The sequence below is a fragment of the Filicampus tigris genome, chromosome 4 (assembly GCF_054856515.1).
Source record: "Filicampus tigris isolate MCC_2025a chromosome 4, RoL_Ftig_1.0, whole genome shotgun sequence".
Lineage (NCBI taxonomy): Eukaryota > Metazoa > Chordata > Actinopteri > Syngnathiformes > Syngnathidae > Filicampus > Filicampus tigris.
The window spans coordinates 22,457,749-22,746,106 of record NC_141220.1 but is presented as its reverse complement, the minus strand read 5'-3'; the positions used below and the strand labels follow the sequence as shown (position 1 = coordinate 22,746,106).

General features: G+C 40.9%; 5 protein-coding genes and 1 long non-coding RNA gene across 18 annotated transcripts in view; 5 read left to right on the top strand and 1 right to left on the bottom strand.

The window, feature by feature from the left end:
• Window positions 1-35,308, bottom strand: part of LOC147148972 (uncharacterized) — a 102,160-nt gene extending 66,852 nt beyond the window's left edge. For 3 of the 7 annotated variants that reach the window (XR_015086478.1, XR_015086476.1, XR_015086477.1), the window contains exon 1: window positions 34,845-35,308. This is a non-coding gene — a long non-coding RNA (uncharacterized LOC147148972). Of the gene's footprint in view, window positions 1-7,206; window positions 7,515-27,103; window positions 27,290-30,525; window positions 30,646-34,844 lie in introns of those variants that run through there. The other 4 variants (XR_015086475.1, XR_015086479.1, XR_015086481.1 and 1 more) reach the window with 4 other exon arrangements.
• sema3ab (sema domain, immunoglobulin domain (Ig), short basic domain, secreted, (semaphorin) 3Ab) lies at window positions 11,274-40,741 on the top strand. Its single transcript, XM_086028304.1, has 17 exons — window positions 11,274-13,817; window positions 22,176-22,336; window positions 22,653-22,715; window positions 26,009-26,128; window positions 27,173-27,263; window positions 27,866-27,985; window positions 29,190-29,332; window positions 29,734-29,848; window positions 29,934-30,003; window positions 30,328-30,472; window positions 30,548-30,767; window positions 30,856-30,947; window positions 31,259-31,300; window positions 33,154-33,311; window positions 36,184-36,251; window positions 37,235-37,380; window positions 38,765-40,741. Exons 1-17 carry the CDS (start codon window positions 13,700-13,702, stop codon window positions 39,272-39,274), a joined length of 2,382 nt encoding a protein of 793 aa, XP_085884430.1. The 5' UTR covers window positions 11,274-13,699; the 3' UTR covers window positions 39,275-40,741.
• A 13,730-nt stretch (window positions 40,742-54,471) lies between these two features.
• Window positions 54,472-83,596, top strand: sema3e (sema domain, immunoglobulin domain (Ig), short basic domain, secreted, (semaphorin) 3E). The gene is made up of 17 exons (XM_086028302.1): window positions 54,472-55,563; window positions 70,637-70,797; window positions 70,943-71,002; window positions 71,250-71,369; window positions 73,184-73,277; window positions 73,435-73,551; window positions 73,850-73,992; window positions 74,101-74,215; window positions 74,668-74,737; window positions 74,806-74,950; window positions 76,356-76,581; window positions 77,280-77,371; window positions 78,307-78,348; window positions 78,565-78,731; window positions 79,180-79,247; window positions 79,365-79,498; window positions 80,921-83,596. The coding sequence occupies exons 1-17, from the start codon at window positions 55,425-55,427 to the stop codon at window positions 81,416-81,418; spliced, it is 2,391 nt and encodes a 796-aa protein (XP_085884428.1). The 5' UTR covers window positions 54,472-55,424; the 3' UTR covers window positions 81,419-83,596.
• Window positions 83,597-98,566: 14,970 nt separating this feature from the next.
• Window positions 98,567-153,250, top strand: pclob (piccolo presynaptic cytomatrix protein b). Of its 5 annotated transcripts, none has more exons than XM_086027102.1 (37): window positions 98,567-98,705; window positions 100,696-101,893; window positions 102,271-102,942; window positions 104,370-105,116; window positions 105,185-106,000; window positions 106,408-107,334; window positions 107,402-108,232; window positions 108,416-109,183; window positions 109,313-110,446; window positions 110,527-111,579; window positions 111,836-112,930; window positions 118,040-118,807; window positions 118,944-125,349; window positions 125,696-127,257; window positions 127,343-127,608; window positions 127,960-128,794; window positions 128,891-129,935; window positions 130,666-130,734; window positions 131,073-131,102; window positions 132,283-132,371; window positions 132,812-132,887; window positions 132,966-133,091; window positions 134,709-134,817; window positions 135,425-135,492; window positions 135,560-135,801; window positions 137,961-138,008; window positions 138,529-138,659; window positions 140,167-140,193; window positions 140,561-140,654; window positions 141,784-141,855; window positions 141,936-142,227; window positions 143,781-143,975; window positions 146,410-146,554; window positions 146,642-146,700; window positions 148,375-148,512; window positions 149,392-149,537; window positions 150,190-153,250. In XM_086027102.1, the coding sequence occupies exons 2-37, from the start codon at window positions 100,937-100,939 to the stop codon at window positions 150,331-150,333; spliced, it is 22,182 nt and encodes a 7,393-aa protein (XP_085883228.1). In that variant the 5' UTR covers window positions 98,567-98,705; window positions 100,696-100,936; the 3' UTR covers window positions 150,334-153,250. The 5 variants fall into 5 exon arrangements, with proteins under 5 accessions (XP_085883228.1, XP_085883227.1, XP_085883230.1 ...); XM_086027101.1 differs by having other exon boundaries at window positions 135,557-135,801; XM_086027104.1 differs by lacking the exon at window positions 131,073-131,102 and having other exon boundaries at window positions 135,557-135,801.
• Window positions 153,251-156,875: 3,625 nt separating this feature from the next.
• LOC147148968 (voltage-dependent calcium channel subunit alpha-2/delta-1) lies at window positions 156,876-230,345 on the top strand. 3 transcript variants are annotated; one of them, XM_086027747.1, is made up of 40 exons: window positions 156,876-157,210; window positions 164,961-165,042; window positions 165,278-165,394; window positions 179,834-179,893; window positions 180,386-180,421; window positions 181,928-182,057; window positions 188,620-188,751; window positions 190,772-190,841; window positions 194,042-194,092; window positions 194,222-194,321; window positions 199,855-200,013; window positions 200,815-200,919; window positions 201,437-201,515; window positions 201,595-201,644; window positions 201,737-201,826; window positions 201,937-202,011; window positions 202,102-202,182; window positions 202,917-202,991; window positions 204,685-204,744; window positions 206,111-206,167; window positions 206,275-206,346; window positions 206,433-206,494; window positions 207,728-207,804; window positions 211,593-211,653; window positions 211,767-211,858; window positions 213,000-213,081; window positions 214,900-214,962; window positions 215,459-215,562; window positions 216,048-216,143; window positions 217,040-217,107; window positions 217,201-217,239; window positions 217,314-217,385; window positions 218,836-218,988; window positions 219,072-219,124; window positions 220,651-220,706; window positions 220,852-220,981; window positions 222,561-222,673; window positions 225,066-225,148; window positions 225,419-225,506; window positions 227,405-230,345. In XM_086027747.1, exons 1-40 carry the CDS (start codon window positions 157,122-157,124, stop codon window positions 227,416-227,418), a joined length of 3,276 nt encoding a protein of 1,091 aa, XP_085883873.1. In that variant the 5' UTR covers window positions 156,876-157,121; the 3' UTR covers window positions 227,419-230,345. The 3 variants fall into 3 exon arrangements, with proteins under 3 accessions (XP_085883873.1, XP_085883872.1, XP_085883874.1); XM_086027746.1 differs by lacking the exon at window positions 225,419-225,506 and having other exon boundaries at window positions 156,877-157,210; XM_086027748.1 differs by lacking the exons at window positions 204,685-204,744; window positions 225,419-225,506 and having other exon boundaries at window positions 156,877-157,210; window positions 206,096-206,167.
• Window positions 230,346-242,970: 12,625 nt separating this feature from the next.
• hgfb (hepatocyte growth factor b) lies at window positions 242,971-271,390 on the top strand. Its single transcript, XM_086029278.1, has 18 exons — window positions 242,971-243,159; window positions 245,180-245,339; window positions 246,419-246,531; window positions 246,860-246,974; window positions 249,643-249,785; window positions 251,513-251,633; window positions 253,521-253,639; window positions 256,839-257,004; window positions 257,845-257,972; window positions 258,777-258,870; window positions 262,704-262,834; window positions 263,865-263,894; window positions 265,145-265,250; window positions 265,464-265,538; window positions 265,612-265,761; window positions 265,835-265,941; window positions 266,647-266,789; window positions 268,338-271,390. Exons 1-18 carry the CDS (start codon window positions 243,111-243,113, stop codon window positions 268,521-268,523), a joined length of 2,136 nt encoding a protein of 711 aa, XP_085885404.1. The 5' UTR covers window positions 242,971-243,110; the 3' UTR covers window positions 268,524-271,390.
• The last annotated feature ends 16,968 nt before the right edge of the window (window positions 271,391-288,358 follow it).

Sequence of the window (288,358 nt, the reverse complement as noted above, 5' to 3'; positions counted from 1 at the left end):
TCATATTCCACAAACACAATATTATTCAGAATGCTGTGTTTTAATTAGTGGACCTGCACAGAACATATTCTTAAAAAAATATATGTGTGGGTTGATTCGGCTATAAACAAAGTTATGGTGCCTGTGGATGTTGTCTCGTATTTTTACTGCTTCTGTTAAATTGCTGATGAGCACAATTGCAGTATCCCACGAGATTTGGTTGGCTTGACAAATATCCCAGCTTTTATATAAGTGTTGGTTTCTTAGTTGGTACATTGGAGAGTTTTTTAACCACTGTCCTCATATTGTTCTTGAACATGTGGTTGTCTTTAATTCCCCCATCTCAGATCATGCTTCATACTTGTTGCCCCATGCCTTCTGTCTGGATGCTATTAGTCCCTCTTCATCGTTTAGCCTCCATTGTAATTTTTCCTCATCTTGACAGCTCACCAAGAAAAATGTGTAGGTTCATTTGACGGAGCCATCATAAATGAACCACAGTGTCCCGACGGACTTGTTTGCAAATGTGTCACATTTACATGTGCAGGTAGCGTGGAAGAACAGAGGACCGTAGTTTCTCTGCATTATCCATCATGCTCAACCCCATTGACACAAGCACACGCGGACATGCCTGTGCATGGTGTCACACAGACCAAACATACATTCCAGGGTGGCACATGAATGCATGTGAATCTTTATCCATCCGAACGAGGCTGAAGGACAAAGCCTGCGAGTCATCATTTGGCATTTGCTTAAGTTGCCAAAGAGTCTGTCTCAGTCCTCACTCAAGACATCCTAATTACCCAAATGAGTCATTAATTTTTAGCAGGGTGTTATTAAGATAAAGTTAATGAAGGTAAGCCTTAATTAAGTCACGATGAATTGAAGTGTCTGGGGGAACCATTAGCACGTTATCTACTGCCGTTATCGCACACTTGTCTGATTTTACAGCAATATACGGGCAGCCTATTACCATGTATGCTGAAGTGTCGCTTACTTTGAGGGAAGTTCATTTCACCCATCTTCGAAGCACTTTTAAAGATAATGGCTGTTTTTCATTAGTTTTTAAAGTTAAAGTGCTATGCAGTCTTATGCAAAGAAACAATATGCACAATGCGGCTGAGGTTTCTGTGATGTTACCAGAAACTGAAAGGCCCTCGAACTCCGAAGGATCCATATAAACTCACATTAAGACAAGTTCTGCTAAGAACAGTATTAAACAGATCAAACCCTTATTCGTCATCTAATTGGAGGCCATCAAACTGTCTCCAGAAGAGTGAACAATTAACATTTCTCTGTCCAATGACATCACATGGAACAGCAATACAAAGTTTTACAGTGACATAATTCATCCGAAATCAATCGGATTTTGGGCTGCCACCATCAGATGATGTTGCTTCTAACTCCCAGACAACTGTTCGATCTGCCTTCAAAATGGCTGTGTAGTAATACCGAAATAAATACATTTAAACTCAACCCTCAAAACTCATGTATTAAATTAATTGACAACAACGAAAATGAAGGACATTTTTGCTATACTGTAATGATTCATTCATATTTTTTTTTCATTATTTCGTTCGTTTGCATTAATTATAATAACCTTGCATTACACTTGTTCATAATCTATCCTATGGAAAATTCCTTAGGAGGACAGATTATGAGCGTGAGTATGATGAGGCCCAACAACCAGTTTAGTTGGCTGCTAAGAAACCTTTTTAGGCACATGCAGAATTTGTAAAAATAGGATTTTTCGAGGAATTCCAAAATAGTAAACTTGACTGCTACTACGTTCTGAAATATCTTAAGATTGTACATGTGCTTATAATAACATGTTCTTAGCATCCAATTAAACTGCTGGTCGGGCCTCATCACATTCATTCATAATCTGTCTGTTGGCCATGGTTTCATAAACGCTCGAATGGGCTTCCTTACCCGAGGTGAGTTTCACTTTGTTTGGGGAAGATTCTTTCAAGTGCGCCATTATTTGTCACTCAACCAAACCCCTTATTAAGCTAACCACCTTCCAGAGGGAGAGCAGGAACGTGATGGGGTATTGATAATAGGATTGGCTGTGTGTGTGTGTGTGTGTGTGTGGTGGGGGGGGGGGTTGTGTGTGTGTGCATGCCTGTGTGTGCATTTGTGTGTTAGACACTGAATAATCACTTGTGCTTTACAGCTTCCAGAGGGAAAGTGAACCAGAATGGTTGAGGGAAAAAAAAAATCTTGTAACGCTCATAGAATTAAAATTTAATTGAGAAAACTATTTTTGTTGTTTGAGCTTGAGTTTTCAAAACTTTGCCAATGAGGCGAGGTACTGTTTTCATTTAGCGCTACTGCGCTAGCCCAACATAATAATACATTGTGCAGTTGCTGGCACACCGCATACCACAGAGAGACAGACAGAGCTTAAAATGATAATACAATGCTGCAGGTTTGCCTAATTACTGAATTTAGCAATGTAGTTAACATTGTGTTCTCAAATATTTGTTGATATATATTCACCTCGAATCAGTTCCTTATCAGACAACGTTACAGCAACAAGACAAAAACATTCATCTGTGTTGTGTAAACTACAAACAACATGCTTTGTGGAGCGGAAAAACTGTTGCAGATGGTTGGCTTGGAATAGATATGAAGAGTATAGATATGAACTTTGGTCACCTACTTCATTTTTTTATTGGATTGGATATCCATATGTCCATATTCTATGTCATAGACTCAATACCAGTTTTATATTTGTAAAGTTGTTGGACAAAGTACAAAGTAGTTTCTTAGTATGTGATTTTGTGCTACTTATTTTTTTGTTACTTCACTAGCTGTGTGTTGCTTTCACACCTACATTTCTCCTCAAGGGTCATTTTTTGTGTAATGCAAGTTTTTATTTAGATCATATACAAAAATGGAGAGATTTGAAAAAAGGGTTCAATAGCCATCACAAATAGACAGTATTATCATTTCTCATTAAGCAACAAACAACAAAAGGCCTAAATTGAATGTCCCTATACATGACGGTCAAAATAAAAAAATCATTGGCATTTAAATGTGAACAAAACGGTCCCAGGTTCGGCTGAAGTTCTCAACATCATCATTAATCCTAGACAGCATTATGTTCATTCATATTTGTAACTAGGGTTGCCAACTTTCTCACTCCTAAATAAGGGACAGGTGCACGGTGCCACAGTGGTGTGAGCATGTCTGAATTTTGGAGGTTTTTTTTCCTAATTTTCACGTTAATGCTGCAACCGATCACCATCCAAAGCTTTACTAAAAGCATTTTATATTACAGGATCGGTAGATTGTAGTTTTCTGTATTTGCAAGAGTTGATAGTCAATATACGGGACATTTAAGGTCCCGTATGGGACAAACCAAATCAGCCCAAAATACGGGACGTCCCGGCTAATACTGGACAGTTGGCAACCCTATTTGTAACATTGATTGTTTTATGTTGGGTCGGGGGCGGTCTTTACACAATCTGAGGATCGAGGATCACCTGAGCAGCCGTGACCGTCCCTATCTCTATCACCGCAAAGTTGGGCAGTTATGTTCCCAGTATGCCGATTCTTGGTGGTGTAGCTATTGTAAAATCCACCCAAACAGTAGGGGCAGAACTGTGGAGTGTAGGACCCAAGGGGGGTCATGCACCGGAATAGAAAGGCTGTGGATGTTGGTTTAGTTTTCTTTGCTTTTTGTTTGGCCTTCAGTGAAAAGCAGGCAGCATTATTACAATGTGTCCGCTCAGTGGAAACAAAGGCTCCCTTCATGTTTGTCCACCCGTAGGTCACTTAAGACTCTCTGGGTGCCATAATGAGGCACCCAAGCAAAACAAGCCAAATGCTTTGATGTAGAGATTAGGGAAGGGAATGGTAAGTGAGAATGGAGGAGTGAAGTTTGAGAATCAAGGCACAGAAAACTAATGTTACTGGGTTGGAGCATTTCATCTTGAGTGCACACGCTTTGTTCTGTCGCATTTGCAATGGTTCTCTAAATTATTAAAGAAGCGCAAAAATTTGGTTATCAGTGCGGTAATCAGATACTAATTTGTTTCGTTGACCTCCTCCCCCCGGATATAACAGCTTTTCTCCCAGCGCCAGGACTACTCACTTCAATAACATCTGATTCTCTTCCTGCAGGTCGTAAGGGTTCCACCATTGCAGCTAATACCCTCACTTGTCAGCAATGTGACGTGTATTAACTTACATTAATGCTGGTGGTGTCATTCCATACGAGTGAAATGCAAAATATTACCTGCATAGAGACCTGTTCACTTTAAAGTGACACTTGGATGAGCTTAACAGTGGCACAGGTTTGCGTGTAAAAATGACAGTACTAAAATGCTCCCCCCAAAAGACTGTAGTGATTAAAGGGCTTTTTTTGTGATTACATTTACGACAAATTGCACCGACAAATTATAATAATAATCACCTACAAAAACAATAGGGACCTTGCAACGGTTGCTGCTCAGGCCCCAAAAACGGTTGATGTGATCTGGTCCTTCAAATATGTCTCAACTAGAGGAAGTGTCTCTTATAGGGGTCAATGTGGGCTGAAAAATAACATCTTTCTAGTCTCATCTCAGTCAAAACAATCAGAAAAAAACATACCTCTCACCCCAGGTGAAGTCTGTCGTATTCATCACCCGCCCTTTACATCTACCCAACATGAAGCTCAGGACAATTGGTAGAGGCTATTTGCTGAGTTGGATTTAAAGGGTCTTTCAAAGCTTTTGAAATTAATTTGAGGTGTATTTTCATCCCTTCAAAGCATGAGCTGCATTCTACCAAACGAGCTGTTGGAAAAATGAATAACTTCTACCTCAATTTTCATAATGAGTTATTGCACAACACATGGTAAATTGACTTAATTCAGTGCCTCTGATGTTGTTCTTTGTAATAATGGGCTTGCATGACATTGAAGTCTCTGTTCGGAATTTCATTCGAAATTTCGTGGATGTTCACTTTTCGCTCAAGTCCCAGGTTCGTGGTTAAGATTTAGGCATTCACTTTTATCAAACAATGTACTACTGCACCAACGCACCACAGTATTGTTTAATTGTGTGAACTCAGTTAACTGATACAAGCAGAAAAAAAATGGTGTGGTGTATGGTTGACCTAGACCAAGGGGAGGACGTCCCGTCCGAGCTTTTCTTTGGCTTTGTTTTGTCCAGTTCACAGAGTTAAAGGTGGTAGTATACATGACAGTTCGAGGCTGCACAAAGATTAGTGGGTTTATGTGCGAGTCAAGGTTGTGGGTGAGGGTATAAATCTTGACGGAAGGTTGCAGCCACATAGATCGCCTTCTGTTTTGACCTCGCCTTAACACTAGGAGCCACATTAAAAAAGATGACCGCCAATCGATGGATCGTGCCCTCAGACTCCACGGCTCTCGACAAGGTCAATCTTCTTCATCGCAGTCGAAACACATGACGTTTAAGGGATCTGTAGATGCTGATTAGGTGCTCGTTTAGGGTCAGCTGAGAAATATCAATGCTATTAAAAGGATTAGAAGGACACCGAGAGAATACAAATAGAGGAAGTATGTCAAATGGAGTTGTTGACACAGAACAATCAGTTCTAATCAGTCATTCCTTTTCTGGATTTTATTAGTTTGATGTGAATCATGAGGGTTATTGTTTTCAAACTAGTCACACTGCATGATTGAAGGTTGGCTTTAACGCACTGACACAACGATCTTGGATTTGACCCTCAATGAAAGACTCAGCAGGAATGTAATCCCGAGACTTTGCAATTGCTTTTTGATGATGTGTAACTTTCAACCCGCCAATAAAATATGGCATACCGCGGCAATTGACGTGAAGGTGAAGCAGCTTGTTTGATAACAGAACATGATCGTTGCTGGCTATCATTAGCATGCCAATAGACGTGACCAAAATCATTTCTTAATCCTAGACTGAATTTGTCGTGACCATAGACGTGTATGAGTGAGAGTGGAGAAACGGTAGCTATTGAGCGTCTTCCACTGTGACCACAATTTTGGGATGGGGGGGGGGGGGCTTAATATAGTCAGTCACATTTGCGGAGAAGTTCGTGTTATGTCTACTTTTGGATGGAATACCATTACATCGTACTGGTATGGTTTTTAGGACTTTATGACTCATTTCCACCCACTCTTTCCAAACATTTTTTCTGCTTCACACCCAGAGTTAAATATGCCTGCTCGGGTGAAACTCCATGAGCATGAACGAGACATGGCAAGTGGAGTGTAGAGTCATAAAGCACTTTTCTACTGAAGTAGAGAATTTCTCTTAAAAGGTCAAACTAATTTGTCAATCACCATAGCCAAGTATTGTAATGCCATGAATTTTCTTTTCAAAGTATTACAGCAGCACTGCCGTCATTAGTCCGACATAACAGTCTAGTAGTTTAACGCAAACTTACAATGGGATATCCCATAGCTTGGCAAAACCAAAGACAGTATGGCATATGTTTTCTCTGTTCTGCTTCTCTGTTATTTGAGAACGAATTATAATTGCTGGAGTTTAGCTTGAGTTAGCTGACTGTCTTCTACCTCTTGACATCGTCTACCAACTGTACATGTGTGACACTTGTGCCACAGTCCAGGTAAGGCGACACACCAGACGGGCCAGCACAGTATATGTAATATGTGCGGCATATTTAAATTTAGTGGGTGTAGCTTGTACATCAATAGGTGAGAATTATACGGTAATGTGATGAAAAACTGAACATATTAGCTTTGCCACAACCGGAAAGGGTTTGCCAATTTTCTATGATCAACATATCTTCATATTATTGAAGAAGTTGGATCTAAAGAGGTTGGAACTTCTTCTGAAAGGAAAACTGCTGTCATTATAGCCCAAAGAATGGAAAGTAGAGCCAGTCTGCGGATACTGGCGCTACCGCAGACTGCAACCAAGTCAGAAAGAGCCTGTGTGTGTGTGTGTTTGTTGATCCCCACGGAGACGACAATCAGGTAGCACCGGCGATTGAAATATTGATGGCGCTGGTACTTGTCCTAGAATTATATGAAATGCTGAATATGTTTTAAGTGAACATACAAACATTTTTGTTCCTGCACCTTCACACGCAATCATGGAGCATGTGGTCGCCATGACAAGGGCGTGGTTAGCTCAGTGTTGGAGCTGATACAGTTCAACGTTGGCAGTAATTAATTCATGGCTCTGAGGTCTTTGCTGCATTTTCATCCATTTTTTATTACGAAACAGTAAATAACCACCAGCATGTGGTTTATGTAGTCATGAATTGTGCATGTGCCACTCTTGCGTGTCGTCTCAAATTGAAGAGCTGGCGTGGAAAAGAGTTTGCCGCTATTTGTTTTAACGACAGAAATATCAGATAACTTATGGTTTTGTTTTGTCCCAGTTAGCCGCAAAAGCCACGTAGCACTAAGGATGCACATGTCTCTCTTGTCGTATGTTGTCAAGATTGCCTTGGGCAAGATCACCAGTACTGGAAAGGGTAAGCAGTTTGCAAGGAGTAAACATGCTCTCCTTTTTCATCCATGCCTGCACACACTGTTGTCTCCCATCACAGCAGGTCTACGTAGGGAAATAATACATAGAATATAAGTACATCATTGCTGTCATTTGGTGGAGCTCAATATCCACAGAGAGGCACACTTTGTTCTTGTTTCTGATTGAGAATATGCACAAATAGACACAACGACAGAATCTTAGCCATTTCAAGCAGTGTTTTGTCATGCTGCCGTTCAGTATAAACTTCCCTGACATGCAATGGGAGTGTGAGGGTGACCCGCCAATTAGAAGTATCAGAGGCGGGCACTTGTCTAGGCCCTTTAAAACGGAAATCCAAACAAAGGTGGAATTTAAACCAATTTACCTTTTTAAACAGAACCCTGTTAGGCAGGATTAATGGAACATGTTTGAACTTTTACAACATTAGTATCGTGTGACAAATAGACTGAGACAACATGGCTGAATAACTGAATATCATGTTAAACTTCACTTCTCCATGCATATCCTTACACAATCTGATACTACACCCAAAAGTAGAAAATTGCTTTGTCCACTTTGCCCCAGGGCTTGTGTAAGGCATCCATCCATCCTCTGGACTGCTTAGCCTCATTAGAACGCTGACTTTGGGTGAGAGGCATACACTAAACTGGTCGCCAACCAATCGCAGCTCGTGTGAGGCAATGCTGAAAAAGTGGGACAAAAGTGCAAAGTGTAGTGGAAGTTCTGCAATGGTGTCTTTCTTTATCTTTATTTTTCTGACGTGGAAAATTAAGAGAAGGCATATTTAAGTGTGTCCCAAAAATCACACACTCGTGGTCAAAATAAGAATTTTAAAAGCTATGTTCGGCATTATCACACTCTCGTGTCTTAAGTATATAAATTCTCAAAACTGTGTGGCCTAACAATCACACATCTGTGTTATAAAAATAATCAATTTCAAAGCATATGTAGCATAATCCCACACTCATTTAGTCATCCATCCCTTTTCTGAACTGCTATTCAAAATAATCATTCCCAGAGCTATTTGTGGCATAACAATCCCTTGCTCATGCAATCAAATTATATTTTTCAAAGCTACTGTATGTGTGGCATAGCAATCATACGTTCGTGTATGTGACCTTGTGAGTCTTGAAACATAGTTACACAGTAAGTTACACAGTTACTAACACGAAAGGAGGAAATAGAGTAATGACTAAAGCTGAGGCAAGTAAATATCATATAAACCAGGCTTGAACTAAGCGGTCAAGACGTGTATTATGCACCACGTTAATTAATACACATTAAATAGCAAAACTAAGAATTAAATGCCAAGACAACCGTAAAAAGAAAGTAGAAGAAGAAGAACCACAGAGACAGTCCAAAGAATCTTTGCTTGGTTTATGTCACCTACTGCGGGTAGTTGGAGGTTAAGGGAAGCTGAATGCTACTGACTGAGAAGCAGCTAGCGAGCAACAGCTTCGGCTGGCTAATAGTGCACCTCAACATGTTGGGGAGTCGCTCCTAAGTCAGTAATCATTACCTGCATGGCGGCCAATAAGCTACATTTCTGACAAGTATCATACTCACAAAGGGATAACGAGAAAAGATGGAAAAGCCAGGCTAAATGCTAAGGTAACGAAAGATTGACAAGGCTAGAGCATATAACACTATAATTAAGTGCTTGGGTAATCGATTACACTTTTCAGAGATGTCTAGCTGAACCGTGTTGAAGCGGAGAGCATATAACTTTGAACAATAAAATAGCAGGAGAGTTCATTTGTGTCTGTATTCTGGAAAATAATAATTGAAATGAATCGGAACCGGAATTGAATTAAGTTTGAGCTTTGAGCTTGATAAATATGAATCATGTGTTTTACCTGCCACGACAGAGGAGCCCCACCACAAGGCTAATCTGCACTCCAGCTGTGGGGGTGGATGCGTGGGGTTAGCTCTATGGGATGTTTTTGTAAAGGGTAGGTGGGTGACAAATGTGGTTAATTTGCTTGTCTGTAATCTTGTGGTTCATTTTGCTGAGCCAAATCCACTCATTTAGAGGATTATGTTCCCATGCTTGTGTAGTGAGTAGGTGGAGGTCAGAGGGGCCATGCCATAGAAAAGGTGGAATGGAGAAAATGGCTTTTCAGTGGTGCATGCGGAGAGTGGTGGGATATGGAAGCAGTTGTGGTACTGGTGTACTGGGAGGTGGAGAGGAAAGATCTGAGGCTTGGGGAGCGCTTATGTAGTCAAGATGTGTGCTGAGGTGCGTTGTTTACAGTAAGTGAACTGAGATGGGTGGTTGGGGGGCGGGGGGGTAGCTTTTTAATTGTTATTGACAGGATCCAGTTTGAGACAAGCTAGCATGAAGACTAAGACAGTTTCAACCTTAAGGTGGATTGGGGCTTCTGAAAGAGGCCACCCTCCTCCTTGAAACACGATGCTTCATTTGAGCTGTGAATAACCCAAAAGATATCAAGGCCATGTCCCTCTTTTGACAAGAGTCGTGCTATTCAGTTTATTAAGTCTGCCAAATTCCCAAACACGCTAAACCAGAAAATTAAGATGTGCTAGTTTTTACACCATACGCATGTGTGACTGTCTAGGAGTCATTACTCCTTTCAATGAATCATCTTACCTCACGTTGACATTCTCCCTTCTGTTCTATTGTGCTTCATCTCTTTCCACATCCTTACTTCCAAAAACTAGTTTGCCTGGTGAAGTAAGAATACATGATTATGCGGTACAAGAAGTCATGCTCAATTACTCCTGAAATACTGTTTTAGTATCTGAGTGTTTTATATTTATGGCCTTGAAGAGTTTTTCAAGCAAATGTTTACGACAGCCTTTGCTGGTTATTGATAGGCTGCAGCGTTTTCCGACTTGTGTACAAATTCGGGTTACCTCACAGCTATAGGAACGGAACTCCATCGTAAATCAAGGACCTCCTGTATAGTTAACATGCAAAGTGCCTGCAGGAGGAACAATGGGTTAATTCTCAAGCAACCCATATTCAGTCCAAATTTGTCTACAACAATTGCTCCAACGTAATGGTCGATTGCGTTACAAGAACCTTGGCACAGTGCTGAAAATCCCACAGGGTTAAGCAGAGACTGTGGCGTGATGCTGGCTCCCAATGGACATTAGCATAACGGCCAGGCCTCATCCACTCACTAGTAGATTAGTTCTGCTCTCCTCCCACTGTCTAATGGCCCTTTATCTGCATAGATCCACCCCGGTAGAGGGTCCTGAACACCACTATGGTCGCTGGCGTCATTATCATGCACCACGAAGAGGCATGGGCTCACTAAGAGTCCGCTGTTAGCAGGGAGATTGACATCACATTTGGCACGCTTGGAGAGAAAGGACAGGGAACTCCCCCTTTGACTATGATGGAGTAGCTAGTCAATCTGTCTGCACGACTTAAGAGTGTTCATCTGCTCTGCTAGTCGCTTGCATTGTTTAAAATTCTGCTAAATGAGTTGGTGTGGTTGATCATAATAATTTTAAAACACTATAAAGTGTAAATAAATGTCTTGTGATGTCTTGACACACAAATTTGCGTGCTTAAAAATTGTTAAAGCGGAAGTTAACCCGAACGTATTTTTTTCCAGAATGTTCTATGCAAGCTCACTAGTTGAAACAAGGCATTCTGAATAATATTGCATTTGTGGAATATGAGAAATCCACCTGTTTTTAGCTATCTAAGGGGGAGGGTGCGAATGAAAATGACATCACAGTTGCTCAGGGCTCAGATAATAACCAATCATGGCTCAGCTGCAGAAAACAGGTGAGCTGTGATTGGTCGTTACCTGAGCCTTGAGCAACTGTGATGTCATTTTCATTCGACAGCAGTGACAAAATGGCTGCTTAACTCATACTGCACAGACGCAATATTTATCAGAACGCCTTGTTTCAACTAGTGGGCCTGCATAGAACATATTCTACGCCTATTTGTTTTAATAATTTGCTAGCTTGTGTATTTAATATTAGTATTACACGACGGAGATGTTAGCTTGTGCATTTAATATTAGCATTACGCGACGGAGACAACTTGGCCTCGGGGGAGGGGGGGGGGTTGTTGCCGCTGCCCTTCCCCCCTTTGGACCCGCCCGCGGTGGTTGGGGCCCGCCGGTATAGATGATGCTTGGCCAGCGTTAAAATCAACACCCTAGGTGTTGAATTAACACCATCAGATGTGCAGTGTAATGCACCGAAAAATCAGCTGATGTGAAAAAAGGTACTTAATTTGTTATGACTGAGTACGACATAGTTCTCAGACTTTGCGCCTTTTTCTCTGCAAGTTTCTTCAAGTTTCTTCAACCATGTACATGTATAGTATTTTGTGGAAAAAAAATGTCTGTCTTGAAATTCACTCAACAATCACAGTCAATCTCGCAGTACGTCAGATTGAAAATGTCGTAACATGATTCTTAGAACAAACTTCCTTTCCCATGTAATAGTTGAAAGGTTGGTGTCTGATAAGACCTGTTTGTCTTATTATGGAGTTACATCATTGACTTATCAGACACATCTCTGATCCATTGGTCTCAGGTGAGTTAGCCTTCACTTTAAAACTGTGAAATACATGTTGCATGTGACTGGTCTAGACATTTGACAGTCATGCACTTGGGTAACATTTAGGTGAATTATATGTGCTTAACTTAGCTTGCTGACCCAACAATCCTGGATATTTGGTACCGGTTTGACTGACCACACCCATTTTGTTTGGCAACAAGATTGTTGGCCTGTCAGTTTTAGGAAACAAAATTGCGAATGTACTGATTTAATCACTGACCTCAACTACTCTGGCCATCTTGTATCTTTTCACAATAGGCACAATTGTTTGCCTTTGAAATTGTTCATCACACTTTGAAGTAGATGGATATTGATGGAACCAGTACAGGGCCTGATGACAGGCACATGCAAGTGAATATATTGAAATTGAAACAAATATCAGACCCCTGTATTCTGAAAAGTTAATGAAATAGTCCTTATTTAGTCTGAAAACCAGAGAGGGAAGCATAACGGTTTTCCGGAGGGCAGAAAATTGGTATTAGGCATATCTTGTTGCAAGAGAGCAGATTAAGTGCACACTGCTGAGAAACAGAAACAATCCATTAAGACAGAGGTGGGCATCATCTATCTGCCACTAAGTTCCCATCTGTTTTATGTATGTATGTATTTATAAAATATCAAATAAAAACAACAGACACACGTACAGTGTGATGATTGGCGAAATAAAAACAACATAGGGCACATGTAATTGCGTCTGTGGGACCAAAAGCAAGAAAACACTGTTGTATTTTTTATTTATTTGGCTGCATGTCAGGAGTGCACCACCTGCGTCGGACGTGGTACCAATAAGCCCGTTCTCCATGCCGTTTGGCTGTCTCGGATCGACCTTGGACCAAATTTAATGGGGAAGTCAACAGGCTCAAGTAGCTCAAATAGTCAACTGCGTTGCATTGCATTGCATTACATAGTGACTTTTTTGCATCATTAAATAGGAAAACTAATCACAGGTTTTGGCCATTGGAATATTGTGGAGTTTACTGTCACTTAAAAACAATGGAGGGAGGTTAACCCATACCAACTGATCTAATATTTAATATTTGTATTTATATAATTAAATGTTAAAAATATAGCTAACCGTAACAGTAGGATGTTCTGCTTTCATGTTTAATTAACTACTTTCCTGTTTGTGTGTGTGCGTATGCCTTGCCCTAACCTTAATTTGCGCTTCCTCCTCTCTCTCTCTCTCTCTGTCTCTCTCTCTCCCTCCCGACTGCACTCTCACTCTGCCTTCCTGACAATGTGCACACTTCTGCCTAAGCTGTGCTCACTTGCACTGTGCAGCGTGGACAGGGCAGAGCTGTGCTAACTCAACGGGAAGAGAAGATTTCAGGAAGAAAAAGTGGACAAAGGGGAGGTCTCAACACAGACGACTAAGGATTAAGAGCAGAAAACAAACAGGACAGTGTTTTCCCGCAGTTGACGTGGATGATGATTTAAATGAGGGTGACAGATTTACCTTGCTGCTTCTCCACTCCCCATTAGTAAATTCACCTTGGGCTTGTTCCTGGGAACGGGCTCCCATGCAGTCACGATAACCCCCCAAACTCATCTTTTGGACTGGCTTTCAACTGTTTCTTTAGGTCCAGATCAAACCACAAATATTAGGGGACACTTTTTGGAGTGGATCTGTGGATCTGTAGTAGTAACCCGGAGGTGTGCAGAGGACAGACGCCGCTGGCATTGATCACCTTAGGACCATGGTCTCTCTTCTATGGGGCAGCTTTGTGCTGACCTGTGGCATGATTCTGTTTCGGAAAGGGGGCGACGGAGCACTGACTAAGGCCAATGTCTCACGACTAAAACTCTCATACAAAGGTGAGTTTTGTACACTTGTAACACCCTTCACACCATCTTAAAAATATTCTGACACTGTCCACATTGTCAATTTCTTTGTTTTTATCTGTAAAAAAAAAAAAAATACTTTGCTAAAATAATGGGAACACACAAAATGATGAGATGCATGGCTTTCATTTTTAGACTAGCTTCTAAATTAGTCACACGCGACTCAGCAATGCGTCGTTTAAATGATCGCTTGTTATTATTACTACTATTTACAGCATATATGCCATGTATTCCCGTCAATTGCATCTTCTGGATATTTGACCATCATGGGGTACACAATGATTTTTAGCATCTTAACTCATTTTTAATACTGTATGTGAGAAACCTCATGTATGACATGGAAAAATATTGCATTGTTCTGACTGCTCTTATAGTGTGTGCTGTAGTCAAGATGAACATAGTACGTTACACACAATGATTTCTGCCATTATACTATGGCTGACCTGTACGAGGCCAATTAAAGCCACAGGGATTCCAGACAGCCAGAAAAGAACAAATAAGAAGAAAGAGTGGTATAAGAAGAAGGAATAGAAGACGCAAGGCCAACTGTTATCTTATCTGGAAACAAGATTGTGGTGGCAATCTCTTCTTGGCATTTTTATTGTGGCGAATGACTTGTGAAGTATGTTTTAAAAACATTGAACACAACCAGTTGCTCCTTGATTTGTGTCCAGGCAACAGCAAGAGCTTCCTGATTTGCTATTGTTACGTTTCATGTGACAACCACTGAGTCTGTGGTTCAGCAATTCTATGTTCACTACACACAAGAATTTGTGATCTTAAATTGACCAGGTTTAAAATTTACAGTTCTCGAGTCTGACCATTTTCTAAGATAACAAACTTAACATACCCCACGCCACAGGATAATCACTCGGGGTAATCTTCCAGAGACATTAGATAAATTGTTTTTTGCCGATTCTGATCGCAAGGAAAGGAAAACACTCAAATTAGGCCAGATTGGCGGCATGAGTGTACCTGATTTTAGGATTTGCAATCAAAAGTATCAAAAAGTTTAACTCTTCTTGAACGTTTGACGAATGGATCAGGAAGGGGATGAAAAAAAAAGAAATCACTAACATACCCCACACCACAGGACAATGGGATAATCGGGCCTCTGATGACTTTAATCGCAAGGGGGAGTGAGGGAGATGCTCAAATTGGGCCAAATTACTGACAAACATACGCTTAACAGATACTTCTTTAGATACAAATGCATGATTTAAAAACATCCATATCCTGTGATGTAATTGACTGGGATAATCATTTAACCAAAATATGCTGTTGTGGTTGTAGTAGATTCATGTTCCTGTCATGTATGCATGGTCTAGTCAACTGTTCAAATCTGTCTGAGATTCACTCTCATTATCTTATCTTCGCCTAAATTATCTGACAAAGCGCTGCTTGCCGGTGTGTACGCGTCGTGAAAAGTGGTGCCAGATGCTGACTTCCTGCCAGCCAAGTGTCATTTATTTCTTCTCTTCCCACGTGTCATTCCCCCCTGTGTTCCGCAACGTGCGGCAATTATGCTTGGAATGAATGGCGCAGGTCTGTTTAAGCAGATGGCTTTACCCTGGAAAAGAAATAGTCCTCGCTCAGGACTGGGAGATCCATAATTACACACACACACACACACACATGCACGCACACGCACACACGTTCACATTGCCATCTGTAGACTGCTAATGATACCTGTGAGCATATCAATCAGTTAAAAAGTACATGCTGTCAGTTGGTAGAAGCACGCCCACAAGAAGTGATGTCTCCATTGCAGCGGAAGCCAACTTGCTTATTTAATTGTGTACTTCTGAATGAGGGCCTCATTTACATGAGGCCCTTTGGGGGGCACTATTTAGCAACTGCTAACCTGAAAAGCAGCATTATGAGCAGCTTTAACCTGCCTAATTAAGGTGCTAGAGAACATTTTAAATCATCCCCCTGTATGTTACAATAGGAGACATCACATTAACGCATTATGAATCATTCACATCATCAAATAAATTATGTATTACCCTGTGATAGGTGAAGTGGACTGATTCACTATTAGAAAACAAGAATAAAATCAGCCTGTTTTAGTCCTGCACTGTGTTTACATCAAGCAATAAGAGCAACACTGAAATGTTGTGGTGGCTGTATATGATTAATACACGCTAAAAACAGTTGGGTTGAAAATAACACAGTTTTGGGTCAAAAATGGAACGATCCACTACTTGGGTCAATTTGACACAACTTTATGGGTTTCTGGAAAAACAACCCCCAAAATGGGTAGTTTTGAACAAAACAATGCACGAAGGTCGGTCAAATTGACGCAATTAGTGAATCGGGCCAGTTTTGGCCCAATATTGTGTTATTTTTAACCCCACTGTTATATATGTAGAATACAAATACAGCGAATACAAATGAAATTAATGAATAGATTATATATATATATATATATATATATATATATATATATATATATATATATATATATATATATATATATATATATATATATATAACATGACAATAAAAGCAGAATGTATGGTCAGTGCCATTACACATACCAAAACAGTGACACCAGTATCCATAAATATATGCAGATAAATGGAAAATGATACATGACTAAATAGATATTTAGATATTTGAATTCATCTCTCTTTTAGAGTCTCTGAAGGCATTTTTACTCGACAGTGAGAGATGGTCCAATCCTGCATTATCAGCGGCACGTGGGGCGCTGAACTTAAAGAAATCCGACCCCTAGAGGTCAATACATGGTGTGGGTCTGAACCAGTGTGAACGCAAACAGCTATGTACGAATACAAAGACTTCGCTTGTACAAATGTAGCATTAAGCTGTATATCTCAAAGCGCCTGCTGCCTCCATAGTTCCTCACTAAACAGTTATACTATTTGATACATACTGATTTTTTTTCCCACCAACACACACACACACACACAGTGCAGACCCCACGAGATTCTGACTGATCTTCAGAAGTGAGCGCTGAAGGTCAGTAGGTCAGTGGCGTAGGAGGAAAGATAACAACGATACCCCACGGCTACCTAAACACGAGCTAAGGTCCAACTGTATCAACAATCACGCTGTGAGGTGATGCCAAGGCGCCTAAAGGGGGTGACAGCATTAAATAAATGTACTCGCGTAAGATGAATGACAACATTAATGGATATTAGGACAATTCACAGCCTATGAGTGAATTCATTATCCTGGAAGTAAATGACCATCCATATGCTTTATGAGCCAAAAGAGGTGTTAACTGCCAAGGAGTGATGAGATGTTACTTTAGTTTTATAGGATGTACTGCCAGAAGTACTAGTACGTGCAGTGCAAGGGTCTGGAACTAGGTAAACAATTTCCAATAAATTCCCATTGGGAATTTAAAATGGGGAATACTGGAAATAATCCAAATTGGAAATGAAAAAAAAAAAAATCACTGGAATTAACTGGCAACGCAAAGACTCCAGCGAGGTTTGAAATAACTTGTTTACTTTGAGGAGCGGTTTTCCTAAACAATGGCCATTTGAAGAGCAACTTTCTTATTTGGAGGAGCAATTTTTGCAAGTTAATCCCATGGACATGAAAAAGTGGTTTTATTAATACAATTATGACAAGATATTGACTGAACAATTGTTTTCCTTTTTTAGATATAATTTAGTTTTGATTTTAAATTCACATTGTGAATAGCAGCAAACTAAATACAGTATGTTCGGTGAGGCAATTTCAATTTCAAGTATAAATTTCAGTTCATACTGAGTGTTTCTGAATGGGTTGTAAAGGAAAGCCAAATTGATTTAAAAAAAAAGAAAAAAAGAGAGAGAGAGGTCTACCCTCATGTAATTTGAGAATTTATTGTGCGGATCTCAAAAGTCAAAATCAAAACTCAGGGCTGTATTGTCAAAAATAATCACATCTGTGATATATTATTCCATATACTATAATAATATACTTTCCAAATATGTCTGTTTATTTTACTCTAGATTTGCTAGCTTGTGCATTTAATATTAGCGTAACGCGACGGAGACGACTTTACATGCATTAAGATGGTAACGGAGAGAATCCGGTCACTTTTCCAAATAAAATGTTTTTCAGCCTTGGATAATAAATAAATAAATAAACCGGAAGTGCAGTACTGTACTTTTTTTCTTTCATCTATGCAGCCTGCTGCGGCCCAGTACCGTTTATTGTGGTATCCGCAGAAATTACAATAAAATACAACTTTGACTAAAACATTATATACAGTACACTTGGCATTACATAGGGTGCATAGGCATGAAACAGAATCACATGTCTATACCGACTTGTATATTCAAAAAGGACAGGATAAACTCAAGTGCACAATGAGTTTGGCACAACAACAGATAAAATAGCCAAAAGGAGAGGCTGAAGAAGTTAGGAGACAATCGACAGTCATGTTTCTAAATCACATGCGTTACAGGAATAGCCTGAGAGAGAGCTATGTGACGTATGACCTGAGTGGCGGGAGCAAAAAAACCTGGAAGAGAAAGGTTAGAGTGAGCAGGAGGGAAAAAGAGAGAATATAAAAATAAAAATAACCCCGTTTTCTAAGCGACCTGACGCCTCTTTGTTTCTGTCTACTACGCTGACTGCAGTCAGTCCGCCCTTACCACAATTTGGAGTTGATACTACTGACTCAAGCCTGATCACGGAAGGTAACATGGTTGAAAGCAGCACAGGACACTGGGATGGAGTTCCGCGGCCTGCTTTCTGCAGAATGATAATGATGACATCCGCAACATTCCCGTGTGCACCCGGATTAGCAACAGACCAACCGGCATGCAGCGAGTAAAAATAGGCAGCCGAGATGTTTTCTGCATTTCAGCGTCTGTACCGGAGAACATACTCGACTAATGAAGCTTTGTGGTGCATTTCCTCAGGCGTAAATGAACCATATGCGGACTGCTTGTGTTTTGTCAATGTGTAAATTCCCACAATCAGTCGCATGAGTGATGCATCAGTGTTCATAAGTATATGCTACATGTGGGCTTTTGTCAAGATGTGTTCCTTCTGTTTTTCTGGAAGCACTTAGATAACACTACCGCTGCCCCCCAGTCAAGAAAGAGAAAGAGAGAATGTAGGGTAAAAGAGTTTATTTTTATCAGTCTCACATGGGACTGTTGATTCTTTGCATCTATTCCATCTGCCCTCCCATTGCTGGTTTTTCATTCCTCACAAATTCTTTGCGACAGAAGAAGCAGTCAGACCAAGTGAGAGTGGGTAAGAAAGGGCAGCTGTTAAAACAACCAAGGTGCAGGATAGAGAAAGTGACAGTTGGTGAAAAGCAAAGGTGGTAGGTGGACAGATGAGAGAAAGCTTAACATTTGGCACTGAGGCAGCTGACACCTGTTGAAAGCGGCACATCGTCCAATTCACTTGCTTGTATGTTGTTACCCTGTTTGACAGTGGATCATTTGAATATGCGTTGAAATTCACATGCGCCAAATTTTGCTTTGAAATTGCTGGAGATAATGGATGTTTGTCATTAACCAGAGGGGACACAGTGGATCGAACATGTAGAGGCCCATACCATGCAGGAAAAACATCCTCTTTCTTTCCAATAACACAAATCCCAGTGAGCACCATGAACAGACGTTCCACACACAATAGTGTTTTTCCCTAGATGATTAGCTTTGAGTTACTTCTATACCCACAATGTCCATGTTGTTGTCTTGGACACCGCTCACACGGAAAGTTATCATGGATCAGCTGATTGATGTTTACTGTATGTTGCATAGGATGCAGGTAGCAATACTGTTTACATGCAAGCATCTGTATTATCCGGTAGTGTTTTAATAGAACACATGTAACAGATTGAAAAGAGACTGACATGTTTGCATTTTTCATCTCAGGACCCAAAGCTAAATTGGGGGTTGCATGACTTGAATCGACTTGAGTCAACTAGTTGCTGATGATGTCATCGACATTAAAAAACTTGAGGGGAGGTTTTGTGATAAATTACTGTATATTCTCTAATTACGGAGATCTCATACACCAAATTTAAGCAAAGCATACAATAGAAAACAAGAGCATGGACGCGGGCCTGTTTCAAGATATTTCCAGCCAGAGAAAAAAAATCCTCTAGTGCAGTGTGCTTGTCGCTGCGACAGCAAGTTGGTGTTTTGCACAACTTGGCCAAACGGGAAACATGTCCCACTTCTGGGCACACCACAGCAGCAGGGTTCTCATGGTGGGAATTTGTGGTGTTTGCAAATAATCACAAACTGCTTCATCTCCGACGAAGTAATTCTTTGCTTTCCTTCCGCTTTTTTAGTGCGGTCCCAAAATTTGTTCAAAGACCTATCTGAGCCTGCCTTTTTATTTTTTTGCCTTTATTGGTTCTCCCTGACTTACCAAAGCTATACATTCAGAAATAGGACTCTAAGGACAATTGATCAGAGACTAGTCGACAACTGTACAACTGTTCTCTTCACTGAACAGGAAGCGATGGATTTTTACACAGCATTACTGTATTGTATATGTAATAGATCCATCCGTCTATCCATCTTTAATACCACAGCCTTGGTGGAGGTAAAAATGGATCAGGTGGGTGTTACGGTCCTGTCAGTAAAATGACTTAGTGTGAGCACATTCACCTGTGATGGATCACCATGACCAGAGAATATAAATCTGGGATGCAACTTTGGACTAGGTTGAGCAACACATTTTGCAGACGCTGACTGGGGGGGGTGAGTAATAGCCCGATCGTCCCATAGTAAAATTTATCATCCCGGATGCATGACGAATGGATGTTATCATCAACCGATGAATGGATATCCATAATGGATAACTGACGGGATGGCTTGACTTTAAACAATTTACGTTAAACAATCAATTTGTATGGCTTCACAACTTTAGGAATGATTTCAAATCCTCAGGGATTTATAAAGTTGGCTATACATATCAGGGTCTCAGAGAATGATGGGAGTGGGGTGATCTGTATTTGAGGGTTTAGGGTTAATCCAACATATTGTCTTTACATTTGGGAGACTGTCTAAATCCTCCCCTACTGCTGAGGCACCGGAAATCAAAGCAATAACATCAGGGGCTAAACGAGCATACATGGCACGCAGGTTATTTCTATGTACTGAAAGCAAAGGCTCAATATTCAAATTTGGTAATTTTGGAGATGATGTGATTAGGTTTACAGTACACGCCTTGGTTGCAACTATTTGGGTACGTGAACAACAAATTTGACAACTGAACGATATAGTTGCGTAAAATAAATTGATGGAAAATAAAATCCTGCTGCAGAATTCGTTCTGCATCTTTGGTTTTAAGCTTGGATGTCATCATTCTATTAGCTTTTCACACACTTGAGTTGAGCTGGTCTTCAAATTTGCATTACACAAAGGACAGTATAATGTGATAATTGTATGCTTACAGGATATGCAGAGATGAGGGCTTTCATAGTCAGCGAGACAAGTTGAGCTTTCCGCTGTAAAAGCAAATGTCGCCTTGGCAAACCCTCCATTTACACAGCAAAACGTGATCTGCAAACCATACTTAATGTGTCCTAATAGCAGCTGTGGTTAGGCATAATACTGCAAATACTGCAGTTTGGGCTGTGAACTATATTTCTATGTTATATATTCCTCCTAGTTTTCCACTGTGAGCGCATCAAGTTTTGCTTGGCTGCTCTGGTGACGTGACCCTCACTATGGAGGCAACGTCATCATTGGTTCCCAGTGCTGGCATCACCTGGGCAGTTCAGTTAAGCTTGGCACCGCCTCCTTGGTGCTTGCTGGCTGTTTTCCCTGGCCCAGCTGTACAATTTCTAACATCAACTCTTTTGAAATATGACAGTGTCTATGAAAAATGAAGCAAACCACAGGTCTATGGCAAAACTGACAGAACTGGCATATTCAGTCCCACACTGTTATACTGTAACCTGGAATAACACTTTCAAAGGTATTCTGATGGTATACTCACTTGTACAGATGAAAATAGCGTTACATTTTTGTAGTCTGTAATGGTGGAGTGGCCCAGACACCTCTTGGGTTCGTGTTAGAGCTAACATTAATGCTCTGGGATGTGTCAGTTTGACAAATTTTTCATGACATATTAGAAAACAGATGTTGGTGTTTAACACATCAGTTCACGAGTACGGTTTCGAATGTGTGAATTCTTAATGAATTATAATAATGAATTGAGACAGGAGTTCAGAAAATTTAAGAGAGGGATATTCAAGTGCTTCTAAAAATATGTTTTAAACAAACAATTGCTCTATGGTCATTCTTCTCAAAATCAGCCAAAACTAACATGTTGTCAGAGTGACGTTCTCTTTGTGATGGGTTTAAAACACTCCACCTTCCCCCGCAGACATGCTGGAGTCCAACAACCTTGTAACGTTCGAAGGTCTGCTCAACAGTTCGTCTTACCACACCTTCCTGCTGGATGAAGAGAAAGGAAGACTGGTGGTGGGAGCCAAAGACTACATTTTCTCCTTCAACCTCCTCAACATCAGCAAAGATATCGTACAGGTAAAACAAACCCTTCAGGGTTATGTCTGGCCGACTTCATGCAATCAGAGCTTAATGTACGTCAGGCTTCTCCTGTTCAGGTTCGACTGGAAAGTGTCTCATGAATATTACAAGGCAGCACTGTTGCACGCCATCACACACTGTGCCCGGCACGTTAGCCGCGGTATGTTCACCTGGATGAATAATAGAGTAAAGTGAAACAAAGTGGAGAACAAAACGCACTGTGACCCTTTCAACCTGCATATACTGTATACACACATGCATGTATGGACACGCAAGGGATGATTCTTTTGGTCTTTTTGGTTTGTGGTTGCAGATACCTTGGCCGGCATCTCCCATCAGGAGAGATGAATGCAAGTGGGCTGGAAAAGATCTCTCGGTAATAAAGCTGACTTTTTCGATGATTATTTTTGGGACAATATACTATTATATTCGGGAACCTATTTATTGATTTTCCATTACGTAAAAACAAACAAACTTGAATTATGGTTAATTTTCTCCAACTGGCCATAACTGCACTCTTAGAGCACAATGCCTGCTTGTGCAATTAATAGTGCAGATGAAAAAAGTTTTACTACATTTTTTTTTAAATATATGGCGCATAATAATACCATTCATATTTTCAGAAATCATGAGAACAACACACTGGCATACTTGCCTCAGGTCAGATTGCAGTCTCAGCACCAACTTGGAGACCAGCATTTGACCTTAATCACCGCTAAAGCTTTCAGGAGCTGTTTTTAAAAGAGCAAAGCTTAGTGGATCTCTATTAGTCTAGTTAAATCTACTGCTATGATACCAAGCATGAATAATATGTAGAGTCATATTTTCAAGGGTCATCCGCATTATCTTTGTGCTGCAGAAACCTTAAATTTGCAGACAGCAAACGTATTTGTTACAGTCATACCGAATTACGAAAGTGCCAAAGTAGTACCGAAGACCATAACCCACAAATTGATTCACTGATACACTCGGATTATATTGGTTTCTTTTAGATGAGGGGAAAAAAATCCGTACTTTCTGGATTTCATACATGTCTTCAGAGTCATTTGGCTCAATTCCGTTGGAAACATAACTGTAATACTGTTTGTCTTGTCATGAGTCAGAGACCATCAAAAGCAAACACAATGTTCTAGTTGTCATCCCTGACATAAGTCTCTGTCTCTGAAAGGCATAGCTGAGGCTCCACATTAGCGGACTGAGGTGATATGATGCCTCCGGCCATGCTGCCGTTTGTGCCTGAGCTCACAGTTTGGATATTGGCCAGGGCAACACTTTTGTACGACGGATTTGAAGGGCCATGAACTCCTTTGTGTGGTATCTGTAAACATTATGGCATAGATGAATAGAGTGGCCCGCAGGGTGTTTTATCCCTCGTAGAGGAAGAACAGATTGAGAATTATAGGATGCTTTGATGTATTGAACCAGTTGGAAGAATGAAAATGCATACAAAGAGTGTGACTATAAATAAGAGTGCAAATATTCAGAAAATGTTGCAATGTCATACCATTAATTAAATCAGGCCAAATTTTGGCATTTTTCCCTTTTGCAATCAAAGCCAGCTAAAGGAACGATTCTCAGTTGTCTCTGAGAGATTATCCTGAGCGATGGGCCTTATGCATAAAGTCACATGACCAAACCGGAAAACAGGTTGGCGGACTTCCTGGGCATGCAGTGTTAACTATTGGCTGATCACATGATGCAGTAACTGTAACAAAAGGTGCTGTATAAATAAAATAAATTGGAATGGATAACAATGAGGTCTAAGTTTATCTGAGGTTAACGTTAGCTTGCACAAATATAATGTTATAGTCAGCGTAACATGGTTTCTATCTAATTCTATCAGCTAAATTAAGCTGCTTATTATGAGCTATCTGCAGATATACATTTTTGATAGTTTACACTTTCAGGCCACAGTACTTTGTGTCATATTTTATAATAATAAGCATAATAAGATCATGCGTCTGCATATTTTCCCTTTCAGACTATGTATATATATATAATTTGTGAGTGAGCAGCTTATTGTGAAAATATGTCTGAATAAATGATCAATAAACTGAAGCTAAACAACAGCGATGGACATGGCTCTTGAAGAAATCCTGTGTGAAAAAAGACACTGGAGGTACTTGGTTCTGGTTTTCCTGCCATAGGGCTAGTCTTATTTCGCCAAATGCGGAAGTTGGTAGTGTATAAACCCTATTTATATCCTGTTGTGTGGTGTGAGTTAGGACATGTTTTTCCGATCTGTTTGCAAAACATTCGTACATTCGTAGACAATCGTAGTTGTAAAACCTGATTAATATTGACGATGGAAAAGCCTAATGTGTTGTACGTAGTCAACACAGAGTTGGCCCGAGCCACTGGCTCTGGGATTGTGACAATAAAATGAACAATAGCAAATTAAGAAGCTCACGCTGTTGCCGGACACAAATAGGAGTAACATATTGTGTTGAGTTGCTTTATAACACAGTATTCAATATAATAGAAATGCTAAGTGTTTGCAACCGAAATGTTGATACCAGACAGACTAGGGGCGGCATGGCTCAAGTGTTCAAGTGGTTGTCTCACAACCCGAAGGTTGTGGGTTAGATCCACAGCCCTTGTGATCGTACCAGCGTGTCCTACTGAACCCCCAGTTGCTCCTGATGCTGAGTCATCAGTTGGTGAATGAGGATATAATGTTAAAGCGCTTTGAGTATTTCGAAGGTAGAAAAGCGCATTACAAGTGAAAGCCCGTTTACCATCTAACAGTTAGTGTCGCCTCTTCCATTTCTTATTCTTTGTATTTTTCAACAGTCTGTATGTCCTGTGGCTCACTCCCATAGGTCAGTCTTCATTTTATCATCGTGTGTGGGATACCTCACAAAAGAAAATACCTAAGATGTTAAAAATCAGTATGTAATCATATGTACTATACTTCAGATGACAATGTTTAAACTTGCAACACATTGCACGACTTTCGTGAATGTGCATCATAAATCCTTGGGTGTGACAGCTGCAAAACTCAGTGGCTGTATGCGTATGACCCATTAAAGCCAGATGAGCTTAGTTATGCATAATTTGCGACATTTTTCTTTTCACTGCCCTTTTTAATATGTGATGACACAGTTAGTTTCATTTGAGGTCAGGTCTGCCTGCAATGTGCTGCAAGAGTGCGCAAGGAAATAAATACGCCATATGGCAACGGCACAGTGGATACAAACACATTCAGATGTCAAATGCAAGCAACGTAATAAATAAAATGCCGGTCTGAGAAATGAAGGGTTTATGTAAGTAATGAGACCATGTGTTAGAGACAGATTGACCTGAGAGCGTGCGCATTTTTTCAGCACTGGGAAATAGTGGAAGATGTTAAAAACTGCCCAATTGTGGAATTTATGATAATTGAGATCAGGTGTGATGTCCGCGAAAGCGGGAAGCATGTTTGTGTTGATTTGTAAAGTTGGACTCAGAAGAAGAATGGCAATGTGGTCTAAGAGCTACATGCACAATTGACTACTCCGCGTAGTGCATTCTGTGTGGGATTACACTAGATTATAGTTGTGTGCGATCTCGAATCTCTTATTGGATTTTCCTCTTGTGGCCACGTGTTTGTTTATCCCAACTGCAACACATCCGCATGAGCCTTGAACCAGTCGGAAATGATGTCTTATTTTTGTCTTTATTCCTCAGAGAGAGTGCGCAAACTTTGTCAAGGTGTTGCAGCCATTCAACCAGACTCACCTCTACGTGTGTGGAACAGGAGCATTTCACCCGGTGTGCTCCTATCTTGAGGTGGGAAAGAAATTAGAGGTATGTCTTTGATATCGCATCAGTTTTAAAAATCACTTCTTCACTTCTACAAATCACACAAAGGTGCACGAGGAACAGTAGCTTTTGGTATCATATATGACTCATGTGGAACTCGTATTTGAGGTTAAGGGAAATGCTTTGTAAGTGTGTCAAGATTACAGTCATACTGAAAAGAAAACTATTTCATATTTTCCTTGAGTTTATTTAAAAACCATTCAGTCAAAGAAATGGCTGCTCACTATCATTGCAAAGCTGACTAACTACTTTTTCCTTATACTGTAGTCTCGCAAACAGTAGCAAATTTATGTACTCAATATGACGTCGACTGTGCTACTTTGCATTTGGATTGTGGGAATAGCATTAAACAATGTTACCACTGAATGAGAATTTATGTCATGTGACCAAGATAAACTGCAGAAACAAAAGGAGACATGTTACGGAACATAAACATGGATGCGCACGACAATGCAGAGATGTTCTAGTCAAAACATACAGTAAAATCAAGCAATTTCCAGAAGCCTGCCTAGTACCCATAGTTCAACCTAGGTAGAAATCAGAAAAAGGGTTTGTTTTAAGGATCCCCATTAACACCGTAAAATGGCCCAATTCTTGCATCTTTGAGCATGGGTTCTTGCCATGTTTTGGTGTGTCCACTCATAAAAGATATCCATCCATCCATTATCTACACTGCTTCTCCGCTTGAGGGTTGTGCCAAGCAAATTCCAAATTGCCAAGTCAAACTTCAGAGGATGAGTCGATTTTGGGGTTACCAAACAAACACTTTTAGTAGAATGAACACAAAAGCAACATTTGTTGAGGTTTTCAGTATAGAAAAGCACATACAAATGGGATTTCTTTAATCTAATAATTATAAAAACTTAGGAAAAATGCAATTCCAGCGAGGTCAGTGAACTCCGATCTAATGACACAGTGACACGTAACCATTCCCCCCCCCAACTCACCCACATTAATTGTAGCATGCAATGAATAACATTTTTAATCCGTAAAAACCACAGAGAGCAACTTTGTGTTTTCTTCACTCAGGACAGCGTTTTCCGACTTCTGCCTCACAGCGAAAACGGCAGAGGAAAAAGTCCCTACGATCCAAAGCTTCTCACCGCCTCCATGCTGATCGGTGAGTCCCCGACATGCCGGGAAAATCTTTTAAGTGCATTTGACACCCATAAAAAAAAAAAACATGACAGTCCTGAAAAGACCCTCTGCCCTTATCGTTCATTGATATTAAAAATGAATGTTTAGGGCAAGTCTGTCATTCACTCCAATTGGATATGCTTTGTGGTTGGTATTTAGACAGTGGGAACCCCTCATTGACACGACAGTAAACTATTTCAATCTGGATACCTCCTTTTGAGAGCTGGTTGTTTGTCGCAGACGACACTGAGCTATTGTGTTGCGATAAGTGGTCAGTATTTGGTGAACAAAAGAGCCAGACAGTCATCTGACACCAATTATTGCCTGTCACTTTTTGTGACATCACACCATTTAACCTGACAGATGGCTGCTTTCCAGCCTGTCACTTCTCATCACTACATTTTTGTCTATACTCTCCCACACCTTATTATGGACACCCCCAATTTTATGGACTTTGTCCTAATCCCACGTGTCCTTCCTTCACCTCTACTCTGTTTCTGGGGACATTTTGATGGAAACATGGAAAAAGTGCTTCCCAAAAACAGAGTCCATTGTGTATATTCACTTCTATCCTCATGCCCACAGATGGGGAATTGTATGCGGGCACGTCGGCTGACTTCATGGGACGGGACTTCGCCATCTTCCGCACCTTAGGAAAGCATCACCCAATCCGGACAGAGCAACATGATTCCCGCTGGCTTAATGGTGAGAAACAACTCTCTTTTGAAGTTGAATGCACATGAATTTGTACACATTTATGCTAGAACAGAACGTAGCCTTCCCCAAAATGTTCCCACACAGTTGTAAGTTAGTATGGTCTCAGATGTCATGAGGTGTTGCGTAGTTGTTTACCTGCAAATAAATTATTCTGCCTTCCTCAGACTTGTTTTTGTTGTTATATAGTTGTAGGTGTCACAAAAGCAAAATATTAGCGTCATGTTCACGTTTCCTTTCACAAAAAGATCAGAAACTGAAAGTTAAGAAACTTTTTTTTTTGTTAAACCACCCATGTTCTACTGTTGAGGATGAAGCGGAAAGTTTATAATACAGTGGTGAGGCCGGCCATGAGGTACGGATTGGAGACAGTGGCTCTGAACAAGCAACAGGAAGCAGAGCTGGAAGTGGTGTAAATCAAGATGTTGAGGTTTTATTTAGGAGTCACCAGGATGGATAGCATCAGAAATGAGCCCATCAGAGGGACAGCCAAGGATAGACATTTCGGGGGAAGTTAACCTACTCAGATGGTTTGGACATATCCAGAGGGGAGATAAGTATATTGTATATGGTAACCATATAATTTACGGTTGGAGGGTATGCTGCCGGGACAGAGAGCAAGAAGAAGACCTTAAAGTTAGACGGTGAAAACAATCTACAATTTTTTGGGGGGGTTAAGTTCGGTGCTTGTTGTCATAGAACACAATATTCTGGGTCTTGGTGGATCACTCGAAATACTCTAAAATGGCTGGCAATATGGAAAATTCTGATGTGAAAACTGCTGGCAATCAACAACTGTAATGTAGCCTATTTAGACCACAATTAATTGTCCATAATTATTTGTCTATACTTTGGCTGTCTGTTGTCTAAGCAGAGGCAGTTATGTTGCCTATACTTCAGCAATTGGTGTATTTGAACAGTTAAACTTGAATTCATGAGGTGCATCTGATCCGTGCGTGCACGCTGCACTAATACTGGCAGCGGCAAAAATATTTTTTTTATCCACATCTGGACGGGACATGATTGTGCACTGCCATTTTGCATATCTCAACTGTGCCATACAAGAGCAAAAAATAAAATAAAAATAATTGTATACTACGTGGCCGAAGACTAGCTCAACCCCTGATGATTAAATGAATAATGTTGTTTTGTACATGTATTTTGCTTAATGTGTATCTCTCTACATGTGGGGTAGATCCCAGGTTCGTTGGTGTCCATCTGATTCCAGAGAGCGACAACCCGGAGGATGATAAAATCTACCTGTTCTTCAGAGAAAATGCCATTGATGGAGAGCATGCCGGGAAAGCCACACATGCTCGAATTGGCCAGCTCTGCAAAGTATGAACAATAGTAGACCCTTCAACCCATTCTCACAAACCCACACAGATTCACTCACACAATCCATTATGTGGAGAGGCCTCCATACTTAGGGGAGAAAAAAAAAACTTGACTGGTGTCTGAGAGGCTTGCATAATGGCTCTTCTCATAGGTTGTTGTCTATGGTTATATTTAGCTTTAACAGGAGAGTGGGCTTTGTTGTGCAAAGGACAATCATCCCATATGACAAAAACCTGAGAGAAATGCTAAATGTCACCAGAAGCCGAGAATCAAAGATCTCAGTGGTACCACGTGACCCCTAATGTAATAAGTAGTACTGATTGGTTTACATGTACCCTGCAGAACTTGGAGATGCTTAATCACTGGTCTTGAGATGTAAAATACTGCTCTTAATTACTCAGAATGACCTCGGGGGCCACAGGAGTCTGGTGAATAAGTGGACCACCTTCTTAAAGGCTCGTCTCGTCTGCTCTGTGCCAGGAAGTAACGGCATTGACACACATTTTGATGAACTACGTAAGATGCCGTTAAATAAATTGCACAATCAAGTGCAGTAATTGTAAATATCTTTATGATATGTTGCTATCTTTTTGGCTTCCAGAGGATGTTTTTCTCATCAGCACCAAGGATCCCAAAAGCCCAATAGTCTATGCAGTGTTCACCACATCCAGGTACTGGGACTTACTTCTGTGTAATAATTTTTAGGGCCCGACCGACATGGAATTTTTTTTTAGGCTGATGGCGATGCCGATTTTTGGCAGAAAAAAAAAATACAGATTTACAATTAATCAGATGATTAATTTAAATAATATACACTGCATAAAATAACTTTTTTCCCCACCTAGTGCATTTCCGTTGGCATCAATTATACGTGGATTTTCGCTATTCGTGCGCTGGCCTGCTCCCTATTCCGCTGGCCGATTAATCGGTTGGGCCCTAATAATTCCATCTAAATACTGATTTCACAGCTGAACGTGTTCTTTTTATACCATTAGCAACATCTTCAAAGGCTCAGCCGTGTGCATGTACAGCATGACTGACATCCGCAGAGTATTCCTGGGTCCTTACGCTCATAGAGATGGACCAAACTATCAGTGGGTGCCCTTCCAGGGGAGAGTGCCTTACCCACGGCCCGGCACAGTGAGTGTATTAATCAGAATTAAATAATTACAATTTCAATGGATGGGACTCACTGATGGCTCACTTTCTCTGCAGTGTCCCAGCAAGACGTTCGGAGGATTCGGCACAACCAAGGACCTTCCTGATGAAGTCGTAGTCTTTGCCCGAAGCCACCCGGCCATGTTCAATCCTGTCTACCCAATCAACAACAGACCGATCATTGTTAGAACCGACGTGGACTATCAATTCATGCAGATAGTGGTGGATAAAGTAGAAGCAGAAGATGGCCAGTATGACGTCATGTTCATTGGCACAGGTATGACAACTCATTGAAAGAGTTCGGAATGAAGCACTTTGGAAAGCCGAATGTCCTTTACGTCATGAATACTGTCATTTTGTACCAGACATAGGAACAATTCTGAAAGTGGTAGCAATCCCAAGAGGGTCGTGGCATGACCTGGAGGAAGTGCTGCTGGAGGAAATGACTGTTTTCAGAGTAAGTTATTCTCTCATCACTTCTACAGGGTGACCAAAACAACAAGCCCTGAAAGAAGATTTGGATTTGCAATTGAAATTTGAAATTGATTTCTGAAGAAGAAAAGGCCAATGACTTAAATGGATTAATATGGTGTTCTAAACACAATAAAACTGTTATACCTCAAGTTGCATTTGATTCGGTAAAAAAATTAAGAAATTATGTCTACTGAAAGTTAGGGCCCGTTTTTTTGGGGGGCGGGGGGGGGGGGGTTACCCTGTATTATCATTAGCCGTGCAAGTCTTATAAATTTCCCATATTGTGTGTTACAGAAGCCAACAGCCATTACAGCGATGGAGCTTTCAACAAAGCAGGTATTTATAATCAACAGAAAAACAATTGTTCGACTGAAGTTTTAAAGATGAATGGTCTATTAATCAGAGAAACAACATGCAGTCCAGAAGGACAAAGTCAAAGATAGTAATTCATGTCATTTGATTTTTACAATTTCTTTCACTTCACCCCTTCGTGTGCCATCACCTTACCATTGTTGGGGGATTTGTGTGTCCCAATGATAATAGTAGCTAAGTTATTTGGGGGTTTATGCCTCCGCCAGGGCAAACAGGACCAAGGTGAGGGATCAGACAAAAGAACCCTTATGACGGGTACAACATAGGCCAGGCTTGGATGTGGGGCTTGCTGGTGAGCTCCTGGTGGCTGGGCCTGCGCCCATGGGCCCCGGCCGGGCACAGCCTGAAAAGGCAACATGGGTCCCCCTTCGCATGAGCTCACCAGCTATGGGAGGGGCAAAGGGGTCGGGAGGATAGTGAGCTAGGCGTCGTAACCTTGGCGGTCTGATCCCTGGCTACAGAAGCTCGCTCTTGGGATATGGAATGTCACCTCTCTGGAAGGGAAGGAGCCTGAGCTGGTGTGAGAGTCAGAGTATTTTAAACAGGTGTAGGCATACTTGTTGCCCCTGGCTTGGTTCCTGTACATTGGGGTCTACACAAGTGGATGAGAGGGGTATCCTTCCTCCGCTTTTGGATGGGGTCCTGACTGTTGTTTGTGCCTATGGATCAGGTCTACGCCCTCGACAGGGTCCTTGGGTCAGAGATGGGAAATTCAGGTCCAGAAAGCAAAAACCCTGCCACAGTTTGTCTTTAGCCACAAGTGCCTCTAATCCAGTGTTTTTCAAACTTTTTTGAGTCAAGGCACATTTATTTCATTGAAAAAAATCCCGCGGCACACCACCAGCTGAAATTGTGAAAAAAAAAAATCTTATTTTAACAATATAAGGGCAATATTGTTTATATAAACATTTTTTTAACATTGAAGAATGACGTTATATTATAATTTCTTGTATAGGAATTAAATAAACACAAACAAAAAGTATTTTAGAGTGTTTCATATTGATACTTACTCAGTGTGAAACATGAGCCTGTTTGGATAAACATGCGTCACTAATTCGCTTGTCTCTAAACAAAGACAATTAGCTACTTGCTGCTGACACCTGACAATATCTGTATGCCGCGGCACACACACAGTTTGAAAAACACTGCTCTAATCAACTGAGCTCGTTAACCTGGCGATTGAGTAGAAGCATCTGTGTCTAAAGCCAAACTGTGGTAGGGTTTTTACTTTCTGGGCTTGGATTTCCCATCTCTGCTCGAGGGTGCATGGGAGTTTGCCAACCAGTCTACGTGTGTTTTGTGGACTTGGAGAAGGCGTTCGACTGTGTGCCCCGGGGTATCTTGTGGGGTCTACTTCCGGAGTATGGACACACTGGAGAGACTATGTCTCCTAGCTGGCTTGGGAACGCCTCGGGATGGACGAAGTGGCTAGGGAGAAGGAAGTCTGGGCTTTCCTGCTTAAGATGCTGCCCAAGCGACCCGACCTCGGTTAAGCGGAAAATGATGATGATGATTTTTTCACATCATAATACATTCAGTAAACTAACCCTTTTCTATGAGTAGTCAAAACATTTGACTGGGCCGTTTATTTCATGCACCAGTTAGGTGTTGGTATCATCAGCAAATCCATCATTAGATTGCATCCCCAGGGGTAAACTGGTACTACATTAAGATCCAAACTGTTTGCTATTGTTAGAAATGGTCAGGAAAATCAAAGCAGGCCAGTTATTTCACAAAGTGTTTAGAACCCTGGCACAAACCAACCATGTTTTGTTGTTCTGAAAGAAGTAATCAAATACAATGATTTATCTACGCAGCAACAACTGTATCTGGGCTCAGATATTGGTGTGTCCCAAATGCCTTTGCATCGCTGTGAGGTTTATGGAAAGGCCTGCGCTGAATGCTGCCTGGCACGGGACCCCTACTGTGCATGGGATGGGACAGAGTGCTCCCGATACTTCCCCATGGCTAAGAGGTACTGGACATGTCTTTTATGATCATATACTAAATCATGGACCGGCAATGATTTAGTACATTTTCCAAATGGCACACCTGAGCAACCAGAATGGTTGTCGAGGGCCACAGCAACATTATAACTTCAACTTTTTTCAATATTGATTTAATTCGATTATATTCAACATTTCATTATTTTGTTTTGATAAGCTGCTACCCATGTCAATACAACCCAACTCATACTAGCCATTCGAAGTCGGGACTCCTAAATCATAATATAGACAGGTAGACAGGCAGACTGCGGCAACAGTCAGAGGTGGGTGCGTCACTAAATTTTGCTGGTCCGTCAGTCATCATTCACCAGCTGCTGAGCCACCCGTAGGTCATCGTCAGTGTGTCATTATCTAAAGCCGACCGAGTCCGTCATTGTCAGTCCATCACTCCGTCATCATTATTCTAAACCCGCTTCCGTCATCGTTAAACTACAGTTTGTCACCACTATTTTAGGATAGATGGATAGGATAATATTTAGGATTTTTTAGGATTCGACAATCTATCTTTATTTGATTCATTTCAAAATATGAACATTGCATAGTTGACATTTTATTTTGACATGAACACTGCAAGGGCCAGTAAGAGTCTGTATTTGGGCCAGATGTGGCCCACGGGGTTGTACCTTGCCCAGGTATGTTCTACATTGTCTGCCAAGATATATGTAGTGTTTAATTTTAATACGAACAGAGTTTCTATTCTTTTAGTTGATAACTACCACATGGAAGGTTTATTGTGCCAAGAAGCAATCACGTTTCAGCACTTACATTTTGATCAGGCTAAAGAATTTAATGACAAGGATTCAACTAGAGATGAAGTAATGGAAATTCCAAAAGCACTCTGTCAGTATTTTCACATTTCTTAAGTAGACACAACACGAAAAATCAAGCATTCCATATGTAGCGCCTCTCGAGCATGTGTCCAACTATAATGAGAGGTGGCTAACCTGAGTTCTTTACTTCTATAAAGAATATACCAATTTTTAACAAACAAAGTCCCTGTGATTATAGTGCGTGCATCTATTTAAGGTTTGTCAAAATGTACTGAATTGCAATTTAATTATTCAACCATTGATAATCTGTGCCATTTACTTCTCACTAAGTATAACACTAATGATGCCTCTAAAACGACTCTTACTCTTCGAGAACACTAATATCTTTGATAAGAATTATTGGACTTCAAAATTATCAATAGTACATATAACACAAATTTCCAAGTAGGCAAGAAACACACGTATATAAAACAAAGAACATTTCATTATAAAAATGGAAAAATGTAGAAAATAAATTGTTCTCTCAAGTGGCTTTGTTTCACAAATAAATCTATTTTAACTGATCTAATATTCAACCTAAAATGTTCACATACACAATATTAATGTAACGGCCCAATCAATTTTCCCTACAGCCGGCAACCACTAAAGTCACACACCCCAATGTTGCAGGCCAGATCGATGCTTGTGTACGTAAATGGCCCTTCACCCAAAGGCAAAAATAAACATAGGTACCTTTCAATTAAGCAGGTTCACTCATGTGGTCCAAACGGCAGGAATGAGGAAAGCAAGAGATGAGATTGCACACGCGATATCAGTCAAGTCCTCCTTGCACGTCCAATTCGATGTCAGTCAAGTCTCCCAGTCAACAACGCTGTGCGGCTCCGGCCAGGTCCTTGTTAATACGGCAACGTATTAATTCACACAGGCCTCACTTGTTGCGTTAGCTTGTCGCTAGCGGCGTAGCAAAATCCATGCGCACTGATTAGCCTAGTGGCTAATTCCACAAACGAAGTCTTCTGCTGAGAAGTCCACTCAAACTGACCAATTCTATCACTGCCAACGTTTTCCAATGAGCCGTGGTCGAACACCTTCGCCAACAGTAATATAAAGTCCACTTTCTGTACACTTCAATACTCATCGGCGTCGTCGTGTCTTTTCTCGGCCTTCTCCTTCTTCGCGATCTCCGTCCCAAACGCACTTTCTGTCCTCTGACCCTGGATATGATTCGCTCATTTACATAAAAGAAATAAAATAATTTACATAAAAGAAATAAAATCATTTACAATACAAACTATATATATATATATATATATATATATATATATATATATATATATATATATATATATATATATATATATATATATATATATATATATATTTTTTTTTTTTTTTCATTTGCTATTATTATACAAAATGCAACAGAAAATATTAAACAACAACTTATTTGCTATTTAATGACATTATCCAACATACAACCTTCCAATATTGAGAAACCTCATGACCTTATTGCTGGTAAACATATTTTAATGTTTAACACAATTCCTATTTATTCAACTATGAATTTATGAATATCTACATTCACTTGAAACAGTTAAGTATTTGTTTAACTTGACAGAGAACATTCACACAAAACGTGTACTGACTACGACAAGAGTGATGCATTCATTTAACTAAGATCAAACTTGGGTGGTGATCACAGAAATTAGTCAGGCAATTGTCAGTAAGACATAAAGAGTTTCATGCCCAGATTCAGTGTCAAGTTACAGTGCAAGTTTTGTTCAAATTGTTTGAATTCCTAAGATGCAGTCCTGTATTTACAAGAGCCAATGTTGATGATGGGGTCAGCATTAACTTGACAAGGGACAGTTTTGTGAAATACTCTTTCTTTTGTGAGATTTATTCCCACGCAAAGGGTCGTATTAATGTTGACCGTCAACAGTAACCTTATGTAAAAAAAAACAAAAAAAACAAAACAGTTTTCATGACAAACACAACACAGCAATGTGAAGCTCCTACCTGGAGATTCAAGCATAAAGGTCACCGCTGACTGCTGTTTGTGTTTCTGCAGGCGAACCAGGAGACAGGATATCAGGAATGGAGACCCTCTTACGCAATGTTCTGATCTGCAGCAGCACGGTACAACTATTACAATGATTAAGGTCTAATTCAATATGTTGGTTTTAGTTAAACCTATTAATAGCATCTTACTTTGAAACATCAAGCCGTTTATTAAAATAAACAACTGAGCCTGTATTTCCATAATGTGCTTTTGATTTGAAATTTGATACACTCAAATGAGGGTGACGAAAGTATGTGCCTGAATGTGAGTTATGTTGCCTTTTTAATGGCGAGTATTTGCGTTTGCACAAACTGGATGAAGACATACCAAAGAAATCCACTGCAGCTTATACAGTACCCTGGATTGTAGTGGGACATTTACATTTTCCCAAGTGGCAATAATTTTCGCCATGGGTTCTCCCAACAATGAAATTATATTCTGCCATAGTACAATATTGAAAATGAATATAGTCAAAGGGGTAGAAATGGAATGAAAATCCTACATGCATAACATGCTAAAAATACAATGTGTGGATTCGTCTGTACTGTTTAATGAAGGAATAAAAAAATTACAAAACAATCAGCAAACTATCTTTGAAGCTGTAGTAATAACTTACCTATTTTTGTTCTGTTTTCATTACCAACTGCAGATCCAGTGTGTATTGAGGTAGTCAGCATGCCTTTTGTTTTTGTGCATTTTTGACAATGAGTGTTATTGGATAGTCCATCTTAAAAAGTTTAATCAAGCCCAGTATTTAACACTATAATAGGCAATCCGTTGCTACAGTAGTAGGGAAAGACAGACTAGCCAGACATTTTCCTGTCAAGACACCGTACCATCAAATAATAAGGTAAAACGACCACATAATGTTACACTACAGAGATTAGTTGACACAGCTACATGTGTTTCCCATTGTGCAAAATTGGACTTTGAACTGTTTCCAACATTAGCCAGAACATTTTTATGCTTTTCAACTCCAGTCAGTCTAGTGACTTATGAGCTATGAAGTGAGGTATAAACATTCGTGACTTACAGTATACTTTCTGATTATTTGTCTTAGATGAACTCAGCGAGCAGAAAACCCTGGAGGACAAGAGTGTTTATGGTGTGGAGAACAGCAGCACCTTCCTCGAGTGCAGCCCCAAATCGCAGCGAGCGCTGACTTACTGGCAGTTTCAGAATTCTCCTGATGAGCGCAAACAGGAGGTTAGCAATTCCTCAAGACTTTTATGGTCTGATAATGTTTTTGGGGCTTATTTGAAAAAACAAAAAACAAAACCTGAATTCATGATGTGTCATGGTAGTGTAAATAGAAAGGCAAATACAAGGCATCTGAAATCTTCAGGTCGGAATCATTCCTCTTCTCAGTGTGGATAAAAATCCATCAATTCATTTTTAATTTCATATAGGATAGCCCCCTGAGATGCAGCATTTCATTTTCGAGGGTTATCTGTCAATGTGAGTGCAGCGCAAACGGGCAGATTGATCGGATATCCTCTTAAATGACAACTTGACCTCAGCGGAATACAAAAATCGGTGGTGCATACTAGGCATGGGCAGGTGCGTGATGTTTTTCATAGTATACCATGGTTGTACAGGGTTTCAATGTGTCATTAATAAGCATTAAAAGTCATTAAATGGATTTAGCAAAATTAAGGCCTTAAAAGCATTAATTACAATGACCAGAGGCATTCAAAATGAATGCAATTGATTTAAAAACATAGTTATTCACAATTTTAAACAGTTACTAATTTTGAATGGAAGTGAAGTGCGATGATTGACAGGCAAAACCTTTCAATTGGGAATTAGGGTTACAGCAGGTGCACGAAGTCAGAACGACGGATGTTGGGAATTCTATGTCCTGTGAATGAGCTCATGCTGTGTTGAAAGTGCGAAAAGGGTAACTTAAAAGTAAACCATATTTCCAGATTTATTTTCATACAAGCCGCTGTCTGGTATTGTGCTCAAAATCGGACCACACACTTCCTAACCAGATGCATAACAAAAATGACATTTTAAAATATGTGCTGGGTCGCTAAAAGTGAAAATCTGCATATAATTGACACCCATTGAAATACGTATATTGGGAAAATGAAACAAGCAAAAAAATGGAACAATTTAAAAAAAAAAAAGGAATGGAAAATAATCCGTGAACAGGTGACTCAGCGGGTGCCAAACCACTAGAATGCAGTCATCAACTATAGTATCATATCATATTGGAATTAAAGTGCATCTTTCTCACAAACCCTAGATACCAGTACACCACTTTCCCCCATATGTCTTATAATTATAGTACATATCACTAACTTATAATAAATTAAAAAAAAATTGTACTACACTTGACAAAATACGTGCAATTTGGTCTACACATACAGGTGGTTCCATGTATGGACAGTGCTAACACATATTAGATATCTTTCATTTGAAATGTACATATAAGAAGACAGTCAAAGTAATCACACATAACTTGGAATTTCACATTTGGTCCTGCCGTGTAAATCCAGCCATAGAAAATGCAAACTGTTAAATTTTCAGGGTCACATGATACAGCCATTGCTTATTTGAAAACGTTCTTTTTTTTTCACCACAGATCAAATCAGAAGAACGTTTTATCCACACAGAGCAAGGTCTGTTGATCCGCACGCTCAACAAGAAAGACACTGGAATCTATCTGTGCCAGGCAGTGGAGCACGGCTTCATGCAGACGCTTCTGAGGGTGACCTTGGAGGTGATCGACACCGAGCGCCTTGAGGATCTGCTGCACAGTGACGACGAGGCCATCGCCAATCCGTCGGTGCAGGACCTCCTACAGCCTCGGGAGACGGCCATTCACAAGCTGTGGTACCGAGACTTCCTGTCTTTGGTCAATCACCCGACTCTGAACAGCGTGGACGAGTTCTGCGAGCAGGTCTGGAAGCGGGAGCGCAAGCACAAGAAGCAGAAAGCTCAGCTGGTGGAGGACCAGCAGAAGGCGGCGCTGAACGTCCATAGCCACGTGCACAATCAAGGCCTGGCAGCCAAGTGGAAACACCTGCAAGAGAGGCAAAAGGGGCGCAACCGCAGGACCCACGAACTGGAGCGGGCCCCCCGCAGTGTCTGACCCATAAAACTTGCCTGAAAGCATACCTCCGATTCTCATTCTGTGTCCCTCATGACTGTTCCCATTAACTGAGCTGCAGACTCTTTCCGCAGTGACCGGCTTGAAAGCATATTTCTTCCGCCCCAAAGTGCCAGCTGCTGTGTTCCGTGCACGGGCGTACCGGTGCTGATGAGTATTGTGTCACAGCGGACGGTTAGGTCATGTTTTCTCAGCTGGCCTCAGCTGCTTGGGGACACTAAGTGTCAAATAGCACAAGGAGTGAACACAAAAACCCGCCTCAGACACTCAGTGGCTTTGTGGGCTTGGGAGTCCAACGCTAATTTACTGGCCGCGACATGGACATGACTGAACTGGTGCAGGCGATGTGGTTTTAATAAGGCGCTGATAGAAGTACAAGACGACAGCCCAAGCACTGCACGACACTGCGGGCAATGCAACGGCACCACAAATATGTAGCTACAAACATGTAAATACTGTATGGCATATAAAAAAGGGAGAGTAACACATTTTTTCCCATGTTGTTCCTCACGATAGAGATTTATTTAAAAAGCCATTTTGTACTCTTCTGTGTGTCTGTGCCATAGATAAGCTTCTCAGACAAAATGCTTCTGTCCTGTCCATCTCAGCGGATTCTTGCCGGTGGTCCTTAGGATTCTTCAAACTCTGTGCATGAAATGCGACAAGTTATTCCGACGTTGAATATAATCTTCTGTTACCTGTATATTTATTGCTTATACTCCTATGTGAATTGTAAAAAGGCTTCTTTATTACAACGTCTGGCTGTTTTATTGGACCAAGAGTATTATCACAAGTACTTTCGAACTGGATATATCAAGGAGAGATTTGTCGGTAACGGTCAATGATGTGCACTGAGCAATAACACAATATCCCTCGCCATGTATTCCTTCATTAAATAGCCTCCCAAGTCTTTATATGAAGCACACGCACAAGCTTGAATGTAGCTGTGAACATTTTGTAAATATAGACGCTATCCTCCATGTCTGAGGACACGGCGTGCTAGTGCATGTGACTACTATTGTAGCGTTCCCATTTCGCTATGGCAGTAATGTATTCATCCCATGGTGAGCACACAGTACACAACATTAATGATGTAAATACATTTTTTTTTGAGTGTGTAATGACCTGATTAAAGGGGGGTAAAGAAGATCTGTTCAAACGTCTACACACCAGCTAACATGATACCAAGCAACAATGTACAGTATATAAACAAATGTGCAGTACATCAGTACAGTATGTCGTCTTTGGAGTGTTTCTAAGCCTTATCTACCATTATGACTGTGGCAAATGTGAAACACCATTATGAGCTAAACTATAACATAACAAAATTTATCAGTATGATAAGTTTTGATCATAAAGAGATAATATATGATTCCAAGTGAGGATATCAAGCTCGGCTGCTGCTTTGGCATGGTGATGTATTCTACTGTTCAAAATAAATGTCTCTTCATAAAATAACGCCTTCCTTAAGTGTTTTTTTTTTTCATTTACAGGCTCCTCCTCCAGTGCTAGTAATTTACAGTCACTCTCCACCCATCCAATTACATAACTCATTTATGTGATGAATTAGAGATGGAGGACTACCAGTTCCCAAAGAATGAATAGCAAATTAGTAAAGGGCTGTCACTATCAAATACATTTGATTAATCCAATGATGAATCTGGTAATCGGATAAAATTGTATTTTGCATTGAAGTATTACAAAACAATTTCCCTCCGATTACTGTTCACCAATGAATGTTTATTTAGTATTGTTCAGTGAATAAAAAATAACTAAACAACAGTCATGCAATATCATACGAGAGAGATTAAGGTCTTTTTGAAAATGATTTAATCACTGGTTCTGTCATTGTTCTCCAAATTAAAAGCAGACGTTTATGTCTTCTTTTGATTAAACACATGATATTCAATCTGGTTTCATGGAGGACTACAGAAATCAGAGAACTGCTGAGAGACGCAAATTGGAGGATTTGGACAATTTAAAGTTAAACAATGGGTCTAAAAGATTAAATACTTTTTGATTAATTTGATCATCAATTAATCGATCCATTTTGACACCTCTAAATTTGTTTATTATGCGGCACCCCAGGAATAAGAGACATTAGTGGGTGTTTATATGAAAGACATCAACATAAGTGGTGATGCGTGACATCACCAGCTGTTAGCACAGACAGCTGTTTAACTCACACAGCGGCATAAACTACACTCGCAGAGCAGTTCAAAGTGTGCTAAAACAATCGGAAATAAATAATCTTGACTACCCACATCAAATGCCAAGCTTCAAAAACGAACAAGACACTTGCATTGTGCTGCACTACTTCCCTCCAGTGGTTGTCATGGAGCAGTACAAGACACCACATTTTTGTGCAAGAAAAAAAAAAACTATGCAGTCCTTCATACAAGAATTTATATAATATCAATTTTTCCGGCAAAATTACCTCGCAGTATTACATTTGACTCATTGAGGAGCTACAATCACCTTAATTCCTTGAATCCTGCCGCAGGCCATCATCCCCATAATAACCCAAGTCCGAGTGCACTTTAATACAGAATAAGACTGCCCTCAGGCGGCTAAAAATGACACACCTCTAAACTGCATTATGAAAAATAGACGACTCCGAAGCCATGGAAAGTAAGCGATACGCCCACCGGTACAAGTGCCAACACACACAAGCGGAAGAAGTGACTAACATACCTACATTAGGGAGAAGTTGCAATCCGTCTCATTTATTTTTTGGGCATGAAACATTTCCTGGAGCTTGACAATGTTTGTGTGGGAGTGCCGGGTAACAGCATTCTAAAGCGTTTAAAAGACTAAAGTGTCGGCCTCAGTATGAGTGATGCTCTAACGGAAAAGAAAAGTGAATATAGTATAATATAGAGATCAAGGGAAGAAAACTGCATGTGATTTTAGTGGCCCTTCAACAAGCAGAAACATACACAAGATGATCAGAGGTGAGCAGGAGCAGGAGGATTGTGCTCAGTGAGAGACATATTCAGGTGCACCCTGATTTTTTCCCGGCCCACCCATTAGCCACGTTCTGGCTCCGCCCTGATCCAGTTTACTCCCGCACATACATATACGTAATGGTCTGTTATCAACTAACTGTAGTCTCGAACCTTCACCAACAGGGGGTACTAATACACCAAAAGAGCTGTGAAACGCTTTAAGTATTGATTGATCGTTTTTATTGTTCAATTAAATGAGAAACTAAATGAATGAGAAGAAACACCATGACGAGCACACTTCAAAGCCGGCGAGTCAGAGACGTGTCTCGATGATGTCATATCCGTCTTCCTCTTTGAAGCTTTTCAAAGTGTAATGCTAAATCAAGGAAATACTCCGTTAATGTATATCAATTCGAGAAACCACTAATCGTGACATGGATATTTTATTGTTTAATACAACATATTAAATTTGGTAAAAATCGTTTCACAAACACATTAACCATGATTGTAGTAGGTGAGAACAGGGTCTGAGCCATGGGTGGGCCTGGGCCCACCCAGATTGACAGACTGCCCACCCAATGAGATTCGTGAAAAAAATATATACTTTTTACATTTTAGTTAAATTATGAAATTATTTTTGAATTTGTGTTTTTTATTTTGTTGAAATTAAGAATGGCATAATTGTGGTTGTCTAAGGAAGATCAGAACTTCATATTCAGTTGATCATTTCATTTGAATCTACAATGTGTCGGGATAGGAGGATTGTGCTTAATGAGAGAAATCAGGCCCACCCTGATTTTTCCAGGCCCACCCATTATCCACGTCTGGCTCCGCCCCTGGGTTAGAACCACAGATTTCACACTTTCCTCGACCCTTTGCTGATTTAAATGATCATATAATCAGCAGTGTCTTCAGATGCTTGATAACGATCTTGATCATTTAAATCAGGTGAGTTGCAGCAGGGTGACATGCAGGCGCTCGACGACCGGAATTGCCCACCCCTTGACTAGACTGTGAATGTCATCAAAATGGTTTCAGATACACTGCCATGTCATGTCCAGTAAACAAATCCACCATTTGAGCTGAACTGTATTTATTCTACAGTAGTCACATGGTGAATGATAGCAAGCTTTTGGGCTGCTGACACTGTAACAGCAACATCTTTCTCAATACACTTTGATGACACACAAACTACGCTAGGGAAAATATACCACACGTACATAGCCCTTAGAATTGCGATAAACAATCTTTGACACAATAATGATGTCAGTACCGGTGCGTGTGTCCCTAGTTTAAATTGACCCCAAATGTAAGATTTCAAAGTAACGTGAGTTAACTTTCATCAACGACAGAAACTCCTCTACTCAAGACATGTGCTCACTTCCTTCAGTTCTGATCCAGAAAGAAAAACAACACACTGGCTTAGATCAGGGTTTCCTCAAACTTGAGTTGGGGCCCAAAATGGGACTTTTATTGAGTAACTTTAGAGTATTTCAAATCTTCTGAGATGCTTTAATGTTTGTGCTTTCAATTTCAAAGGAGAGAATGTGAATCAAACACAAATGTATAGCTTTTTCCATTTAACCCAACAGCCGAGGGACCCAGGGGGCAGTCAAACGACTCCCTGACAGACGGAACATGTCTGACATGCACTCTTAAGAATGACCCGTGACACCTCCAGTGCATTAGCTGGGTGAGAAATAACAAGCGTGTGCAAGCCCATGCCTCTGCAGTAAAGTAGAACATACGCACTAAAGGTTGGGATGTATGCTTCAACTATCACTCACTCAGAGGTCAGAGCTTAATCGTTTTCAGTTTGAAGAGGATGATGTTGCAGTAAGGTCCCTCTATAAAATAAACTACCGTTTTCCGAACTATAAGCCGCACCTTTCTATAAGCCGCACCCGTCTATGTTGAAAAATTTGATATTTACTGCATTTACAGAACGATTTTGAACTGTAAATGTACATGTTTTTAACCATCTCTGGGGGTGGCCATTTTGTCTTCTGTCGACTGAAAATGACATCACAACTGCTCACAACGACCAATCGCGGCTGACCTGTTTTCTGAAGCTGAGCCGTGATGTGCAGAATCATACATACAGTTAGGAGCAGTTAAATTGCGGTTGTGATGCAATTACCAAGTTGTCAACATAATTACTTTGACTGGTAGTCGTCAAGTACAATCTAATTACTGCTTGTTTCCGCAAGTTGTCCTGTAAAGTGGCTTCATAACACTTTTGACACTTTACAAGTCTAAACACCGTTTGAGAGAATCTGTTGTATTCTGTCAGACACTTTATACAACAATACACAGAGACGGAGAATAACAAAGTAGACCTGTGACTCACCCTGGTTGCACCCAAAAAGGTTCAGCCGTTTGTATGGATTTGCTGCTCTATTATTCTATTTTTGAGCGCCTTTTGTTTGTTTACTAGCCGAGAGCAAACAGGGTGTGTGCTATGGCAAGCAATGTCACAAATACATGTGATGTATACAATAAACGTTGATAAACATCTTTGAAACAGATGTTGAAATACCACGAATAAGACATTTTCACCGCTAACAATTCTGACTAACCACTCGCACGTGAGTTGAACCTGGAAAATGTCATCTGAAAAGACAGGTCGATGACCGATTATATGTCAAAGGATGTTGCCAGAGGCCAGATGGTAAAAACAGAGAAACTGGTGTGATACGATTGGACAATCTAGGGGTGAGCCAGCTATGGACCACGGTCAATATTAAAAAAAAGAAAAGTGGTAGCCTACTGTGAATTTTTGCTCTTGCTGGGCTGTTTCTAGCTGTAAATTGACGACATTCTTCTGGTTGGCTCAAGCTGCTGGAGCATACTATATCATCTCTTGCAGTGATTCTTAACTTTTATTGAGCCAAGGCGCATATTTGACATTCAACGAATTTCTCAGCACACTACCTAACAAAAATGCCACAAATTGTGGATGCACAGGCTAATTGTACCCATTTAGTGGAGGTGCATTAATTTGTTCTGCCTGTTATTATGCATCACCGGCATAAATAGATGACAAAAATAGATGAACAAAATAAAAATGACTGGTAGGGAATGACTGGTGGAAGTGGAAGGCTTAGCTGACACTGGGTGAAAACTGGGCCATATGGACTTATATTAATGGAATTGTTTCTTCGTGTGGATACTTGTATGAGAGCCAGATTGAGCATGGCATAGCTCCACAATCAATAACATGTTGTTGTGTTTTGTAAAATATGAAATAATAAAATGTTGGACTATGAAACATTCACTTTTCACAATTTGAACTTCTGTGTTGACTGGATTTATGAGTGGGTCAAATTAAAAGAAAGAAAGCAAAGAGAGCTTGTCTACTGACACGGGCTGTTCAATTTATTGACTGTGAAAACCTCAAGTGTTTCCACCCCCAAAACTTGACATAACTTCATAATTACCAGTCAAAATTGTTTTCATTGTTTTTCTTATTTCGTATTTGTTTTGTTCAAGAATGTAACCCATAAGAGCTTCGTGGTTAGTTAGCACATGGGCATGGCCTCACAGTGCTGGGTTGGGGGTTTGAATCTCACCTCCTTCCTGTGGTATCAGCATGTTCCCAGCTGTGTGGCTTTTCTCTGGATACAACTCTTTCCTCCCAAATGTCAGAAACATGCACGTTAGCTTCATTGAATACAACATTTTCCATTGGTGTTAATGCTTGTTTATAAGTCTGCTTGGGTGGGATCCAGCTGTATGACATTTGGAGAGTGCACTTTTTTTTTTTTTTAACCACGTTTATGACACTGTCCTCAGGTATACACATTTAAAGACCCCGTAAAGTCAAGTCAAGTCAAGCCAAATATATTTATATAGCCCTTAATCACAGGAAAGTCTCAAAGGGCTTCACATGGCCATAGCTGACAGCATACAAATGACATCCCCTGATCTTAACCCCCAGGAGAGCAAGGAAACCCCCCCCGAAAAGACATTTGAGGAATAATGAGAAACCTTGAGAAGGGACCACAGACGGGGGTATCCTTCTTCCAGAATGAATTTAGAGATTTGTTTCAAATACAATATATATACGTTTGAAGATCATTACTAAAAACATGTGCAGACTGAGAACAATGTAATACTGAATTGTGGCGATGAAGTGTGAAACTGTTTTACACCATTTCAGTGTTCCAGATTTTTTTGTGGCATGGCTAAAATGACACCACGTGACGCACAGTGAATTCCAGCATGAGTCGTCCCCTATCTCCAACTTGAGCACCTTTGTTCATATCAGCAGTCGTGATATGCAGTTAGCTCACTAGCTATCATTCCAATTTGGCACCTTTGTTTGTATCAGCAGTTGGGCCGTGCAGATAGCTCGCTAGCCATCATTCCAATTTGGCACCTTTGTTCTTATCAGCAGTTGTGACATGTAGTTAGCTAACTAGCTATCATTCCAATTTGGCAGGGCTGTTCACAACACTCTTCTCTCCGTTGTCAGGTTTAGAAGAATTATTTTGACTATACAGTCCTTTGTACTTTAAGCCATAAATGCATACCTGTGTTACGAAATATGGAAAATTTCCCCATTCAAGACTTATGGAATCTATCAATTGTCATGGAGAACTGTAAACACCGTGTCATCCATAAATGGGGGATTTTCACACGGGTCACAGATAACACCGTTTCAAGCAATCCCAGTAATTTATTGAGCCTTAACACGTTAACACTGCCAGACAGAAGACATCTGGAAGAAGCATTTTGCCTGAATGCTCCCAATGACATTCTCCTTTTTCACCTCATATTCTTGTTGAAGGTTGACAGTGACTAATGCCGCAAACTGGTGTGAGTGATGTGTTGGGTGGAGGTTAAGGTCTTCTTAGTGTACACGGGTGGAGATAAGGAAGGCGTGAGACAGGGCTTAGGTGTTAAGGATAAAAAAAATATTTAAAGAAAAAAACCCAAAAGACATTCCAGAGACAGGACCCACTATGTGGTGATATACTCAGGAGGGATACACCCAAAGCATGACTCAACACTTGATTCATGGTTGTGGGCAACTTTTTTAAGCATTGATTCCCAACATAACACATTTGTCTTCAATTGGTGCCATTCCTACAACAAACAGACGTCGCTTTTTTGAAAAGTGAATGTTTGTGAAATTAATTAAAGACAAAAGGATCTCAAGACTGCCCATTCTCATAAAGGGACTTTCTTGGGGAAAAACGCATGTAGTGGTTGTTGATTTATCTAAGCCCTAACAGCCTTATGATGGGAATTCTTGGAAAAGTGCAGGAAAACCACTTCATTCAAATGCCCAAAAAGTGGGCCAATTTTGAATTCAGCCTACAAAATATTCAAACAGTTCAAATTAGTGATGTGCATGACAGTTCTTTTAAGTGAACTGAAACATTAGAATCAGTTCATCAAAAACAACCGTTCTAAAGATTCGTTCACCGAATCGTTACTGATGCCCACATTACTCACCAGGCCAGGCCCTGATTTTATTCAGCCATACACACTTAAAGTCACAAATACCACAGTAGAATATGAGGACAACGACCCGAAGTGGACAAAAATACCTGTACCTATATTATTTAGGTTAATGACTAAAAAATATTTTCATCCAAATACTACCCAAATTATCGATGGGATAAGACATGAAAAAATATTTTGAACTAAGAAAACAAAAACAGCCCAATAAACCATCGTGCTTGACAGTGGAGGTTCCATTATGTAGCATGTCGGCCAAGTGTGTGGAATGTGGTATGAAATGTCTCTCTCTTTTTTGTCCAGTGTGGCTGCAGGATTTTTGCACAAGCTTCATACAAGTTGAGGAGGCAAATGTCAGCAAATCTCCAATATTATTCACTGTTTGGTTGGAAGATATTTCACATTCCTCTCAAGGTTATTGTATTCTGACAATCCGCTAATGTCTGTGTCCTTTGATGTTGTATGAAATGTCTGTCATCGTGGAGTGGGCATCAATCACCCACGTAGCGAACGAGAGGAAAACAGGCCATAAGTACATGCTGCAGGCAGATGTTTAGTCTGCACTTGTCAGCGTATGATAAATACAAGAGGACAATTAAAGAGGAAAAAAGTGAGCAAAAATTTAAAAATAAAAAGGTTCAAACGTCTTAAGGGGTCGTTAAATGCTAATGATATAAAATCATTCGGCCACACCTTTTATCAGCCTAAAGATGTTTGTTAGATTTCGATATACCTCGATTTACGAATGACCTCACATACGCGCTTTTTGGCATACTAAGCCGTCGCATGGTCAATTGTTTTTGTTTTGAGTTAAAGGCAAACATTTATTACAAGCGCTAGATGGTGGTAATGTCTTAACAAGCAGCACTTTGGCAGTTAGTGAACAATTCCTAAAAAAATATGTTTGCTTTAGCTGTTTACTTAAAACAAAGAGAATTACATGTCGTCTATTTACCCAAACCATGTAAGTTTGCCATGAAAGTGATTCATTGTGCGGGGAAAGATGATATTAGTTTTGAGTGTTTTGAGTTACTAGGGGGGTGATAGCACCAATGTAGAGTGAATCTCTGAAGTCATACTATGTTCTGAAACCGTGGTCTTAACACGACTGTACCCTTCGTTTCAACTCCAAGATTTGTTTGACTTTAAAGCATTTTTTTTCTCCAGCAAGTTCTAATTGACCACTTGTAAGGTTGTGGCTTGTGCTGTCTGAATTCCTTACAAAGGCTTTCATACCTACAGTGTATGCTCTGTCTATTTAATTCAAGTATCTGTATACATTTTTCATTTCTAAATTCCACATTAGAAAATACAGTCAATACCTATGACAGTGCCGAAGGCACAGCAAACATGCATGCACACAAGCTCACCTATAGATTATGTGACCGTTGCCATGATGATGGATGAGGATTCACGGTAGGCCAGATGGTGACTTGCACGTACGTATCACCCAAGCGGCTTCAGCTGGATATCCCATTACTGATTCAAATAGGAAGGATGTCCGAAAACACAAGTGAATCAGCAGTATTTTTCTTTGTCTGGAAGTGGTCACAAACTTGCGGGATGTGTCATTTTAGCTGGTAAACTTATAATGTGTTTACCATTTTATTGCATCTACTCACTTGTGGAATTGAGGCACTTGCAAGAGACATGCTAGAAGAAAATGAAGTGTATCAGAGAGTATATTACACTGTAGGCCTACATCAGGGATTCCCAATGAGGGTGCCGTGGGAAATTATCAACATACTTCATCTGGAAATTTTGGGGGGAAATTATTTCGTGCAATTTTGTTCATCTACCTAAGCCAGCGACATAGCGACAGAGTGACAGGAAGGATTATTAAATGCTCTTCCATTTGATGGCAGATGGTAAAATCATCCATTTTACCCACCTATTGCCATTTCTACAATAGAATATGTCGCTGCTTCCTGTGAGTATATCATGTACGTTCAATTAAACAGACAACAGACTAAAGAAGGCAATTTGTGAGAAAAATGAGATGAGATCATCATTATTTCAGTATTCATAGTTTGCAATGTTTTTGTACGCCTTGAGATTTTTTCTCCTGTTAAATGGGTGCCTTGACTCAATAAAGGTTGTGCAGCACTGCTGTACATACCAAGTACTTCCCCCCACTTGTTTCCACACATTCTGTATGTTCAAAACACCCAGTCGGAATTCAAACAGTGCATGTGCACAGTGAATTGCTTCAAGCTGTCAAGTGTGACAATTTAAATTCTCACTCTATGATTTTAACATCTCCTGACAGTGAACTACAGTATGGGGTCTTTGTGAGAATTTAAGATACACATATGCAGTAAGCAGAGCTTGGCATTTCACTAAAAATTGAGCATCCGTTACTCGTCATCCGACTGCACCGTGGGTACCCTTCCGTCGTCCGTCATTCGTCTTTTTTCCGGGGTTTAAAAAAATAGTACCCGCCTATAGGCTGGTCCGCCTCTGATTTGAAACGGGCTTCCGTCTGCGATTCCGACTGCAAACTTCAGTGGTAAAATTTCACCCGTCATTCGTCAACCGTCAGTAAAACAGGCGTCCGTCACATAACGGAATGCCCAGCTCTGGTCGTGAGTATATTAAACCTTGAAATGCTGAAAAAGAGGTGCAACACAACGGACGTTTTTTGTTTTATTGTTTTAAATACAAAAACATAGCAGTGCAGGTTGTGTTTAAAAAGCATACCAAGGTGAAGTTGGCTAATTGATATCAGACAGGTATTGTTTCTCCACCAAGTAGTTCGTTATGAAGAATTACACTAGGGTTACCTTGACTAAGCGATAAGGAAATGTCGGTAACAAAGACATAATGTTAAAGTGTCTTCAGAAGCTGAAGACACTTTAACATTATGTCGTGCATTTGCACTGCGCAATTCTGAACAGTAACCGTAGCATCAAAGCTAGAGCTATTGTATGAAAATTCCAAGCTGCTCATTAATTGTAGACCACGAAAGTAGCTTCACTTTGGTGACAAAGGTGCTATAGATTTCCAAGGTGTTATTTTAAAGCTACTATTACCACTTGTTGCTTTAAAATCCTGGTTGTGTTTCTAGTCATGGACAAAGCTCACAGCCCATGTGATGGCCACCTGTGTAAACGCTTGGAGTATCTCGTAGCTCTGAAGTGCAGACACCAGAGACCTGATTCATACTTTAGCTTTTGGAAGTCCTGTAGGCATGCATATGTTACATTCTCAATTTAGCTTGAAGCTCTTCTTTCCTCCCTTTTGTGCACTCTCATTGTGCCGCATTGGCACAAAAACAGTAGGTGCATCCAAGGGGAGTGTGTGTACAGTATGTCTATGTAAGAGGCTTCTGTGTATTGACACAACATTAACCCTCGAATGAAAATATTTTTGCCGTGATTGGACAGCATGAAAGGAACACCCCAAGCATTTGGACACGGCCTATCCAAACAAACACCAGGCGTCAGCACTCAATCAAAGTACCTTTTCACACTCTCTAATGCCTCTTAAAACCCAAAAGGTGAAGGGGCTTTCGACAAGGTCACTATGGAATTAATGAATGTTCAAATTATTAAGCATTACACGCTTGTGCATATTGCTGGTCAACAGTCTCTTCAAGGGCTTGGTTGATTAATCACATTTATTGATTCATTTGAGTATAAAGGATAATTGTTTTCAGTATCTATGGAACAAAAGCACAGGATGTGCTGACAATTTATTGATTTTCCTGACCATTTTGGCGTCTGTTTCTTTTTTAAAAGTGCTAGTAGCGAGTTTCAATGAAGCTAGGAAGAAACATGAGAGAAAAGACAAAAGACATGAGCGGACTGTCTTTTATAAAGGAGCAGGGTGGAAGAACACTGCCAGCCCATATATACATTGCAAAATCAGTGCTGATGTAAATGTTTGACATGTTTGGGCTTTCGAGCCAGACATTGTTTTGCTGAGGTCCCTTGCCTCATTTGTACAGAGTAACTCTGAGAAGTTTTTTTTAATTAAAGATTGCGTTTACTAGGATTTTTTTTTCGGGTCGATGCAGATTTGGCAGAATACAATTCCAATAACCAATTTATCGGTTTGATTAATTTAAAAACTATATGATGATCTTTTTTGGTCCCTTAATGCTTACAACAATAAATATATGAATTTCAGGCAGAACATTTGACCTTTTACCATATTTTGTCCTTCTGATTTTTTTCAGATTTTTTGGGAAGTTGTTGGGAATTTTTGCTTTCTGCGGAAAGAAAATGCTCCAAAGCCTTTTCTGGCATCAAGAGAAATAAACCAAATCCCATACAGGACAAAAGACAAACGTCTTTCAAGTAATGTCAGAACGATATCTTTTTTCTAAGCAAATATGTGTGTTTGGGGGTTTGGGTGGGGGCAGATGGGAGGGCGTATTTAAAAAAAAAAAAAAAAGAAATCAGATTTTTGTCATAAGAAAAATATATTTGAATTTCAAGGCCACATTGTCCGGCCCTATTTTCCTCTATTGTTGCTGTGGAAGATACTGTATGTGCTCCACGGGAGACAATAAGCACTACAAGTCTGACACAGGATGGGAGGGAAGTGGAAACTGAGTAAAAGGGGATTACGAAACAAAATGTGGGGGAACTGACTGTTCCCATCTATGGTAGAATGTAGACTGATTAGATCTATTAGACTGGTAGAGAGGAGTAAATGGATACTGCGCACACTGGCCACGTACATGAGCCTTTTTAAAATGGCTATTAATCTGGGCCAAGGATTTAGGCAATGGGGAAAAGTAAATCCCACAGAGCACCTTTCATCAGGTTGTGAGGTTAATGCACACGACCAACACAAATGCCTCGGCTCCAGAAGGGCGATAGGGTGTCAGTCAGTCACATTCTCCTGACATTGAGCAGTTGTCTTGCCCAGACCAGCAGACGAGAGCCTATAATTGCAACAAGGCAGCGGCATAACCGAGTTTGTGTATATTGCAAGCCCACAAAGTCCTTCTGTTCTCTGGGGAACAGGTGCAATGTGGGAGTTGAAGCCACCAGATCCCCCACATTGGCGTGAGGGGCTGGGCTGCAGCTGCTACAGTTAATGCAGACAATTGTAATTTCATGATCCTGACTGTGTCTCAATTTATACCGCTGTTGTAATTTAACACCCCAATACACTGTATCTGCCTGTGTTTTAAGCAGTCAAACTACTAACGAACACATTTGGTTCAGCGTTGCCTGTCAGAGCCATGACCATAGAGTGGAAAATTCTTTAGACTCCAACATTATCCAAAAAGAGTTGAGGTAGTTATTCTCCTTTCCAAATCCCTTAGATGCTTGCACGTGAGTGATTAGCATGACTTCATGTTTGTGTCACCGCAAAGATATGAAAAAGAGATGTCAAGGGAAAACAGATGTCTTAGGCGGGATGTCGTGGCTCTCCTAACTGGATGCCTGAATTCCCCGCTCCCCCTCCCCCCACCCTACCGGTGAGGGAGACAGACTTATTTTCCTTGCCTATATTTTCTGGGACAAAGTTAATGTTCCAAGGGAGCAGCACTATTCATTTATATTGTCTAATGACAGCTTTGTTGCTAAGTATCAATCCAGAAGAGAGCATTAGTTGTTAAAGTGGGTTATCAGAGTTTATTTGTCGCCAAACACACTGCTAAAACAACACAGTCTGAGCGTTTATCTGGGGCAAAAAGTGGAGGTTTAAGACGAGTCAATCTCCACAATTAAGGCTAATAGGGCAGGTGTTCATGTTCAAAGTGGATATACTGAACTCCTGTCTTTATCTTTTGATGTCAATCCCAAATGTTTAGTCTACAGTATAAACAAAATAATTGTTCAAACACATTTGGATGGTTAATGAGCTAGAAATTCATTCATCGCCACACCTGTGTGAGTACAAAAAAAACACCCAAATCACTGGAAAGTCATCAATCAAACAGGAACGCTAACTCGACTTAAAAGTCAACACAATGACAGTCTTGTTAAAAAAAAAGAATGGCACACGGTGCCATGAAACCTTCCTCAAATATGCAAGAAATGCTTTGCAGATGTAAAATTTCAAAGAATGCCAAGTTTAAAGGGCAAGTCAATCCAAACATATTTTTCTCAAGAATATGTTCTATGCAGGCCCACTAGTTGAAACATGGCTTTCTGATTAATATTGCGTTTGTGGGATAGGAATTAAGCAGCAAAATCCACCCGTTTTTTAGCCATCTCGGACGGCGCCCATTTTGTCACTTCTGTCGACTGAAAATGACATCAGTCGCTCAGCGCTCAGGTAACGACCACTCATCTGTTTTCTGAAGCTGAGCCATGATTGGTCATTATCTGAGCCCTCAACTGTGATGTCATTTTCAGTCGACAGAAGTGACAAAATGGCCGCCCCCAGAGATGGCGAAACACAGGTGGATTAACACTTACTCTACAAACGCAATATTTATCACAATGCCTTGTTTCAACTAGTGGTCCTTCATAGAACATATTCTTGAAAAAATATGGTTGGGTTGACTCCCCCCTTTTAGCACAAGTCTTCTACAAGTACATTTTCATGAAACAAACGACTACTGTCACTACTTAAAAGACAAGGCAGCAAAAGTGATAAAGGGAAACAAAGTCTTTCTGTTGTGTTTTTAACCGATGTCTTGAAAAAAGACTAGACAACAGAGAAAAAAAAAATCACGCGCAAAACTCTTTCCACGATACCACCTTCTACATGAAATTCCATGGCAACAGTGCTACTGACTGTCTTTATGGCACCGCAAAGAGGACAACAACAAAGTGAGCAAAGCTGTTGGCTGAGGCCAGTGTTGATATCCTCAAGGCAGGAGTGTAAAAGGAGGTGGTGAAAGTATAAGGACACGGGAGAGGAGAACCCGGCGGTGTTCCTCAAAGCACAGCTCCTCATCGGGACAAACGGCCTCGCTGAAACCAGTTGCCCCCGAGCGACAAGGAGCTCTTCAAACAGTTGACAAGGTTGCAGCCAGCTTTTTTCAGCCTTTCAACAGCGGAGCAGTCATTATGCAATGGCACGTGGCCAAATCGGTAGTGGTGCTAGCAATCATCTTTACTGACTCACTTTAGAGATGAGGTTTGAGGATCCTCCCTTCCTGTTTGAGCGGAGCTTTACACATTTCACAGCTGCACTTGTACATAGCAAGCGCACGCCAGGCATGAGGCTCCCTGCTCCTCCCCTCTCCTGCTCGGGCGTTCCTGCAGGGCTCCCATCCAGAGATTGACTGACTCCAGAGGACTCAAGTGGAATAGACGCACTACAGCGCTTTCTGCCTGCTGGGAAAGACTAATGCAATGCTATTTTATTGATCAGATGTGAGGGAGTCTCTTGTTTATATGTTTTTTGCTCGCTCCCTTCCGAATGGGAAAGAGCGCATCCGACTCAACATCCAGACAAACAAACAGAAAGACCTACGTATGAAGAGCGGTTAGGCACTGCAGCATGAAGGCAACAACTGGACCTCTCTTCTCCCTGGTTACTAAGAGCAAGTGAGAAAATAACAGCCAGCGCTGTCCACCAAGCTTGTGGGTGGATGCGGCCAGCAGACTGCTATTACGGAAAGAGGAGACTGTGAGGAAGCAGCGCAAGCTGTGATGATGATCCAAAAATGGACCATTGCCTTCAAGGAGATTCATCTTTCATAGTTTTGGCCAAGATCCTTGATTAATCATTTTATCCTGGGGAAAACAGTCTTTCCACTGGTGCTTGGGTTTAGCGTCCCTTTCAGGCTTTCTTTGTAGATGAATGTGGAGCTTGTTCCTGAGAGGATGGAGGACTGCTTGAGGACCAGCTTTTTGGCACTGATGATATTGTATTTGGTTCCAAAGACAGTTTACACAGCCAACAGCGTTTATCCCAGAATACGGCTCTCACACAAAGGTAAGAAATGTGAAGTGTCTTGTCTAGTGCAATGGTTCCAGACCTTGTTTTGGGTTTGTGCACCCACAAACCTTTTTGTCAGACCACGAGTACCCACTCACTCATACGTGTTGATGACTCTCCAAAAGTGGATTCTTTTATTTCCTTCCCTTAGTTGGAACATTTAATTCTCAGGCATTTCCTTATTTTTAACTCAAATTAAACACAAAATAAAGAGTATGTTACCTGTAATTTAAATTTTAATTGGAAAAAAAAATGTGAATCAAATTAAAGAACAATACCTCCTTTGTTCTGTATTACTTTTAGAACATTTACCACAAAAAAAAAAAAAAATGGAGCTCCTCCGAATAAATCCACTTGAAACAGGCATTTAAAGTTTAAATATCAGTAACAAAACACTGACCAAGAGAAACACTTAGACCCGCAGCAGTTTTACTTTCCTTCTCCCTTCTCATCTTGTGTTGACACAAGGCTGTTGTGATTTTGGAACGGCTGTGCCGTAGGTTATTGATCTGGGAAATAAATGATTAAATGTTTCCATGTACCCCCTGCAATGTGAGGTGTATCCCTGATTGGGAAACATTGGTCTAATGTGTCGTGTGTGTCAGTGTCAGAGTTGCGCAAACAAATATCTCATTAAGCTCCTGTAAGAAACAAAGTAAGTAACTCCATGTGTTTAAAAAAGCTCCTCATCATGTCTCGGGGTCAAAATTAGTTTTAAGAATCCATCCATCCATTTTCTTCCACTTGTTCAGGGTGAGGTCACTGGGGCAAGAATAAAGAATGAAAAGGAAATAAAAGAACGTTATAAAGTGGAACCTCTCATATTGATGGTGCAGCATTCATAAATTCACCTATTCACAAGATTTTTTTGGGTGGGGGAACTTATCCTCCATTCTTCCTCATGTATCTGCGATTTTCTGTAACTTGACAAAAAAAATACCGTCTACAGTATGTATGATTTATCTTTTGTCTCTAAATGAGACCGGGAACCGTGACTTTTGGCTGTAAGTACACCCAAAAAACAAACCAGTCGTTCACTCAATCACATTTCTGCGGCCAAACATCACACTTACTCACTCTGCTCAAACCGACCGACTTGTTCATCCAATCACAAATCTAACAGCAGCAGTGTTAGATGTGTTATTGACAGTCAGCATGAGGAACTACTGCAGATAAGATGGCTGCTCTTATGTCTGCTCTGGCCCACGATAGTTTCACCAAACGAGGACTTAACACGCATCAAAATCAGTAGAATCCTTAAAAAAAAAAAACCTCGGCGCAACATCGCTAAATCCGTCAATAACCACCAGGTTGTGTTGCCACTGCATGGATACAGAAGTGTTGGGTCAATAAAAACAGAAACGCTAAGCACTGTAGCGCCAGCAGTCTAACAAAGCAGCTTACTTTACTACCAGCACAGGAGCCCATTGGTGCTTGACACCATTGCAGTCAAATATTCAATGGCATGTACATACTACCCGTATGTAAATCGTAAATCGTGTATGTGCGTGCTTAGTTTACTGTAAAGTGTTATTAACAGCTACATCGATGTTTAAAGATGCTAGTGTTTGATACACTATTAAAGTGTTTGTTCATAGTTTGTAGGAAATGTATGGATTCAATTATTATATGAAATATCATTTAATTTTAAGAGTGTCAGTTATTTGCAGAAAATTGCTATTCACCAAACAAATATTTCAAACCACCAGCGCCTAGCTGTCTCAGAGACCATCCAGCATCATAAAGTGCTTTAACACAGACTTTCCATTTCTTTGAGCTCGCAACATTTGACCATTTTGAATTAAATTGAAGTAATTCTACATAATTGTGCATATTACAGCAACATACAAAACTATTTTGACAGTCTCTAATGCAGCCAATTTAGTGCAGATCTGGCACAACTTCACATATGATAAGCACTGTACATAGAATTTTGCCTTCACCTTCTTGCCTTACGGGGTTCCAAGAACAAATAAAAAACTTCACTAGAGAAGTGCAGCATTGTAAAGGGTGGGGAATTCCTGCAATAATTCTTGGGCTACATCAAAGCCTACAAACCATATCTGGTAAAATTTCCGAGCAAGCCAATTGAAAAAGCTTTTACTGACCCTCTCACAAAGTTGAAGATTTTGACTTTCCCCACTGCACATCTCCAATTATTCAAGTTGTAAATAGTAAAATCCTTGGCTGCAGTGAGACACGAGCAAAACGGGCAGCATCCTTGTTCGGTAAAATGAAACCGCAGGTTGTCATCGTGATGTTTTCCTTGTAAGATTTATGCCAATGCCAACATGCAGATATTGTGTAGTGTGCCCATTTTCATCCCTCGATCACACGAAGAAGCAGCTCCTTGTTTGTTTTGCACAGCCATGGGGGCTGAAAATGGACAATGTGTCTGTCTTTAATTCCATAGAGGCACAGCTACGGAGGAGGTATTTAGCAATGGGAATGAAAAAAGGTGTGCCTGGATACTTTATGATATGCATTACAAACTGTCTGGTTCACTTGGTGACTGTGAGGATGACAAAGGTTTAATCTTTGCAGAGTAAACACTGTCATATTCTCACACATTTATTTGATCTCTATAGCAACAGAGTGGTAGTTCCACATAAGCCTGTTAGCCATGGTTGGATACACGTGTGGAATTTGACGGTCAATAACTTATAAACACACAGCGCTGTTGAACCTTTTACAAAAATTTTGGGGTCAGCAGTTACATCTGTGAAGCAGTACGATGTTCATTCATCTGTGCGGCATGATTTGTGACGGCTTTTTTCATAAAAGTAGAAGTCAGACATCTTAAATAGGTCTAAAAAGTGAGTACAAGACAAGCACAGCCGGTCATCTGTTATAACATAGTTCCTTTTCCTATGGCGGTCATTCAAACCAAATATGCAAGTTGGAACGTACCATATATGTTATCATGCAAAAAAGGTGGTTATGTCAAAATTACAATAAACATTTTATGAAAAACACATCTAGTTTATAAATTTAAACCAAACAAAATATAAGAACAGTAAGTACGGCAGTTGGCGAGCATGCTTTCTAGTGCTGTGTGGCAACTAGAGAAATTGAAAAATGAATCAATCGAAGATTTTTCATACTGTAACCACGGTATATTCGATACCAAATTTATATTATCAATTCTAAGAGACAGAAAATTACTTCACACATTCCATTACATTCTTGAGTTTTACTTTACAGCTTTGGTATTTTTCCACCTCAAGCACTTTTGTTACATAAATACATAAATAATTTCTAAGTGACAGGTCAGTGTCTGATGCTGACTTTTCTGATGCAGTTTTTCTTCTTCACAAAAATGTCTGCTTTCCCATGACAAACAAGGCCACTCCTGGCTGAAGGTGTCCTCAGAGTGGAAAATCTATGAACTGAGGCGTGGATGATGATTGCATACACAGATATCTTGTTGTCAAGCCTGATCACATTGGAAGAGTACCTCTCATATTCCTCAACCCAGCTCACTGGATTCACTTAGGTAGATGGCAGACTTCTATACAGCTGAATCTTATCCTGAACCTTCTCTGTGATGCTAAAAAGTATTCTCATTTTACGTCAAGTATTCATTAGCGAATAGCTCCTCAAGGGCAGAGCTTTAGCTTCTTCTGGAAACAAGAAGAAAAAAATACAGTCGGGGTAGGCTTACATGCCTAGTTAATTTTGGACTGAAAATTAAATGGGAAGGCGGGGCCAGGATGTCTTTCTATATTTTTATTTTACTGGTCTTGCTACCACAGCTTTAAAGTCTAAATCATCTTAAAGCAGAAGTCAACCCAAACATATATTTTTTTAAAGAATATGTTGGCCCACTAGTTGAAACAAGGCATTGTGATTAATATTGTGTTTTTGGAATATGAGAAATCCACCCGATTTTAGACATCTCTGGGGGCGGGCATTTTGTCACTTCTGTCGACTGAAAATGACATCACACAGATTCAGGGCTCAGATAACGACCAATCATAGCTCAGCTTATGGAAACGGGTGAGCCATTACGTTAACAAAGGACTTCGCTGAATGTAAAACTGTACATGTTGACATCCAAAGACATGACCATTTCTGGTACACTTGGATGAAGCGGAGTCTGGTTGTGATTTTGAGTTGTAAGAGATCTGAAGTTCAGTCTCCAGTCGTAGTGCTGACGTATAGCCTACTTAGTCTTCAAATTCAGGTCATCATAATGTGTAAGGACTGTGTGCGTGACATATGAAAGTGTGTTTGATCCACTGTGCCAAATATGTCCTTCAGTGAACGTCAAAAAGGAAATCAGACAAACACAAGCCTTTGCTAATAATACAAGGCTGTTGATCAATGTCAGCAATACCTTCATGTTTTTTAATAAACCAAATAATGAAGAGCTTGTGGTAAAAGCTGTACATAACTGTATGCTTGACACCCCACCAATCTCCAGCATCTGTTTTTGGTCATACGTGTTCTGGCTAGCAAAGTCATGTGGAACATGAGATCTAATTCAAGAGCCGGTATGATACATTTTAGTCATCGATGACCATTCATTTAACTAAAGGTACAGTATTGTGTCACAGGGGCAGAGCCAGAACTAATGGGTGGGCCTGGAAAAATCAGGGTGAGCCTGAATATTTCTCTCACTGAGCAAAATCCTCCTGTCCCGACACGTATATTCAAATAAAATGACAAACTGAATAATATGAAGGTCAGATCGTCCTGACAAAACCATAGTTATGCCATTCTTAATATTCAATAAAACAAAAAACACAATGAAATACAAATAAAAAAATAATTGAATACTAATTTACAAAAAAATTTAAAGTATATATATTTTTAATGAATGTCAACAAAACTACTGCATCATACAGACTGAGGTTTTTTTTTCTTTTTTTTATGGATCCATTGCTCAATGTTGCGGTCTGTAAGTGGATGCCTACTGTATATTTTCCCCAAGTTGAAAAGTCCCACTCATGCGTATAAGGCAGAACTGAATTCTTCACAAGCTGGTGGCTTGGATGCGGTTCAGGGAGAGCACTTATATGGATTCAAATGTTCTCCCTTAGCGTATAGAAAAATATTACCACAACATCTGCTATCTTAGCAATGTGGAAGTATTCAGGGCGACCTCTGCAAATGATGGACAGGACTAATGTGGAGAAAATATTTGTACCCGAGAGCTGAGGCAATTCACAAGGGAGGCCATCTACAAATTAAGTTTAGGTTGAGAAACCATCTCTAAAGCAGAGAAGTGTTCTTAATAATCCACCTATCTTCCACAAACAATGCATCTTTTCATCCCTTCCGAAGAGACTCCCTCAAGTTTGCCTCCAAAAGAATAAACAAACAACACAGTGCCTCTTGAGCCATTGTTGCAACTGAATGGAATATTAAAGAGGATGATTTCACCTTAACGACTGTCGTTCTGCATCCAAAAAGAATGAAACCATTTGAGGCCAGGTATAAACAGCCGGGCTTCTGCGTTAGCACTCAGGCTGTCCTATGTAGCCTATGTGTATGAGTGACTATCTTCAGACAAGAGGTGAAACGTCTTCTAACCGTCCATTTCGGATTAATTCTACGCCCTGAGAATATTTATACTGCAATATATTGTAGGATCACTGAAACCTTCTGTGTTTAAGCTGCTTGGATCAATCAAAATCATCAAGTTTATGCTGGCTTCTGCTCATGAATTCCTTAAAGCAGATCAGCATATCTGCCTTGGATGACTTTGGGAGAAAGCAAATAATTGCATGCCTTGATGTTCACATTCACAGTTACCTCCACCCTTTCTTTCTTCCTTAATGCGTCTTGATACAGATTCATTTGAGATAACCGCAAAACCGTAGGCATTCCAAGTTTCAATCATACGGTGTATTAAGCAAACATCCAAGATTCCACGCTGCATTTAGAGCAGACGCTGACCCTAATGTTTGACGATGCAGCATCCAACTTTCCTCCAAAGCCTCATCTTATTCCACTACTGGATTCCAGTTTTGTGTAATTAATTAATTTCCCCGCCAAAGAAACAAACTATTTTGCTCTAATTTGGAGCCTTCTGTATTGGATGAGCATTTGCAAGTATTCCTGGCTGCAGTACTACTTCTTTTTTCCCCCCTTCCTAAAACAGTCATAAATAGTGATGCTAATGAAACGTTTCACAGGGAGCATGTGTCAGGTTTATTGTCAGGCTGCGAGTTAGGTGGTCGGGCTTGGGTTGCGGTCAATGTCATGCAGCAATTTACACACTATGACCTAATTAGATATGCTGCTGAAGGTTTGGTGTTTTCCTTTAATCCAGCAGTGTCTTTGAATACATCGACAGCACAACCCACCCAAAGGGCCACGCGACAAACGGATGTCCAAGATACCATGGCAACAGCAACTTACAATGTCCTGCCGCAATATTTACCTCATACAGACATAACACTCAAAAATGTGACTGAGACAGGATTTATTTGCACGCCGGCTGACAGAAATGTGCCGGCTTGTCACAAATAGTTTGGGCAAGGTCTCATACCTCATCCACAGTTTATCTTTCAAGTTAAACGTTGCGTGCCATGTCATCAAGCAGAGTAAACAACTGTGCCTGGTGACAATATGCTGAGATTAGTGATTAGTCAAGTAGTGATTATAGTGTAATAAAGCCTCCCTGCCTCTTTAAACTGTAATTTCAGACCTTCCTTTGCCAACAAAATGGCAAGTCATATATTTTGTAGCTTTTAAAATGATGGGGCATCTACTTTGCTCCAAGAAGGGGAAAACCAGTGTCGTTCGTCAAAGAAATAGAGGATGGGATTTAAGTGAAGTGAGAAGTCAAATTAACTTGAATGGTACATGTTCACCTTGTGGAAAAATCTGAGTTTGACGTTGATTGGGTGAATCACACTTTCTAGGTTGACAGGAAAAATTGTATATTCAGCACACCTCCCTTGGTTTTCACCTCTCTACCTCATTTTCTCTATTGTATATCTCTGAACAGTTACCCTCCCAGTGTGTATACGTGTACATTAATCAGGTGTCAAGGAGGGAGGCAGCTGGTGAAGCTCCAATGTTCTGTCTGACCTTTTCCCCTTGAAAAAAAACAACAAAAGGACCATGGTGTGAAGGCAACGATTACTGGAGCCTTCACAGACTACATTTGCACTAAGCAAAAGAGTACATCATTCTACCTTGCACAACGGCTGGTACCCTCAACTGGTTTTGGACCCTTGACGTTTGAGTTTGACAACATAATTTTTGGATGTGAAGAGGGTATGGGCATTTCAGTTTTTAGGAAAATCTGTTCTTTTGTCTTCAAGACCAGCCTAATATAGACCCAGCAGAACCAATCTTGTATCTCCACTTGATAACAGTTTCTCACTCCATGACAATTTTGACATTACATAATGAAAGAGTGCCGCCAAACACCCAGTAGACTGCCAGAAAAATCCTTCATAACATACAGGCACTGTATTTCCACCGCAGAGAGCACTTCTCCCATTCACTTTGTTCTGAAGACTTACAAAATGGTGAAGACGAGTCAAACGCTGCATGCTAGTGAAACTTGGGTAACTCAATAATTTTCCTCGATATTTTACCTAAAACGCTCGCGTGGCTAATCAGCTATGCCTGCAGTCTGAACGCAGCCTTTATCACCCTCCATGTGGGACCCATCTTGAATGTGACATCATTCCACTACCACACGTACAAACACAAGGGGGATTCCTGAGCACAAGGTTTGTTTTCCGATAATGGCAACACACCACAGACCTGGTGACCCCTCCGCAACATCTGCAGGACACCACATTTATGCTTCGGCCTTAAGTACAGCCGACTCTTTGCTTCAATTTGTCTTGTTCCATCCTTTCTTCAAGTATTGTTTGTCTTCAAGCAGACATTTAGTCAGTGAGCAAACTCCATACAAACAGAAAGTTTGCTAATTTGAATTCTGCCATTAAAACACAAACTTCCAAATGGATGGAAAGATGAGTGAAAGTTTGACTTTTATGATCTGCTAGTTTATGCAACTCAAATCCCTCCGCCCGGCCTGCTTAGAGACCTGCAAATGAAAAAGTAGGTTGCTCACTGGCAAACGCATTGTAGTCTCAGTGTTTCCATGCACACTCCAGACGAATGCAAATGTTTATTTGGATTGCAGAGCTCCGAATCGTCTGCATCATCTTTCACCGCATATCAGATGAAAGTGTCCGCCTTAGGGGGGAAGGCTTTTTTTCCCTATGCATTTCCCATTTGATGTGGGATCCTGGCCAACTGTGGAAAACCCTCCGCCACCTCCTTTCACGTCTCTAGCTCGTGGCAAAGAAAGTCCTCGCTGGCTTTGGATGACAGGAAGGAAAGTTTGAGAAGGAAGAGCAGGGAAAGGAGATGAAGAAATCCCCCTCGTTGCCTTTTTATCAGTTCAAGACGTGGCTACAGCTGCACATAATGACAGGAGAGACCGACCAGTGTGATTGCAGCGCACACCTGTTGTGTTTTGAATTAAGGGTGCAGTTATGTTAATCATAGTAATGAGTTTAACACACCATACAAAATCTTATGTTTTTGCTAAGCATTTTCTTTTCTGCAAAGGGAGGAATTTACTGCATCCTTTCATTTTCTTGTTTTTCCCCTATTTATTTGTTCAGTCCTCAATTTCTTTCTTCCATTTCCATATTTCATTCATCCTTCCTGACCTACTTCCTCCCGGCATACTTCCCTTTCCCTTGCAGAGTTTCCAGTTTCTTACTTTCATTTTATTAGGTCCCAAGCACCATGCAGTGCCCAGAGCCAATCGCTGTCCACATCAATGGTCTTGCAACAAATGAAAAATTTGTCCCTCCCTCGGTTTCACCAATCGATATGGATCTATCATATATAGGGTATGCCTATCAAATCTTGAGAATTGATTGGAACCAGGACTAGCGTTCCGATTCTACCAGAATCTTTCATATTTTTAAATTCTGGTTCCCTGTTTTGTTACCAGTGAAAAGGCAATAGCAGGTGAGATTGGGGGATGGGATGGAGCAGGCGATGTCTGTGGGGAAGCGTTGGACATCAGCTGGGTGGCCATTGACTTGACGGTGGTGGAAAGGTTCTGTATAGAGTCCATAACTCCGTCAGGAGGTACTCGTGTCTACCGAGCAGTGCTCCCTGGGCGCTGATGGCTCAATGGATTGTGTCTGAGTCTGCTGGGTCCACGACTGGTCAGAACGTACCTTTGACATGAGGAACGGAATTGGGACCCAGAAGCAGGCATGACACAGAAGTGGAAAAGTAAACGTCTTTATATACCAAAAATACAAAGTAACAAAAGAGAGTAGGGCTTTATGCAGAACACAAAAATACAAAGTAACGACCAAGAGCAGGAAGCATGACGTTCTGAACACGTGCCATTGAGCAACTCAAGCCTATAGACACCGAGCCATACTCAACCCTTTGTGACACCCTAAGGTTCCATAGCAACTGACAACATCAAGGACCGAAAAACAGTCGCATCAACATGTCTCTTTTATTTGGTGATGTTTTGTGTTTCTTACTTTTCCTCCTCTTTTGATAACTTATTTGTATTTTCTTCTCTTTACTTCCCTCCATCCATTGACCAATCATTTCTCCCTCCTCTCCTTTGTTTGCTTCCTTCTTTTGTTTCGCTTGTCTTTCTCCATGTTTCTCTATTTCTGTTTCCTGTATTGCTTCATTTACTCATTCTTCCTTCCCTTGTTTCATGATTACTTCCCTACTTCCAGCCTGAGCGTATACGTCTATGGCAATTATTCCTTTTATCGAACAAGACAAGTGAAAAGTGGATGAGCAAGGACTTTTGGTGTGCGTGCCGTTTAAGGCATCACTTTAAATAGCCGTTGACGCCTGTCATCTAAATAAGTGCTAGCAGATTTTGACTGCGCACCTAAAAGGAGTTCCTTGTTTTGGGAGCCAGACTGACACTCAAGCATCAGAATGGAATGTACTCCTTCAGCCAAGTACCGTCTAACTGAGAATCGACCGCGAGAGGCGCGAGTCTGCATGTGTGCCGATTCGATAATTACAGGGAGCACGTATGACTACTTGCCGCAGCACCTCATTCGCTAGCACGGAGAAATTCCAGACACACTGCTACTCAAACAAACAGTTCTTGTTTTTGCAACATTTAGACCTTAATCGCAACTAAGAACTACTTGCACTCACCTGCTCCTTTGTGGACTCCTAGTCCTATTTTAAACAAATAGGGGTGAGATTTTGCTGTGATTAAAATATGAAAATGGGATAAACGTTCCCTGCATCAATGCCCATGATCAAGTTTCACTAAAATATACAGACGATAGAAAATCCAGCAATTAGCCTCTGTAACCTCAGCAGGAAACGACACCTCAGAACAAGGTTCTCCATTGTTGTGGTCCGCATAAGTGAGACATTTAGCACCTTAAAGCAGAGGGTTTTTTCTTGGTGATTAACGCTCACCATTCTAAAGTGATGTAGCTCAAATTTACAGGGAAAAATATTTGGTGTCAGCAGAGGACTTCAGTTGCTTTGAAACACATCACGTTAGCCCACCCACAAAGTTGTTTAATTGGACAACTAATCCAAAATATAGCCTTGTAGTATGGGTCAAACAATATCACTATGCATAATTGTTTTGCTGGCCATTTTGATACTGTATCGCTACACCAGCATTAAATATCCATATACTTGCAGTGGGAAAAAGACAATGTTGACTTATCGTACTATACTTTCATGATACAGTATCAATATACCAGTATCAAATATGTATAATAGGGATGCAATGACTAAATATCAATATGGTGATGTATCACATCGTTGTCTTTTACAATACACCAGCATCAAATATCAGTTTCACAGAGCAAGAAGACCTTTTTAGACTTTTTTTGCTTTTGCAGTTACATCGTCACTTTATTGTCGTATTAGACAGGAATCAATATGCGGACAAATTTACCTTCATGGCTGACAGGATTCCTTCTGTGCCAAAGTGTTGTATCTAACCTTACGTTTTTTTCTTTTTTCCAATTTTCGTTAAACATTATAGTTTTTTTTTCTTTTCATGTGCATTCCCTGCAGTAACATTGTAGTCACAGTCTCCACTCTGGTGGTTCAACACATGTAATACCATGGATTACACAGCATGCCCATTTTACTGATGACTAAAAAGGTGGATAGCTAACTGTTAACATTCAGTGCATACCTTATCCCTCCTAACCTTCATTGGCCAACACTTTTTTGTATAAACCTACTTACATGCACTCACACTAGAACGGAAGAAATTAAAATCCATTTATTGAGGGCTGGTGTAAGGTCTGGGCATGGCCAGTGCCTAAATTAAATCCCTTGTTGCCAATGTAAATGATTTAAAATTTAACACACATCAGGTCACCTGTTTTCCCACCACAAGGACACCTGGTTCAGGCCTTTTTCGGATAAAAGCGATATTTATTTTAAATCCACTGCTGTTGAAACTCACAGGAAGCGCATTGGATTCAGCGTCACCTATTTTCAATCGCTTCACCTTCAAAGCCTTAGATGCGTTTCTGCTGATTTACACACTGTGTGCATGCAGCACATGGAGAGCATGTTTAGCGGAACAGCATGCCAGGCTCAATCAGATCATCCGATGAACGTTTGCACGCATCCACTTTTCTGCATATTGAACATATGAGCAACTCTCCACTGAATGTATGCAGCTGGGAGTGTTCTCATCCACATGTATGCTTCTTCCCATATGTTTTGAGGTCCTAAACATGCCAAGATATTGCATGTTAACATACATTTAATGTATACTGTACAAAGTATATTACAACCAATGTTCCCTCTAATTTTCCATGTCAATGCGCATTCATACAAACTTTCTGAGCATTCCTTGGACCACGGTGAGCAACATCAGACTCAAATTGACTTGTCCAGAAAACAGTGTAACTAAATGGGAATTCCGTAATAATGATTTAATAAATTAAATTATTTTTCATTTACTTTTCATAAACAATATGTGAGTATAAATATGGTTGAAAAGGTAAACTATATTTAACAATTGCAATTGCAATCGCGCACATGTGCAGCATAGAGGGAACATTGCCTCCAAGTTCCAACATGCCTTTTCTACAACATAAATGAATCAAAAATCACTTTTCCATGACATTTTGCACGTGGTTGATGATCAGTAAATTATCATTTTACTATTACAACTATAAACTATTAAAATGTACCTATTTTTTAGTCCAACCACACGTTTGGTCAACCAAGCTCTAGACAAATTCCCGTTGAAATAAATTTCTCTCTTCAGAGAAACTCAAAACAACTTATTTCCCTCCTACCTAATAACACACCAGCATCCTGCGTAGCTATCATTATTGGTGTATGACTGGCGGATTGATGGATGATGTGACACACTTGAAAGCAAAAGGGTTAACACATGGGAGGAAGCGACGAGATTAAAAGATAGCCCTCTGCTATATCTCTGGACTATTCTTCGGCGGAGATGTTAAATTCGAAACACATGGTACATGTGCGCAGTTATGACGCAGACAATCCTAATCCTATCTATCATTCATATCTGAATTGGAGCATTTATCCATTCGATAGATAGCTCCTAGATATAGTACCAGATAGGAAAAAAAAACATAACTATAAAAGATATATAGATTGTACTGTATATGAGATTTTTAAAAATGAAAAAAAAAAACATTTTAAAATCTATGTCACGAAAGGGTGTGCAAATGAAACTTATTATGACTATACACCCATAAAACAACACCAACAAAAATAGAAGAGGGGATCCTCTATTTACCATGAAGAATACATCGTTACAGTACAAATTGGAATACTTTATGGTTAACGGTCCACGGTGTGCACTTATATAGCGCTTTATCTACACCATAGGTGTCCAAACTCGGTCCTCAAGGGCCGATGTCCTGCCTGTTTTCCATCTGTCCTTGCTGCAATGCACCTGATTAAAAAGAGAATGATCGTTATCAAGCTTCTTCAGAGCTTGCTGATGAGCTCATCATTTAAATCAGGTGTGTCAGAGCAAAGAATCAGAGCTGGAAAACCGGCAGGAAAACGCCCCTTGAGGACCGGAGCTGGATATGTCTGGTCTACATGTTCTCACTGTAGTCACTACAGTGGCCTACACCCGATTTTCATACAAATATTTACTATTATTATGGCTTTACGGCTGCATTAGTAAAGTGATAGACGGCGCGTTGCGACTTGTATGCAAACTCGGGTTACGTCGCCACAGTGGGAATTGGAGAACTCCATCGTAAACTAAAGGACTCTCTGGACGATGTATCATAGAAAGCTATTAACGTCACAATAAACTTAACACAGCTTTATTTATAGAGCACTTTGCAACAGAAGGAACAATATTAAATATTAAAGTGAAGCATTTACTCACCGAAACTGCCGAAGAGTGATATAATAAAAGAGCAAAATCCATCCGCCTTTATTTCCCTTGTGTTCATGGCTCGGGCTGGATAGCCGTTGAGGCTTTGATGCTAACATTCTAGCATACAGCTCATATTTCCAAGTTTGTTAGGACCCATATCCATCTGATTGTAAGAGGCTAATGAGATTAAACACTGATTGGCACCCGTGCGCTCTGCATAAAATCGGGCGTAATTTCATTTTCATGCCAGCGCAAGTCAAGTTGAGCGTGTTTGGGGCTGTGTTGCACCTGTCTGAGTGTGCCGACACGCGAAGCAGCCTCGTGTCCAACGCACCTACTAATTTGGTGACAGAAAGTAGTCTGCACTCGGGGTGAAAACGGGCGCGTCTTAATTTTTCGTGCTGGCGCAATGGTCGAGTTCATCGTGTTTGTGAATTTGGTAGACACGCTACACCTCACTGGGTATTATTCACTCATATCGCAATTCGGTGATGAAATTAACTCATTCACTGCCATTGACGAATTTACTTGTCTTTTCACAGTCCAGCCATTCAATCCTAGGAACTTATTTATATTTTTTTCAAATTTTTTCAAACGTTTGGGTAAAAGAGGGTCTGAAAATGTCTGCCAGTGAATGAGTTAAAATAAATAAACAAATAGATAAATAAATATATTCCCTAAACTTATTAGTGCCACTGACTGTTTTCATGTGAAAACATATTTTGAAAGGCTGGCATAGAAACAAATAAAAATTTGATATGATTAAAAATATCACTCATTTGCTACGCTTCAGCGTGACCAGTCATATGCCGCATCCTGAGTGAAGTGTTATCACAGTAACAATACGATGCTGTAATGTGTGTTGTCCTAAAACTTCTGTGATGAATAAAATATCTTGTTAGTTGTTGTCCACAAATTATTGGACATAATAACACAATGAAGAAGCGTTACTTCGCATCTCTGAACCCATTCTGTGGTCCCACTGCCACGGGTATGAATCTAGGCATACCAGTAATGGGTATAGCAGTAATCGGCCCAGCCGAAGCAAGCAACATGAGGCTAATGCTAACTCATGCCCATTCGACCTTGAGCGGTCTTTCGTGTTTGCTGGTCCCATTTTGTTATCGCCTCATATCATCAGAACATCTTGTTTTGGCCTGCATTGTTTCAGCCCAAAGATTTGGATCTGAAGTGTGGGCCAGAAGTTTGCCAGAAACAAACAAAAAATATTTAATTGAATTTTTTGGGGGGAGATTTACTGGTCGCACATGTGCAAGTAGATGAAAAATATACTCACACTGCCTTAAATTTTACATTTTAAACAAATGCCGGCAGTGGGATGACACAACCAATGAGAGCACTGGGAAGCAAACAGACTCTTTGAAACCATTTAATAACATTCCAAAGGGGAGAAAATGAAAATATTCAGCAACTTACAGTATGACATCGCACTATTTGTAAAAGGTCAACCACAGTTTTCTTTGATTAGAAGTCTTATATTTCAAATTGCACTGAGCACAACAAACGGGAAAGCTTGAAGCATTGATGTGGTGAATGAACATTGACAGAACAAGGCTAACAATTCTTAAATTCAATAAACCATGTCCAACCTGGGCATGTGAGTTGCACGATTTGAAATACAATACAAAGCACCGCCGCGGTGTTGTCATAATCATATTTGTTAATCCTGAATGTCTCGTGTTGATGTTATCACGACAGAACTTTGGCAGTTGAACAGGACGTGGGTGTTCCAGGTCAATGGAGTGCCTCTTCTGCCCCAGACCATGCTGCTGGACGAGGGCCACGAGAGGCTTTATGTCGGGGCCAAGAATGCTCTGTTCTCCCTCAGCCTGGACCAGGTTAACACGCACCACAGAGAGGTAGTCCTGGTCCAAGACTAATGAACACTTAACCCACTTAGATGTGCATGTGTAGACATATAAGGGGCTGTATTTTGTACAAAACCCAAGTCATATTTTGAACAATGTCAATAACTCTTATTTTGTTCCCTATACTATTTTCCAGATCCAGTGGGCCAGTACAGAACCCCAAATAAAAGAATGTTTGATGAAGGGGCGGGAAAAAGTACGTCAATAACTGCACATTACCGTACAGCATTAGTAAATCTTCGCACGTCGCGTAGCTTATGTTATGGACCAATTAAGGTTTCGGCTCTCTTACAGCTCATTGACCTTTGTTTCACCTGCCCTATTGACATTATTGATAATGCAGTAAACGTCTGGCTTTCTTCCATTACACATTTCCCCACCACACAGCCCCCTGATGCAATGTCGTCACCCCAGTGATTTATTTGTGCTAATTCTTCCAACAGATGGAGTGCGCAAACTACATCAAGGTTTTGCAGCAGTACAACCAGAGCCATCTCTTGGTCTGCGGGACAGCATCCTTTAACCCCATATGTGCCTTGGTACACGTGGGACACACAGGGAAGGTGAGTCATTGCAGTATCGAGCTCCTCAGTCTCCCACCTAGTTGCAGATGCCGATTTTCTTTGTGTGCTTAAGCCACAGCTCGTATGTTTGATGTCAAGTCTCCATTTTGCTCCAGTGGTCTGTTTTGTCCATGCCTTCGGTCTATTCTTCAGAGACAAAAATGTCATCTTTTATCTTGCTTAAAAATGTAACATGCAGATTTCCCTAAGAAGATTGAAACGTAGATCTCCTGACTGTGTCTCAGATGTACTAACCACTATAGTGACATGCTGCCCGCTGCATAAATTAAAGTCCATGTTAAGCGAAAATAAATATCTCAAGTAAATTTGACACACGACAGGCAAGAATGTTAGTAACAACCCTCGCCAAGTAAATAAAATGAGGCTTCAAAATCTTGAAAAATCATGCCTCCTTTCTCAAATGCTGTCAAAAATGGATGCTACTTTGTCAATCAACCTTTTAAGCCTACTCATGTTCAAGCCATGAAAATATTTTATAATAAAATTTTCCACGCCACGACATCAAGGCATTCTAAAGCAGTCACGCTAGTCCGAAGTATCTTTCCACACACTGGCTGTCATGTTGGACTTGTTTAAAAAACATTTCCCTCCTCACTCACTTGATCTTCCACCTCTCTCGCTATGACATGCATACACTCACAGCTGACAACGAGGCACTCAAAAGGGGCCAGACCAGTGGACTATTGGAAGGGAAGACTTGTTTAACTGCACATTGCAATTGTGCGATTTAAGTATGTATATAGTGGGGAAGGGGCGACTGGACCCTGTTTTAGCCACACCCAAAAATATCAAGAAAATTGAAATGGTGAAAGACAGTCAAACGCTATATCTCCACAATTGAGTACTATTTCGACATGTTCGATTGATTTATTGATTGTTTGAATTTATTTGGCGATAGCACATAAGACAACCCAGTAAAACTTCCCGTCACTCAGTCAGGTATTACTTAGGATAAAAACACAATAAAGCCCAAGGGCTCACTTTGGATAAAAACGCAATAAAGCCCAAGGTCTTATTTCCATTGTGATCTTCAACAAAAAGCAAGACATAAAACACTTAATAAAGCCAACGTCCTATCAATGCATACATGTGTAATATGTTTCGAAACAATTTTTTGAATTCACTTCACAGGGTTTTAAGTGATTAAAAATGACTTGCAACAATTCCAATTAATGAAACAATCGAATAACAAAGGCAGCACGGGTAGGCAATGCGATAAACAAGTCTCCCTCACACCCCTTTGGCTCTGGGGCAAATCTCGGCTGTCAAGTTTGCACGCTCATCTCCACGAGACCCTATTTTCCCCTCCACATTTCTGAAAAACACATATGATAGATGAATTAAAGTTTTGAACGTGAGTGAGGGTGCTTTTTTGTCTTGTGAGTGGTGACCTGGAGCTGGCCTTTGTTACAGTCAGCGGAGGGGCCGTATTCACAGCACAGCGGGCTTCCAGGACCTTCCACATAAATCAATGACATTTCTGAACCACCAGTGATGGTCGTAAAATGCGGGCTGTGCCTCAACGGCTTTTTGTGTGTGTGTATGTGTGTGTGTGTGTGTGTGTGCCACCTGGTTGTCAGAGCTCTGAGATCAGCCGTGCATGTGTTGAACTCAAATATACCTGTAAGAGCAACAGGCCTTTATTTTGGCTCATCCATCACTTTCACCTCCCTCTCATCTATCACTTTCTGTCCACAGTTCAGCGCTCCGACGTTCCTAATCACACAGCTGGTTTTGTTTGGATGCTTGTCGTTTTGAAGTCAAACAATTTGCGTGCTGTTTTGTGCCGACAGGACAGGGTATTTACTCTGCAAGAGGAGAGCATTACGAGCGGTAAAGGACGATGTCCGTTCAACCACAACAGTCCCTGCACCTCTATACTCTCAGGTAAAAAAAAAAAACCAGAGCTAAAATCTCATGTGTCACACCCCATACCAGAAAGATTCAACATTGCAGTTGCTTGTTTCTAATCCATTCAATGCTGCCATCTTGTGGTCTTGTTCTATCATATATTCAAGACAAGCTGTGTCGTTGTTTGTTTCAGGTGGAGAGTTGTATGTCGGCCTCTACACAGACTACTGGGAGAACGATGCTGCCTTGTGTCGACTCAACAACCGCACCTACACGCGCACCGAGAGGGACGACAGGCAGCAGCTCAACGGTCAGTTGAAATCCATCCATCCACCCATCCGTTCATCTTCTAGACCATTTATGGTGTTCAAGGAGCTTATCCCAGCTGACTTTGGGCAAAGGGCGTGATACACCATGATCTGGTTGTCAGTCATATATAGACATAAAGGGACAGAAAGCCATTCAGACTCACATTCGCACCTTCAGAGTGGGAACTGAGGCTGTCCAATAGGGGGTGCGGTGGTGCACAACTGCAATACGGAGACTACAACAGATCTTGATTTACTTTTTCTAAAGTAGAAACTTGTTTCACATTTGTCCGTCTACAGAACCAAGATTTGTCGGCTCAGCAGTTATTCCTGATAACAACGACAAAGATGATGACAAAGTTTACTTCTTCTTCACTGAACGTGAGGTGGATGCAGAGGGCATCAACAAGGCTGTCTACACTCGCATCGGGCGAGTCTGTGCGGTAAGGATCTGATATATTGTTGTGGCTTTTTTTTAAACTAAACCCATCTTGAAGCCAAAAGTGCTGAGCGTGCAGTCATCCATCATTTCGTGTCCTATCGCCTCTTAGAATGATCAAGGAGGACAGAGGATGCTGGTGAACAGATGGAGCTCCTTTCTGAAAACTCGACTCATTTGCTCTGTGGCCGGACCTGATGGCATTGATACTCACTTTGATCAACTTGGTGAGGGCACGTGGTGTATCTCATCGGGTTATAGTTTATACAGCACCTATGCAAGTTACAAAGTTGAGAAATATATACATAAGCAGAACTAATTACACATTCCTTGATTGATAAAATTGTTGCCAAATGCTTAATCTGGATAAAATCCAGATTGAAGTTTGTTTGATATTAAAGATCAAATCACATGATGGCATACAAACTGATTTAAACATCTGAACATGTTAAATGATATTTCATGTCCATTTCATACTGATGTCAAATTCACAATCTGGACCATTTCCAGATCCAGATCCAACTTTAGCCTCTCGCCTTACATATGCACGATCTCGGAGAATGACTGCCCCGTTTGAAAGATCAACTGTCTACAAAAGCAAATAAACAGAGAACCTGACGAAGTTATGCTGATGAAAATGTTCTCTCTTCCAAAATAAATTCTGCTTTTTCTTTTTCAGAGGACATCTATGTGTTGAAGAACAAAGATGGGAAAACCCCAGAAATCTTTGGCCTTTTTAGCACAACAAGGTGAGGAAGATGACGTTTCTGTTTCATGGCATGTAGGCAAACTGATCACTCAAAGTATTCTTTTGCAGTGCGGTGTTTCAAGGCTATGCGGTGTGTGTCTATCACATGGATGACATCCGAGCTGCGTTTAATGGCCCCTTTGCCTTTAGAGAGAGACCTGAGCATCACTGGACACCTTCTGAGGATAAAGTCCCCTACCCACGGCCTGGATCTGTAAGTCCTGTTTATTAATTGACATTTTCATTACTTGCATAAAAATAGTTATACAAATAACATCAGGTTTATTTTGAAGAAATATTGTTTTGCATCCACACACTGATCGGTTTGATGCAGTGAATTTGAAAGCCTAGGCTCACCTGTCAACAGTGACTAATAGATCTGAGTGTCATCTGGACAACTGTGGTAAGGACACTTGATAGATGTGTACAAGCTGACCTAATGGAAGCATGTATAGGTTGAACAACACGGGTCCCAACATTGACTCCTGAGGAACCTCAAAAGTCATAGCCATTTTGATTTAAGACCAGTTACCAATTTCAGCCAAGAACGTCCTGTCCTCAATATAGGACTTGAACCAATTTAGAACAGTACCAGTTTCCCATCCAGGGTTCTAATCCATGTGATAAAATCACACGGACGACCGTCAAAGGTTCAACGGAACTAAGACTGAGATTTCGCCTGCCTCTGTTTTCCAAGCAAATATCTTTTGCCACCTTGATCAAAACTGTCTCATTAAGACTAACACAACCATTATGAATTGGTCTACAGCTTCTATTAAAAAAAAAAAAAAAAAAAAAAAAAAGTGCCTGCCCACCCCACTGAATGTGAAATTAAACAACCAAGTAAATCTTTTTGTGATCTGCCTATTTTTAAATTTTACTGGATTACAATATGACTGATTTACATAATATGACCCACACACCATGTTTCTCCATCTATGAGTTGTAAGCTAGGCTATGCAAAGATGTAAACTCCACACAGGAAGGTCAGAGCAAAGTGGATCCACTACCCTAATTAACAGATGTAATATGGTGGCTTGGTGATGAAGTGCTACATCAGTGAGTGAAAATAAAATCAATATGGATACTGTCTTTGTGATACTTTGCAGTTTGCACTTGCTTTTATAGACTGGATAAGTAGCTACCCACTTGGCTGCCAGTCACCACGGTAACCAAAGCCACACACTCAAAACAGGCCAATTTCATAAAGGCGAAAGAAAGAGGGTGACCAGCGCACTACAATTCTCGATCCTCAGAATATTTTGGTGAAAGCAAGTCATAGAGGTGTTATTCAGGCAACTGAGAACTGTTTTAAATTGCGGGGAAAATACTTAATGTGTCCCAGAGGCCTGTTGACTTGATTCCAAAACGCGACAATTATGCATTCACGGCACACTGTGTTTGTCTTTGACTGATGTATTTAGAATGGAACATCACAGTGAGCATGTAAAACACCACCATGCTGAATGTCAGTAACCTCCTTCAGGTCATGCCGCGCCGTGCATAGTCATAGTCAAACCACAGCATACCATCTTTTTTATCGACACAGTAAAATCGTGCCAATGCAATTAATTGACTTCTCTGCTTCCACCGGTTTCAATCCTTCATCTCATTGACAGTGTGCCAGCAAAGTCAATGGTGGCGGCTTTTCAAGCTCAAAGGAGTTTCCAGATGAGGTTCTGCGCTTCGTGCGCGCTCACCCCATGATGTATCATCCAGTTCTTCCGCAACATCGCAGGCCGGTGTTTCTGCAAACAGAGCCGAGCAGGAGAAAGTTGACACAGGTTGCGGTCGACAGGGTTCAAGCCCAGGATGGACACTACCATGTTCTCTACATTGGGACAGGTAGTGGTTGTTCTTTATATTAACACACATTGTTGTACAGCTTTTTAGTTAATATTGTAAGGACATATTTTTATTTATTTATTTTTTGCTACAGCTCTTGTATTAGATACGGTATTTATCCATGTTTTCAAGTGAGTGCATATTTGCTTCATTCATATGATCAACATGAATCAGTGTGACCCTGCATCTTCATACTACGATATGCTAAGATACAGTACATTTTGTTATAGAATATTAAAATACAATGTTCTATTGTTTATATAGAACATTAAAAAAACAATGTTCTATAACAGAAACAATAGTATTTGGTAGAATAAGATACAATACAGTAGCTATTAAACAATATTATATAGGTATGATATGGTATGTTACAGTCCAAAACAAAATTATTTTATACAATTTAATATGATACGTAATAGACATACTACGTACTATGGCAGTACCAAACACAACGAGCTGTTATGACATGTTAAGAGAGGTCTACGATACAATATGATTTGGTATCATAAGCAATGTGCTAGAAAATACGATTTTGTATGATAATTTATGATACAGTAGTAAACAATAGGTTTTGGTATGATACAGTACCATCCTGTACGAAACGGTACTACGGTTCGGTTTATTATGATTTGATGACTCATAATATGGTAGACACAAACTGTTCCAAACAATCCACCATTGTTGCCTCTTCCCTTCAGATGACTCACTGGTACTCAAAGTTATCACAATCTACAACAAAGACGCTGACACAATGGAAGAGGTGCTGCTGGAGGAGCTGCAAGTGTTTGAGGTGTGAACGTAGCAACAGTGTAGTTTGTTGTAATGTGGACCAGATCCTGATTAAAAATGTTTTTTACCCTAGAGCTTCTATACATAAGCAAACTTTGCTCAAATCAAGTGATAAAAACATCTGCAATTGGGAAAACAAAGGGTTGAGGGCTCTAATATCAAATGGAAATTGTTCCCAAATTTACATTTGGATTAGATTTGGACTAAACATGATTTGATATTTTTAAAATTTACATAAAATAAACTGAAATGACATTACATCCATAAATAACTTGCCTTTTCTTTTCATTTTCAAAATATCAGGTCATTCATTCATTCATAATTAATTCAATCAAAATCAATACACCAACCATTCACACTTGCTTTTACACAGACGGTGACTGAACAAGAATCATTCCATCATAACAGCTTCTGCTCCTGCATATATGAGTAAAACTTGCTCAAATTGGATTATAGTTGGCAACAATAGAAGTAATAAACATTTTTTGTGTTATTTTCACTTGTGGCAATTATATATTGATGCCAAATGTATAATGTGGACCAAGCCACACTAAATAAAAAAAAAGGTAAAAAAAAAGATTTAAATTTAAAATTGTTTCCAAATTCACATCCAGATATAATCCAGGCTAAAATTGGCATGCCTTTTCTCTTAAAATCTTGTACAAGATAAATAATATTTGCTTTTCTTTTTTGTTTGTTTTCCCAGTTTTAGTCAATTACTTAAATTACAAGAAAAACATCATTCATACTGCCATTCACACATACAGTCACTAAACAAGAAAACTGCACTACCAATAATCAAAATAAAATTAACCCATTGATTTTAGTTAATGGCCATGTAAATATAAAAAAAATATACCGGTACATATTTTTACATCTTGCAGGTCCCAGTGCGACTAACATGTTAACACAGATACCTGTCTTTTATTCTCGCAGGTTCCAGCTCCAATAAAAGAGATTATTATATCGCCTAAACGGGTAAGGCTGAATATGTGGACTTTTTGCGATCATAAACCCAATATGTTCCCTGTTTATATTGGCTGTATTCAAATTCATCATTCCTGCAATTTTGCTTTTAACCACAAGATGATAACATTGCATCACTTTGCATGGCTGTGGTCCACCATCAATCCTGGGCTTAGCATTGTTGAGCATATTCAACATCTTGTCTGTGTCTTTTTTTGGGGTTGCCAGCAACAGTTATATGTGGGCTCAGACGCCGGCGTGGCCCAGGTCAAACTGCACCAGTGCGCCCTCTATGGCTCAGAATGCGCCGACTGTTGTCTGGCTCGAGACCCCTACTGCGCTTGGGATGGCTTCACCTGCTCCAGCTACTACCCATCTGGAGTCTACACCAAAAGGTAAGTGCCAGAGCAGAGGTGGAAAAGTACTCACATGCTTAAATGAAAATACAGATAATTGTGTAAAAAACAACAAGAACAAACAACTCCTTTACTGAAGTGTCAAGTACAGACTATGAAACGTACACAACTACAAAATAAAAACTGTAAATAATTTGTTTATTGTCAATAATAGACAACACCTGTTCTTAAGAATTTAGCAAAATTACAAGATAAAAAACTTCTCTCCACTTTGACAAAGTAAGGAGTTAACACAGATAGTACAGAAGTATTTTCAAATGCAGGTAGTAACAATAAAAAGTCGACAGAAAAAAAAAACCTCAAGTACAGCTACATGAAAAATGCACTTAACTACATTAACAAAGTTGATTAGCTTTTCCAGCAATGCTTCTATCGCGCTTACAAAAGTCCCCCTCCCTCCATTTTTTGCTCCCCTCCATCCCAACAGACGATTCAGGCGACAGGATATTCGCCATGGCAACGCCGTCCAGCTGTGTAACGGCCTGCAAATTGATGGTGAGTGGAAAAGAGCAGGCTCCAACTGCGTTGTATGTCAAAGAAATGCTGTATAAATATGAACGTGGTGCTTATAGACAGTCAACACCCCGAGTTTTATCCTGTTTGTCCATCCAGATGAGCAATGGCACAAATCCGAGGAGAAAACGGTGTTTGGTGTGGAGGGAAACAGCACATTGCTCAGCTGCATCCCTCGATCGCTTCATGCTAAGGTGCTCTGGTTCCGACAAAATGGAGACGACAAACAAGAGGTGAGTGTCGTACGCCACGTGGCTCAGGGAATTGTATTGTGCAGGTAAATGCTACTGTTGACGTAATTCCGAATCCAGGTGGATCTGAAATGGCATCACAAGTAAACAAACAATTTGTTGTCGTTTTACATTACATACACGGTCTCGTTTTTGATGAACACTATGGCTAACTATGCAGCTGTATTTTAATGTCGGTGATTCTGATGGTACTTGGTAAGATAAGTATTTTTATAGGCGGTACTTGGTATAAAAATGATGACAACCACTGCTACAGTATATTACACTATTATGTAATACCCGACACTGCACTAAACCACGTTGCAGCAGGACTGTCGTTATTTCATTCAATTTCATCTTATATTTGAAGATAGTGCTTTTGTATGATTTTCTACTACAAACGACAAAAAATAACACATCAGGATCTAATAGAATGCAAATGTAAAATCCTTAGTATTGTTGTCAGCACTCCAGAACTACTGAGCTGTGTTGAGTGTGTAATAGTATTTTCGAATTGAGGCGATTGGAATTAAAAAGCAAATAAAAGGCTGCATCTCAAGATAAACTATGTTGATTTAAATGTGTTTTTTAAATGTCCTGTTATATTTCAGTATGCTGGAACACAGCCTCCTTGAGAAAATGAGGTTTTCTGCATCACTGAGCTACAGGAAATTATTAGATTGTATTGTGCCATATGCCATAACAATTGAGTCTACTGTTACGTTGGGGATGAAAATCATTTCTTGGAAACATCACGTAGAAAGCGGTGGTTTGGGTACCTCTGCGGGTCTGTGAGCGGTAACCTGGAAAATAATTTGCAATGTATCATACTGTATCATTTATTTTATTGTATCAGTATTACAACGTGCAAACATTGTAAATTGGGACATTCTTAGGTAAAGTTACAAGTAAACTCAAATCAATTCACTTCAGAATAAGAAGCAGTTTGACAGAATTGTCGAGCCATTCTTCAGAAAAGAGACTTCAAGCTGTCAATCGCCACTCACAGTTGAAGTTCGTTGTCAAACTAAACGTAAAACGAGACTTAAACATGCTGTATTTGAACAACCACATAACTTTGCAATGATGTCCACTAGCTTAACGCTAATGCTAACACAAACAGTAATGGGAAATGTCATAAAATGCCTAACGAATAGCAACAATGTGGCAGTGTTACAACCCTTAAAGCAATGAATATTTGAACACAAGTAAACAGATAATACAACAATGCTCACAGCCACATAATGTTTATCCTCGAGAAGAATGACTACGATTACTGCTGAGGAGTTGTGACGCCTCCTCTGTCCTAGTATACTGTATATCCGTACATCTGTATTGTACTGTAGTATCTGTGTTTGTATATAGTGCATTTGACATCCCTGGATGCCATAAGTTTGAGACCCTCCCATTTATTCATCCCCCCAGGTTCACAAGGACGAGCGTGTGATCTGGACTTCTCACGGGCTCCTTCTTCTGAGCCTCACCAGCTCTGACGCCGGCGTGTACGTGTGCCAGACAGTGGAACACGGCTACGTGCACACGCTACTGCATGTCACTCTTCATGTCCTCAGTGGGGAAACATTGGCGTCCGCCATCAGGCCTAACGGCAGACCGGGAGACAAAAGCGGAACCCCCTGCCAGTCCCACGTCAACCCCATGGCGGGCCCCAGTTTCAGCCCCAGGACTCTGGTGCCTGCTTCCATACCGAGCCCACACTCCAGGCAGTGGTACAAGGAGTTTCTCCAGCTGATTGACTACAGGGATGCTCAACGAGTGGAGGAGTACTGTGAGAAGGTGTGGTGCCCAGACAAGAAACGTAAAAAGAACAAAAAGAAGTTTATCCCCTCAGGTGGCGAGAAGAAAGGTAAAGCCAGGATGGCTGAGGGTAGTCATCGAGCCCCCAGACACACTCTTGACACCTGAGACCAAACACACACACACTCTCATACACACTAGTATCCATTCTTTAGAGAATTTAGTCGGAATATGTACAAAACAAATGCACTGTAAATAATACAGATGATTGGTTGACAGGACACACACAGACCACCATGCTGCTGAAAAAAATCTTCAGTCTAAAATAAATAGTAGGAGAGACACATTGAGGAGGAGCGATGAGCACTTGACCAAATTCGCAGTTATTGTTTTAAAATATTTGAAATAGAATGTGTGAATGTCTTTCTCTGGATGTTCTGAACGCCTGTTTTGATGTCATGTTCACCAGAGCAGTTGCGTTATAACGTAATAGCGTGGATGTAGCCCAGCTTAGCTTAGAATTGCATGAATTGATACAATTTCTAGTTTGTTCTTAGTAAGGTTGCGGGTGAACGAGAGCCTGACATTTTGGGACATGAGGTGAAACATAAGCTGGGTTGGTCGCCGGTCAATCGCAGGGCTCAAAGACAAATTCACACTTCAAGTCACACCTAATGGGTAATTTAAAGTCTTCACTTAACCTTAACATGCATGTGTTTGGAATGCAGAAGGAAGCAAACGCCTCATAGAAAGATCCACCAATCAAACCCAGAACCTTTTGACTCTAATAAGGCAGACGTGATAACCACATGATTTCCCATGCTGCCAATTTTAATCAAACTGCTTCAAGCATTTTAATCACAACATTCAATTTGTGGCACGTGACACTTACAGGTCTCATGCTTTACTTTTCGTACTCTTCCTAATAAAGTCCAATGCTAGCTGTTATATTTTGATATTTAGTTGGATAACTCTGTTTTCAGACTGAAATGAAAAAAAAAAAATGCAGCGCTTGCCTTTTTTTTTTTTTGTGTGCTGTCAAGCGATGATCTGTAACCGACGGGCAGTCGATCAGTTGTGCGAATAACGAGGGCCGCCCTTCTCAAAGGCAAAGGGGCGCCAAGCACTTAGGTGACAAAGACATTGATCTGCGGAGACAAGACACACTGTAAATATAATTCCGTGGACTGACCCCATCAAGCTAGCTCCGCCGTCAATCCCAATGCATTCTGCCGTCTCTTTACAACTGTACTAGTGCTGTGAACGCACTGCATGTGTATCTCACTGTATCTTCCATGACAGAAAAAAAAAAAAAACAGTTCTGGAAAAGATTAAGGGACCAAACTAACACTGGACCTTTTTTGGCATTTTGTTCATTTGCCATTTTTTTGGGGGCAAATAAATGCTCCAAGTGACGATATTTGTATTTGGAATCAGTCAGTAGTTTAAAGAATACAACAAAAATGGTTGGTTTACTCCAACATATACTGTACAATGGCTAGGTTGTTGTGATATATTCATTCTGTATATAAAACTGAGACCAATATAAATGACTGGAAAACATTTTCCACCATTAATGTGACCTATAACCTGTACAACTCAATTGAAAACTGAGAATACGGTTTCACAAATGTGTGCCCGCTCTTGTAACTAGGGGTGTGGCTGTCTTCAGAGTTAACCAGTCACATTGAAACTCAACATAAAATGTGAGTCATAAAGATCTGTTGTTTAAATACACTTTTTCCTTACATTTTTTTTTGCTTTCTACCAGAAACCTGGAGGTTTTGTCTGAACACCACTGCTATTTTTACCAAAGAAATTCTCCCAAACACTTTGGAAAAGGTGTTATGGTTGAATGAGCTTCTATGGTGGAACTTTTTGGCCATAATTTCATGAGGTACTGGATTTTTGCCACACACTGCTCATCACCACAAGAACAACAACTAGCATAGAGCATGGTAGCATCATCATATTTTTGGACTCTTTTTATTCAGCTGCAACTTGAGCCCTAGTCAAGTGGAGGGAGTAATGAATAGTTCAAAATAACAGTCACTGTTAGCACAAAACCTTCAGTCTTCTGCTGGAAAGCAAAACAATAAATAAAACAAACCTGCAAAAACCTGCCATTTGAACACACGTGTGTAGACCTTTAGTATCTACTGTATATATCAAGAGCAAAATCAGAGAAACAGAATTTTGCAGTGGTCTCTTATTTTTTTCCAGAGTTGTATGTGTTATAAGCCCTTCTAATATTGTTATTATTAATATTACGCTGGTGTATGATGATAACTTATTTTGTTTCTGGCTTATGTAGTTTTTAGACATACATAAACTGGAAACATGCAATGCTGTTGTTATTTGTGTTTCAATGCTGTTGTTATTTGTGTTGGTGTTATGACTGTTTCAATAGTAATGTACAGCAAAATGAAACAAAACCACTATGATAAATACCAGAATTTTTTTTTTTTTGTATTCTAATCATGATCTAAATGAAAATAAAAGACAAATTAAGCACTTGAAGAAGTTGAATAAATGTCAAGTGTCGTATTCGTGAACTACAGAATGCAATTTCCGGAGAAATTGTGCGTGAATCCTGAAATACTAAATGAAAAATATGGAAGCATGATTAATGATATGGAATGATGTTAAAATATATTATATATAAAATATATATAGTACATGTGCCTTGTCAACAAAAATAGAGCTCGTACAACTGTGAATGATAATGACGTCAAATTATCATTTGGAACTGAATGGGGAGATTTTTTTTTTTTCTTGAAAACGGCTGAATTTTGGGAAAAATATAAGTACCCCGGAAGGCATGAATTTATGGAATATGTTGACATTGGAATGGTAAAAATCGGTTGTGAAATAGGCAAATCGAACTTACCAAAAAGGTTTTAGGAATAAGATATCATTTTAAAATGTTTATGTTAAATGGTATGCAATAACTTACATATGAATGCCTTCAGCATTCACACAGTTAGTGAGGGTAAATCCTCTTATGAGCAACCTCACTGTCCAAGCATAAGTCATAAGACAGTATATAGTATCACAGCTGCCTTCGTTGCGGTATCATGTGTCCCGTCTTCTCGGTATCTGCTTTCAGACAAACATGGGATCAATGTACACATATGCGCGATCATGGGATGTCACGACTGTTGTAAGCAGCTCGTGTAGTGAACTATGGTCATACAAGAGATGTAATATATAGCAACTGAACACAATTCCATTGAATTATTTCACTCATCTTTAAATGCTTCATTTTTGTAGAAAAAACACACTTGAGAAAAAAACACAATACCCAACAATCTGGTGCACCCCAGGCTCCGGGATACGCACACACCACTTCTTCGGATTCTCTTAGAGCGAACATATGCAAATTAATGCACAAATATATTTTATCATCTGACTGCAGTAGTTAAATTAAAACGTTGCAGCAGTCGTTCCCCACATTTTTAAACAACGCACCTCATTCAAGATCGTGGGTTCCGCGCCTCCCTCCCCTGTATACACCCTCAAAGAAATTGCTGATAGAATGCCACTTTATTTCGGAAATGCTTTTAATGCGTTTCTTTTTGTGAGAAAAATCTCATTGGAAACGAAAATAATATTAAAAAAGCTGCCGCTCCATAGTTTATGACTGTGTCTATGTCTTCCTTCGAGCAAAACATATGCAAAATAGTGCATGGATATATTTTATTAAGTGACTGCAGGTCAATGCAGTCATCTGAGCTTATTTTCCAGTTTAATGGTCCGGCGTGATAGCTGTGGAAAGACGTGTTAGTGACTGATTTTGTCATTGCACACCAAAAAAAAAACACACGTACGGTGGGGGGCTTTACACACTCATTCAAATTCAGCCGTGGTCCACCTGAGCCAGTGGGGTGCTAAAGGCATCTGAGGATGGAACTCATGCTGCTGATAGATTCCATATGGCTGCCATAGCAACAAGCTCAGAAGTAGCTCAACACGTTTCTTCATCAAAGCACTCTTTCACTCTCTCCCTGTCAAATCCAACAGGGTGAGCTCGGGGCCCTCTTACAAGTTAGAGGCATGCACACAGAATCAAAGCGTGCAAGGGCCATTTCGAAATTTTTCGACTTTGATTTATTAAGCACACTTAAAACCAATCCATCAAGCGATTATGCACTGCATAAATACAGTAGTATAGTTATTTTGAAATTCCTGAAGGTACATAATGACCCTGTACAGCCATTTTATTTATTTTTTGCTAAGTGGTGTGCTGTGAGATTTTTTTCTGATGTGAAATATGTGCTGTGATGTGAAATTTTTTCTTTTTTTAAATAAGAACTTTTTTTTTTCGTCAAAATAATTGACGTTGGATAATTTGAGTGGACTTTGGTCAAAGTTTGTAGACGGAAACGCCAACGGAAGCCCGTTTAAAACAAGAGGCGGACCGGTGATTACTATTTGATCCGGCCGGACAAAAAGGCAGTAAAAAGTGTCTCTGACAGGCAACTGAGTTTTGATACACAATAATTAAGAGGATGACCTTGGCCTGGGTCAAGAAAATGATCAGTATTTAAAGGTTACCACTACAATCATTGGGCAGAGGACATAGCTCTCCTTTTATTTTCATCCAGCAATTGTTTTATTTTTCCCACCCAAAGTGAAGATGAATCCAGTAGCAGATAGCTTTGATAAGCTCCACAGAAACACTATCAGCGCTCAGGCAGCAAGCTTGTCCTTAACCATCGGACACTCGCCTCTCTGGGAAAGAACATATTTGTCACTGGCAAACATGAACGCCGGTGCACAAGCACACAAAATGAGCGCAAAGAGAATGCGAAATGATAAAGACACGTAGCAGTGGGTCAGCATCATGTGTTATCTCAGCGGCGCAGCTGCTCACATCCAATACATTAAAGTGCAGTTTGAATACATCAATTTGTGTGTCTGTTTGCCTTGAGTCTCGTGAATGGCTTCCAAGAGCGGGCGCTAAATCGGAACTGGAGCCAATGATGCTGTACTGGCCTGCTTTGTATGATTGCCTCCATACAGTTTTAATTTATATTTTCATTGTTGTGTATTTTGGGTCAATATAGGAGAAATCATCAAGTTTCAGGGGGAAAGAATGACATATGTTATTGCTGTAACATGTCAAAACATGCCAAATTTGACCCAAATACAATTTAAGGGTTAAAGGCAGCATGAGTAAGTGTAAGATAATCAGCAGACAGCTGCAGGCAAACCTAGCAAGTGTGCCACCTTGACATAGTGAACAAAGCACTTTAAGAAGTGTGAAATGAAAAAGGAGAGGAAAGTCCTACCTGAGAAGTTGAGTTAAGACTCCTCTCCCCCCTTTTTGCAGCTGAGCGTGGGCCATTCTTTACACTTTCGATGATCTGGCGTGCAACCCAGCAACACTCCAAGTGGGTCAGTTAGCAGATGCAAGTGAGAAAGACACGCTCATGAAAATGCAGCGAAGAACTAGAAGAGAGTTGATTTCAATTGAATATATTATTGAATTCATGCGACTTCATGAAAATCTGGATCAGGTAGAACCTCGAAGGCTGAACTCACTCGGCTACCACTGTGTGAATGGAATGTTTAAATACCGCTAAAGACTTCTACATGCTCACATTTGGGGAAGTCACAATTAGTATGTAACAACTCTCTTGCCCTACCTCACCCCCTGACATCTGGATTTTGGCCTGTTGTACTGCCATGTCTTCTTTCTCCATCCCCTTCTCTTATTTAAAGCGGAAATCAACCACTTTTTTTTTTCTTTACAATAATACGGTCTATGCGCCTCCACTAGTCTAAACGTGGCATTGTGATTACTATCGCATTTGTGGAATATGAGTTCAACAGCAAAATCCACCCTTTTTTAGCAATCTCATTTTGCCACTTTCTGTCAACTGAAAATGACATCACAGTTGCCCAGTGCTTACGTAAACCAATCACGGCTCACCTGTTTTCTGAAGCTGAGACATGATTCGTTGTTACCTGAGTCATTTTCAGTCGACAGCAAGTGACAAAATGCCCCCCTCCCCCACAGATGCATAAAAACGGGTGGATTTTGTGACTTAACTCATATTCCATAAACACAATATCAGTGAGAATGCCGTGTTTAGATTAGTGGGGCTGCATGGAATATATTGTCAGGAAATATATGGGGTCGACTGCACTTTAATGATTAAATTTTTTGGGTGGGGGGGTTGTAAATAAGAACAAAATCAAACAAATGCACAGGGTTTAACAATGATGCCCGCTAGAGGGAAATTTTCCGCAAATATTTTGGTCTGATTGTGACATTTAGAGGTTAGTAAGATTGTATGTTTATATAATTCCAGAGGCATAGAAGGCTTGTGTGTGTGTGAGTGCTTGCGCGTGTGTGTGTGTGTTTGAATGCGACGCAGTAGTGCGATTAATCTGGGTGTAATCACTACATTTGTGACTCTGTTGGGAGGGGGTGTGGTAGTCCAGTCCTCACTAATCCCCTTTTTTTTTTCCTTCATCCCTGCATCATTGCATTACATCACTCGTAACTTTGACAGATGCCCCCGAAGAGTAAAACGACAACAGATGAAATCATGACGGCCATAAACGACATGTGGTCTTAAGTGGTCTGGTCTCAAAAACTCCAAAGCAAAAGATGCATTAAGTATGGATGTAACATTCCTAAAATATCACCAAGAATGTTTCATAGCACCATTAACTGCCATTGTAAATAAATCCATAAATGAGAGTCTCTTCCCTGAACCCTGGCAGTTTCTCTGTCATAACACCAGTCTTTAAATTAGGTAACCCTGCAATAACCAGCAACTACAGACCTATAAGCATACTTCTAGCAGTCTCAAAAGTCTTGGAAAAGAAGTAGTAGCGGAACAAATTGTTGATCACATTAACAACAGTCCATACACTCTGAACAGGCTGCAGTTTGGCTTTATAAAAATTCATTCTACCGAGACGGTGGTTTGCTTCTTTCTGGAAAACATCAAATCAATCGAATTGACTTCCGGTGGGAATTGACTTCCGGCGCCGCGCGAGTGGCAGCCCGCTACAGTAGCTCCGGCTCATCGGTGAGCCTTTTCGTGTGTTTTTGTTCTTTAATATTACTCTACCTCATACCTTTTTCGTATAATTGATAGTCGTAACTTGCGTAGCAATGGACACCCAAACTGCGGTATTCTTGCTGCTGCTGATTGCTATTTTTTGCGCGATCGTGTCCGGCGACTTGGCTCGGAGCCGAGCCCCCATTGTTTACAGCCGGAATCAGCTGTTAGCACTCCGTGCTAACCATGCGCCGGCTCCCGGGGCGAGACCCGATATCCCCCGTGAGCTGAGGAGGAAGAGACGGGGATCTCGTGCGGGGGTTAAACGCCGGGAAAGGAGGAGACGATACCATCCCGTCCTCCCGTCTGTTATCATGGGGAATGTTAGATCGCTCCCCAACAAGATGGACGAGCTAGCGGCGCTTACCCGGCACGAGAGGGACTTCCGGGAGGCTAGCCTGATGCTATTCACGGAGTCGTGGCTAACAACGCTAACGCCGAACGCGGTCGTAGAATTGGACGGCTTCCAAATCATACGCGCGGACAGGACGCTGGAGAGTGGAAAGAGGAAAGGAGGAGGGCTGGCTGTGTTTGTGAACGATAGATGGTGTAATCCTGGGCACATCACGATTAAGGAGCAGCTTTGCAGCAGGGATATTGAGCTGCTAGCTGTTGGCATGAGGCCATTCTACATCCCGCGAGAGTTTAGTCACGTGATCGCGGTGACCGTCTACGTCCCACCAGCTGCCAGCTGCGACACAGCCTGTGATGTCTTGACTGCAGCAGTGAGCAGGCTACAAACACAGCACCCAAATGCCCTGGTACTCATCTCTGGTGACTTCAATCATGCCTCCCCTTCCTCCTCTCTGCCTTCATTCACACAGTATGTCACCTGCCACACCAGAGACAATAAAACACTGGACCTTTTCTATGCCAACACCAAGGAGGCATACACATCACTGCCCCTCCCCCCGCTGGGCAAAGCTGATCACAACCTGGTGGCTCTCCAGTCTGTGTACAAACCTCTGGTCCGCAGGCAGCCAGCTGTGACCCGCACGGTTCAGAGATGGTCTGGAGAGGCCGAGGAGGCCTTAAAGGACTGCTTCAGCACAACTGTGTGGGAAGTATTCAGCGATGCTCATGGGGAAGACATTAGTAGTCTAACGGACACTGTTACAGACTATATAAATTTCTGCATGGAGAACACCATACCCACCAGGACAGTAAGGTGTTTCTCCAACAACAAACCCTGGATCACACCAGACATAAAAGCTCTCCTGAAGGAGAAGAGGAGGGCTTTTGCATCAGGCAACATAGAGGAGCGGAGGACTGTGCAGCGCCAGCTGAGGAGGAGGATCAGAGAGGGGAAAAGGTCCTACAGGAAGAGGATGGAGGAGCAGCTGCTGCAGAATAACGCCAGGGGAGTCTGGAGGGGCCTGAAGACCATCTCAGGCCACGGACAACCCAAGACCCGGACTGAGGGGGACCTGCAGTGGGCAAATGAGCTGAATCTCTTTTTCAATAGGTTCGATCAGATGCCTGCCTCCACTCAGTCTCTCCTGTTGCAGTCTCCACCTACTCCTCCTGCTGGGCGTGTCACCCCCTCCCCTCTTTTCTCCACAGTCTCCAGCTCCCAGCTACACCAGATAGCCACCACTCCTTCCTGTCCAGCCTTGGCCTTCACAACATCTCAGGTGAGGAACCAGCTGAAGAAGATGAAGGCGAGGAAGGCAGCGGGTCCAGATGGCATCAGCCCCCAGCTCCTCAAATCCTGCGCAGACCAGCTGTGTGGAATTGTCCAGCACATGTTCAACCTGAGCCTGAAGCTGGGCAGGGTCCCCCAGCTATGGAAAACATCCTGCCTGGTTCCGGTGCCAAAGACCCCCCACCCGAAGGAGCTCAACAGCTTCAGACCAGTGGCGCTGACGTCTCACCTGATGAAGACCCTGGAGAGACTGGTCCTTGTCCACCTGCGCCCCCTGGTGAGCTCCTCAATGGACCCACTCCAGTTCGCATACCAGCCTGGCATCAGTGTGGATGATGCCATCATCTACCTCCTCCACACTTCACTCTCCCACCTGGAGAAGGCGGGGAGCACTGTGAGGATCATGTTCTTTGATTTCTCCAGTGCTTTCAACACCATCCAGCCCACCCTACTGGGAGACAAGCTGGAGCGGGCGGGGGTGGCGCACCACCTCACCACATGGATCCAGGACTACCTCACAAACCGGCCACAGTATGTGAGAACACAGGACTGTGTGTCTGACGTGCTCCTCTGCAGCACGGGGGCCCCACAGGGAACTGTCTTGGCTCCCTTCCTGTTCACCCTCTACACCTCGGACTTCAACTACAACACCCCTACCTGTCACCTGCAGAAGTTCTCTGACGACTCTGCGATTGTTGGCCTCATCACAGGCGGAGATGATCGGGAGTACAGAGAACTTACTCAGGGTTTTGTGGATTGGTGCCAGCAGAACCGCCTCCTGATCAATGCGGGGAAATCCAAAGAAATGGTGGTGGATTTCGGTAGGCGCCAGCACTCTTCACCTGCACCAGTGAATATCCGGGGAACAGATGTTGAGAGAGTCTCAACTTACAAGTACCTGGGTGTTCACCTGAACAATAAACTGGACTGGTGCAACAACACAGACGCCCTCTATAGGAAGAGTCAGAGCAGACTCTTCCTACTCAGGAGACTGAGGTCTTTTGGGGTTCAGGGGACACTCCTCAGGAACTTTTATGACTCGGTGGTTGCATCGGTCATCTTCCAGGGAGTGGTCACCTGGGCAGGCGGCGTCTCGGCCCGGGACAAGAAGCGGCTGGACAAACTGGTCAAGGGGGCCGGCTCTGTCCTGGGCTGCTCCCTGGACTCTGTGGACTCGGTGGGGGACAGGAGGATGTTGGCCAAGCTGTCATCAATGCTGGGCAACCCGGACCACCCCCTCCAGGGCACCCTAACAGCACTCCATAGCACCTTCAGTGACAGACTGTTACACCCTCGCTGTGCAAAGGAGAGATTCCGCCATTCCTTCTTGCCTGCTGCTGTCAGACTCTTTAACAAGAACATTGTGTAGTCTCTACAAACTGGCGGTCATTAGTGCAATTGTGCAGTCCTGCACCTGAGCTCGTATCGTGCAATACCCAATATTCCCCACTACTGTAATACCGTGCAATACTCAACATTCCCCACTACTGTTAGTCTAGTTTTATTTTTATCCAATGCTGTTCCTTACATTTCACTACAGCACTGCAGCACTGTCACTTACTTAGAGTATTTTTCCTCTGTACTATGTACAGGCCAAAATGAGTGTTCCTCATATTTTTTATGTAGATGTAGGTTGGTGTGTATACACATGTGTATATACACATGTTACTGCGTATATCTACATAGGTTTGATTCTAAATGTTTGCCGTCAATGTTATACATTAATGGCCACATTATGCCGCCGCCCCTGTGTGACCTATATCTTTGCTACTGTAACAACGAAAATTTCCCCACTGTGGGATCAATAAAGGCATTCTTATTCTTATTCTTATTCTTATCAAAGCTAGATGCAGGCGGTTTCATTGGTGCTGTTTTTGAGCCATAGTAGAAGAGAGAGTAGTTTCTAATTTGCATGAGACAGTACTACCTCCTGAGGAAAAAAAAAAAGTTTAAAGCTTTCGGCGTGTTCTAATATAATTGGCTTATTTGTTTGTTTATATGAAAAATAAAAGTGATGTTGTAACCACGCCAATGATTTTTCTCATGTAATAAAATCATTTTAATGCTACTAGGTAGCAGTAAATGTTAGGCAAGCCGCAAAGGTAGACGTTGACAAATGCAAGGATCTATGTGAGTGATTCGATTAAGCGCATTATGGAGATATTCAACAACCCCTCCAGTCCTTTATGGCACCTTTGGAAATATCCATCCAAATCTTTTCAGAAGCACGCTAATGCTCATTAAGTGGTCATAAAGACACTTCTGTGCCACACTTAAAAGACAGATTTGTCTCAAATGTAATACATCACCTTTTAAGTCTGACGCTTTAGATTAGTGAGTAAAGTTTGATTTTGGAAGAGGAAATGCTAATACCAACACAATGTGACCTGGCTGGTACACTCGAATTCTTTCTTTCTTTCTTTCTTTCTTTCTTTCTTTCTTATTCTTTCTTTCCGCTGTCGAGTGTCAAAATGTGTCAAATGTGGCGACACGTGAGAACTGTTTTAAAATGTGAAAAAAAATAAAAGCGTCATATACCTCATTTCAGAGAGAAGAGCAGCCATAGCGCTAGCAAAAATTGCATCAAGTTCGAAAGCAAAACATACATCGAAAATGGCCTCTGCAGGCATTTTCGAAGTGTGAATGCATGCATCAGGCAGCAGGCCCAAAGCAGCAGCAGGCTGCTGGGAGCCTCGCTGGTGAATATTTGATGAGAGAATGGATCTTCTCCCTGCGCAGGTTGAGTTTGGGGCGTGCACACAGATGACACGCATACACACGCGTGTACACGCACACACCTACACCCACCAGATGGTACCGTTTCTCAAGTCTTACTATGCCAAGCAGACAAGGTGCTATTAGAATGCATGCAAACCATGCAATACTCAAAACCTCATAACTCACTATTCAACAATCCAAAAACAACAAACAAATACAGTGAGAGGATTGAATATTTAACAGTGTCTAACAATGCTGCACCAAAGGTGTAATTAGCAAGTCACCTGTATTTAAGCCTACAGAGAGCCTAAATTACTCATCGATATTTTCTCGAGCGCTTGTCCTCATTACGGTTACGGGTAACTGGAGCTTATCCCCCATTGACAAACCCTTGGTCACCAACGAATTGCAGATGATGATGATGATGATTATGATGATGTCACACAACCAACCAGGGGGCTAGTAGGTCATATTGAGAATGGTGTGTGGGCATATCAAGACGCATCCTTAATACCGGCATGCTATACACATAAACTTGCTATACAGGAGAATTGATCGTCATAAAGCTTGGAAAAAGGCCACTATGGGAACATGTCTCAACTTCATAGGCATCTTTTACATCTATTTAACCGATAAGGGCAGATGTTTGCGAGAGTTACACTGAAATTTCCAGTGAAACACATTCAAGCATTTGCCCAATTAACAGTACGTACGGTGTACGTCACCCGCTTGAATTGGCGAGAACACGACACGCAGCATGACTATTAAAAAGCATTTAGTCTCTCTGTCAAGCAACCGTCACATATCCGTGCCTTTCTATTTTGAGCGTTGCTGACTTTCAGTTCATACTCAAAAGGCCCATTCTGAGGCCAGATGTCGGACCTCTCCTCGATTTGCCAGCCTGGTCATGAATGAAAATCAATGATTGGACTGTGGCTCCTCATTACAACCATCTTTCAGCTCAGTGATTCGGGGAGAGGGGCTGACGAGATTGAAGCAAGACAAGAATAGAAACAGAGATTAGAACTATGTTGATGTCTCTTTAAAGGTATTTTTAGCATGGCGGACAGCCGTGGTCACTCTGGACTGACACGAGAGAGGCTTGGGATGGTGATGAGTGAACGAAGGAGCTGGCTGGTGACTGCCACAAATTCATGCTCTTAATAAAAGTGACGATTGGGTGCATGCCTTAGTCTCCTATCTTAATTCTAACATATAATCGCTAACCAATGTACTGCCTTTGTTGGTAAGCAAAACAGTGCGATGAGGTTCGAGAATGGTGATGCACTGATGTACTATATAAATACACAAATTAGCAGTGGTGGGCATTCCATCCCAGGGACGAAAACTTCCGTCCGTTCGTCCCGGACGGATGACCATTTTGGGGATGGAGAACGCAAAGTTTTAAAAAAAAAAAATGACGAACTAAGCAAGGACTTGAGTGGGTTTTCGTCCATCCCAGTAATCGTCCCTAACCGGGTCAAGTACAGACTGACGTATTGTGTTGGGTTCTTTTCAAAAGAAAGACCACTGTTCTCTTCTGCGATATCACAGAGCCCCCTTTATTAACTAGCTGCAACAACACTGTGGAGTCCTTTTTTTTCTTTTTCATGTTCTTTCCCTGCAGTAACATTGTACTCACAGGCGTAGTCTGCCCTCTAGTGGTTCAACACTGAAAAAAAAAAGAGTAAATTCATGAGCTGGAGATGCCCAAAAATTGTTAAAATGTTGTCAGTAATCACGATGGCTTGAACTTGTTAAATAGGGTGTGGTAAACCCAAACGGCGGCCCGGAATGTTAGCTCATGACAGCGTTTTGCGCTCCCAAACAGGAATGTGGTGGCGAGTTGGGTGGACACCGCAAACGTAAAAATGATGATGATATTGATTGTTGATATTTTTCAAGGTTTTTTTGCGGCCCCCCTGAGATAGCCTTGGCAACCCCATGGCCACCCCCAAAGAATAAAAGTCTAGCTTCGCCACTAATGCCACTGCCAAGCATCACCTCTAAAGCAAGAGAAACATGCGTACGCCAGCCAAGTATAGTTACCGTGAAGCACCGCATATTCCCACAGTCCTTTTTCCTCTTGATACATTTGAACCTGAGAGTAGAAGGGGCAGTCGCCTCATTTTTTGCGCGTACACACCCTTTGTACACGAGACCCTTGGTAACAAAATACCCAATAAACTGATGAGACAATGAGGAACACCTGGACAAGACACAAATGGCTGAGAGAGCTGATTGGTAGTCACAGGGGACCAGGCAGACAAGAACAGGTGGCAACCGAACGAGACAGACAAGAAAAAGGGACACAGGGAATACACAAAATCAATCCGATCAAAACCAAATAAACAAAAACACAGATCTTGATGAATTTAATGTAATCATTTTTTAGGCTGATGTTGGTGTTTGCAGAAGAGACAGGGGGCACCGACCCATCCACAGCGCAGTGCAAATTTTACATTTAGCAGTATGAACTACCAGCAGATTACAATATAATACTATAATATACTATGCTATATTATACTAACAGCAGAATGCAGTCCTAATAGCGGAAAGAACTGTCAGCAGCATTGTATATGCCGAAAAAATGTTGCAAAACTAACTAGCAGCAGGATGCTACCACACACTACACTACGCTTGAGCTAACATTTACAGTACAAGCTATTAAGAGCAGTGTTGCTTGTAAAGTCAAATGTGTTGACTTTACGCTCACGGGTTGGAGTGGAGTCCACATTCCCCCCCCTTGGGCTTGGAGATGTAAATTTAATGACAGCGCTGAAGTGTGCCTGATCATATTACTGTATTGATTTCATGCTAACAAACCCACCTGCCCCCGTCTAAACACGCAGCAAGCGCACAGACCTGGACAGTTTGCTGTCATTCACCTCCAGGCAGGTAGAAAAAAAAAGACATGCCGGGAAAAAACTGCTTCGCCTTCCTGAAAGGTCGCCAAAGGTGAGTGTGTAAAAAAAAAAAGTCAATTGTAATCGGGAGTGACTTTTATGGTTATCCACGGAAGTTGCAGTCAGTCTTAACTGCGACAATTGCATCCAAAAGGGAAACTGCCATGCTGCATTACGCTCTGCTGTGTCGGCCTAATTAAAATGAGAGCGATAAGTACTGCTCGTAAGCTCTGTTTGTTTGACTGAGAGCCAGCCGGAAAGAGAGAGACAGACAGAAAGGAGAGGGTGTGTGTGTGTGTACTTGTCAGTGTTGACCATGCAGGGAAGAGAATACAAATGCAGTATAAAAGTGATGCCGCCTTTCTAATGTCGGCACGAAGGGGGGGGGAGGCAGGCCTCCAAGAATGGATGGAAAACATTGCTGACTATCATGTTCGACAATGGAAGTAGATGTACACTTCCTGGCCGCAATATTAGGTACACCTGCACAAGTATTGCCTTTCGAAACTTGCAGGATTACACCTAAAAATATTGTACTTCCTGACACGTTTGTATAATCAATGACCCAGGCACATTACTACTGTTACTGAGAAATGAACATAACAAGAGGGTTAAGAGGAAATATGACTTTTTTAGTCAGCGTTCAGCAAAATTTGTTTCTGACACTTTTGTATAAATAAACACACCATGGGTCAAATTGACCCAGGAACATTATTATTGTCTCGAGTGCAGCGATTATTGCTGTTTGGAATGCCACGGAAAAAAATGTCTGTCCGTCTGTCCACTTGTCCTTATGGAAGGCATAATCTCTAAAAGACTATTGGAGGAAATAATACCATGACTGTACCCTACTGGCTACGCATGACACAACAGTGGGAGCACGCAATTCATTCTTCTTGTTTGAGTTGACGATGCTTTGAGCGATTGCGAGGGATTTAAGTGTGTCTCTTTAGTGCGTGGGAGAAAAGTGGATAGCCAGAGTGCAGGTTGTAGTTTAGAGGCTTTATATTGTAAAGCCCTCTAATTTTCCACGTTATTTTATTTATTTATTTATTTTCATAGAGCTAGCATACAACAACAACAGATTTAAGTATTGCGTGATGAGGATGAGTTGGAAAACTTGAACGCAGTCCAAGGTGAATGAAAATGATTTCTGACTATTGTTCATCTGCAAATCACACAGGAATGCAACGCGTAAAAACACTCACACGCTTTCTCGCTCTCAGTCCCTCCCCCGCACCTCATTCACACTTCACCATCAATGGAGGATGAATTCATCCATTGTGCAAATATGCAGCAGCAGCAGGCATACTTGTAAAATGCCGATGCATCAAATACAAGATCAAAGTTTTAAACATTTGAACATATGAATTAAATATTCAGGGTATTATAAATATTGACTAAAAGTGCAGAATGCATGCAATTTCACGGCAATGCGTATGTGCTTATTATGTACACTAACCAGACAAATTAATATAAAACATATAAAACAACTATTTTCCCAGAGTGCCAGCCATTTGAGAATTTTGATTGCTTTTTTCGAGACCAGCAGGGTATTGTGTTTGTGTCTAGCATTTTTCTTTAGTAATGAGCAGTAGAACACCGGTTGGTGTCACCAAAACATGAATTTCTGACCAAAAAGTAGAGAAAACAAATTTTGGGTGAAAAGAACCATGTCAAGCAGAACAGTGACTTTGACCAAAATATTTAGATGGCAAAATAATCATTTATTGACAGATGTACAACTAACAAGCGCGTTGTGAGCCTTGCTGACTCACCGCTTGGATCACATTCAACATCATTGGCTTTTTTAAATGGTGTTCGTCATTCATTCCATTAAGTATGTCATCCTTTTCCCTGATTGCAACACACATATACTGTGACAAATACTCTGCTATACCATACATATACATACTCTGTCTAAGTGTCAGGTGCCTCCATTTGTCCCATTTGTGCCAAAACAAAAACATGCTCCAGTGGTTTTATTAAGCCACATGGAAAGTGTTTTGAATCGTGACAAATACACATGTGTGACACTTTCACTAAAGTCTCACGTTTTCTCTTCTTCTAGATTAATTTATTTTTTCCCAGCAACATTAGGATGACATTGACCAGGTGTTCTGTGCACATCACATCTAAAACAGCCAGTGCAAAGGCCGCTAAAGGGAGTGCAGTGACCTTACAGAGATGCTTTGCGCCTCTGGATATTTACTGTCTGGCACTAGTGTCCTCATTAAAACAAAAAAATAAAAAAATAGAATAATAAAAAAACAGCTACTGAAATGCACCCCAAGAGAAAATGCCTGGAAAGAAGGCTGAATTTGCGCTTGTTGATGGAAAGCAGCCCGTCCTATTTGGTGTACCTCAATGCGGGGAAATGCTTAGCAAGCAAAAATTTGCTCACTGAATATTACGAGATCTCCATCTCAAGTTGACAATTGAGTGATTCTTCATGAAATGTGCTGGATTTACTCCACACAACATTGGACATTTTGATGGATGACACTACAGAGGTATCATAGGCCTATATAGTGTGTGCGTGTGTGCATTTTTTCTAATTACATGAGGAATAAGTGGTTCAGAAAATGGATGGATGGATTTTTTTTTTTTTTTTAATTTGCGTTAGATGGTGCACGGGCACCCAATTAAGGTACCAATGAATGCGTAGGCCTACGTCAAAATAACGTCCTAATGTATAATGTCCTTCAAGGTTCAAGACAGATTTACCCAAAATCCTGTTGTACAAATGACACCATCCATAACGATTTTTTGACGTGGTGATCGCGTGTGTTATGTATGATGATAATCACATTGCGATAGCTGCGTTTCAACGGGCTTTTCGTTCACGTGAGTTTCGTGAGTCACGTGGACCCCAAAACCCGCGCGTTCCCTTTAATTTCCATGGCTGTGGATTGTGATCACCTGTCAGATGTGACGCATGCGCACTGCAGCGAGAGGCATTCCCGCCCCCTCTCTCTCCTCTTCTGGAGGATGTTGCTGATCATCGCTCCCCCCTTCCGCCGTTGTCCCTGTGCCCTCCGCCTCTCTACAGCCAAGCACACGTCGGGGAGCAGGATGGCCGCACCGATCCGATCTCACTGAAGGTATTCACCTGGTTATGTTCACAGAACGAGGAACGACTTGCCATTTGACATTGTGGCCGCGCAGGGGGATGATGCTACGGGATGGGAGGAGATGCGCGGGTCCTTTTATTTTTTTTCTTCTTAACACCACATAGAATGACGCTGCTCGTCCTCCTCCGCTCGTTTGATTACGGCTGATTTCGTGCAATCTCAAACAAGCAAACAAAAAAAAAAATAGTGAAGTGGAGCTTCCGGTCAAGGGCATGCGAACAGAAATGTGGAGGATGACTCCGTTCACCATCCGTCACGCTTCACTATCTCCCGCAAGCGTTTAACATGTTGTCTTGGGGTTCGATCTGTGATGTGATTTTTATTACGTCGTGGATTGGCTGCAACCTGTCATGTGTTGGGGGCGGGAGGGAGGTGGACTGTGCTGCAATGCAATTAGATGTTCTCGTCATGAATACACAGAGAGGATGCTATGATCCATTGAAAAATGTGCACCTCCATTAGTCATTTCTAATGCATGGTGGTGCCCGTGTACACATTGTCACGCATTCCATTGCATCTGTCAGGCTCCTAATTTGCATGTGGTGCTCAACCGAGGGGTTCAGACCTGCTCCACGCACAAGCAACAGTGCCAGGCTAGATCTCCAATAGATTGGAATGATATGCAAATGCTCAAATCAGACATGACTGGTGTGTGTGTGTGTGTGTGTGTGTGCGTGTGTGTGTGTGTGTGTGTGTGCGTGTGAGTGGGTACAGAATTAATCACGTGTTATGCAACAGCATGAGTGGACACTGAGTAATAATCGGCGTGTGACAAGGGTGGGATCTACTCGAGGATGATTGGGTGGCATCGTAGTTCGAGTGGTTTTAGTGCCTTTGCCGTTTGTTGCAGTGACTGGTTAAAAGTCAGATTGTGATGAATGTAGTCATAGTGTTCATTAATTAAAAAATCTTTATTGGTCACAGTCAGTGATCAGGATTTTCCAACCTGAACACTGCAAGTGGAAATGATCAAGAATCAACTAGAACAGTGCTTATAAAACTTTTTACAGCAAGTATAGTGAACCTCGGCATATTCGTCATAAATCGTCAGACTTGCAGGTTTCTTTTTTTAACCGATCTAACGTTATTTGCTGAAAAACTCTTATTTGCTGTTTTTGTGCTAACAGGCACCTTCCAGTGGTATCTTGGTGTCAAGGAAGAGAGTTGAGGAGTTTTAATTTGATCTAAGTTTTGCTTTGCTGAGAGTTTGTTGCATCTATACTCATTAGAAACATTTTTAGGGGAGAGTCTATTGCTGTGTACTAATTCACAGGCTGTCCTCAAGGCTGTGTTTTTGGCCGCATGGCGTCATTTTTGGCGCGACTCGACTGCACGTGGTTTTCAAATTCTAGAAAGCCAAGTAACAGGCTGGGTCCTTTGGCATCTTCAAAGGCCAATGCTAATCCTAATGTAGCCTCCGTGGACCACCTAAATCGTGGTGAATTTGGACAGGCTTAATGTGAATTTGGACCTCACGTGCAGTTGAGTCGCGGCGGAAGTGACGTCATGCGGATGAAAACACGGCCTTCGGAGGACCCAGCCTGTGAATTTGGACACAGCCAATGACTGGGATTTTTGCTTTTCATGTAATAAGTAGTAAAGTAGGCCTATGTGGTCATCAAAATGAGTCCCATCAACAACTAGGGCTACCTAAACTCTACTCACAACAATGGGGGTAGGTGAACTACCGGCCATAATTTGCGATGATGACACGGATGGCCGGATGTGGCCCGTGAGCCTCGAGTTTGACACTTTTGCTGTAGGGAATCACAAGAAATCCAGTGTATATTCATTTTATTGAACATTCATGTGTTCAGTTGTACAACAAGCAGCCAAACATGCACATACAGAGAATGATGTGATGTTAATTTGCTTCCCTTCCATTATCCCTCCTTCTTATCTTGTTCCCTGTCAACCCTGACCTCCCCCGTTCCTTCATCTCCCCCTCCTCCCTCTCCAGGAAGTCTCATGTAGATGCCGAGCCAGAGGAGAGTCCAGGCAGCAGCAGCAGCAGCAGTAGCAGCAGCAGCGGAGCCGTCGATGCTCTCTCCTCAGCGCCCACTCCAGCTCCCCCCCAGGCCTCGGCTGGAGCGCCAGGAGAGGGAACAGACAGTGGCTCCTGCTCTGACGCAGACGCTTCAGTAGACTCCAGCTCCTACACTGAAGAGGAAGAAGACGAGGAGGACGAGGAAGATCCCAATATGTTTTCCTCCAAATTCCTCAGTGGGAACAACCCTCTCAGTGCCGTGTCCTCTGCTGTCAACAAGTTTGGTCTGTTTGGCGATGACGGGGATGGGGATAAAAACCAGAAAAGTGGAGAGCAGCAGCCAGGGAAAGGCCAGCCACAGCAGAAAGGACCCCAAAAACCTAATCAGGGTGCGGCTGTGCGCCAGTCTCCTGAAAAAAAGGGTCCGCCGCAGCAGCACGGCAATGGACAGGCGGGACCCCTGAAACAGCCTGAAGGTCAACCGAAAGGTGTATCCAAGCCCGGAGGAACACCGCTGGCTGACGGAGATGTAGCTCGAACGGGGACCAAAATGCAAGACTCCCAGCGAGGAACGGCCAAGGTTGTACAACAACAGCAACAACAGGGATCCCCTAAACCATCCCAACAACAATCAGTACCACAGAAACCATCTCAGCAACAATCGGGACCACCTAAACTGTCTCTGCAACAAGGAACACCTAAACCATCCCTGCAACAGCAGGGCTCCCCTAAACTGTCTCAGCAACAACAGGGGTCCCCTAAACCATCCCAGCAACAATCGGCGCCACAGAAACCATCCCAGCAACAACAGGGGTCCCCTAAACCGTCCCAGCAACAATCGGCGCCACAGAAGCCATCTCAGCAACATTCCGGTCCGCCAAAACCATCTCCACAACAACATGGAACACCTAATACTCCCCCACAACAACAGAGTATCCCCAAACCTAGCCCACAACAGGTCTCATCCAAGACGGGAGCACTGCAGGCGGCCCAGCAGCGAGGCCCAAAAGGACCCGCCACGCCAGACCTCATGCGAGGGTCTTCAATTTGTCCCGTTTGCAACACGACCAAACTCAATATACACACCAAGGAAGCACCAAACCACAAAACATGTACGCAGTGCAAAATCCAAGTGTGCAACTTCTGTGGTTTCAACCCACCTGACGCTGATGTAAGTATTTTCTAGTTTCATATAAATACAGTCGACACCGTTGCAATAAATTTTAAAGTGTACTACAGTTCGGTGTTTCACAACCTGGAGTTACTGGGGTTTATTGAGATTTTTCTGACCAATTTTAAGTGAAAGTGGACATTTTCCCATGGCACAGTGGTGGGGAATCATTGCTACTTGAGATTAATTTGACACCAAAGTCATATGGAAATCACATTTTATCATTCTCACCACTTTCATGCACAAATTAAAACCTGCATAAAACAACGTTAATCTACATTTTCCAACTACGCTGATAACGATGGCCCAATTTGAATTTAGTTTAAAAGGTTTCATCTTTAAAATGATTATTTTTTAAAACTAATATCTGTCTCCAGGCATCCGAGTGGCTTTGTCTCACCTGCCAGATAAAGAGAGCTGAAGAACCACCGATGAAAAAGCCAATGCCATCCCCCTCCAAAATGCCATCGCCTGCTGCATCAGGTTCAACCAACAGGACGCAAAATACATCAGCAGCCAAAAGTGAAGCTCCTAAAAGCCAAGCAAGTCCCAAGCATGTCGGGACAGACTCACAGAAACCGCACCCTGAGAAAAGCGGCACGGCAGCCGCCAATCAACAGGAGTCCGGAGGCTTGTTTGGCTTTGGTGCTTCGAAAACAGCAAAGCCTGAGGAAACAGTGACTGGGAAAATGTTTGGATTCGGTTCTTCCATTTTCAGCTCCGCATCAACACTGATAAACTCAACGGTTCAGGATGAGCCCAAAACCACAATACCGGTTTCTCCCAAAGCGCAGACCAAACCTGCCGCTGTCCAGGAGAAGAAGCTACAACCGGAGCAGGCCAAGGTTCCTCCTGGAGGACGTTCTCCATTGGACCTTTCACAATCACCCGGGCATCATCTTCCCAAAAAAGGCCAATCCTTTTGTCCTCTTTGTAAGATGGTGCTCAACGTGGGCTCCAAGGACCCACCCAACTACAGCAGCTGCACTGAATGCAGGATCACTGTCTGCAACCAGTGTGGATTTAACCCCATGCCAAATGTTAAGGAGGTAAGACTGTCTCATATGGATTATATAACATAGTGAGGGGGTGGACAAAGTATGTAAGTAAGTACATATAAAGTATATATAATTTTGCATCATTGATGGAAAGCAATTTGCTTTGTTTCTCTGGGTGAGTGGGCTCAATCTGGCTTTATTTACAGTTGCTGGTTAAGTCTGACGGGATCTGACTGTTTGCAGTGAACTTGAAAACTGCAGGTCCCTTTGATCCAACAATGCTTAAGGGGGATTACTCACCAACCACAAAATCATTATTATTCTGCCATGTCATCGATGACTACCATTTAATTTCAATTCAACTTCTGTAGCATCTCTTAATCTTTGCTTAAAAGCAGACATCAGATGTTTGCTCCCTGCTAAAAATACACATCCACACCTCGCAGGCTTTTACTACGGAGGCAAGCGAGCACACACTGAAGTAAACGGATAAGGCATCTTACTGGCAGGCTGAAGCACAAAGGACCCGACACTCGACATTGTAATTCAATGCACAATGTGCAGTTCGTAAGGACAAGCTTGCCAACGACACCCCAAGGCTGCTGCTTCTCCCTGTAGCAATGATGTGCAGTCGGATTCAGCTTTAAAAAAAAATGCTCTGTCCAAAAAAAAACACATTACATATCCAGTAATTGATTGTTGTTCTAACCTAAATTGCATCTCCCATAATCAAGTTAAATGTGTTTATTGTCTTGTAAATGAGACACCTACCGATTGTGTTCTTTTTTGAGTTTTGTTTGGGATTGGAAATCTTTTTTGTTGCGATATTGCTTCTGTTTAATTTTTATTGGTAGTTCTGTTCATACTGCTATGTTTCCATTTTGTAAAATTTCCCGTCATATCCAACTTTTCAGTATCCCTTTGTTGTGTTACATGTCCTGTGGTATGCTTTGGTCCGCTTATGTACTTAACTACGTATGCTAGTTGAATGAGTGAGAACAGTCCACCTTCTTACTGTATGTCATTATGGAATTAAAAGGAATGGGACACCCCAAAAATTTGACAGATGTTAAGATGGAAGGAGGACAAGAAGCCATGTTGTTGACAAAAAGATTAGCACGTCTGCCTTCGAGTGGATCGGTTTGGGCTTTTAGGTCGTCCTACAGGGTGTTTGCCTGTGCTCCCTATTTCCTTGCGTGGGTTTTCTCCGGGTACTCTGGCTTACTTCCTTTTCTTTATAAAAACAAGCATGATAGATTAATTGGAGACTCAAAATTGCGGATAGGTGTGATTGATTGTTTGTCTCTCAGGTGACAGACGACCAGTGTACCTCACACCTTGCCTAAAGTCAGCCGGGATAGACTCCAACTCACCCGCAACCCTAATGAAGACATGAATACAAATGAATTGAATGGAACTGTTTGGTGCAAATGTGTCTTAATGGAAAAAAATAACCTTTATCTGCTGTGTTGTTACAGGGCAAGGAGTGGCTTTGTTTAAACTGCCAAGTGAAACGTGCGACGAGAGGAATCGAACCTCCCAAACCTCCCACTTCCCCATCGAAAAGGACACCCGGACAGCATGTACTACAAACGACTCTTGCACAGTCATCCAAGGCTGAAGCTGTTAAAGCACAAGACAGTCTGAAACAGGCCAGCTCAGCTCCTGTTCAGAAAGCGCAGCAGGACAACGTGAAGGCAGATCTGCAGAAAAAAACAGAGCAGTTACAAAAACAGGGCAATGCCACTGAAGCTCGACAGCAAGAATCAGGTGGTTTCTTCGGTTTCGGCAGTCCGAAAAAGCAACCTGACGTTCCTAAGCCTGCTGAGTCTGTGACAGGAAAGATGTTTGGATTTGGTTCCTCCATATTCAGCTCTGCATCCACTTTGATGTCCTCTGCTGTGCAAGAGGAACCAAAACCAACACCAACACCCAGTTCTCCCAAGAGGCCTGGTTCTGAAGAGTCCCCATCTGTTAAGAAACTACAACCACAAAATAAAACGGAACAAAGCCAGCAGCCGAAAGGGGACAAGCTTTCATCAGAACCATCGAAGAAAGTATCCGCTCCCCTAGGTATTTCTAAACCTGTTCAGTCGTCCTGTCCTGTCTGTAAATCAGAACTCAATTTTGGCTCTAATGATCCCCCCAACTACAACACCTGTACAGAGTGTAAAAACACTGTCTGCAACCAATGTGGCTTTAACCCTGTGCCAAATGTGAAGGAGGTAAGACAATTGTTCATGTTTATTCATGCTCTTGTGATTTTTAATAAACACGATGTACTCTTGTGTAGGTGAAGGAGTGGTTATGTCTCAACTGTCAGATGCAACGTGCTCTCGGAGCATCAGAGCCTCTGGGAATGCCCATGATGAAACCACAGGCCTCGCCAAACAAAGCTCCAGCATCTGTGACTGTCCACGAGAAGGAAACACAGCATAAATCTCAAACAAAAGATGACCCAACACCTGCTGAGTCCAAAGTGAAGGAGACACCTGTGAGGGAATCTGAAAAGATGAACGTTGCAAACCAGAAAACACTTACTTCAGGTTCGGGTCCGAAAACTCTATCGGAAGACCAGAAGAAAGGACCTCAAAAGCTCCCGGAAACAAGGATTATATCTGACCTAAAGCTGACAAATGCTGCTTCAAAGACACAAGAGGAGTCCCACGGTCCTAAACTACAGTCTGATGTAGTCAAGCCCACTGACTCAATAGGCGATAAAATGTTTAGCTTTGGCTCCTCTATCTTCAGCTCGGCATCCACTTTAATCAATTCAGCAGGCCAGGAGGAGCCCAAAACGACACCCCCACTGTCCCCAAAGATGCCTGCCTCAAAGGTGACCAAATCACCTCTTGCTCAGGAGAAAGAACAGGAGAAGAAACAAGAGTCCAAGTCATCTACATTGTTACAATCTAAACCTGAATCAGATCATTCAAAGGGGGTGGCCGTCTCCCAGGCATCATCCAAAGATGGTGAATCAACTTGCCCTCTATGTAAGGCAAACCTTAACTTTGGCTCAAAGGATTCTCCCAACTACAGCAAATGCACAGAATGCAAAAACACTGTTTGTAACCAGTGCGGATTTAGTCCAGTGCCAAATCTGTCAAAGGTAAATACTTTAATATAATTAATTGAATAAAATAAATTTAGCTTACAGTTTACTACAGTGGACCATGCATGTTTGTGGCACCTATGGATCCACCTATTCATGGAGATTTGTTATGATATTTTTTTTTCAGTATTTTATATATATGGGTGGGGGCAGTGGTTGTCTGTGGTTGGGGAGCCAAGTGTGAATGGTTGTCAGTCCGTATGAACCCTATAATTAACTGGCAATCAGTCCTAGGTGTCTCTCGTCTGAAGTCAGCTAGGATAGGCTCCAGTTACCTGTGACCGTAATGCAGACAAGGGCTGTAGAAAATGTGTGGATGGATGATTGATGCTTGTCATTGTTTAAGAACAATATGCAATTCATTTAAATATTTGCCACTTTTTCTTGGTGTTTTCTCTTTTTAGGTTAAAGAATGGCTATGTTTGAATTGTCAGATGCAAAGAGCTCTGAATGCATCTGAACTTCCAGTAAAGCCCCCAAATGCAGTAAATAAACCGCCTCTATCGTCCATACCTCAGAAGACAACTGTTTCAAATGAAGTTGAAACAACCAAAAAGGATGTGTTAAAATCTGATGTGCTTCCAATAATGCAGGCTACAGCACCTGATAAGAAGGAGGGTTCTGCACCAAGTACTCCACAGGAGATCCCGTCCGTAAGTGCTAAAAAAACACATCAGAATAAACAGGGTACCCCAGTTTCTGACCAGGAACCTCAAACGAAGTCTGGCTCTCAGAAACCATCGGACCAGGCCACTCATTCTGGACCAAAACAGAGCAAAGTCACTTCAGATGCCCAGAAACAGTCATCCAACCAGTCTGGCTTGAGTGGCTCTAAAACCACTTCAGATGCTTCCAAAACAACTGACTCAATTACTGGGAAGATGTTTGGTTTTGGCTCTTCCATTTTCAGCTCAGCATCCACTTTGATATCCTCAGCTGTTCAGGAAGAGTCACGCACGACACCGCCAAGCTCTCGCAAAATGTCCGCCCCAGTGCAGGTCTCTCCAAGGGCAGTAGATGCACCCAAGATTTCTCCCAAAAGTACACCAACAGCTTCTCCCAATAAAGTGCCACCGAAAGGACCAGGAAGTCTTTCTCAGGAGGTCAAGAAAAATGAAGCAAATCAGAGGAAGCAGGATAAAATTTCATCACAGCCAACAAAGGCAGCGACAGTGACCCACACCCATCCTAATGTACACCAGGAAAATTGTCCGCTATGTAATGTCAAATTAAACATTGGCTCAAAGGAACCTCCAAATTACAGTAGCTGCTGCGAGTGTAAGACCACTGTCTGTGACAAATGTGGATTTAGCACACTACCCATTGGAAAGGTAAATCTATATTCTGAAAATTATGTATGTATTTGTTTTTGTTTAATCCATTTTTGCTTTATTTCAGAAAAAGGAATGGCTGTGTCTTCCGTGTCAGATGAAAAGAGCAGTTGAACCATCTGAGCAACCAGCTTCTCAAAAACAAGAACAGTTTCCATCTGCGATCAAGTTAACAGACACCTCCAAACCGACATCCCAAATAAAGGCAAATCTGAATGCAGCTGACACCCAACAGCAAAAGTCATCCACAGCTTCAGTTAAGTCAAACAAATCTGAAGCTTCCACTACACCAGTGAAGTTGGTTAGCCCAGCACCTGATGCTAAAACCCAACAACAAAATGAGAAGCCCATTCCTGAGAAACCACCAGATCAGACAAGCCAAGTTGGATGTAGGCAGAGCAATGCCACTGCAGCAAAGCAGCAAGAGACAGGAGGCTTTTTTGGCTTGGGTGCAACAAAGTCCAAGCCGGATGTAGAGAAGCCAACCGATTCAGTGTCAGGAAAGATGTTTGGTTTTGGCTCATCAATCTTCAGCTCAGCATCTACATTAATAACGTCGGCTGTTCAGGATCAGACCAAGACCACTCCGCCAGCTTCTCCCAAAAGGTCCCCTGCAAAAGAGTTGAAATCTGATAATTGTCGGAATCTGGAGACACAGAGGAAGCCATCAGAGTCAACACAGCTGGCAATGGCACCTCCATCAGGTATGACTAGAGGAGATAATGACACACCAAAACCTCCAAAGGCTGCGCAAGCTACCAAGTCAGATGTCAAACCAGGTTCTACATGTCCGCTCTGTAAAGATGAACTTCTCCAAACCAACTCCAATACCTGCACTGAATGCAAAAACACTGTTTGTAATCAGTGTGGATTTAACCCCATGCCAATTGAAACAAAGGTAAGACTATATACATTTATATATATTTTAAAATTATATAAATGTGATTATTTTTCTAAAGAGTCTTGGGATCATTCCTTTAATCAACCATATGCATGCCTTAATTTGTATGCTCTATTTACAGCTTGTTAAACATTGGAATCAAACTTACATAAACAGTTGGACTAACCTTACTTTTTTTAGGTTCAGGAGTGGCTGTGTCTCACCTGCCAAATGCAGCGTGCACTAGGTGCAAGCCAACCCCCAGCAGCTGGGACTAACAACTTCCACGCACCCGCAAAAGATGTCATAAGCACAGCTGAACCCGAAAAGAAAGTGACATTGATACCAATGTCACCTCAAAGACAACCAACAGTTGGGACAGCAAAGCCGGGTGCTGTTTCTTCAGCTGCCAACAAGCCAGATGGTCTGAAAGACAACATTCCAGCTCCTGTTGAAAAGACTCCACAGGACCCTCAAAGCATACCAGATGTCAGAACATCACCAGGCCAGAGAAGGCAAGCTGAACGTAAAGAGAGCAATGCCGCGGAGTCAGGAAGATTTTTTGGTTTTGGCGGCAGTAAAACCCAATCAGACGCTTCCAAGCCTGCAGAGTCAGTGACCGGAAAAATGTTTGGCTTTGGATCTTCTATTTTCAGCAGTGCCTCCACTTTGATCAACTCAACTCCACCGGTTTCACCCAAGATGTCCCCCATGAAACAGAATCAACCCCCTTCTGTCCAAACTACGGAACAAAAGACGAAGCTAGACCAAACTCAGCCGACTGAAGCAATTTCATCTGAACAAACCAAAGTGGATGAATCTCAAAAAGATGCCCAATCCACCTGTCCTCTTTGTAAGGTTGAACTCAACATTGGGTCCCAAGATCTACCAAACTATGACACCTGCACCAATTGTAAGATTACTGTCTGTAAGCAGTGTGGATTTAACCCTATGCCAAATGTATCAGGGGTGAGTAAAGATTGCATGTATTGTAGTCATATACATATACCGGTACCGTATATACAGATACATGAACATGTTTTTTTCGAACACTAAGTAAAAGGACACTTAATATCCATGTCGTTGTTTGTGTTGTAGAAAAAAGAATGGCTGTGTCTGACATGCCAAATGCAAAGAGCTCTCTCAGCAGCAGAAGCAGTGGAGCCTCCATTGATGAAACCTCAGCCATCACCCAAGAAAGAGACACCAGCTACTCCAACCTTCAATCAAATTGAAGATACAATTTTACCACAGAAAGCAGATGCAACAGACAAAATCCAGAAGGAAAAACCAACACCAATAGTAGTACAAATAAAAGAAGAGAGCTTAGGCACTGTCTCAATCCCAACGAAAGAGATCAAAACTGTGTTGCCACCTCCGAAGGAGGCCAAAATTTCCTTGGTATCTTCATCTGAAGAGAAACCAACTGCAGATTCACTTTCTGATAAGACACTGACTGATGAAGCTCCTCTTATCAGGACGGATGTTGAATGTTCAGTGAAGAAGCAAGACAATCATCCTATACCTAGCTCCCTTGCAACAACTGTGACATCCGATCAGCAAGTGCAGGGAACGGTAGTAAAATTGGTGGATCAAGTAGTCACAATTGCTGATAAAGAGCTCCCCAAACTCCCAAACAAGGAGCCTAACCTCATTGAAAACATATTTACCAAACCGGCTCCTTCAACATTACAATCAACTCAAGAAAAAGGAATTGATGCTAAAAAATCTCAGGATGGTGTCTCAAAAACAACTGAAGCAGTGACCGGGAAGATGATTGGATTTGGGTCAACGCTCTTCAGTTCAGCATCGTCTTTAATAACCTCTGCTGTCCGCGAGGAACCCAGCACGACACCACCAAGTTGTCGTAAAATGTCTGCCCCCGCACAAAGCTCAGATAACGTGTCAGCATCTCCGATTCTACCAGTCAAGCCGAGCCCTGCAGTCTCGCCACTCAAAACATCCATGAAGGAGGTAAAGCCATCTGAGGTACCTCAAACTCAAGTCAAGCCTCTTCCATCAGGAACAAAGAAAGCAGATCAAGGTCCACAAGAACCTTCACAAGTGGAGAACTCCGAAGCTGTTCCCAAAGCTGTGCAACCTAATTGTCCACTTTGTAAGGTTGAACTTAATATGGACTCCAAGGATTTACCCAATTACAACACATGTACTGGATGTAAATTTGCAGTCTGCAACAAATGTGGGTTTAGTCCTATGCCAAATAAAGCAGAAGTAAGTTATGGCTTTTGCATCAAATGCATCAAATTTCATCGTTAAAAATGCCAATAATTATATCTGTTTTGTGTTGCCAGGGAAAAGAATGGCTGTGTCTCAACTGTCAAATGCAGAGGGCACTTGGGGCTTCTGAGCCTCTTGGACTTCCACTTATAAAATCTCAACCATCACCGAGCAAAGAAAAAACACCTGCCTCAATGGAGAAAAATGTAGCAATACCAGATTCTCAGGTGGATACTATGACACCTAAAGCCATTCCGTCCAACAATAAGTTTGTCGGTATTGTCACAACCAAAGAAGGTGAATCCCCAGCTGAACCCACTGACAAGTCAACACCTGCAACTGCTTCATTACCTGAAAAAAGTGGTCCTCCTGCAATCAAGAAGACTGATGATGAATCTCTGCTACCCGAAAAGACCCCCAAAATACAACTTGGATTAGCCCAGAAGGAACCTCCAGAAACTGTGACCTCTACTGTAAAGGTTGTTCCCCCAGCAGCACAAGAAGCAGCAAAAATTGCACAACAACAACCTGCAACAGCTGTGAAATCTCCAGCCAAATCTATGCCACCACGAACTCAACCTAAAAAACAGGAATCTGGAGGTTTTTTTGGTTTTGGTGGCCCTAAAATACAACCTACTGCACCCAAACCTGCTGAATCGGTGACTGGGAAGATGTTTGGCTTTGGTTCATCCTTCTTGAATTCAGCGTCCAGTTTGATAAACTCAGCTGTTCAAGATGAAACTAAAACGACACCACCAACTCCACGCAAGACATCCATACATGCCTCTCCTAAGACAACACCACCTGCCTCTCCTAAAACTTTAACTTCAAAAGACACCAAAGTCCCACCATCTCCCCAAAACACAGAGGAAGAAAAACTGGACAAACCACAGTTGAAAACAACCCCATCAGTTATACAAGATAAAGTTGCTAAAGCTCCAGTTGTATCCCCCATGGCACCTAAAGACACTCAGGGGGCTCCAAAAACAGCTGAGCCCACCTGCCCACTCTGTAAGGTACAACTTAATGTGGATGGTAAAGGTGGTCCAAACTTCAACACCTGTACGGAATGCAAAATGACTGTCTGCAATCAGTGTGGGTTTAATCCAGTGCCCAACGTATCAGAGGTAAATCTCACTTCCATAAACAACACACATTTCAGTAATTTACAAGCAGCAACTGATTGGGTACAGGTATAGGTGTGCACGTGAGTGTGAATGGTTGCCTTTCTTCCCTGTGATTAACTGACAACCAATCCCACTTCAATCCCACCCCTTGCCCTCAAATCAGATGGAATAGGGTGTATGCTGTAAAGATTGCTGATCTTGAAAAATCATTGTTTGCCTGTGTTAAAAACCTTTATATGTCTTTCTTTTTTCAAAGGTACAAGAATGGCTGTGTCTTGATTGTCAGATGAAGAGGGCACTTGGATCCTCTGAGCCCACTAGATCTTCTGCAGTGAAGCCGCAACTCTCACCAGTCAAAATTGCTCCCTCAACATCAGAACAAAAGGATATAGTTGTCCAGCCAGATAAGTTGAAGTTAATAAAAAAAGAGGGCATTCAAGTGGAGAACGAGCCTCACCAGGCAACAACACCAAAAAAGACTGATCCATTGCAACAAGTTTCAATCCTAAAGCCAAAAGATCATTCAGGTGGTGAACAAGAAAAGGATGTGGCCAAGAAGTCACAACAGACTGGGAAATCACAACAGGCAGATGATTCTGAAACTCCAAAAGCAGAAATCAAGGCATTTGCTGCAAAACTGGCAGATGAGAAACTACATCAACAGCCTCCTATTAATTCTACACCACCAGCAGCTGTGTCTGAAAGGAGTGACGCCTGCGATGTTTCTCAAACTCCAAAACCAGAGGTAAAGCCCATTGCTGCAAAATTGGAAGATGGAAAACCCCTTCAGCAGCCTTCTAAATCCTCAACTCCTTCTGTCAAATCCACACCACCACCAGCTGTGTCTGCAAAGAAGGAATCTGGGGGGTTCTTTGGATTTGGTTCCCCCAAAACACAAGTTGCTCCTGCTGCAAAGCCCGCTGAGAGTGTCACTGGTAAAATGTTGGGATTTGGCTCCTCTATTTTTAGCTCTGCATCCACATTGATAACATCCGCTGTTCAAGATGATCCCAAAACTACTCCCCCAGTCTCTCCAAAGATTTCCCCTGCAAAGACTACACCAAAACCACAACCACCTCAACAAGCCAAACCTGTTCCAATAGCCCAGTCAAAAGTAGAGAAGAAGCTATTAGAAGCCACAGAAGTGGCAAGAGGCCCCAAAGCGGATATTCCCAAAGTGGCAGGAGGCCCCAAAGCAGAGATTCCCAAAGCAGACATATCCACCTGTCCGCTCTGTAAAATTGAACTCCATGTGGCCTCCAAGGAACCTCCCAATTACAACACCTGCACCGAATGCAAGAGCCTTGTGTGTAACCTCTGTGGATTTAACCCCATGCCTCATACAGGAGGGGTAAGTGCAATTCTTCAATCTCTCATTATTAACTAAAAGAGACACATTGGCATTCCTTTTCACAGTTGAACACAGTTTAGTCTGTGACAAGCTTTTGTCTAACTACTCCAACGATGAAGAATCACACTATAGTACTGCCCCGCGACCCTATATAGGATAAGCGGTTTGGAAGATGACATGACATGACATGACTATAGTACTGCATGATAGTGTTTAAGACAGTGTTGTCCAGTGGCCGTCACTTGAAATTTGCTCTGGATCTTCGCCCAGCCTAGTTTCCAGGTCAAGGTTGGAAAATATCAGTGTGGGGAAGTTACTATGTAAATTATCCTACAATTACAGAACGGCTTGCTCACAGACACATTTTCCAAAATAGGCAGGTATCGAAAGATTTACTTGATTATGTGATTTTCACACTTGATGATTGTGCAGGCACTCCAGAGATGCAACTATTTGTCTACAAGCAATTAAACATTTTTCATAATTTCTTCATTTTTTGTGCCAACTTGAAGATCAGTATACATTGTGCATACATGTAGCTTGATAAAAATCAGATTCTGTCTCATGTGTGTTTCTCCAAGCTGGCCCCACTCCCAATCACCAGCCACTTGCTCTCACCAAGACACCCATCTGGCACCTTCAAGGACCTCTGTGACTTACGAGCAGGCAACATTACTGACTGACTGACCTGACTGAACATTTAGTCCCCCATAATTATGACTATAAAAACATCAACATAGTCATTCACTGACTGTTATTTGTAGTTCCTTCACATGATGCAAGCAGTGGCTCATATGCATGATGCAGGATCCCTCCCCCCAAAACAGGCACATTTCAGGCTAGAAAAATAAGGTGCAAAGCGCTCTGTACTTTTTGTTCCTTGGGATATTTTGATGAAAAAAAGTTGCTGACATGCTTGAAGACATCTGGGAACTGAACAAAAATACATATTTTTCCTTCATGTCTGTTAGCAGATTTGTGCGACACCAGGAGATTGTTTTCCGCGGTTGTGCCTAGGATTTCCAGGCCATTAAACTGTTACAATGTTGCAATTACATACAGTAACATAGTTCATGTCTCCAGCAGAGCCTGGGAAACACACAAAGTGTATTAAGGCTGTTGTGCAACAGTATTAGTGAGATGGGATCTGATGTCAGAGCAGAGATTCCAGTGGGGGTGCGATTGCCGAAGCAGTGACAGATTTGAGTTGGCAAAATCGTGCGATATGCCAATAAAGCAGAGATGAGGCAGATTACGTCAAACATGACATAACATTAGAGCAGGAGAGACTTCCTCTTGAGCCATCTGTTCTATCGCTTGGATCAGTGGTGCCACGTAATTCTTCAATTTCCTTTTTAGTGTATGTGGGTGGGAAGTACCAGAGCTGGGCATACCCTAACCGTCACAAAGTTACTGTTTGCATATTTCGCGGACCCACGTGGTTCCAGTTGGCCCAAGTCAGCCAAACGGTGAAGAGAACTGACTTAACCGGTACCACGTCACACGCAGGTGCGGGTGCAAATGCAGCCAAAAAAAGAAAAAATGTCAAATAAAACAGTGTTGTATACCATTCGGTCCCACAGACGCAATGACATGTGCCCCATATTGTTTTTATTTCACTCATCACCACGCTGTGCGTGTTTGTTTTTATTTTATATTTTTCCTTCATTTGGTGGCATCTCCGCTCGTGTGGCGCCTGCGTGTGATGTGTACATTAAGTTCTCGACGCCGATTGGTTGTCGCCGAAAAGGGACTGACTGGGATCACGTGGGTCGGTTAAATATGCAGATGGGAACTTTGTGAGGGTTAGGTGATGCCTAGCTCTGGGAAGTACACAAACCACATGCACCTGGTTTGTGATCATACACTTGCAGTTTACTGCAGATTGCCATTTGGTGTGCTTTCCATATTAATTCTTCCATGTAGAGCATGTTTTTTCGGAGAAAAATGCTTTTGACCTTGCATTTTTTTCTCTCTTCTTTACTCTTAATTTCCACCCACGTTGCAGAAACAGTCGTTTGTGTGTCTGTTTTTCAAAATGCTTATGTCTTCTAAGGGACATATTCCAGATTTTGTAAACAGTGAACAACCCTAAAATAGATTTCCTTAAGTAATTGTCGTTTTGCACCAGAGAGGGCAAAGGCTCAGGGGGAGGGGCTGTATGGATGATGTGTATACCATCCAAGATGTTCTGTATCCCTTTTTAAAGCTGCTTGAACACGTGTAAATAGGAGAAGTTGCCTATTTTATAGCAGGAAAGAGCATGGCTTTTGTAGCGGGTCAGAGTGTTGAAAGGCTTGAAAGTCATGAGTGCCGGGAGCGTGTCTCCATTTGATCCTTTTGATTGCTTGTTGTACATCAGCCCATGCCATCAAAATAGCCTGCAAAGTGACTGTTGCCCTGATAAGTAGGGCGCGCACGTGTGCCCTCATGTTTGGTGTGTGAGGACGATGGAAAGATTGAACTCAGCTGAAGGTTTTCATTTATCTTTAGACAAAATGGTTCTGTACTCAATGTGTGCTCATTATCTGAGCCATAAGAGGATATGCCACTTGCTGTAATATCCAGGTTGCAATGTCTGTGCTAGCCTTGAGTCATAGATGTTTCATTGTGTTTGCATTAGAGGAGACTCCTTTATTGGAGAATGTATTTTTATCTTGTCGGTTTAGGTTTTGTCTGCAACACTTTCTTTTCGCTTCATCACACCCACAAATCACCACTTGCTATTCACCATCTACTGCAGTCAACCCCCCCAAAATCTTTGCAATCATATGTTCTCTGCACCTTCACTAGTCTAAAGATGGCATTCTGATTAATATCATCATATCCAGGCATGATGCAGGACAGGGAGGACCCAAATGCGAGAGGGCGAGCCAGGAGGACAGTTTGAGATTTTAATGAAATGAAAGGAAATACAATTGACCGGATACTGATGCTTGGCATGGTGAAAAGGCTGGGCTTGGCGTGGTGACGAGGCTTGGCTTGGCGTGGTGACGAGACTTGGCTTGGCGTGGGGACTAGGCTTGGCTTGGCGTGGGGACGAGACTTGGCGTGGCGTGGGGACGAGACTTGGCGTGGTTACGAGGCTTCACTTGACTTGACTTGCCTGGATGACAGGTAACTCTGTGATATGAACAGACCAACAGCCCAACGCAACACGCGACGACACGACAATGACCCGACAAGGACTGAACAAAACCTAGCAACTTAAATACAATCACACTGACAAGCCATCGAGAAACACCTGGACAAAACACACAAGGTAGGAGGGAGCTGATTGGTTAACACTAGGGAGTGGAAAGCACACAGGTGGACACAATAATCATGACGAGACAGACACAGGACACTGAGCAAAACATGAAACTAAAAAAAAACCCAAAACCAAAACAGACCATGACAAATATAGCGTTTGTGGAATATGAGTTAAGCAGCAAAATCCACCCATTTTTAGCCATCTCAGGTGGTGGCCATTTGTCACTTCTGAAGCAACTGTGATTTCATTTTCAGTCAACAAGTGGCAAAATGGCCACATTTGAACCCGACTGACAATTGAACATGTGCAATCTGCATGAAAGGTAGCAGTATTTAGCACTACACTTCCATTTTTTCTATAGTAACAAATCCAAAACTAAATATTCAACAACCTAACTTCAGCCAAAAATATTCCTCACATTACAGGAAATGGCAAGGGATCTTCAACACTGTGATTTTTTTCACGTGATGAAACAATTACAGGTCAAAGTTTCAAGGTCAAACATACCAGTATTCATCCGATCACCTCAAAACTGGACAACCCGATTTGACCATGTCTCATTTTGTGCACTTGAATGGTCAGCAAACCAAAATTGCCAATTCTCCGGGTTTCAATGCGGTCCCGGCCTTCCTGTGTGAAGTTTGCATGTCCTCCCCGTGCCTGCGTAGGTTTCCTCTATGTACTCCGGTTTGCTCCCACAATCCAAAAACATGCAATGGTATGTTAATTGACCACTCTAAATTATCCCCACGTATGATGAGTGAGTGTGAATATTTGTTTGTCTGTGTGTGCCTTGCGATTGGCTGGAAACCAATTCAGGGTGTACCCCTCGTGAGGATAAGTGGTTTGGATAATGGATGGATGGATAAATCTAAACTGGTGCATCTACAATGTGGATGGAACATTAAAGGCTGTCTTCAGCTTCTGCTCATCACTAGGCTTTGTTTCAGTTGTGGCCACTGTGACCCTCCACCAATCCACTGTGCTCTGTAGCAAATTGCGGCCATCAGCGTTTTTTTTTTTATTTTTTACCTCAAATTAGTCCATTGAGGCTTTCTGACTGCTGGTAGGCAAATGTTGCAGAGCTCTGAATGTTTGCATTGCCTTTATGATCTTGTTGCATTTGCGATGCATGGGAACATCCAATTTAATTAGCTCTGTAATTTATAGCTCCTATTTATTAATGGGATGGGGTGTCAGCTGGGATTTGCCATTGTATTGTTTATAATGTTTTCAGTGTTAATTGTTGTAATCATATTTTTCTTTCCCCTGCATTATAACTGTATTAAAAAAGCCATTTAATGTGACGCTGCTTCACCTCATTCCACCTCGACTTTAGTTGCTGTGACATTTGTCACATTAGAAAAAGCAATGCTCAGATTTTTATTTCTTTCTTTATTTTTGGAGCATAGTACTCTGTCTATTAGAGATCAGTAGGTCAACGCTGTGTGTGTGTGTGTGTGTGTGTGTGTGTGTGTGTGTGTGCACAGAAGGCAGGAGTTACAAAGAGTTGTGCTCCGTCTGGGATGCTGGAAGCCAAGCATCTCCACTTGTGCCAAAGGAAAGTCTGCCAGAAAATCAATAGCACTCTTGCCACCCCCATCGGCAGTTGCAGTGGGCGATCACTAATCAGAGAGGCTTAGTGTCAATATAGTCCAGCAGTGCATATAGGAAAATATAGCCTTGAATTAATGTAAAATATTTCTGCTCACAATGCAGCCCGTTTGATATTGTTATAGGATAACTCTCCAGACCTTTGCGAACACTGAAGGAGGTTCTCTCATATACAGTATGTAAACGCGAAGCGAGTAACATTTAGTTATGATACAATATGCTGTGTTTATGTTTTATTACAGAAACAGTGGCTCTGCCTCAACTGCCACACCCAAAAGGCTTTGTTGGGACAACTGGGAGACCCAGGGAAAATGCAGCAGCCTTCACCTATATCGGCATCACGAGAGACCCAAGCCATACTTGCAGCTAAAAAGCCAGAGCTCAAGCCAGCCTCTGTGAAGGCTGAGCCTGCGGATGTGATTAAAAAGCTGCCAAGCACACCGACCTCCATCAAGACTGTAACCACAACAAAAGCAGAAACCCCAGTGGTGGTAGCTCCAACAAAGGTGGAACATGAGTCTTCACTTGTACCCAAAGCGGTGAAGGTTACACCAGTTAAAGAGGAAAATAAGGATTTAGTTGAACCTGCAGCAGAACCTGTTCAACCAATGGTGGTCTCTGAGCCTACATTGCCAAGCACAGATGTTTCCAAAAGAGCAACAGTTGACAAAAAAGATTTACAGAAAGCAGAGGCAAGTGGGAAAGAAATTCCCCAAATATCAAAACCTGATCTCTCAGAAGTAACAGCTGAAGTTTCCACAGACGAAACAAGGCAACCCTCATCAGAGCAGATTGCTGGCAAAATGCCAAATGTTGAAGACCAAATTAAATTGACTGAGCCTATTAAATCTGCACAGAAAGTTCAGATTCACCGGCAGTCTCAAGAACCATCAGTTCCACAGTTGACACCAATTGACAGGCATGAAGTTGTTAAGTCAGCTGAAAGCAAGACTAACATAGTTCTCCTCACAAAGTCACAATTAGAATCTCCGAAGGATGTGACCATGAAAGTAAGAATTTTTTTTTTTTTATGAGCAACTTTTGTGATAATTCATGTCTATGTTTTTGCCACGGCCTAATATAATTAGAATTAATTCTTTACAGTGGTGATTTGTTTTACATATATTTTGTGTTCTTGTGTTTAAGGTGGGAGATAATGCAGCAAAAGAGCCTTTAAAATTGGAAAAATGTCAAGATGAACTAGAGAACCAAGTTTTGCCCAAGGCAGTTCCCAAGTCAACATCTAAAGCTGAAGAACACGCTCAACCTCAGATTTTACCATTATCAGAGGAACCAAATATGGAGGAGAGCGTGTGCAGTGTGACTAAAATTGACGCAGAAAAAGGGAAAAGCCTGCCAGTTAAGGAGGCTGTTGGAGGCGAGAAAAGGCGACTTAGTTTACCAGCAATGGAAGAGAGCAGCGAGAGTGATTTAACACCTTCACCTTCCCCTGAGGTTCAGAGGAGGAGACTGAAGGTGACCAGTGTGTCATCTATCAGTGAGGAGATCAAAACGGAGAGTGCTGACTCATCTATAGAAGATGAAGAGTTCATCCGCAGTCAGATCATGGGTATGGGCGGCAAAGAGGAAATGTCTCTCTCGGAGGATGAGGAAGAAAGGAAATTGTCAAATGAGGAAATTATCAAGAAGGCTGAGCTTGATAATGCCTCAATAAAACGCGAATCACTCTCGAGCAAAGGCAACACAGATAATGAAGGCATGTTAGTATGGACAAAATCCCCTCTAACGACGAGTGAGGCAACTACACATGAAACAGTTCCCAGCACGACTTTAAAGAAAGCTATTCCAGTCATCAGACATAGACAAAGCACTGATGAAGAGGTAGAGAGCATAACCGAATCCCTGTCAAAGGGCTCATCTAGCGTGCAAGCGTCTAGCTTCACACCAGGGTCGTCACCTACATCAGCATCATCCCTGGAGGAGGACAGCGATAGCAGTCCGAGTCACAGGAGGATAAGAGGGGACAAACAGTATCGCAAGGGTAAACACAGACATGCGACCCAGCCACTTCCCACCATCGAAGACTCCTCAGAGGAAGAGAAATCTCGCAAAGAAAAGAGCCAACTCAACGTGCATGGCCAATTGTCTCCACATCAAAGTGGTTCCTCCGCAGAGGATCTTAGACAAGCCACGGTAAAGGATGAAATCGATAAAACATCTGGCTCTGAGTACTGGGCCAGCATAGAATCAGAGCCAGAAGCAAGACAGGTTATACAGAGAGGAGGCAAACCTTCTCCAACAGTGATACCATACACTCCACCTGAGCCATTTGAAGAGAAGGAAAGCATTTCAAAATCATTAAAGAGTGCAGAAGAAGCATATGAGGACATTCTCCAGAAGGCCAAAGCTATTCCAGGTGATAGTCCTCCAGGTGTTGAGCCGCTTTATGGTGGCATGTCAATTGAGGACTATCTTTATGAATCTTTGGTTGAGGAGCCTGAGGTAATGTCTGGTTTTCAAGACATCGAACCTAAACAGGAAATCAGCCCTGAACCTTTGAAGAAACTCAGGTCTCCAGAGGAGGTTTATGAAGAGATGATGGAAAAAAAGAGGGAATTGATGATGATAGAACAAGAGTTTAAACAGGCCCAGACAGCATTAGAATCTGTCTCATCTATGTCTCCTCCAGATCCTGAAACCTGTGTTGTAATCATGCCCACAGAAGCCATATCACACACTGGAGAAAGCATGACCCCTGAAAGTGGTGACGCTTCTGATGAAGTGCCAGTCAAGAAGAAAAAACGACCAGCACCACCACGCCCCACTGAACCTCCTAAGCGATCTGAGGTGACTGTTGTTCCGAGTACATCTGGCTCAATAGGTTTTGTTCGACCCATGGTACCTCTTGATCCTGCACTTAGAAAGGCACTCTTCCCCATACCCGACCTCAAAATTACACAGTGTTCATCAGGGGAGGAAGAAGATGACAGTCTACCAGATGAGTATGGTGTGGGTATTTCATCCGACATTACCCCAAGTGATGATTCAGAAACTAAAGATGATCAATCCATAAGTCCCCCTTTGTCCGAGACAACCGAAATGGAACCAATATCTGTGGTCTGTGAAATCCCAGAAGCGAAACCTATTCCAACTCCAATATCAGCACCAGAACTGACTACTACACCTTCCCCTGTATCGCCACAGTCACCACCAACTTCACCGGCCACACCTGATTCCAGCATGGAATCTAATGCCACATCTTCATCCTCCTACCAGGCTCAAACACCTCAATCATCAGACTCAACTCCTCTCTCTACACCTACAACTTCTTTCTTAACTCAAACCCCACGAGAGGGTTCATCACTTTTGTCCACTAAATGTGAAGTATCTTCCAGAGAAAGCTCTACAGTTACAGTAGCAATTCCAGATGTGGTGTCCGATCCATCTAAAGTTGAAACAGCTGAGCCGGTTGAAGCTAAGTCGTCTGTTCCTGTACCTTCAATCTTAGCCTCAGGAGAAACTCCTCCTCCAGTTATAGTTGAAATGCCAGACTTGGTTTCATCTCCCTCCCAAATGCCTACTGAGGCTCAATCAGTGCTTGAGGTGTCAGCATCAAGACCAGAGCATGTTTCTGTCACAACCAAGCCTACAGCTCAATTTACTGAGTCACAAGCCACAAGCATTATTCAAGGATGTGTTCCATCTCCAGCTCTTGTAGCCACTTCGATTGTTATTCCTGTACCATACCACGAGCCAGTAATTGTCCAGATGCCGGACCTAGTTTCGACTACATCTCAATTCTCAACACAAACATCTACGCCAGTCTCAACAATCACAGCCCAGGCACAACCAAATGTTGTACACTCAGTACAACCAGCTGCCACATCACTTATCCCCGTATCCATCCCATCGACTACGATAGTCAAAAAGAAAATCCCACCTCCCCCTCCGCCGCGGTCAACATCAGTTTCACTACCTGAGCATGGTGGAGTGCGGCTACCGATAAGGGATGCTCAGCATGTCTCCACTATTGTGACTTCTGCCATCAATACAGGAGCCACAGTTGCGGCCCAGCCAATGCAGTCTGTAGTTGTGGATATACAGCCACGGATGGAGGACATGAAACCAGATGATGTGGCTGTAGCTCAAATACTGACCCCAACGAGAGCGGGGCATGTGGTTATCATAGTGCCAAGTGTGGAAAACATGTCTCGGATTTGCCAAACTCCTCAAGACGGCACAAAATCTACCCCATCTCAGGCGGCAATCAGTCAAAGAGCCACACACCATGTGATTGCGAGTACAACCACTGATTCAACATCACCATCCACTTCACTCTCAACAGTTCCACCACTCCCACCTAAACCTGTTGTGAGAACTAATGTTGTAGAAATGGTAGAAATACCCGTAGCTGATACACCTCCACCACCTCCGTCCACTTTACCAAAGCCCACTATTTATCCAAAGCCACCAGTTCCTGCTTCAGCAACAGCATTCCAGGTTTCTGTTACAATAGCTGGCACTAGTCCTTCTTCCAAGGCTCCTCCACCAATACCACCTAAGCCTGTAATAATTCCAGCTGGACTGGTTTTCAGCCACAAACCAGGAGAAAGTGTCAAACCACCTCCTGTTGTTGTACCAAAAGCTGCAACACTGCCTAGGACCAAAGCACCTCCAAGTGCCCTGTCACTTAGCTTGACTCGACCTGTGGAGAGTAAGTCAGGGGCAACGTCCCCCAAGTCACCATTATCTCCTAGACATGCCAAATGTTTGAAAACATATGTGGTGATAACTCTGCCATCAGAGCCTGGCTCACCAACAGAAGTGATAACAGTCCAGGCACCAATAAGACGAGGATCTATTCCAGCTACAATAGGGCCAGGGGTTCGAACAACCCCTTCAGAGCAGAAAATACCCAGTGAAACATTTTCATCACAGCCCACTGTAAGGAGAGCATCTGTCCCCGCTGTAAGGCATCCACCCCCAATACCCGTAGCTTCAACTCTTGCATCAGAAGAACTGGCAGTCAATAATACTGTGGTCTCTAAAGTGCAGCCCCAAATAGATTACTTTGTGACATACCCTAATCAGGAAACACAAATTAAAGTCCGTAGTGTACCAGACCCAATAAAGAAGCCATGCACCCCTGTGGTAATGCAGCAACAAGCCGTTTATCAGCCCTCGCCATCAACAACAATGCAAGAAAATATCATAGGGACTTCAGCAATAATTGTGCAGGGTAAAACCACTGCAACATCACAATCCGACTCATATGTCACTCAACATCCAAAAATAGTCTCTGAAGGAGTGGCACCTTCACAAGAGATTTTAGCTGACGCTGAAGTTTCTGTCACCAAACTACAAACTATGCCGATGCAACAGCCTCTGACACAACATGTCTCTATAGTGCTAGAGCCTAGATTAGCTTCAGATGTACTAATTCCCCAAGAAAATACAGTTACAGTATACTCCACCGCTATTCATCCACAACATGAAATTGAAATACAAAGCGCACAACCACAACCAGAAATTGCTTCTGGAATCACAGAGACAGCACCAAGGTCACCAATGCATATGAGTCAACAACTACCTGTCGCAACTCAACCCTATTCTGCAGCTGGTTGGAAGACCCCTCAACCATCGGTGATAGAACCACAAAAGGATTATGTTGTTACCATACCAGATATACCAACATTACCTCGGGTGCATCAAGAGGTTGCACCAGCTCCTGTAATACTAACTCCTGAAATAATTCCTTCATCTGTAATAATGGAGTCACAACATGTGACCCCACAGCCAGAAGAGCCTCCGTTTACCTATACAGCTGAAGCCTACGGGACGTTTCAAATGTCAGACATGCCATGTTCAACACTTCCACTTGAGGTCATTGCATTACAACCAGACTCTACGCAGATTGCAACAGTGGAGGCTGTTGTGAGACAAGCGCCAATGTCATCCATGATACAATCTCAGGCAGTGGCTTCAATGCCCCATGAAGTTAGAACTGAACAAACTTCGAGTGAAAGGAGGACATCAATATCCTCCATAGGAAAACCACCACACAGCACAAGTGAAATATTTACCTTCCCAAAAGATTATGAAATGTGTGCCCAGGTTGTCAACACTGGGACCTTTGCTGCCACAAGAAGACCGTCTTTAACCATGCAGCAGCCCTTGGTAATAAACATGCCAGCTGAAAAAGATATTCCTGGTGATGTGCATAAGAGAACAGATTCATTTCCTTCAGTTGAACCACCACAGCTATTTGCATATTCATCTGAATATGATCACCCACTAGAGATAATAACTACAGAGGCATACACAAGGAGAACCTCAATACCTGCGGTCACCAACGCATCTGGTGGAGCCGTTGCACCTATCACCATCACTAAGATTCAGCAAGAGTCCATTGAGAGCCAAGAGATTCGAGGACCTGAGAAAGTTGTCTCTAGTTTGAGTCACAAGTACTCTTCTTCAGTTTCAACGACAGGCCAGCCTGCTGAAATCCAGCCGAGCTTAGTCACTCAAGTTGTCACCACTGAAGTGCAGAGAACTACAGTATCTGTTGTCCATGAAAGGCTTCCACAGCATATTCCCTCCAGCATAGCTGCCAATGTAAAATCAGATGAAAGAAAATACCAAGATCAACCTAAGCAAAATAAAAAGGTAATCTATCGTGGGGATGTTATGGATCTACGCACTGTGAAGGTTGGTGCGAAGATGACTGAACAAGGCATGGATTTGACTCCACCTGAGTTATATCGACAGGTGTCCAATGATTCTGTGCGTCAAATCACAGCAGTGCAGCCAGAAATAGTAAATCTTAGTGCTGAGGTTGTCCCTGCAACTACACTGGCTGTAGTAACTGACAGCATCACAATCGTCACATGCACAGCCACCATTGCTTCATACGGCAACCCTCCAGCAGAGAAACCGCTCGACTTGCAGGGGCCTGTTACATCCTTACCCCTGCCTCTCACCACATATAAACCATGCGAACCAGTGGCGCAAATTGTATACAGACCAGTGAATGCCCAGCCTGTAGTCGCTGCTGTACCAACCACAGGTCAAGACATACCAATTAATCTTTCATATGGAGCGCTCATCAGAGGAGGCAAACAATCAGTTACTCCTGCCTCAACAGATATCAACAGTGTGCTATCACTGGAGGCAACAGGTGCCATGGATTTGTCCAACTACAGACCAGTGAAGTCTATGGTAGCTTTATCTGGAACAAGTCCTGAAGTAATAACCACTGTTGTAGAGGATGATGGGACACCAGTTGACCTTACAGCTGGTAGGAGTGTATGCTGTGATGTCATATACAAATTACCTTTTACTGCGAGTTGTAGAACACAACCGCCTGTCACAACTCAGCCTGACAACCGTTTGGTCCACAAAGATGCCAACCATGAGTATTATGGTGCTGGTCAGTATGGCATCACAGGCGTGAATGGTGAAAAAACATTCATATCTGAGGCCAGCCTCAGAGAGGTAGGACTCTTTCATTATGATCCCAACAAAGACTATGACTACCTGAATGGATCTACAGACGGAGCTATAGACCTCACTGCGACCAAACTTCCTTCTGGTGAGTATAGTGACATTTCTTTTGCATGATAAATTGGATCGATGTCATTTTATTCAAAGTCACTTTTAATTTCTGCATTCTGTTGCTCTTCTTTTAATTGTATTTTTTCATTAATTGTGTGTAATTTCTTTTTCTTTTCTTCATACAGATGCATGTGTTTGCCTGCGTGTGCTCCCACAATATTTTGGCTTTGCATCTTGTTAGCCAATATGACTTCAAATCTGCATGTGCATGGACATGTTTTGAATCCAGATTAAGTCATCTTAATTTTATAGACAAAACGACAATTTGCAAAATGGTGTGTATTTCAAATAGTAAAAACTATCCCCCTTATTTGTCATGGCAGGTAAAGCTCTAGACTACACTAGCAAAGCTACCGCAGACTTTTCCAGGGTGACTCTTCCATCTTCTCAGGACACACTCACTGCAATTGGTGTCAGTAGTGCTCTAAAATCTTCAGATGGAATAGTTTACTCCTCTGTTTCAGCCCCAGTTCCATCAACATATGCAGTTACCACACAACCTGGCTCCATCTTTAGCACCGCCTTGGTGCCCACATCAACAGCCCAGAATCATTCAGTGTCTCAACACTTTGGCTTCATCCCTGCCACAGACCAAGGTCAAATTATTCCTTATGACACAGGGCTACCAAAGGAGCTTCTACCCACAGCGTTGGCTGACTTCATAACAGGCTATCCAGAAATGTACTCAGATGCCACATTAGAAGCACTCGCAGCTTCTCTAGATGTGTTAGCCTCTTCTCCAATATTCCCTGGCTTAGACAGCACCAAGATGGCTCAGTACCAGATGGAGAGGGAGTTTCTAGAGCTAGAGAAACTTAAACAGCTCTGTCTCGCCGAGGAGTTAGAGTGGGAGAGACAGGAAATCCAACGCTATCGTGAACAGGAGCAGTTCATGGTGCAGCAAGAGCTTGAGGAGCTCCAGGCTCTAAAACAACAGCTTCTCATGCAGCAAGAAGAAGAACACCATGCTCACATGATGGCCCAGCAAGAGACTTATGCCCAGCAGAAAGAGCAATTGCAGCAAATCCAGCAACTCCAGCTTCAACTCCAGCGGCAGTTAGACGAGCACTATGGTAGCACAGGCACCACGGCAAACCTCCTTGAGGCCAAGTATGCAGGAGTAGGGGACAGTGGACAATATTGGCCTGTCAAAGATGAGTCTACAGGTCAGTCTATTGGAAAACAGTTAGAGGAAAGTCAGGACAAGCATAACATAGCGAAACGGCTTCAAGACGATCAGGACACAGGCAAAAAGATCATTGACAGCGGCGTGCAGACAGATGATGAAGATTCAGCTGAAAAGCAGCATGTTGGAAGACGAAAGAAGAATAAAAGAAACGTTGATAGCTCAGCTCAGAGTGATGATGAGGACCAAGATGAATGGGATGCTCCTGCAAAAGCCCGACGACGCTCCCGAAAACACAGCAGTGACGGAAAACATAGCTCAAAGGTGTCCAGCATTGCTATCCAGACAGTTGCTGAGATATCTGTTCAAACCGACCACTCTGGATCTATCAAAAGACCTAAAGTCCAGATGGACACCAAGGTTGAAATAATCAAACACATCTCAGCTCCTGAAAGCTCTCAAAGAGGGGGCAGTCTGAGCTGTCAGACAGATTCAGACAGAAGGCACACACCCATTGAGGTGGGTTACAGCACACACCTCACAACTGATACCACGGCGAGGTCGAGAGGTTTCCCTACGTCAGTGCCCCCTCTATCGCATGACACATCAGTTGGAGGACAGAGAATGCTGACTGCTGACCCAAGCAGATTTTCCTCTTGCCCTCGGTTGAAACCAGGTCAGAAGTCTTTATCTGATCCTAAATCACTGAGTCCTGCCACAGAAGACAGGATGGGTGTCTACTATGCAGACACATATTCAGTGAGTTACAAAGTTAATTTACATGATACAGTAATTACTTCTGATTCAAATATTGGTAGATTCATTCTTTTTCCATATGTTCCAGGGTCGAGGCTCCCCCTCCGGCACAGGTAAGAAGGTCAAACGGACACTCCCAGATCCACCTCCTGAGGACGACCCGCTAATGGGACGCTCAGGCTACAGCACCAACTCTGCCCGTCGTCGGCTTGCTCGCAGTACTACAATAGCCCGGGCCAAGATCCTACAGGACATTGACAAAGAGCTTGATATGGTAGAGAGGGAATCTTCAAAACTACGCAAGAAACAGGCTGAACTGGATGAAGAGGAAAAAGAAATTGATGCAAAGCTACGGTGAGGTGCTACAGATTAAACAGCAAAGATTTGCTTTTCCACAGACTGTGTGACACAGTCCATTAAATGATTACAGTTGTCACCCATAATTTTGATTCATATCATTGCTCTCATCCCTCTTTTGCAATCATCCTCCCTAATCCATCTGCATGATGCCCACACTTACCTTGCTAGTTTATGGGCTAAAAGGCTGCCTTGACATCATACAGTGAGACCGCTCCAAAGTCACACATAGTGACAGGTATTATTGTGTGAAAACCCATAACATTTGCAACTTTTGTTTAAAATGATCCAAAAAAATGTTTCTGAATCAACAATAGGATGATAAAGTGTGATACCTTATCATTGCAGGTATCTGGAGATGGGTATCAATAGGCGAAAGGAGGTCTTGCTGAAAGAGCGAGAGAAGCGGGAGAGGGCCTATCTCCAGGGTGTGGCAGAAGAAAGAGATTACATGTCAGACAGTGAGGTTAGCAATATTAGAGATGACAGGAGTGATGGCATGGAAAGGCCGCGCACAGCGCCCCAGTCAGAGTTCGATCAGTTCATACCCCCGCAGACAGAAGCTGATTCCCAGTACAACACACTCACAAGTCCCTACTCTCATTATGGCCAGTATGTTCCCCAGACTCAAACCACTAGCCATTATACGCAACATAATCTGTATGAACCACAGTCCGTTTACCATCAACAGGTGTCTCCGTACCAACATGTCTCAACCCTATCTCTATCCCATGGTCAGGATCAGACGAGCAGCTACCAACATGCTTTGCTCTTACAACAAGGAAAGCAGCGTCAAACCAATCTATCTGATTTAGAGCCCAAGATCGACACGAACTATGAGGTCATACGTAACCAGCCTCTAATCATTGTGCCGACCTCCTCAGAGAGCGGCTTTGGGGTGGCTCATCTCGGAGGCAAGTATGGCAGCTTGGACTTGAGGCTAGGGCTAGAGGAGAGGAGCATGGCCTCCAGTCCTATGTCAAGCATCTCTGCCGATTCATTCTACACTGACATCGACCACCACCATGCCAGGAACTATGTGCTGATTGAGGACATAGGGGAACTCACCAAGAGCTCTACAGGATTGGGTACCACTGGCTTGGGTTCAGGATTCAACCTGCCTGATAAAGAGTTATCTAAGGCAGACAGACTACTTAGGGCAGCAGAAGTCAGACGCACAGAGGTACACCCCCATCAGTTTTCTCCATAATCACTTTTGTCATCTCTTTTTACACATTATTTTCTGTTGTACTTATTTTTCCCCTTTTTTCCCCTTTAGGTAGCAGATTTTTTAGGCCAGTCCCAACTTCAAGGTTATGGTAAAGGAGAGGAAGACAGTATGGAGGAGCCCTATGAGTTAAAGCTACTGAAGCAACAGATCAAGCAGGAGTTCCGGAGAGGAACTGAAGGACTTGAACATTTATCAGGCTTAGGCCTTCCACAGTATCTGACCAGCGATAGTAGCTTTCGCCACTTCCCTAAAGGTGAAAAATATAGCATTGGAAGGCTCACACTTGAGAAGCAGGCTGCAAAACAACTCCCAGCTGCTGTGCTTTACCAGAAACAGATGAAGAACAAAAAGGCTTTAATCGACCAAAAGGCCATCACCAAATTTTCTCCCATTCAGGAGAGTCGGGATTTGGAGCCAGATTTTAGCAGCTACATGGGATCTGGAGCTTCCTCTGTCACCAACCTGGCTGCCAGGGCAAGGCTACTTCAGGATGAGATTACCTTTGGACTCAGAAAGAACTTATCCGAGCAGCAAAAGTATTTGGGCTCCTCACTGGGAGCTAATCTTGCTGGTTCTCTGGGGCATTCTCTTGGACTCGGGACCAGTATCAGGGCCTCTGCCCAGGATGATGGCACCTACCCGAGCGGCAGCCGTTCGAGACCATCATCTCGTCCTTCTTCTCGACCCTCGTCTGTCTATGGCTTGGATCTATCAATCAAACGGGACCTTTCTAGTTCCTCACTACGACTTAAAACTGAAGTGGAAGTGTTGGACGCAGCATTTGCTCCTGGCGTGACCAGAACAAAGCCCACCAGTTTGCCCATCAGCCATAGCCGGGGCCGTATCCCCATTGTGGCTCAGAACTCTGAGGAGGAGAGCCCCCTGAGCCCGGTGGGCCAGCCAATGGGTATGGCTCGGGCATCAGCGGGACCACTTCCTCCAATTTCCGCCGACTCCAGGGACCAATTCGGCTCGAGCCATTCCTTGCCAGAGGTCCAACAACACATGAGGGAAGAATCTCGAACTCGCGGCTATGACCGAGATATCGCATTCATCATGGACGACTTTCAAGGCGCCATGTCGGACAGTGAAGGTAAATGGAACCAGAGACCGTTGCAAGAACTCGACCGTGTGGACTTGCTTGTCATGCATGCTACTGTTGAGTGATCTTCTGTGTTCTTCAATCATCAGTAGTTAAAATAAGCGTTGCTAGTTACATATTACTGTACATATTTGTCTGTCATGTTGAGTATCATTGCATTCGAAATGTTGCATGCTGTTATTCTCCATTTTAATGCTTCCACTTATAATGCATAAGCTTGGGTTTATGTATGCCACAATTCAGGTAGACCAACATTTCTTGTGTGATTTTATATGCATGTGTTGTCATCTTAATCATCTTTGTTTTGTATATTTTTAGTCTCCATTATGTTTATAACTCAAATGTTATGCAGTAATTTATACTATTGCCATATCATGTAAATTGTGTTACTCAGTTAAGTGTCTTTTATCTGCATTTGATTTTGCACCCTTGCATGTTTTTCTATCCATTCACAGTATGTTTTGAGTTTCCATCTAAATAAAATCAATGTCTTCCATACTTTCAGTTATCCTCATTGCCATTTTAGATAGAAATCCACATTTGTAGCTGCAAAACACACATTCACACAACAAATTCAAAACACTGTGTCTTGATGATTTCAATGAGTATTCCACTCACATCACATATAGCTTGTGGACTGTTTTGAAGGCTCTCTCTAGGTGATGAGAAGATGATTCGTGTGCTGACTCCACATATAAGTGTCAATCTGCCTTGATTACAGGACTCAGTGAGTCCATGCTGGTGTTGAACAGAGAGGAAGCCAGAATCTTTCATGAAAGTATCGCACACGGTAGAGTATCATAGTTAACCAACTTTCAAGGCCCACTTACATAATGGTTGATGGATGAGCTTTTTCCCCTTTGGTATATCTTGTGTCTTTTCCATAATGCCTCTCCTTTAAGTGTGTACATGTAGCGGCTAGTTGGTTGCTGTAATTTCAAGCATGCATCATACATTAACTCCCGCTTTTAATGCATGTGCCAACATACACTCCCAGTACATAAAAGCTCCTCTCAGCTTAGTTCCTTGACTTCACAGGCTGCTGCACGCATTTCTTGAAAAAACAAAACAAAACAACAACAACATATATCGTTCTTTAGAAATATATAAATATATACAATTTTGTAGCAGCTGGAGGCCCAAACTGGAATATGGAAGGTGAGACAGCATTCTCCCATCTAGCAACATACAGTATGTAGGCCTCCATGTCGCATATCATTACTCTCCTGAATGATTCACTTCTCTATAAGTTATGAAAGTACTCACTGGATCCATTCTGGAATGACCCGCATCTCAATGGTAGAAAGTCTCATGCCATTTAGTGGAACTCTTAGTTGCAATTCATTTTCGGAATGAACCATCACAATAGCGCATCTGCTGCACTGACTCAGTGAGTATGCATCATTGGGGAATGGCTGCACATCAGTGGTTCCTTTTCTGGTTTTCCGTGTTCATGTATGTTTTTCTCACAAAGATGTGTGTTTGGATTGAAATTGCAATATTAGTAAGTTTCTAATTCAAAAAAAAAAAAGGCTTCAAGGTCGACATTGCTGCTGCACACCGATTCTTGATAAGAATGTTTCCCTCTAATTCTGATAAACGCCGCTAATCCGAGATGCACGGATAACAGGATAAGATGTTTATCTCACATTTATATAACTTCACAAATATACTGGCCACAGGGCAAAGGGCAATTTGAGAGAGATAACATTTCTCAGCAGAATAATAACTCCTAAACAAATGATCAAAACAAGAGAAAAATCATGCATTTCTCAAGATGAAAATACTCTGCTTGAAATAACACTGTTCCTTGCCGAAATTATATATCATAAACACCTTGACTTTCCAGACAACAACAACATATAAAAATAATAATAATAATTATTCTTATTCTTATTCTTATTATGATTATTATTATTATTATTATTATTATTATCAGAAAGACAGAATATTTGCTACAGCTCTTATATTGCATCTCATTAGATTGCACACATATACTAATTATGTTAGTTGTGAGAGCACATACCGTATATAAGCCTTTAGTATCCGTCTTTATGCTATGCTGATGGAGGAATCATAGGCTTATGCTTATGCATCAACGCACATTTCCTTTACGGTGTCAAGCAATGTGGAAGAAAAGTGTTAATCATTTTGGGCAATATGACGCCAAGTGAATTGATGTGTAACAGACTTTCTGATGCATATTGGAAACAGTGTTTCCAAAGCTTGATTTGAAGATTGAGCTCTGATTTATTTACCCTAACCTAATGATTTAGGTAGTCATACATTATTATTCACTATCGCTCAATCTTTTTAACGCCTACCTCTCCTTGCCCAGCCTACCATCTTAGACGAGAGGACACAGACTGGTTTGACAAGCCAAGAGAAGGACATCCACAGGCCAGACACATGGCAGACAAGAGACAAGTGAGTTCCAGATTTAAAAAATGATATACTACAGCATATTGAAAACTTAAAAATGCCTACTTGAAACTAGATTTGCCAAAGAAATGAATACTATGATGCTAGTTAATATATTACAGTATCGAATTACCTCTTGAGGCCATTTGCCATCAATCTGATAGGACAGGACAGTGACTAAATATCTGACCTGAAATAAGACCGGCCAATTGTTTCATTTAAACTTCATTTAAACAGGTTGTAAGTCCAGCCAATAATGGCATGAACAGTGACTAAAAAGCCGTTGATTTAAAAAAAACAAAAACAAAAAACAAAGAGACATACGGGGAAAAAAGCATTTGGAGAAATTGTGAAAATGAACAAATTAATAACTCATAACGTGTATATTAGGGATCATTCTGACTTTGAAACGATTCCCACGTGCTAGTGATTCATTACTTTTTCAGATGAAACTGGCTCCTTACGTCTTCCCTCACACTCGTGTCAAGCTCACCAGAGATCAGAGGGACTCTAGCGTGTCAGGTACAAAGTCATACAGACAGCGTGAACAACTTTCCCCCTTGTGGATAGACCTTGATTTTGACATGTTTGTTGTTTTAGGGAATGGTCTCGGGATTCGGGTGGTCGGTGGAAAGGAGATCCCGGGCAGCCGAGGAGAGATCGGGGCCTATGTTGCAAGAGTCATCGCTGGTGGCATTGCGGAACAAACAGGAAAAGTCATAGAGGGTAAGGAGACAGTGAGAGGAAGAGGAGTTTCTTTTGTTTTGCAAATTATGGTGTTTTCAAATAAGAATATGATTTTCCCCTTCACTAAAAACTGTTCCCAGGGGTCTGTGACATTTTTGCATCTTAACATGGCAAGGTTGAAGAATTAGGGGGCGATATAACGTAAATTTGTGACGTCCTTTGGATGTAGGTTTTCTTGGTTGTGTATTACAAACTTTAGAGACCCAATTATTTGTGTGTACAAACTTTTAAAAAGTCCAATTTTCTTATAGTCTTCCCTTTCTTTGTAAGAACTGATGTTTATGAGGCTTGACGGAATCACGGTGTCACGAACATGCCGTCATTTCTTAGTGAACAGAACATCACATCCTTTTTATCTTACTTTGGGTGGTATTAGTCATTAAGCTATTTTTAGCAAGCCTTATACAGCAGAGGCAAGTGCATTCTCTCCCTAACACACTGAGGTGCAATTTGCAAACAGAAGAGATTAGAAGCTGAGGCCAAATTGCACAATTACAGTTTGTTTTTCTTGGTTTTCTCTTGTGTTAATCTGCAGTGGTAACTCTCATGGTAATTTTGTCAAAGGAGGAAGGTTACTTTATCTTTGAAAAGCTGATGAGTAGCTGATGGTGTGGTCAGAGAGCCCCTGTGTTTACCCACCGCATGCTGAATGGAGACGACGCAGAGCGCGGCACAGCAGAACATGCCTGCAGGTGCAAACCCAAATAGACTGATGAGGAGGAGGTGGAGGACAAAATGAATTGCATTGAAAGCCACATAGAAAGAGTTTTTGGAAAATGACACATTAATCTGAGCTACTTGTCAAGTCAAATTTATTTATATCGCCCTTGATCACAAGAAAGTCTCAAAGGGCTTCACATGCCCATAGCGGACAAAATATTAACGACGTCCCCTGATCTTAACCCCCACAAGGGCAAGGAAAAACTCAATAAACCCCATCCGGGGAAAAATTTGAAACCTTGAGAAGGGACCACAGATGGGGGAATCCACCTTCCAGGTTAGCTTCACCACAATTTCATCCTAATGACACACAAAAAGTGCAATTTGATTCAATGTAGAAAAAGTGTTTCAGCCTACAAAATGTCACTTTTAGAGGAGACACGGATAACAAGGTCTCTTAACAGCAAACAAAACTGTTATGAGCACAAAATACATACAAAACACAGCAAATATGCGAGCAGGATTTATTGTTGGTGTGATTATGGCCAACGATAATCTTGTTTATCAGCCCTTACTTGTCCTTGTTAAGACTTGATCACACCATTGCTTACTCTTCACTCAAGATGCCATAGTGCAGCGTGTTGCCCGGCACTTCGGTTATGAGGTTGATAATAAATAAACTCACAAGGCAAGTAGAGACCACTCACCACTGTAGATACCATTAGGGCTTCAAGCACAAGGCCGCGGAAAGATTCTCTGTGTGTCTTGTTTGCTCGATCGCCTTTTGAGGGTCTAATATTGCCTGGAAACCTCTTAATTTTTGAAAATGGTGAAAATGTATGTCTCGATCTTCCACTATGGTGCCCTCTGCAATTAAGAAAAATATTCTTATCATTAGCATCTAATGACTTTTGTCCCCCACCGATGCCATTACAGGCATGCAGGTGCTGGAGTGGAATGGCGTGCAGCTGACGGGAAAGACCTATGAGGAAGTGCAAGGCATCGTGGGCCACCCGTGTGCAGAGGCGGAGCTCTGCGTGCGACTGTATGTCACAGCTGTGACCGTTTTGGCCTCTCCGCCTCCGCCGTCGTTTCATCCCTCTGAAACCTCTTAGACATGCCATATTGACCTTTTCGTTATGTTTGTAAGCAAGAGGGGCCAAGGTACTTCCAGGTGGCAGACCAAAAAGTTGTGTTTGGGGATGCAGAGCTAAATGTGCCCCACCAGGTTTAGGTAGTTTTCGATTTCCTTACCAAAAGATCAAAATTTAGCGGAACCTGTGGGTGAGGAGGATAAATTGAGTGGATGTCTTAAAGAGTTGCGCAACACATTATCAGTAATTTTCATGAGAATTTAAACGTTTGAAAATTTAAGGGAATTTTGGAAATATTGCCAATTGGAAACAGTCCATGGGAATTAATGAGAAACAACTTAGGGTGATTTATTGTAAAGGGTCAAATTTTCCAAATAAGAATTTTGCATTCCAAGTGAAAAGGTCTATACGGCTGTTCTGTGCATGCCAGTGACTGCCTTCTCCTCTTCGCCCTTCTGTTCTCACTCCACGCTCCAATCTTTTGACCACTCCAAATGATTACTGCTAAAATGCACTGGCTGATATTACAAATGTCCCCAAATGTATGATTTCAAACAGCGACCTTAACATGCTGTCTGACCCCGAGCACCCACAAGTCCTGGAGCACCACGTCCAGCTTAAGGCTGGTATGTACAATGGATTTGCATGTGTTACACAATTACAATGTGACTACACGGCTGCTTGTTTCAGTAGGAGGCCAGCGTTCTCCTGGCGTGGATCCCAAGCAGCTGGCTGCAGAGCTGCACAAGGTGTCCCAGCAGCAGGGGCCGGGTGGGATGGTCGTGGGGCTCGGAGGACCTACGGGTCTGGGTGTGCTGTCGGCCCTGGAGCGATCGGCTCTGGTCCATTCGGGCGCCGGGTCGGCCGCGTCCAGCGGAGTGCCCAGCCCCGGCCAGCCCGCATCGCCTGCCATAAATAAGAAACAGCGGCACAAGGTAATTGAATGGAAGATGAAATTGCAACATAGGATTTGCATTATTCCAAAATGAATTGCTGGGGTCGGAACAACTTCAATAGGTTACGCATGACATATGCGTTTATTTTTAATTAACACATACAAACTCTCTCACACACATATACACATTCACATGCATGCACATGCGTAAAAAGTATTATCATTATTATTATTATTATTATTATTATTAGGGCGGCGCGGTGGTCAACTGGTTGGCACGTCCGCCTCACAGTTCAGAATTCGTGGGTTCAATTCGGGCCCTGGCCTTCCTGTGTGGAGTTTACATGTTCCCCCCGTACCTGCATGGGTTTTCTCCGGGTACTCCGGTTTCCTCACACATTCCAAAAACATGCATGGTAGGTTAATTGGATGCTTTAAATTGCCCCTAGGTGTGATTGTTAGTGCGGTTATTTGTTTGTCTCTGTGTGCCCTGCGATTGGCCGGCAACTAGTTCAGGGTGTACCCCGCCTATTGTCCGTTGACAGCTGAGATAGGCTCCAGCACGCCCTCGACCCTTGTGAGGATAAGTGGTATAGATAATGGATGGAAGGATGGATGAATGGATGGATATTATTATTATTATTATTATTATTATTATTATTAGTAGTAGTAGTAGTAGTAGTAGTAGTAGTAGTAGTAGTAGTAGTAGTAGTAGTAGTAGTAGGATGTGACGGACCGGTCCGCCTATCCACCTATGACGTCTATGTAATCTTCTATTTTCTCAGCCCCACACCCATGATGCAAAACGGGCGGTGGAGGTGTATGTGGAAAGCGATAAACAGACTGCAAGTTTTTTGTAAAACGCCCCGCTCTGGTCGTAGTAGTAGTTGTAGTAGTAGTAGTAGTGAATTACTGATTACAAATTAAAATACTTAATTACCACTACTGTACTACTACTACTAATAATAATACATTATCATTAATGACGAAGACACTACTACTACCAATGCTACCACTAATATCAACAATGACACGAAAACACAATTAAATCACTACTATGTATTAAATACAAAACATGCACAATTAATAATGCCAACAGTGACTATTGCATGTGGTGGGGCACTGCATTCCATGCCCCAAAAGTCCAGACAGTGGTGCATGCATCCTGTTTCTTGGGTCACCTCGGCCATTTTGATTCTATTAGCATGACATCACACGACACGTTCAAGGGGAGGCCTCCACCAGGGAGGAAGGTCAAGCGCTATTATGCTTTACATCAGACAGTGACAGACCAATTATGATAGAACAAGGATAAATGTGATCCTGTGGCGTGTGACCCTCGCTGGATGTGTGCGAGGAGGTGTGCAAGGACACCCCCACACACCCCCACCCCCACACACACACGCACACACACACTTTGATTTACATTACTCACATTGTGGGACCAGCTCCTCAGGCCACACAAAAATGTTGGTGCCCACAATGCCACACACACACGTACATTGATTTAAATCACTTGATTTGTTTACGAGGCCATTTTAGTCCCCACAAAGTTTTACAGTGGACATAAAAAGTTGACATACCCAGTTTCAAATGCCAGGTTTTTGTGTTATACTGTGAATGAGACCAAGGTAAATCAATTCAAGTCTTTTTCCACCATTAATGTGACTACTAGAACAGCTGACCTTTATTTGGGGTTAATAAGAGGCATTTTAAATGAAGGCGGTTGTGTGCTGACATGAGTTTGAATGGAATCGGTTCTTTCTCAGAACAGCCACATCCCCATTTATAAGACGGTGCACACATCACTACAGTTGATTATTTTTACTTCCCCTGTCAAATGGGGTAATTCAGGTTATAGGTGGCATTGCTAACATTATTAGTTAATAGTCTTACTAGTATTATTAAATCACATAAAGTTCAGATGTTGTAATAGTCACATTGATGGTGAATTACTTTTGTAATGATTTGTTTTGGTCTCATTTTTTACATAATAAAACCTGACATTTGAACAATGCTGTGTATACTTTTTATATCCGCTGTAGGTCACTTTAATGTTTGCATTATCTGATTTGTATCAATATTAATTAAGGGGTGGGTGTTTTTATCATGCATTTATCAATGTGATCATGGATCAGATATGTGTTATTTATTGGTCGACTAATTCATAACACGACTTCCTTTTCCCTTTTTTTCCAGCCAACAGACGTGATAAGGATGTCTCATCCCATTACTGGAGAAATTCAGGTACACATTGCTTCCCCTCTTCAATCAACAATAAGTAATTGTAGTCATTAAAAGTAACAGGTTCAATGGCACATGCCGGGTTTGGAGTACAAGTTAACACATTACCATAGCAAGTAAAGATTAAACTATCTCAGTGGTGTATAAAATGATTGTACAGATCGGCGAAGGCAATGATGGGGTATGGAGATGGAAAAGATTTGCAGTGTAGACTGGAACAAAACTAGTGTAGGACGAAGCTAGTTGAGGAGAAAACTATTAGAGGAATAAAACCAGTTGAGGAAAAAGCTACGGTATTCAATGACACTAGGATAAAGCCAGTATTATGATGTTTGGACATGTGCAGAGTAACTTTTTAGACATTTAATTTACATCCTTTTATTTTGAGCTGCTGCAATGGATTTAAAGCCAAAGATGTACGGCATCCTGGAAGATGACAAATACTTCTTCCTTAGCCAAACTTAAAAAGTAAATCGGCAAATTAAAATACCATGTCATCGTACCGATCCCTCTCCTACCTCAGCTCCAGATCAACTACGACAGAAATGTGGGGAACCTGATCGTTCACGTGCTCCAGGCCAGAAACCTGGCGCCGAGGGACAACGACGGCTACTCGGACCCTTTCGTCAAGGTCTACCTGCTGCCCGGGAGAGGGTGAGCATCTGCGAGCGACTAGTCATGCCTGCACCTTGTCTGTCTTGCGCCTTTTGTGTATGTGTGTCCTCGTTCTGAGTTCGCTCTCCCTATTTGCTTCTTGATGATTGCGCTCTTTGTAATTATTAGACAACTAGACTAGTACTTTTTACTATTTAGGGTTGTTATTCCTACAAAGTCATATTGCTGTCTTTTACTGCATTTACAGTGGAGGAAATTATGATGGGATCCTCTCCTGTATATTTAAATCTGATCACTTCCAAAGAAATGATGTGTCTCTATTTTTACGGTTATTGATTATGGTAATAGAATTTTAGTATTAAAAAAAAAAAAAAAACTCACACAGTCAAAAAACACACACACTGTGCAAAAGCGATAGAAAATATTATGCACTTTCTTGAGTGAAATAAGAATTTGATCTCAGTATTCTGTCTTGTACAGATTGGCTGGTGCCCGGGCCATGTGGCCACACAGCTTTACATCATCCAACCGTGACTTATAGCTCTGGTGATCGATGTAGTTTATCCAGTTTTGCTGTCAATCCAACACGACTCAAGTCATTTTGAGGAAAAGACCAAAACTTCACCAGCGAAACCTTCTTGAGAAGGAAGGACCATTTATACTATTCGACCCTCACCCTCTTTAAGGAGATTTTGACGCTGCCCACCAGCATGAAACCGCAACCCTATTAGTGAATGATAGGCAAAGCGACATACCCTTTTGAGGAGATCCATTTTCTACTACGGAATCAGCTCTCTTTCAATTCCTATTGACAAGGATAAAAAAAAAAAATGGCCACACACAAGCAAAAATGTATTTAACGCAAAATTTTATAAGCGCTCATGACACATTCCAGTAAGCCTTCTTCTATTCCTGGAAGCGAGACACTTTGTGAGTAGGGCGACACATTTTTTGTGTACTTCTATTCTGTTTATTACCATAATCAATAAACAATCATAAAAATAGGAAACTACTCATCCCTTTGTAAGCGAGCAAACATGCAAATTCAGCAGGAGATGAAATCATTACTTCTCCCACTGCAGACATGCGATGTTGTTGTTGTTGCTCTGACTGCTCTCTCCGTGAGAGCTTGAAAATAGCCCATTGATCAATAGAGCCATTAGTCTCCCTAACAGTATCAGTTTCAGATAAAAGACATGTTTTTAAGAAGCACCACTCTCACCGATCTCCTTTCCGTGCATATGTCCAACATTGACGGCCGATGTAGCAGATGGCCGAACAACACTTGCCCGTCGGCCATTTGCACTCAAGGGTTGATGCTTATTAACGCGCATTTCCAGGGCGTACAACCCTGTGTGTGTTTGTATGTGACCTTGGCGAGAGCATATGGATCGCCTCGGCCCGGCTCACTATCCTTTGACTGCCTTTCCTTTGAGCTCTTTGGGCTTCTCTGACTGTTTTTTCTTTCTGTTTGTTTTTTTGTTTATTTTTCGGCTTTCTTGTTTGTGAAAATCCGCCCTCCTCTTCCTCTTCTGGACTCCCTCAGCCAAGTCATGGTTGTCCAGAATGCAAGGTAGTGTGGTGCTGATCTTTGCTTTCAGTTGGTGTTGTTCCGCTTTTTCCTATCCTTCCTTCAATTGATGTGATTTGTTTCCCATCCTTTTCGTTCTTTGTGTGTCTGCTCTGTGTGGTAGTGTTCAGACAAGATGTGCCATGATTTCTGCTTCTTCTCCATGCCTCTCACCTTCAAATCTCCTGTGCCTCTTTTGTAAAAGTATTGATGGAAGCATTTATTACTTCTTTTCTTTGAATCCATGATTTTCAAACAGTCATATTGGCCAGCATCTTTTCCTTTACGTTCATTCGAATGGAATATTGTACAGTACACGCTGATGGGGAGGTGGTGATGGAGTGTTTTGTGTGTTGTCGCAATGCTGCAGTGTGGATAACAAGAGAAGGACCAAATATGCCCAGAAGACCATGAACCCGGAATGGAACCAGACTGTCATCTACAAAAACATCCATCTGGAACAGGTACACACTTGCACATGCACCCATAGACAAAATTGCACGCACACACACACACACACACACTTTTAATTATATCACTCACTTTGGTTGGGACGGCACCTAAGTCCCCATCAAAATGTTGTCATGTTCAAAGCCATAACATAGTTTAAACACGCGCACACACACACACACCTTTGAACATTTGATTCATGTTCAAAGCCATAACAATGAATAAACATGCATGGATGCCTGCACACATGCACAATTTCAAATAGTCTACAGATGGCGTAATAGGATGAAGGAAACTCACTGTGACATTTTGCTTATGTGAACAAGCCAGCCATGTCTACACAAAGTCAATTAAAAGTGTTTCTCCTCTCCTATACTTTAATAGCCTATTGACGCCCAAAAGTACCCCGTTGTGTTTATTTGATAATGAACATTTTCGGATTTGCTTGAAAATCATTAGAAAAATGTATTTGATTTTTAGTTGCTGTCAAATGATGACTAATCCATCATCCATCTTTATTCGTAAAGTGTTTCAAACAAACAATACACTCTAAATGCTTTACATAATTCAACTCAACCCCTTCCTGCCATTCATCCCCACCGACTATGTATTTACTGAAAACACTTACTCACACATTTGTGAAATGCTCTCACACACACACACACACACACAAGTGAAGTTGAGGCTAAAGTTTGGACTTATGTATCGGATCGGACTGGTTCTGATGAAAACAATCCGATACCAATGCAGTCATTTTGGCCCTAATTGAACTCAATATCGATACCGTAGATCGGATCAGACCGTCCCTAAAGTTAATTTAGAACCCTTGTTAGAACCCAGAGGCAGCAAATGCAATGGAAACAGCAGTGGGCCCAAAACTGAACCCAGTGGACCACCATATGGAAGTGGGGCAAAGTTGGACTCAGAGCAACCAAGACTAACACATACCAGCATATAATTTGAGTGTATTTCAGTAAAAAGCGTGAAAAGATTTTACCTGTGTGTGAGAAAATGTTTTTGTGTGTGTGTGAGAGCATTTCAATTGTATTGGCAATTCTGAATGATGTTCCTGACAGCCCCTCTTACTTGTGAGTAAACATTCAGGTTTGGTATATTGTCTGACCTCTCTCCTCTTCAACCTAGCTGAAGAAAAAGACTCTGGAGGTGACAGTGTGGGACTACGACAGATCCTCATCGAACGACTTCCTGGGAGAAGTGAGGCAAAGCCTCTGTCTTCAAACAAAGCCAGATTTTCTTCCCCGGGCTCATTCTGCTATGTTTGTTTTTGACCTCAGGTCTTGATTGACTTGTCCAACACAACCCAGCTGGACAACACACCCCGTTGGCTGCCACTCAAGGAGCAGAGTGAGAGCATTGAGCACAGCAGAGCCCACCACGGGGTTCAGGGGCCACCTGGGTCTGGAGCCGGGCAGGGGCACGGTGGCCAAGGCTACTTGTCAGGGTCCGGGATGGGGCCTGGGCACAGTATGGGACAAGGACAAGAGCAGGGAGAAGGGAGCTATGATTCACCCATTAACTCTGTAATTAAGAGCAGAAGCCATGGAATCTTCCCTGATCCTTCCAAAGGTAAGGCGAACACTTGGCATACTACAGGTAATCAAGCATACAGGCCTGCTAGTTTACTGTGGAAATACTGAGACAAACAATTGGCATTGTCGATACCTGCTGGCAGTTGTACTTCATTCAAACCATATGCAAGACCAAGGAACATTTGGATTCAGATGTATACTCATCAATGGCAGTCAGTGAGTGAAACGTAAATCGAACATCCGACCAGGATTGTCCATTTTTCACTAACAAGATCAATTTATGTATTTTTTTAATCCAGGAAAATTATATCAGATTGCAGTTTAAATTTTGTCAATTTATTTGTAGTCCATTTATCACTAACAAGATCAATTTATGTATTTTTTTAATCCAGGAAAATTATATCAGATTGCAGTTTAAATTTTGTCCATTTATTTTGGAGAAATCATTAAATAACTAACTACTCTCAAAATGCTCAAAACTTTACCGTCGCTAAATGTCTGAAAACAGTGACCAATCTGCACCATAATTCATACACACATTCTTACTCTTGACTGTAAAAATCAAAATAAATTAGCTATCTATACTTTCCGCACATTTTGTTTTCGATTTTGTGGATGTGATAGTTTCTCCCTCATAGGATCTTACATTTAATGTCAATAAAATCCCAAATATTGTGCCGATCACTCTAATATTTTCACAGGTTGAAGTGGAATGTCCATATGAATTTTGGTGGCCATTGGTCACCGTTTTCAGACTCTAGGTGACAAACGAATATGACAAACCAAGCCAGAAAACAGTATTACAGTGTCAGAACTTGCACTAAAATTCGACACAAAACCAAAACACATTTTTTTCAGAGGGTTTTCAGAATGGTGAATTTTTGTGCTGAAATCATTTTATATATCATATAAGTGCCAATGTTCAGCCCAATCAAGTGTCCTTTTAAATGTATGCACGCCACTACAGAAGTGTTTTGCTAGTTAAAGTTGGCTGGAACAAGTTTTGTGCTGACTAACCAATCAAAGGATGGAAAAGTGCTGACGTCATTGAGGGCCAGTGCTCCGACCCCGTGAGGATGAATTTTAATTCCATCCCTAATATAATTAAAGTTACATGGTACAGCACTCTTTATTCTGAAGGCCCTCGGCAGATTAGAGTGACATAGAGGCTGCAATCTGATTGGATAAAAAACTATGAACAAAACAGGATGCTCGGGCAAGATGTTTACAGTGTCAAAACATTTGCCATGGCAGTCACGGTGCAGATGAGAAACCGGATGGGAGCATTTTCTGCCAGAATGAGCACACTGTGTAGTGTGTTGTGAAAAATGTTCTCTTTTGCATGTTTTGGTACAAGATATTAGTGAATTAGTGGTTGACAGAAAGCTAATGTTATCAAAAATGTATTGAAAGTGTTCAATTGTGCCGGTGTCACAAACATGCTCCGGCATTCGTGTTTATCTGTAGAAAGCCTTGACAGAGAAAATGCCTAATGAAAATGCTACTGCTTTCTAGCATCACCCCTGCTTGGTAACAATGACCCAAAAAAAGGACTGCTAATACATAGAATCGACACTGCCATCACCACAGATTTGCAGATGTTGTCTTTGGAAAAGTCTCACAGCAGCCCGGGCAGCTCCAAGTCTTCTTCGGACGGCCAGCTCCGCTCGCATGGGCCGTCGCGGAGCCAAAGCAAGAGCAGCGTCACCCAGGCCCACCTGGAAGACGCCGGCATAGCCATCGCCGCCGCCGAGGCTGCCGTGCAACAGTCCCGCCTGCAACCAAGTAAATCCCTTCCCTACCCTTGATGCACTTCCTTTGACACGCTTCTTTCCCTTTTTCCCCCCTCCCCACTTGTGCATGTAACTAACACTAAAACCGCTACCATAACATTTTCACTTTTTGAATTTATCTACAGTGAACCCTTGCGTCTTCGCAATTTAGCATTCGTGAATTTGCAGATTATTTTTACATTTTTTAGAGGCTCTTTTCCACCATTATGCTCACTGAAAAGCTTGCCGAGTCACAGTTTTTTTTTTTTTGCTCAGGCCAAAAATAATGTCTCATATAAAAATGTTGCTTTGGCACCATCTGGTGGCATCTTGGTGTCAAGCACCTAAGTTCAAGCGGGGGGTTCATCATTCGGTCAGGCTGTAGCTTTTTCTAATGGACGTGAAGCACTTACGATCTTGCCAGTGATATGCAAATTTGTTTTCCGTTAATTTCCTGATTCATTTAAAATGGACAGACACGGAAACCCGAGCACTTTAAGTCTTTAACCACCAGAAATTTACAATGGCAATTATAGCGCTCAGGATTTTCTGTCCATTTTGCCGCTATTGTGAATGGAGTAGTAAGCTCACCGGAAACTTAATTGCGGATCACTGGTGAAATGGGAAATAATTACGGACCCGGTGCTAGTCGTATATAGAGCTTTGCTTCCATCTTGTGGCATCAGTGAGCAATGACAAACTTTTTCACGTGGGCGTCGATAACTCGTGGATTCTTGCTTTATATACTGTATAATGACGGGGGTTCACTGTACACTAAAGCGCCATCCGAAAGAGATGGGCCCGGTAATGCAGATCAACGTTAAAGTCCTGTTAATAAAACAAATGAATCTGATTGTTTTCTTGGATTTAACACATCTAAACAAACAAATAAAATGTCTAACTTATGTTACAAAACAGTAACAAAACTGTTATAAAACACCAACCTTTTAATAATAAAATAGTGTGCATGTGCCAATCCCAAGCATATGGTTTCTCTAAATCCCGGAAACCAATGTGGGATGGCAGTCCCTCAAGTTACAAAAAATCAACCAAATAATAACAATAAAATTCCATGATGTGTTCTCGCATAAATAAGCATGTCGTCGCAGCTCCCCTGGCTTTCATACTGCCGTTCTTTGTGTGTGCCTTTGCATGCGTTTACCACTAACACATGCACATAAACACGCACACACACACACACGCGTACACACGCACATGGGTATGGCACACAGGCTCCCCACCCTACCCGCTACTCCCCCTCAGCCCCCACCCCTCTTTACTCCCACTGCCCTCGACAATTGGCGGTCAAAGCAGGAAACAGCGTCATTGCGAGCCTCATCCACCAATGAGAGCAAAGACAGAAAGAGGGAAGGTGAGGCAACATATAGGAACGATAATCAAAATCCTAATCCCAAAAATTACTAAAATGTTTTAAACCCTGATATAAACAGCTTGTAACTGTGTGAATAACTTTCATGATAAATATAAATATTCTAAGAATTGTTGCATCATCTGAAAATGTGTATGTATTCCCTTTACAAGTGGATATATTTTAAACTATATTTACAAAGTCACTGATTTTGTTCCAAACAGGAGCACTCTTGGACCATGGGTGCAAAACACTTATCTGCCAGAATATTCGATACGCCCACAGAATCTAACAAGAAAGAAAACAAAACAAGATAACGAGAACAACTGCTGCCTTATCAATAATAAAAATAGTGACAGTAGACTACAATATAGTGACTATAATATGCTGTAGAGTGGTAGAAATAGTCATGTAATACTGCAGTTTATGGTATAAGGAAATAATATGACACCACAAATGTGTTTCATACATCAAAAATGACTAGAAGTACTTTTACAGTACTTCAAAATACTGTCGTAGTAGTATTTATTATAATACTACTACTACTGCTACTACTACTACAACTACTAACAATAATAATAATAATAATATCAGCAGTATTATAATATATAAAATAATTTAATGTGTCATGAAAAGTATTTAATTCCCAAGGTTTAGATTCTGTCCAATTAAAAAAATGCATTAAATAAAACAAACAAAAGCACAAAATATATATATTTTTTAACATCCAAAAATAACATTCCAGTAAATTAATGTTTTGATCAATGACAGACACCCGCATAGTAGAAATATCGCTAATAATAACATAATATTAAATTATTAACAATAAATAAAGAAGTTATATTTGTAAATGCAGATTTGCTAACACACTTGTATTTATTCTCATGAGTGAATTGTGGGGGGTGTACCTAATATTGTGGCCAATGAAGTATTGAGTCTATCTATCTATCTATCTATCTATCTATCTATCTATCTATCTATCTATCTATCTATCTATCCATCCATCCATCCATCCATCCATCCATCCATCCATCCATCCATCCATCCATCCATCCATCCATCCATCTATCTATGACAGGACCGGGGCACCGGCTGGGCGACGTCTCGGGGCCGGTGGTGCTGTCCGCCCCGAGTCTGGTGGGCGACGCCTACGGGGGCGGTCTAGATGGGGGTGAAGGTGGAGGAACTGGAGTTGACAGCGCCATATTTCAAGTCCCGCACATGTGAGAGGACACATGAAAATAAAAGAAAAGAAGTCAGTTGTGATTGACAGTGCCTAATGCTAACATTGTTTGTCCTGTTTGTCGCAGTGGTACGACTATTCCCAACGGAACAGATAAAAGTCACATGGGCACTCCTGAGAATGAAGGCAAGTGGCTGCCATCTGTTACTTCGAGAACTAGAGAAAAGCGAATGTAGCATATTCATGAATTTGCCTATTCCCAATTTTTGGGATCTGAACTTTGATGTGAAACAAACCCGCATATGCGCTATTTTTGTGCTTAGTCCCAAGCATTTAGATAGCAAATTTGTATAGTTTGTACAACTGACACATATAGAATGATGCTATTTGTTAATTTAAGATAAAGTTACGTAACACAAATAGACTATAAAAGCACTCACAAGGAGCATGAAGCAGACAAATAGTGAAGTAACCGCCTCACTACAGCTCCTGATGTGAATCGCCAAGCCACACCCCTTAATGGCACACATCAACACATAAATGTACTACAGTTTGTGTGAGTCACTTTCGACTTAATTACACTTGATAAAAACTGTACATTCTCTTCTATTAGATTTTTTTTATGTTTACATTTTACTTTTTTACATTTAATCTTAAACCATGTAACAAAAAATTATGTTTTAGTGGTTGAATTGCGTAGGTACCGCTGTAATGTTTTTGCAGTGTGTGTCACCACCTGCTGGCCACTCACTGCAGATAAAGAGGCAACAACATTAGCCTTTTTCTCTGTAACTAAGGCTTTGTTCACACTGCAGCTCAATTCCATTTTTTTGCCCATATGCGACACGTATCTGATGTTTTTATATAGTGTGATCAGTACAATTATTATTTTTTCCAAATCCTGGGCCTCTATCATATGTGAATATAAATCGGCTATGTATGCGATGTCTGCAGTATAAATGCTCATCGTCATCAAAAGACCATTATGCCTTCGTGCGGGCTAGGTAGTGCTTGGGAGACTACTGACACTCGTCCGTGAATCTGCAAAGTTGTATTGAGTAAAAGTGTTGCCTGTATATTTGACTTTAATTCAATCCCATTTGGCAAATGAAGGAAAAAGTTGACATATGTGGCGATAGTAGCAATTCAGCCTCACAGATGGTTATAGGGTTCGGGTTATTTGGTCCACGCAGCAATAAATTGACGACGTCTTTATTAGATGTCTCCATGAAATGAGTTCAACGAGTGCATCCTCATTTCCCTAAAATATTTATGCTATTTATGCAATATGAGATTATATGAGCCCCTACGGATGGCACAATATTTACTTCCGTAAACACTGTTCCATGGGACATCATTTTTTGGGGGGGGGGGTGTACGTCACTCAACATCGTGGTTTGTGCGCATGCGCATTGCGTTTACATTCACAACAAAGAGTGGATTTAACTAAATAATCAGAATTAGGCATCACACTGCAGTGTGAACGTAACCTAAAATGGACATGCCATGTAGAGTGGATATTGAAAATCTGCACACCCATTGTGGCAACACTGACTTGACATTTTGAACTATTCATAATTCACTCTACCACAACTTGAATATTTGCTTAGTTTGACTACAGACACATCCCTATTTGCAAGAGGGTGTGCACATTTGTGCAACCACATTATGTCAGTTAGTTCCTTTGACTCCCCACATTGAAACGATTCCATTCTCTTTTTTTCAATTAAGCTGTAAGGCTTACTGAACAAGGATAACATGTGGCATTGAGCACACATGCTGCTTCACCATTTGAAAGACTAACACATAACTCATGGGACTATATGAGCAATAGTAAGTGAACACGGGCCTTTGTTGCAGGCGGGAAGACGCAAGTGATGGGCGAGATCAAGGTAGCCCTGAAGAAAGAGGTGAAGACCGACGGTGACCAATTGGTCCTGGAAATCTTGCAGTGCAGAAACATCACTTACAAATTCAAAAGTCCTGACCACCTGCCAGGTGAGAGGAATGCTACTTTGTATGTGCATGCGGCCATGAAATAGTAGCTTCAAAGTCAAGTCAAAAATGTTCTCTACAATATATTCTGTGCGCTATCCACTAGTCCAGTGATTCTCAATTAGTGTGCCGTGGCCACGGGAAATATCATTTATTTTGACAAAAAATATGTATTTTCTCATATAAAAAATGGTTGTGTTAATTTATTTATGCCAACCACGTATAGTAACAGGCAAAACAACAACATTTTCTTCCACTAGATGACAGATAAGTTACATAATGACCCTGTATAACCATTTTTTTGTGAATGGTTTTGCTAAGTGGTGTGCCGTGAGATTTATTCCGATGTGAAATATGTGCCTAGGCTGAATAAAGGTTGAGAAACACTGCACTAGTCTATAAGCTTAACCCCATTGTGATGTCATTTTTGGTTGACAGCAAGTGTCAGAATGGCCGCCCTTAAGATGGATAAAAAATGGTGGATTTTGCTTCTTAATTCCTATCCCACATAGGAAATGTCAGTCAGAATATCGGAGTTAGACAACTGAGAGCGCATGGCATGTATTATTGTAAAGAAATAACTTGACTTGACTTCCGCTTTAAACGGGGTTCCAAAGGAGTATGTAAACTTCTGGAAAGTTTCCAGTAAATTTCCATGGGAGGTTACACTGGGATTTTGAAAATATTGAGCATACGTATATATGAACAATATAAATGTTTTATTTTTTCTCATATGAAGACAAAATAATAATTTCAAAGCATGACATTTCAACAAAATTGTGTAAGTACATTTTTCGACCAAATATCTCCATGGAAAAATTCCAACTTTTTGCAACCCCAGTCTGTAATGACATTTTTTGTCTACCTCTCGTGCTCTGTCAGACCTGTACGTGAAGCTGTACGTGGTCAACGTGGCCACTCAGAAGAGGATCATCAAGAAGAAGACCAGAGTTTGCCGTCACGACCGGGAGCCTTCCTTCAACGAGACCTTCCGCTTTGCCCTCAATCCTACGGGACATTCCATACAGGTACACCCCCCAAAAAAAGTTCACAATACACTGTATCAAGAACTAGTCGTGGCTCTAAAGAGGAGAGATTGCACAGAGCAGAGCATGGAATGCAGTCAACAAACACTGATGAACACGGTACTCGTACAAAACACGGTGATGCTTCAATGATCAATACAGTCACTATGAGCATGACAAAATAACCTTGGGTGATGAGCCACATGCTGCTTCACCAAGACAAATGACGAAGCACGATGCAAAGCTGACCTGCTGTCCTGTCACACAAAGAGTAAAAATAAAAATGAACGACTTATTTTGTTATGTGGGCACTGAGCCACATGCTGCTTCACCAAATAAGCATTATTTGCCTGTCGTGTTAAATTTCAATCCATCTATTTATTTTCTAGAACGCTTGTCCTCATTTGTTTTGGGGGGTATAAGAATACATAAGGTACACCCAGGACTGGTCAGCAGCCAATCGCAGGGCACATAAACAAACAAGCATTCACACTGAAACCGAAGGACAATTTTTCATCTTCGAGCAACCTGGGTAGCATGCGTTTTAGAATGTGGTAGGAAGAAAACTCATGTAAATATAGCAAGAACATGCAAAGAGATTGAAATTCAAAACCCGGATCTCATCACTGAGAAGCAGGTGTTCTCTTCCTTGCAGCTTTTCCTGGTGTCCAACGGGGGCAAGTTTGTAAAGAAGACCCTGATCGGAGAGGCCTACATCTGGCTGGACAAGGTGGACATGAGGAAGAGGGTGGTCAGCTGGCATAAGCTGCTCGTCAGTTCGGCACCCAGCAACCTCTGAGCAGATAATGCGATATTAATGATGTCATCGTCATCATTTAAAAAAGAAAAAGCAAATATATCCGTTGACATCCACACACGTTTGGGGTGTGTGACGTGCTAACAACTGCCAGCATGGACTTGGACTTAGCTCATAGCAGAGATTGGAATGTTTTGTGGATAGAAGAGATTACAGAGAATATATACAGTTCATATATACATACATTCATATAGGATACATGCAGATACAGATGTTAAATAATAGACAGAGTTTTGCCTGTTGACAGTCTTGGACAGGTTACAATATTGCTCGGAGACAGCAGTGAAGGAAGAATACTTAAAAAGTCTGTAGTAGCCGTAAGAGCTCGGACTTGGACCAAAAATGACCATTCGCCATTCGCGTTAATGTCAGCGAATTGCGTTTGAATCAATTTGCAACTTGTGGATTTCTGAAAAAACACGTCTTAGTCCAACAAAGGAAAAAATTCAAACTTTATCAAAAATGTTAAATGGAGCGCACCTCTATAGCGTTTTACCTTTATCATATGTTTACAAAGCCATATTCGCTTATCTCGTTCAAACGTATCAGAGTTTGGCCTACACCAGCACGTCGACACAGCGAATCAACTCACGGAAAGGTTTTCCTTTTTAGTTTGAAATAATTTCATTTAAACTCAAGGACCCTGCGTCGTATCCTGGCCAACGGCAGACCGACGTATGTTTTTTTTTCTCTTTGGTCCCATTTTAAATCCATCACCATCGTCTTGTACTAGCCTTGTCCTTGGTAGCGCATTCCAAGCTAGTTCGTCCCTCAGGTCCAGTATCCAACTTTGCAAACTCCCTTTCGTTTCTTGCTAGGACGGCGTGAGAGGCCAACAGCAAGGCGTTGATACACTGCCTAGCTGGGCTTTATTAACCGACTGCTTCACAGTTGAATTTAATGCTCCTTAGATTCCATGCATGTGCATGTACGCCACACGTACAGAGACGTGAGTGCCATCCAAACATTCCTCTCTGCCGACAATATCCAATAACCTGTTCTGACTCAAATCCGAAAATTCTGATGTGACGTTCATTTGCAACAGCCGATTTTCAACTCAATTTGAGTCCACGTCGATTCATGCACAGCCCTTAGCGATCGTCACCATTAGCAGTACAGTAATTGGAGTCTATTCTAATTGACATTGGTCGAGAGAGGGAGTGCACCCTGATTGCAGGGCATATACAGACACGCAAACATTCATTTGCTATAGCGCTTGTATACTTTAGGGTTCTGGAAGAGATGGAGGCTAGGCTACCTAGCTTGACAATGTGGCGTCTTCAATGAACCTAGCATGTGCGTTTTTGGAATGTGGAAAGAAGCCGTAGTGCTCGACTGTAAGGCAGATGTGCTAACCACAACTCACGGTTACGAAAAAAAATATTGCTGAAGCATCAAAAAAAAAAAAATTCTCATGATGTGTGACGGATCGTCTTAGGGTCCCCTTGCCCTAAAGACCCTCCGACACTTTTACGAGTGGGTGACGCCCCACGGCAATGGTCACATGCAGTCAGCATTTTGCACTGTACACATGAAGCAGTGCCGCGGGGAATGTTCCAACACTAGAGGATGACTAGTGTTCATTTATCGCATATCGACATTTCCCCCCTGGTCTTAGAAAAGTCAAGGTTCCTATAAAAGTGTGTGTGCACGTGCGTTTGTGTGTGTGACTCCCGGTACAACACGGTGAACCAGCCTACTTCACTGCCTGTGACCAAAAAACACACCCTGGGCACTTAATTACAGTGTAGGTCAACCCTGTATACAGTCATAACCATATTGGAGAAAAATCAATAAAACACAAAAATCATCAACGTGTTTTAGCATATCACTAAAAATGAAAAGGCTAAGAATAAGATGTCACTTTAACAGCAAAAAAAGAATAATAAAAAAAAAAACCATACGACAATAAGAAAGAGATTATGGAGGATTTTTGTTTTATCGTGCCATTTTCCGCTTCTTTTGAGGTACTTCTATGCAACATTTGATTCTTTTTATTTTTTTAGTAATTGTATGTCTCTGTTGAAACATAAGGTCTAAGACAAAAAAAGAAGGGGAAAAAAGTATTTTATTTTGTAACGGATTTGAATCTACTGTATTTATGGGCGTGGAAGCTTGTGCACTTTATCGTTTTCCTCGTTCATGTGTTTTACTGTTTCTGCACTGGAATGAATTGAAAACGTGGAACGTTTAACGTGGCGTGCGTTCATTTGTGTCTATGTAGCAAATTTTAAAGAACAACAAAAAAAATAAACAAAATAAATGAATACATTACACAGAAAGAAGGGGGAATTCCACAAAATGGCAATGCACAATCTGACCGCATCAACACGAACAGCAGTCTAATGTACAGCAAGTGAAATCTTTGTTTCCATGCAAAATTCTCGCCTAATGACTGTTTCCCTGTTCGACTCTTCTTCACCGTTCGTCCCGTTGCCTGTTGATTGTGCAATCATCCATGTGCGTGAATGTGACTTTGACAGTGTACATAAAGTGTTTATTTTTACAGAGTGAATGTTTATTTTGTCCAAATATGAGCATGCGAGGGGGGGGGGGGGGCAAAAAAAAGAGATATAAATTAAATGTACAGTAATTAATGCGTGTCCATAATTGTACAACACAAACGAGGGGTGAAAATGTCTTCATGTTGTGGATGTTGCATGTTTGGTCTAACACATTATGTATAGATTAATCTGTATGCTGACTGTAAAGAAATATGCTTGTAAAATGGTCTTGTTTTTCCACCAAAAAATAACAATAATGTAATGGTTTTGTGGTTGTACACAGGATGTGTTTAGACATTATGCAAATTGTGCTGTAAAAAAAAAAAAGACTTCCCTGCGATCCCTCCACTAGTCATAAAGAATAAAGATTAAGAAGAGAGTATATTACAAATGCAGAGTGGAGTTTGGTCTTTCGTTTTCAGTGTCATTGCATTCATTTTCAATTACCCATCAAGGCAAAAGGAGTGTTTGAGGTTCAAGGTTCAATAGGAGTGTTTGAGGTTCAAGGTTTAAGGAGTACATGATGTGAATTAGAAAAAAAAAAAAAAAAACGCAGTGCATCTTTGTGGATTCTATTCTACTCTACTCTGTTATATCCTTTTCTACTCTAATGTATTTTTCTAAAGGCCAGTCAAATGCTACTCAAATGAGGTCACTATTATTGCTCTTGCTTCATCTCAAAGCGTGCACTTAAAGTGAAAATGAAATGTAAAATCATTTTAAAAAGTATTTTTAAAGACAATGCTCACACCATATCGTATCAATTTCCAACAACAACAAAAATAAAATAAAACAAAAAGAAACAATAACCTTTTCCACTCGACGGTTCCATACCTCCTCTTGTGATGCCAATGTATGGCCTTTAGGGGGCAGTATTACTTTACAAGATACCTCATAAAGTAGTAGAGTACTTCATAAACCAAGGCTGCAAAGGCTTCCATTGAGTTATGCTGATTTTCTGATGTCTCCTAAGGGGTAAGAAGGCGTCAAGAAATTAAATTCTATATTAAAGATTGTTATGCAGCCAGACTTACATGTTTCTCACATTATCGTTGGCCTATGGGAGCGTATGATATATGGACCACAGAAAGTTAGACAATTAAAGAGACACATTAAAGTAAGTACTTTTTTTTAACATCTACTATGCAAATAGTTGGGCCTCTGGAGTGCCTGCCCAACTACCGAGTGTAAAATTAAGCAACCGTTTAAAAAGTTTTGTCTGTGAGCGAGTCCCTCTGAAAACTAACGAATTGTGACACTTTTCCAAATTTACATAGGCCTTTATTTGGTCGGTTCATGTTCGGGACTGTCTGCCTGAAATCATGTTAATTTCAGCGCGGTTTGAAAAAGTGCGTAATGGTTTACACGTCCATATTGAGATTACAAACAGTTTCTATTGGCTCTCAAGTATAAAGTGAGACGTCCGATTATCTCATCATCTGGAAGGTTTGAATTGAATGTGAGCAATGCATTTCCTCTGATGATGTGCTGCACTCTAATCAATGAATATACGTGGGCGCTCTTTATCATTAAGTTAATAAGCGAGGCGTTTCAGCATAGATTAGCCTTAGCTAACAGCATTATCGGTGTTGGCTTCCGATAAGCAGCACATCCTCTTTGCCCACGTAGTCGTCAGACCATAGCTGTGTTGGGCGCCAGACACACACACACAGATCTGCTACACTAATTGAAAGCGGGAATTCGGTGGCTGGTGATGAAGTGCTGCCTCCATGAGTGAAAATACAATCCACTTTCATTATGAGGGATCCCTTCTTTTTATCATTTTGGGATCATTGTAGCCAATCGCCTCATTGCAACCCCCTGGTTAACGAAAGCCTTGCTCATCATTGGTCCCTCAAAATACGCTGATTTCAACGAGACCCTATAAACAAGGTGAACATGTGTAGTAATCTTTTGTCCTTGGGGTATTTCGACAAAGGAATGCTTTAAAACACCTTGGAACTGTTTTAAATTCAGAAAACTGTGCCAAATATGTCTCCTTAAATGCAACAATCCCTGTGAAGTGATTACCATGATCACATCTGTCAGTTCTTCCAGATTTTAGGAGCGGCATTGTCAAAGCCGAAATAAAGGGTGTTGCTGAGATGAGTCTGACACCTATTATTCAGGATGTAGTCACATGTTTCCTTTTTAATGAGAAAAAAACGAAGTAATGAATATCTACCGAGGGAGCCTGTCTTCACTTTTTCCTCGCTATTGTATCTCTCTGCACGCGCTAACCCCTGTCCAGAAGCAAGCATTCTCATCTTCGCTATTCTCGTCCCGGTGCACTCTGGGAGAAAAACAAGAGTGTCTGAAAAGGTATCTCGACAGAATTTGGAGAGCAGATGAGATGGTGAGATGAATGCAACAGTGTTTGGTGAGAGGGGAGAGACAAAGCGGAAAGAAGAGGGAAGGGGGGGGGGGGGGGAGAGGATGAGGATGAGGAGGAGGGTGAGAGGACACGAGAGATGGTGTGTGGTTGCCAGGCAACGATTGATAACCAAGTCCCTGAGCATCCTGCCTGTGCTGCCACGCTCCCAACCTTCAGGGCAGCGTTACACGCACACACACCATGTTCAATACCCCCACAATCAAAATGCTGACGTTCGTCTAATTCAAAAGTTTGCATAACATGACGCAAATCGACTGAGAATTCAACAAGAAGCACAGACGTAGGAAAAGTAATGGCCGCAAATTTGATTGCTCATGCAAACAGATGTGTGAACTGATCTACTAACCAGCACACTCAGGATTGTGTCTCCCGAACGAGCACAATGCGATCGCAGTTGATTTTGTGCATTTGGGGAAGAGTAGCATGCAAATATATTAATTTAGCATGCTGAAAGTGGATTTATTAATCCTGACGCAAATTGCAGCGGGTGATTTTGCGTCTTTACATAGCGTATCTGAAAGGCAGGTGTAAAGAGGCACCGATGTGCAGAACCAAGACTGCGGTTGTGTGGCGACGAGGAGACTTAGGCTAAATGAGAGGCGATGGAAAGAAAGGATCTATTTCGATCACGTAAATATAATTGAAATGCCAGAAACAAAAATGATCACTCTATTCTGCAATGACATTTTGGAGCGTCTGAATGATCTAACGGCTGACTGGGAGCTTTCAACTCTACACACATATATATATATATATATATATATATATATATATATATATATATATATATATATATATATATATATATATATATATATATATATGTCCATTTTCTTCCAACATTCAAATCAGCCGTGTTTAATTGAATGAATTGCTCAACTTTCCTTAGATGTGAGTGTGAATGCTTATTTGGCGGTATGTGCCCTGCGACTAGATGACAATCAGTTCAGAGTGCGCACTGCCAAAAGTCAGCATGGAAAGGCTTCAGCTCACCTACAACCCAAATGGGTATAGCAAATGAATGGTTGGTACTAATTTGATTTCATGAACTGCGACAGGAGGCTTCCGGTGCTTTGAGATTTGCACGGTAGATCTTACGCGTGAAATCAATTCTGTCGCCCGAGCAATGATTATTCCCATGATGTGATTCACATTTTCACCTTGTCACTCAAGCAACTCGGTGGCATTATAGATATTCTATTATATGATACTATGTAAAATAAATGTACTGTATGTGTAAACTTCACTTGCTGTTTTTAATGGCATACATTTGTCATTGGTCAATACAAAATGGGCATACACCTGTCATTTAGTGGAAAGAAGGATGGAAGGATGGATAGATGGATGGATGGATGGATGACAGATAGATAGACAGACAGACAGACAGTGAGTGAGTGAGTGAGTGAGTGAGTGAGTGAGCGATTGAAATATAGGCCTATATAGAGAGATACTTATTGAGAGAAAAGATAAAATGAGTCACAGAGGGACTATTAGAGGGAAAGAGACTGGTAGAGAAAGAGATAGGGTGTGTGTGTGAAAGAGAGAGAGAGAGAGAGAGAGAGAGAGAGAGAGAGAGAGAGAGAGAGAGAGAGAGAGAGAGGAGAGAGAGAGAGAGAGAGAGAGAGGGAGCGAGAGATGGAGGGAACCGTTCATCTATCGGGAGGAGGAGGAGCTCCGGCGCTACCTGTCCTGTCGGTGCCGTCTGTTGTCGCTCTGATCAGCTTAGAAGCGTTAAAGCTTTCCAGCAGCGAGCATTGAGGAGGCCCCGGGAGGCAGACGGAGCGTCACGCCGCCGCACTCGCTCGATCATCGGCGGCGGGGAACATCACATTCAGACCCCCACCCACCTTCACCTCCCACCTCGTTTTCCAATGGATACCTGCAGGGCGCACGCCTGGGCGTTCCGGGTCCTGCTCCTCCTGAGCGCCTCTCGGGCTTCCCAGTTCCCCTCCCAGCTCCTGTAAGTATTTAATCCAATTGATCCGCTCTCTCTTTCGTTTTCTCTTGTCTTGTCTTCAAGGAGACACTCCTGCGAACACGCTCTTGATTTGTTTTTATGAGGCACTCGCGTGGCGTGGGTTGTCTGTCTGTGCAATCAATATGCGCGCGTGGGCTGGGAGGATGTCACCCACCTTTTCTGTGCGTGCGCGTGTGTCTCCATCACCAAGTTGTTCTTCAACTTGTTTGTCCTGCAGCTCAACTCAGTGGGACTGGCTGGACACATACTTGTTCTGTATTAACTATTATGTGCTATATAAATATTTTTTACAAATAATATCAAGATCATAACCAAAACGACAACAATAATGATAATGAGTCATTGTAATTCCTCACCATCTGAATGGCATTTTATTTCATCTTATCACTGATGGAATGGAATTGCATTTCACAGACAGATTTTTTTTTTTTTTTTGTGACTATAAACCAGGGGTGGGCAATTCCAGTCCTCGAGGGCTGGTGTGCTGCCTGTTTTCCATCTCTCCCTGCTGCAACACACCTGATTCAAATGATCATAGCAATCAGCAACGTCCATAGAAGCTGGATAACGATCCTGATCATTTGAATCAGGTGAATGACAGCAGGACGACATATACAGCTTGTCAGATTGCTGCTAACAAAACACTTTTTCCACAGGTTAGGCAACTTTTGAACCCCATGACTGGTATATGTTCTCGTGAGGTGGCAGGGGTGGAGGCTTTCAATTACTTTGCTGGTAGCAGAGAGTATCACACAGACATCTATTTGGGATAGGGTGTCCATTGGAGTATAGGCCACCAATTATGGAATGCATTTCAAATTCTAGTTTAAACCTACCAGAGGCCATGATGAGCGATTCTGGCATATTGGACTTTAGACTGGACGGTCACTCTTCACCCTTTTTTCCGAGCACTGATGAAATGTGCCTGTTTTGAGCGTGCGGTTTTGTCTCATGCAAATGAGCCAATGCTCCCACCTCTTCTACTGCGGGGTGTGCCAAAGCAAGAACAAGGGGATGGCTACCTGTTCAGCATCGAGTCCAAAAAAGCAATTGTAAACTGCAAAGTGTAGGCGAGGAATTGGAGGATTTTAGAAATGTTTTTAGTCTCTTGAGACTCCTTCTCAGCCGGAGATAATGATAGCGACAAATCAAGAGACATTTTCTGGTGTTCTTGGAGACTTATGGAGACTCTTGCAACTCTCTCCTCACTGGAGTCTCTCGCTGACACCTCCGATGTTGTGAACCTGTGCATTGCCTTTTGAATCTTCGAATGTATAGACCAGGGGTCGGCAACCTTTAACACTCAAAGAGCCATTTCGAGCCGGTTTGCACGGAAAAGAAAACACAGTGGAGCCACGAACACTTTTTGACATCTGAAATGAAGATGTTAGCCTATTCGTTGCTAACTGCATCTATTAAGTGCATAATAAAATCAAAACGGAATTACCTCACGAAATACGGGACAAGGATTGAGGGGGGTCTTTTTGCAAATAAGCATCTCATCTATCCATATTAAACAAACAAGCCAAGGTAATCCAGCGAACCTTACTATTTTCACTTGGTATTGTCTAAAAAACAAAACAAAAAACAAAACACTATTCAACGGTAAATAGGGGCGGCCATTATGCCACACGGCTTCCGCATTCCACGGAGGGAAGCCACGCAGAGCCGCAAAGTAAGGATGAAAGAGCCGCATGTGAGTTGCCGACCCCTGGTATAGTCTATGTGTCTGACAAGTATTAAGCAGGTGAATATTTTTCCAAGTCTCCCATCCATTTATCACCAAAACAATGAGACGGCTTCATCGCGGCAATACGCCTGCACACAAAAACTGTAGATATATTCACGGGAAATTACAGTATTCATCCGGCTAAGTGTGAGGATTGAAATACAATCACATTAATTCAATGTACCTGAAGTCATTCAACTTAAAAAAAAGACACCTCTAAATATCATGTGAAACTATCAGTGAGCATCTCAAGCAGTGATTCTCAAAGTGTGGAACGTGGTACATTTTATTAATTGTATGCATCAGACTGATTGCCTCAGTACGGTTCAGTCAGACTTAACCTTTAACGTGAATACAGTTGCTTTTAATCCCTAAGAACAGTTTGTTTCTAAACATTTATTTAGATATATTCACTTTTAAGATCAATACATTTTAATTGAAGTATTATTTTAGGTCATTTTAGTTTTCTATATTCAAGTGCAGTTGTCGTATTAACAATAGCAAGAATTCTGGACAAATTCCAGGCCTTATGCTTAGCCAAACTCCTTCTATGAAATCCACCCAAGTAAGAAGCCTGTGTTCCAGACAGATGGGCAACGCTAAATTGTGAAGATTTTTTTTTTTTTTTTGGGCTATGCCATCTAATGTGGGTTAGCATAGAGTCGGCGTTTGATGGTGAGAGCCGCCCTCCATTGGCCAGCTCATTATTTCCTCCAAAGTGACGTTTGTATCACAACATCTGTGTCTTTCTTGTCTTGTATTGTTTCCTCGTGTTTGCCCCCATTTGCTCTTCCTGCGTTGGAAAAACAACAACAATGCCTCTGACCCACTTGCCTTTAGTCTGCCTGTGTTTAATTGTGTGCTGCGGTTGTACCAGGGGCTGGACTAATCAAAATGCAGCAAGCCAAGCTGAAAGAATACCGCTCACCCCATCTTAACGACAATTATTTTCATACTTTTCATGCATTTCTGAATACTTTAATCAACTGAATCCTACATTTACGCAGACATCCCTTTGCTTCATCGAATGAAAATCAATAAAATGATGCTGTTACTCACATTACTAATGCATATCATTAGTGCTGTTGGTTGAAATCAGCTGCAGCTAAACCCCCAGCTGACCTGTACACATTGAAAGACCGGCCACAACATTATGACAGATCCAATAAAGGGTGTGTATTAAAAATTCTACCTTTGGAGTGCGGCCCTACTGGGATTTTGTTTTTGAACACATACAGTAGCTCAATGCTTATGTTGCTTAAAATTACAGTAACACAGTTAAACCTCTCAGGTCAAAACCAATGTTCAAGTTTAGAAACCTTTGAAATGCCAGAAGAAAAAAAATCTTCTGAACACTCGGCAGGTCTAAAGGTTTGCCTTTAAAACGTCCGCTTGACTTCATGCTAACAAATGATGCAAAACGCCATCGACAGACTAAAGAATGACATCAGTGTCTCAGCGTTGCAACCCTTTAAGATACGGATATTGGAATGCAAATGGTGGAGCAACACATTTAGACAGACAATACATTACTCACAGGCATATATTCTTTATCCTCTGTAAAAAAAAAGTGTCCAATTGTTGCAGATTACTGAGTCACTAAGTTGTGACCATCTGTGTATGTCCGTATTATACTGTCCTCAGGTGGACAATGCGCACACACACTGCGCAGGTCACAAAGAATTATGATGCACAAACTGTTTCGTACTTTACATTATATGTTATGGTGTAATTGCAATATGTTTTCACCAAGTACAATGTTATTGAGTGCTATTTTTCTTATTGGAAAAACACATTATAAAAGTTTTTGTTGTTTTTTTGGGGGGTTTGGGGTTTACACCTTCATGGAATTTCCATGTATTTTAATGGAGAATGATGATTTAAAATGAATGTTTTGAGTAACAAATTAACTAAACTCTTTTTTTCTTTTTTTGTATAATAATATCTGACAGGATTTTGTCTCGCCTGAAGTCTTGATGGCATTTATCAGTCTGACAAACTGCAGCAGGATGTTCTTCAAGCGGCATGTTGGAAATATATGATTTAGGGGGTCAAGGTTATTAGTGGCGCACTGGAGAGATGTCCACTTGCTTGGAAACGTTAACTGTGTAACACAGAGCTGAATTCACTGTACGGCTTTTGCAGTCCAAGAAGTCCTCATTCCACTCTGCATTAACATACAAACTGGGAATATGACTAATTGTACTGCTTTCGAATGCTAATTTGACATCCACATTCAGCACACTTGGGAGCACAAAAGGAGAACTGCATGGGTAGGAATAATTTGATCAAATCAGCGTATCCCAAAAATATGGGAAGCAACTTTAGCAGCTTTTTTTTGTGTGGTATTTGTGCCTGTCTGTTTTATAGTGACGAATTTCATAGGTGTCGTGCCTTTTTTCTTTGAATTGCAAACCTTGGATGTTGCTTGGTATTCGCTTTTCCTGTTTTTACCAAAAATATGATACCTGAATCAAATTTTAATCATCTTCCAACTGTCAGCTCAGACATACAGTGGTTTGATAAATAGGAAGCTCAGAAAATATTCACTGTATTTTTGTTTTCATACTTGCACACCAGACTGCTTGTATACAAGCTACTGTAGTACTGTTCATGTGAACTGTATTTTATGGACTGAAATCTCATGAACATGGGTCTCAAAATTTCAACGTTTCAACAATTGAATTCCTGTTCCCGAAAATGCTCATCTTCTACGGTTAGAGTGTTACAGCACTTGTAGCAGTCATGTCAACCATCCCCTTTTTCATTATTGTATACATTACGGGTATCTACATTTCTATTGGGAAGTTTTGAATTTGGGGCTTAATGCGCTGTGTCACCAGCCAGGTCCTCACAGCCTTTCTAACGCAGTCAGCATATAAAATGGAATTAAATATTGGACATCGCACAATGTGCTGTGGCTGCACATCTAGGGTAGAGAATATACATTTTTTGTTCATAAAGCAGACCATTCTGCTCAGTCTGCAGTGCTTGTTCATAACCATCTGGCTTTGGGAATTAAAGGCAAGCAGCTGCTTTGCACTGCAATTTGTTCCCAATAGACGAGCTTCCCCCCCCGCCCTAAACAATTTCACTTTGTGCTTCCTGCTGCTGTCCAAATGGTCTCATCTTTCTTACCATCAGTGTTCTGAATATTCTGCACATATCGAGAATCGGTGTCCGTGAAAACATTTCTCTTCGGAATTCTTAGTCTTGTTGTATACTTTGCAGCCTTCTCAGCTGCATAGAGCCAGACTGATATATTGCTCATACACAATGGCCAGAACACTCAATCAGAAATATCCTGTGGGTGAGCATATTGGTTTTTCCATGCTTACTCTGCCATGTGGTGGTGTGATGTGCAGTTGGGGCACGGTTACAGCAGTGCTAATAGAAATGCTCAGCAATCAGCAATCATATCATTTGACTTTGTGGATTATTTTGATTGATTTCATTAATTTTTTTGGTACCAAAGGCGGCGATTAGTATTAATGCTAGGGGGACGACTGACTGCATATCTTATAGGTGCAAACCAAGGGGTTTGACTCTGTAGGATTATTACAGTTTTTTTCGATTTCTGCTACACAAGTGGGTGATTATGGTAAATTTCTAGGTGTGGAATGATTGTTGATGACTAAATTATTACAGCTACATTGATCGCTCGTTTGTGAGTAAAAATACCAAGATCTTTGAAATCGTGGATTGTTTCAAGACTTTTTTTTTTTTTTTCAGTTACACGAGAAGGTGGTGGGTGTCATTCTGAATGGGGGCAGAACGGGCTGAGGAGTCAGCCCCAGGGTACCCTCGGATGGCAGAAATGACAAAAACTATTCTGTTTGGAGTCGCGTGGCCAGATATACACAGATATATAATTTTTAATCAAAATGAAACCAGCGGAACCTGCGGGTGAGGAAAGGAAATCTGGTGGATGTCATAAATAGTTGAACAAGAGATGATAGCAAGACTTTTAGTACACAGGTTGTGAATGAAAACTTCATCATCAGGGTTGTGGAAGACATTCACAGGTAGTAAGTGGATCCACGGAAGGGGATTTTTGTCTGTCAGAGTAATCATCACTAACAGCGTCCGTCAGTAACGAACCGTCAGTCCGTCAATGACACCCATTTTGTGAGGGTTTTTTTTGGGGTGGTAGAATGGACTGACGGATGGATGATGATGGACCGACGGACTAACTGACAGTCTTAACCAACTGATGTTTACAATTCGGTTCGTCACAAAAAACGAGGGACTGACGAATGACGGAGTGGCACCCAATCCGCTGATGGATGACGGACCAACAATTTTTTTTTAAATGCCCACCTCTGATGTTAAATAGGTCAGAATTTCATTCACATCAATTTTTGAATCAACTTGTTGACATGTCCTGCAATTAGCTGAAGACCAGTTCAAGGGGCACCCTGCCTACCGCCCGAAGACAGCTGGGATAGTCTCCGGCACGCCCGTGAGGATACGCTGTTGGGAAAATGGATGGATGAACTTGTTGACATCAATTACGGCCGGCGTTTTGTCTCCCTTGGAAGCAATCTAGCTTGTGTAACACCTTTTTTTCAGCTGACACCTTGCATATTCAAACAATAGCGGATGCAAATATGGCGATAATCATCATTCGAGTCATTTATCCTGTTTTTTCAATCAATCTGCCTTGGTGACATGAGAGGTAAGGGCTTGTTTACTTTTGCAAAGCTCCATCTTTTGCCACCCAAAATTACGTGTGACATCATGGACAAAAGGGCTATTTGTCATGCCTTTCAGACCTGATGTCCATCGGGATCTTACAGACAACAACGTTGGTCTTACCTCTCTATTTTCCAGCCCACTCACTCACATCACCATCATTGTCACTGACGTCAAGCCCATTTGGCCCACTTCTCGGGAAATTGCCTGATGACATTCTATTGAAAGCTGGTCCTTTCAATGAGATTGACTGACTTGGTCGGTGAGACCTCACCCAATGAATCTCATTTGTTTTGATGTCTCACAATCGAGCAACTTGCCATCGACGATGTGATTGACAGCTTAATAGACCTTTTCATCATCAAGTCACACGTACTTGCGGCTGTTAAAAACGCTGATTGCGCCACAAGTAAACAAACCCTAAATAAACAATAGCTCACTTCAGTCAGCGGAGCTTCCAAAACCCCTGAAAGTTAGCTCACATAAAGCCACTTAAAAAAAAAAAAAACGAGAACGCTGGATGCTTCCCTGTTAGCTCTTAGTGCCATCTCAAATCAGCTCAGACATTTCTTGAAATCAAATGCACTTTTTGACAAATTTCAATCTTTTTTCCGACCTCATCCCAGTGCAGAATAGAGGGTGACATGGAGGTGGATTTTCACTCACTGTCCCATCCCACGCCCACGGAAACTAATCCCATCCTGTCTAAATTACAGACGATAGAAAAAAAAAAAAAGTTTCCGGTGCAAACGACTTACCCCGCCCATTCTGCTCCCATTCAGAATGACTCCCACTCCAGTACTGCTCACATTTTGGAGGTCAGCTACATTAAAAATGGCTGCGCATCGGTCCGAGGTTTCTTTTTCCTACTAGATAATCCCGTTCTCGTCTACTACTCATGTAAGGTTGAACACTGACTTGTGGAATGTGTCATTTGTAGTCTCCACCATTTGATAGGCTAGCTCATAATATACTGGTGACCAGGCTGGAAAATTAAGTAGGACTAAATGGAACAGTCCTAAAATGGTTCTGATCCTACTTGGAGGAAAGGAGTTTTTTGGTGACCTTTTGGAAGTTTTGAATCTGATCGAATGGCCATGACATATGTGATCCCTCAAGGGTCAGTTTTTGTTACCCTTGGGTCAAATTCTTCGGTTTCATGATGTCTCATGATTGAGCAGCTCGGTTGTCGCCTACTGGAACGATGTGATTGACAGTTTAATTGCACATTTGATGTTGCCTCTGAAGTGGCTCCACTCGGTCACTGTGCATGTGTGTGTGTGTGTGCATCTGTCTTTTGTACGGCAGGATTAAAGAATGGGTTGATCAGATGCAGAAAGAGCTCATCACACTGGCAGACACGGCCACGGCCGGCAAGAGCCTCACCCAGGTAAGAACACGCCTATGATGGGTAGTTAGCACCTGAGCACTGAGGTGCTTTATTAAAATTGCTTTATTTGTGGCAACTAAATGGCTTTTCAGGGGGATTTATTATTTGCCCAAATTCACCAAATATTTGCAAACTGGGGTATTTGTAACTAAGTGGTATTTGCAGTTTTAAATTCTTCTCAAGTGTAATCAACTCGGAGGTTCTTATGCACGACTGTGTGTGTATGTGTTTGTAGATTTTCTTAAGGAACAAGCACCTCTACAGCGTGGAGCAAAATGACGCCGAGGAGCTGGTGGCCAGAGCGGCCAGGAACATTGAACAATTGCTCCGCAAGAGGTCTACAGCCTTGGAGGTAAGACTGGACACACTGTACGAAGTAAGCATCTGTGTGGAGGTGTCACGCCGGTCATGCCGGTATCTTTTCCTAACGAGGCCTACTGCAGCGAAACGACAGATTGCTCTGACAATGGCACTTTCCCCCGGGGCATTTATCACACTGACAATGTGGTTTCGAGTAGAACAATGGTTTTCAAGTGTGGGACAGCCTGCCTTATATAGGCGCCCATTTTGTGTTTGACTTTTCTGCTAGCTCTCATTTTGCCTTTCACCATAGCTGAAGCAAGCTGGGGAGCATTAAAACATGTTTTTCTGTATTTCATCAAACTGTTGCACCTCTGGAGACACCGTTTTGTACCCAAATTTGAAATAGTATGATCAAAAGTCAGATTCAGAATACGAATGAAAATGAGACAGGACAGGACAGAAGCCTTTTCTAGTTCTTCCACCACGTGAAGACTGACTATTACTTAGGAGTTGATATCCATTTGTCTGTAACGTACTGCACCCAGGTGGCCAAGGCGTACAAACCAGTGGAAGCAGCCCAATGACCATTTAATTGATACAAAAATGTCTCAAAAACGGTTTAATTTATTTACAAATTGTTATACAAATCTACATAACCTGCTTCAGTTTTTCCGCTGCCGTTAATTGAAGTGTTACTGAGTAAAAGCATACCCACCATTGTAGCGGAAATATTCAAAAACTGTACCAAACAATATTTAGATGAAATAAAGGTCTGTGATCACTTCCAAACAGGTAGAGGTATCTAACGATGTCAATTTAAATTGGTTTATATGACATTCCAAATTACATTTACTCTATTAAACACTTTCAAATATCTCTACTTGAGTTGATTAACGTCTTATTTCCCCGAATATCCACTTTACAGTTTTTAGCAGTGCCATCTGGCTCTTAATTAACGGAATCATATGTTGAATTGTTTGGTTGGCTGAGCGTTCACAATCCCAAGGGACACTGAATTGGATTGTTTGATTTTTCCTGTGATGAATAAGCGCCATTATGCCCCAAGAGGAAGCACTACTCCATGATGTAATAATGCTCTGGCAGCTAAACGTTCGCCTCTAAATAAATAAACATTATGCTCAATTGCTACTCAAGGCATACAGTATGGATGTAAATAAGCATCCAGGATGGTTAACAGTCTGTTTTCAATTGCATCTGAAGCCACACCAATATTTAAGTGGAACAGAATACAAATGCAATATCCCCAAACTGATATAAGGATAATGTCAGGGATGACTGATGTCTTTATTTACCAGAGCTGGGCATTCAGTCTATGTGACTACCGGTCCATTTATCCGTCACTGACGGACGCCCGTATTGCTGACGGTTCAATTTTAAAATACACGGACTAAGCATAGTTGGAAGCCCCTTTATTTAATCCGTCATTCGTCTGTATTCTGTCATAGTGAAAGTTTATTTAGTTTAGGTAATCGCAGACGGAAGCTCGTTTAAAATTAGAGGCGGACCGGCCTATAGGCGGTTACTATTTTTTTCCCCCCCGAAAAAAAGGTGAATGAAATGGTAAAATATCCAGCTCTGTTATTTACCAATATATCATAACAAAAGTTAATATTGCAAAATTTTGGAAAAGGCTATTTCCCCTAGTCGGAGTTTGCCTATATGAGCCTAGATCGGAAGGGTGTAACCTAGATCGATGGGAAATGCTAAATTGTAAAGCTAGTTTTTGCCTATGCTAATTTGCGTTGCATGGCGTCCAATTTTGCTGATCATTTTGACGATTTTCGGAGTGATAGAAAAAAAAATGGTCCAGATTACAACTTCCACGATGAACACGAAATTGGCTGGACATGTTGATAAAAAGGAAAATGTTAAATTGTGACACCTTTTTTCTTTTTTGCCTATGAAAAAATATTATTGGCAGAGCATGGTGACAGTCGTCCAAGTTTGATGATCGTTTTGAGGGTTTTCTGAAAGTTTGAAAAAAAAAAAATAATAATCCTGACACCAACTTCACAAATGAACACAAAATTAGGTGGATATGTCCATCATTAAAGGAACAGGATGATTGTGAGGCTTTCTTTGCCTGCGCAAAATTTGGGTAAGCGTGGCATCCAAGGTTGATCATTTCAAGAATTTGGGGAAATTTAGAAAAAAGTTAGCTCTTAACACCCAGGAAGACGAAACTGAATGGACATCTCTATCATATAAATATACATTTAAGAAGTCTCATGGACACATGAACAACATAAATTCAGCCATTTTGGTTCAAGCAATCATTTCAGGCACATTCCAGGGCTTGTACTTTGACAAACTACCGGTACTTCTTGGAAATTCGTCCAAAGGATCCCCAATCGGTATCAGGCATTATTGACAGATATATAACAATAACTTACAAAGGTATTTTTAATCGACACCATTTCAAGTGGGTGAAACATGGCAAGTAAGAATGTGCTAGTGCTCGTTCGCCAATCTTAGCGGTAGTAAGAGCAGTAACACAACATAACAATCTACTCAACTGCCACAAAAACAGTAACAATAATGAAAGCTACGACCCTCAGGAGGATTTTTATGTTCTTTTTTTTTCTCAGAGCAGAGAAGTGGGTCATTAACAGATGCTCATATATGTGGTCATGCAGTCAGAGGCCGCCGATAGCACTCGTCTCTCAGCGCCCCGACTGACGCCTGTATGAGGCATCCTCCTCGTTGTCTTATTAGTGATGCAGTCGCTTCATAAACACGTCTCCTGCCAAGTGTCTATCTGGTGTGTTTTAAGTAAGCAACGGGAACAAAATTGACACTGTGAGAGAGGGTAACGGGTATGATTTCCGTGGTACTTTGACTTCTTTGATGACATGCTCGTAACTCAGATCACTTATATCTTAAATCAGATATGCGCCGAATAACACCACCATCTTTTTTAATGTATTTTTTAGAAAAATACCATTAACCAGTACCGGGCTGTATAAAAACACACGGTCATAACATTTGCTCTCCACATACAGAAAATGCAAGCATAAAACACGACTGTACCTAATGTTTTGTCCTTCAATTTGGTTTTTCTTTCGGTTCCTATTAGTGGTTGCCAAACCAGCTTAATGGTGCAATACTGCCACCAACTGATGTTGTACTTTCACTGCATGGAAACCAATGTGAACTGATGGATGTTAAATGAAGTTTGCTGTTTGCGGTCGGGGGCTGAAGCAAATTTATCAATTTTTGCTTGTACCTGAAGACAAAAAACTGGCCGAGCGACTGCTTGTATCGCCAAAACCTCATACTTTATTGTACCAATATATTATAAGTGTGTGTGTTTATGTACTGTATGTGCGTGTTACGAGGGGGTCAGACTGTCCAACTCGCCTCCAAACATTGATCACCTCTTGCTACTTATTACATCTTTGTCTCGTTCCTGCCCTGCGAGTGACCTCCAGGCATATTGATATTGCCTTCGGCATGCCTGAGGACACACATAAATGGATAAATGAGTGACTGAAACACACACACACGCACACACACACACGGTAAGCACACTCATCACGTATCCAACAAGTCCATCTTTCACCGAGATGTCAACCATTTTCTCTGCTCAACAGCACCAGACTAAGGCGATGGTTTAACCAGCCACCTGTGTGTGGCTCCGCGTGTGTACTCATGCCTCCATAAATAAGTGTGTGGGAAGAGCATGGCATGCATTATTAATGAGCACTTGGCCGCACGCCGCTAGGAGAGAGAGCACTGTATCAAAGGCTTTACGATCCACGCCGGCCCTTGATATCCAGCGGGCGCGCGCATTTACACATGGCGGCCGGCGCGATGCATTTCGCCTCACTGGCTGTGGTCACAGTGATCTTGTTACCCGAGCTTAATGAACCTAAACAGACAAAAAAATAAAGCCAAAGTGTTTGGATGGGCCCATTACTCTTTCCGAGGATCATTTATGTCACAATTTGTCTTCATAATAATCGACAATTAGTACCAGGAGAATTTATTAACAGAACTACATAGGTATTCATCAGAAATTAGGCTTTAAAAAAAATCCATATGTTGGTTGTGTTAATTTGTTAATGATGCCTACTTTCTGCAATACAAGTAAAATATGTGTTTATTAGAGGTGAGGAATTTACTTTTTTGATGTTGGGAAAGGCAGTGGCACAGCAATCAATGTAGGCACAATCAGGGGAGGCAATTGTATTTGGGAGTTAGGGTTTGAATATTTTATTTACATAATTTTCCATCATGACACAGAAAATAATTGAGGAACGGCATCTGTTGTAGTGAAGGCAAGTGCGTTAGAGTAAGTTTTTCCCTTAACCAAAAACAGCCTCAATATACCGGTAATTAAATACTTATAAAGCAACAGAATGTGAGTAGAAAAAGGGCAATCTGTTCAAACTGAGAGGATTATTGGCGATTTTTTGAACTAAGTCACTCAGAGCCAAGGCCATTCTTTTTTTAATAAAAAAAAATGTAGCTACTTTAACATTCTGTCGTAGACACATTTGCCCATTTGTATGTTTAACTTACAATTTGTCGGACAAGTGAGTATTTTGTTTTGTGTTCTGAGTGGAGGATTAGGTCATTGTTGGATGCGAGGTGTTTATTTCCTCCAATGGATGACACACAGCAACTAATTGAGGCACAGAAAGGATACATCTCTTTGAGGCGAGGCATTCAATTTCTTTCAAAAGGATGTGGCACTGTGATTAATTTAGAAACACCTAGGCCACTCTTAGTTTTTTTGTTTTCTTAGTAGAGTAGTCATGACTTCAAAATTCGCTGAGGTGAGGTGTTTATTTTTTCAAGTGGCATTGTATTCAAATTCCCTATTGTGAATATTTGCTGATTTTTTTTAACACTTCCCCCATTATTCATGGCAATCCCAGTTTACATGTATTTTTTGTAGTAGACTCCCCACTTGTTCACATTGTTTTACCCAATCCCCCACTTTTCACGTTTTTTAAGGCAATAATAAAGCATCAATCATTCACAAATTTTCGTCGGTCTTGGTCCCTATATCTCGTGAATAGTGGGGGTCCACTGTATTTGATGAAATATGGTTGCTATTTCAACATCCTGTTACAAACAATCTTGACCATGTGTGTAGTAAAATGTTACTGAAATGAGGCATTTATACAAATGAGGCTTTCATTTTTTATGTATGTTGTACATTTTTAATCATTTGTTTTTCATTTATTACTTTTACACTTTTCCAAAACAATAACTATACTTATTGGAAATATTTTGAATGTCACAAACACTTCACGTCATGAAGGTTGTGTGCAATGCAGCCGTGTGGAGGTTTTAGTAAACGCCGGAAAGGGTGCAAAAAAGGGACAACGTTGTTGCTTCAAAGTGGATGAAAACAGCACAAGTGTTAAAGCAAAGCCTGATTAAAAATTTAATTGTTGATACTGCAGAATTCAGGAAAACTGATGAAACACTCGACAGACAGACATTATTTTATGCGTCCACATTAAGCCAGCGTTAATGGCTCTTTTGCATGTCGGCATACATTGTACAGTACTTTGTATGTGCGTTAGGTGACAAATGGCACGGTGTGCAACACCACTTAATGTAGAGCCACGGCAATAAACCGCCGCTGGTATGCACCGTTTTGCTTTCAAAGATACATGCAGTAAATCACTATGACTATAAACCTAATTTAATGTTTTATGGATGTGTAGTAAGGATCTGGGGCAGGGTGGTGATATAATATGAAAATAACAACACATATATTTATATTACATCACAGCTACTGCCCTAGATTTTTTTTTTTTCTTCTGTTATGTCGAAGTGGAGTAGTGGATGCTCGGTGCACAAATAAACCTTTACAATAACATGCATCTCGCTGTTTGTTGATGGCCTTGCCATTATATTTTCTGTAGGTGTGCATGTGTATTTCTTTTTTTATTACGTGCTAGATGCTGATGTTCGTCATTGTTCGGCACGATCCACAGCAATGATAGTAAAGTTGGATTCAAATGCAGGCATTAGATTCGATTGGATTACTACATGCAAATGGGTATCTGACAATGTGAGTGCAACAGTAAACACGCAACTCGGATATACGTCATCAATGCCATCTTGGCATCATTGAAATAAACCGATAATTCATGTATTCACAACTGTGCCTGCCCAAACTGCACAAAAAAAAAAAAAAAACATAAACTACAGCGAAAGCATAGACAAGTGTTTTGTTTTGGGGTTTTTTTTCAAAGAAGAATCACTAAATTAAATGTTCAAACATCAATGGTTTGAACTTTTTGTATTACAATACAGGACATTTGTTAAGTGCAGATGAATTGTATTTAATTTTTAAGTACAAGGCTGTTTTATTTCATCTTTTAGAGCTGTTGTTTTCAGACATTTATTGTTAATTAATGAGTATTTATTTATTATTATTTATTTTTAGGAATAAAGCCTCGCTTTTGATGAACACTTAGCCCAACTTGGCTACTTCATTTGAATAGTGTTACTTGGAAACCCACCTATTTTTTTGAAGTGCAATGTGTCGGAAAACATTTTGGAACCATGGGTACGGTCCATAAATATGATCAAAATATGCTACATTACAACTGTCTGTATCATTAAATCAATTGTTGACGTGACAGTGGAGTAATTGTTATCCTCATTTAAATCAGTGGAGGGGAAGTGTCAGCCATGACCAACTCGATGTTGTGTCATAATATTTGTAATAATATGATTGTATAATATTTACTGAATATTTTGGGATATAGATCACTTAAAATGTACGATTAAAAAAAATGGACACGTATTAATTCCGAATTGGGAACTCAGGACTTGGCCTGTGGTGTAAATCCCGCTGAACTCTTGTCACTTGTGGGCTTTTTCTACCTACAGCATCATGCCAAGCATTTTTTCTGTGATCGCCCACAATGCATTTAACAGGTTAAAAGAGACACAGTGGCTGTTGCGCACATGCTGTGTTGAAATGACAAGCTGTACCACTGCCATGACACACTAGGGACAGATGTACTGTATATCATGATGTACTTTGTCACGCTGGGCTTGTACTATTGTCCAAGTAGACTGTCAACTGTCTGTCACTGTGTAGAAATTCAGTGAAGCTGTACTGACTCTTATCAAAAGCAGTGATATGGATTGGTTGGCTACCATTAGCCTACTAGTTCCTTCAATGATCAGATTAACTATGTTCGAATATCCACCGTGTCTATTTTCAATCAACTTTTTACCCCTTGAAATGTAAGTTACGACGGGTGTTCCATCTACCTCGGAAGCAATTTATCAAGCACCGCATCATCTTTTCGATTCAAACTACAGCCGTAGAGAATCTGCCCCGGTCAAACGACAAAGGGTTTGTGTGTTATTGTTTGCTTGAGCCTTTGCCACTCGAAAGTTGGTGTGACACCACGGTGAAAAGGTTTATACATGACACCTCTCCAAGGCCTACCATACGTCTTGTTAGAATTCCCCATCTGCGCTGCTCCCGCCTATTCCGACTTTCTGTCTGTTACACGCACGTTCTCACCAGCGCACACACACACACACACACATACAGACACCTCTCGTCTGCTTAATATAATCAACGCGGAGCGGAGATGGGCGGTTGAGTAACATCTGCTCTGTAGACTGAGACATCTCTGATCCTATCATAACCTCGGCTCATTATATTGACGCGCATAATGTCGCGTCTTCGCTCATTATGGAAACACTGTGGCAGAAGGCGACAGATTAACAAATACCCCCCACACGCACACACACCCCACTGGGTATGCCAACTATGAAACAAATGAAGACATTACGCAGGAAAGCATAAGACGAATACAATAAATGAGCTTAATTATTCATGAGTGAAGGAGTCACCGAGACAATATTGTGTAAATAGAACAATTAGGGAATATCGCACACTTAAATTCCAACACACACATTGTTGCATCTTGTTTTCATGAGCATAATAAGAATGATGAGGTCCGATTTCTTTCAAGAAAGCCTGATTGCGGTGATAGCGAAAAATCTTGAGCAGTTGACATCCTGTAAAAAATGTTTACCGTTGCCTATATTGACAATTGAAACCAAAAGCTTAAGACAAACTATGTACCCAAACCACCTTAATATCATTTCAAACGAATTTAAAAACATTGAACTTACAAATATCTGGCTGACAGATGATTGGAAGACTCTCCGTAACTTCCGCAAACAACTGGGGCTAAATTTAGCTCCTCCCCAACAAAGTTTGTCTTTCAGTCGAGTCCCACTGTCACTATGACTCCCGTTGTCACTATGACTCCCATACTACTTTTTTATTTAGACAAGGAACTGACTAGTTGAACCGATTAGTAGGAAAATAAGATGGTTGTGGATGAGAATAGAGGTTACCGGTCTGTTTGCGAAAAGCTGTACTGTGCTGAAAAACTATTGATTAACATTGATTAATCAACTTTGACTCGACTTTAATCACAATATGGTTGTTCAACACCTAATTTAGGTTTCAGAAGGAGCACAAAAAAAAAAAAAATCAAACTGTGGAGTTTTTCAGAGATGATGAATAGTAAACAATGAACCAGGAATGCAATTACGGTATTTGTTTTCAGAAGCAATATGGACAGCATCATGAAGTTATGCTCACATATGTTGCCTTCATTTCATAACAATAACGATCTGATCAAATCATGAGAGCTTCTGTTCGCACAAACTTTTTTGCCTCCTAACACTTGTTTCACACGCTCGCACATGTCTGGAAAATCTGGAATATTATGCGCATGATTTATTACACAGTCCCGATGTGGGAATTTATGTCTTTGCCTAGATTTCATGACTCAAAAAGCTGGTCTGACTTTTGCCTCAAAAGAGGACATTTTTCATTAGCTCAGAAGGGAGGTAGTGGACAAGTCATTTATACCAGGTCTGCTACACCTGGCGCCAAGATTTATTGAGCTATTCGACCCCTGTTAGGGAAACCATGGATAAATCCAAGGAAAAAAATCGGAAGAAAAGAGATTGTTTAATGATATGTGCTACATCACCTGTATTAAAATCAAACATTGCTCACACTTCACGGATGACTGTTGTGTGAAAATGAAGAGAACGGCTTCAGCCCTGATGTGTCGACGCCGTACGCTGAGTTTCAGGAGCAAAAATCAGATTAACCACGTAAAATAAATATTGGTCATTATTTTACAAAATACATAGTTAAATGAAATAGTACTTTTTAACTCAAGTTGATGACTAATTGTATGCTCCACATGCAATCGAAAAATGATGATGGAACACAGAAGCAGGTGGCATTATTGGTTCACTGCAGGTGGATAATTTAAGTTTTGGGACTGAAATAGTCATTGATAGTTCAATCAAGCATGTTTTTTCAGAGTTAAAAAATGTCTTGGTAACATGCAGAAACAACATTTGATGTGTTCTGAAACAGTTCACTGGTTTCATAAATGCAACATGCTGGTTTTTATTAATCATACAGGTAATGACAACAACAACAACAACAAAAACTATATGTGCGGCGTTAATCCTATTTTAGATGTCAAAAGGTATTTGTTTCTGCCGGTGTTATTTTTTTTTTTTTGTGGTAAGAGGCCAAAATGGCTCTGACTGTTTTAGTGTTTCTGACAACTGATTTATGGGGCGATTGTCAACCACTGCGTAATGTGCATTGCTGCATTCTCCAGACTTCAGGGCAGGCAGCTTTGGTTCATTTCCCACTCAGTGATGGTGTGAATGTGAGAGGGCCTGTTTTGTGCCCTGCGACTGACAGGGCAACCAGTTGGGTGCGGTTCGTCTTTTGCCCAAAGTCGGCTTGGATCGTCTCAATACAGTGAAGAGGATAAGAAGTAGAAAACGGATGGATAGACGGATACATATTTATAAATGAGCCTTTGGCTGACATTTTATACCACAAGATGTTCTCAGGGGTAGACAGCATTGACATTGGAGCGTGAGACAGAAGCAGCTGCCAATGTTCCTGTGGGAGATTCGAGCGAGGCCCTCCCACAGGGCATCCAGACCGCCTCACTTTTTAAAAAAATATATATCAACTTCCCTCCACTGTGGCCTTCTCCCTGGCCCTTTGCCACACCACTCTATCAAAGTGGAATATAAAAATCAACATGTTCTTTATCTGCCCTGACCTCAACGTTTGATGTGCGACGCGTTTTCTCTGCTCGCTCTTCTTGATTTTCCCTTGCTCGCCTTTTTTTTACATTTTTTTGTGAATAATTGAATAATCCAGTTGCCGCGTTTCTTCAACCGTGCAGAACAAGATATTTATTTAGTGCAGGTTTTCTGTGTGTTTGTTCTCAGGTTTTAATGAGGTGTTTTCCTCTTTGCCCTGCATTAATCAATAAACCGTATCATTCTCTTCTTCCTGGACTGACTTCTACTCAGCTTCTTATATTGATGGCCCCCACTCGGTCCTATTCCTCCTATTTTATGTTTTTTATGGACTCGCGATGATAAAAAAAATCCCAACTGTGGATGGACGTGAGTGGGTGGAGGGAATGCAAGCATGTTTGTGTGTTAATGATCTTTTAGGCCATTACTGCTCTTTGCGAGTATTGCTTTGTTGTGTAAGGGAGAAAGCGGCATGCACTGAATGGACCATTGATTTCAGGCTTTATGAGCCTTTTTTTTTTTTTTTTTTGCATTCACACAAGAGAGTCTGGGGTTTCGTCGAGCTGATCTTGTGTTTCCAGCCTATACGTGCTCGTCTTATTTCACGATGCTAAATGTCTCGTGGGGATTTTGTGAGAGATGGTACAAAGAGAGTTAAGCGCTGCATTAAATATGAGATCTGAACTATGTTCCAGCAATACAAGCTGGAAAAGATGAGTTACCCTAAAAATGCTTTAGCATGACACCATTTCAAACCATTTAAAGAATATGTATATTATCAAGATTATTCATGTCTATGTTTTTGTCTGAAATACTACAACATTTCCATGGGAACAAGACCGAGTGGTGCCCAGGGATCTGCCCCAGGGGAGAAAAAAAAATCTGATCTCTACAAAGTACTCTCATACTTTAGTGGAATTTGTATGTTACATTGAAGAAAAAAGGACATTTCAAGAATCCACTGAGGAAAAATAGATGTTCAAACACGTGGTGTTCGGTAAAATTCATGTACGGACAAAAGATGAGCATTAACCGTTGAAGGATTTTGAGAATTGTCTGCAACTGATGGTCAATTAATCGAATATTGAAGCGCATTTCATAAACAAGGTATCTCGATGTGTTTCACATAATTAAAAGTACAAAAAAATACATAAATATATTTTGTTAACTAATTGTTAACATTCTTGATGCGTTGTAGTCACATTGCCATTCCAACCTTTCACTTTTGGAAATTCTTGTCATATTGCTACTGTAAATTGAGCCTGTCAAAATCAGGTTTGGTGTGGCAACAAGCAATTGTTTTTAGTGGTCGGCGACATTTTTTTTTTTTGGCCTACATTCGAATGGAGTGCCACGTACGCCATTATCTGCCTTCTAGCAGCCACACATTCAGCACTATACGAAGCATGTGCTCCTCTCAGCGACTGTAATCATCACATTAGACTTCTCAGTTGCAGTGAATTTCTTTTGCTTGCTCTGCATGATTCTTCTTCCTCCGTGACACTTTTCAAACAGCCATAGATTAGAATCTAGCTCTCATTCTCCTCCCCATTAAAGCTGCAGCCAAACTGCCTGCCCGTCCTCGGGTCTCCAGTGGTCAGCCGCAGTGACGGAGTGGACTCATTACAGTGTAGGAGCTGAGCCATCTACACTACAATCACAGAGGGGAAGACTAATGAGCAGTTACAGAGAGATCGTTACAGGCGGCCAGTTAGGGACGCCCATTAACTCAATTGTTGCTCTGCTGAAATTTGCTTTATTTCTTTGTGAGGGAGCGCCGATCAATTTGCGTAAATGACAGCTTGCAGTAACACTTCCAGGGCCTGCTGCTTTAAAAGTGTGCTTTACTGTTATTACACAAATTAACAAGTTCCACAACTGTTGAGGAGCAGCCTCACCATGTCAGTAAGTGAGATTGGACTTTTCTCTATTATCTCGCTGTTGTATTGGATTGTTTCTTCTGGAACCCAATTAAGCCCGTATATATGCTTTATCGGCTGTAGGATCTCATGGAAGAGTCTAAGATAGGGGTCGGAAACCTTAAATACTCAAAGAGCAATTTTAACAGTTTTCCACAGAAAAAAAACACCAAGAGCCACAATATATTTATGTGACCCGCTCTGGCTAAAGAGTCCACATATCGCAAGGGTTGGTTTCAAGCAATGGCGAGGAATAGATTTGATTTGAAAAAAAAAAATATTGTGAATTTTCTCCAAAATTGCACTAAAGATGTGCAATATCACTACCTTCCATCAAAATGAAATGCTAAAATTGAGTTTTTATATGTCTGTATATGAAGTTGTAATGAGAGCGAGATTGGGTTTAATGGTAGCTAATGAGGTATTTTTGACCACAAAGGTGTCCAGCGTGTGTAGAAAAATGCCAGGATAGGTGAAGTGATATCATGTATGACACTGGTTTGAACTCTGAAGTTTGGTGCATATATTCACACGGAAGTTTGATTAACCACCAAATTGTTGGACTGCATTAAATTTACAAACTTGAAAAAGTCGACACAATTTAATCAAATTCAAGCTGTGTGTGTTGAACAAAGAGATATATAGTGAGGGAAAGGCTCATTAGGCTATCTTTCCTCTTGCTGTCTCTCCCTCACTCACACACACACACGAACACCCCCCCCCACACGCTTACAAGCACACACCCGCACACCCACACACACCCTCCTTCATATCTCCCAGAAGTCTTGTCATGAATTTTTAACAAGCATGTCCGTCTGCTCTCCACTGAGGCGTGTGTGTGTTTGTAAAGATTTGTATATGCATGTGCACGTATAGTTTGCTCCAGTGCAGCAGCAGCAAGGTGAAAGATTGCCTTATTGTTTTCAGTACAACATACAAATTAGAAGCTCATGTGATAAGACGATCATATGATCATATTACAAACTGCATTAAGAGGATCATGCTTTAACTTCATATGTGTAGTGATTTAAGAAGGAATTACATATTTAAAAAAAAAATCATATATATATATATATATATATATATATATATATATATATGATTTTTTTTTGTGCCTGTTGTGGTTTGGTGTAAAATGCTCATGCTTTTCGGGGTTGGCTGGGCCAGCAGTGTGCCTTGTAATCTTCTATCCCCCCCACCACCACCCGTCTGTCTTTGGATCAGTCACTGAAGCGTGGAGTTGTTTGAAAGGATTTGACAAATACAAGCAGTGTGCTGTTGGTATCAAAAATTACTGAGGAGACACTTGGAAATATGATGAATGCTTTTGCTCAGCCACAGTGAGTTTTTTTTGTCTATTTTCTCAACCCTCATGCTCGCGCGTAATATTTTCACAATAATGAACAAGGACAAATGTGGATGTGTAATAATATGATAAGATGAGTATGCATTTGTTATGTTTAAATTCATAAAGGCCCTCTGAGAGAAACCAAACCAAACCAACCAAACCACCGCCAATGAAAGTGAGTTTGACATTATGATTCTAGTGGGTTGTTAGATCAATATAGCAGACTGGACTGGTAAACAGGGTGTATGGATCCTTCGATCAAGACTGTACAGTAGAAGTCTTTGTTTATATTTAACGGTCATTCCTTTAAAATTCGGACTTCATTGTGTTTAATGGTAACTTAAACCAATTTGAGCAGCTACTATTGTCATTTTGCGGTCATTTCTATTCAAAATATGATTATCCATTAGTTTTTAATTGTCCCTTCTCTCATCAGATGGTCTCCCATGCAATCATTATAGCAGAACCACTGATTTCCAAAGGAATACTTTAAACCCAAGAAATATAATAAAGTATAGTGTAGCTTCTTAAGTTAATTCAAGACTCAACATTCTGTGTCTGTATGTGAGTGTGAATTCTCGTTTGTCTCCATGTGCAATGTAATCGGCTGGCAACCAGCCATTGTGTACCCTGCCTTTCGCCTTAAGTCAGCTGGGATAGCCTCCAGCTAACCTGAAACCCTAGTGAAGATAAGTAGTAGGCTACAGAAAATGGACGGATAACAAGAGTGGCACTCCCAGCCTTTATTTGGCAGGCTTCATTGAGTGACAAGCGCTCAGTCAGTAATTCACCCGCCTTTGACGTGATTCAGCGACGTGCCATTTCAGTAGGCTGCGACGCACACACACACATGCACCCACACATAGGCAGTAAAACCTTTTCACTCTGACATTATTATGCTGTGCAGCGTGGCCTTTTGCCTTACACTGCTGTAAGACCTTGATAGCCCGGACAGTTTGAGCTGCGCGAGGGAGGGATGATAGTAATGTGTCCGTGTCTGCAGCTTTTTGTGAACATTTCCAATAATTACGCAGCCCAATGACTGAGTGGATGTTGCTTAGTTCCCAGACTCAAATCCTTGTCATCCTACCTTCTCCTCTAGAAACTGGCTACAGCAGCCGAGAAGTTCCAGATGAAACATCAGTGGAAAGATGAGTATGAGGTGAGGAAAAAGTGTTTTTTTTTTCCGCCCTGCATGCATTGAGAATGTGTAGAGATTTGTGGCAATGATTACATAAAATTGAGTAATTTCACTAAACATTACAAAAATAAGAATAAGACAGTAGGACTCAGCCACATTAGTAACTATCACTGAAGCAGGATACTGTAAATTAACCGAATATGGAGAAGGGCTGGGATTAAAGTCTTGAAGTTTAGTGTTGATTGTACGTGATTACACGGTCTTTTAAATGTGTTTTTATGTTCAAAGAAAATATTCAAACAAATCTAATTTACATTGCTTTATTATGGCTGCCCAACTTTATGCCGTTTACAGTGATTGCAGCCCCGTCAGTAAATATTGCACGCCATGACGCATTAGAACCCCCATTCGGAGAGCCCTCATGTCTGTATGTGACGTTATGCTGAATTAAGCCATTATTTTATTTTCTTCAAATTATGGTGACTTTTTCCTCTATCATGTGCTTGTTTATAGGATGATGAAATTGCATACTACAATTCCAAGGACAACGTAAGCGTTTCTGGTTGTTCGACCGATACTGTACGCGGACTAAAGTATTGGGACACACTCCTCTGATAAGGAATTTTACAAAATGTCGGCTGTGTGGGAATTTGTACTCAACGGTCAACCCAAATGACTAAAGAAAATGTGATTCATAACTTGGTGGGAAAAACGGATAAAACATTATATATATCAGCTTTCTATATTGGATGAAAGTGCATTAACACATTTAGTCAGTAGTCATATGTCCTCAAATCTCCAAAATCACAACTTTTTAGAAAATCCCCAAAAATGCCATCCGGCTTGAGTTACCAAACACTTCGGTGTCATAAACCACAACATCAACATACCGCTACTTCAATTACACTGCACTAATGCTGACTCCGACCAGACAAAAGGTCTTTAATGTTTTATAAAAGCAAATGACTGTTACATCATCTTCCCAAACTCTTTCACACAGGTCTTAGAACCATGAGTGATGCAAGAAATAAAATGATAATCTGACTGAGTTGTTAAATAAACGGAAATTAATCTGCATGCATTTAGCTCAGTGACTGACCAGTTCCTGCAAATGGTTTTTTAACAAAACAGACTTAATTTAATTATTATTTAACCTAACTATTTTCACTCATTATTGTAAAAAAAAATACCCGTACTTTAAATCTTGCGGGGACATAATGCCACACGGCTCCCGCAGTGAGGGAACAAGAGGAGTTTTACAACACTACGTAGACAGTTGAGCGTTGAACAGAGTTAATAGATTCGTTCTGAAGCTATTCTCAATTCTCTAACGTGTAAAAATAAGTGGGAACGGTTCAATATATCGATAAACTTTCACACATTTGCTTGTATTGTGGTATCGTTTGTATCATTGGTAAAATAATGCAAAAAAAAAAAGAAGAATACGGTGTTAGTATAGAACATAAGAGATGCAAAGACCCATTCAATAAGCAAAATGAATAATCCCCCATTGATTAATGAATCGATAAATGCGTCCCAAGACTTTTGTCATCCAAGCAGCTCAGATGTGCGTTAGTCAAGATATTGACCTCCCTTTCACATTCGCATCCTTCACCTCCCTCCTCCATAACCGTGCTTTTCACGCTCATCTTGTACCACTTTGCTCTCATGTAACATCTTCTCCTTCAAGGCTTTCTTCTTTTCTTCTTCTTTTGCTGCCTCTAATTCATCCCTCCTCCCGCCCCCGCACCCTTTCTATTTTACAGGTGAAGAGGTTCCTGCCATGGTTCTCCTCTAATTGACAGATGAGATAGATGGGGCAGCTGTATTGTTGCTTAATTAGGAAGCAAGTGTTCACACGCACTCCTCTTGCTCCCACCCTCTTTCCGTTTCCCTCCGTCCTCCACATCTCAATGCATGCTTCTTCACATTTTGTCATTCCTATGCTGCTGTCATTGAAAAAAAAAAAAACATACCCTTTCTCCTCTTCTCGAGCAAGGTGATAAAAATATAAATCGTACCAGGGCAATAATCTTTGATGTTTTTCTTCAACAGCTGGATTCAAACGAAACTGAGGGACGCAAATCCCGACTCCGGCCAGACTTTAAGGAGGATCCGTCGTTTAGACGCCTCACAGACCACAGCCACACGGCCGTACACATCCCCACCGACATCTATGATGGCTGTGAGTGCACACACGCGCACACACACATACACACACGGTAACCATGGATACAGCTGACACACACAAAAATCTGCATTTAAAAGATGTCGTTGCAGTTTGTGCCGCTTCCAAATTTGCCTTTGGCTTAATAGAGGACAATGATCCAAAGCAGAACACAATGACGCTCTGTTTGAGATAGTTGGTATTAAGAAATTTATTATTTTTAGTCTCCTTACTTGGGGTCAGTTCCTTCTTATTGATGATGTGAGTGTGAAAGGTTGTCTGTCTCCACATGTTTTCCCCATGCTTGTGTGCGTTTCCTCCATGAACTGTGGCTTCTGGATTATGCCAGACCGAAACATTTGTACTATAAGAGACCATTTTTGTCATGCGTAGGGTGCATCCAAATGCATAGAACCAGGAGAAATTGGGAAGGAAAAAAATGGTATTTGGAATTACAAAATATATTATATTAACAAAGTGCCCCCAAAAAGCTAGGTTCAAAGTAACAAAGAAAGTCAGGGAGTAAACTTAAAACCACAGTAAACGTAACATGACTTGATTAACATGACCCGACACAAACTGTCAGGAACCGGGAACTAAATATTAGAGAACTGACGAGGCAATGAGGCACACCTGGGAAAGGCACGAGAGGCTGGAGGCAGCTGATTGATCGATACAAGGAACAGGGCTGGTGGTAACAAAAACCTAACGAGTACACATGACATGCAAAAAAAGGACAGAGAATGTGTCCTTGTGTATAGTCTAAAAAAGATAACAAAGAACTGTGCTTAAATAGAGGGCAAGAGCAATTTGGTTTTAACCAAATCCATCTCCTCCTGTGTCGGATAAAAAGGGTCAATTTAGTTCAACAATTTCATAAAAATGACAAACCATCAACAAGAATGACATTTCACTATATCCAAGGGAAACAGCAAATCACATTCCATTCAATAATTCAACACAATAAGTGCACCTATCTTTCATAGCGACACTTCAGTGGTTTCAATACATTTAGGCCATTGAGTATTCTTTCAGTTGAGCTATGGTGGTCATATCTTCTGTTATGAACACTATTTAAATGTTTAATAGCTCAATGGTTGTGGGAAGGCTCCGGTGCTTTTTTAAAAATTCTCTCTCTTATTTCTTTCCACTGCAGAGTAGCTCTTTTCTTTCTGTTTTTCTCCACCCCATACGTTTGTTGGTGTAACAGGGTTACAACAAAACACCCGTGAATGTTTTCACCAAAATAAAACAACAGCAAAAAAATGTAACTTATAGCTGCACACATTGCAGCTTTCATGTCAGAAACACGAGTATCACAGTGTGTACGAATATGACATCATTAAATCCAGAGCTGGGTATTTTACTATAAATTGAGCGTCCGTCATTCGTCATCCGTCAGCAGTGTGGGTACCCTTCCATCGTATGTCATTCACCTTTTTATCTGGGGGGAAAACAAATAGTACCCGTATAGGTACTAGGTACTAATTTTAAACGGGCTTCCATCTGCGATCCCGATTTCGACCGCCCCGGATTCATTGCAAAGATATAGAACATTTAAACTGAGCCAGGTCACTTTTGACCCATATTTTGCATCGAACGGTGAAAGAACGTGTAAGTAGTTTGTTCACTAATGGTGCCAGCTGCTTCCACCCAGAGTTACGTGTGACATTATGGTGAAAAAATCTAGTGAGAACATTTGACATTTGAGTCACGTCCTCAGAGTTGTTTAGCTTTACTGTATTGGTCAGTAAACTCATTTTCCCGGCGTGTGAGCTCTAATGTACGTGACAGCGACTGTGTGGCACCGTGACATGCAGTATTCATTAATTAGAAATCTGTGAAATGTGTTGTGTCAGCATTCACACAAAGGAAGGGGTCTGTGGAACGGGTTAAAGTCATGTTGTGGGGCTTGTCTGGCCCCAAGGTTAAATCCCTGACCTTTTTGTTGGACTTCACGCTTAACAGGACATATGGAGGCAGGTGTCCTCCATTGTCTATCTCTGAAAGTTCAGGGCCTGTTTGTTAGCTTAGGCTTGAACCCGTCGTGGCATTGTCTTTTTTTGCCATTCCTGTGACAAATCCCTGGTTATATTCTGGGCCGGGTGCCATAATACACGTAATACACAAAGATGCCGTGTATGGCTTCCAAGTAATGAATATCAGAGCTGCTGGATTCTATCCAGGAGTAAGGGATGTTCTGATGGCTCAACGAGGACAAAGGTCTGTATACACAGTCATATCTTGGTGAGTTTTTGCATTGTGGGGACCAAATATCAAGGACATTGCATAGTATAAATTGAGCTCAATGTACTGCAGGTGTGAATTTCCATGACATGTTTTTTTGTTTTGTTTTTGGTAGTCATTTTATTGTACATCTTGAATGTATATTTTGCAGTATTGGGACTTTGAATCTGAATGAATTCTCAAACAAAAAGGTCAGCTAGCGCTGATACTTTTTTCCACCATTTAATATGATATAATATCAACGTTTGGCTGTCATCCTAGTGTAGTGGGGACACATATGCACCTGTTGGGAATTTGGTGAGCGCATATGGGAGAGGTGTAAAAAATTTAAGTAAAAAATGTGTATGTGTCCATAACAAAAATAGCTAAACAAGATTGGAGTATTTGTTTTGAAGGAAAGGTTTTTTTTTCCAGAGTAGCCCATGTGAGAAATGTCTGTTTACACAGTCTTGTCATGGGGACCTTTTACAGTGCAGCGACCAGAAATCTGGTCCCCATCAGATAAATCCATTGCCATGAATGTAGAAGATATTCGGAATGTATATACAGTGTGTTCTTCTGTGTGCGTAAAACTAATTTTCATTGGAAATTCTGCATTAAGCATTAAGCAATCAATGTTAGAGGTGTGTCATTTGGCACGTGATGAAAATATTGTCGACACACATCAGTCTGCATGTGAACCAACCCCCGTCCTTGCATATTTTTTTTGCAACGAACAGCCATCTTCACCACAGACCATATTTTTCTGTGTGCTCTGAAGGGAAAAGAAGACATTTGTACGCTGTTGAGGGTTCAATTTGCCCAATTTGATCCCCACCACATAAATGTTCCAGGAATAGCCTTTTCTCAGCCAGGGGGTGAAATTGGATTTTCTGGGTAAAGCGTGAGGCAGGGTTATGAAATCACCCCCCACCGCACTGGTCTGCTGTAAAACCAGAAATTCAGCAGATGACGGACACATCACAATCGCTGCATCTGTTTTGCTAAGTGAGGGAAGAGTGTGGGGTGGAGTGTAATTGTTATTGTAATTGCTATACATCTCGGATAAGATTTATTGATTTTAAATGTTTCTCAACAAAAGAAAAATAAATAAGAAAATCAACTTTGTTTTCATAACAAAATGTTGTATAATCCGGAAACCCATTTTATGAAATAAGGAGTTGGAGTGCGCGGACCATAAATCGGTTCCAAATAAGGGATATAGGGAATACATGAGTGTAAGAGTCATTCTGAAGGTTGTTGTTTTTTTTTCAACATTGTCCAATATGATAAAAGGCACGTCTTGGGGACCTCTTGTGGTGTGGGAACCACAAATCGGGAACCCCATTATGTGAATGTAAAAGTTATTTTGAAGCTGATTATTTATTTGTTTATGTATGTATTTGTTTGTTTGTTTGTTTAAGCAGTGGTTCATTCTGTCCAAACACGTTTTCTGCCAATGCGTGTTTTCTGTGTTTATCCATTATTCTATGGGAAGAAAATGTTATTTATTCATATTTTTGGGACCTCTTCGGTTGTGGGGACCATAAACCATCTTCCCATAAGGAATGCAACCAAATATAATGGCAGAAGCCATTCTGAACATTGTTGTTTTTGTCCCATATGAAAAAATAAAAGACACCTCTTGGTGACCTCTTGCGCTGTGAGGACCACAAATCAGGAGACCCCTTATTTTCATTAGGGAGTTATTATGAAGCTGGATGTTTTTAAACGATGGCACGCACCATTCACGCATGTTTTCCATAATGATGTGTTTGTTTTCTGATATTCATTGCTCGATGGGGACAAAAACATGTTTACACATTTACATTTCGGGGACCTCATAGGGTTTGGGGACCATAAATCAGGGGAAACGCTATTCTGAGGGTCATACATCTCGAATGCCCCACATGACAAATTTCTTTTTAGACAATCACCACTTGTAGTGTGGGGACCAAAAATGAGATTGACAAAAGGCAAATATGTATGAAGGAGCTCTTTCTAAGCTGATTTCTTCTCTTATACAGGCACACAAAGAGATATATGGCTCATAGAGTTATTAACCTTAATGCTGGGGTCCGGTGCACTTCTTGTACCTCCAACATGATCATTTTTCAGGAGACCCCAAAACACCTTGTTTGCTCAGTGACATTGCATCATCAAAGAGAGCAAGCCATTTTCAACACTTTAGATCAATAATTTGTAAAAAAATAACACCCACACTTGTGGACGGACTAACAGATTTTTGAAAACATTTGAAATTTACCAAATTATGACCAAAGAAGTTGCGGCCCGACGACAGCGATTATTATTCTGGTTGCAGTGTGCAGTCGTTTAGTCATCTTATTCATCACTTGCGCTATGACTTAATCTCTGGGTTCAATGCAGAGTTCATGCGGGAAAATGTATTATCCTGACTATATGCAAAGCGATTTTATTCTATAGCGCCATTGTTACTTTTAGCCTCACGCAATTTGAACTTTTCTCATTATGCACCACCGGCTATAGTGCTATTTTATCTCACCCCATTTAGAATTCTGAACTTAATGAGGTAAATGCATAATGTGCACATTCGCACACGCTCAAACACACTCAGATGCACGCACACACACACAAACACGCGCACACACACGTATGTCTCAATTTAAAAACAATAAAATTGCCACTCTTGGCAAATGGAGGGTTCATTAACTGCTGTCTCGAGAGGCGTGCATGCAAACGGTGGTGTTGCACATCAATGCACCACATCACAATCCATACAATAAATAAATACCCACTATTTCACTGATTAACATATATAGAAATTCAAAACCGAGAAGGTTATTGCTTGTGACAAAATTAGGACCAAAAAGCCATACACATACGGTACAAAGTATGGAAGTGTTTTTAACGGTGCTGTTCAACATGCCGCATCCTCAAAAGGCCATTAAAAAATGTTGAATAATAATAATAATGTCATCGTATAAGTAAAGCATGGGATTAAAAATTCAACACACTCGTTACATCACATTTTATTCACATTTTATTCACTGATATTGCATCATCCATTTATTTGCTTCCATGCCCCGGAAACTCGTTACATGCCGGATAAGTGAAGCACCTGTGAAACCAAAAAAAAAAAACTGTGTCAGGGTTTTTACTTTCTGGACCTGGATTTGTCTTTGTCTTTATTGATGTGTTTGACACATTAGTAGTGACATTTACACATAGTGTAAAGTCAAAATTAGACACAACTGAATATTATTATCTTTGTAAAGGCACAGGGTTTTATACAGCTCTTGTAGGAGAGCTCTAAAGACATACCTAATGAAGTGCCGGGTATAACTTGAATAATGCAATGTTTAACATAATCCCTACTGTCAGGCAAATGAGGCACGCGTGCAAATATTATGTCCTCAGTGGAGGAAAGCAGACTAAAAATGACGAAGAATTGAAGGGGAAAAAAGAGTGTATAGTGTGAGGCTGATCCAGTTTGGGGGCGCCCAATGTTGCGTCCCCCTTCATCCATCATTGTGAGTGTTACGTGGCTGGCCTGTCCAAGTGCTGTGTCACTGCATCCATAATGCCTGTTGCCTCCCACAACACACACTATAAATCAGATGCTATCAAACACACACATCCGCACGCGCACACACACACGTAGATGCTATTTCACTTATCAAGTTATTTCAAGGTAGAAATGAACAGGTTCATGTTTGTGTGGGAATACTTGTATTCATCAAAAATATCCACGCGTTTCTGTTCACTTCGCAGAACCTGGGGAATTACAACAATGTGTATTAAGGTGTTTATCTTGGTCTCTTCATAGACATTTTCAACCAGCATCACACATACTTGGAGGTTATAAAAGCTCAATTATTCTGTGATTGCACCAATAAAAAACTAAAATAAATAGGATAAAATAAAAAATTTGACCAAAATATGGGACAATTGAGAAAACAGGATAAATGATTTGAATAGTGTTATATGTCTGGTAGGGTATGTTAAATTTATTTTTAAAAGATTTTATGGCAAAGACATACTGTTTTTGCTAGCATACTTCTGACACTAGCTAGCAGGCTAGCCACTGTTTTGCTTAATTACCCCAAAATTTTCATTTTCTTCATGTGTGAGAAAATGTCTTTTACAAACATGACAAAGGTTTGCATCCCAGTCATCCCGTTTCAGAGGCACTCTTGCGATCTTCTTTGTACAACCATTTACAACATCCACCCAATTTATCGACCTTACCCACAAGTTCTTCTAGATTCATTGGAGTCATTCTTTTCAGTTCAAGTTAGCAGTAGTCACGTGGAAGTACCCTGGTGCTCGCTTTGTGTGAAACGGTCCATCATAACCTCTCTTTTGTTTTTAGCAACCATTGTTCTGAATGAGCTGAACTGGACCGAGGCACTGGAGGACGTGTTTAAGAAAAACAGAGAGGATGATCCCACGCTTCTTTGGCAGGTGTTTGGAAGTGCTACCGGTCTGGCCCGCTACTACCCAGGTAGGCAAAGGAAAGTAAGAAAGAAGTTTTTACATTCACAGAGAGATTATAAGAGATTATAATTTCTGGTGGTTGCGCAAAATATAGTCAGCTGGCTCAAGATAATTTCTTAAAGTAGACTATATATCTACTTAAAATATATCTGTATCCAAATGATTTTATTTTGTGCTACCTCCTGACAAAATAAAATTAAGTAAATTCAACACCATTTTTTTCAGTGTAGTGAAAGAGTGTGATGGTTTGGAAGGTAAACAGAGTGAGCAAGAAGTTAGAAAACCCAGTAGGTAGGTTGAAATGTACAGAGTTGCTCCATATTCCGTCCATCCATTTTCTTCAGCTTGTCATGGTGGCAGCGACCTAAGCAGAGAAGCCCAGACTTGCCTCTCCCCAGCCACTTGGCCCAGCTGATTCCCAGCTGGAACATATATGCTTCTATTTGTGACCGGCCTGTGGTGTAACTGCACAGAGGCGTGTTGGACCCGATGTTGGTAATTTTGCAGATGAGCACAGGCCTGTCGATCTGCGAGACGGAGGGCTGCTTTGCTGTGGTAATGGTCACAGCCAACCTCAGTCTTGGCCAATGATTGCACCTTCTTTTACTACATTTAGGGTGGCTGTGGCTCAGTTGCTAGAGCGGGTTGTCCAGTGACCGACAGGTCAGCGGTTCTAATGTCGGATCCCACTATCTGTTGTTGAAGTGTCTTGGGCACTGAACCCTGAATTGCCTCCCCGTTGGCGTTGTAAATGAGCAACTGTTGACAATTTCTTTACCTGGTTAAACAAACAAACAATGAATCAATAACTGCAGGGCACTAGTTGCACACTAGGCAAGACTAGGCAAGGTAGCTTGGTTTAGAAAGCGCATTTCATATACAAGGTAACTCAATCTGCTTTGCCTTAATTAAAACAAAAATGCAATATTTGAAAGTACTTACAACCAAAAGATCTTATGACATTCAAAATCAAAGTAAAGAAAAAAGTAGCTTACTAAAAGAACGTACCTCATCAGAGAAGCTTTCAGAATCCTAACCAGATGCCTGAGCCATCTTACCTGGCTAATTTCCAAGCGGACAAGAAGTGGCTATACTCTGATTCCCTCCTATCCTTCATTTCGGCTGCTTGTACCCGCGATCTTCTTGCGGGTGTGACCCACAGCTCGTGACCAAAGGTGAGGGTAGGATCATAGTTCGACTGCTAAATCAAAAACTTGGCCTTTCGGCTGAGCTATTTCTTCACCGCGACGGACTGATGCAGCGTTCACAACACTGCGGACGTTGCAACGAAATGCCTGTCAAGCTCCTGCTCCATTTTCCATGTTACATTTTCATCATCTCTCAGTGGAATGGCCAAATGGTTCAGTATTTCTGTCTATACACTGCATATATTATCCAGCTCAAATCAACAGATTTCTCTGCTTCAGACTACGGTACACACAATTTACTTTGGTGTATTTTGAATGCTTTTTTACACAAATGACCTTGACCCAACAGTCACCATGTTTGCAATATGCTCATCTCACCGCTCACAAAGGCTCAATAAAAAATCCCGTACAAGACAGCCCTATACAAACTAATCATCTATGCTTAAGCTTCATCGTGTTTTTTATTCATGGCATAGTCTGTATGGCCTCACAGGAGACGTTGATGTGCAATATTCCGGAATGATCGCTGGCTTTGATTATTTTATTACACTGTGTTTTTAAATACTACTTAGCATGCATGAAGAGCGGGTTCACTTTCTCATGCGTGCTCATTTTTCATACTCCCCCACACCAATACCAAACTCGCGATTGTCAAAGAAATTAAATTAAGTCCGCACGTCTTGTCATGAATTATATTCTGGACTCTGCAAATTAATGATATGTAAGATGGCATCCAGAAATCTGCCATTTTTTTCTCACCATGAAGTATGTCACCCAGCCTGAAATGATGAGTGTGTTATAAATAAAATAAGCAATTAGTGGTTTTATCTCCTCGCTGCGTAAGACAGGTGTAATCAACACACTTTTCATGTCCTGCAGCGTCTCCCTGGATGGATGCTCGCAAGACTCCCAGTAAAATTGACCTGTATGATGTACGCAGGAGACCGTGGTAAGAGATCATACTACATCATTGCCTGCTGCTTGGCAGCCACAAAATGGTTCGCTGGTTTGAATATGAAGGTGACGACACAAAGCAATCTCTGGAAGAGTTTTGCTGGAATACGGTTTAATAGGGTCTTTACAAGGTCAAAAGATGTTATAATACACTCAATAGGTCCATCTAAACAGTATACCTCTTAAAAAGTTAAGAGGTCGCAGTTCCAGACCACCCCCGCAAAAAGTGAAATTAGCAAAGTAGAAATACACTACCTGTATATAAATACTCCTTTGGCATCTTTTTATACAATTCACAACACTTAATTATTTTTGATGACTTTAAACACATTTTTAAAATAATACAAGTGCATTTAAACATACAGTATATTTAAGATAAGAATGCCTTTATTGATCCCACAGTGGGGAAATTTTCGTTGTTACAGTAGCAAAGATATAGGTCACACAGGGGCGGCGGCATAATGTGGCCATTAATGTATAACATTGACGGCAAACATTTAGAATCAAACCTATGTAGATATACGCAGTAACATGTGTATATACACATGTGTATACACACCAACCTACATCTACATAAAAAATATGAGGAACACTCATTTCGGCCTGTACATAGTACAGAGGAAAAAATACTCTAAGTGACAGTGCTGCAGTGCTGTAGTGAAATGTAAGGAACAGCATTGGATAAAAATAAAACTAGACTAACAGTAGTGGGGAATGTTGAGTATTGCACGGTATTACAGTAGTGGGGAATATTGGGTATTGCACGATACGAGCTCAGGTGCAGGACTGCACAATTGCACTAATGACCGCCAGTTTGTAGAGACTACACAATGTTCTTGTTAAAGAGTCTGACAGCAGCAGGCAAGAAGGAACGGCGGAATCTCTCCTTTGCACAGCGAGGGTGTAACAGTCTGTCACTGAAGGTGCTATGGAGTGCTGTTAGGGTGCCCTGGAGGGGGTGGTCCGGGTTGCCCAGCATTGATGACAGCTTGGCCAACATCCTCCTGTCCCCCACCGAGTCCACAGAGTCCAGGGAGCAGCCCAGGACAGAGCCGGCCCTCTTGACCAGTTTGTCCAGCCGCTTCTTGTCCCGGGCCGAGACGCCGCCTGCCCAGGTGACCACTCCCTGGAAGATGACCGATGCAACCACCGAGTCATAAAAGTTCCTGAGGAGTGTCCCCTGAACCCCAAAAGACCTCAGTCTCCTGAGTAGGAAGAGTCTGCTCTGACTCTTCCTATAGAGGGCGTCTGTGTTGTCGCACCAGTCCAGTTTATTGTTCAGATGAACACCCAGGTACTTGTAAGTTGAGACTCTCTCAACATCTGTTCCCCGGATATTCACTGGTGCAGGTGAAGAGTGCTGGCGCCTACCGAAATCCACCACCATTTCTTTGGATTTCCCCGCATTGATCAGGAGGCGGTTCTGCTGGCACCAATCCACAAAACCCTGAGTAAGTTCTCTGTACTCCCGATCATCTCCGCCTGTGATGAGGCCGACAATCGCAGAGTCGTCAGAGAACTTCTGCAGGTGACAGGTAGGGGTGTTGTAGTTGAAGTCCGAGGTGTAGAGGGTGAACAGGAAGGGAGCCAAGACAGTTCCCTGTGGGGCCCCCGTGCTGCAGAGGAGCACGTCAGACACACAGTCCTGTGTTCTCACATACTGTGGCCGGTTTGTGAGGTAGTCCTGGATCCATGTGGTGAGGTGGTGCGCCACCCCCGCCCGCTCCAGCTTGTCTCCCAGTAGGGTGGGCTGGATGGTGTTGAAAGCACTGGAGAAATCAAAGAACATGATCCTCACAGTGCTCCCCGCCTTCTCCAGGTGGGAGAGTGAAGTGTGGAGGAGGTAGATGATGGCATCATCCACACTGATGCCAGGCTGGTATGCGAACTGGAGTGGGTCCATTGAGGAGCTCACCAGGGGGCGCAGGTGGACAAGGACCAGTCTCTCCAGGGTCTTCATCAGGTGAGACGTCAGCGCCACCGGTCTGAAGCTGTTGAGCTCCTTCGGGTGGGGGGTCTTTGGCACCGGGACCAGGCAGGATGTTTTCCATAGCTGGGGGACCCTGCCCAGCTTCAGGCTCAGGTTGAACATGTGCTGGACAATTCCACACAGCTGGTCTGCGCAGGATTTGAGGAGCTGGGGGCTGATGCCATCTGGACCCGCTGCCTTCCTCGCCTTCATCTTCTTCAGCTGGTTCCTCACCTGAGATGTTGTGAAGGCCAAGGCTGGACAGGAAGGAGTGGTGGCTATCTGGTGTAGCTGGGAGCTGGAGTCTGTGGAGAAAAGAGGGGAGGGGGTGACACGCCCAGCAGGAGGAGTAGGTGGAGACTGCAGCAGGAGAGACTGAGTGGAGACAGGCATCTGATCGAACCTATTGAAAAAGAGATTCAGCTCATTTGCCCACTGCAGGTCCCCCTCAGTCCGGGTCTTGGGTTGTCCGTGGCCTGAGATGGTCTTCAGGCCCCTCCAGACTCCCCTGGCGTTATTCTGCAGCAGCTGCTCCTCCATCCTCTTCCTGTAGGACCTTTTCCCCTCTCTGATCCTCCTCCTCAGCTGGCGCTGCACAGTCCTCCGCTCCTCTATGTTGCCTGACGCAAAAGCCCTCCTCTTCTCCTTCAGGAGAGCTTTTATGTCTGGTGTGATCCAGGGTTTGTTGTTGGAGAAACACCTTACTGTCCTGGTGGGTATGGTGTTCTCCATGCAGAAATTTATATAGTCTGTAACAGTGTCCGTTAGACTACTAATGTCTTCCCCATGAGCATCGCTGAATACTTCCCACACAGTTGTGCTGAAGCAGTCCTTTAAGGCCTCCTCGGCCTCTCCAGACCATCTCTGAACCGTGCGGGTCACAGCTGGCTGCCTGCGGACCAGAGGTTTGTACACAGACTGGAGAGCCACCAGGTTGTGATCAGCTAGTTTGAGAAAGCAGGAGCAATGGAAAAGACAAAAATATTGTACAAACAGTGTACCGATTCGTCTGTTTCCACTAAACAAATCCCCCCATGTGAAAATGAAGGAAAACATGTTATTAGTGCATGTTTTCATACAGCAAGCTACTGCACAGTGCTATTTCTCCTACTAAAAAATGTCACAGAAAATGTTGGTAGGCGGAGTGGTTTTAATGGCAGGGTACGGAATGGATTAGTCCCGTAAATCCACGTACAACTGTGCTTACTGGTTAAGTGTGTGTGCAGGTACATCCAAGGAGCCGCCTCGCCCAAAGACATGCTCATCCTGGTGGACGCGTGAGTTACGCTAACGTCATTGATCTGTCCCCTTATAATTTACCCTGATCATATTTCATTTCTCGACTTCTACACGCCCCTTGGGCTCCTTTCGTTTAGCAGACTGATGTTGTTGTCTGGTTTTTGCAGGAGTGGCAGCGTTTCCGGCCTGACGCTCAAACTGATCCGAACGTCCGTCAGCGAGATGCTGGAGACACTGTCGGATGACGACTACGTCAACGTGGTTTATGTGAGTGCTGATTCAGATGCTTTAAATGCTACCAATTCAGTATTCATGGGGACAATTTGTGGGCTTTATTTTTTTAGCCAATTGTGGGCGGTGTTGAATGACAAAAGGTGGATTTTTCCAGAGGATATTCCATTTTGAAAGCAGTTTAGAAGTGTCCTCTCTTAAATCAACCTAAAATGGCGAAGCTACACACGAAAACAATTCAACATTTTGTTTCTAGTGTCAAGAAATGTCCCCTTAACAATATTATTTTTTGATCGTCTTAAGAGTTTAATTTCTAATTTTTTCATTTGTCCCCCGCTACCTTTTGCCTATTCAAAGCATGTCGCAAAAAGTCATGTGTTGTACTGTTTTCCACAAGGATGCCTTGAAACAAAATGATTACACCTCTTAATAGTCCACACTCTTCCTTATAAACGAATTCATTCATAGATTAAAGTTAAAGTAACCAAAATGTAATTTATATTTGATCAGCATATTTCCGGCTGAATTACTGTTAAATGTTTAACTCACTTAAACTGGTAAGGTATATGGATGTATTATATTTTTTAAAGCCATTTTTCGGACATTGACATCTACTGACTTTCAATATTTAATATTTAATTAGTCCCCTAGATGTCAATGGTTTTTCCCATTCAAAGCATGCAGCAAAGTCACCTCTTCAATTCATTTACAGACATTTCAGAGGAAAAAAAACGTTTCATGGGTGCAAAGTCTACAAAATATAATCAGCATTTCATCTTCATATTTTATGCTGAGGCTAGTTTTCGATTAAAGACGTTTTGACCACATGTAAATCCACTGTTTACTATGTTAATCAAGTATGCATTGCTATTGAAATTATAAACAAATTTAGCTTCAGTCGATCATTTTGGAAGATAGACTCATTTAAAGAGGAACAAATATATGTTATATATTATGTATAATATATAAATATATGATTATATTTGTTATATATTATTTTATTTCATTTTGCAATAGTTTTTGGGATACGGATATTTTTCTTCAGGGTTCTTAAAGGTTAAGCACACACACAAGCAAAGACACTCCCCACGACAATTGCTTTGTCTCACACGCATGCACACGCATGCAGGCACGCACACGCAAGCAGTTCCCAGAGATGGAGGACATGTAATGAAGTATAGATTTCTGCCACGTCTGGCCACCTTCAAGCAGGCCTTTAATGAAATGCCTGCTGCTCTATTTGGTACACTGGATGAAACTTCGCACTTGCTTCGCCGCCCTTTCTTTTTATATACTGCATGCACAAAAGTATTGTGACATCTCGCCAACTTTCCTTGCCACCCTTGCGCTCTACTAAAATAATTAAACCTCAGTCCGAAGCAATTCATTCGTCATCCGTTACTTTCCCCCATTCATCTCTTTGCATCAATGACCGATGTATGTGTGCACCTTTTTTATGTACAATACTGCAACTTTCCCTTTTTCATCTCTCACTTTCTCTCCCTTCACTTCTTCTTTTGTCATCAACCAATCACTCCCACAACCTGCTGCACTTTCATTCCTTGAAACCTTCCAGGCTTGCGATTAAGCATCCAAAGACGATAGTGGTGTGCTGCCATACATGAGGGGTTGTTGCGATCGAGCTTGGAGATTGGAGCTTTATTGTTATCCCTTGGGGAAGCTTTGCTTTTTCTGAAAACAATGTGTCATTCTTCTTTGTGGACATTGATTCTGCGAAGATCTTTACGCAGATACGAACACAGAAGAGACACGGATGATTGGAAAGCAGTCGCCGTTAAATGGTTTTAGCGTGTAGTTTTACCAAAGAGGCTTCCAGAAGTGGGCATTCCAACAGATGGATGGACCGGTCCATCAGTCCGTCGCTAACGGATGCCTGTTTTTCTGACGATTGATGAATGACGGGACACCTTCTAAAAATGACGGATTGACAAATAACGGAGATCGCTTTCCATCCGTGAGTGTAATCGTCTGTAACAGTGTCTAACAGACCTTCAGTCCGTCACTTGCGGACGCCCGCTTTACTGACATTTTGGGGGGGCGGGGGGGGGACTGATGGAACAACGGAGTTCTAATGGACTAACTGGCGGACTTAACTGATGGACTGACCACTGCAATTCAGTTAGTCACGAAAAATAACGGACTGGCGAATGACAGACGGGTACCCCGGCCGCTGACGGATAACGAATGATGGACCTGCAAAATTTAGTAAAATGTCCACCTCTAGAGGTTTCACAGTGCTGTCAACTTTTTACCAAATCTTGGTGTGAGACATTGATTGGTCCCCAGTCAGGTGGGGAAAGATCATTTGACTGTATTTGCTTTACTATTGCGCTTTACTGATTGGTGGAGCGGGTAGTTCAAGGGTTACGCATTCAACATCTTCATTAATTCTCTCGAAAAATCTATTCCAAACCGGCAAATTAACTGAGGTCGCACTCATCACAGGTCATCATTTTGTCTCTGTGTCACCGTCTCAGTACGTCTGTCTTTTCATCCGCCGAATTGCTCAAAAACCTCTTAACACTGGTGCATGCCACCTGGAGGTGTCGGGGCTTGACATGCCATCATTAATCTCTAATGTTAACAATGAATCCTCCCTCATTAACAGCAGCCAAGGGACCAAGTTGGCATTTGGTCAAGGGAGACACACACACACACGCACACCCCCACCCACACACATCCTGTATACACTCGATCGACAGCTGTTGTAGGTTAAAAGGACGCCTGTTGGCTACACCTTTCCACCCCTTCTTTCATGTGTTTTCTCTTTTCTTCCACTTTTTATCCTGTTTGCTTACTTGGAGCCTTGTGGTCTTTAGTAAATCAGGCCCTTATTTTGACTGCTTTCTGTCCAATTGGCAGCCTGGCCAGTGAGTGCCAATGCAGCAAGGAATTGTTCAGGTCTCATTCATGCCGATGTCGTACCACGCAAATTTAGCCCCATTTTGGACCGACAGACGTGTCGCAGACAAACATAGTGTCTCGTAGCTGAATTTGCGTTGACTTGACGCATCGTAGCCCGTGTAGCGTGACATACTCAACGATTGGTCGTTTGGCGTCTGGGACACTTCACGACCACCCCGGCGAAAGACAGGCATGTCAGAAATTTTGTATGTCTTGCCGCATAGTGTGACGTATCCTACGTCATTCTTCGATTGGTTCGTCGGCATTGACCAATAGGAAGACAGTGCCCTCCTACTTATGATGAGTGACTGGATGTGGAGCACAAAAACAAACAAGTATGTCATTCATTAAATTAGTTACCTCAAGTTCTTTTTGGAGAATAGACAGTCCGTGCTGCCCTCTCCCCACCATCTAGGAATGGGTCCATATTCTCGTCTTTATTTATTTATATTTTTTGCCTAACCCTTATGAACAACGCACATGCACATTGATATGTACCATCCATACAATAACAAACATGAAGAAAAAAACAGCTGCTCAATAAAAAGGTACCTGAGACCCAATTGGGAAACCCTGTCACTCTCAATTCCACTCAACTCAAAATTATTTATAGAGTGATTTCACAACAGCCGCAGCTGTAAGTAACAAAGCACTGTACACAAAACAGAAAATGATAACAATACAATCATAAATAACCAAACAAAATCTAAAAAAATAGCTCCCTTCACATTGGCACATCGCATACGCATGAGTAAGAACGAAGTCACCATTGACCAGTTTGAGGAGGTTATGATCATATATGTTGAAACTGCAGCGTACAAGCTAGTAGCACGTCAATATATAACAATAATAACACACAAAAAGCCTTTATTTTCTCTCTCTCTCTTTCCCCCACTATACATCCCTTAAGGTCAACTTCGGAGCAGATGGTTGGGCACTTCTGATCTTAAACTTCACACTTGTGAAGACTTTAGAAAAAGTCAATTTTTGTGGTTGTAAAGGTGTGGTTGAATCTGTGCATGTTATAGATTTGCTTCAACCGACTTCAAATCCAGAATGATACATTATCTTAGTACAGTTCAATTATATTTAAGTTTTAAGTCCAACGCATTGGCATTTAGTCTTATAGAACAGTTTGTTTTCAGTTTTGCTCTTGAGATGCCACTGATGTAGTGTCTGATGACTGCCTTTGCATTAAATATATAACACACAGCCCCTCCCTGCACCCCTGACTGCAGAATCAGCATCTGTGTAAACATGACATATCTCATGACATGAACTAATTTCTCTCTGCACACTATAAGACACACCCTCCCAATTTCCTCATATTCCCTATTTACACACCGTTTCCACCTCCTCATCCTCCTATTAATAAATTATGTATCAACAAAGGCCATTATGCCCACTTCTGTTGTGTATGCATGCATCTATTTGCTGTCTTCTTTAGTTGGTGTATGTTTTTTTTTTCAGCCATTGTGATCATGGCCTTTCATTCAGATAGAGATGTTTGTCTGTTAGAGGCACACGCACACACACGCACACCCCATTGGTTCAAACAAAATGTTGCCTCCCACCTTGTTGATGAGTGTTTGCAGACTCACACAGAAACCCTGATGAGTTGAGAGAAGGTTTGACATTTGAATGCAATAGACGCTATCCTTTGTTTCTGTATGACATAATTAAAGTCATCAGGGTACAACTATGTTGAACAGGGTTCACAAGGTTTGTGGGTCCAGAAGAATTTTTTTTCCAAGTACCCCCCTCATAGTCCTAAAACTAATTAAACATAACTACCATGAGTACCCCTAAATAGCATGGGAATTAAAATGTTGCCTATCTTGGAGACAAAAGTTGGATTGTTATAAAAATAGTCAAAATAGGGCCTCATTTTGGTAGACTGGCACCTGTGTGTAAAAACAAGCAAAACTTCATTTTCGTGCCAGCGCAGTTGTAGTCTAGTTTGTTTGTCGCCGTGTTTCGCCTGTCTGGGCGTTCCGGCGCAGGAAGCAGCCTCGCCCCCAACACACCTGATAACTGGATAACAGAAAGTAGTCTGTGCTTAGCGTAAAGACGAGCGTATTGTCATTTTTGTGCCAGAGCAATGGTCTAGTTCAGTGTGTTTGTGAATTTGGTAGACGACATAACTTCTTGCACGTTGTTTTGACGAATCCCAAGCTACGGCTTGTGTAGAGGACCTTGAGCTGTGTGTATGGAAATGAGGCTTCCTCACCATTTTATTCCCCTTGAAACAAAACAAAAACAAGACGGTGTTGCTGCGTAAACTTGTTCTTATATACTGTAGCTCCAATCTTGTTGCCATGGGTACCGAGTCGTGGCACTCCAAGGATGTGAAGCAATTAGCGGGGCTTGATGAATGTGTCTGTTTTTCCACTGGCTCCTAACAACCAAGGCCAGGTGGGAATGAGGCGTGTGTTAATGTGTGTGCATGTGAGTGTGTATGTGTTTTTTTTCTTGTGCGTGCTATGCTGTATTTCATTTACACATATGTTGCACATGTGGTAATGTATTCTGAATTGCACCGAGCCAAACTGGCACATAGGTCCTAGCGTTTCACTCTAATTACGGCAGTGCATCTTTGGGGTCTGTGCAGTGTCATTTATTGGGTCCTGGCTTTGTTTTCCAGTTCAACACCATGGTGAAAAAGACGGCGTGCTTCGACCATCTGGTTCAAGCCAACGTGAGGAACAAGAAGCTGCTGAAGGATGCCGTGCAAAACATCACAGCCAAGGGCATCACCAACTACACCAAGGGATTTGAATTTGCATTTGAGCAGCTCGCTGCGGTATTGTTTCAGCTCCTTTCAGTATTTTATTTTTAGCCGTTTGAGTTTTTTTTTTTACATTTCAATATTTATTTCCTGCAGGGATGAAATAAATATAAATTCACCAATGGAAAATATTAATATTGAGTACTGATCGCCGGTGTAAGGCAGAATACTCGTAACCCCAAGACCAGTATTTTGGGTCTCCTTTTGGACACACCAGCAATTTACTAATTAATATTAGGAGTGACATGGCTCAGGTGGTTGAGTGACCATCCCCGAGCCTGAAGGTTGTTCGTTCATTACTCAACTCTTGAGCAAGATGTTTTTTTTTAGTAAACTAATACTATGCAGTATATCCATCCATCCATCCATTATCTGTGCCGCTTCTCCTCACAAGGGTCGCGGGGCGTGCTGGAGCCTATCCCAGCTGTCTTTGGGCACTATGCAGTATATCAAATATATATTAAATATATATTAGTATACGTTGTTTTGGTACAGCTTGCATAAACATTTTCCCATTTTATTTTATTACTCCTAATAGTTTAAAATGGCATCCATTTTTGGGGATCATGCTATATTAGTTACTTATGAGGCGTTGGAATGACTGCTATAATATTGTCCTGATGTTTGCTGCCATCTGCTGGACAAAAAAGCTTCTCCATTGATTTCTTTTTGTTCAGCCACATCATGAGGTTTCAGCTTTACAATTGACTAATATCTCACTCCAAATTGTATCAATTGCGCAATATTAAATGACCAAAATGTTGTGACCGAACAAAGCCTGAGTCTAACAATCTTCATGTTTTTGTGTGTGAACAGACAAATATAAGTAGAGCAAACTGTAATAAGATCATCATGCTGTTTACTGATGGAGGAGAAGAGCGAGCACGGGCCATACTGGAGAAATACAACGCCGACAAAAACGTTAGTTACTCACATGACAGCATTGAATTGCTTGTAGTCGTAAAATGCTTTTAATAATTGTGTGGATTCAGGGACCATTCCAGAATCAAAGGACATTTTTTCTTCAAACACAGCAAAATATATATGATGACTTAAAATACCTTTACCGTTGATGGCTGCGCTGGACGATTCAAATTGCATAATTTTTCATACGTTTAACGAATTGTTCTTTTAAACACAACAAAATGGCCTCAAGAGGAATTAGCTTGATGATGTCATTTCTGTTGAATTAAGCAGCTCACTTTGTTTTCTCTTCCTCTTGACAGCTAAAAAGGCCTTAGTAACAAGTTTGTGTGGAGGTTGAGACAACTTCAGAGCATATTTACTACTATTTAAAATAAGTTGAGAAGGAGGCATGTTTTTCTTAATACAGGATGCGATCTTATTGGTAGACCTGATAAAGACAGAAAGGAGCCATGCTCAGGGAGCCATGCTAAACTCCATGCTAAACTCAAAATGGGCATCATTAATGTTGTAGGTGAGGATCTTCACCTTCTCTGTGGGACAGCACAACTACGATAAAGGACCCATTCAGTGGATGGCCTGCTCCAACAAAGGTGCATCACCATGCACATTCACATTGTCTGCAATATGCCGTCACATTATCCATCTCTTGGTTTTCCTTATCTACTCCAGGTTATTTCTATGAGATCCCCTCCATTGGAGCCATACGAATCAACACACAGGTAATTTGATTTAATGCGTTATACATCATCGTCTTCCACTTCTAGACATGACTCAGTGTTTTTTGTTTGTGTGTTTGTTTTGTCCATTTTAGGAGTACCTGGATGTCCTGGGCAGACCCATGGTTCTGGCAGACAAGCAGGCCAAACAAGTGCAGTGGACCAACGTGTACCTCGATGCACTGGTGTGACAATATTTTAGTGCTCTGTCTGAATGTACCTGATCAGATGTACCAATGTGTGGGACAGCGATGATCTTGAAACTGTGTTAAGATTGTTTTTGCGTCTTACTCAGGAACTCGGTCTGGTCATTACCGGGACCCTTCCTGTCTTCAATAAGACCAAAACCAAAGACGACAGGAACGGGGAGGTGCGGTGAAGCTGACACATGATCACAGATGTACAGGAGTCAACAGTAGAGGCCAGCTGATGTATTTCCATTATTTCTATCTCTCATCAGCATCAGAATCAGCTCATTCTCGGCGTGATGGGTATTGACGTGTCTCTGAATGACATCAAGAAGCTCACGCCACGTTTCACAGTGAGTCGAACAGCATTTTGTATGAATTTATTAGAGGTGGTTCGCGTGACTATAACCCACATGCGAACAGAACTGAACAGAACAGAACAGAAACGAACCGTTCGGACAGCTGTTACAAACCATCTCACTCCCAGTTACGTTACTTAGTTGTACTTACATGTTCACAATCACATTGTTTTACTGCTCTCACACAGTATTGCTAGCTAAACTGTAACGCTAGCTTGCCTGTCTTTGTGGGTTTTGTAGTGATGAATAGCAATGGCATTGCCGTTGTTGTGTCTTCATTCTCTGAGCTGCAAACCATGCGTTTTGCCAACCTAATTTTGCCAAAGTCATCGACAAGATAATCCGTGAATTGCAATTTAATGATCTTCAAATCTGCTTCCATCACTGTTGGTTTTTCGGTAGCCACTTCACACCAGCAATTGCGCAACAACTCTGACAGTGTTTCCAGGTTGGTGCGAATGAAACAAAAAACACTCTTTTTTCTTTCTTTCCTTGCTAAAATGCCAAACTGTGTTCAAATGCAGATTTGCAATTATAAACGAGATGACTTGTCGAGTCATGTAGTCAGCCATATCCCAAGTACTTGCCAAGCAAGTCGCAAGTCCTAAAAATGGCAAAACAAGTCTGACTCAGTCATATGATTTGAGTCCTCCATCCCTGGTATTCATGCGATACAATAATGGCTTTCTTACTTTTAAATTTGCCCTTTGGTGTGTTCTCTTCATCAGATTGGTCCAAATGGATACTACTTTGCCATTGATCCAAATGGCTACGTCTTGCTGCACCCCAATCTCCAGCCAAAGGTAGGCACGATGCGATTACAATTTGCAGTTAAGGTTAATTTCAAATGGATATTTGACTTTAGTCTGAAGCTCACCATTACCTTACATTAATGTTTTGCAACATTGTACTTTTGAGGTTAGCTTTGCATTTATGTTTTTTAGGCTAAAAATAAACAGATATTGCAGTTAAAATTTGCTTTAGTTGAATATTTAACCTTATCCTTGCAATTATGGTTCACTGGCGCTGGTTCATTCCGATCGTTCGGAAACTTCAGAGTGCACTCGATTTCTTCCGACTGAGGATACGGTATGCCAGTGCTGGCTGCGTTCGGAAATAAATGAGAGCAGAGTGCACTCTTCCTCTCCGAACATACACACTCTCAGGGTAGTGAACGGGCGTTAGAGTGAATTTCCCTATATTCCATCAATCCATTATCTATACCGCTTCTCCTCACAAGGGTTGAAGGCGTGCTGGAGATTATCCCAGCTGTCTTGGAGCAGTAGGCGGGGGACACCCTGAATTGGTTGCCAGCCAATCGCAGGGCACACAGAGACAAACAAACATCCGCACTCACAATCAAACTTAGGGGCAATTTATAGTGTCCAATCAACCTACCAAGAATGTTTTTGGAATGTGGGAGGAAACCGGAGTACCCGGAGAAAAGCCGCACAGGCACTGGGAGAACATGCAAACTCCACACAGGGAGGCCGGAGCCGGGATTGAACCCACGACCTCTGAACTGTGAGGCGGATGTGCTAACCAGTGGACCGCCTTTCCCTGTATTTTGAAGCTAAAATTAGCAACATGGCATGGTTAATTTTTTTGTGGAATAAATGGCCTGTTAACCTTGCACTTGGTTCCGGTTAGCTTCAGAGAAATATCCAGCCTAAAGCTGAAGCGAACTTAAACCATGCATTTTCATTTTCTTCGGCTACAAATACCAACACTGAACAGTTAAGATTAGCTTTAGTTGAGTACCACACCTTCAGCTAAAGCTAATCTTTATTTTTACATTTTGTAAATAAAAATCACAGCATTGTGTGGCTATGATTAGCTTCAGCTAATATCCAACTTTTAAGGTATCGCCATAACCTTGTGCATAGCAAAAAATGCTTAAAGTAATTTTAGGTTGCTATCTGACATTTGTCTAAATCTAGGCTTAACCTTTTTTTCACGCACATCACGTTACGAGTTAATGTTACTTATAGCTGAATATTGATGGGTCGGCCGGAAACACAGATGGGAACTTAGTGACGGATAGACGATGCCCACCTCTGCTAAATCTTATAATTTACAATTTCCAGTCAGGCGTAGCGTGTCTAACAAATTCACAAACACGCTGAATTACTCAGAAAATGAAAATGAAGATGCACCAGTTGTTGCGCCGAGCGCAGACTACTTTCTGTCAACAAATTATCAGGTGCGTCGGGGGCAAGGTTGCTTCAGGCCTTGGCGTGCCCAGACAGGCACAACACAGCGCCAAACATGCTATACTAGACTTGCGCTGGCATGAAAATGATGGTAAGCCCGTTTTTACACAGAGCGCACGGGTGCAAGTATACCAAAATATGGCCCTACATGTAAAGTATAGTACTATTACCAGACTACCTCTAAACGTGATTTTTCATGCCACTGTTGTATTCTTAAAACCCCACCAAGTGTCATGCATGATTGAAAGCTATTTTACAAAACACTTTATCATGATTTTCCCAGAAAAGGATCCACAACAGGAAGCTAAGGCTCTATAATAAGTATGCTGTCACTTTTCATGAGGTGAGATCTTACAGGGCTTTGCACATAAAAGTAGTCATCCAGTTTAGTAGCCATAGATGTGAATATCTATAGTTTACCACAGTTTTCTTTATAGCAAAGCCTAGTTAGCGTTAGCATTGTGCTCCCTCGTTTACTTCCAATGTGACTTTCTAGGATGGTGTGATTATGAACCAAAGTGGGTAGAGTAAGTCCCTCCAATGTGAAAAATATATCTCCTGTTTCCATATCATCGAGTTATTATAATTCTGTAAATGTTCTATGAATTCCTTTCATCATCCATTGTAGTTTTCACACCCTTTCCTGTCTTCCTTCTATATGTTTGATGTCTTATTCTGTCTCATGCATCATTGCTCGCCCTTGATCATTTATTCTTTTTCCCCCTCTCTCATTTTCATGCTGAGATGCGTCGTCTTTCATTGCAATTTTTTCCCTTTTACTTAACGCCAAACGTAAGGAACTCATGCAATTTCAATGTGTCATACTGTCATTGAATATTTTACACGCTTCTTAACTGTGCATTTAATGTGATGTAAGTGAACTGTTTAATATTTTTTAGGACAGTAATGTCCCATTGGCACTGTCTCACAGGCACTAGACTAGCACCGTCATTCTGCTCACATTTCATTTTATACCTCCATAAAACCCCACAGATGTGTTTTATTTTAAACATGGCACATTACGGGGTCTCCCAAAAGTCACTATAGACTTCATTTGTTCTATTCCGCTTCAGGTGTTGCTCATATGTTATGCCATCAACATTTGACAGCTTAGCGGTTTTCGCAAGTGAATCATTCCCTTGCTCGCCGATTTACATTGGAGCAGCATTGCAGAATTGTCACCGGTCAAGAAGTTTTTCTGTCCCCGCTAGTTCATACCCAGCTGGAGAAACCTTATGGCTGTCACACTGTCAACATCAGCAAGCTCGATTAATCAGATGCTTCAGAGAGCGATACACCTTTACTTGTACCGGCATGGTTGTTCAAAACTTTCACGTGGAAGATGATGAAGCTCAACAATCTTTATCACCGTCAGCTAACTACCACTGAACTGCAGTTGGGGACAGAAAAATGTCATGCCGTGCGGCAATTTTGCAACTCGGCTCTAATGTAAATTGTGTGCTGATGGACTCATTGTGTACTGACCCAGACTTAATATTCTTTCTGTGCATTATTAAAGTCATAGTGCCCAATTTAAGTTAATATTGTGTACAGCATCAGTCAGATATTCCATGTTTTCATAGTAGGCATGAACTAATTATCAACAAAAAACTGCAAATAAACTACTTAATAGGACCAAACAACATAAAGTAAGACCAGTGTATTATTCAGTTGCACTGCATTCTTTCTTGTAGAATCCTAAATTCCAGGAGCCGGTTACTCTCGACTTCCTGGATGCCGAGCTGGAGAACGACATCAAGGTGGAGGTACTGTTGGCAGCACCCATTGCGTTGTGTCAAAAGCGGAGCCGTACTGCAATGTGGTTCTTAGGGTACCAGTAGGTAACTGAAATGATGCACCTGTCACTCTGCAGATCAGGAGAATGATGATCGATGGTCAGATTGGTGAGCGCACTATTCAGACCCTGGTGAAAACTCAGGATGAGGTCAGAGAGTTTGATTTTGAATAAGGAAAAAGGCTTTTCAATTTTATTCTGCTACATTTCAGTTTTTTATTCATATCATCTTGCAGAGATACATTGATAGAGGAGTAAGAACGTACACTTGGGCACCAGTCAATGGAACCGATTACAGGTGAGTCATCTGAGCTCTCTAAAAGATCTTATATGCTGGTCTCTCAATTGTGGTACATTTTTCAACTGATTACTGAGTGGTCACTTAATCATGAAGGATACAATTCAAGCCACAAGGGCTGACCATAGTGACTAATGTCAGGTTCGCTTTACTCAGGTGCACTACAATGGGGTGGTACACGAATGCCCAGTACACAAACAATGTGTTTAATTAACACAATTTTCCAAGCAACATTGTCTCGGTCCATGCACTCTACTACAGTTCCTATTCTACTACTTTGTAATTGTATTGCTGTCACAAAGGCGGAAGTTCAGTTAACACCTGCTCTTTGCGGGGGATAGGGACCGAGCCCTGCCGCAAATAACGAGTAGTTGACTTATGATGCATCCAACTCTTACGCTAATTTTAACAACAATTTCAATGGGAAATTGCTTCAGTTCGCGAACGGAGTCGAAGAATGAATGGCATTTGTCACCCGTTTGTTTGCTTCAAACGTCTGTTTTCCTTAAGGTTTCCTACATTCAGCAAAAGGTTTGTTGCTTAAATCAAATTAATTTAAAGCTGACTGCTGTACTTGATGGATAGACAGACAGAAAGACAGATACTGTAGATGCAGCCATGGAAAAAATATTATACCGCCTTGTGTTTTTTTTTTTTTTTTTTTTTTTTGCAATTTCTTGTTCATTTTAAAAAAGAAAACATAGAATGCCTAAAAGCCCTGTCTTTGGCAGTGCAATGACCATAGCTATTGAGGTAAGAACTCGAGTGACTTTGGTCGTTATAAAAAAATAGAAAAAAAAAAAAAAAGCAAATGGCTAGATATCAGCTCTTAAACTCAACTTCCATGAGCTATTTTGGTTGACATCATTATAGTTGTCCAGACAAATGCACCTTTAGTTGTACCAGGCATTAAAAATGAACAAGAAACTGAGGTGGTCAACAAAGGGTGGTCTCGTAATGTTTTCCATGACTGTAGGTGGATTGACAGCGAAACATCTGATAGATAAAAAGTTAAGTAGACAGACACCGATATTAAATTGACAGCTCACGTCATCATCCAAAACATCAACCAAATCAACAACAAACTCATTGCTGTCTCCTTCAACGACATCAGCAATCACTTGAACAGCATCATCGACTGCGTCATCATCGACACCATCATCTTGGTCACCAACAACATGTGACTTCCTAAAGGAATAAAACAACAAGTTGTTGTGTGCCTTTCCTGTGCAGCCTGGCTCTGGTTCTGCCGAAATACAGTGAGCACTTCATCCAAGCCAAACTGGGCGATGACATCAAGCAAGCAATGTGTGAGTGCAACATCCATCATCGAGTAAACTGCACTTTCATTTCCTTTTATTGGCCCTTCAAGAGCAACTCCCGAACAAATTCTAATCGGGTCATCACTGTTGCTTCCCAGCTGGAACCGCAGGCCGCGCCTTGTGTGCTGCATCCCCGGTGTGTTTTTTCTTTTGTAGTGTAACCCACTGGTCAGCGGCCATGCACTCCCATACATAGTCAAACACATGAACCCCTTGTCAGTGACCCAGCCCGAGTGCTGAGGTTCGTTTGATCCTCCCTAAACCTTTTTTTTCCTGTCCTCCTTTTCTTTCGTTCAGACCTGCTCTTCGGCTTTTGGCTTCTATCTTTTCTTTTGTCTCCCTGCGCTTAACTTTCCCATCTGGCGTAACCAGTTTGGAAAAAATGTATGCAGCAACAATGTGATTAAATGATCCTAATTATTCACACCAGTAGTTCTCAAGTCGGGGTCTGTCAGACAGCCATTGGTTGGGGTTCTGCAAAATATTTTTTGATAAATCTAGTGGCATTTTGATGCTGAAGTGAGTTGAATATCTTAATTGTCATTCGTCATCCATCAGTGAGTTCCCGTCGGTCATTCGTCACTCCGTCATTTTTCGTGACGAACTGAATTGTAACCGTCAGTCATTTAAGTCCGTCAGTTAGTCTGTCAGAAAGCTTGACTTTAATGTCATATGATCTTGGAAAAAATATGACTTTAACCTGATAATAGTTTTTATCCCCCAAAATATGTTGTTGGTTTTTTGGGGGGGGAAAGATTTCACATTTTTCTCTAGAAAAATAGGTCTATTGCCATTATATTGCAAGGAGGCAAAGGAAATCCATTTATTTTGAGTTTTGGATTATTTTTAAAAAACATTTTTGGTACGTTTTGCTACTAAATTCATACAAACGATTCATTAATAAATAATATCAGCCAAATCACTCAGCATTTCCCTAATTAATACCAGTAGTTATTCAAAAAAATACGATATAAAAGAAGTAATTGTTAAAAAAACAAGTATGTCTTATTCTCATATTGATAGTAATATTAATAATAACTTGAAAATATTCATGAACGCCTTTTCTGGAAACCAAGGATTTAGTGGATTATTTTTGCATTATTTTATATTAAAAATAATTACTAGGACAAGAAAATGTTTAAAACGCTTTAAAACAAAAAAGCCCCCCCCCCATGTGAGGCGTAATCTTACTTTTGACTACCTCTTTTTGCATTAAGTATATATATAAAAAAAAAATCCATTGTGTTTGGTATGTTGGTTCTTTTTACTAAAAATAGGTAAGACGGTGGGGAATTTGTTTCAAATGGCTCAAAAGGCACAAGCCGTAATTTTACATTTGACTTCCATTTTTTTTTTCAAGGTATACACAAAAAGTCCACATTGAGTTGTGAAATTTTTCTGAACTATTTTATACTAAATTCTTTGCTACTTCTCTGTGTGTCTTCTCTGCTGGACATTTACAGCATCATCTTGGGGCAAGTACTCACTCTTCTGTCCTTTTTTTTGTAATATATGTTCCTTTGCGCTTCTCGCACGATTTTGTCCTCTACGTGTTTGCGTGATTATTACATTTAGCTGTTGGCGATTACTTAAAGCTTAAGGATGCCTCGTAGGGTATTATTAGCGGCCAAAAAACAGCGAGTTCAGCGTAAAAAAACATCTGTTTCTAGTGCATTTTCATCACTTTGATGTGTCTCTACAAAGCCGTTTGGCTAATGGTGCAGTTATCCCAGTAGATGAGATTTTGACTGAGTGCTCTGGCCCTTGTGTCACTCCCATGCCGCCGTAAAGAGACTGTCGACATTTACGGGGCCGTTAAAAGAGCTCAAAATCCGCGGTGCAGGCATCGACTCTACAATTCTGTGTGCAGCCATCTTAAAGTATACATATTGTGCATTTTTTTTCCATCCATCCATCCGTTATCCGAGGCAATTCAAAACATTTGTCAGTTGTTTAAATAACACCGCTGTCTGTGACAAAACGCCCCAAGGATCTAAGGATCTACTGTATGTGTTTGCGGCACATTGACACACTGCCCCTCATAGCCTACTGCTGGGCCAATAGTGAGTCCTGCTTTTGTTACTATGACAACCAGGGGCGTAGCCAGCGCATTGTACCCAGTGTGTGTCCAAAAACAATTACTAAATATGTGTTGACCTATAAAAAAAAAGAAACCGTTTTCACTTGTGGAAGCAGCAGTTTGTACACTAACGTGTGGTATGTGGTGCATGGGCGCACAGCCACATATAGCAGGTTCAATGTCAAACCCTGCTTTCATTTTTTATACATATATGTGTGTATGTATATATATATATATATATATATATATATATATATATATATATATATATATATATATATATATATATATACATATATATATATATATACATAGATAGATGTATATATGTATGTTCATCACAGACTTTTGAAAATAAGGAAATTCAGATCAATTGTTCTCAAGTGAACTTCTATATCCTTCTCATATTGAAATAGATGTAGATCTATTGTAAAATATTTTCCTTTTATTATCAATATTTTAATTTGATTTTTGTCTTCGAGAAAAGGCGGCACCTTCTATTGACCAGCCACCACAGGATAGCAGGGAATCCAGAGACCCAGCTATTTGCATACAAGCTATTCAAAAGTCAATTTTCCATAATATGTCCTCTTTAAGTTTCAGACCAGAGCCAGACCAGCGCTAACATCTCCCTACAGATACATAAGAAAAAAATTGCCCCCCAAGTAGTACTGCATAAACATGCGTTCCTATACCAGGGGGTGATATATACGGTGCAATAGAGCCAGCCAATAAATCTGCCTGTCATTTTTTTACGCGAAGGATGTCGTTTCATCCTGCAACATATTTCCATGACAATGTTCAAAGTGGGCCATTCGGTGATGGCTTTTGCAGACAGCGCCACCACGCCAGCTGAGTACACGCTAAAAAGTCTAAGAGAACGGTCGTGAATGACGGCGAATGACGCCTGTCTTGTCATTTACGAGATTTTGAATACTGCAGCTTGGAGATATTTTTTTTGATGGTTACGACTGTGTTGTTTCGATGCATGCTCTGATATTCTAGTTTATAAGAGAATATTTTCCAACTACTTTCTGACTTTCCTTCTCCTCTCCTCATTCTTCATGGGGGTCACAGGGCAAATAGGCAAGTATTTCATTCGTTATGAGCCGCCACTCTTCACCTCGCTCTCTTTATCCAGCACCTCATATCTGTCCAGTATGTCATGTGCCAGTGTGGGTGTGTGTCATTGTCCGTGTGTACTTGTGTTGGCCTTGACTCATAGACATCTATGTGCATTAGCATCGCTGTGATATAAAAACTTAAGTCCCCAGAAAATCGTATCTCAGAATAACACCAACTTCCTCCTAAAAGCTAAAGAAAAAGCAAGAAATCCTGATGAGTTTGAAAAAGGGAGTGAAATCCAATATTCATTGTTGTTTCTCACCACAAATGCATGTGTGTGTGTGTGTCTGTGTGTATGTGTCTGTTTCCACATGTTATTGTCGCTATCTAGGAACATATTAAGAATCTCAAAGCACATAAAATTTTACGTGGGGACCAAAATGCTGGTCCAGTGATATCAATTATGATATATGTGTTGAGTTTGTGTGTGAGTGTATGTGTGTATTATCATTGCTTTAAGAGAATATGAATCGGATAACAGACCTAACATTGTGGGGACCAAATTTTAGTAGGAACAAAAATGCAGTTCCGACAGTGTGTGTGTGTGTGTGTGTGTCTGTGTTTTCCAAAGTAATGGAAACCCTCCAGTTGGAGAACTTTGACAACTTCGGTCACACCTTCATCGCTCCAAGGTGAGTGGTCCAAGCCCCGCCCCTTGCTCACTTTCCCCGACCTGAACGTAGTGTTGCGCATGCCGGAGCAAATGTGATGCCGAGAGTGAAACTGATGGTTGCTGTTTCTTCAGGGAGTACTGCAAAGAGCTGACGTTGTCGCTCAACAACACCCAGTTTCTCCTCGATTTCAACCAGTACATTGATAGGAACACTCCAGATGCATGTGAGTCATGCATCTCTCTCAGTGTTTTGGTTTTATTTTAAATATTCACACTGATGGTGTTCGGCCATCATCAATGTACGCTGCGTGCAAAATCGTTTAAACATGTGACCTGTGAGTGTGTGTATGCATGCGTCACAGTCTATTTTCACAAGTTGTGCAATCTTCAACTCTGTGATCAGCATCTGAAGGTCAGAGCTGCTCATTTGATGAGTCAGGTCTGAGCAAGGTGACATCAGGCCAGATCGACTGAGCTTCCTAGAAGCTCCGTGTTGTCATTCTACGTGGTGACTCATCGAGTTTGATTGGTTGTCATTTAATGGATCTCACCGCCCCGGTATAGCTTACCGCCATTATCCCCCTGCTAATGGAGGCCGCTATCCCCGATCCATTTGGAGCCAATGTCACACTCGGTTGCTGCCTTTGAAAAGTTTGGAGTACAAACCTGGGATGTCCAAAGTCCGACCGGGGGCCATTCAGAGTTGTCTTTTCGTGGCTCACTGCATCGGCTCTATAGGCTATTCTATCAAATCAATCAGGGACCACATCATAAGGTTGCATGAAAAAGTTAAAATTTTGACGAATAATGCAATCAAAAGTAGAATTGTAACAAAAGTTGAACATTACACAATATCACAGTTTTTGTTTGAAGTTAAATTTTTCCTTGTAAAAAAGTTATTTAATGAAAATGTGCCACAATATTTTGTATGGTGCCTTGAAATACAATTCAATTTGTTCCATGACCACACTCATAACTCAAAACACGTGTGTCTAAAATCACACCACCTCATTTATCCGATTGGCAGCTCTTGAAAAAAATATCAGAAAAAAAATGAAAAATCACTCTAATGCAAACCTTTTCCAATGTCAACAATAACACTAAGAATGTTAGCATGTTTTTTAAACACAATATGAAAGTGTGGCCCCACCCTTCTTCCTTCCGTGTTTCTGTATGTAGCCCTCAGTGGAGTTTGGACATCCCTGGTCTAAACTATTAAAGAGAGAGAAAAGTTACAATCATTTAGCTTTCGGTGACATTATTGCTTGTTTTTCTTCCATTTGTTTTGCCATCACAAGTTTTCTTGCAAGCCTATTGAGGCTGTGACATGCATGATATGTAGACGGCATCTGTCTCCAATCACAGGCAATGTATCCCTTGTGAGTCGACTCATCCTGGATGCAGGCCTGACAGCCGATTTGGTTGACTTGTGGAGAGAGCAGAAAGTGTGAGTAGGACTCGTCCAGATTTGCAGCCATGCTCCCTTGTGTTGTCGGATTATATGCATACTGTTTTTGTAACGAAATGCTCCAAGTTTGGCCTGATTGTCAGTATGTGTCTTGTATACCTAATTTAATTGCAAAGCAAACAATTGTTATTGCTACCAGACACAAGTAGCCCTGCCAGGAATCCTTTCAAAAGATGTGTAAAAAATGTTCCATACCATGTAACCACTCAGTGAAAGTAAATTAAGAGTGTGTGCACAAATTTAAATACTATATCAGGTTCCATTTGGGACTGGTTTCCACCAAGTTGAGGTTCCTTCCGCCTGTGCATGTGGAGCATCATACTCCACAAGCATGGCAGGCATGTGCAGTCCTGAAAGCAATACAGCGAATCCCACTATTCATAGGAGATGGGGAACAATAGATTTTGCTGCTTAACTCATATTTCACAAACACAATATTGACCAGAATGCTGTGTTTCAACTAGTGGGCCTGCATAGAACATTCATCCATCCATCCATTATCGATACCGCTTATCCTCACATATTCTTGAAAAATATATGTTTGGGTTGACTTCCCCCTTTAACTAAAAGAATATAGTGGGCAATGAACACAGGCAATCAGATTCAGTTTTACTTAACATTTTGGCATAGCTAGTCAGTTATCAATCATTTTCAAAATCAAGTTTCCCATATTGCCTGCCATTTTAGAGTATTTTTACTTTTCTTTCAAGACCCAAAGAATGTTGTGTTCTGTGATACGAACCGACTAATTGAAAAGGTAGACTTTTTTTCACCTTTCTTTTGTAAACATCAGTAGAACTTTGGTTCTGACAAAATCTAAATGAGCTTCTTGTGAAAAGAAACATGTTGAGCAGAACAATGCCTTTGACGCTAATATTTTTTTTGCTTCTGTGACACTTCAAACTACAAAACAACTAAAACAAGACTAAAAAAGGGTTTTCGATGGAAATTGTTTTTTTTTTTTATAGATGTTAAACTAACAAACACATCATGATCTATGCTGACTCACTGAATGGCTTCAGTTGACTGTTGGTGTGGCTTATTCACATTACATCTTCCTTATCATCATGATCTTGACACACACTTTTTACTCCCAACAGTGATACATACACTTTTATACCAAACAGATAACTGTTTGAGTGTGAGGTCCATAAACATTTCTCACCTTCGTTAATTGACATAACAAGCCAACATTCAGCCCCTAATCTTTAGTTTGAACACAAAAACTATGCTGATCTCAACTCCAAAGCGATGCAGTGCTACCATCTACAGGGACCAGTTTTTCATTCAGTGGTTTAGAAACCTGAATTTCAAAGACAAACTGTGTGAGGCCCTCTTCCGCGATTATCCATTGAAAAACTTACTTGATGAATATATACTTCAGTGGCAGTGATCACTGTTGAATTTGAAGACTATAAACATTTACAATAAGTTAATATGTATAGGAGGTGTGAAAACAATGATTAATACAGTAAGTTTCTTTGGCATTGGCGTTTGAATGATTTGCTGAACATTGGCATTGGAAAGGCTCTACTCATACAAAAAAAGAGGCAAGGAAAACACAGTCAAACACTTTGGGAGGCAAGAGAGATGATTTGAATCCAGTTTCCGTTGGGTTCTGGATTCTGATGCTTGGACCACATTTTTGGTAGCAAGTTCCAGTGGTCCTCTTTACATTGACGAGTGACTCTGGTTGTGAAATTCAAGAGTGTCTTTTTCCCCAGCTGGGACTGACAGATGCACTATTTGTCAGCGTGATCCACTTTGAAGCTTGACCGTGTTTTTCCATCTTCTCAGGATTGGGACGGTGGCCAGGTTTGTAGCCACAGATGGAGGAATCACAAGAGTCTTCCCGAGAAGGTACCCTTGCTGGCCTTCCACGTTGTTCTTCTCTGGCGCGACCATACTTGCCTGCGAGCTTTGGCCAATATTCTGGGCACGCAAACATGTGCTGTGAAAATTGAAAGTGGCTGTGATATTTTTAGTTTTTTGGCTGCTTCAGTGGCTTTCAACATGAAGGATTAGGCCCATGCAGGACATAGATCAATCCATGCATGCAGCAGGCACGTGCATTTTATTTTCCTCAATTTCCTCATCTTTCCTCAATTTCCTCATCTTTGCTATGCATGGGTGGTGTAATGTTAAAATTAAAAAAAAAATGTCATTCATTTCTGTCACCATTTAGACCCTTATGCCACTGCTGGGTCTTATTTAATCTACACTGTAAAGTCCAAAATAATAAAATCAAATATGACATTGCCAGGAGAAGAACCTAATCAGCTTTATCCACAGTGTGGTAAGAGCGTGAACACTAACGACACATACATTGATTTGAATATTTTTACTGTTTTTTTAGCGCCGGAGAAGATTGGATGGAGAACCCAGAGACGTACGAGTCCAGCTTCTACAAGAGAGCCCTGGACAACGACATATACATCTTCACAGCTCCGTCTTTTAACAGTAAGAACCTTGTGTGTTCTCAATTTGGCGCCGGAGCATTTTTTCAGTGTGGTCTGGCATCCAGCCCCAGCGTCTTGGTAAGTCAGCCCGAACCGTCCTGGCCAAGATCGCACTCGTACGCCGATGACATCATGCCTTTTATCCTCGGTCTCTTCCCGGCTCACAGTATGTCTGTCAGCACTCATCCTCTGCCTCGCTCTTGGACCGAGAGCTTCCTCTCTTGCTTATCTCTGCTAATCTTTCCGGCAGACGTCAGGGGAGGCAAACAATGAGTGTAATGCAGTCGGGGTAACACTCAACTGGATTAACACAAATTCACGAGATGCACCGGGCTCAATGCGAATTACAAGAATTGGAAGTGTTCCCCGCCATGGATAACAATTATTTCCATTTTAAGCATGGTTCTGAAATGTTTGCTTCTGCGGGCCTTCCAGCCAAATGTGCAGTGATTACATTCAATGTTCCCTTGTGTGTTCTTCACTCAGTTGCAGCAGAAGGCAGAGAGAGCGTGTCCGAATCTGGTATCCTCGTCAGCAAAGCCGTGGATCTCACCATCGATGAAGTCACGCTTAAGCCGGCAGGTCAGTTGTGCTTAGTCCCACATCGATTGCTGCTGCTTGTAACAAAGACTTGAAGTTATACCCGGAACTGCAAATGTTAGGGGAGCTCAGTCCCCCACAAAAATGTTGATCACAAAGCCTTGCAATTAAAGTACATTAATAAAACCTCAAGGTTTTAAGAATGACAAATGTCAAACTAGTTTCATATAGAAATAGAGGAAATGTTTTTTTTTGTTTCAAATAACCTATTTTCTCCTCCCCAAACCCCAACTTACTCACTAAGTGTTTCTTTAAAAATGAGATGCAGGATTTCTGGTGTCGATAGGTTTGTGTGTCGTTGACCTAATAAACTCACAACAAAAAGACACATAACATGACTCGACTAGCAGACTGACTCGACTGACACATGACAGCAACAATGAACCAACAAAGCCTGAAAGAAACCAGGGAACAAAATCTACTGATGAGACAATGAGGAAGACACAAGTGGCTTGAGGGAGCTGCTTGGTTGATACAAGGAACAGGGCTGACGAGAATAGGTGGATATGGAAACCTATTGATAGACATGACGTGAAAAAAACGGCCAAATGATAAAACATGAATCAAAGCTATTAATAATAACAAGAACACAGATTATGACAGTATATTTACAATTGTAAGCCATTGTAACATTATACAATGCGTTTAAATACAGGAAAAAAAAAAGCAAAAGCAAAGATTCAAACCTATATACAACCTCAGAACTGTGAAGTAGACGTGCTAATCAATAAACCATCGTTCTGCCCGCAATCCAATTTAGAGAACCAATAAACAGGCAAGCACAGAATTGCATCGTTCAAAAATGCAAAGTAAAATAACTCTTCCAACTCTTTGTTGGTAATATAAAGCCATGTTTTTGCTGCTGGTCTGTTTTTTAGTGGTGGGAGTGAAACTCAACATCACTTTCTGGATGAACAGTTTCATGAACGCCACACTTAAAGAGAATGTAAGTGTTGTTCATATGGTCCTATGTATTTGTTATTGTTCATTTTCCCACATTTAAGCGCTTGCACTGAACAAACTTTTTTCTTGATTTTAGTGCAAAGATGAGATCTGTGGCTGTATGAGGAATGACAAGGTAAAACAATGTATGTTTTAAAAAAAATACATCACACTTGTGGCTTGAATCTAAACTACTTTGCCCCTTTGCAGCACGTAGACTGCGTGATCTTGGATGATGGTGGCTTTCTGCTCATGTCCAATCAGGATGATTACATTAGCTTGGTGAGTTTCTATCAATTATAGAAACAGGCCAATGTAGTTTAGTTTATAGCACTGGCTAAAAAAATAACATGCACGTGATACTGTTTTTATATGTATATCATATATTTTGGGAATTATTTCCACATTAGTCGAACACATCAAATTCAGGTATGGTATAATTATTCAGTGAATCTAACTGAAAAATTGTCTCAGCGTTATCTTGAGGTAGTTTGTTGTATCAAGGAATATTTGGCATGTCATTTGGGCAAAGGTGAAATCAGAAACTGTATGTCAGCTATTGCATCTCATGGGACTGCATCAATCTCCTACCAAGGTCAGGCAAAGGACTCATGGCTAAGTTACAAAGATGGCTTACTTACTTGCGCTGAGCTACTTTCAAAGCTCCTCTAGGGCGTAGGTTCATCCGTGCCCCTACTAAAGTACAACATCAGACACAGGAGAATGATCAAAGTTCAGGTTCTGTCAGCCGGGGATGCTTTATTGAAGTGAGTCTCTCGTGGATGTGAGCCTCTCACACGGAGATACTGACTACAGACTGCTGTAGGTCCCTTCGGTCCAATGTTAGTATATGCACTGGTCTGAGGAATGCTTCTTGTCAGTCATGATAGGACATACTGCATGTTCCAGTTTTTAAAGGACATATACAGTGTTATGCTTTTTTTTTTCTTCAAAATGTAAAACTGTTCCCGGGTGTCTTAATAAAATGCTTTCATCAAAATATACCCCATGTATTTAAGATTGTTTTTCATGTCAGTGTGATCTGTTATTACTCTATCAGTTAGGATTGATTTTGTGGTTTTTCATTTTATTAAGTGTGTGGTTGAAAAAATTCAGCTCTTGGCCACGCGTAGGTTTTTCTTTTGTAACTCCAATGCTGATTCTTTTGGACCGGCTCAACCAATTCAGACAGACATTCTGCAATTGTGGACTCCCTGGCACCTAACTACAGACCATCTGTTTTATATGATCAGGACTTTATTGGTTGGATCTGGTATTCTCAAGAATAGAACAAACAAACAAATGTCAATGGCTCTGAAATTTGAGTGGTGTGTTTTGTATGCATGGAGGCTACCTGTAAAAAAAAACATATACAGAAAATGTGACTACTGTACTGTAGTAACGTTTTACACCACCCTTCAGAAACAAAAAAAAACAAAAAACGATTCCTCTGTGATTTGGCAGGAATCTAAAACTGTTGCATAACATCTGACATTGCTGAACTGAGCAGAGGGGGAAAGGACATGGCAATGGCCCACTCCATTACATGCACCAAAGATGTGTTGACAGCTGCCTGCTTAAAAGGATTGTCTGCGTGTGACTGAACTCGCCATGCAGATTGGCGTAGAAAGCAGATGCCAGTTTCTTGAGAACTGATTCACTGCCTTGCAAAGCCCCAAATCAGCAGTCTTAAAAAGTTTTCCCGAACTGAGTGTCCCTTTCGTGTGTCCAGATAGGTCAGTTCTTTGGCGAGGTGGATCCTGTGCTGATGATCAACCTGGTCAACACCTCTCTCTACTCCTTCAACAAGACCTACGACTACCAGTCTGTTTGTGACCCGGAGAAAGACAGCAAGGCTGCGGCGGGGCCTCGCTCTGTCTATGTGGTCGGTTTCTCAGTGGATTTGCTTTGCCATTTGGCAAGGACTCTTCAATGGTTTTAACCTCCATATCTGACTATCTTTTGTAGCCAACCATAGCAGATTTGCTCAGTATCGGCTGGTGGGCCTCTACTGCTGCCTGGTGAGTGCATTTGTGCTTTAGATTCTGCATTCAGTATATCAATGGGTCCTGTTTTCGTTCCGGGCACAAGTCTTACGCAGAGCGCAGGCTAACAGTGCGCATGGGTGGAGTTTTCTTTCATTTGGTATTTTACGCCAGTAAACATGGGTGTAACGGGGGCGTTTGCACCTTGGTGCGCCATTGTGGGATGGAACGTAGTGTTTTCCGGGCCAACCCTCATCGTCACTCATACGAAATCAGGACGGTACAGCGTGCACGCCCGAGTATGCCGTGCTTGAACATTGTGGAAACAGAAATTAGACTCGCTGGAGTTTGTGTATGACATTGGCACGTAAACTGCAATCTCTCCCTTTTCTGATGATTTAGTTGGCCATGTGTGTGATGTGCAATTGGAGACCTTGGAGCTTGGAAACCTTAGAGGCCTTGCACCTCTCGATCCTAAAGTCTGTGTGTGAATCTGCCCCATCCCACACCGTAGTGCCAGGGGTTCTTTTAAAATTCTTAAGATGAAAATGATTATAATTCGTCCAATGAATTGATTTCTACAATTCTTCAGAGGGATTGTCCCACAATGCTGTTATATTTAGGAAGGACATACCATGAGGTCCACCACGCATGTCCAGGAAGTGCCGAATCTGCCTGCACCTTGATTAAATACACCAAAATCGCGTTCGACCACCTACGTTGCAAAATAGACCACATTTTAGCCAGTGTAAAATTGTGTCTACTTTTTGTCACCAAATTGAGAGATGTGCTTGGGGGGCGAGGCCGAAAAGCCGAGTGAGTTGTAAGTGTCTACCAAATACAAAAACACACGTAACTCTACCATTGCCTAGGCACGAAAAATATCATTTCAATTTCTATCCTTTAAGGTACTCATATTAGTACTTTATGTAAGGTATAGGACTAATTGTAGGACGTAAAGGTCAATAAAGTAAGTAAAGCTACATTTTTCATAGCCAAAATGGCCTAGCGTGTTCCTTAGCTGTAAAAGTTGCATGTCCTCAGTTTAAGATAGCAACATGCCAGAACTTGAACATAACCTACACTAGCAATAATGAGATAAATAATTACAGTAAATATTTGTATGAAAAACACTTAGAGTCTCTTAACATAAAACAATCACATGAAAAACAGTAAGCTCAACACAAAATAAGCGGGCCTTCTTTTCCTTCATGTGACCAAATGTAAATAATTGTTCAATGTTTTAGCTTTGAAATGTTGTCTCTCGGCACCGTCATAATGTCGACATTAAAAGTAGGCTTTCCCACTTTTTGGGTTGGGACCATAGCAGGTCCAAGTTTTTTTTTTTCTCACCACTTGATGGACTTAAATCCCTCTTGAGTTATTTACAGTTTATATTTCTCTTATGGCTATACAGTAAATTATGTACTTGTGTGTACGTTGTCGGCAGGGGACACATTTATATTGTGAACTAAAAAAGCTTGGGAAATCCTGCATTAAAGGGAAAAACTTAGTTTTTATCTGTCTGTCAAACTGAAATAACAATAATTGTCCTTGTGTAGGTCCATACTCCAGCAGCTCTTCTATGGCCTCATGTTCCCCAACCTTCTGGAGGCAGGTGAGTCTTTACATCCAGTGGAGAAATCAGGTATTGGCAAGTATTAGGATGAACTATTCTTAACAACCCTTAGTCAAGTTTTTTTGTCATAACTGCAGTACAGTATATGTTAGCTACAAACAGTTCCTTGTAAAACCTAATTTAGCGGAGTCAACGGATGAGGACATTCCTGACGCCATGTTTAAAGAAAGCTGCATCACAGAACAGACGCAATACTTCTTTGACAACGAGGACAGATCCTACTCGGGGGTCCTGGACTGTGGAAACTGTTCGAGGTATGTCTGTTAATTCAATAATATGATATTATTCAATAATGAATTCAATAATAAATTGTGCCCCACAAACTGTGAACTTTCTGATGTACGTGTGAATTTAGTGTTCATGACATCATAAAACTGTCCTTCCCTTCCTTGGATCATTTTCCCGCACATCCTTCTGTTTAATGATCCGTGGGGATAGGTGCGGAATAGTGTTGCCTTCCTGAAGGGCCTCTTTCGTTTTTTACTTCAGGCGGCTTCTCTTACGAGTTCCAATCAGGCACATTTGACCTTGATCCGTCACCGACGGGAACTGCAGGGGGAAGCACAAATGTCCTTTTATCTGTTTGACTTCCCCCAGTCTCTGGCTTTTCCTCAAATTCGCCAATATCCACGGGCCGCTGCACATTTACTTTGTTGTAACCTTCTTCTGTGTCAATTTGGGGGTTAAATATGGCTGTAATTACCATGCGTTATGGGTCCCGTGTGTCTGGTTCCCAATGTTAACGGCTGCACACACACAAAGCCTCATGGCAGACATAAAAAGTCCAATAAGAGAACAGCTTAGAGAGGCCACATGAACACCTGCATGGGTCCAAGCAGTATGTATCAAATGGGACTGCTTATATTACATAGCAGCTCATAAAGTAAATCACTGTAATATTAGCAGAACCGGTAAGAATACATATTTGCACAACTTGGATACAAGCTTAAGTCAATCCTCTTTCATTGGTGACAAGGTGGGATAGATAGATTTATGGGGGGATTGTTCGATGAATGGACACATATGTGGTTGTGTAGATGAATGGATGGTTGAACAATGTATGGTTGAATTGATGAATAAGTACATGTGAGAAATGTGAGAGTGCTACGGGTGGTAGCTGGATGGATAGATGGTGACTTCAGAGATATGGATAGGTGGAAAGGTAAGTGATGGATGGATGAATGTACGACGCTTTGCTTGGTAGTAAGGTGACCAGTCGAAGAGTAGATCAATACATTGATAGATGCATTGATGATGGTATGTATGTAGATGGGAGGAAGTGTAACAGGTAAGTTGGTAGCTGTTAGCTAGATGGGTCAATAAAGAGATGTCTGTGCTAGGAGATGGTTTATATGGGATATTGGTAGATGATAGCTAGATGGTTGATTAGATTGATAAAGAGAGGTTAGCTAGACGACAGGCAGTTAAATAGATGGGTAGATGGATTAGATATTTTAGATAGATGGTAGGTATATACGTGTGAATGTATGTTACTTGTATGCATTTTTGGATGGATGGATGGATTTTTTTAACGTTGTACTTACTTTTATGGAACAAGGTTACTTTCTGAAATATAAACGTTTTTTTTTCAGAAATACAGCGTATTCCTTCTTTTGGAAAGATCCCCCTTTTTTGACGGATAGATCTATGAATGGATGGATAGATGGGCAGGTAGACAGACGGACAGTTATGTTGATCTATGCCCGTAGTGAAAATTTTACCAAATTTAAGGACAAACATCGTACACAAACCGAATGCAAGGGTCCACAGTTGTCAACGTCTTGTATGATTGCCTAATAAATTCACGCTGTACGATCTCCGTTTGCCCGCCAGGATGTATCGAGCGGAGAAATTACCAAACACCAACCTGGTGTTCCTGATCACCGACGCTAAGGCCACATGTTTGTCATGTGACCCCAGACCGCTGCGACAGGCCGAACAACCCTGTATCCTTTCACTCAAGTCGTAAATAGTCAACATGGGAGCGACAGGTCTTATTTTTTTTTTTAATTTTTTTTTTTACTCCCGGGTCCTTCCATCCATCAGCCCTTGTGACAAGAGAGCTTTAAAATCAGCGTCCAAGGACACACACCGAAGCACTTTCCAGCAGGTCCCTTCTGAGCGTACGCGGGTGAGTAGTAAACCAGATGCGGCGCGTATGAAAGGCGCTCTCACGTTACTACCAGATTGGATTTTCTTTGTTTCTGGCCTGCGCGCCGCCATCAAGTTGAATTAAAGTTAAGTGCAGAGGTGCACTTGTGTGCTGAAATGTAGGCAGGATATCTGTTTGACAGATGTGGCTTAAATGTGGCTTCTTGCTGCTACAACAGTAAAGGTGTCATCGCAGGCGTTTGCCACGGGGTCACTGCAGGACGCATTTGTTGCCACTAAGGTAATGGTGCCTTTGCAGTTTAACACAGAACGGACAAATTGTCCTGTTTAGAACTATTTGTTGCCTTTGGGTCTCAATTGAGCTTTTAGTTGTGTTTGTTTTGGACTGTGTTACTTGGTGTTAAGTCGGATTTATCGTTTCCTGATGTGATTTGGTGTCTTGAGCGTCTGCGGTCTGCTCCCTGATATTTGTTTCACTTGCGCGCTGTCAAATTTGTGTCTTGTTAGTTTTGTTTTACGTCTTTTGGTTCGATATCTAATCAGTTCCTTTCTCAGACGGGGTTTTATTTTTCTGAGAAGGATGTCAAGTCTTTCATGTTTTCTTCCTGTTTTTTGGGGGGTTTGTTTGTTTATTTAATGTTTTCTGTGTTGAGATCATCAGTTCCATACGCAACCTAGCAGTGATTCTGAGAAGGGCATAATAATCATTCATTTTGTATGGATCATCCATCCATATGTAGGTTGCATGCTTCCCTTTTATTTAGTTTTTGTGTTTTTTTATTTTATTTTATGCTTTCTGTGTCAATACAATCAGTTTCTTGTGCAGCCATTTTTTTTCAAACTTTGTGTGTATTTTTCTGAGAAGAGTCTAACAATCATTCACTTTTCATGACTTATGTCCTATTTTCTGCAGCAGTAGCAAGGTTTTTTTCACTCTTTTTTTTTAGGTTTTGTGTTTTAATTTTGTTTTCATGCCTTCTTGTTGATTTACGCATCTGAGTTTTCACCTTTGTTTATATGTGTTTGCTAACTCTATCTTTCACCTTCTGTGTCGGGATAATCAGTTCCGTACACATCTCTGTGTTTTCAACCTTCGTGTTTTTTCTGACAAGGGCATAACAGTCTTGATTTTTTTCATTCAAATTTTCTCTTGAGGTAGCAAGGTTACAATCACCCATTTTATTTGTTTTTTTGGTTGCGTTAGTTTTATGTTATGCCTTTGTTTTGTTGTTGTTGTTTGTTTGTCAGCCTTTGCCTAAATGCATTTTCTGAGAAGGGCAAAAAGAATCATTCATATTTAACAGATTATGTACAAGGTTTTTGAAGGTAGCACTAGCAGGATTATGTTCACCTTTTCTTAGACCTTTTTTGTCGAGATAATCAGTTCCTTAAGCATCTGGTTTATCTTCCCGAGTGCATTTTTCTGAGGAGGGAGTAACAATCATTATGTTTTGATAGATTATGTCCAATATTTTCAGAGGCAGCAAGGTGGATTTCAATCCTTTCAGGTGTTTCTTGTTTTGGTTTTTTTGTTAGTTAGCAAGATTTTGCACTTGATGCGGGCAACTGATTTTTTTCATCTTGCTTTTTGTCAATATGCACCTTTCATAGATGGTGCAATTTATGCTGCTCAGCCAAGCACAATACGCAACATCTATTTTCCACTTGTTTGACATTGTATTTTTACGTGGGAAAATTGCTTGAATAACTTTATCAATGTCGATTGCAGATGGTGCCGTTGTGAAATAATGTTTTTTGTTTTTCTTATCGTGAAACAACGAGGTATTATGACAAAGAAGCTTTTATAATTATAAAACGTGATAAACTACTCACTCCTCTCTCTGAAACTGACAGAGTTTGCATGTGGACAAAAGAATTGAGTTGCTTTTTGGGGTGTTATTTTATTTATTTATTTATTTTTTATCAAGTGAACGGTTGTAAATTTTGAAGAAAGTTGAAATTGTTATGAGAATATTATTAAATGTCAGGGAATTGTATATACTTTATTCTTGCGACTTTAGAGCCTTTTGTATTGTGCTCATTGGTACAATACTCATACAGGCAGTAGCTTGAAATGTGTCAAATTGATCAACATTTTTAGGACTGAGCCACCACTAACACAGCATATGTGCAATGACATGTACTTTTCATTTTTGAGTGTAGTTCAGAATATTATTCTGGTTTATCACCCCATCGTAGCTATTTTCCTAAAAAGCATGTGATCAGCTGAAGGTCCAGATCCATGCGAGCTGGCCCAGAACCCGAGATACCGCAAAGGGCCCGATGTGTGCTTCGACAACAATGAAAATGTAAGACATCGGCCTCAGTGCCCGTGTGCATGACATGACAGGTTTACATGTCTGAGATTCTGATCAGTTTTGGCCTGTGGGTGCAATGTTATCTGTCTGGTCACTCCATCAACTCATCTATTTTGTCCATGTTTGTATTTTTTCACCATTTTTCATGTCATTGTTTCTTCTCGGTCTGTCTTCCTGTTATGTTTCTCAATGATTTCTGTCTTCATCCTCTTATTTTCTTTGCACCTGCCTCCCATTGGCTGCTGCACTCCGTCATGCTAGGATGAGCCCCTGTGCGAAATCAGCAGAGGGTCCACATTGAGCTACTCAGCCCTCCACTTGTTTCTGTTTCTGCTGCTCACTTTTTTGGGTTAGTGTGTCTACTATATGTAGGAAAGACAGGTCCAAAATGAAATTACATTTTGTATGACCACTTGGATTTACAGTAATATTTCAATGGATATGCTTTCGGTCATGTTCGTTTATTGCCATGCTAAGAATTTTTACCCTTAACTGCTTGTGAGAACAACATGCTGTCAAATGTGAATAAAACATTAAAACAAGAGGCTTAAACAAAACAAAACAAAAGAAAATCAAATAATTCTATGTAATTTACTTTTAAAATAAAATACTACAATATTTGCCCCTTGTAACACTTGGAGATTTGCTTCGCTACCAATAAAGTACTTTGCATAGGACGTCATTTCAGGAAGCAATATTTCAGCTGCTTTGTTCACACCCATTAGCATTCAATTCATAACATGGATTCCACCAAAGGAAAAACAAGGGTGATGCGGTTCATGAGTTGCATAAATAAGCATAAATTGGCAAAATCAAAGCAGGAATGTGAATAAAATATTGTTCCTGACCAGCCAACTTTACAGCGTTTATAAGCTGTCTAAATATTTGGTCTAAAAAAAATGGTCTCTATCTATTAGCCCTGCCTTTCATTGTGTTTCAGTAGCTTCTTAGATCAGGACATTTGATGTCTGTGAGTGTGTCCTGGGATGCTGATAGAGGAAATAGGAAGTGGACCTTTCTCATCTTTCCATCTCTGCCTTACTTACTTTTAGCTGCACTCCTCATAGGGAGACAGATTGTGTCACAGAAGTAAACAGAGGAAGCCCCGCTCGGCTTTCCTGCCTTTTGAATCCAGGCCACTCCGAAACCTTTTCAAGGCCTTCTGCTGGCATGCCCGAGCTTCCTGACACACACTCACACTCACACACAGTTACAGGTATATTGCCTTACTTGGTTGACACGATTGTTCATGGACACCAACTATTTTGCCTTGATGAACTCTATTGCTAACCAAAACAGTAGTACCTACTGAGAAGCATTATGTCTTTGGACGGATAAAAAGGCCTCACAATACTAATAATACATTAATAAGAGGGTACAATACGTATTAAAATCGTGAGGGGTCATCGTAGGGTTTAAAGGGCTCGTGTCAGCGTATTTCCCGACCTGCTATTGAAACAAAACCCTGGGCCGCATGCATGAATGCTCTTGGTTTTAGTTAGAACATCTGGTCGTGCTGAACTTCAACCTCGTTACTGCTGGAATGAGTCCAACAATAAACAAACAGGTCACAAAAACAACTTCACCACGGTAAACACTCTCAGGCTGCCATAATTGATGGCAGTGAAGTAAAGCCATTGAGCATAAAACTAACCTGTGCTAGCGTAGTACAAAAGTCACAATTATTCAGTAGTTTACTGTGCACTTTTATGAATAATATTAAGAAGTCCATTGCTCGCCGTCCGCAACCTCAAAACCTTGAAACGTTGAAACCATCGTAACCCGAGGACCTGCTATAGTTATAACCGCCACACACAAATGAATCTAGGGCTGTTCGATTTTGCCTATTAAGGACATCCCGATTATTTTATCTCAAAACCGATTTTACGATTACGATTTCTTTGTAAAATAAAAAAATAATGAAAAATGAAGTATTTTGAATGTCTCGTATTTAAACTTATTTTTTCTTTCTTTGAATACTGCACCCTAGTGGCACAATGCCAATTATCATGATACAAATGCTCATTCTATATATTCTGTTTTCATTTTTCATTTTACTTTTGTATGTTTTAATAAATCACAGTATTGTAGAGAACTATTCGTTAAGTAACACATTTCATATTTTTTTTTATTGTGGTTTAATGTTTTATTTTCCATAAAATTGCCTCTTTAAGAGTCACATATTTCTCATTACTTTTGAGTTTTTTGTTTTTTTGATTTTTAACTGACAAAGGATTTCCCCTGCAGGAAGACGACTCTGACTGCGGTGGAGTGGCTGGCCTGAGACCGAGCCTTGTGACTACGCTTGCTCTCCAGCTGCTTCTTCTGCTGTGGCTCGGCACGCCTTCGCCAAGCTCGTGACGCCTGTAAACATCCAAACCGATACGGCTAGAAAGACTCACGGTGTGCGTAAAGGAAACGAGGCAGCGGAAATGCTCTCAACAAGCGAAGGTCTCATGTCACACGAGGAGGCCAGAAGACGCCCTCCGGGATGGTATGAAGATGATTTTACAAACGCTGCGTTCTTTTGTTCCCTACGCATCATCGGCGTCGTCATTTTCTGATGCCAAAGGTTTCTCGCTCATTTCCTTTTCAACGCTAACCCAGCTGCTCATTTTCATGCTGTACCTCAAAAGATTCCCCCACAGGGTGCAAGGATAAGCGCGAGTCAAACCCTTTAATTCTGTTTCTTTCACAAGATTGTGTGCTCACTGACAGCGTTGATTTGTGTAGTTGTTGCTATTGTTTGTATTGATTGGGTATTGAGGGCTAGTAACCCCATATCCTGTCACACTTTTTGTTGTTGAGTATTTGAAAATGTACTGTACCTGCTCACCAGGCATTTTGCTACTAACTCAGTGTTGTATTGTAGCGACGTGTGCTTCATATCAAACAAAAGACAAAATAGTAATCTCAGCCCTACCACCAAAATGGGTAATTGACACCCCCAAAAATGTTATTGAAACCATTCATGTACTACAAACTATGATCCCAAAACACTTTGTCATTTGAAACTCATCTGACAACATTGCCTCCAAAAATAAGTCTTACATTTTATTTATCATTTTGAAAAATTGCTCCTGAATTCTGCATATACGAGCACAAGCACAATCTCCTGACTTTCATTAACAACCCAGGTTAAACTGCTTAAAGCTGCTCCCCGAGAGATTTGAGATGTATCGCATCAACATACTTCATTGAGAGCAATTCCTCTTTAGATAGGGCTTGGTACCATCTCGCGGCATGAAAGAGTTTTATAGGGAGAGCGAAAGTTCTTCAGCAAATAACAGAGGATACGTTTAAAAAATGCAGGTATACCTTTTCATAGTGTCTCTAAACAATAAGGGCAAGGGTCCTTTTGGGTAACAGAAAAGGAAATTGACTACTGCTGACTTGAACTGAAAATGACAACAAAAACTTGTGTTAGGGGTTGCGCTGCCAGATATATCCCAAAAGATTTGGGAGTTATTTCTGTTTTCTTAAAAAAAACATACAGTGGGTGCGCAGGATAAATGGACAAAATTGCCAGACTGCCTTTTGGCGGAGTAGGTTTGTTTACGATTGGACATTGAGTGAGCTATTCCCACTGGGAAGTACGCGTGATGTCATGGTGTAAAGGCCTGTTGTGTAATTTACAAATAGTGAACCACAATTTGGTGTGGAATTACTGTGCCATCACACAAAAGCTCCAAAACAGACCAACCAGCATAGTTGCTGGTGTCTCCAGCAAGACCAGCAGCAAATGCAAAATAAAACAGCCAAGACTCAAACAGCAAGCCTCAAACAGCCGAACCTTTGGTCACTTAGCAAACCGCTCTAAAAAGTGAGCCACAGCCCCCCAAGCAGGACCAGCATTTTGCTGGAGCCCAGCCAGGAGCTGCTCATAGCTGGTGACCAGCTGTTCTTGCTGGTGCCAACAACAGCCTGTCAGACTTGCTGGGTGGCTGTGACTGAGTTGGTAGAGTGTGTTGGTCAGTGACTGAAGGCTCGAATCGTGGATGCTGGTCTGTGCTGTTTTTTTTCAGCAGGGGTATCAAACCAAACTTTTTTTATTGTGGTCTTTGGGTTTCCTTTGGTGCATCAAACTGCCTGCAGTTGGGACCCACTCGGTATGTGCAGCACTACCACCTAGAGGTAATTGGCAAGCACCTGTTTTTATTCATAAACATATATTATTAACATATATATGAATTATGATACCAAAATATTTTTTTTTGTGGGAAAATAAGGCGATTTCATTGCACAATGTCACGATTGCAACATATTCTTTTGTGTTGCTCATTTTGCTGGCACATTGTTGAACTGTGCTGAATTATATTCCTTTTGTGCAATTTCCGACTAAATTCTCGTGAGAACGTATTAAGGGCCAAAACATGAAGAAAATATGAAGGAATGCACTTTCCTCCGGGATCCATCCCCAGCCTAAAGCAGACTGAAATTCATGCCCCAACATTTCGCCGAATTTACTTTCCATTTTCTCTCTGCATCACCCGACTCAGGAGCCAAGATGACTTGTGAATGAGCTCAATATCAAACACGACTGTCCCTTTGTTTTCCTTCCCCCCCTCCTCTTCTTCCTGCTTGTTTCCTCTTTGTTGTCGCTCTATTAAAAGTGCTGTGACGCAGACGCTGGGCCTGCACGTCCAAAACGCTGCAAAGTTTGCAAGATGAGCTTTTTTTGTTCGTTGTATTTCGAGCGCCCCCACGGTCAGCATCAGGGCCTGCCGGAGAGAACGTTGAGTGGACAAAGTATCAGTGATCATCCAGCATTGCCTTATACCTCTCAGTTTTAATCAGCATCATGGTCACCACGTGCATGCCTTCTGAGGTTCAAGTTCTCTCCACCTTGCCTTTGTGTTGAGCTGCCGGTGCTAAGTGTGCAGGTGATGCCTGTTTATCAAAGTGTTGACGTGTTTAATCCAGAAGGGCCGTTGGGGGGCGGTGGTTGGGTGGGGGGGGTTCGTTTGGGTCATCTCTATCGATGTAAAGGCCTCCCACTCCTCCATGATATCTGATTGTGCTTTAATACTGTACATTATTTACTCTTTTGTGGAACTTGACTATAGCCTGAATACATTTTTGTATACATTTGTACACTATTTACTGTATAAAAGAGAACAATAACAGAAAGGGTTAAAGATGTTTATAACGTGGTGTTGATTATTGTGCAAATATAATACATTCACAATAAAAGTGTTGTATTGTTATGGCCTTTTCTGACTTTTTTTAAAAAAAATGTTGACAGCACCTCTCGTCACATCAGTTTTGGTGTTACGATTTATTTCATAATCCCACTTGAAACCTATCAAATCTCTTCTAATCATCTACTCAAAAGTGGCACTGATCTCAAATCCAAGGTGATAAATTGGCGCCAAATTGAATATTGCCAAACTGTGACATCAAATTCTGGCTAATTTACATAATACCCCCCCCCCCCCCCAACACTATTTTGCTCTGCCCATGACAGTATAGAAGCACTCTCCTCTCGCGTCAAGGCCAAAAGCTAAGCAGTGTTGCAGCGTTGGAAGTTGATCCACACGATACTTGATACGTGTAAATCTGGAAGCTTGGAGATGAAGTGCTGCCTCCGTGAGTGAAAATACAATTGATGCTTTTATTGTTCTAATGGGAGCCTCCATGTGCTTTACAGTTTGAACTCTACTTTGAGCAAAAAGCTCTTTTTTCACATTGTAGAACCCAAGATTGAAGAGACGGAATGAGCCAGGATCACCCCGTCAAAACAGCAATACAAGTGTGAAAAGAGTCCTGTAATTCTTGATCCTTGGGATATTTTAACAAAAGCGTCATAGAACTGAGAAGTCATTACCTGGCTAATGATTTAAATTGTGAAGAAAATGCAATTTGTCACTTTAATTTTACAAATAACTGTGTGACTGTATATAAATAATAATGTGACTGTTTTTCTCCGGGAATCCTATGTCTAGACCTGTAGACCACATTCTTCCCACCTTTGCGGAGGTCTGTACTCTCCTTTCTAATCCTATTATTTATCAGCCGCGTTGTTTTGGCGCCAGCGCACTTATGTTTGAGGCTATTTGTGTTTACTGCGATGCCAATCTAAGCTTCGGCGCGGCCGCAGCTTGAAGGCCTGTTGTCTCTGACAGTTTGTTGCTTTTGGAGATGTGTCAGACAGGGAGGTCTCTGTACGTTTGCTCTATAGCGATCACCTCGAAGGCAGCTCGTAAGAGGATACCCTTGTAAACGGGGAATGAGGTCGTAGCCTTTAACATGCCTGACTTAAGGAGTTACAGACGCGAGGATAGCGGCGGCAGTGGTGGGTCTTGCAACTTGTCCTCATTCGGGATCCCAAATTTAAAGAGGGAGGGAATTTAAAGAGTCAACCCAAACATATGTTTTCAAGAATATGTTCTATGCAGGCCCATTAGTTGAAACAAGGCATTCTGATGAATATTGTGTTTGTGGAATAAGAGTTAAGCAGCGAAATCCACCATCTCAGGGGGTGGCCATTTTGTCGCTTCTGTCGACTGAAAATGACATCACAGACCCTCGGGGCTCTGATAACGACCAATCATAGCTCAGGTTCAGAAAATAGGTGTGCCCTGATTGGTCATTACCTGAGCCCTGAGCAACTTTGATGTAATTTCCAGTTAACAGAAGTGACAAAATGGCCGCCCCCAAAGATGGCTAAAAACGGATGGATTAACTTGTATCCCGCAAAAGCAATATTTATCACAATGCCTTGTTTCAACTAGTGGCCCTGCATAGAACATCCATCCATCCATTATGTGTACCGCTTATCCTCACAAGGGTCGCGGGGCGTGCTGGAGCCCATTTTAGCACATATTAAAATAATTAGTTGAATAAAACAAAATGAATCCAAAACAAATATATTAGGAGGGGGTTAAGAACACTTTTAAGAAAATATAAACACAAAGAAGAACACGAAAGGAGAAAAAATCTATTCTCTTCTATTATTCAGGAATGTTTGCCAGAGCGAGTTTTCACTCTCCACTCGTATTTAAAAGCGAACTTGGAACATGCCAATTTAGTGCAATCTAGGCTCATTCAGCGGACAATGTGTCAAGATGTGAACTGCTCCAAAAGCAAAAGTGAAAGAAAAAAAAAGTGAAAAATTGCACTTGCAGTATTAAACTCTGAGTGATCAAGTGAAAGGCTTTTTTGTTGAAGTAATCTCTTCTGTTGCTCTGACCTGCTTGAGGTCAGACTCTGAGCAAGGGTGATAATACATTTAATGAGGCAGATATGTGTATTTTTTCTGCTATATTCCACTTCTTAGAATAACATTTCTCTCTGTCTAAGCATGTGTGTGTGTGTGTGTGTGTGTGGTTTTCTAATAGTAGAAGAGTATCCAAATACAGATGGACAAGTGAGCCCAAACATGATAAATAATAACAATAATCAAATGAGTACATTTCTCAATGAAATTTCAACTAAGTTCAAATTCGTTCCAAAAATGAACTTCAGTTCATTGTAATTATTTTTCCCAGTGTGTTGCTGTGAGCTATGACCCTATACTGGCATTTGCCCATTATTGACACCCATTCAGTCCACAGTCTCGTCTAACAAGGGAGAACCTGGCACTCTTGAACAAAAATAAGTCGTTCAAAAACCGTTCATTGGCCCCAGAATGACAAAGAAAAAATAGACTACGTTCAAAATAGGTCCAACGCTGCTTATATGTCACTTTTTCCTTTGGCTTTGACACATACACTGAAGGCATGTAAACAACCATTGTGACTCACATTCGCACCTATGGGCAATTTAGTCTTCGAGACCCTAGCATGCATGTTTTTGGAATGTGGGAGGAAGTGCTTCGAGAAAACTCACACAAGCATGGGAGGAACATGCAAACTCCACATAGGACGTTCAGTGCGGCGATTCAAACCCAAACCTCAAAACTGTTGGACTGATGCGCGTATTCGTAATTGATGGCTTCACAACAGCAGGAACTCATCACCAGCTGATACAATGACACATATTGGACATACTGTGACTCATGCATTGGAGGCCATTTTGTGTTTTCAATGTCAAAGACATCCTAAGAGAGTTTTATGTTTCTCTGCATCAGTAACTTTTCTTTTTTCACTCTCTTCCTGCATTGTGCTTATTTTAGCACAGCGTTGGCCCCCGCTCAAGTAAGAACACTTAACCGCGTGACTCACTGTTGCATAGGTCAAAAAAAAGCGTCTTCTTTTCGGAGTTCGTTCCGCTAATTGCAGGAAGTGACACACGCGACTGACGCTGACTCTAGCGAAATGAGCGAGGATAAGCACACGGCATGCTTGACCCCCAACTTCGAAAAAGTTCATCAACGCTATTTTGATAGTAATAAAGCATGCCTCGCTGGAGATCACACTAACAAACGCTATCTGCGGTGCAACACAGCAATGGTGCATGTCTAAATTTAGCCGCAACGCTCTCAGTGGCCTCGGCCCCGTGACCCCGCTCGGGGGCAATCAACCCGCCTCTGGATAAACTTCCCTGAAATCTGCTCACAAGATAGTGGCCAAAAACTTTAATTGGCACGCTTTGTTTTTTTCTGCTTCTTCTTTTTTCTTTATTTTGTTTTATTTATTTTTTTACTGACAAAAGCAATGAGACCACAGTGAAGCTTTAATCGCAACAGAGACAGCAGCATTGACGTCAATACTTTGTAAAAACGTCCTATCAGTGCACATTGCTCACGAAAGAATTTTATATTACGAGATAAATGAACCATGCATAGCATAGTTCAAGCGGAAGTCAACCCAAATATATTTTTTTAAGAATATATTCTAGGCAGGCCCACTATGTCATGTTTGGTCTGTTTTGTTTTTTGTTTTTTTTAGTTTCATGTTTTGCTCTGTGTCTGTCTTGTCATGAATATTGTGTCCACCTGTGTGCTAACTAATCAGCTCCCTGCTACCTCTGTCTTGTCCAGGTGTTCCTCGTTGTATCGGCAACTTGTCTGTATTTAGTTCTCCGCTTTCTTTCAGTCCTTGTTGGTTCGTTTTGGTTTGTCATTAGTCAAAGTAAAGTCCAGTCTAGTCCAAGTGTTTGAGTTTGTTTTGGTCATTGCTGTTTTTGTAATATCACAGTACATTGTTTGCCCGTTTGTTTTCTTTAAATTAAAGAGTTCATCTTGCACTTCATTTTTTGCCTCCTGCATTTGGGTCTTCCTCCACGATAACCTGACACACTAGTTGAAGCACAGCATTCTGATTAATATTGTTTTTTGCGGAATATGAGTTAAGAAAAAAAATCCACCCGTTTTTAGCCATCTCCGGGGGCGGCCATACTTTTATGCGTTCTGTATAATGCTTCTGACTATTGCTGCTGTTCAAATTCACATCTACATCTTTTGTATTTATTATTCAAGGAGATTTGCCACATACACTGACAGATGTTGTAAAGATGTATATAGAAATACCAGTAATTTTTTTAAATCTTTTTGTTTTTAATCTCATGTACTGCTATTGTCCACTTTTGTAGCTGTACTGGAAAGGTGGAATTTCCCAAACGCAGGATTAATTTTGGCATGTTTGATGCTATAATTCAAATCTATGAGGACAAGAATTCTCACTCTGGTACCATTCAAAATCAATGTTGAATGTTTGTTTCTTACTTTAACACAGATCGATCATGTTTGAATGTTTATGGATCATTTTAACGCTGTATCCTGGCAAAGCACTGACAAATCAAATGGGCCAGCCTGCCAATGGATCTCACCTTTGACCCCAACGTTCTCCATTATCTTCCTCAGATCAGTCCTGAAACTCAATAGGGTTACTGATCGGACACAAAAACAATAATCGTTAAAGAAGCTTGAGTAGAAAACGGCAATGACTTAAGTGGCCATTTGACTCACCCGTCTTGTGACACATGGACGTGCGTCTTCAATATTCTTATTGTTTTATGTTATTTATTCGGCGTGCAATTTTATGTATTAACTTGGAAAGTATGTGGTTTAAACATTACCATGTGTACCACTAAGTGCCACACCAGTGGCTAGAGGCAGCCGATTGAGCAACACAAGGAGCATGGCTGATGAGAACAGGTGGAAACAAATACCTAACCAATCAGACTGACATGGAAAATGGGTCACACTGAAAACATAAAAGAAAACAAAATCGAATTGGAAAAAAAGTCAACAAAATATGACACAAAAGTTCACGTTTCATAATTATCACAAATGTCACTAGCTTAGTACCATTGTTGCCCAGGAATTTTTACTTATTCATTTATTTTTTGAAAATACATTTTCAACAAAGAAGAGGAGCTTCAAGTTTTGTTGGTTGAGAAGACCTGTCTGAGAATATACACAGACAAGAAAAAACACAATTTATAACAAGCAGTGAATTAAAAACAACTTACGCAAATATGCTATTGGGCTAACAATACATAGGTATGCATTTTTTTTTAAATTGATACGGCATCATTTATTGCAAATTAAAGACCCCCAAAGTAAGGCTTGCTGACCCCAATTTGAGACTTACTGCCTTAATATGTGTCAGGCCCCACGTTAAAGCCACTAATCAAGACCACACGGATGGGCAGGACTGTATTCCTTTGAGAAAATTCTCCTGGAAGTGTTGGCGATCACACAACCCACACATGCGCATGCACACCCACGTAACACACGCAAGAAGACGGCACACAAGAGTGTAGTCATGTTTACGGCTTTGGAATCAAAGCCTGTGCTATTTCCTGTAATATGTGGCCAAGCGTGTATTATTTGTGTTTGCTTAACTTCCTGTTTAATGCTTATTTTGTCTTTTATATGTGTTATTTTATTGTACTTTAATAATATGTCCAAAAGGGATGGACATTGTACTGGATTTCCTTGATGGTTTAAAAGTGGACAGCATTGCAGCTGTTCAATCATCGAGGTTTATTGATGCTTTCCTCCTACAATAAATTAAAGTAAACCAAACGCGGGTAGGTTGTTCCAGTTGCATTGACACATGACAGTAACACTTATGCAGGATATACGGATAAATGGGAAATGATCTGTATTTTTGGAATTACCAATATGTGCGTTGTTTTGTTTGTGATTATTTTTGTTTGCATAAGAGAATATTTGATCATTGTGACGTGTTGTATGAAATTTGATGCAAGCGCAATGTCATATATGGAAATTGTTTTTTGATTTTCTTTTGCTTTCTTTTGTTCCCGTTTTTAATGTTTCAGGCTCTACTTAGTGAAGGGGTAACGTGGTCTTAGATTATTGAGGGTCACAGATCTATATATGTATGCAATTGAATGTAATCAGCAGTAATTCTATGTAATCAGTTATTCTGCGATTAAATAATGAGATCTTAACAACAGAGAACTCAACTCTAATTCATCAGGACAGTTTGGGTCAAAAGATTTTCTGTATATGCGTGTGTTGGTTCATGTTTTAGGTTACTGGATGTCTGGCAAATCACTCAGCTGTGCTCCAAACTCACTGAGCCAATTTGGCCATCAACAAGTTCATTAAAAGTAGGAGTTCTGACATGGACACGTGTTGGATGAAGCATACCTGCAGAATTTTTTTTTTTTCATGTGTGTGTGAGGTGTATGATGGCCCTCAGGGACATCATTCAGGATTACCTTTCACTCATAAAACTGAACCGTTCCCATACACACTGTCAAACACTCTACTGAAATGCTCTTACACATTTCTGACGTTTTGCCCCTACGGACGACTGAAAGACTCTCACACATAAGGGAGTTGCTCACTGCTAAGAGAATGATATCACACCCACTATTGAAACCCATTTTAGTATACTGTTTAATATGAGTGTATGTCAGTATGATGCATGATATTATTTCAGTTGTGTGTGGGAGAGGATTTAGGTTAGGTATACATGAGTGTTTCAGGAAGAAGTGTAAGTATTTCAGTAGAATACATGAGTGAAAAAAATGATGTCAAAGTGAGAGAGTGTATCAGTTGAACAAAGTATGTTTGAGTAAAAAAAATCCCTAGTGTGTATGAGAAATAGAGTTAATGGTGTATATGAAAGCATTTCAGTTATTTGAGAGCATTTCATTAGCAGAATGTGATCATTTCAGAAATGTATGAGAGCATTTACAGTAAAGCGTATGAGAGCATTACAGTAGCGTGTGTGAGCGCTTCAGTCGCATGAATGCAAGCGTGAACGAGTGTGTTTTAGTGGTGCGTTTGTGAGCACTTCAGCAGTATGCATGAGAGCACTTCATTAGTGTGTGTGAGAGCATTTCAGTGGTGTGTATGAAAGCATTTCACTAGCACGTGAATGTTTCAGTAGCATGAATGCGAGCATTTCAATAATCTGTACTAGAGTGTTTTAGTGGTGAGTGTGAGAGCATTTCAGTAGTGTGTATGAGAGCGCTTCAGTAGTGTGAGTGAGAGAGGTTTCCAGCAGTGTGTATGACAAGCCTGAATTACTGAAGTAACCCAGAATGATGCCCTGAGGGCCTCTCATAGGCATGACTCACATGAGGGCGAATTAGCAGCAAGCGGCAGACAACGTAACACTGACTGATAGCAGATGTGCGAGAAATGAGGAAACGCAGGTTAGCTCGTTGTTTTCATCCTCACGCTCATGTCCTCAGGGCTGCTTTCCTTATCCTTGCTATCTTTTGATAACACGCGTGCACACACGCGCACACACGTAACACAACCGTCATGTAATATTTGCTGCATTCTTTATTTTATTTGTTTTGATTGGTCTTATCAAAAAAATTATAAATTCATTACAAATAATGACATATCTGCTTGGTATGCATACATATATATATATATAAGTGATTAATATATTAGGATTACATTAATTATAAGGAATTAAAACGCAGACAGCTCAGGTTTGAAATCTGGATTCATGAATATGGTTGTGTGTTTTTCTGTTTAAATAACTGTTTTTTTGTTTTCTTGAAAATAATCCAATAACCATGTTAAAATAAACATTAAAAATCACACATGACACTTTTGTATTTTTACCAGCAATTAAATAATTGAAACAAGAATTATCATCATTAAAATGAACTGTTCTATGTTTATTTTGTATGTATTTTTTGCCTATTTTATATCATATAATTAGAACCAAGAATTCATTCTTATTTAATCATTTAAATAACTTATTTTATGTTTGAACTTTTTCTTTTTACCTATTCTCCAATTGATCAGGCCCATCTGTTTGTTTTAAGAATCAAATGTGGACCTTGAAAACAAGTGTGCCTGTTGACTAGTGCATTTTTTTAAACTCTTTTTCAAATTTAATAAGAGTTGAAAGAATAAGAAAAAACAAGCCTGATAAAAGAATTGATTTCAGCACATCTGATTGTATTGATTAGTGACTTAGAATACTCTATTTGAGCATCACTTATGATATCGGGTGACGTATTCACCAGCACTATTGTCCTCAGGTCATTCATTCATTTTTCTAATTCCCAATCTGGGGGGATTACAAGTTTACAAATGCATTTCCGTCTCTTATTATTAACAGGCCCAAAGCTTTACAGGACAAGTAAACTGACAGCAAAACAATAGAAGCAAACATTTCCTTTTCTCTATACCGTCCCTGTACCTAAACATGACCTTTTTTTTTTGTGTAAATGATAATTCCAGTTCCCAGTGTAGTTTGGAAGGCAGCTGTACGTTGAGTACGCTGTACAATGGCGATGCACGTGACGCTATGCTATTGGTGGGGGGAGGGTGGCAAAGGATGTGCCCTTTAAACAGTTATGACTTTGCAGGGATACACAAAGTCCACTAATTGTTCCTCCCACGTTGTGCCTTCTCGGTTCACGTCGACGCCCATAAACACAAGAGCAAGACGGACAAAGGCTGAAATATTGACGTTTTGTCCATGATTAAAAGTATGACATGAAAAAGTTATCCCCAGGGCAACATTGTGGAATTTTAAAAGTTATCTTAAATTGGTTATCTGTGATTGATGAAGCAAGCATCACAAGTGACACTTTGATGATTTGTCCATGAAAGTGAACTATGTCGGGATGAAAATCAATTTTTGGGTAGAGTGCTTTTAAAACAACAATATGTAACACAGTGGAACACAAATTCTTAGTGTGAACACAAATCTTGTCCGAGTGAAAGTTGGTCGAAGTAGACGGTAACGGAAGCCCGTTTGAAATGCTACGCAGACCGGCCTAAAGGGGATTACTGTTCGTTTTGAACAAAAAGGCATATAAACGGATGGCGGAAGGTGATAAACGGACCGGGAAATATAGTAAAAGAAAAAAATAGTAAAATTCCCAGCTCTGGGAATTAGCATAGATTCATAACACTATATAACAAATATCACTCAATAAATATGACAATACTCACTGACAAATACCATATTCTTTCTGCTATGTCGGACCAATTAATATTTTTGGAGTTTATTTGGGGAGCCCCTCTATCCCTTCTTCCAGTAGACTTGTCTCATTTTGTGAATCACTAAAATCGTTGAGATTGTTTTATTTTTAAAAAATTAGATGCATGACGCAAAACAAAATAGAAATACAGTGTTACAAAGTTTTGACACAAAATATTTGTGAGGGAAGAGTTGTGCACGTGTGCAGATGTGTGTGTGTGTTTTATGGGTGTTATGGTACCGTAACTGTCAGCAGAGCTCAATTATGAGCAGCGGCGTCAAATTTGTGCCTGAACAACAGGAAGCGTGTGTTTGTTTTAAGCGACAGGATTTCTTAACACGGCGTATCTATGTTTACTGCATCTGCGTCTACTGTCATCACTAACCTCACACACACACGCACATACAAAAAAACACAAGGAACGGTTCATTAGCAGGAGTCTCTTTTTTTGCACTTCTTTTCTTAGACTTTCCGTTCTTCTTACGTACACCCTGAACCCTTTGCTTGTCACTTGACTTGTGATAACACATACAAGATAGAGACTGCTACGTTAGCTTCTTGTGCTAGGTGGCTAGCTGCTGCCAGACTAGTCGGTATTGATTGACGTTTATGTCCAAAACTCTTTTATTTAGTTCTTCTGTAACAGGTGATGTGTGTTTGAGTGTGCTGTAGGAGACAGAGCACTGAGCAAAATATATAGACCCGAAGTTCTCTCGCTTCAGAGTGCTAATAGCAATTGACTAACCAGTGGGAAAATTCGCCCGGTTACTTCCCGGTAGTAGTACTTCCAAATGTGGGCTTGTAACCATCATCCCTCCGCCACTCCTTGCGGCAAACACAAAAAAAATCAAAATGCAGTGTGTAAATACCTTAAAGGTACCTTGTGTAGAATTTATTGCCATCTAGTGGTGAACTGATAGAATGCAACGACCTAAGCTCAAAGCGCATGCATTTTGAAATACGTGCACAACGGTGCCTCAGAGAGGCCATACTTTCGGAGCCTACCGCCAATTTCTTCAGCAGAGGTGCAAGCAAAATTTCATCGCAAATGACTTTGAACTTTTCCCACACGTGACGAAGTAAGTGCATTGCATTTGTTTCACATGCTTTAGTCATGATGTTGAATAACTACGTTTGCTAAATTCGTCTCCTTCGGCTATCTGTAGCAGAAAGATGGCGGCGAAAAACGAGAATCCAACTGCGATTTGGCCCTTCTGTGACTGGTGTTTTGAGTCTATCTGTTTTTACTGTTGGACAGAGAATGCCGAGTAGCCTAAAGATCTGGACTGCTACGTTAGCTACACGTCCTTGCTAGCTAGCCACCAACCAACTATTGTGTATTGAACACCTTTCCATGCAGAGTGAAGACTGCTTTGTTAGCTTCTCAGGCTAGTTTTTTCTTTTCTTTTTTTTTTTTTTTGCTTCTCAGGCTTGTTAGTGCGCTGCCAACTGGCTAGCTGCTTTTGACTAAATTTTGTGACCAATACATTTTGATTTGTATCTTCTGTGACTTTGACTTTACTGCGCATTTAAGTCCATCTGTTTGAACGGTTACATCTGAAGATGCACTGAGTGAAGAAATAGACCACTACGTTAGCTTCTCGTGTTAGCCGTCTGCCATTTGTTTTATTTTTGTTTGTTACAGTTCTATATTACATGATTGATTTAATTCCACAGTTATTTGACAGTGAGGTGATACAGTGAGACTAAGTGGATTACTCCAAGGAAAATGCTTGATAATGTTGCAGAAAACCTGTTTTACTGTTTGTTCTTGTCCTACATGGAATGAAAATGGAGACTCAAGGAGACGCTCCAGTGAAAGTGCGTGACTCATACGCACTTGTTTATTACTGCCAGAGACTGCTTTCAGGAAGCGGCAGAAACATTAGTCATTTGAACAAGGGTGAACTTCAGTGAGAAGGAGTTTCTACCTACGTCTTCATCCATCCATCCCTCACTTTTATTTTGTAGTCATATGATGGATACTTAGCCTGCGACTTCACGGAAGCAACGGAAACCATGCTTAATATGTCATGGTGACACACTAAGGTCATCTCCTATCTCAAGCTGTCATCACTGAAGGCACTCAGGCCACGCATTCGGATGTTTTCATCCAGGGTTAGGGTTAGGGTTACCAGCACCACCCCCAATTAAAACCACCTCATTTCTTATCAGGACCAGCGGAAAGACAAGTAGCAGCATAAACACCTTTGGGAAGTTGACAGTCCCTAAAGTGTTGTTTTTATTCAATTGGGGCAAATGTTTTGTGCTTCACAAATTATGCAAGGCATTCATTCATACACAGGTGAAATGGGAAGTTGTGAGTCCTTTGTAGTGCTTATTTGTCATTTGGGGCAAGAATTAATGTGACCCGCAAATTCTTCCTAGCATGTATTTACATAGAACGGTATGTGAGTCCTTATAGAGTAGTGCTTTTTCCCATTTGTAGTTTAACATTATTGCACCCACAAATTCTGCCATGCGTCTATTCCTATCATTTGGAAGCCACATACTATTACAATACTGTTTTGTTTAAATTGTTATTAGTATTGTTCTGGGGCAAGCAATACCGTACCCTCTTAAAGTTCAACTATGCATGTACGTACATCAGCCAGGAAGTTGTGAGTCCTTATTGTGTTTTTCTTGATTTAGGGCAATTAGTGTTGTGCCCCACAAATTCCGCCTAGCAAGTATCCATAACGTAACTAAATTGGAAAACCCGTCTGTGGACTTCCTTAGTGCGTAGTTTTCCTTTAAAAACTTCAGGCTGATGACATGGTTTGAACACAAATTTGTTAGACTATTCTTTTCTTTAACACTGGTGTCGTCGGAAAATAAATCAAATGTATACATATCATTTAGTTTATACATACTGTATATGATATGGTACATGCAAACACAAATAAAGCCTAAACAATGATATGGTCATGTTTGGTAGATCTTGTAGACATTTTGTGTAAAAGTAAATACAAAGTAAGACATGTGCTATTTCTACTGGTGCTTTGTCCCACTCTCCCTGACATAGGGTTGCTGGAGTCACCCAAACTGAAAGGAAGTGCTTTGTGCTTTTTGCTAAATGACAACACAAAGACATTTGGGGCAAGCTTCATTGTGCCACACAAATTTGCCAAGCATGTAGTCCTAATCCTGTTCCTCATACTTAGGGCCAAATATTATTGTGCCCACAATACCGCCTTGCGTGTATTCATATAAAATGTGAAATTGTAAATGCTTATGGTTTGTCATTTGGAGTCTTAATAATGATAATTATTCCATCTATGTAGTCATAATATCAGTTGGGGAATTGTTTTTGAAAATGGTTGTTATATGATGACTGGTGTTTTGTCACTGCAGTGTGCCTTTTCGGCTAAGGATTAATAAAACTGGAATAAGAAGTTAACGGGGTGGGCGAGAGAAGTATAGGGAGGGCTGAGGAGGAGGGAGAGGGGTGGAGGAGGGTGAGGGAGCCGAGGAAGAAGTAGCTACTTGGAGGAGAGGAGACGCATCCTCTGCGCAGTGGTGGAAGCAACCTCGCACAGTTTGCGTCGGACTCCTCTTGTACTTTGGGCTCATTTCTCTCTCAGATAATCAGTGCTTATTTTCACGTTTGGTATACGATACGTGGATCGTGATGTGGATTTACAAGCTACTGCTGACTCTCACCGTGCTGTCCTACACAGGTAAGTTTGACCGTGGCTTGCAGGGTTGTTGTTGTTGTTGGGTTTTTTTTTTGCCATGACGCACGACTAAGTGAAATAATTCAATTGTCCTCAAGCTTGACACGAACAATTTCCATGCATTTGACCAGATAGATTTTTTTACTTTTAATCTGAATCATTGCTCGAACCGTATGTCCCATGTAGAGCCACTGCTAAAAGAGCAACGTGAGTGTCAATTCGTTACGCACTTTAATGCGTCTCATTAGGACCCACAAGAAAATAACTTGCGCGTGTGTTTGTGCGTGTGAGCAGGGGAACCCTAAGTGTTACCCATCATGACCGCTTTGAGTCATTGATTTGCATGTGTCATCATCACCATATCCGTGTTAGTGCTCGCGTTTATGTGCGCATATGGTCTCAGCGTTGATGTACGTCTGTGAATGACACGAGCCTCTATATGTTAGTAATTACTTAATTAGGACTGTTGTGAGTCATCGTGGGTTTCCGGGTGTCACTCAGCAGGAAATGACACATTCGAGCTGTCTGTACAGTATTGTCGTTGTAAAAAGTTTCATAAGCAAACAACTCTTTTATGACTTCTTAAAAATGTTTTTTATTGTTGTCGTAATTCATTGTAATTGTACATTGCATTGCCCAAATATTTTTTTTTAACAAACTGTTACCAAATTGTTTATTAAAAAATGTTTTCTTGTATTTATTTATTTTTTTACCAAAACATTCAAATATGACTTAGGCAACTATTGTAGGCTAACGATGCAATTACATTTATGTTCCACTATGCTTATTGTATTGTATGTATACTGTATATATTGCCAAGTTGTTTTGTGCAAAAGTATTATTTTGATCTTGTTCAATTTGTTATCTAGGAAATACACAGTTCTCCCAATGTACCAAAAATTGTCTAACTTTCTTAAATTTTGATGAAGTGAAGATGACAACATTTTCTCTTGGTTATTGTGTAATTCAAGCTTCATTCAAGCTGCAGGTGGCAGTAGTGTTCACTGGGGTTAGGGAGTGAATAAGCATATTCAAAAAAAATAAATAAATACAATGGTGCATTGATATATGAGTTCAAGTCATTCCATAACCATGCGCGTATCTCAAAACACTCGTATTGCAAAAGGCATTTCCTCATAATGAATCGAAATGGAAGTAACACCCCCTTCAAAATAACATCAAATTAGCTTCTTTTTAAACATCTTTTTTCCCATTTTCCATAAAAAAATTGCATTCAATAAAAATACAAATTAAAATCCCCCAAATTCTTCTGGTAAACATTACATATGTATTTTCCGTGGAAAACAGGGTGAAATGGGGAAAACAAACACCCCACATTTTTAATTAATTAATTTATTTATTTATTTATATATTAAGCGCGTGCCAAAACGCGAGTGCCAAAAGTGGGTGTCCACTGTATATGGTCAATTGAATACTTAAAAGACTGTCACATGTTCAGTATTTTCCCATAGAAAGAGGCTGTGGTATAATAATTTATTACACCCCATACAGAAATACTACAAAACACGTAATTTCTTGCTACAGGACCTTTTCTGAACAGGCTGCGTTAATGTCGGGCAAACTCACTACTTTTCTATAACTTTAAATCGACCATTAATCACTTTCAGACACCAAAAATATCCCATCTGTAATGCATAATCTGACTAAATGATCAGATTAATCATATTGTATTATATTAAAGTTGTGACCAGTTGGTGCATATCTAAGTATAAATCCAGTATGTACTCTACACTGTAACATGCTATTTACAGTTGGATCTGTCATCCCTGTCCGCTTGTGATTCTACTGCCTCGCCGTGATGCATTCATTCTCCATTTTGAACACCAGCTGACCAAACATGGTTGTAAATCATATTAGGAACAGCACACAATATGATTAATAACAATGAATACAACCAAAAGTGAGCGTTATTAATTAATATTTAATATATTGAAGTTGTATCTTATAGGATTGTACTTAATGCTATGTCCAATGCATACTGTATGTGATGTCTTTGTATCAGAGGCCAGAAGAAATGCACTGCAGGACTACCAGAAGACTGATGGCGTGCGTCTGGTTGTCACATCCCCTAGCCCCTCCCACCTGACCAAAAGTAGGAAGGTCAACATAGTCAAGTGTGCTCGAACCTGCAGCCGCAACAAAAAACTCCCTTTCACCTGCAGGTAATGTCTGCAATGCAACGTCATTCAATGCACCAAAAGCACTGACGTTATGGAGTAGATCCTAAAATAGACACTTGATACCAAAATGTCAGACTCGTCTTATGCGCATGGGTTCGTAAGACTTTTTTTATGCATGAACTAATGATAGACATGCCAACCAAATTTCTATGTTGCTAAGTGAAACTGGCTTTTGAGGCAGAATTTTCTTCCAATGCTCCACCCACATGCAATGAAAACAATAAAAATTATTTGTAGCAATGTACAAAAAAATCTACTTGAAGGACCACTTAAAGCCCAAATGGCCCTAAAATGGTTGCTTCAAAACAAAATAATTGACTGCACAGGTTGTTGAGACTTTTTTGTGGGTCTATTCTTAAGAGACATGTCTACCAAATGTCATAGTGAAAAGTGAAACTGGCTTTTGTGGCAAAATTTCCCATAAATAAAAAAAAAAAATCGGAGTTTTGTTTTTTAAGGAACGTCACCAAACGTTTTTGCAACACGCAATAACAAAAACTGAAATTGGTCCCAGTTTAGTGTCACCCCCTGTGTCGAGAATACATAGTTTGAATTTGGTAGCAATTCGAAAACACATCTCTGAGTATTTCTTCCAAAATTATCCATAATGGCCAAAATGACCCAAAAATGGCCGCTTGACACCAAAGTGGCAGACCTCTTGTGTCTTTTCGGATGTAGCGTTTTGAGACTTTTTTTCTGCATTTTCTCATGATCATTATCCACACCAAAAGTCATGTTGCAAAGTGAAACTAGCTTTGGGGGGCCGCATTTAGAAAAAAGTCTGAGGGATTCATGTATTTGCAACCCTACCAAAAATTAATTTTCACACGCCTGCAAGGCAGGCCAAAAATAATTTGAATTATGCTTGATAATGACAATGGAACAAAACAATTTCAAAAAGCCCTTGTTTCTTGTTCGCATTCTTCTCAAGTATTCACTCAGGTGTCTTTAGAGTTAAACGGGCATCTAACAATGGTGGTAATGGAGTGGAATGTTTCTTGTATCCTTCACTTTTCCTCCTTTTTTTTCTCCTCTCACTGCTTAATTGTTTTTGTGTCCAGAGCGTTCCTCTACGATCACCAAAACAGGAAATGCCAGTGGCTGTCTTTTGACCGCAACTCGCCCGTCGCCCAGACGCAACACGACTTAAACGTCCAACTTTATCAAAAGAAAGGTGACTATCCTGCACAATGTGTCGACATCAGTCGCTATTGTTGGTTGAAATCAGCTAAAAAAAAAACAGCCCAGAGTTATTTTTAGCCTTGTTAAGATGTCTTCCCTTGAGAGGTAAACAAGGGAAGGGCAAGGACCGATGTCGTTGTTTATTGTGTCGCGGCACATTATGCTTCATTTTGTGTCATTACGGGACCTTTTGTGTAAACTGTGGAAACTCCTCCCGCCCTACAAACAACTGTGAATTCCCAACACGTGGAAAGTCTTCATGCAAACACATACTTGTCTCATTACAGCAACAGCGTAAATATTCCCATTCTCTTTTTCAGACTACGTTCGTGAGTGCATCATGGGTACCGGTGAGAGCTATAGGGGTCGAAGGTCGGTGACAGTCAGTGGGATCCTGTGCCAGGCCTGGGCCTCCCCTATTCCTCATGAACATAAGTAAGAACCATATACTGTATATGTATATAGTTGTGTTTGTTTTGGCCTGTTAGTGATGCAATTAGCCAGTAGCTGTAGGCTACGATGCATGCTTGTGTACACGATATGAGAGCGTAAGAGCTCCTGGGGTGCAATCCTTCATCAAAAGTGCACACACCAGTTCTTGATACAGGCTTTCTGTTTACCCAAATATGTGTGTGTGTGTGTGCGGGGGTGTGTGTGTGTGTGTGAGCAGGATTTTTTCTAAGAGCCTAGAGTGAAGCTGGAGGTGCAGTACCTCCCCGCCGAGTTACATTCCCAGATAAAGCACATTTTCTAATCGGATGCCCTGTAAAAATAAAACAAGCCAATTAAAGAAGCTTGTACTCATGCAAGGAGTAAAACATTTTTTTTTTCTCCACTGTGTAATGGTGAATGTCTTTAAAACACTGGTGAGTCATCAGGAGGGATTCTATGCCTGCACTTAGTGTGAAAGTCGAGTTGCAGTGTAGGTGGTTTGGCTGGGGGGCAAATACCTAAAATGACAAAACCAGGTTCAAACGGTCATCAATGAGACAGTTGCAGTTTCATCCAGCAAGCGACCGCTGGAAAAAAATATTTAACAATTGTCATTGGTAGAATACAGAAAATAATAAAAACTTTGGCCGCAGCTGGTCCAAAATCAGTAGCGTTCTTGCACTGACTGTGTGCAATGCTCCCTGAAACTTTGACGAGGAAATTTTGAAAGCTGCCACAGGTACACAAAACTTTCACGTTGATATTTCCACCTCAAAAGGATTTTAATATTGAGTAATGATTCCCCCCAAAATTGAAGCAAATGGCTTGGAAATTGTCACCGTAAAAGAGCAAGACAACACTTATGTACCTTTGTCATTGACATCAGCTAAAAATGGGAGGGCGCTGGACAAAACAAATGAAAAACAGGAACTATGGCTTTCTCCAAGTGTGCCTTCTTCTGTCATGAGACCACGTATTCAGGGGTGGAGCTACATGTAGCCCAGGGGTGGCCATGCCCACCCCTTGACACTCTCTGGTCACCCCCACACTTAGGTGGATATTTTGACATCTGTGATTTTTCTGCCATTTTCACATTTATAAGAATTTAAGAGATTTTTGTGTCATTGTGCTTCTTAGATATGATTTGAATGAATGAGACATTGATCTAAGTATGTGAAATGGCATCAGCCGTCAGTAGCAACTGATCAGTCCGATTGTTTGTTATAGGTAGACTATGAGATAGTGCACTAAAGAAAAATGGTATAGTAAATTAAGCTTAGCAAAGCTTTTTACTAAATTGGTCCTGCTTGATTATGAGTGTGGCAGACATTGTTCTGAGTCGGGTCGCGGGGCGTGCTGGAGCCTATTCCAACTGTCTTTGGGCAGTAGGGTGGTTGCCAGCCAATCGCAGGGCACACAGAGACAAACATCCGCACTCACAATCACACCTAGGGGCAATTTAGAGAGTCCAATCAACCTACCATGCATGTTTTTGGAATGTGGGAGGAAACCGGAGAACCCCGAGAAAACCCACGCAGGCACGGGCAGAACATGCAAACTCCACACAGGGAGGACGGAGCCGGGATCAAACCCACGACCTCTGAACTGTGAGGCGGACGTGCTAACCAGTCGACCACCGTGCCGCCGTATGATAAACAATGATTCAAAACATACTACTCTATTTCTCTAAGCCAATCAACAAAGACATTTTACTGACCTATCCAGGTGGCATGTGGACAAGTTTCTGCAAAGGGTTAACTAAACCATCAGTTCAGAGATGGTCTTTACGTCATTACTTGGAAAAACACAGTTTGGCTCACCGCGTGGCTCTCTGGAGGCCCAGGCCATGTGCAGTCCCGATGGAGAATATATGAGTCACCGTCATCATTGGCGATTGTTTACATTTCTTCCCGCTACAGCCTCATGGAACGCTATATTGTTTCGTTTGTATTCTTTTCAGTGGTGGGAAGTAACCAAGTGCAAATAGTGTACTTTGGCACTGTTCTGAAGTAAATCTTTTTTTTAAGGTGTCTGTGCTTTCCTTAGTATTTATTTTTCTGACAACGTTTTACTTCTACTCACTACATTTGAAAACTTTCAATAACAAGATAGTCCATCCATGGCAGCATAAAGAATGATTTGGCCTTAACGTGTTTTGCTATGTGCCAGCCTAAAAGCCAGCAGCTTCTTGCATTTGAAAATATATCTAATCTGAAGAAACACCCACAATTACCGGTAGGTGTAATTTTCAGTTGTTACTGGCTAATTTAGTCAATTCACAACATTCACAAAACTGCGGAAATACATTATTTTGATGACTTGAAAGCATCATGCCAAGTTATCAAAACAGGTACATGTTTTTTGGCATTTGCAAATTAGCATATCGTCATATTTATGTCATATTTCTTTGGGGACCTATTCTCCGTTATTTGCTGGAAATCTTTTCTATTTGCTGATTTTGCCTGACGGCGCATCAATTTCTCTCACATTGAGAGGACACTGACTGCTCGGGACGACGGCCACTGTGGCCTTAAGTGTATTCGTTTTTTGTTTTTTTTGTTTGTTTCTCTTTTCCTAAAAACTTCTCTCCACACGCTACCGGCAAACAGCTTGCAGATGGTCTATGCACATGTGGTGCGTGTTTGCGTAACTGCTGCTCTGCTCCCGACAGATTCATGTCCAAGCGCTTCAGCAAGAAGGACCTCAGGGAGAACTACTGTCGAAACCCGGATAACTCCACCGTCGGACCGTGGTGCTTCACCACCGATCCGCGCCACAGACACCAGGAGTGTGCAATACCGCAGTGCTCTCAGGGTAGGCCACATGCGCAAACACGTGTCTTTGAGTGGATTTCGGGGTACCTGTGAGTTCCAGCACAATTCAAGACGGCATTTAAGTTTGATAACCCTAATTTGAAAGCTTAATCGTTTAGGTTTGATAACCCTAATTTGAAACCTCAATCGTGGCTGGAAATTCTCATTTTAAACTCTAACCCTGGTTTAATGTGGCAAGCAACGGTTAAAGTGGTCATTTGACCCCGTAGCCTTATATTATTTGAAATGCTACCCCTTGTTCGAAAACTAAACTTGAAACCCTCATTTGAAGCACTTACCCTTCTTTAATACCCAAAGCAAGGCTTGAATCCCTAATTTGAAACCATAACCCTGGCTTGTAAACCTACTTTGCTCTAACCATATCTTTAAATTATATTTTAAAATGCTTATGATAATCTGTAATCTTAATTTGGAACCGTAATTTGAAACCGTAATTTGGTTTACAACAGTCAAAGTGGAAGTCAACCCCATATTTTTCTTTACAAGAATGTGTTCTATGCAGGCCCATTTGTCAAAACATGGCATTCTGATTAATATTGCGTTTGTGGAGTATGAGTTAAGTAGTAAAATCCACCCGTTATTGTCCATCTCAGGCGGCGGCCCTTTTGTCACTTGCTGAAAATTACATCACAGTCACCCAGGGCTCAGATAACGACCAATTATGGCTCAGCTTCAGAAAACAGTTGAGCCCTGATTGGTCGTTACCTGAGCCCTGAGCAGTTGTGATGTCATTTTCAGTCGGCAGAAGTGACAAAATGGCCGCCCCCTGTGATGGCTAAAAACAGTGGATTTTGCTGCTTAAATCATAGTGCACAAATGCAATATTAATCAGAATACCATGTTTAGACGAGTGACTTTACAGCGAAGATGTTATTGCAAATATTTTTGGGGGGCTGACTTCCGCTTCAAAAACAGTTTTTCAAATCTCAACCATGACTTGAAACCCTTACTTGAAACCATAACCCTGTCTTAAATCTCAAGTTTTGAAACCGTAAACCTTGTTTAGAACCCTTAGCCTGGCTTGAAGCCCTCATTTGAAACCCTAACAGTGGTTTGAAACCCTACTTTGAGGGTAACCATAACTACCATGTGACCGGCGATGAAAACAAGCTTCACACCCCTGTTTAATGGGAAACATGCCTCAAAGTACACACAATTTGCTTGCGAAAGTAACGCACGCACGCAGCTCTGTGTGTAAAAACACGCTCTGCTGCTGACATCTGCCTCTAATCTTCACGCGCAGTGTTGTTGACAGTAGACAGCATGTAGTTCGCCGTGTAACAAATGGGAGCTTTGCCTACATGAAAGGCATCAGCACCTTCATGTCTCTCTCACTTAATAAATGCTTGCAGGTGTGTGTGTGTGTGTGTGTGTGTAAATATAATCAAATCTATGCCATAGGAACAAGAGGTGTTTTATTACAAAATAGTGTGTAACCTAGAATATACTGTGGTGATTTAACATGTATGCAATTAAATGTTATTTAGTTGTCCTGGAGACCATGAATTGAAAAACTTTGTTGCTAAATGGCCACATTTGAATTCAAGCCAGAAGGATTGGTCAGATGACGTAAATGAGGTTAAAAAGGATGTAAAGTGCGCTTATAAAATAGTTCATTTTAATGATAAAACAATCCATTCTCGTTTTATTTTTTTTCTATTAGCTCTTTTGCAATGTTTATTTTATGTATGTGTCATGGTTGCATAGTGGAGTGCATACATTGCAATGGGGAGGACTACAGAGGGCCCATGGACCACACAGAGAGTGGAAAGGAATGCCAACGCTGGGACCTGGAGGAGCCACACAAGCACCTGTACCACCCTGACAGGTAACACACGCAAACATGATCACACAGTGATGATTAAATTAGCCAGTCAACATCTACCGCTCCTACCTCAGTTGGGTGGAAGTCTCAGATTCTCTGAAAGCCTCCAACAACGCCAGGGAAAGTTTTTTCACTATGGAGGGGTCTGAAAAGTCACTAAAAACTGAACCACAGCAGAAATGGTTATCTATATATATTGAGGATGTGACTGCTGACAAAAGCAGCAGGATGAATTCGGAAGTGTTTTGGCCAACCAGGCAAATGCTTAAGAACTCACTGGATGGCGCCTCTCAGTGCAGATGGACAATGACCCGAAGCATAATGCAAAAGCAACCAAAGAGTTTCTGAAGGAAAAGAAGTGGGAAATTATGCAACGGACAAGTCAATCACCTGACCTGAATTCGACCGAGCGTCCTCAGAGATGAAGTTTAGCATCTGGCGATGTTGGTGATACATTCTAGATTTCAGGCTGTAATGGAATGCGAATAAATTTGCACTAAAGTATTAAAAATATGAAAGTTTGCTTTATCCTGCTAATTTTTCGCATTCCTTTTGGTCCCTTTAAATCTGGGAGGCGTATACACAAACTGTTGTAATTCCTACACCGTTCGCTTGATTTAGACGCAAATTCCCTCTAATTAAAGCTGAAGAGCTGCAGTTAAGCACCTCTAGTTAATTTTATTCCAAATCCATTGTGGTGGTGTTTACGGTCTAAAAGATGAGCAAAGGGTTAAGGTGTCAATGTCCCATTATTTATGGACCTGACTCTACATGGGTTAATCATCTTTAACTCTGACTACCGCTGTGGTCGAGTCTCTGAAAATATAGTGCCAGAGAAAGATTTTTGCTAGAGTGGTCTTAATAGTCACTAAATGCATGGTTAAATGAGTCAGTGTGATTGGCTTGCTTCTGGGAGGTTGTTTCAGAGTCTCCAACAAAAGTCTCCTTCAACACAAAAAAAAAGTCAAGAGGGGTCTGAGTAGCCACTAAATAAAGAGTTAAATTAGCCTGCGTGATTCTCTTGCAGTCTGGATGCAGAGGGGTGAATGTATTCTGTTCTGACTGCAGAAGGAAATCTCTCTGTCTCCAACAACCCCAAAGGACACGTTTTTTTTTTTTTGCAGGAGAGCTCTGAGTGATCAACACTTTAATGCACAAAAGTAGCTAACCGCGAAAAAGCGTGTGTAAAACATGTAATTCTTGAGGTAAAAGACCTTTTATCAAGACACCTGGGAACTGTTTGAGTTTGTGAATATAAATGCCTGATACATCTACTTTAAGGTCATGTGCTTGTGCTGCAAGTGATTTAGAAGTCAGACAGTGTACTTACATCTCCCTGTTGAGACACACTTTGTATTTCTAGCAGTGATTTGCTGGGAAAATGTTTCAATCTGACTAATTGCTCTAAATGCCTGGTAAACCCAGTACAGATTCCTAAGCTTAAACTTTTTCAGAAGGGAGTACTTACATTTTACTCCATGATTTTTGTGTCATGTTGTGTGTGGGAGGCAGGAACAACTAAATCCAGACAAGTGAGTAACATCCAGGCAGGAACCTTAATCATGTTTTTTTTGTTTAAGACTAACAAACCGTGAAAGCGCAGACAAGACAGCGAAACTAATGAAATCACAGTGTTTGTGTAAACCAGGTCGTACATTCAGTACACTGATGAAGTTAGCAGCAGGTCAATTAATCTGTTTGATTAATTGACTGATTAAGAAGGGGCCTGTAAGTGATCCCACTGCCTGTTTCTTAGGAACACTTTCACACAGCCAAGACATTTGATATTAGTGTTTTTGCTCACTCGTACTTTTTCAATCATTCTTTGACACAGTGTTTTCTTTCAAGTCCAATGATGTCATGCTGTTACTGATGCATGTTTCGCATTAGGAATCCCGACAAAGGCCTTGATGATAACTACTGCAGGAATCCAGACGGACGCCACAGGCCCTGGTGCTTCACCACGGACCCAAACACGAACTGGGAGTACTGCGCCATCAAAGTTTGTGGTAATGCAACGTTTAGATGTATTTTATTGAATGTATTAGAGTAGTAATTAAAGCGCGGTGCACCACTATTAGTATGTGTACTATTTGTAGTGGTACTTTAAAGAATCACTAAATTAAATGTTTAACGTATTCACTGTCAGACATTTCAGACCCTCTTTAACCCTAAATTAAAAAAAAAAAAAAAATATATATATATATATATATATATATATATATATATATATATAAATAAATTCCTGGGATTGAATGGCTGGACTGTGAAAAGACAAATAAATACGTAAATGGCAGTGAAGAGTTAAATTGTGCATAATGCTACCGTGGCCTTTTTTTCCACAATACATTTTGCTTTTAATCTGTGTGTCTTTAAACATTAATCTTTTAAATTTAACTTTGATTTGCAATTCATTTTAAATTAATCATTATTTAAGGAGAGTTATTAAAGTTGAAACCGGACATAATGTTACAGTGATTTACAATAGTATTAGTATCTAATTATTTCCAAAGGTTTTAATAGTTCAGTGGTGTCCTAGACAGAGCTTTTTTGCTTATGCTTTTATCTAATGCATTGAAAAATGTATTATGAAAAATAAACTATGTAAGATCAGGCATTTTACACGTATGCACGTATTTTGTCCATATTTCAAATAGCATTTTTGTCATACATCTGGTTAGGAAGTGTATGAGAGTACAGTATGAGGCCTCACAGGAGCACTGATGAAAAATTGTTGCTCCCTGCAGCATTTATGTTGCCCATCCCTGATATAAATCATATATATTTAACATCATCCTGACATATACCATTGGTTCTCACACTTTTATACCAAGAACCACCTAAAAAAATACTTGAGAGGCTTTCCAAGTACCACCATAATGATGAACTTTAAAATACCGTAGTTCTCATGAAAAACACAAAACAGAGGCTTTATTCCTAAAAAGTATATTTGATATTGTTCATTATTAAGCCATTATAACATTGTGCCACTGTTTCAAATTTAATGCTGTGCTTGGATAGAAATATAAATGATTATTTAATTAAAATCTATTGCACAAAATTTTAATGAAAAAAAAAAAGAATTAATGTTTGAAAACAAACTGTTCTAAAATAGGAAATTCAAATGTGTTGTACACTAAAGTTAAATACAACTGAACTGCACTGAACAAATGTATTGTATTTGATTAACATAATAGGCACATTCAAGAAGGGATTTGTTTGTAGTATCTGTGAAAAAGTGAAGAAAATTTGCCAAAATGACAACAAATGCATTCAGCAAAAAAGGCGAAGTAGACACATGATTGCCTCCAAAACATGATGTGGCTGTTATGAGGCTGACATGCGCTGTAATGTGCTTGAAAATGACCCTTAAATCGAACGGCGATGAGCCCTCTGTGATCTGAGGCTGCTGCAGAGTCATCAGCCTGCTTGGCAACATGTGTACGAGGATGGCACTCTTCCATGTGGACCCACTCGTGATTCAGTGTCCCTAGGCTCCCCCCTTCCTACCCCCTCATGTTTTCCCCCCTTATAAAAAAGAAATAAAAAAACAAAAAAAAATCATCTCCTGCCTCCTCGCGGTCCCTGATATGGAGGTTTGTTGGAAACGGAGCGAGTTTACGACTCAGTGAGTCTTAATGAAAACAAGACAGTGAGAGCGAGGGAGCACAGTGTTCTTTTCTCTGTCAACATTTGAATTTTTTTTTTTTTTTTTACATGCTTTGAGTTCATTCTTAAAAGGCCCAAAAATACCACTAATTCTTCACCGAGGATAAAGAACATTTGCCTTTGAGAAATGTTATATTATCTGTCTACATGTGTTGCTCTGCAGTTTGTTTCCGTTCCAAACTTTGCTGCGTTCAGGGAGGGCAGAATATATGGAAGTATGTCACATTTTCGCCACACTTCATGAAGTTGATCGATAAATTCATGGACAGTTAACACGATTTTGGTGAGCTTAATAGACGAGATTGTAAATCTCTGGATAGGGAAAATCCACAGATAAACCGCATCTTTGTTTAAGCTGCAGGAGTTAAAGATTGGGAAATGGGTTCCAATTTTATGGTATATTGTAAACACACATATGTTTTTAACTATTTTATGTTGTTATAGCAGCGCTTATGATGCAACATTCGGTGACTGCGATATTTAGAAGCAGCTGTAGTTGCTCTTTGCTAAACGAGTCTCTGGGACTTTATGATGTCGGTGCAGGTGCAGAATAGCAGCAAACAAAATGGCAGGCATATTATCTGGGGGGAGCGGGGGGGGGGGCTGCTGGTTGGTCCCATTTCGATGTATAATTTGAGTCATTTCATAATTTGTCTGCACACTTTGCCGCACTGGGAACGTTCTCATCTCTTTAATTCTCACGCTCTCCTTTATCTTATCTCTCATCTCGTCTGTAGTCAGATAAGCTTTTTTCGTGACGCCTATCATTGCTTCTCTGTGCAAACTGCAGTACAATTAGTCAGACAAATTGCTTTTTTATGATCTATTTCTCTTTGGTGTCCTATATAGCAACATAGATTTTTAATATATTTAATTTGTCACTTATTGGACTGTTTATTATTATTATTATTATTATTATTATTATTATTATTATTATTGTAGGTGGCACATGGTTTATCACCTATAGAAAACTATCTCTCTTTTAAACTATTTGAATCATCATTGAAAGAAAGTGTAATTACATTTAAAATAATGAAAAAACATTTTTTTATTTATTGTATGTATAATTAGACAAATAGTTGGGCTGATGATTGAATACCTGTGTAACTGAAATAAACTTGTGATGAAAAAAAGATGTATGTATCACATATTCTGATGACTAAAAATATGGTTAATATTTATAAAATGAAATTGTTAAAATTATTTTAAAATGTTCTATTTATGCAATATTAAATCTGATCATTTTAATTATTTTTTGTAAAAGAGAAACATAATCCATTGATAAAGAAAGAAATAATTTAAATATCTGTAAATAAGTATAGCTAAAGAAAAGTATTGAAGTAATTAATTGAATGTGTATTCTGATTCTTGAAGACTGGTCCAATTTCAAATGAATAATAATAAAAATAAAGAATGAAAAATGTATGCATATATAAGACATTATAATACAAATAAAAATAAAATAAAAGTTTCAACTCCATAAAAGAATATTTTCCATCTACCGTTCCCCCCCTTTCTTCATGCTTTGTTTTGCCTCAGAATCACCTCCCAAAAGAACCACGGTGGAAACCAGCGAGTGCTACCAGGACAAAGGAGAAGCTTATAGGGGGACGGTGGACATGACACCCACTGGGCTCACCTGCCAACGCTGGGACTCACAGTATCCCCACAACCACTCCTTCATCCCGCAGGCGTACCCTTGCAAGTGAGTCATCCGTCCGTCTGTCTGAAGCCTCGCTGAATATAAGATAAGATAACTTAATGCAGTGTTTTTAACGCAATGGGCCTACGAATGGCCTGAGCGATGTACCGGAATGTTTCAGCCCATGAAATGGATGGTTGAACGGCTGGTCACCACTGCCTTGAAACCGTAATACAGATACCATTACTTCGCTCATTACCTAGTTACAGTTACAGTCTCTGAGTTACAGTTATAATTAATTAGCTCAAGTAACTTGGTTATAGTTACGGTTACATAATAATCAGTTATAGTTACATTCATTTGTTACAAACTGGAGACTTGGCCGTGTTTAGAATTCATGAATTACATTGAAACGCAAGGTAAATTTGAATCAGCACACACCTGCCACCATTTGAAGTGCCTCTGATTAACCCCAAATAAATTTCAGCTGTTCAAGTCAGCTTTTCCTGACATTTTTTTTCGGTATATTTCATCACAAACCATGGTCCACGGAGAGCTTCCACGGCATCAGAGGGATCTCATTGTTGAAAAAAATCATTCAGGAGAAGGGTACAAAAGATTTTCCATACACCATAGAACACAGTGAAGACTGTCAAGAGGCCGGTGGCAACATCTAAGCCGCTGCAGGTATTTCTGGCAAGTACTGGCTGTTTAGCAGATGGGACAACAATCTCCCAACTTCTTTATATGTAGGCTGTAGGTTAAGGTGAAAACATTCTGAAATGATTATTATTTTTTTTTTTTTTTGGTACACCTTATCTTTTTTGTACCTCAAAAACTTGGAACTTGAACAGGGGTGTGCAGAATTTTTATATCCACTGTACATTTCTTGTTGCTTTCCAGAGATTTGAAAGAAAACTACTGCCGGAATCCAGATGGCAAAGAATTCCCATGGTGCTTTACGACGGACCCGAGAGTCCACACCATGTTGTGCACCAACATCCCTCAGTGCGGCTCCCTAAACAAGCCTGGTGAGAGACTGGCTTTGCACTCCAAAATAGCAGCAGCTGGATTCCTTTTCTCACACTAAGAGTTGTACTTTACCCCAACTCACAGTGCAAACCACACACACTCGATTATAGATGTATTTTCACCCCGTCCCTGCGGAGAGCTATAGGAGTGTGGGAAGTCCTTGCGACCACGCCTCACACAAACAAAGCCTGATGGTGTGGATGGATTAGAACTGTCTGGTATGATTTTTGTGGATGTAAAGTACATGTGGGTCTATACAGCCAGAACATACTCATAATCCCATGAGGTCTGAATTACTATAGATATTCCAATTTTGTTGTGTGCGGTGAAGATGAAGGATACTTTTGAGGTAGTTTGCTGGAGGATCTGGATTCCAGAGTAATCAAGATTTGGATCAATGGAGTATTGTTAGAAGTAAGAGTCAAAATATTAAGAGCGCCTCTCAGTATTAATGTCACAGTCTAATGGTCCGTCTTGTGTTCCTGTGTCAGTGTTACCCACCCGTCATATTATCATGCAAATATAACAGCACAGAAAAGAAAAATAAATAAGCCTAGCAGGTTAAGTTTTATCTTTCCTTTTTCTTTTCCTGGATTTTGTAATGGGTCATCATAACAAGATTGTTCACAAAACCCGCCATGTGCAGTAAATAAAATAAGACCATCCAGCAACATAGAGCGCTTTAATGCTACTGATTTCAGTTTTATCGTTTTGAACAGGAACGAGTAAAGTGAATTCTCATTTTCATACCCGTGTTTGAGGCTCACTGAGCTTCATCCACTTTCTTTTGTCGTTCATTTCAGACTGCTACGAAGGCTTCGGAGAGAAATACCGAGGGGAGCAGTCGAGGACAAGATCCAACCTGCCTTGCTCTCCCTGGGAGGAGCACAGCAACAGGTTAGCCTACTGCATCCATCCATTTTATATAGACCCTTTCACATTTTTCCTGGTAGCAAGAGACAGAGCAATCTTTGATTGCAACCTTCCATGTCATATGACCAAGGAAGAGTGATTGGGAAAACAGGGGAAATTGCTTGAATGATGATTTGAGCCTTCTTCTCTACCAACAGTTTGAATGTGTGAAGTGCCAGTCGAAAAGAAAATGTTATGCGAGATAAATTGCTTTGAAGTAAGACATAACACAAGCAATAATTTACATTTGAACAGCTAAGTTGATGCAAAAGTAGATGTGGTAGAAATTCTGACATAGTTGACATGATCAATCATGGATTGGCTAATTAAATTACTTTTCCGTTCCTCGGATAAATGGCACAGATGTGCTCTTTTGATGCTGAAATGGAAAGCAAGCTGTAGAAGTGATGTTAGCTAGCAGGCTAGCCATGATGAATTGCAAAATTACTTAAAGACAAACCCGACCAAACGTTTTATACATACCTGTGAGAAATTGTCTTTCATAAGTCTAATGATGGAGGCTTGGTTCCAAGTCTATCCGTTGAGAAGTTGCTGCTTCCACTTCTCTGTAAACTTACGACATCCACTCTTTTTGACCTCCTTTCCCACAGGTTGCACTGGATTAATTTAGATTATTTATTTATTTATTTATTATTGTTATTATTTTTAATGAAATATGTAAGAATTTTGGAGTATACCTGGCAGCGCAACCCCAAACACAGCATGTTTTTGCCGTCGTTTTTTAGCAGTCGTCAATCCCTTTCTGAGACCTTGAAGTACCCTGCCGTTGATTGTTTACAAACAAAATGAAAAGGTCTATAGCTCTTGCATGATTGTCTTACATGGACATATACAGCAAGTCTAGCAGCTAACAGTGATCATCAAAAAAGGCAGCGACCCAGGAAAAAAAGGCACAAAAATCCTGGCTTTAACAGACTGTCTAAAATTAGTTGGCCCTCATTCTTATTTCTTCATTGTGTGCAATTGTAAGAGTCCAACTTTTGTGGTAACAGTTTGGCAGGGTCTCTGCGGAACCTTACCAAGTCTTAAATTTGATTTTCCAAAAATGAAGGCTTTAATTACGATGAAAAATGATACTTGTTAAACATTAAATCCACCATTCAACGGTCTTAAAATTGCCATAGATGCTATAAACAACAATGCTATATTTTCTTGGAAAGACTTTAAAGAATTTGATGAATTTGTAGTTAATCTGAATGTAGAAAAAAATATTCCATTTTCACATCGTTGAGCTGGGCCTTTTCCCAGCTGACTTTGAGGTAAGATCTACACTATGGTACAGTTCCCAGTCAATCACAGGGCACATATTGACAAACAGCCATTGAGACTCTTATTCACACATATGGACAATTTAGAGTATTCAAGTGTAACATGCACGTTTTTTGAATGTGGGAGTAGGCCTACCTTGAAAAACGCAGTTCAAACGATGCACCTCTCGACCTTGAAAAAATGTTTAAAGAAATCTAGGGCACGGAACTTCTATTCCAGCATGTCCCAATGCATGAAACAAGGTCAATGCTCGGAGGAGTTGGGTGTGGAAGAACGTATTTTGGATGAAATACAACTATACATACTCCAACATCTTGTAGAAATCTTAGTAGTGTACACGACAGTCTGTCAGTCATCTTTCCTTCATTATTTCAGTGTCCCAGTCTGTCAGCTGCGGCGACAGTCAATCAGTGTAGAGAACATCACATTCATGCATGCAAAAAAAACCACAGTGTGGTGATTGATGATATAAAAACAATATGGGACAATGTCATTGCAGTCTGTGGGACTAAAAAGTATACAACACTGTTTTGTTTTGTTTGTTTTTTTTAAACTCGTGGCTGCTTGTGCTGCGCCTGTGTACGATGTAGTAATTACGTTCTCGACACCGATTGACTTTTCGGCGCTGCCGATGGATGTACTCTATGTACCCATACTGACAATCATTGCTTTGAAGTGTCGGGGTGGCACACCCGAAAAACTGCTCTGGGAAAAGCCGACACCAATAGTGTCAATATACTGAAATGACCCAGATGAACAGAAATGCAGAGTTGAAGGTAGTTTTGTCATTGGTGATATGGCAGCTCAGTTTTGTGACTAATTCCAAGGCAGCACTCTGGTCAATCCAGAAGCCGCAAAATTGCATTGCTGAATAGACGATAGTCTGCAATGTTTTGTTTCTGGCATTTAAAAAAACATTGTCCCTAGCAGAGCAGGTTGATTTTCGATTTTACCACTCGTAATCTGTTTGAATCTACTCCTTCTAGAAGATAAAAAATGAATTGAATTTGCCAATTTGGCAGATGCAACCTTCGGTGTGCCCGGTTAATAGATCATCTTACACATCAGTTTACCTGAGCAATTAAGTTTGCACCCGTTTTTACCTCTTGTAAATCAGACCCTGTATCCATTTTTAACACCTATAGTGTAATCAGCCAGATGTCCCAATATGTGAGTCCATATTTAAGAGCAGAGTGTTTGTGTAGCTCTACACCGCCTACATTTAGTCGATATTCATTTTACAATTTTACAACAGTTCTTCAGAACTCCTCAAAACCTGTGAAAGTGCTTCGCCTCAAGATGACCTAAGTCGGCAAGAATGACTCCTGATGAGGGCAGTCCACCTCACTCCCCACCTATGACCCTGCGCCCCTCCTCTGCCGCAGCGCTTCAAAGCCATTCCGACGCACCCCCTGGCTCCCGCCCAGAGGGGTTCAGAGATCAAGGTTTAGGGAGTCATTGGCTGTTAAGCTCATGGTTTAAGATTCAACAAACACGAGCAGTCATTTGTTGAATATGCCGTAGTGTTCCTGTATGGACGAGCGTGGAGGAATTTTAGCGTGAGGCAGAACCATGTGTCAAAGAGTGTAGGTGGCTGTTTATGTGAGTAATTCCTCTGCGCATCACCTCCTTATCTTGTCCCGCAGGACAGAGAGCCTACACAGCTGTATACTTCCACTAGCCAGATCCTATCGGCATGCATTTGTTCAGCTTTTACTAGAAACTCAATCGCCAGGAAGTCTGTCTTATATTCTCTTCTTAGAGCCTAAGCAAAAGGGTGCAAGGGTGTTCTTGGGATTGTTTTGTTTCTTTGTCTTTATTATTCTCTTTTCTAGGATTTTCCATTCTTGAACACTCATCAAATTTTACAAGCATATTTGAGAATTCAGCCATTGAAGACAATTTCCCTTAGCAACATGACCATTGGTAAACCTGTCTAGCATGAGTAGACTCACAGAAAAAGTCTAACAGACCAATGTCTGAAAACACAAGGAAAGTCTGCTATTTTGATCATTTCAAGGTCTTTGGTCAAGGTCCATTTGCAGTGGTCCTTCAAAAACTAAACTTGTCCCAGAGATTTCGTCTGACTGCTACCAAATTGGAATTACATATACTTGACAGTTGGAAAAAGATAAATTGCAAAAGGTTTGAGTTTTTTGTCATTGTGTCATAGTGGGTGTACATGAGTGGAACATGGGGTCAAAGTTTGATGACTCGCCATAAAACGCGCAAATTCTAATAACGCCACAAGGTCGGAACCAAACAAAACATTTTACTTAGCAACATGAAATTTGGTAGGCACATCTATCATGAGTAGACGCACAAAAATGTCTCAAAAACACATGCCCAAAAACCCAAAGGAAAGGAAAGGAAATGAAACGCAAAGTTTGAAGCAGCTATTTTGTGGTAATTTGGGCTATTTCCAGGGTCCTTCAAAGACTTTGACTGCTCATAAATTTGATTAACTCTTTTTTTTAAGCTTTTGAGCTCATTATTAATTTGTTATTGGGTCCTTTCGTATTTTATAGTGGCGAGAGGGGAGTGACAGTTACAGGCCTTGAGAGAAACTACTGCAGAAACCCTGATAAGGACAAGCATGGACTGTGGTGTTACACCAACAATTCTGCCATTCGTTGGGACTACTGCAACGTGAAACCATGTAAGTGTGCGAATGGGAGCAATGGGATCCATTAACAAATATGGGGTATGTGTTGTGTAAAGGCTAGCTTACTAGCATAAATTTTAAATTAGCTTAGCCTACCAATGAGCGGTTCTTTTGGTGACTGTTGCTGTTTGTCTTAAAATCTCGCTATGGTAGATGATCTATTTCCCTTTTGTCTAACTTAGAAGGCTATAACGGCTTCAGCTGAACATTTCTGTAGCTCGGATTAATGGCATGGATGCGCTCTTTTGAAGCTGAAATGGATAACTCACTGTTAAAATGACATTAGCTAGTAGGCTAGCCATTATTTCGTACTAAATTACTCAAATATACTGTAACCCAACCAAACTTTTTATATATACGTATGAGAATATGTCTTCCACAAAACATGTGGTGGTTTCTCGTGTTTGATATGTGTGGCCGCACAGGATTGCATCATTTTACCCCCAAAATAATAAGAGAATTTACTCTATTTTGGCATCATGAAATGTTAATGTCTGTTTGTATTATGAATGTGTGCCACCATCAGCAGCCATTTTTTTCTAAAGATTTTTCTGATAAACAAAATGTGAGGTAACAATGCCAAAGAAGTAACACATCTTGGATGTTTGAGGATTTTTATTTATTCAACCTTCATTTAGCCAAGCAAAACAGATTAAAAACAAAATTCTTAAATACAACTGTGGTCTGACAAGAGGCAAAACCTCCAAAATCTCTGTACGTGGGTGGGAACTAAATCTTGTTGTTGGTAGAAAGTGACTCTGAGTGTCATGGCCCCATACGCACATGTAATACAAACGAGTGATACAATTTGCTGTTGAGTGGAAAATCCACACAGGTACTGCATGATCTTGTTCGCCACACTCAAGACTAATAGGACATGACAAATTGAGGATCGCTGTTGGTCGTGGCATTTGACCCTCGGTAAATACAAATGTCATGTGCATTGGGGGGGTTTTCCCCTTCTCTTTATTTGTATCTGTTAATTCTGGCTGACCCCCTTGTTTGTCTACCGTGCTGTCTGCAGGTGATGCTTCCCAGAACACCATTTCAGTAGGTGAGTGTCTCAGGCAGCTCATCTGCTTTGGCTGATTCAGATTTAATGGCATACCAGAAAAGAAGTAATCCTTTTCATGTGCACTTGATGCAGTGTGCAGCATCAGTATGTATGTGTGTGTGTGTGTGTGTGTGTAAATGTGTTGGGGTGTTCACGTATGTGTGTGTGAATAAGCAGGAGTGTAACATTTAGCCTGTTCTTCTGAGCATGGCACATCAAAAGATGAGCCAATATGACTTTAATCTATAGCTTAATTTTTTCCCCATTAATGCCTTGTGTGAACAGTCAATATTTGCCTTCATTAATGACCTCCTTAACATAACTGCTTCTGTTTTATGTGTGATTTTCATAGTGGGTAATTAATCCATTCGGTCGGAAACGCACACTCTATCTGCGTACACAACTACATGGTAGTGCTTTGAGATACAAGTGACCTGAATTGTGAGACTTTGTTCTGGTATTTTTTTTGCTTTGACTTGCATGTATAAATTAGAGCTATGAGCAGTGTATGGGCAGCAAAGTCAACTCACTTCATGACAAGCAGCAGTTTGGTAGAAGATGAACAATTTTTCAAAAATTAGGTACAAGGTTGTTATTGCTACTCCCAGTTTAAGAACACTGTCAAACTAAACATAAAACTAAGAGTTGAGTATGTTGAGTATTTAAAACAATGGCACCAGTTATGGGGTGTAGGTTCAGGGGTCCACAGAGAATTGAAAATCCATGAATAAATGACATTCATTATAATCGACATATTCCCCTTTTGTTTTTTTAACATAAAAAAGAAAAATATTTCTGCGAACATAGGTTAAAAAAAACTGTGAATATGTGAATTCTCGAATGCCATATTTCAAATATGTGGGGGTTCACTGTTGTCACAGGCATATTTTCGTCATTCTCCATGAAAACTTCCAAATATCACAGCGGTTCTATAGTCCCTTACAGTAGTCAGAAAGTCTTCTTCAATTGTGTTTTCATGACAGTAGTATACTGCCACACACCAGTTGTAAAGGGTTGTAATGAATTAATTATGAAACACTGTTTGATTGCTTTTTTTTTTTTTTTTTTTTTTTTTTTAGTATTATGTTTTTATAAAGTACAATACTATAGTGTTATTTTTTCCCTTTTAAAAAAAGTTGTATTAATTAATTAATTAATTTTTTAATATCAACCCCAGCCTTAAATAGCCCAGCCAGTAAACGCATTGAAATGTAGCGTCCACCTGTTTTGGTGTTTGCATGCTCGTGCAGGTGAGCTGTCTTCCGTGGGCTGTTTCGTCCATAAGAGGCCCCGAATCGTCGGAGGAGGTCCACTGAGCGTGTCAGCCGGCAGCTGGATGGTCAGCATACAAAAAGGGTACGGCGGAGTCTTTATTATTCAGCACGTTTTTCCACACTCCTGAAGGGCACGCAGCCTTCCGGCAATTTATTAAAAACCGTCATTAATATTCCACGCGGCTGCTTTGGAAACATCATTTGATGACACTGTAAATATCACAAGCATTAATCTGCTGGGTATATTTTGATCAGTCAAATCGATTTAATTGATTGCTTTGGGCGTCCTTTGCAGGTCGGCGCACTGGTGTGGGGGTTCGCTGGTACGAGAGGAGTGGGTACTAACAGACAGACAGTGCTTCTCCTCATGGTACCGTTGCAATTGATTGACTTTAGCTTTTTTTTTTGTATTTGGCTAATCTAACTCTTCCACTGTACCTCAGCGTTCCTGACCTGAGCGAATATCGGGTGTGGTTGGGCGTGTCCAATATTGCAGCGGACGCGTCCGATTGGGCCACGAGACAGGAAGTGCGCATAGCGCAGGTGATATGCGGCCCAGAAGGTTCCAGTTTGGCCCTGCTAAGGCTTTCCAAGTGAGTGACTCTCGCTGGTTATAGATTATATGTAAGTGAAATGCTTGACTGTGCTTTTTCTATTTTGTTGCAGGCCTGCACTCCCCGCTGACAACGTGCACACCATTCAGCTGCCCGTGGATGGCTGCTCCATCCCTGAAGGAACACTTTGTAAAATGTATGGATGGGGAGAGACCAAAGGTACGATGATAATCATATCTTCTTAATAATAACAGTACAAGTACATAAAATTATGTTCATTCTATTAATGTGTAATCTTGCATTCAATTCAATATTTTATTGTATTCATTTCATTATTTTTTGTTTCATTACATCCATTTATAAATTATATTTTGAATACGTTACCATGTAAGAATAATAATACAATGAACAAACATTGGCTTGAATACATTTAAAAATATACATACAATATGAAAGTAGTTTTCATGTTATTTTTGGTTAGTATTATGCATTTTGTTTTTTAGTAAAAAATATAATAAGATAAACATATATAATTTACTAATGGGTTCAAGAAAAAAAATGTAAATATAATTTTAAAAAGTTATAATTTTTACTTTCATTTACTACTTGTATGTTAAATGTATTATAATGTCATCATGATAATTATCATGCAAGAAGTAATTTAAAAATAATTATATAAAATATTCCCAACACAAGAGAATAAATAAAAAAGGAAAATAATTTAAAATTATTGTATTATTTAAAAAAATATACAACATAATTGAAAGCAAACCTCAGCTTTGATTCGTCATTTTAACTTGCTGGCATTTATTGTTCTTGTATTGCATGTATTGTGCCGCGGCTCATGTTTCTGTCATCTGTCAACTTTTCGGCATGTGTGCATTCATTCATTCCAGCACTGAGTTGTGCTTTTGACTTCCTCAGGTACAGGCCACGACGACATTCTGAAGGCGGTCAACCTTCCCATAGTGAGCAACGAACGGTGCCGAGAGCTGCACCGGGGTAGCCTGCACATCACCAAGAGCAAAATCTGTGCAGGGGGCCGCAGGAACGAGGGCGTGTGTGAGGTAAAGCCCCACTTTCATGCCCGCCCGGTGCTTTGGGATCCGATCATTTTTCCCCATGTGAATCGAAGCACATCTTCCCGCTTTGCTTTCAAAGATCTAAACCTTGAGCAAATTTGTGGTCTTGGCGTGTGGAGTTTGATGTAAAGTGGGGCAGCTGTGCGTTGCGCTACATTTCATCAGCGACTCTTAAGCCCTAAGCTTTTGTGGTTTTCGAGTGTTTTTGGAGAGCTGCGCTGCATCTCCAGCAACCACGGAAACACATTTCGAATGATTTCAATACAAGAAAAATAAGCTTTGATGTTTTTAGGCGTTTTAATTACGACCATACAGAGGTGGGAGAACGTCAAATGCAGTATTTGCAAGTCAGAAGTATCAAGTATTCACATTTGAGTTTCAAGCAAGTTCCAAGTTAATGTGGCAAAAATCGACCATTTCCTTCTGCACCAAAACATTACAAAGATCATTTTTTTAAGAAAACAGGCTTACTTGTGTACAGTATATGTATCGAACCTAACTATTTTCAACTATTGTCTAAAAATCATTGTATCATGGGAAAAAAACTGTATTTTTCTACCATCTAGTGGCATGTATAGGCAACTGCACTGTAAAATATAAGTGTTGGGTCAACTTAAAATTTCAAGGGAACAAACCTCAATAACATTTTAAGTTGAGCAAGTCAACTAAATGTTTTAAGTTCTGCTTTTGTGGAAATTGGCTTTCTTGCATTTCACAGCGAAGAAATAAGAGTTTACCGAATGGTTGTCCCTTTTAATGAACCCCAACTGAAAGATAGAAGCAAAACAACTGGCTTGCTTTGTCACGTTAACTAACACTTTTGCCATAAATGTCAATTATTTATATTTTAAAGTTTTCCGAACTTAAATTATGTTTCAGGCCAAAAAATTTATGTTATGTTCTTATAGCGTATGAACATTTTTTTTTTTTGTGGCTGTCAAATACTATACTTTCTCATTTTCACTTGCAAGTGTAATGCCACTCGGGTCCCCCACTTTTCTAAATACATTACTTAATTCAGTGATTGCCAACTAGTGCACCGCGACTTCCGACGTGTTGCCGTTTCTCCCAACTCTCAACGTGACAAGCCAAGATTTGCTGCCTAATATTTACCTTCTTCTTATTAAAAGCTAAGGTGATCTCAAATCAAAAGCGTCGCAAAACCGCCACACTGATTTACAAACCTGAATTCCACAGACAAACTAGGAAAGACCCTCTTCCACGTCGACCCACTGAAAAATGTATTTAACGAATAAATATGTTGGCAACAGTTAACAGCTAGATTTTGCTTGACAAATATAAACATCCACGGCAGTGAATGAGTTAAATCTATAAATATCTCTGCCAGCAATGGTGACATGCAGAACAATGATGCAAGACAATGCAAATTCCAAGGACAAGATAATCATTTTATCAGTATTTATACTTTTTGTGACATAGCTGTTTGCCACACGATTTTTCGAAAGTTAATGTGTGCCTTGGCTCAATAAAGCTCAGGAAACACACTTACTCAATTCATGCCACAATCCACAGAGGGATTACGGCGGCCCTTTGGTGTGTCAAGACGGTGAGATCAAGGTCGTGGTCGGTGTGAGTGTCCACGGCCGAGGCTGCGCCCGCGCCAACCGGCCTGCCATCTTCATCAACGTGCCCTTCTACACACAATGGATCTACAAAGTCTTCAGGCATTACCCCGAGCCGGATCTCAGCGCCGAATAACACGCGACCAGGTTGTTACGCCGACATCGGAGCTGGCAAAACTACTCAGGAGGACTCCTCGGCTTGTAGGTTGTACACGGATGAGAGGATTGCTTCTTAAAGGTGGATGAGGAAGTCAAATGGAAGATTTAAACACACCAAGAACAGATGCCACACTCTCTCTGACAGCAAACAATGGTAATTAAAAGAAGAAAAAAAGCCCATCTGCTATTCAGGTGTTTAGTAGGAAATAAAAGCGGCTAATAGCAACAAGATGGCACCCAAATCACAACATAAAATTTTACATGGTGGTGGCTCGAAGTTTTTTTAGTGACTCTAATTTTTCAAACTTTGCTGTTAGAGTATTTCTGTATGTGTTAAAAGTGAGTGTACAATATAGTAAGCAGTTAATGGATGATATACATAAGAAAAAGAAAAAAGTAAGGTTAAAATCAGCCACCATATTACAAAAATATAGTTGTAATTTTACGGGAAAACATTGTAATATTGTAAGACTAAAGATGTCATTTTTACGATGCAAGGCTGGACATAAAAAATCAAATTTTTACGTGAAGTCAAATTACAAAGAGAAAAAAAACGTGTAACTTTAATTTGAGAGTAATAAAATATTTCCGGGGTGGGTGCGGTGACCTGTGAAATGTCTCACTTTTGAGAATAATCGAGTCGAAATGTTACTAGAATAGTAACAAGAATTACAAGAAAAATCATTCAAGACAAATAAATTGTAATCCTGCAAGAACCAAATTATAATGTTGCCAGAATGATGCTGCAATGTTACAAAAACAAATCGTTAATTTGCAGTAGCCTATGTGAAATAAAAGAAAGTACGTGGAATTTATACGATGTAACATTCCGAAAAAAAGTAATGTTGCTCCTATTTTATTTGTCTTTGACGAAACAAATTTTTTGTTGTAATTTTATAACTTTATTTTTGAAACCTTACAATTTTAGTTTTGTTACTTCACAATGTTTTTTTCATGGCCTAATACTCTTTATTTAAAACGGTTCAAAAAGTCAATGCAAGACATCTTCAGAAATTCTTAATGCAAAACCTTGATCACAAACATGAAAACTGAAACAGCAAAGTTGTTAAAACACAGATTTTGCATTCTGCATTCTGCATTCCCGATTCCTGATAAAAGTTAAACATGTGAAATAAGATTCCAATAACTACACTGAAAAAAAATGCAATGCATCATTTACTCGATTTTATTTCGTCAAGTGGTTGCACAAAATAAAATCATCCGAATACAGATAGATTTTTTAAACAGACTATACATCTACATTAAAAATGTATCTGGATACAGATGGTTTTATTTTGTGCAACCACTTGACAAAATAAAATGGAATGAATCCAACCATCATTTTTTTTCACTTTATCAACGCATCACAGGAAAATAACCAATTGCTGGGATTCTATTTCCTGGGCCACTTGTTGCTAGGCAGAGTTCAGACGGCCGCCTCGCCCAACAAGACTCTTTTCAATAATTAAAAAAAAAAGGCGCTGACAAAATTGAAATGTATATTCTCACAGAAATCCCTACTCTGTATGAAATATAAAACACATCCCTTCTGCTGGACATGATGGGGCACTGCCCCACATGCGGCTGCCACGCTGGTACTGTAGTGGACGTGCTAGAGGTGTGTTACATGTATGAATACTTTGGATTCCTGGCATTACTTGAAACCTTTGAACACCAAAGTGTGGTGGCTCCACGGCGCCCCCTGCGGAGCGCATTTTTCGGACCGCTCGGCAGGCCACGCTAGTCCTTTTTTGTACATAGTATTTAATGAGTGTGTTTGTGGCACTCCATGTTGGGTCTTACAGACCTGTGGCGGAAGAGAGAAACGAATGTCCAAGAGAGTATTCAGTCATTCATTCACACTGTAGCTTTCAGTTAAGTCTTAGTTTCATGTGTAAATATAAAGCCTATAAACCTCACATCCATTCAAAGCCACTGACTGATGTCTATGTACTTGTATGAATACAGTACTGTATATTATGTATTAATTTTTTTCTGTTTATGTGTATGACAATTTCACTTGTATGGGAGTTCGATATTGTTTTATGAGGTTCATATCTTAAATTTGGCAACTGGGGATGAGCACTTCCAAATGTTTTGGTGCAGGGTTCCTTAAAGTCATGAATTTGAGTATGCTGACCTGTTTTCTAAATCTGAGCCGTGATTGGTCGTTGTGAGCAGTTGTGATGTCATTTTCAGTCGACAGAAGACAAAATGGCCACTCCCGGAGATGGCTGAAAACAAGTGGATTAACACTTATTCCACAAACGCAATATTTATCAGAATGCCGTGTTTCAACTAGTGGGCCTGCTGGGAACATATTCTTGAAAAAAATATGTTTGGGTTGACTTCCACTTTAAGTGAAAAAAAATAAAATAAAATAAAAAATGAAAAATCGAAATGTCTTAAAAAGTCTGTATTGGCACAATAATAAAGTTGAAATTTTCCTACAAAAAAGAGTGTGGGACTAACAAGGATTATTTCATCTAACATCATGAAACAAAAGTAATACTTTTTTGTTCTCAACTCTTGTTTCCATGCCATTGTCGGGGATGTAGCTCAATTTCCCACACTGATATCATGTCGTCCAATAGAATTTGTTACAAATTATTTTTTATGCCCATCTCGACTTGCAAAACTTAGAAAACCACTGAAGGAGAGAATGACTGTGTACCTGCGTTTGTGTCCGCCACATACTGTACAGTTTTTTTTTTTCCTGTATAACCCAACCACTATAAAATTCAACCCTTCCCTACCCAGTATACTACATGTATAAAACCCCGTTTTTGGTTATGTGAGTTATCCTGTTATGTGTCCCACCTATTAAATGTTTTCGTCATCAGATTCCCTTCATTGACTTGAGTGACAAGTGAAAGTGGAGGCTGTCACATTCTCCTCTGCCTGCAGATGGCGCCATATTAGCACATAGTTCCTTCTCAGTCACATGCCCATTTTTCAAGTGTCATGTTTTCGCCTTATAAGATTAGTTTTTTTAAACACAAATAATGGCGTCATCGGGTTTTGAAAACGAGGTGTGTGTGCGACATGGCCCGAGACGTACAACCTTCACTTTGTGTGTGTGTGAGTGTGTGTGAAAGTAATGTGCGAGGGGCTAAGTGTCAGAATCTATTGATCATGTATTAAATAAATATTGCAGCCGGCAACAAACAAGTGAATTGTACACCCTCTGTGGCTGAATGACCACACGGTGCTGAGATATATATATATATATATATATATATATATATATATATATATATATATATATATATATATATATATATATATATATATATATATTGAGTTTGATTTATACAACTCATTGATTGAGTTTGAATGTCATATCTCATTATAAGAGGGTGTTTCACAACCACATTAATCCAGTTGTTTGTTTTGATTTTCCCTCTTGAAAATATTTTATTTCCTTTTCAATTGAATGATATAGATTTTCTCACATTAATGGTGAACATTTTATTTAAATGATTTATCTTGGTCTCATGTTATAAATCATAAAAACCTGACGTGATACATTTTTTATAACCACTCTATGTATGTGGGGTTCTCGGGGTTCTAATTCTCCCGTTCACTGACGCACACACGCGCACACACACCAACACACACCGATCTGCAGTTGTGTCAGAGGAGATTCGCAAGCGCTTTCACGCCAGCATGAACAGCCCTGACACCCGCCATGTTCTCTGGATCATTTGGACTCATGCACACCGTAGATCTCATGGTGCACTGAGTGAAGTGAGGCCCGTGTGTAGGTGTGTGTGGGTGCCCATGTGTGTGTGTGTGTCCTTCTAGCTATCTCCTTTTTATGACTGCATGTTCTCCCTCTCCCTCCATTCCAGTTGACCTGCAGCACATGCCACACTTCCTCGCACCCTTGAGGACCCTAAAGTATACACACACACATGCACACGCACTTTTGCAATTGTACATAAACACATTCAGAACAATAAAATACAAGAAAACGATTGAAGTAAAATTAGTAAGCAAGAAAAGCAAGCACACATTTTAAATAGGAGTCTGCAAACACTTGCCACCATTAAAGTGCCTGTTTAAACCCAAAATAAAGTTCAGATACTCTAGTAGGCAATTCCTGACTTTTTTTTTTTTTGTTTAATGTCAATTTGCTTTAGTTACCAAGTTAACTAATTACAGTTACCATGTTACGGTTACTGTCACTTAGTTACAGGTACAGCGACTTAGTTACAGTTCGCTAGTTACAGTTACATTCATAATTACCTAGGTACAGTTAGCATTTAGTTGACAGGTGTGTACTGGCTCCCATTAAACTTGAATTTAAATGTTACTGGTTAATTCTGAACACATCCCAATATAAGAGGCTTTGCACACTTGTGCAAGCACAATGTTTCATTTGTCATGTCTTTACACAACCCCAAAAAAAAAACAATTCATGTAGCATTTTTGTCAGCAGAGGCGTGGCAGCGCCACCCTGTGTGGCTGCACATATTGCACATGCCAGAAACCACCACTGACTGTGTTAATGCACCAGTGAGTCAGAGATGGAAAATTTGAGTGGGAGACACTTGAAACGCTTCACAAGCCACTTTCCTAATCTGATTAACAAATCTTTGTAAAGTCATTTGTCTTCTTCGGTCCACCTTCTAGCCCCCCTTTAAACCAAGGCTTATTGACTGAACGTCTGGACAATCAGATTGGTGGTTAGGATCTTTCTCATAGTGTCAGTGCATCCTGTAAGTTGATACATTCGCATATAGTTTCAATGTGATTTGGGTCAGATTCTAAAGTTACCTTTTTTTTTTTTTTGTTGACATTGACTTCCCTTCAGCCGGCCTATTGACCTTAAAGGAAAAAAGTGTGCTCCACTCTGTCAACAATATCAACTCCATCGCATTGCAATCCTTCTCAGGGGACTTGACTTCATATTCTCGCCGCTTTGAAAGTGTATTTGCTGACTATTGTCCCCCGTTGTTAAGTTCCAATCCTAGCCACAAAATAAGATTTTATTGACGTTAACGTGACTCACAAACTCGGGGAGTTTGAACCGCACGATAATAAGAAAAAGAAAGTGCAACGCTCATCAAAACGAAAGTGTTTGAACACACTTCGGGACTGCTGCACATTGACTCCTGTCAAGTGTGAGACAAAACATATAACATATCTCCTGTTGGATGGAATATTCCAGCTGTTCTTTGAAAATTCTATAATTCCATTTTTTTAAATTACTTTCACTATTTATATATCGTCGCTGTCCTGTGAAAAACACTTATGTCCAATTTTTGGGGGAAAAAAAGCATTTTCACGTTAATGCGATGTCTGTAACGCGGAAACACCGTTCATGTAAAAATAAGGACATTGAAAAAAATGGACATAAGTGTTTTTCACAGGACAGCGACAATATATAAATTGAGTTAGTTTTGTCATTTGGCTCAGTCACGGGCGTGGCTAACACTTTTCTGGCCCAAGCCCCCACTCCCCGGGTGACGTTTTTTCAAGCTACAGGTGGTTGTCTCTGGCTCAGGTTCAAGTTGAAGCCACAAATGATTTCAATGTGGTATGCAGAGGTGGAGCAATAAGATTGCCCATTCACCAGCTAATGAATAAATAATTAAAGCCGCTACCCAAACTCATAAACTATTCTCCACAGAAGGTGGATTAAATAAATACTTTATAAATAAAATATCATATTTTGTGTTGGCGCTTTCGAGTGCCTTCAAAGGGGAAGCAACCTGCTCTTGTTTGATGTTGCTGCAAGCGGCAATACTTAGTGACCTGCAGTGTTGGGGAAAAAACAACAATAAATGATCCGTAGTGGTAGAAAAACAATTTTTCCAGGAAAAAAAAAAACTGCAGTAGAACAAAAATGACCTGATAAAAAATACTTATAGCTAGCTAGGCTATTTCAACGGACCGGCATAGAAACAAATAAAAACAACTAATTCAAATTACAAGTCACCATTATGCTGAATTATTTAGTTGGAGTCTTGTGCATATTTCTTTTTAACAATTCAGATGGTTTCATCTTGGGTTCCAAGACATAGCATGTTGTAAGACTGGACATTGTAGGCATGCTCAAAAAAATGCCTGCATTTCTTTTTTGTGTTACAACAAAAGTGTTGCGGTGTTGATGCGTGACGTGTTGGGATATGAATAAAGTCTAAATGATTCTGTTACGACTAGCGGTAATCGGAGTAGCCAAAGTTTGCAAGGATAACCAGAGCGACTAGAAAATCAGGAATTTGCCTGTTTTCTACATATGGCAATTGGTCTGCTCTGAAATCTTAAAATCAGAGCACCACAGACATTAAGATTCTCTCCCAGTCCCAAGTCCTAAGAGGCAGAAATATGGCATGATCACACGATCATTCCAAATGGAAGAACAAACTCCCAGACATCCGCCGATTTCTCGATTGTTTCCGAAGAGGACTCAATGGATGGCGATGTCAGCGAGAGAAGACTTGCTTTGGAAAATACTTTCTGCCATCTTGGGAACCATATTTTACCGAGCCCAACAGATACGACATAGGCTATATCTTGTTTTACTTACCGCCGTTTCCTTGTTCGTCAGTCAATGCGCTTCTTTGATTGGCCACATTCCGTTCATATCACAGGCGTCAAACAGCTCGATAGTTGTCGGCTTTCCCCACACTTGAAGATTTGTGTCTCTAAAAATTAAACACGTTTAATATTTAAGATGGTCGGCTAAGACTCGTTTTTTGCCCTGTTATCGGGACGAATCCATTCTTAACACACCTCAGACATACAATAAGGACAATTTTATAAGATAGTTGGGCATTTGACGTCCTTGGTCAGGAAAAGAAAATTCCGCTAAAGGATCATGTTCTTACATTGACTCTTGATTAAATGAAACTGCTAGCAGTGTTTAGCTATCTGTCTCTCCAGGTTTTCCACACCAAAATCACCCAATCCCATTTTGACAGACAGGCAACAAAGATGTAAGCACAGAATTTTGCGAAACAAAGCGTTGAATGAAAGGTTAAATTCTTAGTTGATTTGTATTTATTCCATTCCATAAGTACCACTCCGCTATCAGAGGTGCCAAGACTGTTAAATGTTATCAGAGGCGACATTACAAGCAGCCGTAAATAAAGCCGTTACATGAATCAGCTGTGTATAAAATCAATTGATCCTTCTCCTCCAAAGGCAATAGTCATAGATTCTTGTCTGATCATTACAGAGATATTTCTAGAATTTACTAACCATACAACACATTTACTGCACTCTGTAAAAAGTGGCCTCCAAATATCTTTCTCTCGATGACATTTTAAGTATTGCAACCGTAAAAATGTGAGAGGAACTTTTTTGTTTTGTTTTTGAAGCATTTCTATAAATTATCATCCACACTCCTCAGTTTCTCGAGAAATGTCAACATTATCTGTTTGCATTGTGGAACGAAAATGGTAAAAAGTTCCATTCCAGAATTGGAGGATATTTTCTCTCTCCCACTCATGAAATTTGAAATGATCTGTCAGAATCATTTATTCAATTACACTTGCACTAATGTAATTATAACCTCATATAATATGTGATATATAATAACCAAGTCGTTTAAGGATCTTAAGAACGTTCTAGTGAGGCAAAATAGGCCTAACGATGTCACTGTGCCTGAGTATCCGTAACAGGGTTGGGCCAAACACAGCAAAATATGCAATATGACAAATCAAATCTCCTAAAAAGTCAAAATAAATGCTTGGTTTTAAAAAAATGATGGTGCCTAAATTGTCTTCCACAAAATGCTTTACAAAATGTTTAGGCAAGATTGAGATAAAAACAGCTTAGCATTTTAATATTATGCCTCAAGTTTTTTTTCTCAGAAGATATATCACCATTCAGTCCAACAAAAGCCGAAAAATAATAAAAGAAAATGTTTCCGCCGAGATGAGGCCTGCAGACAAAATTGAAAAAGCTGAGTGAGATAAAGTCAATTACAGTAGCAAAGATTAAAGGTGCTCAATATTTTTTATGATGTCTGTGTGCACTCACATAAATTAGCCCGCATCTCATTCGAGGATGCCTGTGCTTTTCAGTATGGCAGAAGATTATTTTCATATCCGAATCCGTCAATGAGATCCAGTCTTGTTTTGTATTCATTTTGGAAATTATCACATTTCACCTTCACTGCGCCGTCGATGGATTTTGTTGCCGAACAGCCATCGGTACAGTGATTGCGTAATTATGAACACAAAACAATGTTTGGTTGCCTTATAGGATTCAGATTGTTCACTTTTATTCGTTTTGGATGCAGGTATTGAGATTTTTTTTTACGTTTATTTGCCTCACAGTTCAGAGGTCGTGAGATCCCGCCTCCCTGTGTGGAGTTTGCATGTTCTACCCGTGCCTGCGTGGGTTTTCTCCGGGTACTCCGGTTTCCTCCCACATTCCAAAAACATGCATGGTAAGTTGATTGGACACTCTAAATTGCCACTAGGTGTGATTGTGAGTGTGTGTGTTTGTTTGTCTCTGTGTGCCCTGCGATTGGCTTTCAACCAGTTCGGGGTGTCCTCTGCCTACTGCCCGATGACAGCTGGGATAGGCTCCAGCGCGCCGTCGTCCCTTGTGAAGACAAGCGGTATAGATAATGGGTGGATGGATAATAATAACTTAGCAACTTTGGTAACTTTTATATTATATTTATATTTTGGTAAAATTATAAGAGTTAGGGTGCAGAGGACAGCTAATGCTTCACCACGGCTCTTGTGCGATTGTATAAGGCAGGGACCACGGTCTGGCTAATCTGTGCCCAGGATGGAACATTGTAATGGGGCTCCAGCACGTTTAAAAAACGTTTGGACTAGTATAACATGACGTAGAGCAGTTTAAGAGAAAAATGATGTGTACATATGTTGACGCTTGTTTTTAATTTCCATAAAACACAATTAAGTCGTCTTTGTATAATTGAATGCAAAACTCTTCATTTCCAAGATGAACACAAAGGTCTAGTTCTTGACTGCCGTTGCATTTAGTATTAATTACACATATATGCTCTTGAACATCATGGAGCAAAACTAAAATGCATAGAAATACAAGCACTACAAAAATGTTGACCCCAGTCCTAGTCAGTGATGGCAATCTATAATATATACCGGTATGTATATATTTTTAAATCAAAACTTTATCTGTAAAAAAACAAAATTACAAAGACTTGTTTTTGCTCCCATTATCCAAGAGCAGAACTCAAAATTTTAAGACTTGTTCTATGTACACAAAAGGCCTATTTCTGTCATGGATTTTTTCTGTTGTTCACAAAGTCCCACACCCAAAAAATATAAATTCCAATTAACAGAGAGACACAAGGAAACAAAACTGTGGGATCAATAAAGGCATTCTTATCTTATCTTATCTTAAAACACTACACAAGGCAAAATGACTACAACAATGAACCCACAAGGAGCAGGGCTGACGAGTTAACATGAACAAGTGGCACGGCAAAGCATGAAAAACATGAAAAAAAAAAAAATCTAATGTAAACAAAGTCAACAAACTAAAAGTTAAAAAAAAAAATGTACATGTATTAAAAAAAGTGTTCTTAAAGAATGACATTTTGTACTTTACATTCATTTCAATTGAACTATACTATACTAAAAATGTTCTGTACTACTTGAAAAGTTTTTTTAAAAAGTGCTGTACATGATAAGTTAAAAATGTACATATTGGAATTTTTAAAACAATGCAAATAAAACTAAAACAAGTAACTAAAGTAAATAAAATTGTACCTAAATAAATGTTTAAAAGCCTACCGTTCTTAAAGATTAAATTCAAATGTAATGTAATGATAATACAACTGAATGTTTTAGGGGGTAACACCACTGGTCTCTTTATTCTGTGTGTTTGGTTGTAAAATGACAGACGAGATGTGATGGTTTCATGTATTCATGGCTAAGAACTTTTTCACACTGCTGATTTAGAGTGAAAAGGGGGTCGGGGGTCAACCTGGACTGGTTGCCAGTCAATCAGAGGGTACCTTAGCCACTTGCCATGCAGAATACTTGACTTTCACAGTCACCTTGGCAACCTTAAAACCATGACAAACAGATCTTGAAGAGAGGCGGGTAATGAAATTCTGAAGTATCAAAAACATGCGAATCCGTGAATATATTAGACTGTGAGGGTGAGCGTCATCACATCATTAGCAAAATGCTAACGGTGGCGGGGCGGCATTTAGGGGGGGGTTGACCTGGAAACAAGAATGCGGGGAAACGGGGAGCTTGCTTGACTAAATAAATCAAACAGGGTGAAGCGTTACATAAAGGAAGGAAGTAGGATATTTGAAATGAGGAGAGGCGCACTGTGTGATTATTAACACAGGAAATGGGGCCAAAAACGGGAAATCAACAAAAAACAGACAATTGAATTGACTGAAAAACAGTCATTACTTTAACTACACAACATTTTACCCATATTAACAATGTTAAACCTTAAACAAGAGTAAAATTAAATGGAATGTGTAAATTCTTTAGTGCTTTACATGAGCACCATAAGTCACCATGAGCGTAAACTCGCAACCAACATTAGTAGACGTATCTTAAAATATACAGAGATAAGATGAGATGTAAAACTTGAAATAAATACTATAAATAGTAATGCCGGCAGACAGCAAATTAACTATGAAGAGGTTGACACGATGGGAAGTTCACATGCTAACATGACCCGCGGAAGTGGTGCGTGCATAGGTTGGATGTGAGGTCGGCCAGCTCGGGCCACTGGAATGTAGCATCCCACCTTGGGTCCTATTGCATTGCATTAAGAGGAGCTACAGCGTATGTCAAGTTTTTAACAAGAGTCAATGGGTAAAGATTTTTGTCTGTTGATTATTTATCCTGCTCATCTAATATATATATATATATAGAGAGAGAGAGGGAGAGAGAGAGAAAGAAAGAGAGAGAGAGAGAGAGAGAGAGAGAGAAAGAGAGAGAGAGAGAGAGATGTATATTTTTATCTCTTTATTTTTTTCATGTTTTTACTTTATTACAAATATTACAAATTTCAGATTTTTTTGTCTTGGTGATGACCACTGCACATGCTGGGGCGGCAGCCTAGCCTATTGACCAACCGCCATTGTGAAAACCAACCCCGACTCCAGTGTCCCTGTGACCCTAAACAGGATAAGCTTTGCGTCAAGTGAAAGCATGTAAATTGAGTCCTGAAAAAATGTCTGCCAGACCCTTTCAGGGGTGGTGGTTTAATCTTGCTGTGTTCTGATGATATCTCAAGGTCCACATCCACAACTGGGAAGCTCCCACTTGATATCAATCACTAGTTAGTCGATCACTGCCTTGGGAGCCAGCGCGACAGACAGCCCAAAGCGTGCGGGCAGCCAGGCAGACACGCCGCAGTGTGAATCATCCGTTCGGCTGCATCGTCTGGGAAATCAGTCAAAGAGACCAGCAGCATGTGCGTTCATGCTCACATCCCATTGATAAAATGTCATATCAAGTCAATGGAATTGGTTTGTGTTTGCGAAAAACACCAGCCTCTGCATTTTGCTACAAAAAGCATATTAAAAAAGAGAAGGTTGCATGTTTGAATCAGGGCTCCGGGCTTGCTGTGCGGAGTCGGCATGTTCTCCCAATACTGTACTTTAAATTAAATAGAAAAATCACTTGAGGCCTTTGCCATTCCTTCGATAAATGTCCCTGCTGTCCCCGTTTTTTCCACCTTCTTGACTTTAAGATCTCAATTAATCAGTCAATCATAATCTCAACTGTGACTTTAGCTATTAGCGCTCTCTATTTACATCTCTTTTTTTTTTTTTTTTACCTTGTGTTGACATTCGTAGGGATGGTAAAACGTAACTAGCCAATTTTGACACAATAAAGTTTAGAAAGCAGTGGCGTAGCTGGGCTGTATTCCACATGGGTTTTGAGGTCAAAGGGGCCCGACATTGCACACACGAATAGAGGACAGAAAAAAAAAAAAAAAGTCAGGAATACGTCAGCCAGGTAGACCATGACAGTGATTAATATTGCAGTAGCTCAAAGCATGTGCTTCTAAAATCATTAGGCTACCTTAATATATAATATGTACTTACAGTAATAATAATAATAATAGTAGGCCTAATCATAACAACAACAATAATTATAACAACTGGCACATTCAACTAAAATAAATATTCTCTTAAAGCACTAAAAATCTACCGTAGCTCACTCTGCCTTCTTGTCCATGTCCCTTTCACCTTGCTGCTATCTGACTGAATCTCTCTATCAGAGATGCAGGGATGTTTTATCGCTGTAAAGTACACCACTGTGCAGTAATACCTCCTGAGACAGCGAGGGAGCTGATAGGTATCGCTCTACAAACACAATGTTCCTCCAAGGACTCCGTACACTGAAATAATGTGCTGCATTCTTGTCCTCCATTTTCTCTTACTTCTGTCTTTGACTGTCTTATATCGCTCCCCTCCCCATGTGGCTTTTTTTTTTTTTTCACATATATCTTTCTCTGTCAGGACGACATCACGGGGCTTATGATGCATCTTACCTTTTCCCAACAGGAGATTGTGCATATATCTGTGTTCTCGCCGAGCCACGGTCGAATTTGAAACAATACTAGCCGGCTGATGAGAAGACAAGTGCTATATTCAGCCACAGTGTGCGGAGGATGAGCCGGCATGCCTTCACATGTTCTCGCCAGGTGTCCCGCGGCGTGTGTGCGTGTCTCATGCGTCACCTTACTTTCGGCCGGGCCTCGGCTCCCGATGGTGCCGGGCATATGGTTAATTACTGGAATACAAACTCCAATTTGTAAACATGATGTGATAAAGCAAATAAACATATTTGTAACATTTTACCAGCTTGAACTTTAGTGGACCAGTGAAGAAAATATTCTTGTATCCTATCCCGTGCCCCTGAGATAATAACACATGAGACTCAGTGAGAATACTACTCGAACAAATAAATATATGCTTTAATGTATACTGTACAGTGAAGCTGTTTATTGTTGAAGAATTGGTGAAAATATGTGACACGGATCAGATACAAACATGTTTTATATAATTGTACCGTTTGCACAAGCTAAAACCACATTTAAGGTACGTAATTAAAGCACACTTTGGCACTCGTTTTAAATTATTCCTTATTGCCTGCTCTCCTTGTCATGTTCACATGCAAGGTGTGCTTGCTTCAAGCTGTTTGCCACACCCAGTTGAAGCTTTCTTGACAACTGCCACATGAAACAAAAGACAATTAGTACTTCAAGTGAACTCAGATATTGATTTCTGAATACATTATACATAATTACTGAAAACATGTGCAAAGAGTGAAAAGAGTGAGAACTATGTAGTGCTCAATTGCGGAGATTTAGTTCTCGTTCAACTGTTTTTCCAACATTTCAGTTCTCCTGATTTTTTGGGCTGCATGACTAAAGCTGTCATCCACTACATAAGAACTTAAGTATTTGCATTAGCAGTTATCGGTCCAAATTGCGATTTTCAGTTAGTTAGCTAGCTAGCTAATATGTTTAAAGCATGTTGGCCAGGTAAAGCAATTAAAACAGAATTATTATATGATCTCTCTGGATCACAGATTTTCATCTATGATGGGTTGGTCATATCACCAGCAAGCGGATTCCCTATACAGAAAATGGATGGATGGAGGACAGTTCATAATATTAAAACTCAGGAAGTTTTAGGATGCCAACTGGAACTCAGTGCTTCCATTTTTAAAAAAAATTCCATTACAACAAACAAATAATTTTCCAAAAGTAAAAATTTGCAGGTGCTATGGTCACAGAAGATCACGTTCACCCAAAAGCTAGTAGGATGAGGTATGGATTCAACTGCTCGGAAGCCATTACCCACCTGGCACAACTCAGCAAAAAAAAAAAAAAAAAAAAAAAAAAACTGAATGATTTTTGCCGTTAATATGATAATCAATTATACACGTGTCAGAATTAATGGCCCCAGCCTAGACAGAAAAAGCATCAATGTTGAGTCCAAAGACCAAAGGAATTATTATACGAGGCATTATTTCCCAAGGATGCTGAATGGGATTAAACCGCAGGGCTTGTGGGAGGCTGGAATTGTTTTTCCTCTCCCTGGGGTTGTCTCAGGTAACAACTACTCCAGCGTTATTAAAAAGCTAAAAACAGTGTAGGCCTACTGTATACGGTTATAGCAACATGGAATCCGCTGCTATGTCTTCTAGATCTAGTCGTGCACGCTTGCCTTTGTGTGCATTCAGGCAATTGTTTTACATACTGCAATGATAATGTTTTGAGAATCCCCCACATAGGGCCCGTGCCTAGCTGCTGATGGCTAGTAGGGGGCCCTGAGAAATGGTTGGCACCGGCTCATAATAATAACAAAACAATGGGACTGTTTTAGATACTGCAATCTATTGGGAGTCCCCTAATTAAGTCCCTTACTAGCTGTTGCTGAATGATGGCTAGTCCCGATACACGGCTGGTCCATAATAATGACTCAATTGCAAACCTCAATGACACTAGGGGTTGAATGAATAAAGATATTTTTGTAGTCGACTGTAATGTCAAGAAAGTCGGGTCAAAGTCAATTGGCGATTTTTTTCAAATAATGATTTCTTCCGTAATCATAACGTTCCTCTTAATCCAGTGACTTGAACCACAGCATAGTTCAAGTGAAACAGATGGATGAACGGGATGTCGTATTGCTTGCTAATTCATCTGGTGCTTCATTCCACACCATTTCCGCAGCAAACAGTTTTCTATTGCACTTGCACGCTTGAAACTGAGCGCACCTGCCGCACACCACGGACTCATGTATAAATCCGTGCTCAACACTGTAACGCCTGGCTGCTGGATGAACAACATTGTCATCACAACACTGCCTAGATTACATGTATCTCAAGTTTGTCAGATTTGTCTGTGTCCTGTGTTTTTTTTTTACCTACTGTTGCCCTATTCATTTTATCTTGTGTTTTTAACATCAACCTGCCGAAGGGACTAAAGATGGAAATTAGCCTTTGGCTATAATCTTGCATATTTACATGTACATGTTCATTACTATGTGTTGTCCGTCTTTTCAAATAAACTCGAACTCAACACGCACTCGCCCTCACCAGAGCTGGGCATCCCCCCAAGTGACGGATCGATCCGCCTATCTGCCTATGAGAGACGGCCATTTTGTAGGCGATAAACGCTAAACGTGAAAACTTTAGATAAAAAGCATGGTCGGAAGCCCATTTCTTTGAAATCGTTGAGATTAGACGGGCGAATTGAAAATTGAAAGGAAGATGAAATGCCAAAATCATGTGATTACCGATTAGTGGAATTACAGTTTATGCAATGCAAACTAGTAAAGTTTGCTCGTTGATTAATCCGTTGAACCCCTAGTTGGCATTGCAATGAAACGTAGGAATTCAGGAATCTCCCTAATGGACCTGCCTTTTGGTTTTTTTTTTTGGTTTGTTTTTTGTTTTTGGGACGTGTTGCCAGAGGACCACGGTCCTTCTTTCATGGGGCCTCAGGGTGTCTAGAAACACCCCCATTTGCGGGAATGCGTGGAAGCTCTGATACGGTAAGGTAGGAGGGGAAAAAAAGGTGCAAAGAGACCTTGTTAAATGTGCAGCGCTCTGCACAAGACAACTTTGGCATTTGTGCTGGAGCAGTGCAAATAAGCACCAGCTAAGCGATTGCAAACACCGCATAATCTTGACGTTCGCACTATTTCTCAACACTGTTTGGTTTGTTGTGCACACAATCTGCTTGGTGTGGAGTTTGTGTCCGTCACAGCACACGCTGTCAGATCTTTTTTAACGGCGGTTTCGCTAATCGCATTATATTTTACCGGCAGGACGGCTGAATGCACACACACATACACACACTGCCCCGAGGAGCACATTAGCGTAAGTTAATGTACATTTATATACACTCCAAACGCTTTTGTCCACATGGATTGACCTTTTTCTTTTTGTCCGTGCACTATATTGCCCTTTTATTAGCCCACGCTGCCCATATAGAGTCTTTCAGCTGCATCGTGTGCTCTTTTGGAACACAAACACATTTTAAAGTATCTTTATGTATGTGCACTTGCACCGAGAGGAACACAACAAAAGAAATGAGGTCGTACCGCCAACATGTGACTCGTATCCCTACAATAGTCAAAATTTGTTAAACTGCACCATGAAGTCATCTTTATCAGTTTGAATACTGTTTTTTTTACGCACAGGAAACACACACTACTCCCGAAAAGAGTTATAGATTTGGGGCTTTTGGGTAAAATTTCAGGAGGAACTGTAAATGTATTCTAACCTTGATATATGAACGCTGCTTTTCTGCCTTTCTGTGACCTTCCCAGTTGCTCCGAATCGCTTTTGAAACCTGTTGGTGACACTCTGTAACACTCTAAACTCAGTGGCCACATCCCTCCTGGAAAATTCAGATTGAAGCCTATTGATCAATTGAGAGCTTTGGTCTCGTTCTCATGATGACAAAAACATGGACAAGCATGGCTGTTTAAGTACTAATTACAATTGAACCAGGAACTGTCCTGGCCCATTATTGGATCACACTATTGCACTCAAACATTGAACAGTTGGACTTTCAAAAGTTTAGACAACCCTCTAAACATTGAGAGTGACAACAGTCAAACAAAGTTTCTAAATTCCATCTTTCCTGCAAAGTTATCAACTCTCTGCAAGGAACCGGTTCTCAAAAACAACCGTTTTTTTTTATTCCTTTCTCTCCCATCCCAATTCAAGTATGACCAGGGGGTCTATGAAGAATTCCATGTATGAACCAAATTCAAAAGGGATTGCTAGTCTCGTATGAGTGTGCCTTGCTCTACAGTTTGCACATGTTGTCCGTCAAGCGCGAGGGTCTCACAAATATCTCATCCTGGCTGATATGATCTGGGGGCTGAGGGCAGCCAACTCGGTGTCAAACGAGCTTCCCGGCTTATCACCGATCTTTTGCTGCTTCCCGAGCTTCCCGGCTTATCACCGATCTTTTGCTGCTTCCCCTGCAGGCTGCCTTTTTTCCGGTCAAATGCATGTTTGCCATCCAGGACATCTGGTGTTAAGACTTCTCAGAATATTTGACCAGTGTCTGGAATAGCTTAACCCGAGAAACATGGCTGAAGGGAGAGGATGGCCATCTAGCAATCGGTGGGTTTGTGGTTTGACACATGCTCCACCAGAGCCTTATATCAGTTTTCTTGTGAAAGGCACTGAATCCTAACAGCTTCTGATGGTCTGTCAGGTTTTTTTTTCCTGGAGCAACACATTTTCACCAAGAATTTAGTAGCGAATCAGACAAAAAGTTACAAGATATTCTGTGCTAAAATAGAATGCAAAACTGCACTCATAGCTTTGACATAATATCAACATAACATTGCAATGAAAAGAAATATAAAGAAACAACCTGGTTTTATCGAGTGTGATTACTTTAACTACTGTATTACTTGTGTTGAATGGGTGCCTTTAAGGGGCGTGTCCTAGTGAGTGACATCAGGAGCTGGACGTAGGTGTGAATGTCTTGCCATGAGTTGCGTCTTACAACAGATTACCGCAAGTGTTCTCATTTTGTATTTGTGTTTTGGACTCATTCGAAAAACACTTGAAAGTGCATTGGCAGTTGCGGCTCTCCTTGCCCACCTGTAAGTACATTAGGGTACCTGAATTGCTCACACTTTTCTCTTCAATTTAGCGGCAGAGTATCTGAGGCTTGTCCAAGTATTGGCTAGCAACACAAAGCAAAACCTCAACCAAACCTAGCTTGGAACTCCAACACACATCAGCAGTGTCACTGAATTCGGTCTTCATTTCGAAACAAGTCAGAGAATACAGTTATTTTCACGACCATCATTATCATGATTTTTCTTCATCAAAAGACGATACACATTCCATAAGCAGCTTTTTTAGAGATTGCACATCAGTTTGAGATTCCTACATTGAAGGAAGTGACAACAGTCTGGCTGAGAGGATTGTTCTTTCTGGGATCCTCCACCATGGGTTGAGACAAACAAGCAAGCTGGCGGTAACACGGTAACCTGCGTTCTTGTTTCTTTCTTGGCCTGTGCCCTGTCGAGTTCAACACAAGTTCAGTACACTCTGTGAAGTCTTGTCTGTCTGTGTTCAGGTTACGTTTTGCCTGCCAGGCGGCAGAGACACGCAGGCCCTTAAGTGCTTGACTGCATCCCAAATTAGTCTCTGCCACGATCGTGTTTACCCTATTCGCTATTTATTTTCCATCTCTAAATTGTTCTGCAATGTTTGCTTTGTAAGAGGGTCTCTTTGCACCCATGGGAGCATCATTTTGGCTTGTCGCACTGATGAATTGGCGAGATTTGAAGTTAATACAGTACTTCATTTGATGAATACAAGTGAAGCAAAAGTGTTTGGATTTTTATCATTTGATGCACATCAGACAGTAGTTGAATGTTGAAACAAATCAAGTAGGGAAGATGCAAATTGGATCGACCTTTTCACCATGACAGCACCCGTACTTCTGTCTGACAAAAAGTCAAATAGCAGCACTGGTAATGAATCCATGCATTTTGTTTTACCAAGGCAGACCAAGTGAGAACACAGCGGAAAATGGCTTCAATTATGATTTATTCTTTTTCTCAAGCTTTCATCTTGGTTTCAGTCCCAAAAAAAACCCCAATGTTTCTTTGTAGAACTATTTACAACTTTCACTTTATTTATCCTCCACACTCACAGAAAGGGCTGTATTCATCCATCCTACCGTTATCTATACCACTTATCCTCACAAGGGTCGCGGGCGTGGAGCCTATCCCAGCTGTCTTCGGGCAGTAGGCGGGGGACACCCTGAATTGGTTGCCAGCCAATCGCAGGGCACACAGAGACAAACAAACATCCACACTCACAATTACACCTGGGGGCAATTTAGAGTGTCCAATCAACTTCGCATGCATGTTTTTGGAATGTGGGAGGAAACCGGAGTACCCGGAGAAAACCCACGCAGGCACGGGGAGAACATGCAAACTCCACACAGGGAGGCCGGACCCGGGATCGAACCCACGACCTCTGAACTGTGAGGCGAACGTGCTAACCAGTCAACCACCGTGCCGAGAAAGGGCTGTATTATTATCATAATTTTTTTTTAAGTAAATAGAAAAATATCCTTTGGGTTATAACTGAGTGCGACCCAAAGCACAATACATTTTTGTTACTGCTTTCAGGTCAAGGTAGTCACTTTCTGGGTTTCTGGTTTATATTGTTTACAAACATGATAAAAAATGTATATATTGTATACCTGTATTAGTAAAAATGTGTATGAAAAATAGATAATTTTGATTATAAAATCATAATTGATTCTCATAGCACAGTATAGTAGTGGTAATCACAATCTGCCATCTGGTCGAGAAAGCCTTTCTGTGTGGACATGCTTTTTGCATTGACTATTTGGAAAATCTGAGAAAAATATCATTTTCATAATAATTTGGAATGCAATGCATACATGTATATTTAGAAAAAATTCAATTTGTTTCCTTTACTCAAAACATTGAAGCAATTATTCAATAAGATCAATTAATAAAAAAAATACATGAAAAAAATGATGAAATTGCTTTTAACTGAAAAATGTAGGTGGGAAACCTGCTTCAAAATGAACGCAACAAATACTACAAAACTCTTGACAATGTCAATCTTGTAAAAGCTGGTCAGGCTGAATTAAAGGACAAACTTTGCCCACTTGTGTATTAGATTCTAACTGGTCCCAGCAAGTAAGTGATTTTATCTTCATTTTTTAATCTTTGCGTTCTATTGATTGAGCTTGTGCCCTTCTTTTAGATGACATTTATTGAAGCATTTCTTGGAGGAATTACAGTTTCCTGTTTATCTAACCCTCTGCAAAACACACACA

What these genes read in the sequence shown, in the direction of transcription:
- sema3ab (XM_086028304.1), top strand. Translation starts at nt 13,700, where the DNA reads ATGGTCTCTCTTCTATGGGGCAGCTTTGTGCTGACCTGTGGCATGATT. An exon ending in GAATTGGCCAGCTCTGCAAA is followed by an intron (nt 29,333 to 29,733) that starts GTATGAACAATA and finishes TTAATTACTCAG; the next exon opens with AATGACCTCGGGGGCCACAG. An exon ending in CTTACCCACGGCCCGGCACA is followed by an intron (nt 30,473 to 30,547) that starts GTGAGTGTATTA and finishes CTTTCTCTGCAG; the next exon opens with TGTCCCAGCAAGACGTTCGG.
- sema3e (XM_086028302.1), top strand. Translation starts at nt 55,425, where the DNA reads ATGAATGTGGAGCTTGTTCCTGAGAGGATGGAGGACTGCTTGAGGACC. An exon ending in CCTACCCACGGCCTGGATCT is followed by an intron (nt 74,951 to 76,355) that starts GTAAGTCCTGTT and finishes TCTCATTGACAG; the next exon opens with TGTGCCAGCAAAGTCAATGG. An exon ending in AGGAGCTGCAAGTGTTTGAG is followed by an intron (nt 77,372 to 78,306) that starts GTGTGAACGTAG and finishes TTATTCTCGCAG; the next exon opens with GTTCCAGCTCCAATAAAAGA.
- pclob (XM_086027101.1), top strand. Translation starts at nt 100,937, where the DNA reads ATGTTTTCCTCCAAATTCCTCAGTGGGAACAACCCTCTCAGTGCCGTG. An exon ending in GAAATTGATGCAAAGCTACG is followed by an intron (nt 127,609 to 127,959) that starts GTGAGGTGCTAC and finishes TTATCATTGCAG; the next exon opens with GTATCTGGAGATGGGTATCA. An exon ending in CGCCATGTCGGACAGTGAAG is followed by an intron (nt 129,936 to 130,665) that starts GTAAATGGAACC and finishes CCTTGATTACAG; the next exon opens with GACTCAGTGAGTCCATGCTG.
- LOC147148968 (XM_086027746.1), top strand. Translation starts at nt 157,122, where the DNA reads ATGGATACCTGCAGGGCGCACGCCTGGGCGTTCCGGGTCCTGCTCCTC. An exon ending in ACTACGTCAACGTGGTTTAT is followed by an intron (nt 194,322 to 199,854) that starts GTGAGTGCTGAT and finishes TTTGTTTTCCAG; the next exon opens with TTCAACACCATGGTGAAAAA. An exon ending in GGCCTCGCTCTGTCTATGTG is followed by an intron (nt 218,989 to 219,071) that starts GTCGGTTTCTCA and finishes TATCTTTTGTAG; the next exon opens with CCAACCATAGCAGATTTGCT.
- hgfb (XM_086029278.1), top strand. Translation starts at nt 243,111, where the DNA reads ATGTGGATTTACAAGCTACTGCTGACTCTCACCGTGCTGTCCTACACA. An exon ending in CCGCAGGCGTACCCTTGCAA is followed by an intron (nt 257,005 to 257,844) that starts GTGAGTCATCCG and finishes GTTGCTTTCCAG; the next exon opens with AGATTTGAAAGAAAACTACT. An exon ending in TGGGAGGAGCACAGCAACAG is followed by an intron (nt 258,871 to 262,703) that starts GTTAGCCTACTG and finishes CGTATTTTATAG; the next exon opens with TGGCGAGAGGGGAGTGACAG.